This window comes from Pelodiscus sinensis, chromosome 7 (assembly GCF_052426305.1).
Source record: "Pelodiscus sinensis isolate ZL-2025 chromosome 7, ASM5242630v1, whole genome shotgun sequence".
Classification (NCBI taxonomy): Eukaryota; Metazoa; Chordata; order Testudines; family Trionychidae; genus Pelodiscus; species Pelodiscus sinensis.
The window spans coordinates 69,128,512-69,373,491 of NC_143058.1; the positions used below are offsets into that span (position 1 = coordinate 69,128,512).

Here is a 244,980-nt window from a genome sequence, read left to right on the forward strand (position 1 = left end):
TTTCGAAAGTTCAACGTGCAGTCTAGATGCTCTCTTTCGAAAGAGCCTCTTTCGAAAGTATCTTTCGAAAGAGCCTCTTTCGAAAGAGGCTTGCAGTCTAGACATAGCCAGAGTGAGGGAACGGGAGAGAAATTTGGCATACAAAGACTTCCTCTCTCAGCAGAAATCTGCTTGCCTTAGTAATAACAGCAAAAAATGTCTAGATATACTTTTGTACTGAATATCACTTAGGTTTTTATTAAGCTTTTCAGTTACTGTTTCCAGCTGTGTAGTGGATGTTTTCTTTAATGTTATATTTTCTGCTTTTATGTACAAGTTACACAAAATGACTTTTTTTATGTGCACTGGAGATATGTAAGCTGTCCCCCTCCTGTGGAGCTGGAATATGTAATGTTCTCTTCTTTTACAGCAAGAGAACATTAAAAGAAGAGAACATTACATAGTCTAGTCCGGGGAGAGGGGAGCATCTCTCTCATCCTTTGTGAACATAAAATAAGCTACCATAGATAACCCCTATGTTTGAAATGCAATATTGTGAACTGTTTTGCAGGGACAGCAGTATAATAGTCAGCTGAAGAACCCTTTGTATAGTGAATGGAAAGATAAAAACAGATTAGCAGAATCTCCATCTTTCTAAAATCCTTTTCGTTTTAATTCTTTGGGAGTGACATCTGAGAGATGATGGGGCTGTGTTGCATGTATGCGTGTTTTGTTTTTTATTAAATTTTGAAAGCTGAATGGGATAACTAAGCCCTTGCTACCTAATTAAAGATATTTCAATATTTAAAAAGAGGCACATATGCTCAAAGGACTAGCTCTAGATTCAAACGATCTAACTTTAATGCGCCTCTTGCTATAGTAGCTAGATGCAATGATTCTAAGAAATCATTGGGTCTCAGGCTACAGCGCTGTAGCCTGGTTTATACTGGCATTTTACAGCACTGTAATATACTGTGCTTGGGATGTGTTTTTTCATACCCTTGAGCCAGAAAGTTACAGCACTGTCAAGCCCCTGTGTAGACTGAGCCTTAGTTCAGCCAGGCATGGAAACTGTTAGTAGCAACAGCCATGTAAGAGTCAGCAAAGTGTAGACAGCACCTAAGGGATGACAACTATATTGCCAACACCTTATTTAGAAAGAGGTGACACACTAGGTTTTGGAGAAATGGTTAATAAGAGCCCTGACGGGCATTAGTACAAAACTAACTACTGTTTTAATGAAGGGAAATTAATTCAACTGTACGATCAAACTATGAGATGCCAAATCCTGTCCTGCCTTATATTTGCATCAAAGCAGAATTGAGACTTCTTAAAAGAAAAAAAGAAAAGCTCCAGACCTAAGAGTGGGTCACCAAAACCAGGAGGAGCATGACATTGTCATCTAACACTCATTTGTTGAATACTGACTGGGCTACATTCCCCTCTGGGTTGTGGAGGCTGTCCCGAGTAGCAGAAAGGGAACAAGCATAGGAGGCTGCAGCAATAGGAAGCAACCAGGGGTCAGGGAGGGCACAGTAAGTTAAGTGGGTAGCATGGGCCAGGATGGCACTGATTCAATCCATCTGTTCAGCAGCCTCAGGGTATGTCTACACTGCAGAGTTTTTCTGGAAAAATGGCCGGTTTCCTAGAAAAACTACACTTATGTCCACGCTGCAATTGTGCTCTTTCAACAGATAGTTGAAAGAATGGAGGGGTTTTTCCAACATTGGTAAACCTCTTTCTATGAGGAAGAAGCCTTTTTCTGAAAGAGCTCTTTCAGAAAAAGGTGTGTGTGCACAGGGAAGCAGGGTTTTTTTCGAAAGAAGAGGCCTTCAGGAAAAAACACAGGTGCTCTGGTGGCCACTCTGTCCATAGTAATCACAACTTAAATGCGAGATAGCGTCCAATCAACATGGATGCAAAAAGCTGATTGCTTTTTTTGATGCACTTTGCTGTTTGGATGCTGTCTTTCAAAATAAGTTTTTCTGGAAGATCTCTTCTGGAAAAGCTTCTTCCAAAAGAAGCCTGCAGTCTAGACATAGCCTCAGTTTGTTGTTTTCCTCTAGTCCCCCGATAGAAATCTCCCTGCAGTTTAGTTAAATCTGACCTCTAGAGACTGGGACACCATTGCTGTGAGTGGGTTTAACCCATATGTGAATTCACCACAACATATACTGCTTTCAATTTAGCTTCTCTAAGGAAAAAATAAAGCTAAAAGGTACAGCTGCAGAATTATTAAAAGCTGTAGGTATGCCCCTGCAGAGTGTGGCGGCTGCATAAGCTTGCCCTGTGATAAGTACCTTAATTATATATTTTAAACAATTTGTGGGGTAATATGTTCACATTTTATTTAATTATCTGCAATTAAAAATGATGAATTCTATTTGTGTAACCAAACCTCAAGTAGGTCGATGAAAATGAAGTTTCAGAATCTTAATGACACAGGAATATTTAAATATCACACAGCCTGGCATGTCTCCGTATGTTCAGGACTGGCTCACATTTCACATGTCAATACATCTAAGGCATAGCAAGATTCCCCTAGGAGAACATTGTCCACTCTTATTGAATATTCTAAAGATAATCCTTTAGAGCAACTTGATATTTATTGAGCTTTACAGTACTTTTCTGTGTGGGGGGATAAACTGAATCCCATTACTAGATGGCTTTAAATCCCAGAAGTCAAGAAAATCGGGGTATCAAATGCAGTTTATTAAAAGGATATTGTCAGGATGTTTAGGACAAACAGTTAGGTAAAGTATAAGCCTCCTATCCCATGCCCCTCAAAAGCTTTTATAAAAACCTAATACCAATAGAAACATTTTAATTTTTTTAGTTGAATGAACAATTTTTTGCTTGTAAACATTCTTTTGACTTTGAAAGCCAACATTGCAGCTATGTACTAATGGATGAGGATGAAAAAGTGAAATCAATTAATTCATTTTAATTGACCAAGTTGATTGAAGTATAGGAAGTACACTTCATAAATGGTATTAAGGAGTGGCTGGTCCTTTAAAGCCAGATGGCTTTCAGCCCTATCTGTGTCCTAATTAACTCATCTCCCCCTTGAGCTAGTTGGGGTGAGTGGGAATGGGTCATGACCTACGAGGAGAAGCTGATGGATTTGGGTTTGTTTAGTCTGCAGGAGAGAAGAGTGAGGGGGGATTTGATAGCAGCCTTCAACTTCCTGAAGGGAGGTTCCAAAAAGGATGGAGAGAGACTGTTCTCAGTAGTGACGGATGGCAGAAGAAAGAGCAATGGTCTTAAGTTACAGTGGGGGAGGTCTAGGTTGGAAAATCTATTTCACTAGGTGGGTGGTGAAGCACTGGAATGGGTTATCTAGGGAGGTGGTGGAATCTCCATCCCTAGAGGTTTTTACATCCTGGCTTGACAAAGTCCTGGCTGGGATGAGTTAGTTGAGGTTGGTCCTGCTTTGGGCCAGGGGTTGGACTCAATGACCTCGTGAGGTCTCTTCTAGCCCTAGGACTATGATTCTATAATTCTATGATTCTATATGGGCCAATCAGGCCACTGGGACAAATAATGGAGAGACCTGAGTGGTTGGGGAGAGAAGGAGGCTGGCTCTGGGAACTGCTGTTCACTTGAGAGTAACCCAAAAGAACCCAGAAGGCACTGAGCTAAAAGATACTGGGCTTTAGGAAGTAGGGTTGTGGGACCCTTTACCTAGGGTAACCAGATTTTGCTATGCTGAAGGGACACCTGGTAAAATTATTCATATTCAAGCAAGCTCAACCGCAACCAGTCAGAACTGTGCAGTACAAAAGTTCAAAACATCAAGTACATTGACCCCTCACTAAAAAGAAATACTGCAGTGTTGGATTCTTATTTACCTCCTTATTTTTAAGGCTTTAGGGTTCACATAGCGACGGGTGAAACACCCACACCCTTACCTTCCTTCGCCTACACATAGGGAGGGGTGTCACGCACATGGACACACACGGGGAGGGGGTGACTGATCCAGCCCACCATGCTTGGCTGTCCTCTGTGCCTGGTTGGGCCCCTGGGAAGGACTCACCTCACCTACTACCTGGTGCTCTATCTTCCTGAGGCCACACATGGGTGGGTACATGGGGTTATATCCCCCTTCAGATTGCTGCCAGGGTTCACACTAGAATGTGGCCAACAGCAGCAACACTGTGTAGGAAGGGAGGGATGGGAGCTATTTCCAGTTATAGTAAAGGAGGAAGGAGCAGATGGGATAATCTGGCCTGTGTCTTGGCAGAGCTCATCTCTTCTTCATCCTTGCCCCCGCTCCCATAGCTGGAAGCAGCTTGTTCCTTTCTGCCAATGTCAAAAGGCAGCTAATACCTCCAAGTTGCTGCTGGACACTGACAGAACCCAGATGTCTCCTGTGCCCCCAGCTACTGTGTGGGCAGGAAGGGGTTAAGCCCTAAGGATGCAGTGTGCATCAGGGACCAAGGAGCCTGATTGCAGGGCTTCAGCAAACTGCCCAGACAGGTAGCTCAGCAGGGGAGAGTGCCTAGGGGATGGAGCAGGCCCATGCTCCTGGGGGGCAGAACCCAGGGCAGAGAGCTGGGGGGTGAAGAGGGTTCTAAGTTCCCGCCCTGGGGACTGTGGTGGAGCTTGAAGGTTCAGGGCTGGAAATCGCTACCAACCCCACCACTCTGGAGCTTAGCTGAGGGGCCGAGAGGCTTCCCTGTGCCAGTGCAGGGCTTTGACACATGCAGGGCTTGGCTCTTGCTGGGCAGTGCCTCAGGCTAGAAGGACTTGGGCTTTCCCAGGGCACTGGCCCAGTCAGAGGCACTGGGGGAAGGAGGAGCCTGCTGGCAGCACCTTAACTAGGTATTTTTGACCCAGGGGCAAACTATTAATGATGTACCCCCCTCTCCATAGGTTAGCGCACGTTGTGCTCTTTACTTTTGCAGCTTATTATTTTTACTTATTGCGTCTTTGTGCCCTCGACTGCAATGTGCCCTGAATGTCCCACCCTTGTTATGGCCCTGCCTGCTGGCCAGGCAGCTGTGAGCAGAGTGCTCTGGCCAGGGGCTGGTTCTCTGCACAGCCCTGGGTGTGGGACAAGCCCCGCTGGTGGGGGTGTGGAAGAGCTGCATGGTGAGGGATATGAATGGGCACAGCAGGGAAAGGACAGTGAGAGGGGAAGCATGTAAAGGGTTGATGGATGGACAGCAGAGGAGAAATGTAACTGACTGCTGTCTGGAGCCTGCCTACACTCACCAGCCACGGCTGCTCACAGTACACAGCCAAAGCTGGCTGGAAACAAGATGGAGACCGAGCCCTGCTGGAGGAGAGTGCCGACATGCAGTGGGGGAGCAACAGGGGGTGCAGCCCGCCCTGTGTTCTGTGTCTTCAGCTCATCGCCCCATCACTGGCCACTTGCCACCTCCTCCCTTCACTGCTAGTGGGGAGGGTGGTTGGCGAGCAAAGTTCTGGCCAGCAGCAGGATCCACCAGTACTGATGGGGGGAGGGAGATAGTCCATTTGCCTGATTTTAAGAAAATGTTGGAACATCTGCAGAAAGGCTTAAATATGGGATTGTCCCTTTAAAAATGGGTTATCTGGTCGCGCTATCCTTAACCAATGAGCTGAAGGGTCAAAATCTATGGGGCCAAAGGGTTTGTAATGGGTGAAAGACTGAAATAAATGAGATCCTATGTATTAATTACTGCAAAGAATGTGAGAGGGAATGGACGGCAGGGTGTCTGCACTCTGGGTAGCGGCACTGGAACCGTTTTTTTTAATGGGGGTGCAGAAGGCCAAAACCATGTATTCAGGTTGTTATTACTACTATAAGTCGAGGGTGTGGCAGCAGCACTAGGTCTAGCACATATGGCTCTGGGGTAGCACCTGTTTTAAAAAGATTTACAGGAAAATAAGATTCTTTTGGCTCAGAAGTGTTCCTATTAAAAGAGATAAAGAAATGTATTGTGACTCTTTAAATGCACGATTTTTCCTCTCACAGCATTCCTGCAACACAGAGACAAAATCAGCAAAGCCGTAGCCAGTACTAAGCACATCAAAGATTCAGCCTTTGGCTTTTTAACATTTATTTACAAGACTAAATCAACAGTAACAATCGTGTTCCATGCAGTCACAAGTTATCTCTGTGCTTTCCTGTCAATCTTCCTTAAGCCACTCCAATTCCTAGAAGGTTTTACAGCACAGCGACGGAGATTCAAAGGGGCCCAGAGGTGTCAGCCACAGCTACTGTTACTGCAGCAGCAGTGGCTGCTGGATCCCCAAGATCCTTTGAATTGCTGTGGGAGCACCAGAGCGCTGCTCCATGTGACTCTGAGGGCTAGGAAGGGGGTTGCGCCATGATTTGGGTAGTACCAGGGGCTGACTGTTGTTGGCCCTGGCTCCTTGTTCCTTCAGTTCCACCCCTTCCATGGGCACGGAATGAGCCCCCCCCCCCACCTTGACTCGGGGTCTGCGGTGACTGTTGGCCCCGCAGGCAACAGCTCCATTTTCCTGTTTATAAATGTTATCAAGCAAAATGGCAGCAGAGCCCTATTCCTGTGCTGTCTGGACTGAATGCCTCCAGCTCAGGCTGACACCCTCTCCATCCCCTGTATGTGCAATGATTAGAAAATGAAAACCATAGGCTTTTCTTCTGACTGTGCAGTGTGGTGTATGTTTGGTTCTGATTTTCTTTGAAGCCACCACCAATAAACCTGAAAGTAGGGTACTTAACCAAATCCCACTCTTGTTGTTCAAATAAGTCGAGATTATTCTTTAACAACAATATCCTTAAAAACTTTTTTTAGGCCAGACCTTGATCAATGGCTCGAGTCTTTTACTGGCACTAGGCTGGCAGGAAATTAACAATTGCAGTGTAACAATGATGTTTTGCCTCTGATCTGAGAAAAATGCCTCCCCGCTCAACATCTTTTCTGTCAGACAAACATGGCAGCAGTTAATTACAGAACCTAGTTGGCATTGTGATGAGATGGCTTTTCAAACTAGAAAGATTGTGTTTAAATTAGCAAATAAAATGTACAACAGTGTTAGTGCTAGGTCAGCTGAACTTAGGTTAGGTAAGACTCTGGCATCTTCTGGTGTTTTAACATTGTGTCAGCTACATCTTGTCCACACACAGGCTGTGTCCAGACTCAGGGTTTTTTTCGAAAAAAGTAGCCTTTTTTCGAAAAAACTTCACCTGTGTCTAGATTGCAGCCGCGTTCTTTCGAAATTAAATCGAAAGAACGCGGCTTTTCTTTCTACGGCGGTAAACCTCATTTCACGAGGAAGAATGCCTTTTTTCAAAAGTGCTCTTTCGAAAAAAGGCGTTCTTGAATGCCAACAGGGCTTTTTAGAAAGAGAGCATCCAGACTCACTCGCTGCTTTCTTTCGAAAAAGCGGCTTGCTTTTTCGAAAGTACTGCTTGCAGTCTAGACGCTCTTTTCGAAAGAGGCTTTTTCGAAAGATACTTTCGAAAAAGCCTCTTTCGAAAGAGGCTTGCAGTCTAGACATAGCCTAAGGCTCACAGTGAAGGTAATACCAGTTCAGCTACCTAAAAGGCAGCACAGATGGGAATTTTCTGCTAAGGTTCCCTTGTGTAGTGTTATAGAGGGGAGAGGGCGGTTGTGATGCAGGCATAAAATGTAACCTCTTTTCTCACCATAGGCCACTTATTAATTCTTTTAAAATAAGTCTTTAGCCTGAGAAAATGGAGGAACGGAACACAGAAAATTGTGTACAGCTCTGAACTGCACAGCATCTTCTACAAGTACAGGATTTTTGACTATGACCATTCTCACCTCTTCTTATTGTGCGACAGCTAGAATTTGTAGTGGAAAAAATTATGTTGCTTAAACCACAAAATGTAAATGAAGTTATTTTAGCAAGTTTCCTGCTAACATAGTCTTACACATAGGCACAGACAATTTCTGGATATAAGCCATTCATTGTTCTCTCAACCTAGTCAATGATATTCATGTAGTACACTCCACCACAGCAGGACTGTGTAAATCAACCTTAAGCTGGTGCAACAAAGGTTAACCCTTCTCTTTTAGCTGAAGAGGCTGTGCCCCTCCCCCAGCTCTGCTGGGTATGCTCCAGTTGGAGCCAAGGTATAAAAGCCCACAAATCAACTTAGTCTGGGCTGACCAGTGGAAGGGGAAGGCGGTGTGTTGTTAGTTCCAGGGAGAGGACCACCTACACTCCCAGCCATGGAAGCCAGCTGGACAGGGCCAGACCCTGATGTATAGATGGGGGACATCACAAAAAGGGGAGAAACTGGAAGATATCTCAGATGGAAGACCAGGTAGGAAGTGACCCAGGGGAATTTTATGTAGAGAAAGGTGACAGAACAGGACCAGGGCTCAGTTTGTTTTATTTGGACCCCTGCTGAGCTGCTTGCAGGTGAACCTACCATTGATAGGGCCCTGAGTCAGGACCCAATAGAGTGGGAGAGCCTGGATCCCCCTACCCTGGCCACTGTTTCTCTCCCTCTCCCCCTCTGTTCCCCTGGGGTGGTAGCTCAAACTGCTAATGGTGATGACTCTGGACAGTGGCCTGCCCTGCTCTGACAGGAAAGGCTGCGGTATTGCCTTTAGTTGCACTACCCTTTTACCAAGGGTAGTATTAAAGGATGTGGCCCTCTGAACCATAGAGGCTTGAGATGTGGGGCATCTCCCCACCCTTCAATCTTGGTCTACAAAGAAGAGTCTGATATCTTGTTGGTCAGCCTTATAATTTTTGTGGTCACCAGCCTGATGATACAATTAATGTACCTACTTGTGGTATCCTGACCACTCTGTGTGCATTTTGGGCCTAATTCAAGCCCCCAGGAAGCTTTCCATTAACTGGAATGAGCTGTGGATCAAGCCCATAATATCTATGTTGCCCTTTAGACATCACATTGCTCATTATCCACTTTATGTTTAATATTTGCTGTGTTCTGGGCAGCATACTCACTCCTGTTGCCAAATGGTGCAGTAACTCAGAGCATGCATCCCTTACATAACCTGTTACTGGCATTGCCTCTGTTTACGTAAGTGCTCCATAGAAAAAACCACATGGCAAACAAGTAGACCTGGTCCTAAAGCCAGTTCTGACTCCTTTCATTTTCCTTGCTGTGGCTGAAGCTAATGAAACAAATGAGGTTAGGGAGAGTATCCACATACAGGGCTATACAGTTGCTTTTAGTCACAGCCTTATCAGGGTGAGGGACAAGACACCCTGTTCTGGAGGAACTTGGTAAATGATTATTCCTTGAGAGGCCATTCCTTCCTCTACTTCTCTGCCGTGGAGGGGAAGCACACTTGTCACATCTTGCGGAGGGAAAGGCAGAACCCTTTTCTCAGACATCGGTCACTTCCTGCCCCTTTTGGAAGTCCTGACTAGAGCAGACCATGTGCCCTCCTAAGCATCAGGGCTACAGCTTCACTGATCCCCTTTCTCGCATGTGAGGTGGATTGCATGGGAGAGAAAATTCCCCTTTGTGCCCTCTCTTCTGAATCATCCTTCATGCCACAGGGAACAACCTAACCTTCAGTAGGGAATGCAGCAGAGTTCACCAACTAGGCCTCTGTCATTGATAAAATGAGCTTTTCTATGGCTATGTTGTTTCTCTCCCTCTTCTGATAATACTTCCCTAAGGGAATCCTCACAGAAACCACAGCATCACCTGCTGGCACCCTCTACCTTGGCATTCTAATTATAGGGTAAGCCAATTCACTTCATAAATGCACCTCTTCTGTTTTTAAAGGCGCTCCATCAGCCACATTAGGCCAAAGGTAATACCCACATCTTTAGTTATTTCAGATAAGATCCAGCAGCTTCAATAAACAAACTTGTTTAATACCTATTTAGGGATGGCTAAAATAATCAGCATTTTTAATAAAATATTATTTACATTATATATATGGCCCATTCATCTCGAGAGGCAGTGACAATCTATGGGTCGTGCCTGGATCTGCAACTTCTTTCATGGCTTATGCGTCCAATATTGGATTTGCACAGTCAATTACAATAGCTACATGCCAGTCTACTTCCGTTTTCATGAGTGAGAATTTTTCCCTTTGAGGCGGAGTTCTTTTGCATGATTTACACAGGTCCTATCGAAAAATGATGTGCCCTGATGTAATAATTGTTGCCAGGTGTTGCAATCGGATGACATAGATTCCCAAGAGCTTGGATTGATGTTAAACCTTTTCATAGTGTTTTTACATATGTCCTTGAATCTTAACTTTGGCCTTCCTCTTGCCCTTGTTCCACTTGTTAGTTCACCAAAGAGGATTTCTTTGGGAAGGCGTTTATCACTCATTCTCCTCACATGGCCAAGCCACCGGAGTCTTCTGTTGTTAAGGTTTGCTATAAGACTGGGGCTGTGTCTAGACTACATGCCTCTATCGGCAGAGGCATGTAGATTAGGGTTGTAGGGAAAGGCAAATGAAGCCGCGATTTAAATGATCGCGGCTTCATTTACATTTACATGGCTGCCGCGCTGAGCCGACAAACAGCTGATCAGCTGTTTGTCGGCTCGCCGCTAGTCTGGACGTTCCCCCTGTTGACATCAAAGCCCTTTGTCGGCAGCTCCGTTATTCCTCGTGGAATGAGGTTTACCAGGGCTGCCGACAAAGGGCTTTGATGTCGACAGGGGGAACGTCCAAACTAGCGGCGAGCCGACAAACAGCTGATCAGCTGTTTGTCGGCTCAGCGCGGCAGCCATGTAAATGTAAATGAAGCCGCGATCATTTAAATCGCGGCTTCATTTACCTTTGCTGAATAAACAAATCTACATGCCTCTGCCGACAGAGGCATGTAGTGTAGACGTACCCTGGGTATGCCAGCTCTTGATAGGACATCTGCATTTGAAACTTTGTCTTGCCACTTAATATTCATGATTCTGCAAAGGCAGCGAAGGTGGAAACAGCTCAATTTTTTCTCTTAGCACAAGTAGATAGTCGAGGTCTCAGATCCATAAAGCAAGACACTTAATATGCACGCTTAGTATATCAGTATCTTTGTTTTCAGTGTCAATTTGGGATTGTTCCATGCTCGTTTCATAAGTCTGCCACATGTTGTGGCTGCCTTCCCAATTCTGATGTTCAGTTCTTCATCCATGGAGAGATTTGTGATGACAGTAGACCCATGGTAACAGAATTGTTGAACCACCTCTAATGGACTATCATTCAGAATGACCTTGGGTGGTTGAGATATACCTTGAGCAAACACAACAGTTTTCTTCACACTTATGTCGAGAAGAACAGTTTACTAACTCTGGACAGAGAATCCATCAGTGTCTGTAGCGTGTCTTCATTATGTGCGACAAGCACTGCATCATCTGTGAATAGAAGTTCTCTAATGAGAACTTTCTTGACCTTAGTTTTAGCCTTGAGTCATGTTAGGTTGTAAAGAGAACCGTCTAACTTTGTGTGGAGAAATACATCACTGTGTGAGTTTAGAAATGCACAATTTAATAGGACTGAGAAGAATATACCAAAGAGAGTAGGAGCAAGGACACATCCCTGTTTGACTCCACTCTTCACCACAAAGGGTTCAGATGTAGATTCATCATAGTACACTGTTGCTTTCATATCTTCATGAAAAGATATTATAAGTTTGAGTAGAGTTGGTGGACAGCCAATCTTAGTTAACACTTTGTACAGTCCTGATCTACTGATTGTATCGAACACCTTTGCTAAATGCACAAATGCTATAAACAGCAGCTTTCTTTGCTCTCTGCATTTTTCATGTAGTTGTCGAAGAGAAAAAATCATGTCCATTGTTGACCTGCCAGCCCTGAAGCCACACTGTGTTTCTGAATAGACTCGATCTGCAAGTTTTTGCAGGTGATTAAAAATGACACGGGCAAATGCTTTACCTGTAATGCTTAGCAAAGAGATGCCTCTGTAGTTGTTACAATCCCCTTTATTGCCTTTGTTTTTATAGAAAGTAATGATGTTTACGTCCCTCATATCATGAGGGACCTCTCCCTCTTGCCAACATTTTATAAGTAAGTCATAGAGGAAGGGGATGAAGACAGTCTTGTTAGCCTTCAGGACTTCAGCTGGAATCCCATCATTACATGGTGCTTTTCCACTGGAGAGAACATCAAGTACTTGGGAAAGCTCTTCCACCCTAGGCTCTACATCTAGTTCTAACATTTCTGGAAGAGTTGGAATGAGGTTACCAAGTTCAGGATGTATAGTACGCTCATGGGAGACTTGAGTAATGTTCCACCTGTTGGTTTTTATCTGTGATCACCTGTCCATTTAGATGTTTCAATGGAGCAACTTTTGTAACGTTTGGTCCAAGTGCTTTCTTCAGTCCATCATACATGGTTTTCAGGTCGCCCATATCGAATACTTTTTGAATTCCAGAACATAGATCGGCCCAATGCTTGTTTGCACACTGCCTGGATTCTCTCTGAAGAACAGATCTTGTACGGAGGAGCTGATCTCTTGAACTTTGTGATGAATTCTTTATGTTGTTCAGAAAAGCCTTGTTTTATTCTTCAAGAAGAGGCCTGAGAATGTCAACATTTTCATTAATCCAGCCTTTCTTGGAAAATGTCTGTGTTCCAAAGGCAGATGTGGCACATTCATATATTGCAGCACTCAGCATGGACCATGTCTCATGAACAGACTGCTGGACAGGTTTGTCTTCCATTTTGCGAGTGAATTCTTCCACAAAGACAGAGCATTTCACTGCATCTCTAGTACTGAGGGTGTTAACCTTTGGTTTTCTGCAATCCTTTGACGTATGGAATTTCTTTGGAGCAATTTTCACTCTACTGATCATCAATGAGTGATCAGTGTCACAATCTGCACTGTGATACACACGTATAAATATAACGGAGTTCAGATGTTTTCTGTGGACCAGTACAAGGTCGAGTTGATGCCAGTGACCGGATCTGGGGTGGCGTCATGAGACCTCGTGGCAGTCTTTTAAGTTGAAAAAAGTATTAGTGATGGAGAGATGATTCTGAGAACTGAATTCAAGAAGCCTTTGATCATTTTCATTCACTTTCCCAATGCCGTGATGACCTAGGCAAATGGGCCAGGACTGGTGATCGCGTCCCACTCCTGCATTAAAATCACCAAGGATGTACAGTTGTTCACTAGATGAATAGGAATTGATAACTTTCTGAAGATTACCATAGAAGCGGTCCTTGTCTTCAGTGCACGACATTAGTGTGGGTACATAAGTATTTATGTTGTTAACATATCCTAACTTGGTGCTGAGCTTTAGGGATGTAACGTGTTCTGATTCAGCTATGGGTGTATTGATAAAGTTCATTTGATTGTTTTGAACAGCAAAGCCAACTCCGTAAAGATGGCGTTTCTCTGAACTCAAACCCTTCCAGAAGAAGGTGTAGCTGGTTTCTTTTACTAATCCAGCATCTACCAGTCTGGTCTCCCAGAAAGCAGCAATGCCAACATTCAATTTATGTAACTGTTGGTCTATGATTGCTGTTTTACGTATTGAATCCATTTTTGTAAGATCACGATCAGGTTCAAGTCCAGGACACATTGTCCGCACATTCCAGCTACCAAGCCGGAGGCAAGTTAGTTTATTGTATCAGCTGTAGTAGCTGTGTATAGCTGTCTGTAGGTAAGTGTCTCCTCCTGCGCGCTGCATTGCCTAGGCTAGTGTTTGAGGAAAGTGTGTTGCCCAAGCGGCACTATCCCCCTTTCGGTCACCCCAGTTAGATCCAAAGGAAAGACAAGAGCCAGTATGTTAGGAACTGAGGTGACTGCAGGAGATGTCGGAAAAACAGATTGGATGAAACCTCACTGTTAACTGCCTTAAGGTCTCCACTTCAGATTATCTGTCTGGGTTTACTCCCATAGCCTTTGGATCTCCCGAACCTACCCACAAGGCTTGTTAATTTAAGTAGTTACCTTTTTGCTATTGTGAGGCAACAAACAGCACACCCAGTACTCAGTGTTTCTAACGCTGGGCCTTAACTTTGTAAATGCATATTTTCTTGATGGATTCCAATGGCCACTTCTGTTGAGCAACTACGTATGTACGTATCTTTAAAAAGGAAATTTTAATGACCAATGCTCTAATATAGAAAGGTACAAACATATGCCTAACTTTAAGCATATGAGTGGTACTTAAAGTTAAAAATGGGCTTCAGTTTAGAGGTGGCTGAATCAGAATCTGATTGTGGTGTCACTTTGGAATAGGGTTGCCAGGTATCCGGTTTTCACCCAGACAGTTCGGTACTTTGGCCTTCCGTCCGGTAAAAACCCCCAGAGAATACCTGACATGTAAAATGTCCAGTATTTTCTGTTTTCCTCGGATGGAAGGCCGGTGGCGTCTGTGACAGTGGGGGGAGCGAGGAGTGCAGCAATTTAAAGGCGCAGCGGCTGAAAAAGATGGGGCTTGCCTTTCAGGGGATGGATGTGAGAGCAGAAGCAAAGGGAGATTTGGCTTCCCTGGGGGTGGTGCTGGGTCCCTGGCTCTGCCTCCTGCCCTCTCTGCAGCCCTGCATCGAGTTATGAAGAGAAAAGAAACTCGGGGAGGGGTAAAGAGACTCTCCTGAAATTAAAGTGAAACTGGCTCTGCAAGACTGTGACCAGCCCGGCTGCTCGGAACTCGCCGGCCATGGCCAGGGAGGCACCGTGCCCCTTCCCGGTGTGGGTGGAGGTGGACTGGGGGGGCCTGGGGCTCCCCAAGAGCCTGTGGAAGAAACTCCTGTGTGAAGCAATCCGGAAGGGGGGAGTATGAGATCCAGGAGCAGCCCAGCCAGGTCCTGGTTTGCTTTGCCCAGCAGGAAGGTAGTAGGGGGTGGTCTAGTCACTTGGCTGGGTCTGTAGTTTGAGTCACAAACGCCTGATGGGACACGTGTGTCCGGAACCTGGGGGTGTGACTGTCCTGCAGGGCAAGAGAGTCTCTGGCTCAGGGCCCCTCCCTTGCCCCAGGGAATCCCTCTCAAATGTGCCCCGCCCCCATCTCACCTGGGAGCCAGTGCTGCTGTCCCCGTCTTAGGAGCTGTGCGCTAGCCCGGACTTTGACTGAGGAGATGGGTGTAAGAAAGGCCAGACTGGGTCTATCCCAGTGTCCTGTCTGCCCACAGCAGCCAAACTGGGTTGCCAGGTGTCTGGTTTTTGCCCGGACAATGCGATATTTTGGCCTTCTGTCTGGTAAAAAAAAAATTCTGTTTTCCTCAGACAGAAGGCCGGTGGCATCTGCGAGGGTGGGGAAAGCAAGGAGCGCGGTAATTTAAAGGTGCAATGACCTCTTTTTTTTTTCTCAACCAATTTTTCCCTGCCTGTTCGGGATTTTTTGTGAAGGTATCTGGCAACCCTACTTTGGAAGTCAATAGCCTGTAAAATCTATGCTATCTCCAGTACTCTTCAAGGAAGCTGCTATTCTTGTGGGGGTAAGTGGGACATCACAAGCCAGAAGCTTTGGAGGGAACATAGAATCTGCCATCTGGGAAGCATCTAGGAAAGCACATGATAGATGACAGTACATTTCTATAAACACTGCAAAATATTTGCTCTACTTTTTGCTCTATGCACAACTTTATTTTTAAGTTTTACACTTCCTTATTATCAGAATTGTAGGATCATTACAACAATGGGCTCATATCTCAATACAAGACACCTTAGTGTGATCTGAAATGTTAATAATTTTCATAGATATTAATGGATATATTGTAGATCAGTAAGTGGAAGGGTTGCTGTATCAATTTGTATAGTGGGGATGCTGAGAACCATTGACTCTAACTAAACCCTGTATATAGTGGACTCCATTTCAAGCCAGGAGGTGCAGTAGTATCCCTACTTGATGCACCTATGGTCTGTTGATCTTAAGTCAGAAGAGTTGGTGGATTCTGAGCAGTGGATCTCCATGGCTGCTGGAGCTGAAGCACATGTGTAGGGTAGGGTGGAGATAGTTGCACTGAGGCAGCTCATGCTGTTTCTGTTTTGTGGATAAATAGTTTGGTGTAGTTCCAAAGACTGCAAAAGAACTATTTCTGATTTATTGTTATGTCTGGAAGGTGCTTTTGACAACCCTTTTTAGGAATACACAATTCATTTACAAATGGAAAGAAGGAAGCATTGATATTGATTTGCTGCCATCTTGGAAAAAGTTCACTGTCATAATGAAGCTGGAGAATAAAAATGACTACTCTGCATATAAAACATCCATTATTTCAAGGGGGGTAGTTAACAACCTATTGGGATAGTTTGGGAGACTCCCAAAGCTGGAACATCTACCTGGTGCTGGTATTCACTTCCATTGTAAGTGGGTTACCATTTGCAGTATTTTTCTGCATGGGAGGAGGAAGTACATGTGGAAAAAGTTGTACTTCTGCTGCTTATGCCTTTGTTCCTTTAGTTTTCAGGATGAGTACAAGAATTCTTGCAAAATTTTTAGAAAAAACTTCTGAAAATGGTTATTCCTGAGTGCTCCAGCTATTTTTTCCCATTCTGCTATTTTAATTATGCTGCTGTCATTGTTGCCATCAGTCATAGTATGGCAAATGACCAACAAGGAGCATAATGGCATTTTCCATCTGTCCGTATTCTTGCTTCAGATCAAAACAGTTTTTAGACTGAGTCTTACATAGTCAGATCATGTTTACCTCTTCAAAGAATTATAAAAGTGAGAAGATACTACATGGCTGTGTCTAGACTGGCAAGTTTTTCCGGAAAATCAGCCGCTTTTCTGGAAAAACTTGCCAGCTGTCTATACTGGCCGCTTGAATTTCCAGAAAAGCATTGACGATCTCATGTAAGATTGTCAGTGCTTTTCCGGAAATACTATGCTGCTCCTTTTCGGGCAAAAGTCTTTTTCCGAAAGACTTTTGCGCAAAAGGGCCAGTGTAGACAGCACAGTACTGTTTTCCACAAAAAAGCCCCGATCGCGAAAATGGCAATCGGGGCTTTTTTGTGGAAAAGCGCGTCTAGATTGGCCACGGACGCTTTTCCGCAAAAAGTGCTTTTCCGGAAAAGCGTCCTGCCAATCTAGACGCTCTTTTCCGAAAATGCTTTTAACGGAAAACTTTTCCATTAAAAGCATTTCTGGAAAATCATGCCAGTCTAGATGTAGCCCATAAGTAAAATTATGCACTCTCAGGTGAGGAAGGGAGAGAAATACAATGATAAAGAAAATATTTTAATGACTCTTACCATGTTCAGCTCCATTGCATAAGATGCCCCTGCATCATATCCTTGTTAAGACTCATAAAGGATCTGTTCTTTATGAAGGAGGTCAGTTTGAAACTCCCATTAACTCGAATGTGCAGTATTGTGTTCAAACACCTCATCGGTATGACTATGTCTACACTATGAGTTTTCTCGGCAAAAAATATGCCAATGAGGGGCTCCTTTGCATGAGTCATGATCTCATTTGCATATGTTCTGCTGATCTATTTTTGTGCCAAGGGTTTTTGTGCAAAAACAAGCAGTGTGGATGTTTTCTTTTTGTGCAAAAACAGATCGGCAGAACATATGCAAATGAGATCATGACTCATGCAAATGAGTCCCTCATTAGCATATTTTTTGCTGAGAAAACTCATAGTGTAGATGTAGCCTATGGGTTGATTTCTTGAAGGGAGGCTTTTTAATTTAATCTTTGTGAAAATATTACAAAGGCTTAAATATTTTTCATAGTACTATATAAAGTAGGTAAAGCAAGAAAACCCTAAATATATAATGAACATACCCAGGTTTAGTCTCAGATCTCTTTCATATTTCCCTGACTGTGGCCCACTCCATGTCTGGAAGGTTATGAAATTCATTGGCTGTTAAGAAATTGCCATATTCTAATTTGGTTTTTATCAAAGAAGCTTTTTAATTTTTTTTTTCTCTCTACTAGCTTAGTTATTGAGAGTGGCTGATATCACTGCTCAATCTAACCCCCAAGCTTTACAGGCAGTGCTGAATCTGTTTTATTTATTAAAGTTATTTATACACTAGTCTGAGAGAAATGAAATTAATTTTACTTCCTTTAATTAACATGGCAAGGTATCAGGAAGGATAGGAAATATTTTTTTAAAAATCAATGGGAATGAATAAGGTTAGGGAATCTAAACTGTTCTCTGATTAGTCTCCATACGTCTCCTGAATGGCATCTGCAGAACAGGAAACTCTTTTTAGAAAATGTTTGATGCATGAGAATGTTGCCTATGAAGGTAAATTAATTCATTCAGAAATGATTCAGTCTCCATAATTGATTTTATCTTTTTATATGCATATTCAGTAGAACCTGAGTTACAGATACCAGAGTTACAAACTGATTGGTCAACTGCACATCTCATTTGGAACTGACGTATATAATGAGGCAGCAGAGACAAAAGATTATCTCACCAGGCATACTATACAACACAGTACTAAGTTAAATGTATATTGCTAAAAAAATTAAGGGAAAACTTTAAAAAAAAGGCAAGTTAAGGAAAATCCTTCTGTTCTTGTTTCATTTAAATTAAGTGGCTAAAAGCAGGATTTTTCTTCTGCAGAGCAAAGTTTAAAAAATGTATTAATCAATGTCCAGTTATAAACTTTTCAAAGAACAACCATAACATTCAAGTTAGGAACATTTCTGAGTTTCAAACAACCTTAATCTCCAAGCTGTTTGTACCTCTGAGGTTCTACAATATCAGTCTTCAGCAGATTGGTATTAAATGCGTACTTTTAACAGTAACTGGAAACACATAGTCTCACGGTACCATATGAGGCAAGGATTGACAGAAAGAATGGCTTGAAAGAGGATTCAGAACTCCTACAGTCTACTTTTGACACACATCAAAGGTGACTGCATGTGCTAATGTGTACTACTTCAGTGGAGTCCAGATTAACCGACACCCGGTAATCTGACACTCCGCTTTATCCAACCCTGCAGCTCCCGGGGACTTTGTCCCCGGGAGCTGCAGGGTCAGATATAGCGCAGGCCAGGAGAACGGCCCCGCTTGCTGCCCCGTCGCTCTCTAGGAGCAGCTGCTGCCGCTCCTGCCGAGGATGAAGCGGCCCCAGCAGGAGCGGCAGCAGCTTCTCCTAGAAAGCAAGGGAACAGCTGATACCGCTTCTATGGGGGACGTCCCCGGCAGGAGCAGCATCATCTGTTCCATTGCTCTCTACAGTAGAGTCCGTATCGTCCGACATATTCGGTAATCTGACCATGTGTCGGTCCCATTTAGGTCGGATGATAGGGACTCTACTGTAGTAGAAATAGAGAACCTAGCTGTTGGTGCTCTTCTAATCAGCTGGGTGGCACTTGAGTCTCTTTTGAGCAGCCCCATAGATTATAGTAGGCATGTCAAACTCGAAGCCTACTGAGGGCCACACAAATGTAAACTGATAGCTTTCAGGGCCACGTAGGGTTCCCAGATGGTTTGACCTAAAAAGAAAAAAATTGTTGTCAAGGGGGGGAAAAAAAGGCAGAAGGCACCAATACCGGACACACCTGGCAACCCTAGGGCCACTAAAGAAAATGTACTTTGTTGGAAAGTCATAGTTATTTATTTTATAGATTATGTTTTAGGTATATCTTATAATATTACAATAATTGATTGGTAAAATTGTTGTTTGCTCATATTAAATAAACTTTAAATTAATTTTACATAATTTTAACTTAAATATAAATTTAAGGTACTTTTAAATTTTGTATATGATACATAACTTGTTTTGTTGAAATTAACCATGTTCTATACTTGTTTTTATCAAATAGAACAGGTTTCTGTGAAAATTTCATATACTTTGTAAGGTTGAGATTTTGCATAAAGATATAATTATTCATGCAATTGCAAAAAATTGACATACTTATTGATATAAAATTAATATACATTTTGTGATTTTACTTGGGAATAAATAAATAAAAAACAAAATATTAACAAAATAACCCTTTCCTCTCCCCCAGAGCCAGGCACTCCCAACCTAATACCTCCCTCCTCCCCCAGAGCCAGCACTCCCCCAACCTAATGCCTCCCCCCTCCCCCAGAGCCAGGCCTAGGGTTGCTAGATGGTTGAAACAAAAATACCGACCCCCCCACCCCCTCAAAAAAAACACTAGGAAAAAAATCTGTTGAAGAAAAAAAAGTGGGGGAGACCAAAGCTGTTGAGCAAAAAGAAAAAAAAATTAAATTAAAACAGTATGTCCCCTTTAAGAGTGAGTGCAGGGATAGGAACAGGGGGTCAGCAGCCATTTTGTGCCGGCTGCTTTGGGGAACCAGGTAAGCATGCGGTCTGGGGTCGGTGGGCTGGTGATATTGGGAGCTGGGGGGGGGAGGGAGGCTGGGCGCTGAGTGTTTGTAGGGTTGCCAGATGCCTGGTATTTTGGCCTCCTGGCCAGGGAAAAAATCAGAAAATACCGGACATTTTAGGTGTCTGACATTCTCTGAATTTTTTTACCGGACAGGAAGCAAAAATACCAGACACCTGGCAACCATAGCCAGCCCCCCCAACCTAATACCTGGGTCCCGGAGTCAATGTTGCTGCCTGAGGTGCTGGGGCGGCGTGAGCACAGCAGCTGGCTGTGAGCGCTTGCTGGAGATCCCAGCACAAAGTGCCTAGCCGGCTGTAAGCATGTGCGCAGAGCAGCCTGGTCAGCTGTTAACAGGCACTCAGCCATGTGCTCCGAGCGGCCAGCGGGCTGCACTTCATTCTTTTATAAAAATGTTCTGGCGGGCTGCAAAAAATTTTGATTGGGCCGCATGCAGCCCTCCAAACGCCAGTTTGACATGCCTGGATTACACGAAACACTGGTTGCCAGGTGTCTGGTTTTCAATTAGAACACATGGTTGAAAAGAGATCCTGGCACCTCCACTCAGCACTGCCAACAAGGCTATTAAAGCCCTATACAGCGGGTGCCGGGGGCTAAGGAAGGCTCCTTACCTTAGAGACAGAAGTTGTCTGTTTGGACAGTCTTCTACAATATCAGTCTGAGAATTCACTGTGTGTATTCATCCAGTCATTCAATTCATTTTAGATAAGCCTAAAATAATCTGAAGGATTAATTTAAATACAGCTTCACCAAACTGCTGCTAATCACTGTTCTCTCTTTGGGTGGTGTGTGCACTCATAATATCCAGGGAAACCCGCCATCTTCACTGCCTTATTGTATTTCCTAACATGCCTCTTGGGGTAGAAGCTAAACATGAGGCACACAGCAAGCCAGCCTTTAACTTCATTAGTAAACAGAATGTTACCCAATAACCTCTGATTATAACTAGAAATGTTTGTAGGTGCAGCTCTGTCACTAGTGCCTCATGTTGTATGTAAAGCAGATACAAGGCAACATTTCTGTGTTTAAAAACTGCAGAAAAAGAAAAGACTAAGTAGCTAACTGAAACTTTTCAGATTGTACATCTTTGTTTTGTGAAGCGTTTTGCAATGCAAATATTTTTACAAATGATGTATGGTTTGGCTTGCTGTTTAGTCGAGAAAGACAGAGACTGCTTTGGAGTTCTTCCTTTGTCCTCTTCCTTATTTTCATTTTCTCCCCATCCCATGATATAAACTGTGGCGTTACTCCCCTGCGATGTAACCTGGAGAACTGATTTGATGTGAACTTTGAATTTCATGAGGCAAGGTGACTACCCCCAGCTAAGTTATGTCCCTTAAAATTTGGTCAAGGGTATTTATGAATAAAAGTGTCTAAGTACATCTCCAAAAAGTTTTCCTTATATGATGGGAAGATTAGTTTCATTGTAGCAGGGAAATTGGCCCCTCAACCATCCCATAGCATCAACTATATAGCAATTCCAGAGATGGATAAATTAATTATGGAGTTTGGAATTACAAGTGTTGTCTTTGATCAAACTTATCCTACTATATCATTAAGTCACTTGCAAAATGTGCCATTTGTGGGAGGCTAATTCAAAATATTTTCCTAACTTACCATATTTGGGGATTTTATTTTTCTAATTCCTAGGGGATGCACTGCTCTTGAAATGAAGAGTAAAAGAAATCTGATTACTTGGACACTTCGTTCTTGGAAAGTCTCATAAAGAGAGTTTGTTAGTAGAAAGTCAGAGTTCGATGAATTTCCTTAAAAATATAGGGGAAAAGTCTATTTAGGTACTTCTAGTTTTTTGGCTCACTGATTATTTATGCAGTGCTGGGTATTATAATACCCAATCCTCTGAAGGAACCAAGTTTCTCATTTCTCTCTGTAAAGCTGTACAAGATCCCACATGCTTATGAAGAGTACTTAGAAAATAATCAAATTAATATACAGCAGGTGGGCAATCAGCCTTCTAAAATGCATTTTTATAAACAGCTCATCCAGACATTGGGGGAAGGGCAGTTGTTTTAAAAACAAACAAAACCCATACCAAAAGACCGCTAACAATCTTTCCCATGCAGGCTGCATGGGAAGAAGACAGAAGAATGCACAGGAAAATCCACAAATGGAGCCTAACAGAGCTTCCTGGCCCCCGGCACAGATGCATAGAGATGTAATCAGGCCCTACTTTTTTTTAAGGTCCTCTCCTGCATCTCTAAATACAGTACGTAACTCGGTATATAAGACATAAAGGGTACATTTACACTGCAACACTATTTTGAAATAACTAGTGCTATTCTGAAACAACTTATTTTGAGTTAAGCCTTGCAGTGTAGACACACCCAAAGAGTGTATTTCCAAAATGCCTTCTTTTGAAGAGCTGTGTTTAGATGTACTGTGTGCACCTTATGCTTAGCTAAGGCACTCTGGGTGCCTTTCCCAGACCTGAAGAAGAGCTCTGTGTAGCTCAAAATCTTGGTTCCTTGACCCTAGCAGAAGTTGGTTCAATACAAGATATTACTGGTGAACTATATTTTTTGCACATCACACACTCTATAAGGGACCACTTCAAAACAAGAAACCAACACATACTCCCACACACTAGAAAGGAAAAATAATCAGGAAACATACTTGGAGGAAACCATGCAAGTAACCCAAAACAGGTATCAAAAAAGCCTGATGACAGACATCTAACACAAAGAAGTGGATCCATCCATATCTCCTCCACAACTCACAGAACACCTCCTGGAAAAACCATGTCACCAGGACCATCTACGTGGACACCATGTGACACCCCAACATCATCAGTAGCTCAGCTCAGTGAAGTGTAGTCTTGATGATCAGAACTGTAGGGCAGAAGCTTAGTTTCCACACTGGAATCTAGTATCCTACTAACAAGTGGCAAACCAGAGGAATTCTTTTATCCACTCCACTTCAAAGGATTCTTTCACAACAATGATAGCACTACGCACAACTACTCCATCCCCACTGACAGTCATTAGACACAAGAATCACCTGACTGGACATCCATAGTGGACAAAACCAAATACTTGATTATTACAGTGATTATTTCAGGAAAAAAAAATGACTGTGAAATCATAACAAACATGACTTCCACCAAAGTTTCTCCACCATTGAGAGAATAGCTCCACAGTCCCAGCCACCAGATAGTAGCCAAACCAGCAGATAAAGGAGGTGATGTTGCAACTCCCAGCTCTAATGAGAATCTCAATGAGGACAACTTAGAACCACCCACTATGAACAACTCAAAGAAGACCCCACATCATAATTCACCCAGTAATTTAAGGAATTCCCCAAACTATCCCAAGAGAAATCCTCCACAAACTCAGCCCAGAGACATTTTACATGGTTCCTTGTTTGTGTATTGTAGGGAACACAGGCAGACCTATGACGTGGCTATGGCACTCTGACTAAAGGAATATCAGGACTTAGAATCCACACACAGGGCCAGCTTCTTCAGGACAGTCTATTTTCTCCAGAAGCTCTACAACTTTAACAGCCTCCCTCAGAGTACCATTGTCACCACAGATGTCACTTCCTTATATACCTACATCCCTCTCAGTCATGGAATTGCTGCCTGCCTCAAATATTTACAAGGCAATGAACAACACTTAGATATCTACCCCCAAACTCATCCATTTCATTCTCATCCATAAAAATTTTACTCTCAGTAACAAGCACTTTATCTAAAGCTTGGGTGGAGAACCCTTTTTGGGTTAGGGGCCACTGACCCACAGAAAAATCAGTCGGGGGCTGCACATAAGTGACAAACAAACAGAAAAACCCTCATCAAGAAGGAAAAAGACACTCCCCATGTTCCCTTTGATCACCAGAGCTTAGTAGATCTTATGTGCTCCAGCCCCATGGATCGCTTTGAGTAGTGTTTCTCAACCTTTTTTTTTTTTTTATAAAGTACCCCTTTTTCAAAAAAGTACTCCCAGTACCTACAGTTTTTAGAGACACAATTTTTTTCTAACACAGCAAAACATTTGTTTAAACAGCTTAATCGTAGCCAGGCGGGTGATGAAATTTTTGGGTGTAAAAAGCACTGTAAACTTAAAACAAAAATTGAGTTTTCTCCAAATTTCAGTTGTGTTGATGTACCCTCCAGACTTCTCTCAAGTACCCCTGAGGGAACTCATACCACTGGTTGAGAAACACTGGCTTAGAGGATGAATTTCTGGACAAATCCATAAAACTAATGATATACCTGATTGATATTTTCATACTCTGGACAGATGATTTAACCTTCCTAAGACTTCCGCTACTACTTCAGAAACCACCCCACCCACTCATCCAGCTCTCTCTAGAAAAAACTGCATTCTCATCTACGTCCTAGACACAGCAATCAGCTTCAACAATGGAACCCTACAGACATTTGTAAACAAGAAATCCACGCTTCACCACACCTACCTTCGTAAATCCAGTAACCACCTGAAACACAGCAAAATTGGTTTCTACAGCCAGGCACTCAGATATCACAGAATATGCTCTGAGGGTTCTTTCACAACAGTGAAAGCACTACACACAGCTACTCCATCCCCACTGACAGTCAAAATACTAGGGATGTGAAAGGTTAAATGGTAAGTATCTGCCCCAAATGAGTAATAGTAACCAGTGGGGCCTGGATCAGCTCCATACCTGCCACAGGCAGGGGGCTGCTCCAGCCCCAAAGGGGGCCCTCTGTGGACAGGAGCTGCTCTCGTCTAAAGCCTACTCTGCCTGTGGATCCCGCTTAGTCAGTTAAACCTGATGTTTAACAGTTACCTGATTACTGGGATTTTACATTGGACACTCCTCTAGAAAAACACATCATGGAATGGGCAACTGAAACACCTCAAGAGAACCTGTTTCAATAAGGAAATAATCCCCCTTCTGGCCACACACACCCTACTTGTCAACTGCCTCCCCACATTATAACTTCTATGGGATATATTTAAACAACTGCAACCAAAACTCTAAGGGGCCCACAAACCTGAAAGATCTTTCCTGAGCTCCCTCTTTAGGCCTTCACATAAACTCCAAACTTCACCAAGTTCTTCATCACCAAGTATGCTCCCCACAGAGTAGGACCCACCAACTCAAAGTGGTACCAGACCATGCCATAACATCAGATGCAAAACTCCAGACCTCTTTGCACTGCTATAATGATCACTATCTCCCACACCATGCTTTTTTAAATCCATGGATCCTACTCTGCCTTATCAAGTGCATTAAATGTCCCTATAACAGCCATGTGGGTGAAACTGGACAGTCGCTACCCTTCTGAATAAACTGACTTACCAAAATGATATAAGGGCCATGCGGCCTACGGGTGAATAAATTTCACAAAACGATCACTCCATTTCTGACCTCAGTCCTCATCCTCAAAAGAAACCTGCAAACTCCTTGAAAAGACAAGCTTGTGAGCTTAAATTCATAACTATTTCTTTGCTAGACAGGAAAATCATGTTCTTAATAAAGACATTGGATTCATGGCTTATTACAATAATGTATAATCACTAAATCTCCCTCCTTTTTTCTACCCTATGACTGCAGAAGTATTAAAGGCCACTTCACCTTGAATGTTCTCTTAGCATAGTTAACACACATTCTTCTAAGCAATCCATTGTACCTGGTATTTAGCTGTGACACTGAGGGTGGGTCTTCACTACAGGCTGGATTGTCATGGATATGATAAATCAACCACCAACCACTCTCCTGTTGACTGGTACTCCACCAGAATGAGAAGTAAGCAAAGTTAACAGGAAAGCATCAGCTATTAATTTACCATGGTGAAAACACCATGGCAAGCAGACCTAAGTAGGTTGATTTTAGCTATGCTATTCATGTAGCTGAAATTGCATAATTTGAGTTGACAGCCCCTTGGACTGTAGACAAGGCCTTTCCCAGATATAAAGAGCTCTGTGTAGCTTGAAAGCTTGTCCTCTCACCAGCTGAAGTTGGTCCAATACAAGATATTACCTCACCCACCTTTTCTCTCTGTATGTAGAAAAATACCCTTATCGTACACTGTGGTTTTGAAATAGCTTCAATGTGACGTGTTTGGAAGATCTAAGGAGTTAAATGTTCTGTAGTCTGTTTATGCCAACCTAAGGATCCACACCACGTAGAGCATTTGAACTGCAGCTGCAAAGAGGCTGAAGGTCTGGGTGCATGTTTGGGATATTTCACGGGACTAGGTAAATGTGAGGATAGGAGGTGTGGTTATGCGTCCCTACACCCTGCTACCACAGGTCCTATATGGGTCTGGGGGTAAAATGTACAAAAAGAAGCTTCTAAACGGAGGAGGAGAAAGCTGCCTTCTCTCAATTTTTATATAACCCTTAACACCAGTGCAGGGATGAATTTCCCCTTAGGAGACCTTTTTCTTTCTTTCTTTCTCACTGGGCCTAGATGTCAGTTTGCCTCATCCAGGCCTGGAACACTGGCAGAGGAGAAAAAACAACAGGTTAATTGAAGACACATTGTTGCTCTCTGAAAAATACCCTATTTGGTCAAAAAAAGGAGACTTTTTTTGCGCAAAATGAAAACTTTGCAGTGTTTTGACAGGTGGGAACACAAACCCTATGTAAGATCCAAGGGGGCAGATAATCCTAGCTCAGTGCTGAATTAGCTGATAGATTACCGCACTCTTTTTAAAGAAAAATCCCAGGTTTTGGCTGCATGGAACCACTGTTTTGTTCTTTCTGGTCTGAATAAGGAGTAATGCTCTGCAGGTGAGCATAAGAAGATGACCTGCATTAACATGCTTTTCATGACTCAATGGCTGGACCACCAGCAGTTCTGGAGAACTGTGTGCAGATGCAGCCCAGATGTGAACACCTTATACATTTTTTAGGAAGAAAAAGCTAGAGATTCTTAGCACTTTAATGCCGGTGCTTAATCTTGGATCATGATTTCCTCAAGACTTATACATTCTGTTTTTTTAAATTAATACTCTAGTTCCATAATCCCCCAGTACACACTCAGCCCCTGTAATTTAGAATATAGATTTACTTGCAATATTCCATGAATGCACAGAATTTCCTGTACAAATGCTGCAAAACAGAGTAAACTTGGTTTTATAGCTAACATGTGGGATTGGAATTAAGGACACTTAAATTCTACTTCTAGCTCCAGCAAAGTCTCATTGTGTTTCTTCAGACACATCACTTTGCTGCTGTCTCAGTTTTCCCATCTACAAAACAAGAATATTACTTGAGGCTAAATTCAGTAACACTTGGAAAGCACAGCTCTATAAAAAGGCAATCATTTTATAAACAAGAGAATTCTTGATTGCCTTATCCTTGAGTCTTGAAACACAAGAATTTGGCTTATTCTCAGACTCTTCCTTAATTGGAACAATCGCTCTATTAGGTAGTAATATCAGTTACAAATAACAAATATTTGGGGTTTAGATATATTGATTTGTTTTGTTCAGTTGTTTATATTTTAGAAGTGTGTTAGAAATGTTTCCAAATTAAAGTGCTACACTATGTAACCTCCAAGTATTTATGCGCTTTTGATTGGTTGAGCTCATTCCAGAATTTGGACAGGCTTCAGACTGGGTTGATATTCTTCTCCATTATGCAGACAGACCTGCAGTGGGATATTAAAATTCATGGTAGTTCTGTTTCTATTGTATGAAATGGCTGATTCAGCCTTTCCTCTTCTCCCTTTTCAGTCAGTCTGGCAAAACTATATTTCTAGGAATTAATTAGTATACTTCCAGTTGGCCTAATATTGTCAGAAACAAGTCTGAGGAATGTTAATGTCTAACATTTGTTGGGCATAAAAATAAACTCAGAAGGAAGGGCTACAGTTTTCCACAGGCTTGTACTTACAATATCCACAATTTCTATGTTTATAGTTGTTTGTATTTGACTAGTCTGGTTTATGAGCCTGCAAACTCAAAGGCCATGTCCTCACTATGAGAAGGTTGAATTTATTAAGATTTTTTTAAACCACCCAATTTTGTAAAGTCAAAGATGCATGATCCCACCGCGTACAAGAATTTGACATAGTTTGAAGTAGAGTGTCCCCAAAAGGAGGTATTCTTTTGTCTGCATAGGTAATCCATCTCCCGGAGAGGAAGTAGCCAGGTTGACGCAGGAATTCTTCCATTGACTGAATGCTGACCACACAGGGAATTAGATTTTCCTACATGCTGCTCAGGGCTATAGATTTTTTCACACCCCTGATTGATGTAGATCAACCAACCTTATTTTCTATCATAGACCTGATTTACCATGGCATTTAACTAATGAGCAACACAAGAAAATGTAGTCTCTTATCAATAACCTTCTCCCACAAAGGCAAAGCTCAGTGACAATAAATTTGAATTCACGTCAAGCATGTCATCAACTGATATCTTTGCATTAAAATTGCTTGTGGGAGGAAAAACAAAAAAGAGGGGAAAACTTACACAGACAGATTTTTCATCTCTCTTGAGAGAGTGTATGATCATGTTGAGAGAGAAGTCATCTGGTGATGTATGAGAATGAGACACCTGAGGACTATCTCAGACTTGTTTGGGATGTGTACAAGGAGGCTGTTACCACAAGTAGATGGCCATGTGGAGAAACTGAATAGTGTCTAGTAAGAGTCAGGGTACAGAAAGGGTTGGCACTAAGCTCATTTGTGTTCATGTTGGCACTCAATGCACTTACAGAAAACATCCAGAAAGTGTCACTCTCGTGCACTCCGCTTTGTAAAGTGCAGTAAGGGAGAGCAAAGAGGAAGTGGAAGAAAATTTTAGAGATGTAGGTAAGTAAAAGAAATGCCATGAAAATAAACAGAAAACAAACTATATGGTCTATAGATTCCCTGGTATCTTGCAGGAAGACAATGGAACACTAAGTCTGGTTCAACTGTGTATGTTTGATGGTAGAATGATTAACTCAGTGATAAAATTATTAGCAATCCTAGAAATGCATGAATTAAATGGAGAGGTGAGCAGGGTGATCTGTCCTAGCAGACTGCCTATCAAATTGAAAAGTAAGATCTACAAGATAATCATAGAACCACAGAACACTTGAACTGGAAGGGACCTTGAGAGGTCACCAAGTGCAATCCCCTGTCCTCACAGCAGAACCCAGTACTGTTTAGACCATTCCTGGTCTAACTAAGTTGCTCTTAAACATCTCTAGAGATGGAGATTCCACAACCTCCCTAGGCAATTTATTCCAGTGTTTAATAACCCTGACAGGAAGTTTTTCCTAATGTCCAACCTAAACCTCCCTTGCTGCAGTTTAAGCCCATTGCTTCTTGTCCTGTCCTCAGAGGCCAAGGAGAACAATTCTTCTCCCTCCTTTTTGTAATACTCTTTTAGATTCTTGAAAACTGCTATCATATCCCCTCTCAGTCTTCTCCTTTCGAAACTAAACAAGCCCAACTCTTTTAGTCTTTAATCATTCCTTCAGTCTTTAATCAGACCTTTAATCATTCTTGTTGCTCTTCTCTGGACCTTCTCCAATTTCTCCACATCTTTCTTCAAATGTGGTGCCCAGAACTCCAACTGAGGCCTAATCAAGACAGAATAGAGCGGAAATGATTCTCGTGTCTTTTTCACAACACTCCTTTAATGTATTCCAGAATCATATCTGCTTTTTTTGCAACAGTGTCACACTGTTGGCTCATATTTAGCTTGTGGTCCATTATGACCCCTAGATCCCTTCCTGCAGTACTTCCTCCCCCCTAGGCAGTCATTTCCCATTCTGTATGTGTGAAACTGATTGTTCCTTCCCAAGTGAGGTACTTTCCATTTGTCCTTATTAAACTTCATCCTATTTACTTATTTACCACAGTGAATAGACCTGTTCCTTTATATGACTCTGAATCGTGGGTAGTGAGTAAGAGATTGGAGCAGTTACTGTGTAAAGTAGAAATGAACATGTTAAGAGGATGGACCAGGCTGGGAATGATGAATTAGAGGAAATGTGAAGCTGATACCAGTTATTGAAAAGCTGAGGGAAACCAAGCTTAGATGGTTTGGGCAAGTGAAAAGAAGAATGGAAGAATATATAGGAAACAGGGTGTTGAACTTGCAAATGGAGGGCTAAAAGAAAGGTTTAAAGACTTAAAATAGATATATGGAGGTCATGCAAAAGGATCTGATTAGCTATGGAGTTTCCAAGGAACTGCATCAAGATAAACCGGAATGGAGGACTAGAAGAGCTGACCCCCAGATAGATGGAACTAATGTGATTATTGTTTATCTCCAATAGTTTTGCTTGGGTTGTAATAGCTGAGTCTTCAGCAATCAAACTAAAAAAGGTGAGAACAAAGTTCAAGAAATCCATAGTAAAAACAAAACTATTTAAAACCCATGCTGCAGATGACTCAGCATTAAGAGCCCTCTACTCACCATTTTGTTGTCGTCATCGCTCTTCCTCCCCCTTATATATACAGCATTCTCCAAGCAATTACCACACAATCAGCTTTAAAGCTTGCATATAGGAAGCATTGATCCCACTAACTCCAGTGACCCAGGATCAAAGCCAGGGTTGAGGGCCCATGAGGCCCCACTTCAAGGCCAACTCTTCTAAATATCCAAGGGCAATGATTAATTCTGCAACTCTGAACTATGTAAGATATATTTGAGAATTTTATTTTTATAATCCTCTTTTTGCCATAAGGATGTGACTTGGAGAGCCAAACTATTTCATAATATTTATAACAAATTATTATCCTGTACTTGGATTAAGAGAATTTCAGCGGCCATGGATTTTTCTCTTCCCTGCCACCCAAGAGACTCCATGTAAGTTTTCTTCTAATGCACATGGGTTTATTCTCCAATGACATGCATGGCTGCAGCTCCAAAGGAGTCAAGAGATGCTATGTTATACTAGTAGCAAATGTTAGTCCCATATCTCTTCAGAGAGGCAGTCTCAGCTTGTAGTTCTAGATCTATGAATTCTATGGGAGTTGTTGGTTTGCAAGGCTGAATTGTTCCATCATATTTTTGAGGTTTTAAAACAGGATTCCCAAGTGCTCCAACAATTTAAGAAACTGATACGAAAATACTTTGCGGGGTCATGTCCTTCACTCATGAAACATACTTCCTACCTCTGTGGTGTCACTCCATAGCTGTTTGGCCAGACTGTAAACACCAGAGTTGGAATTTGGCCAGGACACTTGGAAAATGCTGTGAGATCTTTAATGAATGCAAGTAAACAGAGCCTATAATTTGATTTTTCAGCAGAAACAAGGCATTCACAGCAGCACTGTTGATTAGCACTGTGCCGTGGAGCTGGTTCATGATTGACTGAAATAACTGTGCTGCTTTCTGGATCACCAGCTCTTTCTCCTTACGTTCAGGAACTTAAGCATTCCATGCAGGACTCGCTCATTCACCTAGCTCACACCAACAGTATAAGGTGCTTAGGCTGTCGGGGCTATATCTTGTTAGACAGACTTAGGTTTTGTCCACACTTGCAGTGTTCAAGCACTGCTGCAGCAGCACTTTAATACGACCCTGTGGTCACGGTGGCCAATGGGGGAGAGCCTTCCCAGCACTTCAGGAAAACCATCTTGATGAGAGCCAAAGCTCCCAGCACTGAGAGCCTGTCTACACTGGCAAATTACTGCACTGAAACTTGCTTTGCTCAGGGGAATGTTTTTTTTTCCCACTCCTTTGAGTGAGAAAATTTCAGTGCAGTAAACTGCCAGTGTAGAGAAGCCCCTAGTCAGTTTTTTATCTCTTAGGACATGTCTAGACTACAGCCCTAAGTCAACCTATGTAATTACAGCAACAGCAACATGAATTGCCCAATGTGACAGGTCCATCACTGTCAAACATTTATCTAATAGGCTCTGACTTTCCACTGTGCAAGGGAGTGCTCGACCTTGGTTCTGCCCCACTCTGCCCCTGCCCTCAAGGCCACATGCCAGCTCCACTCCACCTCTTTCTGTTTTCACTCTACCCCGTCCTCCCTCTTCTGTCTAGTTCTGCCCCTTCCCCAAAGCACATTGCAACCTTGCTTCTCTCTTCCTATCTCCTGAATGCTGCAAAACATCTACTTGAGGTGGGAGGGAAGTGGAAATGCTGATCAGTGGGGCCTGCCAGCACTCAGGAAACACTGGGTGGTGGGAGAAAGATGATAGAGAGGCTGTTAGTGGGTGCTTACCACCCACCATTTTCCCCCTCAGGATGCTCCAGCCCTGTAGCACCCACAGAGTCAGCATGCATGCATGGCAGTAACTGATGTCCATATTGCCCTTCTTCTATTGTTGGTGTGTGTCCTCACCCAGGAGTGCTTGTGTGGATTTAAGGGGGTAATGTAAGGGGCTGAGAGCCAGGGCTCTCAGCTCCATGCAACTCCCTGTCAGGAGCTCAGTGGCTCCCTGTTCTGGTTAGGAAGAGACGAGGGGGTGTTGCACTGGCTTCTCAGTACACTGAGCCTTCAGGCAGCAGTCTGGCTGTGAGTGGGAACTGGGGGCAGCCAGGCTCTAGTTGCCTGACTGTCTTGTCAATTTCCAAACTGGAGCTGTGAAATGTACATTGATAATGACTAGGGTTGACTGGTAAACTAATTGTTTCATGAAAAAGTTCACGATGTCAAAATGTTTCATTTTGATTCAGAACAAAAACATTTCACAAACTTTATGGAAAAACAGGGATAATGGGGGGCACAGAGTCATGTGTCCCCAAACACCATGGGGAGGAGGAGCAAGGGGCCAACAGCTTGTGGGCAGACCCATCCCATCCTTTGGACAGTCTGTAAAACCACCATGGGGCCCAGAGGACCAGTGAGGGGGACTTGACGTAGGTAGCAGGGACACTGCCGCAGCCTGCTCTGCTCCCCCGGCTCCCAGCAACTTTGCTCAGGAAAGTGGGTTTGGGAGAAGGGGTGTGACTGCCTCCTGCACTCATGGCTGATGGAACTCACCAGTGACGGAAAGTAAAATGACATGACTGGGAGTTGGGTCAGCAGGCCAGGTCGTTTTGCTTTCTCCTGCCATCGCTGACTGTGTGGGACTGACCCCTGGTGCCAGCACCATGCCCCCCCTCCCGCTAATCTCCTGGGCTGTACCACTTGGGCAACAGGTGGACTGAGGGGGATGGTATTTGAACAAGGGCAGGGACTTGAGAAAGGGGTGAAGTGGGAAGAGGGAGGGCCTGGAGTGGTGATGCAGTGTCATGTGTGGGGTAAGGATGTAAAAGAGTAGTTGATTAGTCAACTCCCCGATAAGGGAAACACTTAAGTTTTAGCAAAATGATGTTTTTTAAAGGAAAAAAGTTGAAAATACTTATTTGAAAATTGAAATACTTTTGACTTTTGACTAATAACCTTAGTGCTTTTACAGACATGATCTTTAGGGAAAGTCAGTCTTAGGAACCAAACATCTGTACTGAAAATCTGCAGGTAATAAAAGAGTAAAAGTATGAGCCTGTCAGACTGATACTGGACAAATGAAGAGGAGTTTGTGTGCAGGGCAGCTAGAATTGATGGGTGCTCTAGTATTTGCATACTTCTACTTTATATTTGAAAGACTTGTTCTCATTATATTTTCTAACCTATATTCCATCTATATGCAAGGCAAATGGAAGGACTACATAAGAACCTCTCACACAACTTACATTAATCTTCAAATATGTTGAAAAAGTATATTGTATGAAAGGTAGTGTAGGAGATGAAAGGTATACTAACATGAATAGCTTTTAAAATACTATGTGTGTTTCTTTACTATCTGATTCTAATGGTGTTGAAACCACAGCTAATGTGACATCTTTCCACTCTGAGATGTGAGAGGATTTCTAGAGCACACTCACCAGAAGCTCATGCTTTAATTCTATGTATCTGTAATCTACTCTGTCTTCACCTTATCTAACTGAGACTGGGTAATCATAAAATGGATCCTGGCCTATTTTTAAACTGTTCCACCCAGGAGATAGTTGATAGTTGAACTCTTTTTGATTACCTCAGATCAAAGGCAGCATGTTATAGGTCTAACTAGAAAATACAGCGTCTGATTCACCTTTCACTCTGTTTGTACATTACTGTTACTCCATTGCAGGTAGTACATTACTTGTGGCTTATGCTAGTGGAAATTAGTAGAGAATGAGCCCCACACCCCTTCACTTCCTTTTGCAAGGCTTTTGCAACAATTCTCTTGTACAACTGTTCAACACTTTCCCTTTATTTTGCATATTATTTAGTTAAATTTAAAAGTTTAAGTATATTCATACAGTAAGAGTCCAATACTCATCTATTAATCATTCTTTATGAAAGGGCTTCTGACGTATGAAACTTTGTTTTGGAGTATTCTGTCAGGCAGTCTTGAGTGAGTGCAATACTTAGGCCTCAATACTTCTCCAGTTGCATAACCTGAGAAGTAATCTGTGCATTGCAAGTTTTTCTGGGGCTGAGGATGAGGACAAATGCCTATTTACCTTCCCAAACCACAAGACATGAAGTGGATGTGGCAGTGGTACAAGGTCATTTCTCCAGTCTCGTGTCTGGAGTAGCCTTCAAGCTGTTTGCTCTTCCCATCAGGATATGGTTTTGTTTTTCTTGCAAATATGTTTATCCGAGTCAGAAATGAGCTGTTAAGTGTCAGAATAATCTGGAATTGAGTACAGGCAAATTCATTTCTTTGGGTAAAAGACAGCAGGAATGAGGCCTTGTTTTGGAATAAATGGTCTTTTCCACCAAGCAGTAGGATCTATTCCTGCTATGTGTGACGGAAATTTTGCTCCTGCCATCCAATGGGTGTAGAGTGCGGTCCTTACTTTTTTTTTAGAAACCTGTCATCTATGCTATGTTAACATAAAGGAATCAGAAGTAGGGATGGAAAATCCCATTTCATTACTCAACCAGTTAAATGTTACATTAACCCGGGGTTTCCGAACGCTGGGGCTCTGTGTTATTGGTCCAGGGACTCCATGAGAAAATATTAATGACAGTTGTATGACAGTGTTATTTTGTTATTATTTCTGATAGCTTTCTGGGGGTGGGGGGGAAGTATTCATAAGAACTATACAAGAAATAAAAATAAAATTTCAAAACATTGCTTATTTGGGTACCTATTGAATTAAAAGCACGGATGGGAGGAGGACTGGGTTTGAGTACCCCCCCCCCCTCGCTGCAGGTCCCATGGGGCTGGAGCAGCCCCTGCTGTTAACCATAACTGGTAAGCATCACCCATTAACTATTCACATGCCTAATCAGAAGTTGTAACAATTTCCTTGTTCCTTCAGTTTCTTGTTAGTCTGTTTCTGCAAAACCGATGACGAGTCCTGTGACTAAAAGAGATTAATGGATCTCTCTCTATTAGGGCATAAGCCTTCAATTGGAAGTTAGCGATGTTAAAATGAGGTTTTTTTGGTTTTTTTGCAAATGGGTAACCACTGAACTCTTCATGTGGGGCAGGAGGGAGTGGTGGCTCTGTGGGAGCCAGTGCACACTCGCCCCTCCACCCCCCCATTGCTATATCAGCGACAGCAGCATGGGGTGGGAGCAGGCAGGAGCTGGTGCTTGCAGGGAGCCTGCTCGCCCTCTCCTGCTCTGCCATTGATACATACAGGGTACCCAGGCTCATTGGTTAGCCATTTAACCCTGCCTAATATCATACTCCAAGTGGAAATATCTGGTATTTCATTGTTTTGTATGACAATTGATGACCAGAGGTGAATCTAATGCTGCTGGGAGACCCTGCCCAATGCATTGCACCTAGCAGTGAGAGGCCCCCCAGGCCTTGTATGTCTACCTCACAATGGAAGCCCTCCCAGGGTAGTCTACACTGCAATGTTATTTTGGGATACCGGAGTACCCTGAAATAGCTAACCCTACGTCTTCACAGGAAGCCTGTTATTTCAGGCTTGCTTTTCTGACATCCCTGTAAACCTCATTCTATGAGCAATAAGGGACGTTTCGGAATAAGGCTTTATTGCAAAATGTGGCGCTGTCGAATGACGAAATAAGCTATTTCACAATAGCATTGGCATAAGAGAGGCAATTTGCGAAAGTTACTTAGAGTGACCATGCTGTGTGGATGCAGGTTTTAGCCCTAAGTAGTCTTGGAGCTGGAGGGAAGGAAAGAGAGAAACCCCCCCCCCCCTTTTCTTTTTCAATTTCACAAGGTTTGTGCCTTTATAATGTTACTCCCTCTGGGGCAAAATTCATACAGACAACTGTAAAAAGACCCCCCCGGCTCCCGCAGACTGGCCAGGAGTTGCAGAGACCGGGGGCTCCCCACACTAACTTACTTCCCAGCTACTGCGCCTCAGCCGCTCCCCGGGGCGGCCGGCAGGTGCCGAACGCGAGGCGCCCCAGCTGGAGCGCATGGCCGGCCGGCCGGGCTGCCTGGGGCACTGGCGCGGGGAGACGCAGCAGCTTCGTGCCGCCTGCCCGCGCTCCGCAGCCCGCCTGGGGGCGCTGCCGGGCAGGGCGGTGGCTGAAGGTGCTGGGAGCGTCCCAGCCCCTTTTCCCAATCTCGGCCGCCCGCTGCCTCCGCCCAGTGCCGGGGCGGGGCCGGCGCCCCATTCAGTGGCCGGGCAGAGCGCTGCTGCCGCGCCGGGCTGCGGGAGTGACGGGGACGCCGGGGGAGCGCTCGCGGAGGAGAGAGGTAGGGTCTAGCCCCCGACTCTCGTGCCCAGCCCGGGCCGACCCCCTGCGGGGAAGAACGCGGCCGGGGCTGGGTGGAGCCGTGAAGGGAGCAGAGGGGGACTGGGGCAAGGGGGCAGATGTGGGGGGATGGGTGGGAACTGTGGACCGGGGCAGGGTGGGGGGAGATGCGTGGGAACTGGGGTGAGAACTGGGGGGGGGGGGGGATGGGCTGGAGCAGGGGGGAGCTTTGGGGGCGGGGGCAAGGAAGGGGAAAAGATGGCTTTAGGGTTTGGGCAGCGAGGTCAGAGGTTGTAGCGCCAGCAATGCTGGCTTTGGGGGGGGAGGGGTGTGTGGGGGGTGTGTGTGGGGGGGGGGAGTATTTGTTGCCTTGCTGCCCCATCTCGCTTTCCATGCCCACGAAGACTGGGTAGCGGCTCCCGGCCCCATCGCCCTTACCCGGGCACATGTTTGTGGCGTCTGGGAAGCAAAGTGCTGGGAGGACAAAGCTCCGGGAAAGGAGGGCAGCTGGGCAGGCGGGACTCTTCCAGGTGAAGTGGTGTTTGTGTGGGAGTTGGAGGTTCCCTCTGCCTGGAGCTGCACGGCCCCCTCCCCCCGCCTTCCCTTTGTTTAGTCTTGGTGAGAGGGATTGTGTGTGTCCCGGCTCTTGTTTCCCTGCGCGATGGGATTGATTCAACAGGGATTGAAACCAGATTGAGAACTTCACCAGAGTAGACTTGAATCACAGGGCTCACGTCCCTGGGATGCGCGGTGGAGGTGGGGTTGTGAGTTGTAACAGGTCATCTGTACAAAGCGCTGTGGGTGTCAATACCCTTTAGTGCTTGTTCCTTTGTGAAGAATGTGGCCGAATATTTACTGTTGCAACAAGTTACCTAATCATTGCCATGTTGTTACTGTTCTGCAGTCTGGTGGTGCCTCTTGAGATCAAATCCCACCTGGTACTCACATAGCAGACTGCTTAAGGTTCTGTATTCTTCAAAGAAAGGGAAAGGACAGATATATTTATGGTGAGCTGGGCTGGATGGATAGACACAGCTGTTACAAAAGTGTATCCATAGGGTTAACTTCAACCATAACTCTAGAGCAAAAAACCCATTCCAAGGAATGTCTGGGAAAAACCACTAAAAGAACACTAGATTGCTAAATGCATGAATCACAATATGTAAAGTTGTGTTGGGAACCCCTTTCAGGGATGACTTCTTCAAATAAAAACAGTTAGTTTGAAAGGATCTATGGTTTTCATTAGCAAGTAATGACTGGTTATAGACCTTTAGGAAGCCTAATTTAACCATGGTGTCCATAAGCATAATGATGATCCATATTTTAAAACCAAATTTAAAATCAGAGTATGTGTGCTTTTTTGGTGACATCTGCAGTTTTTAAAGCAACTACCCAGTGTGTAAAGCTTCATTTAATTCAAATGGAGGGCTTAGGCTAATTTTCATACAGATACATTCATGAGGGAGGATTGCCAGAGGAGACTGTCATTATCTGGGAATAGAATTTAAATTCCAAGGACACATACTCTTTAGGAGAGGAGGCTATTATTTGTGAAGGGCTTTCCAAACCTGGACAATTATAGAAATGACCCAAATTTACAGGATGTAATTTAAGTGTAACATGAATCTCGAAGAGCAGACTGGTCATGATAATTGCTGGTACATTTTAAATTGTGATAAAGCAGGAAGCACTGTTGTACATCTGTCATGCTTGTTGTTTTTAAGGAGAGCCTAGTGCTCCTTCCTAAGTGAATAGGACTCCCCCTTCCCCCAAGAAACAATGGTTACTCCCAGAAGGGCCTTCTTATGGTTGGGCAAACACTGTTTGTAATGACTAATAGCTTGAAAAAGGCTTGAATACTGCAATTAAGGTTCTTTCCTTGTTTTACATTTTAAATAATCATTGGTATTTTAGATGTGTACACACATACGTGCTCATTCTTTGCCTGGAGAGCATGCAAGGTACACCACTGTGTAGATAAGGTATGGTCGCTGTCTCAAAGAGCTTATGGAATATTACATAAAATATACTTTAAGAACTGTTAGCCTCTGTATTGGAAATAAATGGTACCCTCAAATAAGGCTAGGCAAGCATCATATGGCCAATAAATTGACTGACTTGGCAATTTTATTGTTGAAATGACTTTACCATATCCTGCTATCCTATTGTTAATTGTGAATTAAGGGTGGCAACAGGCTGCCCATCCTTCCCCGAATGAATCATCCCTTTGTCAAGCTCTGTATCAAAGGCAATGTTTTCTCCAAGTTTTGTTAGGAACTAAAAATAATCTGATACAGTTGTTAAATTGGACTTCAACAGTTGGCCAGTTGTAAGTGTATTAAAACATAATAAAAGTCCTCTGCTTATTTTATTTCCAGTTGTCTCCATCTTCCTTCTGATTATAAAAAAGTGAGTTCATAATAGTGCAGCATACTGTTCTTGGCTTGATTCAGAAGTAAAACTTCTTATTTGTACCATCAGAGTTTTCCCCATAGCAATATACAGTGGTCAAAACTCAAGTCAGAATTTGCCAACAGTTATCACACCATGGTATCTTAGAGAACCACACTTTGTCCAGACTTAGAATAGATGATGTTGCTGGAAACTACATGTTAATTGTTGGTGTGTATGGGATATTTTAATGGCTTCTTCGCTATATGGATACTACAAACAGCATTATTGCTTGTCCCCAGGACTAAGCAGCAGATGAAGGAACTATTATTAAAAATCTTCAAAAGTAAGATCAGAGTCTTACTTGTTTAAGACCTTATTTTTTTCTGAAATAAGAGCCCTACTTCAAATCACATGTATGACGAGGAAATAGGGATGAGAGAAGAGGGCGGAACATGGATCTAAAGTGGTTAAATTTAGTTAGAGAATTAAATTAGCCCCATTAAATTTAGTGTGAAGCGAAATCATTTTAGGAGAGCAAGGATACATCTCTGGACTTTGTGCATTTGTAGGAGGATGATAGAAGAGAGGCAGGCAAATGAGAAGAGGAAGTGGGGGAGAGACACTGGGAACATCAGCAAAGCCATTAACTTTTCCCCCTGCATAGTCTTAAAGGGCTGCTGGCAGTATAGTACTAAAGAAGATGTCAGGGGTCTTTTCACACAGTCCTCTGAGATCATCAAATTTCTGAGCTCTGTGGGAACAGAAATTCTTCATGCTGGTTTCTGATCTCATCTTTCCCCAGCAGCAGTAGTAGCGGAAGTAGGGTAGCTTGGGAATCAGTGAGGAAAGCGGAAGAAAGGCAAAGTGGAATATAGTCTGCAGGATAGCTTTGAGAAACTGTAGAATGGGTTGGGGAACCTTAATTGGGTTGGGGGCCACTGACCCCAGAAAAATCAATTGGGGGACTGCACAAAAGTGAGAAGCAAAAAAGAGAACTGATGTGGCCTCTGGGATAATAGATTTTGTGGGGCCCCTGCATTCTGGGGTGGGGGCAAAAAGGAGGAGTTCATTGTGTGGGAGGAAGTTGGCTTGGGGTATGGGATCAGAGTGGGAGGGAGGGTACAGGTGTGGGTTGAAGGGTTTGGTTCCCTAACACTGGGGAGGGAACCCCCAGGCTTGGGGGCTGGATCCAGGCAAGTTGGAGGCTGCAGGTTCCCCACCCCTGCTGTAGAACAATCTGGTTGGTATAGCACATCTACCTCTTTATTTCACGCTACACGCGCTTAGAAAGGAGACAAATGCTTACACTCTGGGTAAAGTTAAAAAGTCTGATCTTACTTATGCTAGCTCAAATGCCAAATTGTCCTACAAAATATTAACTTGTATGTCATTCATGAAATGAAGAACAACATTTTAGTGACTTGTGTTGTAAGAGTTGGGGAATTTCCGGAATTCTAAAAGGTTACAGGAAAAGCAAAAGCTTTACTGCTTCTTTATAAATATGGAGTCTCAGTATTTCATTCCCTCCATCTTTTTACCTTTTAAAGTAACAGCTACATGAATTTCCTCCCTCTTTGCTGGGGGACAGTGGCACATTAGGACTTGTCTTCACTCTTGGCTGGATTGACTGGGAAGCATTTGATCTAGCTAGGATTGATTTCTTGAGTTTAAATGTGATAAAGTGATCGTCAAATGCTCTGTCAACTCCTGTACTCCACTTCAATGAGAAGTGAAAGTAGGGTCTACAGGAGATGGTCTCCTGTTGGCACACTGCAGTGGAGACTCCACGCTAAGTAGATATGAATACATTGCTATTCACGTAGCTAAAATTGCGTGACTTACATCCACTTCGCACCTTCTACTGTAGTCCTACTCTTAGGAGGGTCACAGTAGTGATGTCCCAGCTCAGAAAGTTGTAACCTGATCTGCTGCTCCTGCTTCCTGGATGCATGGGGGTGGGTACAATGCTGCTTACATCCTTAGAAATGAAGAGGTCAGGCAGAAAAAATTCAAGACTCTTTGTGATAAAGGAGCAGTAAATGGCTACAGTGCTTAATTTGTGTTTCATGTTTCCTAAAGTTAGAAGTGCAGACTTTTCTCTTGTACTGATGCTAGTGGGAATAGGCCATGTAAGTCCTCGCCACAGTCCAGATCCACAGGAGTTAAGGAGAGCATTGGGATTAAGGATGTTAGTGTGTAATGGTTTACACAATTAACCGATAAGAGCAGATTTATCAGTTAATCCTAACACTTACAGGCACTCCCCCTTGCTACTTCTGTATCCGAGGCAGCAGCACAGTGCGAGGGTAGGTGGGGCAGATGGAGCTGGTATGCGTAGGGAGCCCGTTCTTTATAAGCCAGCTCTGTGTGTGTGCGGGCTCCTGCGGAACTGCTCCCCCTGCTGCTGCCTCTGATAGAGAGGCAGCAAGATACGGAGGTAGAAGGGAGGCAGGAGCCAGTACACGAGAAGCTGGCTTCCTAGGCATACTGGCTCCCGGGGAGCTGCCTGCTCCCGACGCTGCTGCCTCTCTATTGGGTGGGGGAGGGACAGTCAGGAGTGGGTGCTCATGGGGAACCAGCTCCCAGCAAGCACCTGTTCCCATCTACCCCTGCGGGTAAATGTGTAAAATTTTAGCAATTACACGTTTACACATATATACAATTCTTAGCATCCCTGTTTGGGATGTCTGCCAAGATTTTGTGCCTGAATTATGCTTTGAGCTCCCATCTTTTGCTTCAGGTTTGGTCAGCTTCTGGTTGCTGGATTGGAATTTTTGCTTTCTGTCCCCACCATAGGATGTAGCTACGTTACATAGTAATCTTATCTCCCAGCCTCCTATTGTTTGCAGGCAGATGTGTGTTTTGGAGGAAGCTCTGTTCTTCTATTTCTGTGGATCTTCAAGGTTTTCTTTGGGTGGATGTAACAGGGTCTCTTCTCAGCTGCAGTAGGTTCCTGCCTCTGCCTCCACCTCCATTCTCCCATTCTTAGGATTCTCACAATTGTCTGAGATAAGGATGTTAAGGACTAATCAACTAGACAATCTCCCCCTCCCTCCCACGCTGCCTCTATTAGATAGGGGGGAAAGAAAGATACTTCAAAGTGGCCACCACGCACAGCTGATCCAGGGATCAGCTGTGGCGCTGCCACTTTGAAACCCCAAGGGGCAGCTGCCAAGCAGCAGATCAAAGCCGTGGACTCCCCAGCTGATCCCGGGCTCTGCACAGCATTTCAGTGGAGTCCCCAGCTGACCCTGGGTTCTGGGGAAATGCTGCATGGAACATGGGATTGGCTGACAAAGGGCTCTGCGCAGCATGGAGCCCAGGGTCGGCAGGGGACTCTGTCCCCCTCTGACCCTGGGCTCCATGGCTTTGAAATGCACAAGAGCTTCCCACTGGCCCTGAGCTGCACTCGGACTTCCTCATTCCTCCTTTGAAATGTGCAAGAGCCCCCGCTGGGGCTCTTGCACATTTCAAAGGAGGAATATGGCGGTGACTGTAGAGTAGTTGATCAAAATTCTATCGACTACTCAACTAATCAATTAACTGCAACTTAAAATCCTTAGTCTGAGATGTTTATGCTGCTGCAAGTAGGACACCATTTCTGCAATAATAATTATTATTTATCAAAAGGATGCAGGTCAACTAAACAGTTGCCTAGTAATCCCTCCCTTTTTGATTAGGAGTGCTCCTCCTGGGCTCCCTTCAGCACCTGTCTTCACTGCCTCACCCATGCTGGTGCTACAGGCCTCCTTATTCCCATTTAAGAATTCCCCAGCAAGGGCTTTATTCCTGCCCTTGCTGCAGGGAGCATTAGCTAATGGGGAGCCCCTTTTCCAGTCCCCTCTGACTTTGGCTTTCCTACAGGTCTGCTTGTCCTATAACCAACTAAGGTGGGAGGACCCCAGAACTCAGGTGTGGACAGTCAACCTGTGGAACTCCTGTCCAGAGGGTGTTAGGAAGACCAGGACTTGAACAGGATTCAAAAAAGTATTAGGTAAATTCATGGACATTAGGTTCATCAATGGTTGCTAGCCAGGATGGGTAGGAATGGTGTCCCTAGTCTCTGTTTCAGAGGCTGGGAATGGGTGACAGGAGAGGGATCACTTGCTAATTGCCAGTTCTGTTTGCTCCCTCTGGGGCATCTGGCATTGGCTGCTGTCAGAAGGCAAGATACTGGGCTAGACGAACCTTTGATCTGACCCAGTCTGGCTGTTCTTATGTTCTTGTGTGGATGGAGCTTGGAATTCTATATTGCAGTTAAACATACTCTTAGCTTGAGCTCTGTGAGCTGGATTCAGCTGACATGGGCTAGCCGTAGATGTCTAATCATGTGTGAACGTACCCTAAGAGGAAATGCCATACACAGGCTATTGGCAAATGTTGCTTGTTCACCTGAGCCAACTGCTAACCCACCCACACCCATTACTAGCAGGCAGATAAAGGGAGTTGGACTCAGCCCCATTTGTTATCTGGTTAAGGGACCAGCCCACCCTTTGACAATGGAGCTCTTCCTTAGATAGGTACACATCCTGTTCTACTTAGTTACCCAAGAAGCAGAATAACATTTGCATGATTCTTGCCACTTCCATGGTTGTCCTCAAGTATTGAAGAGCAGCTGTGAAGCTAACCAGATCAGCTATTGCTTGGAACTGTCTTCAGACTCAAGAAAACAATATTATACCAGTTAAGCATCCAAATGTGCCTCAGATCAAGTCTTTACTCCCACAAGGACAAGAAACACACTTTTCTTTTAGATGAAGGCATACCTCCTGCAGAAACTGGTAGCCTTTGTCTCCTCTACTCACCAGAGAAAGTTTATGATTTGTTCTGGTGACTAAGCTTGCGATTATTTCATGGTATGTTCTGATCATGCTGGTAACCTTGTAGTGGTGAAGAAAAGGATGTCAAAGGATGGATACACTTCTAAACATTTGACAGGATACTTTTAAAGAAAAAACCCTACTAAAAACAAACCTAGTCTATACAGAACAGCAGGAAAGGTGGACTTGGACTAGAGGATAGAGGGGCATTCTTTCTGTCCTAATGAAAAACTTGCAAGGAAATTAACAATTCTGCACTGTGGAATGAAAGCAGTCAACATATGGAGTTGAGCTAGGCAAACAGACAGAAAATTCAGTAAACAAGATCAAGGCTGAAGATAAGGAAGCACATATATTCAGAATTGACCAATGGTGAAGGCAAGAAATGTTTTGAGTGTCAAACTGACCCACACTTATAATATGTCGTCTCTGACTGCTTAGGAATAGGAGTGCTGCTTGCTTTGTTCCTAAACATCTTCATAATCTGTGCCCTGCCCTCTCCCCAGCAGGGAACACTGAAGCAGTGACTATAAGGAGGGGAAGGTGACAATTTGACAATCTGAGTAGGTTTGTCTGAGTAGGTTGGGGGTGCTGGATACAGAAGTATTGAAACAATTCAATGCAAATTTCTCAATATTGAAAGAATAGATAACCAAGAGGTGCTTATTTTTCACTATCCTCATCAGAGAGCTTATTTTTTATTGCTTGCGAAAGGTGCCGGTTTTACAGCACTGATTGTGTTAATCCATCTACAGCATGCTGTGGAATAAGTGCATGCTTCCCTGCACCCACACACAGATATTCTCTGGAAACTGTCATGTTTTCCCTCTCCTTATTTCTACATCTGTACTCTTCCTCTCTCTATCACTTGCACCTTCTACAGTGGTACTGAGAATTGTTCATAGGAAAGATTAAATTGAAGAAATGACCATACGAAGGAAAAACGTGTATCAAACAGAAGTTAATGGATGAGAGAGAAAATTGGCCAGGTTTTGGGCTTTTCTTGTTTGGAGCCTGTATAATGTTATTTCTTCCCCCAGCACGTGAATATAAGTCTGGGCTACTGTTCTGTATTTTTAAAAAGCAGCAGCCTAAGGTAACCAGTGAATGCAGGAAATTGAGGATATATTATCATGTATTTAGATGATCCTGCAAATTACTAACTTGAAACTTAAACAAAATGTGGACACCAGTGTGTGACATTGCTCATAGGTTTTACAGAAGCCTGTTGTGTACAAAATAGAAGGAATTGAATCAGTACTTAATTCACCTGGGATTTGGGGAAAAAAACCCACTTCCTAGAGTTAGTCTTATATAGCTTCTAGATCAGTGGTTGGCAACCTGCAGCCTGACTCATTGGGGCTCCACCTGCAGCCCCATTTTCCCTGCATTCCTCTTGTGCACTGGGGCACTGGACCCCCCCGCACTTCCTCCCTCACCATACTTTCAGAGCAGTTGCTAGTTGCCTGATTCACACTCCATCCCTGCTCCTCCCAGAGCTGGAACACTATGAACAGTTGATTTATGGCATACCAGCTGAGGGAAGGAAGGAGGTGGAGCAGGAAGTGCAGGGCTCTGGTGCCCTAGTATGTGAGGCACATGGAGAAGGAGGGGCAGATGGGGTGGCAGGTGGAATTCCAGGGGGCTGGAGGCTGCCCACCACTGTTCTAGCTGTTGAGAGATTGGGGAGTGGGTTCATGTTCAGCAGATGTCTACTGGTACCAAAACTGGTGCACCTGAGCCTAGTATCCTGCTAGGAATCCCAGCAACTGTTCTCCAGCAGTGGAGATATGTGGGGAGGTTGCCTGTAGACAATAGAGAGCGAGAAGGAGGGATCTCTTTTTAGATTATGGCCTGGCTAGTAGATTCCGCCTCTGCATGCCCCTAGGCAACGGGGTGGTGGCTCCCTGCTCCTGAAGGGGCAGGACTGAGGGTAGCCAGCCCTTTGTGCTTCAGTGCTCCGGCAGCGATTTAAAGGGGCCAGGGCTCTGTCTGCTGCTATTGCAGTAGAGCCAGTGGTCGGAATCCTAGGTCCCCTTCAATCGCCTGGCCTCATTTGTCCTCCCCTATTGGTGGGTGTGAGTAGATTTAACTATGGAGTTGATGAGTGGTAACATTTTGTGGACTAATGTGTGGGGAATAAGTGGATAGTGGGTAGATGGGTTACTGGGGGGGGGGGGGGGGATTCTGCATGTGTTGCATTTGGAGTCATAGTGAAATTGCAGAATTCCCCCAGGAGTGATTGAAAAATCGCAACAGAAATATATGGTATTTGGGAGTGTGACGTTTGTTTGTTTGTTTTGGGTGAAGAGAAATAGCTCAAAACAGGGGGAAGAAAGGTAAGAGGATGAAGGGAGAGAGAATGAAAAGAGGAAATATACATTGTAAGCAATGCAAGAAAGACTAGCTCATGATTTTAGAAAGAGAAATAGATTGAAGGCAGGGAAGGAAAGAAGATAAGAGATAGAAGAGCAGTTTTTACAAGATCAGTTACATAGCAAGTGATCTGGTTGTTAAACAGAGTATGGATAATAACAGTGCCTTCAGATGCTGCTTGGTGTTCCCCACCCTCTTGCTGTCTCTCACACTGAGTTCTGCTTCTTTTCCGGGTGCTGGTTGGGGCTGGAGCACACAACTGGGAGTCTGTCACTCCTCCCTGGTGCATGTGATGTGTTGCAGGGTTGAGTTGGAGGGATGTTTTTACTTTGCAATTTCAGTACTTGGTGGGGGAGATGGCAGCCTGGCATGGTGGTGGTGTGAATCCAAATCTGAACTAAAAAGCCTGCTGTGGAGCAGCAGGGGAGAGCATTTCAGGGACACTCCCAGCTCCTCCCGGGAGTGGGTAGAGCTCTGTCTGCTGCATGTGCCAAGTTAGGAAGAAGCCCCTCCTCACAAAAAACAGCTCTGATTAGCTGCCTTACCATAGCAGGCAGTGGAGTGGAAAGGCAGCCAGTCGGAGGTGATTCCTCACTCATTCACAGAAGGATGAATGACTGTAGGATTTCCAATGTGGAAATCCCCCTATCTAGCAGGGGCAAACTGTGACTGGCTTCCCTGGCATTAACTACCTTTTGTCTCTGGTTACAAACTCTTCCTTGTAGTGATGACAAAGATGCTAAAGGTTACCTCGGCAACCAAAAAAGTGCAAAACTTTCATTTGTAAAAAATCTAATGGTATGAGAAATCTGATATGAGGACTCTCTGAGATTATACCAAATTTCCAAGAGTGCAAGAATTTAGTACACCTGGGTTTCTAGAGTTGATGGTAACTTGAAACACAATTCTAGGTAAGGGGATGCCTGCAGATCATTATGAATTCCTGAAAACTATCAACTGACTTTTGCTTCTGCCGAAACAAAATTTGGAAAAGCTCACTGCCTCTATGAATTCGTGTGCTGTGAAATTGACTCACTCTGCCCCCTCTCCTTCCCAGAAAGGGGTCACCTGTGGCTATTTTAGGAAGGTATCCCACACTAAAATTGTGAAATTTACATTTTAAAAATAAATTTAACCTCCTTTGTTTATTTTATGAGGCTTTAATAGTAATGTGACACTTAGCCACATGTGTGCTTTGACTTCAGTGATCTTTGTGGGTTTGAATTGCCAGTTTTAGAGTTTTCTTTTGTCTGAGACCGTTTGTTGATATAGCAGTAAGGCTGATGGAATACTTGAGTTATTGTATAATTTCTCATGTACCGGTAAAAATGAGAAGAAAATCTAAACTGTAAACCTAATTGAAACACAGAAAGAGAGAAAGATTAGGTAAATCATTTTTAAAGGGACACTTCATTTTATTAGCTCAAAAATTGAAGCTAATTTGTTTGCAAAAATCTTTCCTATCTCACAGCATCCTTGAAAACCCACCCTTTTCCTGCTCTGCTTTTCTGTTTCCAAGGTGATGGCTACACTAGAGATCTTCCAGAGATGAAGGGCTCCCCCGACACAGTGCTGTCCACAGTGGTGCTTAGTTTGATGCAACTTGTTGCTCCAGGGGTGGCTTATTCACACTCGTATGTGACATAAGGTATACCTAAGTGGTATTGTAGTCATAGCCCTAGATTGTCAATCTCCAGGGGAAAGATATCAGTGCACAGCATGAACAATCATGGAAAACTGGGGAAACAGATCTATTCTATCTTTTCATGTTAATGTCTGAATTGGGGGTGACTTCAGAAACATTATTTACTAGGACAGGGGTTTTCAAACTCTGGGTTGCGGCTTGTTATGGCAAGCTGCTAGCTGGCTCTGAGATGCTTTGTCTGTCTGTGCCTCTGCAGGTATGGGTGATCGTAGCTCCCATTGGCTGCGGATTGCTGTTCCTGGCCAATGGGAGATGTGGAAAGTGATGTCTCAGTTTGCACCATGTCCCGTAGCTCCCATTGGTCACTAACAGCATTCTGCAGCTTGCCTTCACAAGATGTGACTCGGAGTTTGACATCCCTGTACTAGGATGGTATGCTCATGTTAAAGGCTGTTCCAACAGTTGGCTTTTTCACTAACAGGCCAATTTTGTCCAGGTGTAAAAATATATTAATAGAATGTTTTGTCTGAGATTTGGGGTCTTCCTTGACAGTTTTATGCACAGCACCTGACTTGCTCGGGCCACGTTGTGTTGATCGTGTGATGAAGACTCGTTGTATGTATATAATAATGTGCAGGGACAGGCTGTTGATCAGTCTTAGAACATGAACTTGGGCCTGCCAGCAGGCCAAAGTTGTGACACCTAAAATAAACACAAGTTTTCTAGCTTAATGTACATGGCCTGTTTTTCAATAGTTTTATGCAAACATAACCTTTGAATCAGGCATGAAACCAAAAATTAACATTAGTCTTTCAAATTGCTCTTTAAATTTAAAGTAGTTAGTTAAAAGAGCATACCTTCTGTATTGTAATATACAGCCAATAGAAATAAACACCAGTATTTGTGTTTTCTTAACTGACTGCCTCCCAGGTATTAAATGCTTTGTACCTGTCTGGTATAAAATTCATGTAGTTCAAAGGGCATTGTCAATTAAATAGCAACACTGTGATTTAAAAAAAACACATTAAGTTTGTTTCAGTTGGACATCTGTCCCTGAATTCCTCTGACAACTTGTAGGGTTTTACAGTCTCATTTTGTTATTCTTTAAAAAGGATTTATCTTTTTCTCTTTAAGTGGAGAGAGCCACATAAACAAATTAACTAAGTGAAGTGGTTATGTTTTTAAAAAAAATGCATTTAGAAAGAAAACAAACTAGAAAACCATTAAAATAATATTTCTGGTTTTTTTTTAATGATAGTAATCTGAGGTATAACTCTAACAATGTAGGATTAAAAATGGACCTTTAAAAAAAAAAAGTCAAGTTTATTTATGGTTGGTGAGCATGTTTAAAAAAAATTCGACAGTTTAAACTAGGTATAAAGGAAGTTTAAAAGTAAATATTTTCTAAGGGATAGCTTTCTGTTTAAGTCAGTGGGAATTTTGCCATGATTCATGGATCAGAAATGAGCCCATTACTAGGAAGCTGTTCATAGCTCTTCAGCAAATTGGAAGACGGGGGGCGGGAGGGAGGAAAAAGTAACCGACATGCTTACCCCAAAAAACAAAAATAACTTAAAATAGAAAAACTATGTTCAAAGTACAGAATAAGCTGTTGCAAAAAAAGGCTATACCACACCTATAATCTTTGAAACCTATTGGTATAATTCAGAACGTAAAAGGAACTTATCCAGAGGGTAAGCGGAGCCTAAAACATCCGATATTTTAAGACTAACTTTTAATAGATGCTAAAAAAGGTGGTTAGGCTGATGTTTCTTCAATAGCAAGTATCCTCCTCAAAATCTACCAAACCAGAGAAACCAGCAGAGAGATCTCTTGTAAAGTAAAGATACAATCCACGAATTAGGAAATAGACCAACAACATAATACAGTAGTTGGTGATAAACTGAATATTGCAAGTAATTTGGAAGATTACACTTACAGGATAATAAAATGGAAGCACTTTATCCATTGGAAATAGACCTAAAACAGTAGTCTTACAATAAGGGATATCTATTTTAATATTGATCAGTAGAATGGACATGAGTGAATCAGAGAAGCTCCGGGCAAATGTAAACAATATTGTTCATTCTTCAGAACTCAGCTAATCTTCAGTCAGTTAGGAAGAAGAGGAAAAAATCCCCTTTGTTCAGGGTATATATAATTTTTAAGACCTTTGCTTTTTGTGGTTAAAAATTATGCTTCAAAAGATATAGACTATCTTGTGACTTTTTTTTTCTAAGCATATTTATATCCTTATGATCCAGGTTTGACAATCTATGTAATTTACTCGCCCGTGGTGAATAGATTATAACCCGAAAGAGCCGGGTTCAGGCGATCTGCGCATGTGCAGATCGCCGGACAGCGCAGCTGGCGAGCGGGGCTTGCCGCGGCTCGGTGAGCCCTGCTTATGATTTAAAAAAAAAAAGATATAAATAAAAGCACCCAAGGGCAATCGCTGAGATCTCTTGGGGATTCTGTCATCATAAGTTAAATGGAATGGGAGATATATAGCCAATGTAGTTTGAATTGTAAATTAAAAAAAACAACACAGTAACATAAGTTAGATGTCTGCAAGTCACCAGGACCTGATGAAATGCATCCTAGAATACTGAAGGAGCTGATAGAGGAGGTATCTGAGCCTTTAGCAATCATCTTTGAAGAGTCATAGAAGTTGGGGGAGATATAGTGCCCATCTATAAAAGGGGAAATAAGAACAACCCAGGAAACTACAGACCAGTCAGTTTAACTTCTGTTCCAGGGAAGATAAAGTAGCAAGTAATTAAGGAATTCATCTGCAAACATCTGGAAGAAAATACAGTTATAAGTAACAGCCAGCATAGATTTGTAAAGAACATATCATATCAAACCAACCTGATAGATTTGTTTGATAGGATATCAAGCCTTTTGGATAAGGGAGAAGCAGTGGACGTGGTATACCTAGACTTTAGTGTAAAGCATTTGATATGGTCTCTCATAACCTTATCAGTAAACTAGGGACATATCATCTAGATGGGGCTACTATAAGGTGGGTGCATAACTAGCTGGATAACCACTCTCAGAATAGTTATTAATGGTTCACAATCCTGCTGGAAGAGCATAACAAGTGGGGTTCTTCAGGGGTCTGTTTTGGGACCGGTTCTGTTCAATATCTTCATCAACGATTTAGATAATGGTATAGAGAGTACGCTTATTAAGTTTGCAGATGATACCAAGCTGGGAGGGGTTGCAAATGGTTTGGAGGATAGGCTCATTATTCAAAATTATCTGGACAAACAGGAGAAATAGTCTGAGGGAAATAGGATGAAGTTTATTAAGGACAAATGCAAAGTGCTCCACTTAGGAAGGAACAATCAGTTTCACACATACAGAATAGGAAGTGATTGTCTAGGAAGAAGTACTGCAGAAAGGGATCTAAGGGTCACTACATACCACAAGCTAAATGAGCCAACAGTGTTGCAAAAAAAGCAAATCTGATTCTGGGATGCATCGTGTTGTAAGCAAGACACGAGAAGTCATTCGTCTGCTCTACTCTGTACTGATTAGGTCTCAATTGGAGTACTGTGTCCAGTTCTGGGCACCACATTTCAGGAAAGATGTGGAGAAATTGGAGACGGTCCAGAGAAGAACAACAAAAATGATTAAAGGTCTAGAAAACATAAGCTATGAGGGAAGACTGAAAGAACTGGGTTTGTTTCTTTTAGAAAAGAGAAGACTGAGAGGGGACGTGATAGCAGTTTTTGAAGTATCTAAAAGGGTGTTACAAGGAGAAAATTGTCCTTCATGGCCTCTGAGGACAGAACAAGAAGCAATGGGCTTAAAGTGCAGGAAAGGAGGTTTAGGTTGGACATTAGGAAAAACTGCCTGTCAGGGTGGCTAAGCACTGGAATGAATTGCCTCTGGAGGTTGTGGAATCTCCATCACTGGGGATATTTAAGAGCAGGTTGCATAGACATCTATCTGGAATGGTCTAGATGTCTCTTGATCCTGCCATGAGGGTAGGGGACTGGACTTGATGATCTCTTGAGATCCCTTCCAGTTCTAGTGTTCTGTGAGTCTATAGTATATTCTGTTTTTAATCCTAATTAACCTCAATGAGTGACCTACCTTTTCAATAAAATAACCAATGTGCTTCCCAATGAAGCCTATTGGTTCTATTGCTAGTTTTTCTAATGTCCTAAATATGTTCAGTTCCTATACAATTTAATGAAAAGTATGATTCAGTTCCTTAGCAACTGGGAAGGTAATATTATTCTTCATAATTGCAGACCTGCTGTCCGTAGTATGTATTTTAATTGACCTCTCTTGTGCTTGTGGTTCATCATATACATGCCAGCCTTCAAATTCCTTAATTAGTTGTTGTATAATATTTAGGGCTATAGAGATTTGGTTTTCAGTTAAAGGGCTATTGTGAATCGTTAGAGGGCCTGTAGAGTAATTTGAACTTGTGTAGCATCACTTTATATCTGGGGTTCTCAATGAATTGTAGTAGAAATAGTCACCACTGATTAAAGTAAAGGTTGCATGGTAATTTTCATTCCAATCCCCTGTTCTTATTTGCTTGGAACTTTCTGAAACGTAGAATATAATTGTTGTGCTATTAATAGCAAGTATATTTTCCCCCTAGGAAAACACTTGCAGTTCTGAATAGTTCTGTGGTTGAAATCTGTTAAAAGTTGAAGATAGATGTAGAAATTACTTCCTCTGAGAAGAAAACTAGTTTCAATTAGACCAAGTTACAAGCCTCTGAAAAATGCATACAATGCAAAATGTACAGCCAGTTTCATTATTCTTGAAAAGGGTTCTTCAAATGCACATAGCGAGTCAATAACTTACATAGTACAGGCAGTCCCCGAGTTACGCGGATCCGACTTATGTCGGATCCGCAGTTACGAACGGGGATTTTCTCGCCGCGGAGGACTGGAGCGGTGGGACGCCTGGTCCCGCCGCCCACCTCCTCCAGGGGAAGAAAAGCTGCTCCCCATCTCCCAGCAGACCAGGGAGACGTGGAGCAAAGCCCGGGGCCTGTGGTAGAGCAGGTGGGGCGCTGCCGGTTGGTCCCGCAGCACCGCTCCTTGGCGCTACTGGACCAACCCGGCAGCACCCCAGCTGCTCTGCCCCAGAAGTCCTGATTCAGCCGCTGCTGATCAGTTTCAGCAGTGGCTGAATCAGGACGCCTGGGGCAGAGCAGCTGGGGTGCTGCTGGGTTGGTCCAGTAGTGCCGAGGAGCGGCCGCGCTACTGGACCAACCCGGCAGCACCCGAGCTGCTCTGCCCCAGGTGTCCCCAAGTCAGCTTCTGCTGAAACTGACCAGCGCTGACTACAGGAAGCCCGAGGCAGAGTTGCTCTGCCCCGGGCTTCCTGGAATCAGCTGCTGATCAGTTTCAGCAGCAGCTGACTTGGGGACGCCTGGGGTTCTTAAGTTGAATCTGTATATAAGTCGGAACTGGTGTCCAGATTCAGCCGTTGTTGAAACTGATCAGTTTCAGCAGCGGCTGAATCTGGATGCCAGTTCCGACTTACATACAAATTCAACTTAAGAACAAACCTACAGTCCCTATCTTGTACGTAACCCGGGGACTGCCTGTACAGCTGTTCCTCATCTTCCATTTACTTTCCTAAATCTGTAGAAGCTACTTGAAATTGGATTTCTGTGTTTTTTGTAACATGTGCAGGATGCAGCCCATTTCTGGTGCACCTTGAGAGCTTTGAAGCCTTCTGAAGGTGGACTAAAGAGGGTCTGTATTCTGCAGGCTACTTCCAGTGCATAGATTAGTGAATTTTAAGGGAAATTAGTCAAATACTTCAAGTTCTGGAATTTACCTGAGCTATTGTGAGTTGAGGCAAATGAAGAGGTCTTAATGAAGCCATGAATTAAAGCACACTCCCTTAATAGGGATGTAAAATCCCATTAAATCAGTTAACTGGTTAAATGCTTCAACGGAGTGGATGTTCTGGAGCAGGATGTTCTGGGGCAGACCCTTCCCACCCCCTCGCTATGGTCAGGGGCTGCTTTGGCCAGGCTGGAATGCTCACATCCATGGTGCACTGTTCTAGGTCAGGCCCGCTGCAGACAAGGGCTGATCTGGCCAGGTACTCACACTCCCCTGCCCGCAGTGGTCAGGGGCTGCTCCAGCCTCTGCTGGCTAACAGTAATTGGTAAGCATCACCTGGTAAGGGTAATGCTTACTGGTTAACCAGTCACATCCCTATTCTTCAATATAACATTGTGTAACTTTTCTACGGCTTGAGATTAGGGATGTAAGCAGCTAATCAACTAGGCGACTATCTGATAAGCAAAAGCTTATTGGATAGTTGACACACTAGTCAACTAGTCGCTCTCCCCCCCCCCCCCTTGCTGCCTCTATCACAGAGGCAGCTGGGGGGGGAACAGAGGGAGGTGCTGGGGGGAGCCGGCTTAAAAGCTGGTTTCCTCCAGCACTGTGGGATGGAGCAGAGGCACAGTGGCAGTGCTTCCTCTTTGAAATGTGCTGAGCCCCCCCCCGCTGACCCCAGGCTCCATCCGTGCTTTCTTTTTGAAATATACAAGCGCTATACTATATATAGCCCTGCTGGGGCTCTTGTACGTTTCAAAATGGAAGCGTTGAATGGAGCCTGGGGTCAGTGGAGGACTCCTCACGGAACATGCCTAGTCCTTATCAACAAATTGAATAGTCGATGGAAATCCCATTGACTATTCGATTAGTTAATTAATCGATATTTAATATCTCTATTTGAGATGCATGTGTAGAATCTCTTAGTACCAGCTGGTCTTGCCATTTCTGTTGTGGCAATATTTTTGGATGAGTGGTTTGAGTGTTTTGTCTGTGTTCTGGCAGAAACACTGCTGAGCAGTAGAAATTGTTGCTGTTTAAGTGACTCTTAAAAACATTCCCTCACTCTTAATATAAATAAATATACCTCACTATCTCTTGTTTAGCTTTCATGATTTACTGAGCTCATTTGAGGCTAACTAGTTGAGGAATCTGTGAAGTAAGCTGCATGCTTGACACTTAATGAAAACTAACAGGATATTGAGCAAAGCTGTACAAGTGTCTCTTTCAATTCTAGATAAGACATCATAACCATTGTTTAACCTTAAAACAAAGCCAAAATTGCAAGTTACTTTAAAATGGCAAATATTGATTGGTTCAGAGTGCAACTGCAGTAAACAAAGGTGGGGGTGGGGAAGGAGGAGAGGTGCTTATAAAATGCTCATTTGTTAGCCAAAGCTTAAGGCAGTGCCCAGAAGCAAAGGAAGTGTTTTATCTGGAGAGCATTTTTAGGACAGTTGCTCATCTATACAGGCTATCTCTGTGTGTGTTGTCTGTCTGTATAAAAATATCCTTGGTCTACATCAGACTAGGGATGTGACCAAGAAACTGGTTACCTGGTGAGAACCATTATCTTAACGGGTGATAAACTGGTGCATGGGACCATCCCCCTGCCCATGGCCCACTGTGGTCGGAGAGCTGCTTCAGCCCCACTGTGCTGTAACTGGGCTGGGCGCAGTTCCCCACCCAGGATCCCGCTTCGTTGGTTAACCAGTTAAACCTAATGCTTAACTGGGTAAGTGATTCAATGGGATTTTATATCCTCCATGGGACCAGTCAGAGGTTTTTAAACACACTTTTGTCTTGGTAGGAAGACATTGGACTGCTTGGCAGTTGTGTCCCCTCCCCTTGCTCTTTTTTTCCTCAGTCCTTTTGTTGCCACGTCTCAGCATCCTGGAACAATCTTGGGAGAAGCAGGAGGCTCTAGGCTCTCCCTGAAGAAGAGTTCAAGGCAACAGAAAGGTCAGCTCTACACTGCAGCTGTTGCACTGTGCTTTGTTCTGCCCCGAAGACTGAGGAGTTGGGGAGTCGGTAGCCCTTGCTAATGTTTTCCTGGGGTCAGAATCAGCTGTTTGTTATATGCTGATGCCGAGGGCACTGGTGTCTGGTGAACAGTGTGACGGGGTGAATCACAGAAGCCCCCTTAGGGTTGTCCCCTGGTGTACAGATCATGTCACTGACACCCACCTTCCTGCTCTCTGGGGCTTCACACCACTCTGTCCTGCTCGGCCAGATCCTTTGGTCTCCTCCAGGCAAGGTACAGAGTTGGGGTAACTGCCTCCCTCCTCAGCACACACCAGCTCCTACCTGTTGCCCCCACTCTCGGTTATCCTATAAAATCCCTACTATATAGCTAGTCATTTTCACTGTTTCCTGTATGAGACTCGACAGTTTAATTTATTTGTGTGTGTCTATTATGCAGTGACAGGGAAATGAAATACATGTGAATGTGATTGCAAAAAGCACAAAAAAGACGGAGGCCGAGGGCCAGGTCGGGCAGCTAAAGTTACTTAAACTCCTAGATCTTAAATTATTAGTGTTGTTGATAACTTTGCCTTTAATTTCACAGATGTTTTCTACGGTGAATAGACTGAAGTGATGGTAAGGGCCACTTCTTTAGCTACCCTGAAATTGCCAGTGTGAACAGGTCCAGAGTTGCATACGCTGTCAGGAGAGCTTTGGGTATGGGACACTAACATGTTCTTTCACTGCGGAGGCAGCAGTGAAGGGGTGGGAGGTGGGGAGGAACTTACATATGTTGCCAATAATAGCTGCTGTGCAATAGGTAGGACCCTACCGAATTTCCAGCCATGAAAAATGTGCCATGGACCATGAAATTTAATCTCCCTACTGAAATCTGGCACCCAGCCAAGAGCTCCTACCCTGCTCGGGGCTCCAGCTGCTAGTCTGCAAGGGGTGAAGAGGAATGAGACTTCCTCTGCCCCTGCTGGGGCCGCTCTTGGGGTGGGTCAGACACACCTCTGGGATATTTCCCAGCTGCAGGAAGCTCTGTGGCTTCAGCTGTCACTCCCCCCCTCACCACAGGGAGACTGCCACTCCAGCTGTTGCATCTTCCCTCCTCCCCTCTCCCTGCCTGTGGGACTGCTGCAGCTTCATAACCTTCCTCTCTGGTTGCCCAGTTCTGAAGGCCATGCCTCTGCCAGCAGCAGGGCAGAAATGAGGGTGACAATCCATAACTCCCCAGCAACAGCCTTGCGGGTCTGACTCCCGCGGTAACAACGCTGTGAAATTTCAGATGTAAACATCTGAAAAAATGAAATGTGCTAATTTTAACCCCCCAGCCCTGAAATGGACTCTGAATTTGGTAGAGTCCTAGCAATAAGTAAGAGGTATATTATCTGATGGTCACCAGCTTCCTGTAGATGTGCAATGCTTGATTATTTGCATCATATTTTGGGGTGTTTGGGTGGCATGGGAAACCTATGATCATGCCCTTAATATGAATGGTATTATACTTCCCCCTTTGAAGAGGGGTGAGTGACTTCTCACCGTACGTGTTTTGCTTGGCTTTTGACTCTCTTGGTGCATTGGCTTCTTTTTATAGTACTGTTTGGTGCTCATTAAAGTATTCAGATTTGCTGCAGGTTCCTTTAGCTGATTCCTAAAAAATGTTTGTGAAATCATAGAACACCAGAACTGGGACCTGAGAGGTCATCAAGTTCAGTCCCCTGCCTTCCCAGCAGGACTAAGCACCATGTAGATCATCCCTGATAGATGTTTGTATTCTATTGATTATTTTAAGACTGTTCACCTTGTGTGTACATTTACTGTAATTTTCATATCCAACCTGACATTTTGTATCTAAGTCTTAATGCACAGTGTTGCCTAGATAAAATAGTCTTCGCTTCAATGAATTTGTATTCATTGCTTATTGGAGATTGCAAAATTATGGTAATCTGTCATACTTAGTCAGAATTTTTGGATGTTAGCATGTGGTCGTTTAAACGATTAACTGATAAGCCTGTTCTCTCTCTCTCTCTCTCACACACACCCCTTGCTGCCTCAGGATCAGAGACAGCAGCGGGAGAGAAGGGGAGGCAGAAGCTGGTGCCCGTTTTTAACCCAGCTCCCCTTGCATACTGGTGTGTCTCCTCCACAAGCTGCTTCCCACAAAGGCAACAGTATGGAGGTAGGGGAAGGAAGGGAAGCCAGTGTTTGGGGAACCAGCTTTTACCCTGAGCACCGGATTCCATGATGCTACCTGCACCACCTCTGATAGAGAGGCAGTAGTGTGGGGAGGGCGGAAGCTGATACGCATGGGGAGCCATCTTTTAAACAATGCATGCCAGATTCTGTGGAGCTGCCTCCTTCCCACACTGTTGCTGCTGTATCAGAGGAAGCAGGGTGGTAGGCGGGAGTCGGCTTAAAAGCCAGCTCTCCGTGAGCTGCCTGCCCTCTTGCGTGTAAACTACGTAACTGCTGAATTTTTTTTTAGCACTTACACATTTACAAAAATAAATGTTCACTTACATCCCTAGAAGTGACATCATTATAGATGTCTGACTTTGGCCTCACTCACCTTACTTCCAATAATAGGAACATTTATTTTGGGTTTTAAAATATCACCCTCCTCAATGTTAAAGATATAAAGGAAAAATGAGGAAACTGACCAGGAAGAGAACAGGGATGGTGGTGTGGGATACAGATAGTGTACTCTCAGGATGATGAGGAAGATTAATAGGGAGGGAACTAGCAAATGGGTGTGGGAGAGTTCAGAAGAGGTTTGGGGGAAAATTTGACTAGCAGAGGGCAAGTGGTTTTTTATTTTCCCCGAGTTAACTTCTTGTTTTACTAAAATTTAAAAATTTACATTGTAAACTTTACAAAACTCTGTTTTCATTTGGTGTCTCCAAGCTAGCTTGATACAGCTGTAAATGGGAGTGTAAGTAAATTTAGAGTTTGCCATTTAAGTCCTAAAGCCTTGAAACTACAAAGTTTCAGTGCCCCTTTGAATCTCTCAGATCAGTAATTTGTTCAGAAAACTAACCAAAGCAAAAGTCAATCTTGCGTTTCTATAAAAAAAGCAAAACATAATTAACACATGTCACTTTTAACCAATTTACTTGTTTTGTTTCTATGAGTACCATACCATGCACAGCATTGGCCAGTGCTGACTAGTAGCAGTGAAGTTTTGTTTTTAAGCTCGGCAACATTAGCTTTACTTAATTCATTCCATAAGAGTACCATTTCTTCATAGCTGAAGGGCAAGAACTTACAAATATAAGACACAGTCTACACTGGCACTCTACAGAGCAGAAAAAATATCTTCCCCTAGTAGCGCAGCAAGTTATGGTGATCTACTCACCTTGTGGGGGTGATTTACATAGAGCGCTGGAAGATATCTTGCCCAGCGCCAGTACTGTGACCACATTTTCAGTTTAAAGTGCTGCTGTGGTTGTGCTTTAAACTTGTAAGTGTAGCTAATGCCTGAATCTCTATTTAAGAAGTTGGCTGACTTGGAGAACACAATAGCTCGGGTCTATGGGAGCTGTTGGGGGGCGCAGCACCTTTAAAACGAGGTAGTTTAACTAAGTACCTAGCATTGATTTGAGCTCCAAAGCTTACAGATACATCTGTGAATGTCTTACCTGAAACTTTTCCTTTATCTGTGCAACATAGGACTTTTTGTTTCTCTACTGATTATATAGCGATGATTCTTCTTAGTATTTCTCCCGAGTTATCTTTCTTTAACAGTAGTAATATGTGGCATTTACAATGCACCGTGAGCTTTTAAACTGCCTTACAAAACCAAATGATTCTATTTTAATGTCCCTTTCCCACTATTCTATTCTTAATTATTCTATTGTTGTAAACCTAATTGCTCAATGTGTGGTTTTAATATTAGTGTTGCTCTTCTTAATAACTGTATAAGGAAAAATCTTTTTTTCCAGTTGCTTCTTCTCAGTCCTCTTTTTAAACTAAACCCATCCTGCAAGCCTGCTTAAATCCTCCATTGTGACAACTGTGCCAGTGTTGGATCCCAGAGAGGTGGCTTAAAACATTTGAATTGTTGAGTATTTTTGGATCATACAATTTCAATACAAGCCAAACTTTCTCAAGGCCAGCATATTGTGTCAGTTTTATTATCCGGATCAGTAATATCTTCCTGTTCTAAAGCTGATAGAAATGACCAATGATAGATACTATCGTGCTAGATTTCTGGAAAAAAAAGTTTAGGACCTCACAAGGTTTATTCAATTCTTTCTCAAATATTGTCAGTGCCGATCTATGTGAGTCATGCACAGTTCCAGCTTTGAATACTGAGGAAAGTGACTTGGTGCATCCCTTTTGTAAGTACCCCTTAGTTGAGCAGTACAGTATATGAATCAGTTACTGGCTTGGGCGCTCTTGGTCTTGAAATTCCATAGCAATGATGCATTTAGCATCTTAGGTGGTTTGTAATTTCAGAGTGGTAAATGGCTAGACTTAAATTTTAGGTGATAGTTGACCATATTAGGGTTTTGTGAGCGCTAAACTTTTTTTGGTCCTGAACCAGTATTTAATACATTCCATATTCGAGGAGGACTCTTTTTTTTTTTTTTAATGGTTCGTACAAAATAGTTGGAGAGAATAATCCCATGGAAAGTAAATATACAATTTAAAGTCAGACCGCTGGTTTCTAAAAGGTAGTTTGATGAGGAGGAGTGGAAAAGATGTACAAATCCAATCATACTTATGGCATGACTCTTGGGGGGAATTTAAATTTTTTTAACTAAATCAGGAGCGGAGGATTTTTTTCTCCAATATACAAGGAAATGCACTCCTGTTTGTATAGCAAGACTGACCTAGCACAGTTGTCTACCATAGTCCAGCATGATTGAGACAGTTTTCACATATCGATGTGACTTTCTGAGATTCCCAGGTTTGGTTACGGTTGGGAATCTGGTAACTATTAACTTTTGTTAACCTGCAGCTCCACTGTAAGTTTTCTTGGTTGAACTTCAAATAACATCAGAAATGCCTTGTGTCTTGGTTGACGACTTGAGGGATATTTGAACCACAGCTCAGAAATAAAATAGTGCAGAATTTATCTCATGGTTCTGTTTGCAAATAAGAAGTAAAAAGATAGTTTGGTCTGAGCAGTTTCAGATTAGTTTTATGGGAAGTAATATACAAGTGATAGTAGTAAACACGCAAACAGTTTCTTTAACACTGACCACATAAACTAGTAATTCCCTAGAGAAACGTATTTAACCCAGGTTTCCTAAGAAAATGAGAACAAAACTAGGATTTGTTGTATATAAGGTGATGATGACAGCCTGGCTACTTAGTAATAAGTGGTCACTTCTCATTAGTATGGCTAGCCTACTATTACAGAGTTACATGGCTGTTACACACAAACAAGTTTTGAGATTATTGTGCATGATGTCATAAGGCTGCTCATCTGTCCATAGTTCAGCATTTACAGTGCTGTCTATGATCCATTTTTTTCATCTTGTAAAAACGTTTACATGTGAGCATGAATTCCTCGGCTTGATCTTGGTCCTCAATTTTCTCCTGTCTGCATTACGGAAGTTTAGAGTCTCTTTGTTCTCCCAAGGTATGTCTGCATAGTAAAGAGAAACCTGTGGCTGTCCTGCCCCAGCTGATTTAGGCTTGTGGGCTCTGACTGAGGGGTAAGATAGTTCCAGAGCTCAGGTTCCAGCCTGAACTTGGATGTCTACACAGCAGTGAAACAGTCCTGCTGCCCAAGCCCGTGAGCCTCGGTGGGCTGGCGTGGGCCAGCCGTGGGTTGTGGTTTTTTTTTTTTCAGTGTAAACGTCTCAATAGTTTCATAGCCGTAATTTTCTGTTTGAATTAAAAAGCTTTGTCTATAGTTTCAGCAAATGCAGTTGGAAGTAAATTATTGTCTGCACTTAAGTTGAAAGGACTTAAGAAAAGAAATGCTTTGACAAAGAGCAGTAAAGGTATAATTCTGCTGTGATTGGACAGTAGGCAATCCAGACTGTAATGCCCTCCCTTCCTCAAAATGGAAAATATAATGTATAGGTAGCTTTGTCTTCTGATTTAAGTCAGTGAAGTAATTTTATGTTTAAAAATCCAAAAAGATTGTTTGGAATAGAGGAGGGAAGGTAAAGATGGGGGAGAAATGAATCAAATTACAATGTGACAGTAAGCCCATAAAAAGCAATGACTTTTTATGAATGATTGAGCCTCCTAAAAATCAATAGAAAGCTGGGTTTTGCATACACTTGAACACATTTTTACTATAATCAAAAAGTCTGGATGCAGACTAGATACCACATCATGGATTGTATGCATAAATTGCAATTTAGATTTTTTTTTCAGTTTTAAAAACAATTGCTTCTTATAAATAAAAGCTCTTCATTAAGTCCCTAAAAACTTCCTTACCTAGGAACTTCTGGATTGGGCCCTGAATTAAAAATATATCTATATGAATTACATTCATATAAAAATTTTTTACTTGTTTCTAGCTCATCTTCCATGAAAACAATAAATAAAGGAATCATGGGTTTTGGCATGTTATAATCTTGTTACTCTGAATTGCCCCTCGATAGCTGATGTATGGCAAACAAGGGCTGTGTCTTAGGACATTAGGGATTATGTTTTGGGTGCCTTTGCTTTATGTCCACATTGCTTTGAATTATTGTTGTGACTTCTGACCTTTCTAGATTTAAAAATACCACATTTTGAAAAATGTTTAATAAAAATGACTCTCTGTGTATTTATGTTCGAGTGTGATATTCAGCCAAACTCCTGGGTGGCTCGTAAAATGTGAATAAATAGAACCTTTTTAAATTACTCGTGCTCATATTGCTTTTTCTCTCCCAACAGAGGAAAATGGCCAAAATGGAGGTGAAGACATCACTTCTAGACAACATGATTGGAGTGGGAGATATGGTCCTTTTAGAGCCTCTTAATGAAGATTCATTCATTAACAACCTCAAAAAACGCTTTGACCACAGTGAAATATATGTAAGTATATTTTGCACAAATACCTCTTTAGAGGGCTATTTAGTCCCCTCTTTTTAAGAGTGGTTAGAATGATGTTGTGTGTAGGGGGTATATGTCAACTGGACACCGTGGTAGGTATGTAAGAGACTAGTCCACTGTCCGATAAGCAGAATCACATTATGTTGTAAGGATGGGATTTGGATCCCATCACTTTTAAAAGAAGACACTGGGGAATCAACAATGTAAATAGTATGGATGTAAAATCCCATTCAATCAGTTAACTGGTTAAATGTTATTGTTAACAGGTTAACCACTTACATGGTGGTGCGCTTCAAGCAATAACCCCTGCAACTTCATGCAATAAAAGAGTTGTGTACCATATCTAGTTACAGTTTATCCTCAAATCCACTTTATATTTAATTGTTCAAAATATTATTTGATGTGTTTCCTGATATGCTGTCAATCCCTCCATGATTTAATTACACTTTCTCCTTTCGATCCTGTGATCATACTTTATCTGCATTGCTTGTGTTATTTCATCTCTTTTCACTGCCTTTGAATCTCTCTATTTCCCTACATTATGTGTTCTCTCTGCTCCATTATATATTTGTGATTTTCAGAATCACTCTTGCACTTTCTTCTCCCACCGATATCCAAACACATACTGTTTCCAATATCTGCTCACTTAAGCCTTACCCTCCCACCCACCCTTTTCACATACAGGCAGTCCCCGGGTTAAGTACAAGATAGGGACTGTAGGTTTGTTCTTAAGTTGAATCTGTATGTAAGTCGGAACTGGCGTCCAGATTCAGCCGCTGCTGAAACTGACCGCCAGTTCTGACTTACATACAGATTCAACTTAAGAACCCCAAGCGTCCCCAAGTCAGCTGCTGCTGAAACTGATCAGCGGCTGATTCCAGGAAGCCTGGGGCAGAGCAACTCTGCCTCGGGCTTCCTGACTTGGGGACGCCTGGGGACAGAGCAGCTGGGGTGCTGCTGGGTTGCTCCAGTAGCGCCTCTCCTCGGCGCTACTGGACCAACCCGGCAGCACCCCAGCTGCTCCGCCCCAGGCGTCCTGATTCAGCCACTGCTGAAACTGACCAGCAGCGGCTGAATCAGGACTCCTGGGGCAGAGCAGCTGGGGTGCTGCCGGGTTGGTCCAGTAGCGCCGAGGAGAGGCGCTGCGGGACCAACCGGCAGCGCCCCAGCTGCTCTGCCCTAGGGTTCACAACAAAAGCCTGGTCTGCTGGGGGAGGGGGGCACACTAGCTGCACGCCCCCCCCCAGCAGACCAGGGGCACCGGGAGCAAAGCCGCAGCCGCGGCAGGGTCCTGCGCCTCTGAGGCTTTGCCTGAGCAAAGCCTCAGAAGTGCGGGAACCTGCCGCTGCTGCGGCTTTGCTCCCGGTGCCCCTGGTCTGCTGGGGACGGTACCCAGCAGACCAGGGGCACCGGGAGCAGCTTTTCTCGCCCCGGAGGTCGAGGTGGCGGGAGGTGGAGGCTGCCTGCGAGCTCCGGGGCGAGAGAGCCCCGTTTGTAAGTGCGGATCCGGCGTAAGTCGGGGACTGCCTGTATAAGGCTTGAAGAAATGACTAGTCACCTGATCGCCAAGGACTAAAGCAAGACAAGTAGCTTTCATTATCACAGGCAGTGTTGAGGGGTGGAGCCAAGTTGTCCTGGAGATGCAGGGAGAAGAGAACAATTCCTTTCAAGGTGCTGTTTGAGGAATTCTCTCCTTCAGGAGCTGTCAGAGACTACAAGTGACCAGGGCTGGTCCTAACCAATTGGCGGCCCCGGACAAATGTCTTTTCGTGGCCCTTACAACAATATGCCATGTTAGCCTGAATATTTGAAAAATGTTCTTTGATCCTTAAGTTTGCATATATGATAATGAAATATTTTAAAGAAGCATTTTCAAATTATTTTTAATTATTAAAGGCAGTTAAGGTTTGGTTTCGCCCTGGGTGACAAAATTCCTTGCTCTGGCATTGCATCTCATTTTCGTTGAAAAGAATTAGAGACCTTTACCTACACTTTTCTGACTGTCGGCCGAGGCGCACTGCTGATATCACTTCTGAAGAATGAGAACTTATCTAGTGTGGTTGGTTGATTTGCTCTTTGAAAAAAGGCAACAAAAAATTGCCACAGTGATTTTTTTTTTTTTAAATGCAACTAATAGGGTTCCTACCTTCCAACCGTGCCTGCTACCTCGTGCCCTGGGCCTGGCTGGGAAATACAGACACTAAGGCCATGGTCACCAACCAGTAGATCGCGATCTACCGGTAGATCTCAGGGGCTCTAAGAGTAGCTCTTGAGCCCTCTCTGAACTGCGTGCCTGTGCAGTACATTTACATTAGATTTCCTCATTTGAGGAGCAGCTACTCACCAAGCAACAACACAGGTGAGTAGCTGCAAGGAATGGTGGGAGCTGGGAGGTCGGGAGGGCTGAAACACCCCAGCCAGCTGACTCTGGCTTTCAGCTGAAAGAGGCTGCCCCGCGCTCCAGCTGATCGGGCTGCTTCCCCTCTGCGCCTGCCCACATGGAACTTGCTGCGCCATGGTCAGCTGGCCGGGCAGCCGCTTCTCTTTGCTCCAACCCGGCTGCCCTGCAGTCAGTCCGGAGGGAGCGCGGGTCGGAGGCTTCCCTCTTTGGCTGGTGTAGGGAGCTCCCTGCCCCCCAACCTTGTTCCCTCTTCTCTGCCCCAAACCTGTCCCCCGCCCTCCTGGCCTCCTGTTCCCCCTCTCTTGTCCCCCCACCCTGTTGCAGAAACCTGCCCCCCCCTGCAGAAACTTGTTCCCCGGCACCCTGCCCCCCCTGCAGAAACCAGTTCCCTCTGGCACCTTGTCTCCTACTGCAGATACCTGTCCCCCTGCCTTCCCCTCTACAGAAACCTGTCCCCCTACTCCCCTCTGCAGAAACCTGTCCCCCCCAGCACCCTGTCCCCTGCTGCAGAAACCTGTCCTGGAACCCTGCCCCCTCTCCCCTGCCCCCACTGGCACCCTGTTCCCTGCCCCAGAACCCACTAGTACCCCTCCCCAGTACTATGTTCCCTGCTCCCAAATGACTTTTCTATCGGTCAGTGACCCCTGACTGAAGGCAGGTTCCCTGCCATTCTCATAAATAAAGACAATGCAGAAACTTTTTGTGTTTAACATAGCATTTTATTTAAAAATGAAGCCTGGCCAACAAACCCCCAATTGGGGCCAAACCCCCATCTGGCCACAACTACTCCTGCATTTCCCCTTCCCCAGATGCTAGATCTGAGCTTATCAAACACCCTGCCCTGAGCCCCTCTCATACCCCAACCCAAATTCCTGCACCCTCACATCCACAAGCCTGTAGCTTGCTTAGTACCCCAACAGTGCCCAGCCTGGAGCCCCCTCCCCGAGCCAGTGTCCCTTTCTCCACCACCTCCTGCATCCAGATTTCCTTCCAGAGCTTGCACCTCTTACCCCTTCCCACACCCAAATCCCCCATTCCCACCCCAGAGACTACACATCCTGTCTCAACACAGCAAGGGTCCAGCTAGACTGCAGGAGTTTTTCAGGATTCTGGAGATATCCCAGAAAAACTCTTCTGCATCCAGGGTTGCGTTTGTTCTTCCGCTTTTTTAGTGGAAGAGCAAACAGGCTCTTTCAGTCACCCCTATATTCCCCTTTCCACAAGGAATAAGGTGGCTTCCAAAAGAAGGGTTTTTTCCTGACATTTGGTCCAGTCTAGACAGGCCAAATGTTGGAAAAAACTCTTCCTACAGAAGAATTAAAAAAAAAAAATCAGCAGTATAAGGATTGGGGATAGCAAGTGATGGAGAGGAAGAGAATAGAGAGGGCGGGGCTTCAAGGAAGGGGCGGGGCGGTAGGTCTTGGCTTGGTCTGTCATTTAAAAAGTGATCTTGGGTGTAAAAAGGTTGGAGACCACTGCACTAAGGGGAGCTGTCTGGAGACGTGAGACTCTCCCAGGAGTGTCTTGTGGGGAGAGATGTGCAGATGCGGGGAACCAGAGGTGGGTTCCTGGCACCAAAGAGTGAAAAGCAGTCTCAGTGCAGGGCAGTATGCTGGGCAGGGCAGGCGGGGCAGTTTTGCTGCAGAGAAAACTTGAAAAATATCTGGCCAAAGCTCATGCAATCTTTTCCATTATATATACAATTTGTTGTGTTACATTTTGGCGGACCCTTGAAAATGACGGCCCCGGGCGACCATCCGGCTCGCCCGCCCCAAGACCAGCTCTGCAAGTGACAATCAGGCATTTAATCACTAAAATGTAGAGCCTCCTTTGGCTCCTCCTAGATAGAGGAGGATGGGTGAGTGTGACTCTAGTAATCTAGCTTTCTCCCAGTCACCCCTCCCTCCCCCCAATGGACCTCCCAATGAATAGCACCCCCACAGTGCTTGCCTTTGCTACTGCTCACAACTTTCCAAGATATAGATAGTACATTGTAATTGACCTGATTCTTATCAGTTTCAGCAGTGACTATGGATTTCCAATAGGAGCTGTGAAAACTAACTAGGCTAATCAGTTCTCAGTCTGTTGCAGCAAGAAAAAACATGGAGACTAGAAGAGGTGCTGTCAGTGTTTGCATGCAGACTTAAGAACATAGTACAGTATTGGCTTATCTTCGGTTCATGTATGGAAGATTGTTTTCTTAACCATAAGGGCTAGAAATTTATTTTGTGAAGAAACCCTAGATTTTGATGCAGACACTTAGGAAAGATGTTTGGTCAGTTTGGTCAGTAGGGAGTAGATTTTTGAAGAATCTCAACATTAGGTGTCATAGAATGGAAAAAAATTGTATTTTAACTTTGGGAGACTGTACAGCAGGGGTGGGATGCTGACACGCAGAAAATTAGTTGGACCCAAACTAGTAGATTGTGTGCTCCAGCCTCATGGGGAGAACAAACTGGGGGAGGCGGGATAGAGGAAGTGGAGCACCAGCATGGACTCCCCAATGTTGAAGGGGAGGCCCCAAGCCTCAGGAGCCAGATCCAGGCAAGCCTTAGGATCCCCACCCCTTCTGTACAGTTTGTTTTGGAGATATGTCAAACTTGTATATCAACTGTCTAATTTTTTTAAAAAGTATACATTAAAAACTAGCTGAATTACACGCTGATTTAAAAAGTGCATTCTTTGAAGCACTTATATCAAGAGATTTCACTTTTCAAAATTCTAATTGTTGACTAAAGTGATGAAAGTATTACTGAAATATAATTAATTGTTTGCTTTGGCAAATAAGGGAAAGTGCCATTTTCTTCAGTAATAGAGGAACATTTGCCTTCCAGGAAAATCCTGACACTTAAATGCATTTTGTTGAAAAGTTGCTGCCAAGGAAAAAGATCTTGAAAACATGTTTAACTCCTGTTTTGGAGGCTGAATAAGAAGGAAATGATATTTCAACCAACTTTATCTACCACTTTATCGTTTAATCTTTAAAAACCACAATTTACTAATTTACCAATTAAAGATGGAACCTTTTAGATGAAAGCAGAGCACTTACTACAGTAAAATTCCAATTATCCAGCATCCAGTGGTCCGGCACTCCCAATAGTCCGGCACCAACTGGAACCCAGACGTGCTCTGGCCAGCCGGACAAATGGAGCTGCTGTGAACCCCATGGGCGCTCGTGGCTGGGAAAGAGAAGGGGAGAAGAGGAGAAGGGGATTTATACCCCTGTAATAGGTCTGCCAGGGCCTGCACTGTGTTCAGGTGGGGGGTGGGCGGGGAATGGAGCAGCGAGGGGCGAACCCTCCACCGTTTTGCAGGAAGGTGGGGGAAGCTCTGCGCTGACGACAGGCCAGCTAGGGAAACCCAGCTGCTGGCCTGCAAACAGCAGCAGTGGAGGAGAGGGGGTGAGAGGTAAGTCCCTGAACTTGCCCCGTTCCAGCTGCGCCCAGCCCCACGCCACCACCAAGAGTTTCCGGGAAGGGAGCAGGCTCCCCACCGCCCAGACTGCAATAGTTATCGCCGAGCAGGAGGGTGAGGGGCGGCATTGCGGGACCAAACTGGCAGCACCCCAGCTGCTCTCCTTTGCCACTTCCCCATGTCCGCTGCTGCCACTGCTGAAACTGACAAGTGGCGTTGGGGAAGCGGCAGAGCAGAGCCTTCCTCCAAAACGGCGGAGGGTTTGCCCCTCGCCGCGCCGTTCCCCGCCCACTCCCTGGGCGCAGTGCAGGTCCCAGCAGACCCGTCACGGCCCCCTGCTGGAGAACCTCCCGATACTCTGGCATATTTGATAATCTGGCACCACCTAGGTCCCAAAGGTGCCGGATTATCGGAAGTCTACTGTATATTAAAATATTTAACTCATAGTCCATAAAAGCAATAGCTGTTTCAAGGAAGTGCCAAGCAGTGTACTGTTGAGTATACTGGTTATCTGGTTTGTGATGTTTCATAATGTAATTCAAGGAATGTTATTCCTGTTCCAGATCAGTTGTATTTTGCTGCAATTTAAATTTCACCCTCACGATTTTGTTTCCTTCAGCTTCCTAAAATTTCATGTGGACATGAGTTTTGTTTATTGCTGAATTTCCTGTTTGTTTTTTAAAAGCAAAGAACCAGCCTCTCCCTTCCTACCACAACACTTAAGCCTGACAAATACATTTTTCACTTACTTATTTAGACTTAAGGTTGAGCACAATGAATCCCTTATTACATCTGGAAGTAATAAATGTATTAACATATAGGACCTCACGTTTTGCATGCTATCACGGGGAGCAAAATGAGACCACTGAAGAGCTACTGTTAGAGATGAACAAAGCCTGTTGAATGAACCTGGAGGCATTAGGAATGGACTTGCTCTTTCCTCATTCATTTGTAGATTCAAGTTCCTCCCTCATTTCAGTATTCAATTGTAGAGATTAAAAAAAAAAAACAACCAACCAAATAGCATTATCCATTCAATTGTTTTTTAATGCCTACAGCCATTAACTAAGGCTTTGTCAACATCCATTTTTAAACGGTTTCTGGTAAATTGACATGGTTTCTCTGAGCTATGTATTTGTTACAGCTTTACAGCCATGTTAAAAATCCTACTTACAACCCTCAAAGGGATTGGCCCGTGGGGAACAGGCTCTCTAACATGAATTATTTATGTATTTATTTTTTAAAGTTAATTTTGCAGTGAGCCAAGCCTGCTGCATAACCATGTTAGCTGGTCTTTCTAGAAAAGTTCATCATTGAAAATATGATGCTAACAAATCCATTGCCAAAGGATAAAGTAAATGGACTTTTTACAAGTTTCTTTCTCTGGAGGAAGGTGAAACACTCTTCTCCCCTGCAAAGCTGTTTTCATGTGGTTGGCTGGCAGATGTGAGGTTTTGTATATTCAGTGGCTATCTCCTTGCACTTCCTTGAAATTCCATCTCCTCACTACTGCAAATGGCACCAGCTAAGAGCTCAATGCTGCAGGACATAACGCGTCTACTATACACTTTGTAGGCACTGTGTAGATTCCAGTAAATTGGAACTTCTTTGGTTACATGCTTCAGGGAAGAGTCAAGATTTAGATCTGAGTGCATGTAGAATGTTTACTTCCAAAGTAAGAAGTGTAAATTACAGAATCATAGAGCTGGAAGAGATCTCAGGAGGTCATTGAGTCCAACCCCCTGCCCAAAGCAGGACCAACCCCAACTAAATCATTCCAGCCAGGACTTTGTCAAGCCGGGACATTAAAAACCTCTAGGGACGGAGATTCCACCACCTCCCTAGGTAGCCCATTCCAGTGCTTCACCACCCTCCTAGTGAAATAGTTTTTCCTAACATCCAACCTCGACCTCTCCCACTGTAACTTAAGTCCATTGCTCCTTGTTCTACCATCCCTCACTACTGAGAACAGCCCCTCTCTATCCTTTTTGGAATCTCCTTTCAGGAAGTTGAAGGCTGCTATGAAATCCCCCCTCACTCTTCTCTTCTGCAGACTAAACAAACCCAAATCCCTCAGTCTCATCTCATAGGTCATGCCCTCCAGCCCCCTAATCATTTTGGTCACCCAATGCAGATGCTTCTTACAGAAATTCAGGATTGGGGTGTGAGAAATGGCTGGATCCTTGGTTTTTCTTTGCTCTTTTAAAACAGCCTTCCACTTGGCAAATTCAAATGTCAGTGTTTGCATACCAGTGAATCCCTCTTTAATAGGTTACCAGTGAATCCCTCTTTAATAGGTTTACCACCAAGCATCCAGGTTCCAACCCAAATGGCTGGTTGAAAAGGGACAGTGGCGGCTTCATTCAGCACTGCTGACCTGGCAGTTAAAAGTCTGGTCAGCGGTACAGCAGAGCTAAGGCAAACTCTCTACCTGCCCTGGCTTCGTGTAGCTCCTGAAAGTGGCCAGCATGTCCCTACGGCCCCTGCATGCAGTAGTGACCAGGGAAGCTCCAGAAACTGCCCTCACTCTGAGCGGTGGCTTTGCAACTTCCGTTGGCTGGGAACCACAGTCAATGGGAGCTGTGGGGGGCTGCTGCTGGGAGCCACACAGAGTCAAGATAGGCAGGGAGCCTGCCTTAAGCCATTGCGTGGCCTGAGGTAAGTTGGTGCGCACACCCCAACCCTTTTCCCCAGCTGTGGGCTCTCTCCTGTACTCCAACCTTCCCTTTCTTGACCCACCGTAGGACAAGGCCTTGGGTCTTGGTTGTCAGATTTCTAATCACACCTACTCTTTAAACACAGTAATAAACATTTGTGTTTTGGTATCGTAGCTCTTACAGCAGAGGTGGGCAAAAAGGCCTCTGTGGGGTGGATCTGGCCTGCCTAGTGAGTTGATCTGGCCTGCAGAGGCCCTGCCATTTCCCCCACCCCCAGGCCGATCAGGGCCTGGGGTGGGCGGAAGCACGCAAAGTCTCCCCCTGCCCTGCTCCCGTCCTGCGAGGAGCGCATGGAACTTAGAAGCACTGTGCGCTCCTGGCGGGGCTGGAAGAGACTTTGTGTGCTCCTCTCTTGCCCTAAAGCCCTGCTTGGCCTGGGGGCCGGGAGGGGCAGCGAATGAAATTTCCTTTTGCCCTACGAGGAGTGAGGTGCTTCTCGGCACTGTACTCTCCTTGCAGTACGGGGGCAGGGTGGGAGGAAACTTTGCATGCTCACCCGACACCCAGGACAATCAGGGCTTGGGGGTGAGGAGAGTGAGTGAAGTTTCCTCCCACCCTGCAAGGGGCTCAGCACTTAAAGTCAACCGCCAACTGCTGCTCAGGTGGCAGTTGACTCTAAGCATGGAGCTCCCTTGCTGGGGCAGGGAGCGAGACACATCACATGCTCCCCTTTGCAGGCCCTGATTGCTCTGGGGGCAACAGGGGGGAGCATGCAAAGTCTTCTCCCACCTCCAGGGGCACGGGTATCTAAAGGGAACCGCCAGCTGTTCAGAACAGCTGGTGGCTCGGGGGGGAGGGAGCAAGGGAATGGCAGGGGGATGGCAAAGACTTTGCGCACTCCTGCATCCTCAGACCAATCAGGATCCGTGGGTGGGGAAACACAGAAGTGTCCTGGCCCTGCCCCTTCTGGATGGCCCTTCAAACATTTCTGAAGTGGCCCTCGGTCAAAAATTTTTGTCCACCCCTGTCTTGGAAAAAAATAGTTCAGCCTTTCAAAAGTAGCATGTTCTTGGGCTCACAGGAGAAAAGAAGAATGCTCAGAATAGAGTAGTGGCTACTGAATTGGTTACATTGTTGTGAATGTTCATGTGTTTTTTGACAGAAAGTTTAATGGAGACTGGTGTTGGGTTGCATTCCAGAATGCAAAGCTGGAGACTGTTTCTATAAAAATAAGCATGAAGGTTAGTTTAATTGGAGTTAGGCCAAATGTTCTAATAATTACCATAGGATTTTGCAGTAATTCTGTGTTGAGTGGTTTTGGGGGCTCAGTGGATAATGTGCATGTGTTCATTGAAAAGGAGAAAAACTGAGTGTGTCTGGAAATGTCTGACATGAGGTATAAGTCCGCAGTTTTTTAAAAATAAAAAGCTCTAATTGTTAGTAAATGGTTTTGGTAGCTTTTAAAGCAAAATTTGCATCCAATAAGTTTGCATCCCTTTTTATTCACGCTTTTGCAAACATCTGGGCAGAATTCAACAGGTACTGATGTTTACAGAAAGCAAATTCCAAACTTGAGATTCTTTTGATCAACCAAATGAATTTAATGGTGAAACTGACTTTTATTTGTTTTAAAAGACAGAAATTTTAAAGGTTAGGCTAGCCAGTCAGCAAACAAACTATAATGTGTAATTTAGTTGGCTAATGACAGTTTCAAAATCTGATCACTAATACAGGCAGTCCCCGGGTTAGTACAAGATAGGGACTGTAGGTTTGTTCTTAAGTTGATTTGTATGTAAGTCGGAATTGGTACATATTGTAGGGGAAACTCTAGCCAAACATTTCTCCAGAGCTCAGTTTTATTCTCCCACACCTCACTTCCCTCCGTCCTTTATTCTCAAGCTGAGGTGTCTGCTGAGAAAAGCCGCTCCGCATCTCCCTGGTCTGCTGGGGGGGGTGGGGCGCGCTAGCTTTGCGTCTCCCTGGTCTGCTGGGGGGAAGCAGCTAGTGCGGGGTTGCCTCACCCCGTTTGTAAGTAGGGATCCGATGTAGTCGGATCCATGTAACCCGGGGACTGCCTGTACTGAGCATTTGGAGATTCCTGTTTACAGGTTGCAAACAACTCAGATGCTAAAGTTGTTCACACAAGATTCATTGAACAATTTCAAACAGAGAACTACTTCATAAAAATCAGTCTGTGGGTAATTTGTGGGGGAGGCAGCTTCATTCCCTAAATATATTATTTGTGAATTGTTCAGCTAGCTCTACCAGTAACTTCCTCTGATATTCTGGCATGATCCACACAAATGGTATATTCCATTAGCAGTTCAATGAATAACAGAGGTGGTTGAGTACATGTTTGCATTCAAAACTGAAGCTTCATTCCTGGGCAAGTTGTGGTTCTCTTCCTCTCTCCCCCATGATTTTTAAATCCAGAAATGTGAAGGGTGAGTGGGAAATCATTGACAGGGGAGCCAGGTATATTTGTGCTTGTGCGATTGCTATAAGCAGGGTTTGATCTTGGCTTGCTTTCCTGACAAGAAAGGGTTCAGCTCTCTGAGTATTCTAGTCTTTCAAAGTCTGTCACCCAGGTGTATCATTTAAATGGCATTTGGGGCCAAATCAGCAGCATACTGCTTTGATCAAGGTTTCCCTGTATCCCTATGCCTTGTCTATTCATTCACAGATTTGCTGAAGGGTCAAAAGCACTTGAGTCCCTACTACTTTGAACAATGTTCTTTTCCTCCTTCAATGAGTAGAAAATGGCGTATACTTAGGAGAAGCATCTTAATACAAGAACGAACCCCTTTTTTACTGTAACTTTCCTTCATATATATTTTGGTGCAAAATACACATGAGACAATAGACCACTGCTATCTCTTGATCTAATTACTGACGTTATACGGCACAGTGAAATGGGGCTTATCAGTTAGCCAGGGTTCAGTGAATGCTGTAATGTTACTGATGCATGAATATACAGGTTTGCAATTCAATGTGCTCTAGTTTGTGTCTTACTTACATAGCTATTTTGTGTTTGTTTCTTAAGAGTCATATAGCTTGTAATATATCATGGTGTAATTAGCTGATGTCTTTTACTAGCCAATCAGATTAGACACTTATATAAACACTGTGCACTTATTCTATAACTCCATGGTGTCCAATGTGCTAGCCACTAGCTACATGTGGCTATTTGACCCGTCGAGTGTGGCTAGGTTGCTGTAGCATTAGCCACTATAGTGGGTATTAGGGATGTAATATAGTGTAATTGAGTAGTTGTGTAACTGCATGAAATCTTATTGGTTACACAATTATTCAGTAGTCCCCAAGGGCGGGACTGGCAGCCAGTGTGCTCTTGGCCCCATTCCTGGGGAGCTCTCCTGCCACCCTGCGCTGCTGCCTCTCTATCACAGGCATGAGTGGAGCCAGTTTAAAAACCAGTTCCCCACGCTGCCTGCTTCCCCGTGCTGCTGCCTCTGATACAGAGGCAGCAAGGGAGGGGAGTGCGTGTAGTTGATAAGGTTAACTGAAAAGCCAAGGTTAGACTACATATTGACATCCCTAGTGGCTACTGGTTGGACACCATGGCTCTAACCATATTGTAAATATACAGGCCTTTCTATTTTACTACTTGAATCCCTTCTGTATTGATTCATTCCTGTACTTGATATTACCAAGCTGTTAATCAGCAACCAAGGTGATGGCTTCACTTTGCTTTTTTGAGTTAAAGTAGCCTCTAAACATTATTGCAGAGAAAGAAACAGTGCCATGGTAGAACTGTAGGGCTGGAAGGGACCTTGAGAGGTCATTTAGTCCTCTCCACTGAGGCAGGATCACGTAAACCTAGACCAATCCTGACGGACGTTTGTCTAATCTTTTCTTCAAAACCTTTGGTGAGGATTCCATATCTTCCCTTGGAAACCTTGTCCAGAGTTTAGCTGTCCAGAGTTTAGCTATCCAATATCTAACCTAGGGATCGGCAACCTTTTCAAACCGAAGAGCCAAACTATATCAAAATTCAGAACAAATGCTCAACAAAGAGTGATATAAGAATGTCCATCTGCATAACTGAAAATATACAACTTAATATTTTTGATAATTGACATAATGATTAATAATAGCATAAATGAAACATCGTGTTCAGACTTTATTTAACGAGACTTCTGCTGCTCCATCTTTTTGCACATTGCTTTGAAGGTTACATAATAACTGGTCAAATCCAGCTTCAAGCACAGATTCAGGCTGTCTTGTGCCAATCTTATGGCAGGGGGCTGTGGATGTGGGGGTGCAAGAGTCTGGGTTGGGGCATATGGGGAGCTCAGGGCACAGAGTTGGGGAGTATGGGGGTGTAAGTGTTATAGCAGAGGGTTTGGAATGTGGGGGTGCAGGAGCTTTGGGTGTATAATGGGCTCACAGGTTGGGGGTTATGGGAGAATGCAGCAGTGTTATGATGCCATGGCCAGATTGGGGCTGGGCCCCAATTGGGGGCTTCTTGGCCAGGCTTCATTTTTAATTACATTCAAATATCTCCAACACACACAAGGTTTCAACATTGTCTTCATTTATGGCAGGGATGGGGAACCTTTTTTAGGCTGGGACCACTGATCTACAGGGTCATGTGTTGTGACCCAAATTACCTACATCTTTCCTAAAGTGTGGTGCCCAGAACAGGACATAGTTCTTTAGCTGAGGTCTCATCAGTGCTGAATAGAGCAGGACAATCATTTCCTGTATCTTGTATATGGCTTTCCAGTTAGTACACCTGAGAATATTAATGTTTTTCAACACTGCAGTATATAATTGATTCGTATTCTATTTGTGATTCGCTACACCCTCCAGATACTTTTCTGCAGTACGACTGCCTAGTCAGTTATTCTTTTTTATAAATGTGCATTTGACTTTTTCCTTGCACTTGTCTTTGTTGAATTTCATTATGTAGATTTTAGACCAAGTCCCCAATTTATCAGATGAATTCTAATCCTGTTTTCCAGAGTTCTTGCAGTCCCTCCCAGATTGGTGTCTTCTGCATATTTTATAAGCACAGTCTTCTCTCCATTATCCAAGTCATTAATGAACGTATTGAATTGTATGAATTGTATGTGGGATGGACCCTTGTGGAACTCCACTATGTGCATCCTCATAGTTTGATAGCAAACAGTTAACTAGAGCATAAGAATGGCCATACTGGGGATCAGACCAAAGGTCCATCTAGCCTAGTATCCTGTCTTCTGACTGTATGCTATGCCAGCTGCCTTTGAGGAAATGAACAGAACAGGTAATCAACTGATCGTAACCTCTGTTGCCCATTCTCAGCTTCTGACAAACTGATGGTAGGGACAAAGCCCCTGCCCATCCTGGCTAATAATTATTTATGGACCTATCCTCCATCTCTCTTTTTTTTTAAACCCCGTTAAAGTCCTGGCCTTCACAATGTCCTCTAGCAAGGAGTTCCACCACAGGTTGACTATTATTCTTTGCGTATGGACTTTTAACCATCTGGCTTGCGAACTGGGGCTGCTAACAGGGTGTTTGGAGAGGGAGTTAGGAAGGGGAGTGGGAAAGGGGCAAGATATACTCGCTATTCTTTAAAATCTTTTCACTACATTCCTGCCCTTCAAGGAGGCATTTTATAACAATTGTGGAATCTCTCAGAAGGAAAGCAGGTATGGATAGTGATAGGTCTGCTGATGTTACTTGCACAGCATGTGCCGTGTTTGTCTTTCTCCTGGAAGAAAGAAGGGATTTCATCTGCACTAAGTGCAAGCTGGTCTCCATTGTGAAAGAAAAAATTAGAGGACTTGAGGCCCAATTATCAACCCGACGTTCCATCAGAGAGGATGAAGACTTCCTTGATAGAAGGCAGCGTTTAATCCTGCAGGCACAGTAGGCTGAAGAGCCAGTCAGGGAAGTACAGGACAAGGAAGAAAACTGGCAGCATGTAACCTCTAGAAGAAGAAGGAGGCCAACTCAGGTATCCTCCATTCATGTAGAGGTAAGGAACTGCTTTCAGGTTCTCTCCACAGGCACTGCAGTGGAGAATGCTTTGGCAGGGGCCTTTCAGGTAAGAAATCAGAAGGGAACACTCTCTACCGGAAGGCATGGGATGCGTATTCCTAGGAATGGGGGTTCCACGACCACCACCCCCAAAAGAAGATGGGTGGTGGTGGTCGGGGACTCCCCCCTAAGAGGGACTGAGTCATCTATTTGCTGTCCAGACTTGCAATCTCAAGAAATGTGTTGCTTATCAGGAGCTCGCATTCAGGATGTGATTGAGTGTCTTCCGAAAGTGATTAAACCTTCGGATCGCTACCCCTTCCTGCTTCTCCATGTAGGAACTAATGATACGGCCAAGAATGACCTTGAGTGTCACAGCAGATTATGTAGCGCTGGGAAGAAGGATCAAGAAATTTGAAGTGCAAGTGGTGTTCTTGTCCATCTTTCCGGTTGAAGGAAAAGGTCCAGGTAGGGATCGTCAAATTGAGGAATTAAATGCGTGGTTGCGCAGGTGGTGTCGGAGAGAGAGCTTTGGTTTCTTCGACCATGAGACTCTGTTCTGGGCACAAGGATTGTTAGGAAGATATGAGATCCACCTTACCAAGAGAGGAAAGAGCATCTTCGCGGGTAGGCTTGCAAACCTAGAGAGGAGGACTTTAAACTAGGTTCGTTGGGGGACAGAGACCAAAGCCCTAAGGTAAGTGAGGAAGTCGGACACCGGGAAGAATCACAAGGAGGAACAAGCAACAAAGAAAAACCCCTGATTCGGATGGAGAAGGTATGGTAATCAACTGGTTATCTAAGGTGTTTGTACACCAATGCAAGAAGCCTGGGAAACAGGAAGAATCGGAAGCCCTGGCTCAGTTGAAGAACTATGATTTGATTGGAATAATGGAGACTTGGTGGGATGACTCACATGACTGGAGAGCTGTCATGGAAGGGTATAAACTGTTCAGGAAGAACAGGCGGGGGAGAAAAGGAGGAGGAGTTTCATTGTGTGTAAGAGCAGTATGATTGCTCGGTGCTCCAGAATTTAGAGGGAGAAAAGACTGTTGAGAGTCTAAGGGTTAAGTTTAGAGGTAGTAGCAACAGGGGTGATGCTGTGGTTGGTGTTTGCTGTAGACCGCTGGATCAGGTGGCTGAGATAGAAGAGGCTTTCTTTGGACAACTGAGAGAAGCTTCCAGATCTCAGACCCTGGGTCTCATGAGCGACTTTAATACCCTGACATCTGTTGGGAGACCAATATAGCACGACACAAACAACCCAGGAAGCTTTTGGAGAATGTTGGGGATAACTTCTTGGTACAAGTGCTGAAGGAACCGACCAGGGGCCATGCGCCGCTTGATCTGCTGCTCACAAACAGGGAGGAGCTAGTAGGGGAAGTAGAGATGGGTGACAACCTGGGAAGCAGTGATCATGAGATGGTAGATTTCAGGATCCTGACCAAAGGAAGAAAGGAGAGTAGCAAAATACACACCCTGGACTTCAGAAGAGCAGACTTTGACTCCCCCAGAGAACTGATGGGCAGGATTCCCTGGGATGCTTACGTGAAGGGGAAAGGAGTCCAGGAGAGCTGGCAGTATTTTAAAGAAGCCTTATTAAAGGCACAGGAAGAAACCATCCTGATGTGCAGCAAGAAAAGCAAATATGGTAGGCGACCAGATTGGCTTACCGGGGACATCCTTCGTGAGCTTAAACACAAAAAGGAAGCTTACAAGAAGTGGAAACTTGGACAGATGACTAGGGAGGTGTATAAATGTATTACTCAAGAATGCAGGGGAGTTATCAGGAAGGCGAAAGAGCATTTGGAATTGCAGCTAGCAAGGGATGTGAAGGATAACAAAGTTTTCTACAGGCATGTTAACAATAAGAGAGTCGTCAAAGAGGTTGTGTGGCCCTTACTGGATGAGGGAGGTAACCTAGTGACAGATGGTGTGGGAAAAGCTGACATACTTAATGCTTTCTTTGCCTCTGTCTTCATGGACAAGGACAGTTCCCATATTAATGCACTAGACAATGCAGTAGGGGAAGCAGGTGGACAGCACTTGGTGGAGAGAGAGCAAGTTAGGAACTATTTAGAAAAGCTAAATCCAGGGGCCCCTATTTAATGCATCCAAGGGTACTGAGGGAGTTGGCAAATGTCATTGTGGAGCCTTTGGCCATTATCTTTGAAAACTCGTGGAGATCAGGAGAGATCCTGGATGACTGGAAAAAGGCAAATATAGTGCCCATCTTTAAAAAAGGGAGGAAGGATAATCCAGGGAACTACAGAACAATCAGCCTTACCTCAGTCCCCGGAAAAATCATGGAGGGAATCCTCAAGGAATCCAGTTTGAAGCACTTGAAAGAGGGGAAAGTGATTAGGAATAGTCAACATGGATTCACGAAGGGCAAGTTGTGCCTGACCAATCTGATTAGCTTCTATGATGAGGTAACTGGCTCTGTTGAATATGTGATCACCATTCACTAAAAAAAGGTGAGACTGAAGCAAAGTAGGCATTAAACACCTCAGCCTTCTGGCTATTAGCTTTCCCTCATTGCTAATTGGATCTGTATTAGGAGCAAGAGAGACAAAATAAATTTTAAAGAACAGCTTATTGTCTTTTATGTCCCTTGCTACGTGTAACTTACTTTGTTCTTTAGCTTTTTTGATTTTGTTCCTACATGCTTATGCTATTCTTTTGTACTGATCCTTAGCAATTTGTGGCTGTTTCCACTTCTTGTATAATTCCTTTTTGATTTTCAGGTTATTACAGAGCTACTGAGGGAGCCATATCGGTCTCTTATTATTCTTTCTATCTTTCCTTTGCATCAAGACAGTTGTTGTTGAGCCTTTCATGATTGTCTCTTGAAGCAGTGGCCAGCTCTCTTGAATATCTTTTCCCCTCAGGTTTTCTTCACCTTACCTATGAGTTCTCTGAGGTTGTTAAATTCTAATTTTTGGAAGTCAGTTATACTTATTCTTCTCTCACTCCTTCCTTTCTTTAAAATCATGAAATCTATCATGTGATTGCTTCCCTTGAATAGAGTTCAACCTTTACATTTGCAACCAATTCCTCCCTGTTATTCAGGTTATTTCCTCCATTACTACCAATTGCTACTTTTTAAAAATATTTGTTTCAAAATCATCATCCACCTGACTTGGTGGTCTGTAGTGGATTCATTCCATAACATCACCCCTATTTTCAATTACCCGCTCTTACCTTTTAACTTCACCCAACAAGTTTTAACTAGTCCACCTCTGACCTTGTGGACTTAAACAAGGTGGGGCCATCGGATTTCTTAGGAGAGGGGTGAATACAATATTCATCCGCCTGTCCTGTTACCTCTCGTTCCCAGTCTCTAGTTCAGTAAAAGAAGCTTTTCTCTCCATAAACTAATACAGTTTGAACATCTCTATTTGGGTGCTATTGGGACGTGACTGATACCACATCAGAGAATTTGCTGAACCATGGGAGGTCAGTATTGTCTAGCAGCATTGCCAACACTTCCACTGCTTACTTGGTTCTTAGAAGCCATTTAGGAGAAAATTAGAGCTAAATAACAGCATAGAACACTTCTGTGGATGAGGCATACCTGGGAGGTTGACAAATACTTTTGATGTCGACCGCGGAACATCTAGACTACTGCGCTGAGCCAACAAACAGCTGATAGGCTCAGCGCAGCAGCCATGTCAATTTAAATGAAGTGGCGATTATTTAAATTGCCGCTTCATTTTCCTATGCTGGGTAGTCTAATGCCTCTGTCACCAGAGGCATGTAGTCTAGACGTACCCTGAGAGCTAGAAGTTGTGGCTATAAACAAACTTTATGGAACAGTGGAACATGGAAACACCCTTGATAAGTGGACATTTGGCTAACTAAAATCATGCCAGATCATGGATGTTGCTGAACTAGAGAGGTTCAACCTGTATATAGGTTTCCTTTGTTTTTCCATTCTAATCCTCTCCCCAGTTCAAATTTGACCTTCAATATAAATCAATATATTACTGTTCTGCAGCAAAGAGTTTTGCTGACCTGTAAGAAGGGGAAAGGTAGAAATGAAACAGAGCCATAAGATTTTCTAAATGATAAACAATTTATATTTTAGCAGTTTGACAGCTCATTTCCTTGGGTTCAAAGGCCAGCTGAAGTCAGCTATAATGTTGTCTCTCTTTTTTGTTTTTAAACTATAAAATAGAATTTCTCTTTAGATTTTTCCAGTGCATTTAGTGTCTGGTTTGGATTGTTTGTGCATGGGATGTGAGTGTTCCTCTGGTTAGGAATTAATCTGTATGTTGCTGATCATGTGTTGCAGTTTTACTTTCTTTTTAAGATTGAATATTTAATGTTTCCGTATAACAACTTGAGGGGGCTTCTTGTCTAAGGCAATAGTGATAACTTCCATTGAATAAGTAGTTATATGCTCCTGGCTTTGGCTTATGGTACAGTTATCTCATAAATTGAGGGCGCTTCTTGTTTTTCATTACTTTTTGCATCAGTCTGTTAGTTCAGTAAAGTTTTACTTTTTCATTCAGCTGTACCTCTGTCTCTGACCTAGACATCTTGAAATGTTCAAGACTTTTCACACATTGCTGTCTAGCACAGCAAGACTGGTTCTCAGTACTCATTCCTGTTGTGTTAGGTATATCATCTGGGGAAAAAAGTGCTGAAGACATAGGGAAGATTGAAACCAATGTTCTTGGTGGATCTGTCTTCTCTCCCTGTGTTTTCCTGATTGCCCTCTGAGTTAGAGCTCAATTGTCTATTGCCACTGTAAAGAATAGAGTTGTATGATTATTAAAGCCTATTATTATTTTCTTAATGAGACCAGTACATTGTAATATGGTACCATGGCAGTGGCTCTTAAGTCTTGGTTGGTTTGCACTCTACAATTGACACTAGTCATAACTACGTCAGAACTGGTAACTTTTATTTGGGGCAGAAGTGGAAATCCTCTAAAATTTGAAGAGATATAAGATGAGAGCTAAAAGCTCAGGCTTTATCTCTTAATAGCTGTAAAAATAGATCTGCTAAACATACACATTCCAAAATTCTTCTCACCTTTGTCCCCATTTGTTAGGAAAAAAGTTCTGATCTAGTTCTCTGGATCAAAATTTTAGTTTAATGTGAAACTGTAAAAACGATTGCTATTTGAGTAATGTTAAGGAATGTGTGCTTAGTGTGTCAAATGACTGCTGAAGATTTTTTTTTTTGTAATGAAAGTTAACATATTTGATTCTCTTTTTTGTACAGATAGACCTGTGTAAGTAGAGCACTAGGCAGGCTTAGTGAAGATAGATGATGAACAGGAAGGCTAAGGACATCCCAAGGGGGCTGTTGAAGTTCCTAAAGCTCACAGTGGACTCCTGGCACTTATAGGAATATGTGCCCTGAATCTGAAAGGTTGTTGGCTGCTTCATACGACTTACCCAGATGGAGCAATGCATCACAAGGCCACCTGCACCACTGTCTCCCTCACGTGTCAGGCCTCCAGTTGGACCTCTTCTGAGGCAGAAGCATGTAGTTTGCCCAGTCTTAACTATGACCTGGGCTACTGAACTTGGCTACAGTATTCACCATGCTTACCCAGAAGCATTGACTGGATTGAGCACCTGAGACTCTTCCTTTTGGGTCAATAGTGTGACCAGACACCGTTCTTGTTTAATCTTAACAACAAGAACACAACATCTAGAGACTGTTTAATGCTAAGGCCTATGGACTCGTCTATTGCTTACCATTCTCTGATGGCAGGTTCAGACACCTCTGCAGGTATTTGTGTCAGTCTGAATTGCTCCTTAGCAACTGCCACAATAGCTATCAACTTAAGGCACGTCTACAAAGCAGGCCTAAGGCCGAAATAAGCTACGCAACTTCAGCTATGTCAATTGTGTAGCTCGAGTCAAAATAGTTAATTTCAGCTTTGGTGCTGTCTACCCAGCAGGAAGTCTGGGAGAGAGCCCTCTTCCTCTGACTTCCCTTACTCCTCGTACAATGAAGGTTGCAGGAGTTGGAGTAAGAAATCCTCCAGCTTGACTGCTTATCGTGTAGACGTGGACCATGTTGTTAATAATGCTGCTGTGTAGACGTATCCTTAGAGACACAGGGAGTTGTTTTTTATCCACTCAGAGATCCTTTACATACTCTGGTTTCCCAGCCTAGGCCCTGCATGGCAAAACAAGTTCTAGAACATGGCTAGAATCAGGACGTAGACTACAGACCATTAATAGCTCGGACACTGTCTCTTTGTATTGCTGAAGTGTTGGAAGGGGAACTCAGAGGTAGTATGTCTTGAGCCACTGTTTTGCTTCTAGCTTGATTTTCTTACAGTGCTCACCTCCCATTAAACTAAACCAACATATTAATTCAGTGACCACACAATAGCTAGTTCACATTTTCGCATGTTGCAGAGCAGATCCACATCCATCATGCTGAAACAAAAAACAGGACTATGTAGCACTTTAAAGACTAACAAGATGGTTTATTAGGTGATGAGCTTTCGTGGGCCAGACCTACTTCCGCAGGTCTGGCCCACGAAAGCTCATCACCTAATAAACCATCTTGTTAGTTGTTAAAGTGCTGCATAGTCCTGTTTTTTGTTTCAGCTACACCAGACTAACACGGCTACATTTCTATCACTATCCATTATGCTGTACTTCTGCGGGCCCTTGTTCTGTGCACACAAGATGAGTTGTATTTTTCAAGGATGGTAGGACGCGCATTAGTGAGGAACTCCTCTTATTTGCACATGCTGTCAGGGAGCAAATGAAACATGTTAGTATTATCAGAGAGGGATTTGGAGAAAGAAAAGTAGGAAATGTCTCCTCAGACATTTCATGAATGTGATAATGTTACTGACATGAGCTAATGATTTGAGTGCATGTTACCAATTAAGAACATTGGGGTAAAAATCCCTCCAAATGTCAGAAACCCAGGAAACAGCGTTAAGATGGAACTTTGTCTTTTGATGCTGTTTTTAATTAGCTAATATACTCTTCTGTAATCCTTCCTACACTGTAGCAGAATGCAGGAAGCAAACAGGTGAGCCTACACTCTGATCACACAGATGTTAATTAGTTTCCCTTCAGAAAGCTGATGGTGATAATTAGATAATCTGGTTGGCTGGGATAAGGAGCCAATTAGGCCGTGGCTGATAAGGAGGCAAGAAGGAAGTCCTGTGAGAGGAGAGATGAAACTACAGGGTTAGTAGTTCTCCGTTACAGGGAGGCTTCAAGGGAGGGAGATTTCTGTTCATTCAAGCCCTGGGAAGAGGACAAAAAGCACCATTGGTTACCATTTCCACAACAATCTCCAGGTAAAGAGAACTTAAAAGGATATAGCGAAGGTGCATCCACTGGAATCCATGCTGTTTCTGCAGGGAGGAGCGATAAAGGACCCATGTCCCGTGACACTTCACATAATTTTCCCTTTCACTAGGGATGTTTAAAAATGGTTTATTTTTGAAAATGTGGAACTGCTGAATTTTTTTAGTGGTTGCACATTTACACGCGGGGGCGGCGAGTGGCGCAGGTGGCTCCATGGCTTGAAATCCACTTCCTGCGTGTAGTAGTCCCACCTGTCCCCTCGCTCTGCTGCCTCTTTATAGGCAGCAGCAGCGGGTGCAGGCAGCTTCATGGGAACTGGTACATGCAGGGAACCAGTTTGAAAGCTGGCTTCCCCCATGTACTGGCTCCCACCTGCCCCTCCCTCCTCCTTCCCTCCCTTCTCCCCCCTCCCACCCTCAGAGACAGCGGAGGGTGGGGGGGTGGCGGCTATGTAGGAGCCTGTATGCACTGGGAGCTGGCTTCCCATGGGCACTAGCTCCAGTCTTCTCCCCCCCCCCCCCACTTGCTGTTACAGAGGCAGCAAGGGGGATGGGGTGCGTGTAACCATTAGGATTAACCCATGAGCCCAGGCTTATTGGTTAATCATGTAAACACGTACAGGCCAATATCTCTACTTTGGACTGTGATATTTTGAGTAGGAGAGAATCCTGCTTAAATTCCTGATGCTTCTTGCTTCAGTCTCATTTCTTTGTGTAAGTTGATATGTGTAAGTTGATATTTCCACAAGTTCTGTTTTTGATCTTTCTCCGCACTCTTCTACACAGTGTACTTGTACAGGCTTCCTCCAGGGTCAGGTTTTATGAGGCTATGTCATGGCCAGCTGTTTTATACATGTATGGGAGTGTATTTAAAACCAGGCAATTTCATCTAATATTTATTTAGCCAGTGACAACACAAGCACTTTGTGTTCTCTATTTTGCTTAGGGCTGAAATACAGTCAGCAGATTAGCAACTTTAGTCAGAATATTTTAATCATGATGGGGGGGGGGAGTGGCGTTTGGTAAAATGTCAAACATCATATTTCTTCGGCTGCATAGTGAAACGAGAACTGTGGCCTCCAATTTTCGGAGGTTATTTTTTGAGGCAGTAGCTCTTCAGACCCAAATTTTCCATCCCCATCCAACTCCATAATATCCTATACTTCTCAAAAATTGACAAACCAGGTAATGATGCTTCCTTGTTTCCTTCTGTTGCCCACATTGATATGACCTTAATTCTTATCACCAAGGCAAATCATAGTGCCTAATACTAGTAAGCTGAACTGGCCACACTGAATGGACCAGAGCTGCTGTTCTCCTGTGCTACCTTCCATGCAACTTGGGGATAAAGGGAAGAGAAGTTTTATCACAGTGTTGCAGATAGCCAGAATAGAATTGTGCTATGATGCTATGACATTGCATTGTGATTGTCAAAAGTGATGTCAGTGACTTAAACCTGGAATTATTTCCATGCAAATCTTGGTCTAGCATTTGTTAATAGAAATTAAAACGGTTAAAATAGATATTTTTTTAGTGGAGTGTCAGGAAAAATTTAGAAAGCTCTTTTTGGCCCTGCTCATGTGCAGAATTCATGTCTCTCTCATGGTGTGTTCCCCCCACCCCTCCTTTCTAGAGACTGGTGGGGAGTATCTTTCATCCCCCGGAGGCTGCTGGCTCAGGGCTGGAGCAACCAGCTATAGAGACGGATGGGGCAATGACTGCCTTCTCACCGTATTCTGCTTATGGAACCAATATTTTGCTTATGGGACCAAATGAGGAGTATGGGCGGGAGGGGGAGAGAAAGCAGTGCTGATGGGTGACACATGGACTGGGGTGGGTGATAGAGCTAGTGGGTGGGGGACAGACAGGGCTTGCATAGAAGCTAATGGGGTAACAGAACTGAACCAGGGTCTGACTAGGAGTGGGGGTGCAGGCCCACAGAGTGATAGGGGTGGCAGGTGGCTGAGCGGACATGCAGGGACACATGGGAACAGACTAGGGAAGTTAAATTGCAAGGAATTGACTAATTGAATAGTTGATACATTTTGCATCAACTATTAGACTAGTTGACAGGGTACCTCCATCTTCGAAGTGTAGACACAGCCCTAGGGCTGTTGAGACACTTCAAAGGTATGGAGACCAGGGTCAGCTGAGGACTCCGCCGACTCTGGGCTCCGTACGGCGCTGCCGCTTTGAAATGCTGCTGGAAGCCCAGCGACAGGCTCCTCATGGCATTTCAAATCAGCAGTGCTGCGTGGAGCCCAGGATCAGCTGGGGACTCCACTGGGGAGGGCTGGGGACTCCCCAGCTGATCCTGGGCTCCACGCTGCCCTGCCTCTTTGAAAGGTGACATGCAGCCTGTGGATACCCCAGCTGGCACCACGCTGTTTCAAAGCGGCAGCGTTGTGTGGAGCCTGGGGTCTGGCTCCAGGCTCCATGTGGCGCTGCCACTTTGAAGTACCTCCTCCTCTCCCCACCCGCCTCTTTCTGATAGAGGCAGCAAAAGTGGGAGAGCAACTAGTTGACAAGCTTGTTGACTATCCAGTAAGCATCTGCTTATCGGATAGTCGACTAGTCTTTTGCATCCCTAGAAGAGGGGCAACTGTACCTGAATGAATGGGAGAGTCTAGTGATCAGACAGGGTCTGCATGGGGGAAGCACTCATCTCCCTCACAATCCCTCTCACCCCTTTTCCCCTCCTGAAAACTCAGCCTGTTTGTACGTCTCCTACCTACATCCAGCAACTTTCCAAATTCAGGCTTATTCTGAGAATTTCCTTCCCCGTCCCTCAGCTGCTCCATTACCTTTGACTCCCAGAAACTTATGCACTTATTCGGAGGGGACAGGAAATGTTTCTGCATTTTTAATTTAAATGAATTATTACTCTTTATAGTTCTTTATTAATATACTTAGTAAAGAGTTGTTTGTCAAATAACATTTCTTAAATCATTTTGTCCCCCTGTCTTGTTATAGATATACTTACTGATGGGTATTTTGAAATAAATTGTCAAAATAATTGAAACTGGCACAATGTATATTATTTTGAGAAATAAAATATGCAGAATTTGAAGATACTGTGCACAAAATTTTTAATTTTTATGGCGTAGAATTCCCCCAAGATTAAGAATCAAAGGAATACTGTGCATTTGGGTTTTGCGTAGTTAAAATCTTAAAATTACTTGTATTCATGTAGGAAATAGTGTCCACACTAGCAGTCTTCCACTTGTATTTCTCTTGCAGACATACACCACAGCATAGTAAAGCCTTGCAAGTAAATAATTCCCTGGGAACGCAGTCCACAATTCCCAGCATAACTGCCGTGTCCTGTACCAAATGGGAATGACCGGTGTCTGGTGTGCTTTAAGGAAATGGTAAAAGAACTAAACAAATTTAGCAGCACTTCTCTTGTCATCTATAAAGTTAGCATAGGCTAAAACAATACATGGATTTTCTGAAGACCTGACTACCTTGAACAATATAAAGATGCGTAGTTGCTTGAGGTTGAGTCTTCATTTTTACTGTGGAAAGGGGAGGCTACCGAGCATGAAATCCTGTGAAGACACAGAATGCAGTCTCATAGCCGGCCAAACTTTGTATCTCCACTTTTCCCTAAACTTAACCCCCCCTTGGCAGTTATGTATCCTCCTGTGCAGATCTCAACTTGGCTATCCTGCCACTCCCCAAATTCTTACCCTGCTGTTCCAGTTCCAAGCCTCTGCTTCCACTTCTTTCCTTGACATTTTCCACTTTGGTAGGGTTCCCTCAACCTGTCCCCCCCTCTGCAGGTATCAGGCCATGATTCAGTCTCTCCCCTCCTCCCAGCCCCCATGTGTCTGGGATAATCACATGACTGGAATTCCAATATAAAATATCCCATTCTGAGGCCTGGCTTATCAATATACTGTACTTCAGTACTTGGACCAGAAACCCTTTGCCATCTGTGCCTCATCCTCAGTCTTTCACAGGCACTGGTACAGCGATGGGCAACCAAGACTCGTGAGTAGACCGTATGAGTGGCCATCCTTTGTCTCACTGGGCCACAGTACTGAGCATCCCCTGGTGCTCTGGGGTTCCACCTGCAGCCCCGTGCACTCCTCTCTTCCTCCTCCTTCCATGTGCCTCTCATGCCTTGGGATACTGGAGCCCTGCCCTTCCTCCACCCAACCTGCGCTTTCGGAGCGCTCCATGCTGGCTCCTCCCGTTGCCTCCCAGAACTTGAACAGCTGCAAACTGCTGACTTGTGGTGTTCAAGCTCTGGATGGGAGGGGGGAGGAGCAGGGACGGAGCGCACATCAGTGGATTCGTGGTGCTGGGAAAGGGGGGGAGAAGTAGGAAGTGTGGGGCTCCAGTGTGTCAGAGCCGTATGGGAAACAGGGGAGGAGGAACCTCAGTTGGTAGCATGCGGTCCACAGGCTTCAGGTTGCCCTCCGCTGCTCTGGTAGGAGGCCTGCTCATTTGTATTCCTTTGCTGTGTATCCGAGTCAATGGCAGTTCTACTGGTAGAGCTCTGCAAACCTGCAGATACTTGCAGATGTGGATATGGATCGCCGTGGCTCTTTCTTGTGGATACAGATATGGGTGTGGGTACAAATTTTGAGTTTGCGCAGCGTTCTATTAGGCCTCAGCAGCAGGAGTCTTCTACAGATCTCCCACTAGGTTCTGTGAAAAGTCCTTTTGACCCTCTTCGCTGCCTATGTCCACAGTAGTTTGCGGCAGTCTCTAAGCTTTCACCAGCTTCTAGCCAAGGCCCCACTCATGTTCCTTCCCTAGACCACTGTATGGAGAAGACTGCACTCCCCTGGGGCTTGTGTGTGTGTCTTTGATAGCAAGAGGGCTGTCTTTTCTTAAAGCAGTTTGGATAGAGGGATGTAAAAGGCATGTGAGCCTGGACCAAGCTCTTAAAGGGCCAGCATGCTGATACTCCCCTACCAAACCTGCCATAGCTTTTCTCTTCCCTTTCATTCCTAGAAAAATAACTAAATTAAATGGATTTAGTTCTTTTGAAAATGAGACTTCCTAGTACTGGCTTTAAACAGGCAGATTAGTTACATTATTTCCTTGCCAATCCGGTATTGAACTGTAAAATTATTTCTACCTTTGTGTGGTGGTTTGGATGATGAGGATATTGGTGAACTAAGCATGACATGTATTAGTATATGACCTGGTTAGAATTTGAATTCCAGTTGCCAGAGGTGAAATGCTTGTGTATTATAATGCTGCTACTCTGGATGACTGATTTTTATTCCATAGCAACTGGAAGCGCAGGTCAGATTGAAAGCCTGATTGTATTAGGTGCTGTGAAACACAAGGGGTAAACTGTTTCCTATTATATCTTAAGACTGCATGAAATAAATGGGTGTAACAAACAGGAGGATTTTCTTAGCTGTAGATGGGGAAACTAAGGTACAAGAGAATTTAAGGCCTTGTCTAAGCTCACAGAAGTTTGTTATAACCAAGAAGAATGAAATCCAGATCTCTTCCCTGGATTCAGTGGTTTAATCATGAAACCAATCCCTTGACTTTTTAATATAACAACACAGGGAAAATTAAGAGTATTTTTAATCGTCTGAATACCACTGTTCTCTCCCACTACTCCAGGAATTCTGATTTCATCACTGGAATTTTAATACACTTCATGCTCAAGGAATTAAGCTTTTTTTAAATCTGGTGGGAATGAAGATATTGTATAGGATTGATTCTGGCTATGTGGAATGTGATTAACCACTACTGGCAACTATTAGCCATCTTGCTTTCTGTACTGGCATTCATTTAAAAGTTTTTTAAAAAGAGATCTTTTTAGCTCATCTAAGCCACTTAGAGTCCAAAAGCAATGATTTCTTGGCATGTTTAGGTTTAAAATAGGCATAATGTGTATGTCCTTGTCTGTATATAGTTGCTTGATCTTTTGAAATATTGGTTATTTTAGGATTATATTGTCTGGTTTTGTACACATGACAATGAACAGCTGACTTATATTCCCAAGACACATGATTTAAGCTATACTTAGCTATGTAAGGCCAGTTCTAAATAAATGTTCTCTACATATCTATTTTCAAAACTTCAAAAAAAAAATCAAATCTTCTACCTGTCTTTCCTTAACTTAGCATCCTAAAGCTTTTAAAAGAGCTCCAGCAGCTAAGCTACATCATAGTATTATAGAGATGAAAACTGTAGCTTAAAAGGCTCCCTCCTTAGTTTCTTCTTTGTTGATAATACAGTGTCTGTCCCTCTGAATTCCTTCAAGTCCCACCTATCCTCTGACCTGTCTTTGTTGCCTTTTGGCAATAGGTTTGCAGTGAGCTCTGTGGGTTCTGTAACCTTCCATAATTCTTCTTAGACATGAGTGGGAAATTATTTAAACTCATCAAAGTAGAATCTTAAACTGGGAATCTGTTGCATTTGTGGATCACTCAGTTACATTCAACAAGGAGCCAGAGAATTTCCAATTGGTGGGTCTCGAAATTTCTGTATAAGCGAGGGGGCAGAGTAGATATTGTAGAAGATAACTGTTTGCCATTTAGTGCAAGGCAGCACAGATTAGAGATGACCAGAAAACATTATCTCAGACCCCCCAAAAAGTTGAAATTTTCCCACTACAAAAAATGGCCCAATATCCTGAATGGGGGAAAGAAAGGGGGTTTTTAAAAAAGTGAAATTTTTTGGGAAGTAGGAAAAGATTGAAAAGATTGTTTTGGGGAATGGAATTTTTTTTACCTGCTCCCTGTCTTCCAAGGAGGGCTGCCATGGAACCTGGAAGCCCATGAGACTAGGCAGCCAATGTGTTCATGGTCCCTAGCATTGGCATTCATATGGGATGCCAGTGTGTGGCGTACTCATGCACTTTAGGTTCACGCTCTGTGTCTTGCTGTGTGGTAATGTCCTGAGACAAGCCCGTTGAAATCAACACTTTTCCCACACGACCCTGATTTTTTTTTTTTTTTTTTTATGAATTGGTATTTTCTGTTGGTGAATAGCTGACCAACTAAAAACAGATGAAGTGCAGATTTATTTAGTCATAGTAAGTCTGGAACACAATTAGTGAGGTATTAAATCTTAGTGCTGTAGTAGCTGTATAATGAATTGTCAACAGCAGTTTCTAAAGATTCATTCTGTAGGCAACAAGAATTGCAAAGATAAACTACTAGATGTAAGTAGTGCCATTTGCAATTCCATTTTAAATGGATGTGAAAGATGCTGGCATCCTTTATTGTGCTTTACAGCTAGGCCAAACAAATTTGGTCTGTGTTGAAACTTGACATTTGAGTTTTCCGCTTAAGAGTGAACTTGTTCTTTGCCAAATGATAAATATTTAATTTTTTTAATGTGAGGGAAAGCATTTACTTGTTTTGGAAGTCTCTGTATAGATGAAAAAAGACAGACTTAAAAAAAACCTAAATTGTGCATAAGAGGACAATTAAGGACATTTTCATCCTGGACACAAAGATCAATATATAAAGTAGGGCCAGAGAGGAATGATGGTTTAGGGCAGTGGTCTCCAACATTTTTACACCCAAGATCATTATTTAAATGTGGTGGAGCAAGCCAGGATCTACTCTATCCCTTCCCCCAAGACCCCACCCCTTTCTTGAGGCCCTGCCCTCTCCAAGCCTTTCAGCGTACTACTGGTTGCTAATGAAAACTCACCGTTAGTTACATAATTACACCCCAGCCATTTTGCTAGTGCTGCAGCTGGGAAGAACGGTTTAATTTAAATTATTAAACAGATTAAGTATTGTAACTTTCTCGTGTTAGTTTGTCAAACTTCATTTTAAATCAAATGTGTAAATATGTCCAACACGAAAGGTTTCAATGTTCTCTTTTTTTATGGCAGGAGTGGGGAACCTTTTTTGGGTTGGAGATCACTGACTCTCAGGGGAAAAAAAATCATTTGGGGACCACACGAGTGAGAAGCAAAAAAACTCCTTCAAATCCCCCCAACCCTCACTGATGTGGCCCCTAACTGATATACCTCACCTTCTGGCACTCCAGCCCCTTCAGGGTGAGAGGAAGGGACAGAGAACTGAGGTTCAGGGCTTCCTATAGGCCAGATTTACTTTTCTGGGGTTCCAGAGTTAGTGGATTCTGTGGTCCCACTTAGGCTCTGGGGTGGGAACAAAAATGAGAGGCTCAATGTGAGGGACAGGATGGACAGCGAGTGGGACAGGGAGGCAGGATCTGGGTGGGAGCTGAGGTGCAGGGTGTGGAAGGGAGTTTAGTGGCAAAAGAGGGTGTGGAGTGGGGACATGAGAGGGAGTTTGGGGGCAGAAGGGGGTTGAGGGAGTAACACAAAACGTGAGAGGGTAAGAATGCAGCCAAATAGCTAGTTGGGGAGGGAGGCAAAAGTGGGGAGTAAAAGAAAGTGCAGCTTCTGCAAAGTAAAATTGTACCCTCTTCATATCTTTTCTCTGTCCAGCTCACTCCCCTCAGCCTCATGATACCCCCCCCCCCCCAGCCTGATCTCCTGCCCCCTCCCATTCTGCCCTTGCATCCTCCTTCACCTGTCCTGGCCCCACATCCCTATGCCTCCAGCACACTCACTGGCAGGGCAGGAGCCCTGGGACTTGTAGCCTTCTGAGAGTAGTGCTGGGCTGAGGAGGGGGTGGGCAGAGTCTCTTTCCTGCCTGGCTCAGCCCTTTGCCTGCAGGCAGAGCCCAGGGCTGAAGGGGCTCCCTTACCCCACACACAGCCTGCAGGGAACAGCACAGAGTAGCCTGGTCCCCAGCATGCCATGTGTGCCGGCCACCCAGCCCTGGCTCTGCGGAGCAGGAGACGAGAGCTGGCTACCTCTTCTTCCACCCCTCCAGCTGGCAAGTTAACAGAGGGGCAGCCACCTGGGCCGCTATCCCTCTTTGCTCCAGCCCAGCTGGCTGTGATGTTCAGCCTGCCAAGGCTGTGCCATGCTCCAGCTGGGCTAGATCAAAGAGAGGCAGCTGCCTGGCCAGCTGGCAGGAGCAATCGACTCCTGGGGTGCTGTGATTGACTAGTTGGTGATCACTGGTCTAGAGATTAGGGTACGATCCTGGGATGGGGGAGACCCAGGTTCCATTCCCTGCTCCACCACAGACTTTCTATGTGACTCTGGGCAAGTCATTAGGGATGTCAATGTGTAGATGACTGCATGGATTAACTGATAAGCCTAGGCCTGTAGAGGCAGCAAGGGAGGGAGTGAGCTGGTGCTTGTCCACTCCCCATGAACATAGGATCTGCCTCTCTCTCCCCTGTAGTCCATGTCTACACAACAGGCAGTTATTTCGAAATACAGGCAGTCCCCGGGTTACATGGATCCGACTTACATCGGATCCCTACTTACAAACGGGGTGAGGCAACCCCGCACTAGCTGCTTCCCCCCAGCAGACCAGGGAGACGCGAAGTTAGCGCCCCTCCCCCAGCAGACCAGGGAGATGCGGAGCGGCTTTTCTCAGCAGACACCTCAGCTTGAGAATAAAGGACGGAGGGAAGTGAGGTGTGGGAGAATAAAACTGAGCTCTGGAGAAATGTTTGGCTAGAGTTTCCCCTACAATATGTACCAGTTCCGACTTACATACAAATTCAACTTAAGAACAAACCTACAGTCCCTATCTTGTACGTAACCCGGGGACTGCCTGTAGTGTCAAAATACTGTCAAGCTGGAGGATTTCTTACTCCAATTCCTGTAACCCTTATTGTATGAGGAGTAAGGGAGGTGGGAGGAAGAGTGCTCTATTTCAAAATAAGTGCTGCGTAGAAGTTCCCTATTTCAAAATAAGCTACACAATTGATAGCTCAATTTGCATGGCTTGTTTCGAGTTAAGCCCTGCAGTGTAGATGCACCCTAGTCTCCTTGTGCCCCAGTACCTATCTGTAAAATGGAGATAATAGTACTTCTTTGTCTCATAGGTTAAACCCATTAAAGTTTGCAAGGCACTCCCAATAAAACAATGATGGGGAGGGTGGGGGTATACAAGTACAACAGATGGAGAGGATATTAAAAAGTGACTGATTTTGGTTGCATCAGCTTTTCAGTATTCACCCGGTGATGCTTTACATTAAAGGAACATTGTTTTCAGATCATGTGTGATCAGCAATTTTTAAAATTAGGCCCATTTTAGTATGTGTAAACACCCAGAACCCATGATCACTCTGCAAAATCTTGGCCTGAAGTCTTTTGCCTCTCTTCTTTATGGCAACAATACTGGCATTTAAAAAGAGTGACACCCACAACCTGGAGTCTGTATATTTTGTGATTCTTCATTTATTAAATTTGCTGTGCAATCCCCCACTTGCTGGAGAATTATGTCCCATAATATAATTTCATTGTTATCTAAATTGTCTAATCCTCATGGCTGTGAAGAATGATATTGGAAACTTGAGTTTCAGTCATTCTGAAGCAGTATGTTCTTTCTGAGTCTGAGATTCATTTTGCAGAATTTTCAGTCTGCCGTGTAAGTAAATAAGAATCCAGTGATCTTGCAGAAGACTTTAGGTGTAGATTGCTATTCTGATGAGAATGGATGGGAGCTTTAACGAGGCAGAAAAATTGTAAGCAAAGGTTGATGTCCCAATCTAGGTGCTGCTGTTGCAATAACAGTGTGAGAGAAGACTTATCTGTCTCTAATTTTCCTCTTAAACTTGGTCTGGATGTCTACAATGACACAGAATTTGCATAATAAAAGCTATACCTCGGGTTTGAAGCGAAAAACTACAGAAGAATTTTGGCTCGTATCCCCATTTATAGCAGTTTCTATGAGGCTACATATACATAATGAGCTAGGGGTGTGATTCTTTTCCTTATGTATGCATATTGCGCTAGCTTTCATTGAACTAGCATGAATATAAATATCAGGGTATTCATGTTAGGGTTACTGGAAGTCTGAGTAAATAATTCAGGGTCCCAGCCTGCCTGAAACCAGTGGGTATTTACTTGGCATGGCTTTTCTATGCCTCTACTACCACTACCTGAGGTACCCTGGTTATATTGCTTGTTGTACTCGTGGTAGCATTGGTGATAACAGGCAGATCACTCCCCTTGGCTTGTAGCATACACAGAGGCTGTGTCTAGACTGGCCAGTTTTTCCGGAAAATCAGCCGCTTTTCTGGAAAAACTTGTCAGCTGTCTACACTGGTCGCTTGAATTTCCACAAAAGCACTGACTTCCTACTGTAAGAAATCAGTGCTTTTTGCGGAAATACTATGCTGCTCCCGTTCGGGCAAAAGTCCCTTTTGCGCAAAACTTTTGCGCAAAAGGGCCAGTGTAGACAGCTCAGATTAGTTTTCCGCAAAAAAGCCCCGATCACAAAAATGGCGATCAGGGCTTTTTTGCGCAAAAGCGCGTCTAGATTGGCCACGGATGCTTTTCCGCAAAAAGTGCTTTTGTGGAAAAGCGTCCTGCCAATCTAGACGCGCTTTTCCGAAAATGCTTTTAACGGAAAACCTTTCCGTTAAAAGCATTTCCGGAAAATCATGCCAGTCTAGACGTAGCCATAGAGTAAGGTTATGTCTGCACTGCTACATTACTGTGATGCAACTTTCTGGCTCAGGAATATGAAAAAACACCTTCTTCTTCCCCAAGCACAGCACGTTACAGCGCTGTAAAGCGCCAGTGCAAACCAGCCTTCAAGCTCTGGGAGCTACACTTCTTGTTTAGGTGACTTACATAGACATCTGGGAGAGCTTTCTCCTAGTACTGGTGCCAGGGCTACATTTTAAAGTGTTACGGTTGGTAGCACTTTGGTGTTTATAAAGACTTAGCCTACATATTGAAGCAAAGCTCTTTCACAGCCACGGTTATGCCACAGGCTGTAGCTCTGCTGGTGCACAGGTTTGTATAGACTTTAGTCCTGAGGAGAGCTTAAAGCTCTTGAGGAGTCTCCCTGTGTTTGGTTAGGTTAAGGTGTCCTCAGGACTGAACTCCCAGAGTTTCTTATCAAAAGTGTCCTTTCTAAAGTGAATTCGTGTCAGCCAACCTGTTGGATTATCTGGCTTCTGCCATGTGCTATGTCATCTAAGCACTATTAACATTGGAAATATAGGTAAGCAGCTGATCTGAAACACTTAGGCTATGTCTACACAGCATCCCTCTTCCATACAATACTATGCAAATGAAGTGTGGATTAGCATATTGCCGTGCTTCATTTGCATAATTAGAAGCCTTTTTTTCCCCAAGAGCCGTTCTTCCTCATGTTTTCAGCAAGAAGGGCTCTTGCGCAAAAATGGCTCAATTATGCAAATGAAGCATGACAATATGCTAATATGCACTTCATTTGCATAGTCTTTTGTGGAAGAGGGACACTGTAGACGTAGCCATAGTAGAAACCTTTTGATACTCTGATCTTTAAATAATGTTTGTGCAGCTTTAGTGTGTGTTTGTTCCATGGATAGAACATCATAAAATATTAATGAACAATGAATAACGTCTGTTTTGTACATTGTGCAACAAAAGTGTTCATTGTTTTATGCCATCTTCACTTTATGTGCAATTGCATTTATAACCGAGAGATTTGCTAACTGGTTCACCTTTATAAGTGAGGCTCTCTTTATATATTAAAATAAAATAAAAAATTACTTTCAGCTTGGCATATTGGTGTGAAAAATTAAATTGTCTTTTTTTTTTAAATATTGAACACTAGTTGGCATTGCGTGACACTATTTAAAAATTAGTTAGGAAAATACATAGAACGGCTTTATTTTGATTTGATATAAACACACCTTTCCCTAATGGAGCACATCAGAGCCTGATAATACTTTCCAAAATTAGACCCCTCTTAATTAAGCTAGGGATGTGAATGTTTAACCTGTTAACCAGTGGGGGCTGGAACAGGCTGCTGCAGGAAGGGGGCTTCTCCAGTCCTACGGGGCCTGCCGTGGGTGAGGGACTCTCCAACCTGGCCAGAGCAGCCCCCCTGCTTGTCCCGTTTAATTGGTAAACTGGTTAATTAATTAAACCGGATTTTACATTCCTAAGTTAAACTGGGAGCAGTCTGCCTATACAATGTAGAAAGATCTGGTTAAAAGTCAACCAGCATTGTTGGTGTTTATTCTTTTTATCTCTGTAGCACCTTTAGAGCCCTTGAGAGAGATTTTAAAAGCCTTTTAGTTTATAAATGCATGTTTCGAATGTATTTGTTGTAAAAACCCACCCTTTTTTTCTCTCATGAAATGTTGAACATTTTCCTGAAATACAGAACTGAAGAATTAAATGCAACAGTAAACATGGATTTTTTTTTTTAAGGACAAGTCCTCATAAAATCTTATATTTGAGTATTAAAACACTGCATTCTGCCTTATTTTTCTCCTACAGACATACATTGGCAGTGTGGTTGTATCAATAAACCCATACAGAGCGCTACCCATTTATTCACCAGAGAAAGTTGAAGAATACAGGAACAGAAACTTTTATGAACTCAGTCCTCACATGTAAGTATGGTGCAAAAGCTTAGTTTCCATTCTGCTTTGAAACAGATGGGGCCAGCTGTCTTCCTTATGTCATAGGGTAGGATGTTTTTATCTACTCTGGGTTTTATACGCTCAAAGTATGCAACATTTAATTGCAGGTTTCTATTTTAAGGGAAAAGTTGAAATTTTTCATGTAGTGCCTATTTTTGCATTTCATATTTAGGTTCTTAAATCCTATATGTGGGTAAGTGGATTTTTTTCCTGGTAATTGTTCAGTGATAATCTCTTACCTCATTGTAAAACTAAATAAACAAACAAAAACCAGCAGCAGAGGCCCCTAAATATTTTCCAGTAATGATGCTATTGATGTACAATGGAAGTACTTAAAGTTCTATTGTGTGGCGAGATTAGCAGTTTTACCAACACTCCCCATTTTGACTGTAAGATGTGTCTCAGAGAGCACAGGGAGCTTTCAGAATGCAAGGAACTTTGTATAACCACTCATGTCAGTAATTCATGTAAACTATATTTACTTCATGATTCTCTACAAGATTGAGCTTGCACTTGGAAAAAGTCACACATCTGAGGCCAGGAAGAGGTGAGGAGAAGAAAAGAGATATCCAAGGCATATTTTCAATTAATTTGATGATTACAGCTTTAACTTAACTTCAGAGAGAAAATTTAAGATTAAAATTCGAGATAAGATTTGGGCTTTTGTGTTTTCTTTTTTTTCCCTTTTATGTATATGTATACATAATATAGAATTAAAATCTTACTAAACTGTTTCAGTTGCCACACATTCTCCTTTTTACATAATTGAAACAATACAGCGTTTGAAGGTAGGAAAATGTATAGTTAGAGGCTTGTTTTTGTTTTGATTTTTCAGTCATTTTTCTTTTTAAATCCCTTGGTGGAAGTTGCAGTAGGGCGGGCAGTGCTTGTCACTATTTTTGAAGTGGCAAAAACTCTTCAATGTGAGAGCCGCACGTCCCTGAGTTTCTGCACTGCTCACTCCACACTTAGTCACTTTCACTGGGCTGTTGGGGTTCAGGAGCAAGTCTGGGCTCTGGGCTGGGGCCGAGAGGTTCGCAGTGTGGGCGGGGCTTTGGGCTCAGCCTGGGGTAGGGGATGCAAGCTCTGAGTTTGGTTGCAGGAGTGGGTTCTGTGCTGGGCAGAGTGCAGACTCTGAGAGAATGTTTGGGTGCAGGAGGCTGGGGCAGAGAGGTGTGGACTCAGGACTGGAGCAGATGCTTGAGGTGCAGGAGGGGGTATGGGTGCTGGCTCCAAGATGGGGTTCACGGGGTGCAGGATGGGGCAGCACTTATTTCGGGAAGTCCTGATCCTGTGACACTCCCAGAAGGAGCCACTGCACACCCTGGAGGGAGGTGGGGGGGGGGACATGGCTTTGCACGTGGGTCCGGCATGAAGCTTGTACTTGGGGTTTATGGCAGGTGCCACTGGCTCATGGGACTTGCAGTATTTTTCACTGCAGTAGGGTTTTAAGGCCTTGTCTGTATTCTATAGTTTATCATGTTCAAATGTGATTATGAAGAAAATAAGTTGTTGGTGCCAGATCTGACTAATCCTTCTCAAATAAGACACTGTGCTTGGCTTCCCACAGTTAAATGTGGTTAAATTCTGCACCCTACTCTTATGTGCTGGGACAAGGATTTAATCCCTGTTAGCGGACATTATATAGAACACAAATTATCATGGCCAGCAAGGTACCAGCAGCTAGCTTGATTCTTAAATGTTAAAACAAGATAAAATATTCTCCAGAGAACAAGGTTAATAACTCAACCTCCCCTTCAGTTCTTGGTAAAAGTGAGGTAGATGTGATTTCTCCCATCCCCCACCTACTGTGATACTGCTACTAGTGCTGATCTATGTGCATTTTGATGCTCAAAGGGAACTGCTGGGTGCATAAATATGAACTTAAGCAAAACTTTAAGCACCTTATTTTTTAGAATGTATTTTAAAACAAGATGGAAAATGTGCTATGTACTGTTCTGTTCTGTTCTGTTCTGATGTGATAAAGACCATACATGTTTGTTTGACATAAAAACTAACCTAAGAACAGAATCAAATATGCTGTTGTCAGTTTGGAACCTCTTTAGACCTGAACTGGTTAACTAAGGACATATCTACACCATGAAGACTACAGTGGCCTAGTTACAGCCCAGAAGTTATGCTGGCATCATTCTGTGGTGTAGACACAGCCTACAGGGATGGAAGGGTGTTTTTTGCCTCTGTTGGTATTCCACCTCCTCAAGCAATGGAAACTAGGTCAACACAAGTATTCGTCTATTGACCGAGCTGTGTCTACACTGGGAATTAAATTGGGATAGCTACGATGCTCAGAAGTGTGAATTTTTATATTCTTCAGTGCCATTGCTATATAGTTTTTATGTCCTGACTGCTATTTCTATGTAAAACTGTAAGTGTAGACGTGTCTAAGTTTACAAACTTCGGGGCATTTGCATGCCAATAGAGCTGCTAACTCTAACCCTTTCAGCTGGGGTGTGGTGGAGGGAATAACTCCTTAAGGTTATTCTGTATTCTGAAAAATAGGGCTAGTTACTACAGGTTGCACCTCCCAAAACTGGAATTCTCTGGTCTAGCAATATCCGTGGTCCTGCTGGACCATGATGCCCCTGGATCAGAGAACCTGGTATCTTAGTGGCAGGAAGGCAATCCCAGGAGGGGCTGGGCTGAAGTAGAGGGTTTAAGCTGGGGCTGGAGCCAGCCCCGAGCAGTGAGTCTGGAATCAGCAGCATCCCCCACAACCCACTAGGATTGGGTTGGGGCAGCCCCGACAGTGCAGGACTGGGCTGATGATAGCCTGTGGTAGTGTGGGGCTGGGGCCAGAGCCCTGGGCAGTCTATGAAAGCAGAGCCAGAGCCTGCAGGCTGCTGTGGGGCGGGAACCAGAGCCCAAACACTTGGCAGCCCCTGAGGGCCAGAGCCAGCCTATAACCGCGCGTACCGCTAGAGCCTGGCAGGCAGCAATCTAGCAGGCAGGCCAGCAGGGGCAGTGCAGGTAGGGTCCCAGAGTTGGCAGCTGGGGGTTGTGGGAGGGAACCTTCTCTGGTACAGCAAATTCCCTGGTTCAGGACCAGTCAGGTCCCGAGGGTGCCAGATCAAGGATGTTCAACCTGTAGTTCCTATTTATAATCCAGGAATATAATGAATCTTATGTTTCCGAACACTTCTGTTCTTGGGAAGTGACTTTATACAATAGACTTTATTTAAAACAAACAATAAAAAGCCCACTACTTCCTGAAAGTCCACTATCTCTGCAGTGTCTAATCAAGTCAATCTCAAATTTATGCAGAAGTTCTACCTTGGTTAGAGAAATGCTCACCTGTCAGGTTTCAAAGGGCAATGAGTTTCAGAATAATAGGGGAGGTTATGAATGGTTTAAAATGGAAAAACACAGATCGGAACAGTAATGAAACTTGAAACTGACAAGAAAATATTGGTAAATTATGTTTGTTAATTGTGAAAAGATATAATCAAATGGGCAATCTGTTGACTCGGCAATAATTTCAGGAATTTAAATGCTTTAAATCCACTCATTCACAATAGATGAGGTGAACGAGCATTGAGTGAGTGAATGCCAGGGGAATCGTGGTTGTGTAATTTTCATTGCCAGTTTTGATGCAGAGCCAACTAATGACAAGCAAAATCATCATTTTCCTTTGGCTGGTGTGTGTCCAAATATTTGCCTTATTTGTTTCCTCTCCTATACAAAAATTACATTTTGCAACTCATGTTAAATAGACAATTTTTAATAGAGTTTCATGGAGGAATACACTGACAATTGTCTATGCTGCATATCAGTTTGAAAAGAAACTGAGGAAACACCAAATATTTTGTTAGATTGCAGACATGTTAGGCAAGCTTTCTGCTTTGTACAGGTAGCCTGTTTTTGTCATGAGAACTGAATACAGTATATGCATCTTATTCAATATGGTCATTCTATTGTAATGAGAACTGTAAAATGGTGGTGTTCAGACCAGCTTTATAGAGTCTGTTTTGGAATTGTAGGCACAAAGAATAAATGTTTAAATGTAAGGTTAACTGTTAATATCTCTCTTGTTCAGGCCAGTATTTGGATCTTTAAAAACTTTTCCTCTTTAATATATTGTCATTTAAATATAGCCTAGGGTTCCAGGGCTCCTAGTTCAAATACAACCATTCACTGTGCATACTTAAATATTGATATACAGTGGGAACTAGATCAGCTGGTAGGATGTTGTGCGCCTATGATTGTGGCAAGGAATAATAAGGATGCCACAGTAGAAACAGGAAGACGACTAACCAGAGAAGAGATTATGGCTCAGTTTACAAATGCTTAATAGTTCAGTAAATTGGATGCATCCTCAGGTTTTTGGCAGCTAAAATAACTGAAGCATAACACTATGCACATTTAATACCTCATTTGAAAGATACAGATTCTAACACTACCATTCAGCATAGGTTCAGCACCTGTAGTGTAGCACAAAACATGAACAAATTAGGGATGTCAACGACTAGTCAACGATCACATAACCTCACATACAAATTGCTTTTCACTTGTGTGTGGCCCACAATTCATTTTTCCCCACCACGGGTCAATGCTCTATGACCAAAGAAAGGTTCCCCCTGCATTAGAGGAAAGAAAATACAAAATGGAAGCATAAAAATTATTTTGACCGACGGGCCCATGATCTCCCATCTCTTAACCAAGGTGATAGTGTGCCGGTGGATCTTTTTTTTACATCTTTGATACTTGTGGTCAAAGAGGTTGCCATTAAAGAACATTGACAGTTGAGATGAACTCTGGCCTCTCCCATCTGGCTGATCCTTTATCATCAATGCACAAAGGAGAAACTATTAAGGAACAAAAACAAAAACTCAAGGTTCTAAATCTTGTTGCACAGGGGAGGGGTCTGAAAAAGACACCCCACTGAGTGATACAAGTCACAGCAACCTAAGCGCTGTCCCCGCCACTGCTATATTGGCACGGGATGCTCTCCTGCGGACACAGTTTTCACTTCTTTGGGTGATTGCTCATGTCCATTCAATGCAGATGTGTGCTCGCCACATGCACTGGTTCTAGAAGACTTTCCATAGGGAGAATCCATAGGGGACCAGCACCAGTGCCCCCTGGAGCACACATGCTGTACTATATAGTATGCCACCAGGCCCCTCCCTCACCAGTTCATTCTTGCTACCAGTGATGGTGCCTGGCACTGTTGCTCCAGCCTTAGCAGCAGCTCCTCTTCGGTTAATTCCCTCCTGTTGACTTGTAAATAGTTTCTATTTTTAATTGTTAGATCTAATTGTTAGTTAGTTTCCCTGCTAGAACACGGCCTGGGTACAGGGCATGCCCCAGTCCCACAGCTTTGTGCATTAACTGCTGCAGGCCTATTCCAATTAGCCAGCTGCATGGCAAATGCTTTCGTTGTCTGGGTGAGTTCCACACCAGTGACAGGTGCCGTATCTGCAGGCCCTTCTGACCTAGGACCATGAAGGACAGAGTTATCCAGCTCAAGGCACTACTTATGGAGTCTGCCTTAGCTCCCCAAGACCAGCCCTCGGACTCAGTCCCAAGTACTAGTGCCTCTGTGCAGAGCACTTTCCTGTCACTGTCGACTAGTTGGCACAAGGCGTCTTCAGAGATCCTGGAGAAGAGGACCAGGAAGGCAGGGAAGGACAATTCCCTCGACCCATGCAAGGAGAAATCCAAACAAACAACGGATAAGGACAAGGTCCTGGACAAGGCACCATCTCAGGTGGAATAGAGCATTCTTCCTTATTCCCCATCACTTCCCCAGGCATCCAGGTTCCCGCCATCCCAGACGTGTTCCACGCAGCACAGGCACTCTTCCGCGTGGTCAATTAGAAAAACACCCAACAGCCCCACATGGTTAGTGAGGGAGAAACAGGGGTTGGATACTATAGCCCACATGTCACTGGAGTCTAAGCGTAGATCTCTGGGGGCAGCCTCAGCAGATTAGAGCAAGTCACTCACCATGCTCAAGTTGATGTTCCAAGGACAGATCTGGATGGCACCATTCCCTGCACTGCCACTGCCTTCTAGCACTGTGCTATTCAGGAGGTGAGCACAGAGCCTCCAGGTCCTGATCCTTCTCCCGGCACTAGGTATTATCTCCCAACAGCTGGTCTCCAATGCCTCAGAGTAGGTCTAAAGACCACTGCCCGTCCCTAGCCTGCTGCCATGGATGCGCTCTATGGTCTCCAAGGTTGCCCTCGTTCAACAGCTCCCAGCGCCAGAGAGCGTAGTGCTGCTCTCCATCCTGGGCATTGGCCAGTGCAAGTCTGGCCCACATCCCTTTAGTACTGTTCTCCCTCGGACCAGTGTAGTCATCGGCACCACACCTGGTGCTTCCTGGTTTGGCATCGCAGACGACCTCTCAGCCTGCACTGTGGCCTTTACAGTGGTGCCCTGTATTCCGTGGGGTTTTCCCATGCAGCCATAGTTTGCATCAGGCCTGGGCAAAATATGGCCCACAGGCTGGACCCAGCCTGTCAAGCCACAGGATCTGGCCTGCAGACACAGTAGGGAGCCCCAGACAGGATCTCTGCTTGCCTTGCCCTATCTCCCTGCAGAGACGGTGCTTGGGGGAACCAGCTTTTAAGCTGGCTCCCCCCCCAGCACTGGATCCTGCTTGCCCTCCCTTTGCTGCCTCTCTCTGATAGAGGCGGCAAGGTAGGGGAGAGATTAGTGGAGTCGCTATTCTCTTACATCCCTATTTGACAATTGTCCACTAGAAACTGCAATTAGATGACAAACATGTTTCCTACAGGGCACCGGAGCTACATCTACATGGCAATTACTGAGTCTCAGAGTCCAGGTCAGTTGACTTAAGCTATTGGGCTAGAGATTGCAGCACAGACGTTCACCATTAGGCTGGAGCCCAAGCCTGAACATGCATGCTGCAGTATTCAGTCCCTGAACCTGAGCTGGACAGGAATGGCAATTTCTGAGTGGCAATTTCTATTTATAAATGACATGGGGAATATTTAAATTAGTGACTTAAGAGTAAACAAAATGGCTCTAACTGTTCACTCTTCCTCCCCCCTCCATGTGTGCTTGTGTAGTCTTCAAGGCCCATCCTGGAGTCTTTGTTTTTTGTTAGGAATGTGCGTGAGGCTAATAATTATGATTAGGATTGAAATTGATCATTGGATTTTTTTCTAATTTGCTAACTCAGCCCTCCTCCTATCGTCTTTGTCTGTACCCTTAATCGTCAGACATGTCCTTAGTTTTGTGGTGCATAATATGCCATTTCAATGAACTCTTGAATGCAGCATGGAAGTACTTGTTTATGCTATTGTCTTTCTATTGGTCTGCTCATTTAGCTCAGGTAATTAACTGGCATTTTGCTCACTTAGGGTGCGTCAACACAGCCAGGCTTAATTTTGAAATAAGCTACACAACTTGAGCTATGTCAATTGCATAGCTTATTTTGAAATGGGGAGTGTCTACACAGCACTTATTTCGAAATAGAGCACTCTTCCTCCGACTTCCCTTACTTCTTGTACAATGAGGGTTTCAGGAGTCAGAGTAAGAAGTCCTCTAATTTGACAGTATTTTGACATTATTTTGAAATAACTGCCTGCTGTGTAGATGCAGGCTAAGTTGTTTCAAAATATCGTTGCTGTGTAGACGTACCCTTAGAAGAACTTAAGTGATACCGTATTTTTCTATGACACTGTTATCTTCCCATAGCGAAAGCTGTAAGAAACAGGTGGCCCAGGGGTCCTTGAGGGGTGAACTTATAGAGTTTCCAATGACTATTTCTTGGTGGGGAGAGATAATGAAGGAGGCAGGGGCTGCAGTCTTTGAGTCCTCGGATTGTGTGGGTAAAGGTGGGTAAAGGTAACAGTTTCCTTAAGGGAGACTATAGAGTAGATTCTTCCCGGTTTCACCTCCTGTCTGAGTCACAACCTCCTGAATATTAATAAAAGCCCATCTGCACTTTCGGAGTGGAGGGAGCAAGGCCAATTTTTATAGTGAGGGTGCTGAGAGTCATTGAATCAAACTGTAAATAGTGTATATAGTGGAAAACACGTTAAGCCAGGGTCACACATCCCCAGCGCCACTGGACATGGCTGGTAGCCTCTGTTTCACTTCCCTCAGATGCTGTGACTGTTGTGCCATGCTGTTCCCCATCTCCAATGAAAAGATTTTTTTCTCTACATTTTAGAAGCATAGGAGTGATTTTTTTTTTTTTTTACATTCCTCCCCCGCAACAACAATAACAAAAGGGACCTATCTGTTTTGCTTAAGAGTGAGTTCCATGAAAGTGGTCCCTTAGTTTTGCTTTCTAGCTATTTATGCATGCTCATTGAGAGTTGCATTTCTTGTCTATATTGTAAGGTGTTCAAAATAAGTTTAAAAACAATGAGTAGTTCTGTGGTACCTTAGAGACTAATTGAGATGTAAGCAAAGATGTGTGATTGTTGGAAAAAAACGGCAGTGTTTTCAAGAGCAGCTTATTATCAGGCCATGTCAGGTTAGAGGAATTGTTTTATCTCCAGATAATTTTTGTACATATTTGAGTAGTGTAATCAAGTTTCCAAACAATTGAAAGTGCAGCTGCCTGTTGAAAATTGTTTTTAAGGAAAATTACAAGTGGGTTTTACTCACGCAAGCTCATGACCTAATAGATTTGTTAGCCTCTTAAGGTGCCACAAGACTGCTCCTTGTTCTTACAGATCCAGACTAACACATCTACCCCTCTGAGACTTATATTCTCAGAGAAAACCATTCAAAATTAGTAACTTGAGCCAAAATGCTTAGACCCTGGTACCTGGAATTAAGCTTCTAAATATGTAAGCGGGTTTCTGTGTAAAATTGGTCTGCTTTTATTTTTTAATGCTGAGCACCCAGCAGCTCCTGTTGCTGTTAGTGAGATTTGTGGGAACTTAGCACTTCTGACTACCCAAGTTTGAAAACATTGGCCCTCAGGTATCTTAGGCTTGTGTGGATGAACAAATGAAGTCCTCTTCCAGTTTGAAGGATCTTCATTCTAATAACTCATTTTATTTGGATGGATGGCCACAATAACATCTACTATTGATAGTTATGACACTTTCAAATCGTAGCTACTGAGAGTCAGTGCAAGCAGTGAATATAAATGGTTTTTTTGCTTCTGTTTTTTGTTGGCATTCTAGGACTGCATGTGTTCAGAAACACCAAGGCTACAGTAACTTTTTTCTTCCTGGATTCAAAGCAAATATTTTTGTCCCAAGGGCATGATAAAAGCCCAGCTGTGAAGGGCAATTGTTGCTTGTACATTTAAAGCTGATGTTCTTGCTATAAAAACCACGCAGTTTAATTTTTTAGGACAAACTGTAATTGCTCTTGTTCCTTGCCAGTGGGGGATGGTATACACCATAGTTTATAGTCTCCTCCTCCCGTGTTCTAGTACAGTTGTCATTGTATCTCCATTTCAATGTCTCTGTTGAATATTTGTCTTTATTTTGTAATCTCTTCCCTTCCTTGCCAATGGGTTACTACACTTTGTGTTGTCTAACTTTTTTGCTTCCTTTTTGTGGATGGTTCTCCCAATTCCCTATCTCCCCAGAAGGCTGGTCTCTGGCCACACTCCAGAGGCTCAGCAGAGTATCACAGCAAAAGAGTTGCTCAGGCCAGCAAGCTGCTTGCCTAAACCTACAGTCCTGTTTTATGTTAGCTGTTTTCATGGCAGCTAATGGCATTAAAGGCAACAGTGGGAGCAGAGCGAGAGAGGGAGTTTGCCCAACAACTCCAGACCACTACTGGCTGGTATCCTTCATGGATTTCCCTTTCAGAGTAACTACATCTTTTTGAGACATGGATGCTGGGTTATAACTTGTTGTCATATGGTATCATGATGAGTGACACATTTAAATAGTAATAGTCTCACCAGGCAGTGAAATTTCTTAACAAACATACCTTAGTTATTTGATCTATAAAGAGCTGTCATCAAAGCCAATTTGCTACACCACATATGATGTGCATATTTGACCTTTTCAAAGCATTTTGATTGCAATTCATAGTTTGAGACTAGCCAGATTCCTTATCCCATTATGACTTTTCTTCCTAAAATCTACTTACCCCTTTTATGACAGGTAATGTCACTTGTAATTATGCGACAAACTTTCTTTTGTTTAATGGAATATAAATGCAGAAGTAAAAAATACATCTAGATCCAGTGTAACCAACATTTGTATTTATGGAATTCCCATTAAAAAAATCTTTACATTGGAGTTAAGGTTGACAGTACATATCTGTAACCACAGAGTTGTTAAATGCGTACTCTTACTGAGAATTGTCACTATCAGAAAACTGATCTTACATTTCTGTCCATTTGGTGGTTTAATGTTAAAGTGAAAAGAAACCCAAATATTTGAAAGTTTGGAAAAGTCATTTTAAAGTGCCCAGAAAAACGTAATTGCTTCATTACTGATGCCTTAATGAAAAACAAACTCTGAAAACCTTTATCCATTTGTTAGGGTAGGGGGGTGTTAGTAAACATATAGACTAGAGTGCCTTAGTCTGAACTGTATTGTGACTGTACCACACCCATCCTTTAGGAACACAGTCCACCGAAGAAAGACTTCTATGAATTTATGAATAAACAATGTATTGAAGGCAGCCATTCCCCGCCCCTTCAAGATTCCACCTGCCTCAAGCTGTCCAAGTGTATTTAGCCACAGAGTTGGTCTATCTATGTGTATTCCTTCTGATAGATGATATAGGCAACAAAAAGGGCCTAGTTCAATTTTCTTTAAAGATTTAACTAACAGAAACTCACACCCCCACCCTGAAACCTGCGAAATGATATGCACCAGTTTGGGCATCGCTGACGGGCAATTTTTCTCCACTCCCAAATGCTGAGTCCAGGGGTTGTGACAGAGAAATTTACCGAGGAGAAGGTGACAGAATGAATTTGGAAAAGCCAACAGTTAACAAATATTGTGCTGTAACACTGCTACCCTGTTGGTGTCTTAATAGTAGTCCCAGCTAGGGATGTAAAAGAATAGTCAGTTAGTCGACTACCCGATAAGCCTATCAGAGACAGCAAGGGAGGGGGAAGCAGGAGCTGGTGCTAGGGGGGAACCGACTTAAAAGTCCCACTGGGACCCCCCGCGGACAAGGGCTTCTGGCCTGGTGTGTCACCTGCGCACCCAGCTCTTACTATATTTAAAGTGACGATCCATAGCAGGGTAGTTCCTTCTGAACACCCTCCCTTCTTGACTAATCATGTAATCGATACAGTTTGTATTGACTGCACAATTACCCAGTTACCTGCCTCTTAACATCCTTAGTCCAGCCTCTTTCTCCTTTGGGAGTGACTTTTCTTCCCAGCTTATCACTCATGGTTGGTTGTTATGGGTTGGAGAAGTCCAAGGATTCTTGCAGGGCACTGCTGCCTGGGGACTTGAGCTTTAAATGTGGGGTAGAAGGGCCCACATCAACATCCTTTGAGTAGCCTGCTACTCTCTCTTGGGCTTCAGCTCATGCTGCTGAGCTCAGCCACTTCTCTGCACCACACTCTCAAAGGTGCTGCTGCTGCCGCTGAGCTGTCCATTGCCTTCAAGAAATGCAGTTGCTACTTTCTGCCATCCATTTCCTTGGTGTTTCTGCCTCTGCTGCTCAGTTTGCTTTGACTGCTGCCCCATGGTCTTAGCTTAGTTCTTGGGGAGGAAGGCGGTTTCTAGGACCTTTGGTCAGAGTCTTCCTGTCAGAAGCTAAAAATTGGAGCCTTTTCCCCCTCTAGCTCTATTCAGGTTGCTTAGTGCTCTGTGGTTTGTTTAGCCATTGATACACCACCTATGAGCTGCATCATTATATTTTGTTTAAATTTAATACATCTGCATCACTAGATGGCAGACTTGCTAAAATCCTTTTGGGGGAAAGGAGAGCTATGGGAAGATGGGAGAGTTATGATGACTTGACAGCTGTATAAGAATAGTGGCTCTTCAGACTGTGTGATGTTAGTACCCATAGATTTTGGACAACTCAAACCTCCTGGAGTAAGTCTGTAATCCAAAGTTAACCCTTGTTACGCAGTAGACAGATGTGAAGGAGAATGGGAGGCTTGGGTACGAAGTTGAAGTTTGGTTGCTGTCACTGCACCTTTGTCCACTTGTAAATATAAAATAGCTGAAATGACACATTTGATTATTTGAAGAGGATTCAAGGAGCGACTCATGGGCTTCTCCAGAACTTGAGACGTACATAAGGATTTCTCTTGCATGTAACAGTAAATTAGCTGTCCATCAAATCTTGAGCAGGATTTGTATTAACTGAATCTTGGGGAGTATAAATGCAACCCTGCCATCACAGCCATCAAAGAGCTATTGGCAATGACTATTGTAATCTTAGTAGATAAAAAATAGTTCCTGATTAATTGTTGGTATTGGAAAGCACACAAGTCAGTGTTTTAAAAATGTAATAACATAGGAATTGCTGTGAAACAGGATGTGCGGTGGTTGAGAGGCAGAGCAAAATATGCATCCGGCATCCAAGGAGTAAGGCAGTCTGGAAGCCAGACATTCAGAATGATGTTCCATTTCAAATGTAAACTTTTAAAAAAAAATGTTCATTTTAAAAATGGTTGCTGAATTGCTTTTATGAAGGTTTTCTTTTTCAGCATAGAAAACTGTAGAGGCTATAGGATTCTGAGCGCTTCATTGTGTTCAGGAGAATAGGACGCTCATCAGGTGCTCCCTAGTTTTGTCTACACTTGTCTTTTCCAGCAGCTGTGGAGTGCATTTATGCTGTCATTGTTTTATAACTGTTTGTGTACACAGGACTTGGCATTTTCAGCACAGCGTCATGTCTCTAGAGATTGTGTTATAACAGTTTGGCCTTGTCTGTGAAGATGGAATATAAACACAATCCCTCAGTGTGCTGCACATGACAAAGTGGTTTTTACCCATGAAAGTTTATGCCCAAATAAATCTGTTAGTCTTTAAGGTTCCATAGGACTCCTACAGGTTGAACATCTTTGGTCTGGGACTCTGTGATCTGGCAACACCATGGTCCAGCAGGATGACATATGTTGCTAGACAAGAGAGCCCTGGTTGCAGAGATTGAGAGCAGCTAGGAATGGAGCCAGTCTGGTGGGTGGCAGCCCACAGAGCCAGTTACCTGGGCATAGAGAGCCCCAGGAGAGACTGCTGACCGTAGGGGATGGAGGCAGGAAGTCCCAGGAGCCTTTGCGGCCCAGTGGGGTCAGGGAGCCCCAGGAGTGGCTGCTGTCTTATCCGGTGCCAGAAGGTCAGGGGCATGGAACCCTGCTTGCAGCTACCATCCTGTGTGGGCAGAGCCCCGTGAATAGGCTGGGGGCAGCAGAAGCAGGCAGGTGAGGTGGAGGAGGTCAGATTCTGGCTTCTCCCAGCGCAGCAGCCAGGAGGGGGAGCCCCAGGAGAGGCTGACCTCCCCTGGTCCGGCAAATTCCCTTGTTCAGGACCACTCAAGTCACAAGGGTGCCAGACCAGGGAGGTTCAACCTGTAGTTGTTTTCATAGAAACAGACTGACACAGCTACCCTTCTGAGACTTGTCAGTGTAGTGGTTATGCATGTACAGAATGCCTGGTAGGTATATACATTTGAAATTCTGGCCTTTATGATGATCAACTTTCAGAAATTTAAATCCTAGAGGTTTTTGTGGTAGAAATGGCTTATACCTGAGATTCTAGATTAGCATTTTGACTTATACTGACAGCAGAGTTAAATATTGGAGGGGAAAAAAGTTTTATTTTTAAAATCATCAGGTTTTTTTTGAATAATTAATTGCTGCTTCAAATTAATTCATGGTCAGGGGAGCCAACAAGATCACCAGGTCCCTGGGCAATGGGAGGCCAGCGCTGTGCTCCTGAAAGGGGGGGGGGCCCTCAGGTAGAAAGGGTGGTCCTGGAGCAGCCAGCGCTGTCCTGACAACCCCATGGGGCTCATCTTCCTACAGCTGGTCCTGAGCTCATGGGTGATTCTAAAAGATCAGGGGCTATAGCTATTGCTATAACTTTGAGTGTTGAGAGCTTATTGGGTAATGTTGGAGTGCAGCAGAATCATGGTGTCTTTTTTTTTTTTTTTTTTTTAAATTGTGTGTACAGGGAATGTTTTAGGAACAACTGACTCCTTGAACACTATAGCATATGTCTGCATTAGCAAAGAGTTAATTAATCTGAGCATGAACATTCTATTTTTAATTACAATTAATATTAGATTCTAATACTATGTCTGAGACTACCCACTAGGGAAGCAAAAGTCTTTCTCCTACATGCAGCATTACTGTTTCTCTTCAAAAGGGGCTAATGCCACAGTGGCACAAATTGTAATGGGTAAAATTTTCAGAAGCGTCTGTCATATTGAGTTACAGTGGGGACTTGAACTCTTAAATCAGTTCAGTACTTTTGAAAATATTTATTATTTGATGTATATGCACTTAACTATTGTGCAGTGAGGTCAGCTTTACACACAACACTTAAAAACATCCTTTCTAACTTTGACAAAAATAGTGCCATAACATACCTGAATCCTTGAAAAGCCACATTTCGCATTTGAAGTGTTTTGTTGCAATTAGACAGAAGGGTGTTATCAGTTGATATTGCCATTGGTGCAAATTCATTTTAGAAGCTGTGTGCTGGGGAAAAAAATCAATGCAAGGGTCAAGTGTATACATGCCATGAAGGATGTTTGACTGTGTTTCTTTGTTAATATGACTATCTTTTGTGGGGATCAATTAAAAAACTGAATATACCCTAACTTAGAAAATGTTTAACTCAACATTCAATCTCTTTTCATGCTTGTGGCATATCTCTAATTGGGTGAGTATCTTTATGTATCAAAAATACCCTCTTGTATTGATTCTTAATAAATGTCTTGAACCATAGATCCCTATCAGAGTAACTTAGTTTCTAGATTATTTTCAGATCGTTACTCATGTCTACTGTATACATTGTTGTGGTTCACTTGACTTCATTGTCACATCTGATTATACATAAAAATATTTAAAATAATTAATTTAACTATGACAACAGTTTCTCTATTCCCTTTACACATCAAGTTGAATGTGGTGGTCTGTATTTAGGAAGAACATGAAGAATTTAGCTTTCAAGCTAGATTTTGTTAAACAACCAAGATTTTCTAAAAATAACTTAATATTGTGGCTATTTGAAGATGTGTTTTGAAGCTCTAGTACTTTAAACTACTAATGGTAGCACTTCTTGCCAGATCCCATTTCCTTGGTTTTCCTGGAACTAGAACATCTGGATAGAGTTATTAACAGCTCTCATGATTTTTAGGAAATAAAACGCTGAGATTTTTTTCATTGAATCACATAGGCACATAAAATAGACTCTCTAATTTTTTAACCTTTGGAAAATTTTGTGAATGAAATGGATAATTGGTTAGAAACAAGGAACAGCAGCACACAAAGTACCTCAACTTTGACAATTTGTAAGGTAATTTTCATAATGTATGAGCAAGTAAATGTTCCACGGTATATTTTAAATAACAAAGCTTTAATAGACTTCCTAATGTGTGTCTGTCATTAAATCTGTGCTAGAAGCAAGACCTACTTGTTTTGTACTGTTATGCAAAGTGAAGCTCTTTTGTGTAGAGAATTGATTGACATTCTGATCAATTTTGCAATTTAAAACAGTGGATTCAGTTTTTCAATATATATTTTATAAAAATATTCTCTAGTAGTTTCCATGGTGACTTTCATGTTGAGCCATTTTATGAACAATGAGCCTTTAAAAACAGTCAGTGAGGAACAGGCGAATTAAAGCAGTGATTTTGTTTGTAGGTGAGTAGCTTATTCGTTTAAAAAAAATATAGACGTACACCTTATCTTGTGCTTAGTTTGTAGACAGGGATCAGTCTTCACATCAAGCCTTTCCTAAACTGGCAATTTGTACTGTTAAGGGCTGGGATCTCCCCTGCAATTAAGAACAGCTGCCATTCATTGAAAATGTCTCTGTTTAATGGTGCCTTTTTTCCCTTGCAATTTATAACACACAAACAGATGCCCATCTGCTATGCTGGGAACCTTTGACATGATTTTAAATAACAATATGGCATAAAGGAAAAGGCAGCAAACCTTTGGAATAACTCCATCTCCACTGCAGCCTTTAAAGGCAAGACTTTCCCCATCAAATCTTATTCTTCATATACAACTGTCTCCACTAGGTTCCATCTGATTTTGGGGTGGGGTTGGGGGACGGGGCAGGATCTCATTTGAGTAATACAATTGTTTGGAGAGAAAAAGCTTGTCCTATGGTATGAAATGAATAAAAAGATGAACAGTCTTCCAACTTACTGTCACAGCAAACTGTGTACTTGTTTGATTTTGTGTTGTTAAAGACACAAATTCATGATGTACAAATAAGGATTTAATATATCAAAAACCATCTAATTAAATTGCAGTGAGATAAGTTATTGTAAAACTGCACTTTCTCTTATACTTTTCTTGCTTTTACACCTTGGAGAGCGGATTTTTAGTTGCTAAGCGCTACAACTATCAGATCATTGCATCTTTAAGTAAAAACCAGGAAGTTTGTGTTTTTTGGGAAGAGAGGAAACAGGATGTGTTTGATCATGAGATAGAATGTTGTCATACAAGGGAAGTCTTGATTTAGAGATGTCTAACTTGTATTTCACTATTTTCATCCACAAAGGGGATATAAAACTGAATTTTTTTATAGAAGTTCTGACAGTCTGAATAAAAATATTAAAACATTTCATTTTGCTATTTATAGATGAAATAATACATTTTGATATTCCTGAAATTAAAATGTTTTCATTTTGTTGAATTCAGTCAAAACGTGTTTTACAGTCAGATCAACATCAAAGCGCATTTTTGTTGCCTTATGGTAATTGTATTTTAGGCCTGCATTGGGGATGTTAAATTGTGGGTAATCGGCTAATCGATTAGTCGATGGAATTTCCATTGACTATTCGTTTAGTCAATAAGGGGAAAACTGCAGAGCTGCAGCAGGGGTAGCTTCTGGGCTGGGAGCTAGCCCCGTTGTGGTGCTGCCTTTTTAAATGTATTAAGAGCCACTGCACTTCTGCCTCTCCCTTGCTGGGCCTCTGGTTTTTAAATGAATTAAGAGCCCAGAAACTCTTAATACATTTACAATGCAGAGGTTCAGTGTTGGGGACCTGGAGCAAGCTGGCAATCAGCCAGGGCTTGTGCCGGTCACTCGCTATGCCTCTGCCTCCCTTGCCACCCAGAAGATGGTGCTGGGGGGAACCAGCTTTTAAGCTGGCTCCTGGTCCTCCTCCCCCTCCCCCCACCATGCTGCTTCTTGGATAGAGGCAGCAATAAGGGGAAGTGAATAGTCGAGTCACTACTCGATTGGGTAGTCAACTAGTTGCTTACATCCCTAGTATGCATTATCTCCCATGGGTGGAGGCTAACTGGAGGACTAAGGCTGCAATATAGAGAAGCTGGAGAGTTTCATGATTCTGGGTGTATTATGGGAGATGTAGTCCAAGTAGGGAGCCTAGCCAATAGGGGATAATGTGAGCAATAATTCAGATGAAATATTCCTGATCCACTCCAGTTCTTGTTGTCCACATCACAAAACTCATCACTATTTGGCATCCATGCTGAGTGTCAGCAGACAAATCAAAGATTGGGTGGGTATAATAATAGCTGTCTTGTTCATAGAAATGGTTCTTGTGGTCAGAGATGAGGTTTACACAGTGCTATATAAATACTTTACCAAAGCCATGTCATACTTTTTCTAATGAGCTGTTTTGCTTTCCTTCCTTTATATTTGGCAAAGTACAAACTTTGAGTAAGTCCAGTGTTTATTTTTAGAGGTTCCAATGGGCAGAACTACAGAAGCTGCATACTAGGAGTTGTTCCTTCTGCATCAGATGATATAGCTGTTATGGATATATTCAGGGTATTGGGACTCACTCATGTTAAATCAGGCTCTGTCCTTTGAGATGAAATCTTTTAAAGTGTAGTTGTATTCTGAAAAGCGACTGTAAAGGCAGTTTATTACTCCGTTTCCCCATGTGTATTAAAGGTTCTGTCTAGTTTCATTAGAGACAAAAATCAGTGTTTAGTTTTTTTGCTCCAGTTAGAAATACCGAGTGAGCTCACCTAAGAGAATGAGCTGGAATGTACAGATACTTGTGCATCCACAGAATTATTGACGAAGTCCTATTCAGTTACAGTTGGGCAGACTCCAGGGGACACTAATGGGGATGTACATTTTGTTGAGAGCAAAATTCGGGCTATAAGATTTCTTGCTAGGGGATGGTGATTAGGAAGAAAGAAGCTACTTCTATTGTCTAATCCCAAGCCTGAATTTGTGGGGCTGGCAACTGAAAGTGTGTGCTTCCCACACATTTCTTTGAAACAGCACATAACATATATAGAAATCACTGCAGCAGTACACGTGGAACCTCGCATTTTTAAGATTTGTCTACATAAAAGTTTTGCTTGTGGCGAGCTGGGATATAAATCTACCCTGCCCCACGCTGTGTCTGTGTGGGCCTTGCTGCTATGCACCAAAAGCTTCCTTGTGTGATTTGATTGACAGCTTTGAAATAGGAGTAGATCATAGCGCACTAGGAATCTTTCAATGCGTGGTAGCAGAGTGTACATGGACACATAGTGCGTGGTGGGCTAGTGCAGAGTAGATTTACAACACCGCTTGCTGTGAACTAAGTGCTTGTGCAAACACCCCCTTGCAAAGTCACTTTGGAGAGAAGAATCACCAGGCAGGCAGCCTTTTCTTTTTGCAAACTACTTGGAGATACTTAACTTATCTACAGTACCCGTGCAGCAATGTTGGGGTTTCTCTTTGTAATAGAAACAGCCTCTGATGGTGCTTTAACAGTATATCTGAACTATGCTAGTGTCTTGGGTGTGCCCATTTAAAAAACATTGTATGATAGTTCCCTCTACAGAGAAAAACCAAGATATTTTATAATGCTCTTCCTCTTCCCTCCCCCTCCCCCCGGGCAGGAGGATTTTGCTTAACTCTGTACTTAAATGGTAACTAATTGCTTTAAAATACATTGTTCTTCTAAAAGAATAAATAAGCTGAACTGCACACATTAAATGAATATCTGATTAGGCTATTGGCATTTAATGCGTCTTAGTCAGTAGAAATTTTGGAGCATTACCAGTCTGAATAATATTTAAAGATGTGCTATTTTCAATACAACACTTCAGCAGAAACCCTGAGTAAGAGTCCAAATACAGATATTCTGAATGTTCATGTTTTGAAATTTCCAGTACAGAAAAGGCTTTATTTCGCTTTAAACTAAATGCAAGATTATTATAATTCAGCAGGTGTTTATTTGGTCTGTCCATTGATACATAGCTGAAACAATGAATTAAACTTTTATTGAAATATAGCAAGGAAAAATCATTTGTTTTTTTTCTTCATTATTATCCTATTCAGCTGTCATACAATAAATACATACATGTTTCTTGATATGTCAGTGAATAATGGAATATGTCAAAGTGAATGTGAAGCTATAAAAGCAAACATTAGAAAGCTCCAAAAGGTTAAATAAAAACACACAACTTCAGCCAATAGTTCTCTTGATAGTATACAAAGTTTTTTTTCTTGGATTGCTATCACTCGTGTTAAGCTCAGTAGAGTAAACAGTAGTGATTTGTTAGCACAAAAATTAGGTAGCTTTCTTAAAGTATCTGTATTTTATTTAAAAAAGCCCAAAATATACTTTTATAATAAAACCAGAGCATAAAGGCAGTAGCTGCTTAGGTGATAACCCAGCACCTAGTGTTAGGGCTCTGCTGGGAAGCAAACTGTTAAATTGCATATAACTTTTAGCTAAGGTCCGGAACAACTTTGCTTCCCCAACTCCCCCCCCCCCCCAATAAAGTATGGCCCAATATATTTCTTAAAACCCACAAACAACTTTTCTTCCTATAGTTTTATGGAAAAAAGGGCATGTGTCTCAAATTCCTGTAGTATCTCACATTGCAAATACTTTTACTAGTGCTCTAACAGGCTTAGCTATGTGTGTTCAAATGGTGAAGTGTCAGTTTGGCTGACACAGCTACTACTACTATATGTTAGATGTGTGAGAGCTTGTTTCCTTGATCAGCAATTAACCTGGATAATGCTGTGCCTCTGCAACTGTCCTTTGAAATGAGTCCTCCTTTACCTCTAGGTAGCGTTAAAGATAGTACTACTGTTTTGAGGGTCTAGCTTGTCAGCCTTGTTTCCAGCAAGAGGACTAAAGATAGAGGAAAACAAAACAAACCGCTTTGCTGAGAAGCTTATTTCATAAAGTTGTTGGCATTTTACACTGGAAATAGAGATTCATTCCAGCTAGGAACAAGGAAGTTGTTTCATATGTAAAACAAAATATATTTAGCTCCTTTGTGACTGCAGCCATGTTAAATGAGTTTGGGATGTACAGAATTACAACCAGAACCAGCCCATGTTGATTCTGTTTAATATATAAAAATGGATGCTTTCATTCATTTCAATCTTGCACATATTGACAGCACAGGCGACTGACCTGTCCTCTTGTTTATCCACAGAACCGGTACAAGAAGAGCAAGCCTAATGCTCTTGGCTCTTGTAATGTGCTTCAACAGTATTTTGAAGGGAATGACATCTCAGTCCCTGTGCCAGTCAGCTCTTTGGCCAGTCTTTTGAAAGTGTCAGTAAGGGAGCTGATTAAAGATGGATTTTTGTCACTTGGGCACCACCAGTATAATTTACAAAGATCTCCAGCTGGGAGACTCATTCCTGGTTTCAAGTTAGAATTTGCCATGGGGTATTTACTAGCCAAAGCTAGGCCTATTTGGCTCTTTTTGATGTCACCTATTTGTATCCACTCCCAGTGGAATAGAGCTATGATCTCCTCTTAATGGAAGGGCAAACCCTTTTCCCTAGGAGTAGAGTCAATGAGTAAGGACAAAGCCGATGAGGAGATAATAGTAAAAGGAAGCTTCTTCTGTAGAGAGAGACTGGCTGGGGAAAGGCAGTTGGTGAAGGAAAAAACAGGGAACTGGGAATTTAGTGGTAGTTTGAAACTATCCTTTCCCTATTCCCAAGATGCTGAGCTGTCTTTTCAGCAGGCATTTGTGCACCTATTGGATGTCTGCATTGCAATTAAACAGCCCCTTAACCTGAGTCAGTTGACATGGGTTACTGCGTGGTTTTATTGTACAGGTTGAAACTCTCTTAACTGGGACTCCAGCAACATGTTCCAGGACCAGAGAATCCCAGTGGCAGGCTAGTGCTAGGCAGCACTGCAAGCTGACAGGGCAGCAAGGCTTCCCGGCAGGGCAGAGGGAGCCCCATGCTTGGCAGCAGGGCTTCCTGGCAGGGCTATGTGAGCCCCATGCTTGGCAGTAGAAGCCCGGTGCAGAGGCTATGGGGCTGCCTGGCGCAGCAGCAGGAGCCAGGCTCTGCAGTGGGAACCCAATGCGCAAAGGCAGCGGGGATGCTGGGTGCTACAGCAGGAACCTGATGTGTACACATGTGTGGAGGCTGCCTGGCTCAGAAATGGGAGTCCAGCAGGCAGAGGGGTTGCCTGGTACAGGAGCTGGGCGTGACAGCAGGAGCCTAATGCACAGAGGTATCAAGGCTGCCTGGTAGGGCAGCGGGACCAGTGAGGGGAGAGCCAGCTGGGAGGGCAGTGATCGGGGGCCAGGGCTAGAGGGGGCTGGTGGTGGTGGGGGGGGGCAGAAATGACCATCCTTGGTCCAGCAAAATCCCTCACCTGTGATGGGTCAGGTCCTGAGGGTGTCGGACCAAAGAGGTCCAACCTGCAGTGCGCACACATACCCAAAGTGTCTTCGACTTACCTTACGTGGAGAGGAACACAGTAGTTCCCGTGGGATTTGAAGGCTTATTTGAGTATATGTAGTGTGCTGGGGAGAGCTGGGTGTTGTGCACTAGTTTGTGTGAAGCACTAGTTTGCCTCCAATCTCCCTTGACAGGAGTTAAAGTTAAAAAAGCATCTCTTGACCCAGAACATGTGTGAACTTCTGCCTTATTCTGGGGAAGATACAGACTCATAGACTTTAAAGTCAGAAGGGACCATTATGATCATCTAGTCTGACCCACTGCACAGTACAGGCCACAGAATCTCACCCACCCGCTCCTAGAATAACCCTCTCACCTATATCTCAGATATTGAAGTCTTCAGATAGTTTAAAGACCCCAAGATGCAGAGAATCCTCTGTGTTATCTGTGCCCCATGCTACAGAGGAAGGCAAAAAACCTCCAGGGCCTCTGCCAATCTACCCTGGAGGAAAATTCCTTCCTGACCCCAAATATGGCGATTAGCTGAACCCTGAGCATGTGGGCAAGACTCACCAGCCAGACACCCAGATATGAAAGGTAGGCTCTCCTTTGGTGGCATGAGTCTAACTAGAACAGGTCTGAATTAACTAGTAACAAGAAAGTCTGTAGTGGAGCGAGGGTATATAAGTGTGAAGCCTTTTACAACACTTGGCTTTCAAAAAAGCTCCTCTGACCCTGAAAGAAGGCTGTGCGTCAAGTGTTTTGCTCTTGAAAGTTAACTCCAGGGCTGGCCCACAACATTTTGGCACCTAAGGCGGGAAGCTCAAATGACGACCACCACCAGCAGACACAATTTTCTATACTCTGGGTCCCAGTGGTGCCTCCCCACAGTCTGGCACCTGAGGCGGCTGCCTCTGTTCGCCTCATGGTAAGGCCAGCCCTGCTTAACTCTCTTTCTGTGACCAGTGAACAGAATTTTTCTGCTGTAAACCAAGGCTACTTTTAAAACACAATAGGTTAGTTATATGCATGATAACATCATACAGTTAGCTGTGTCCAACAAAAACAACAATACTTGGGTAAAATGCTCCTGCTGACGTGTTTATAATCCACACAGCAACAAATTTAGGAGTTTTCCTCAATAAAACTTACAGGTTGGAAGTAGTTGTTGGAACTAGTTGTGATTGTCCCTTGTGCCTCAACATACTTTACAGTTTTCTTAATACTCATGTTTAGACATCAGTTGATTTTATTCTTATTTTGGTTGGCATTTCAGGGCAATTTAGATTAAACACTGTTGCAGTGCATATCAGGTAATACCTTTTTTTAACATGGTGTTAGTATTTTTTTAAACCTGTATAGCTGAATATTTTCATTCCCTTCCCAACAATATTTGAATAGTGTTTTTGAAAAATAAAATTTCAAAACCAATTTGCACAGCACTCTTCTGTAGCCTAGTCTTTAGAGGATCAAGGCACTACAATTCTTGATATCCAGTTGGGTTTTTTTGTTTCCTCCAGCTCCAGAGTGGAAAGGAAGCTCTGATTTGTTTGTGATCCTTGTTTTCTTTGACACTCTTTCCTTCTCTGTTACCTATTCAGATGTTTTGGAATGAACAACATTATTAAGGAAATAATGTTAAAACCTGGTAAATTACAGTTTACTAATTAACACTATTCTATTAACAAAAATATCAAGCACTGTCTCTACATGTGCAAAAATAGTTTACAGTTTATGCTTATTTGTGAACAGAAGGATTATGATGTCTGAGTTTCAAAGAGAGTGACTAAGTGTAAGAAAATTGGAAGGCTCAAATAGGTTTTTTTTTTTTTTTAAAGTAGAGAATGAGTTAAAAGTTACACCCCAAAACAAAGTAATAGGTCTTACTGTGGGATCTGAAAAGAATCAGGGATTCATTGAGGTTGTTCCAGATGGAGGAGGCAGCTTGGAGGGTAGAATCCGCCACCTGCTTTGTAGAGACAAGGAGACAGAAAACACTGCTGTTTGATTAGCTCAGAAACATGCTAAGTAACTGGAAGTGGGGGAGGAGGAGAAAAGCGTGTCAGAGAGAGAGAAGTTATGGAGACAAACATTGAGGACTAAAAAACAAGTGGTCCTGTGGCACCTTACAGACTGATCAAAATTATATAGAATCACGAGCTTTCGTGGGCGAAACCCACATTGAATTGGAGTGGAAATAACAGATCTATAGCAACTGAAGTAGTACCTGTCAATTTCAGGAGCCATGTTAATAAGGCTAATGAAGTGGTCTGAATGTCTCATATACCTAGCTTTTGATGTGGAAATGCAGATGTTAATGGTAGGAGAATTTCCACACCAAAACTTATGTATGGGAGACATCCAGCCCACTTAATTAGCCTCTTTGACATGGGTCCTACAATTGACAGGTACTTCCGTTCTTATTTTTATATATGCTTGGTTTCTGTTATTTCCACTCCAGTTCATGTAATCAGGTGGGGTTTGCTCATGATTCTATATATTCTGGTTAGTCTGTAAGGGTATGTCTACACAGCAGGGCTAAAGTTAGAACAAATTATACAACTTCAGCTTCATCAATTGTGTAGCTGAAACTGAAAGAGCTTATCTCGACTTTTGGTGCTGGCTACGCAGCAGGAAGTCAAAGGAAAAACGCTCTTCCTTTGACTTCCCTTACTCCTCGTAAAATGAGGGTTACCATGAGTTGGAGTAAGAAGTCCTCCAGCTCAACATTATTTTGAAATAAAGGCTTGTCATGTAGAGGAACATTTTAATATTTTGGAATAATGTCAGTAGTTATACTTGTTAGATATACCCCAAGGTGCCACAGGACTACTTGTTGTTTAAAGTTAATCTATAACTTTAACTTGGCTAGAAGGCCGGGCCCAGTGTGTAGTGATCAATGGCTCGATGTCAGGATGGCGGTCAGTTTCTAGCGGAGTGCCCCAAGGTTCGGTTCTAGGACTGGTTTTGTTCAATATCTTTATTAATGACCTGGATGAGGGGATGGATTGCACCCTCAGCAAGTTTGCAGATGACACTAAGCTAGGGGGAGAGGTAGATACTGTTGAGGGCAGAGAGAGGGTCCAGAGTGACTTAGACAAATTGGAGGATTGGGCCACAAGAAATCTGATGAGGTTCAACAAGGACAGAAGAATCCCAAGCATTGTTACAGGCCGGGGACCAACCGGTTAAGTAGTAGTTCTGCAGACAAGGACCTGGGGGTTACAGTGGATGAGAAGCTAGATATGAGTCAACAGTGTGCCCTTGTAGCCAAGAAGGCTGATGGCATATTAGGTTGCATTAAGAGGAGCATTGCCAGCAGATCCAGAGATGTCCTTATTCCCCTTTATTCGGCTCTGGTGTGGCCACATCTGGAGTATTGTGTCCAGTTCTGGGCCCCCTACTACAAAAAGGATGTGGACGCATTGGAGAGGGTCCAGCGGAGGGCAACTAAAATGATTAGGGGGCTGGAGCATATGATCTATGAGGAGAGACTGAGGGAGCTGGGTCTGTTTAGTCTGCAGAAGCAAAGAGTGAGGGGGGATTTGATAGTAGCCTTCAAATTCCTGAAGGGAGCGTCCAAAGAGGCTGGAGAGAGGCTGTTCTCAGTGGTGACAAATGGCAGAACAAGGAGCAATGGTCTCAAGTTGCGGTGGGAGAGGTCGAGGTTGGATGTTAGGAAAAACTAGGAGAGTGGTGAAGCACTGGAATGGGTTACCTAGGGAAGTAGTGGAGTCTCCATCCCTATAGGTGTTTTAAGTCTCAGCTTGACAAAGCCCTGTCTGGGTTGATTTAATTGGGATTGGTCCTGCCTAGAGCAGGGGGCTGGACTTGATGACCTTCTGAGGTCTTTTCCAGCTCTATGTTTCTATGATTAATATAGCTATCCCTCTGAGATTTCTTGACGACTAAGGATAAAGAGAGAAAATCATCAGCTAGTCACTGATTGTTAACGACATGCAGGAGGGTATTTTACTATCGTGAAAGGGATAGAAGCCAGGATAAAAATAAGATTGTTTTGGGAGTGATCTTGAAACAATGACCTTTCTCTCTAGGTTTTACTAAGAAATGGAGGACAAGAAATGAGCGTTTATCTTACGAAAATAAGAGGAAGGGAATTTGCGGGGCGGGGGCGTGTGGTGGCAATCTTTAATACACAAGTATGCGGTGAGAGATTACTGCTGAAAAAGGAGCAGAAGCTTGGAGGCAGGAAGACATACAATGCAGTCATGTAGAATAGTGATAGAAATGTAGCCGTGTTAGTCTGGTGTAGCTGAAACAAAAAACAGGACTGTGTAGCACTTTAAAGACTAACAAGATGGTTTATTAGGTGATGAGCTTTCGTGGGCCATATCTGAGGAAGTGGGTTTGGCCCACGAAAGCTCATCACCTAATAAACCATCTTGTTAGTCTTTAAAGTGCTACAAAATGCAGTCATGGTAGGCCAGATTTGAAAAGATACCTAAAGTGTGCAGAAAGGTGCCTGTTGGGATTTTCAGTCTTGGTCTAAGTGGCCTTTGCTAAAAGGATGATGTCTGAGAGATGTCCTAAAGCTGAGTTGTGGAGTGAAGATTGTCCATGCTTTTTGCTTTCATGGATGTAGTCTCAATGTAATGATTAACTTTCAAATATTTATGTTCTTTCATTTTATTTCTCTGATTTGAAAATCTGCGGTGAACGTGTACTCCATCATAAATGGATGTAAAAAAAGCAAAGCAAAATATTGAGGTGAAAACAAACTTTCAAACTCAGTGATAAATCCAATTATTTAAAAGTACACAGCCTAAAAAATTATTGCTATGAAAAGTACTATGTCTGTGAAAGAGTAACGTTGTGATTGATCTAGATATAGGTACCATTTTAGTATTCAATTGTTCCTATACTTGGATCTCAAGAAAAGGAGAACTTCTTCAGTAAATATTGTATCCTTGATGTGGTAGGAGTATAACATGGTTCACTTTTATATTAAAATTTACAAATGAAAGAGTTTATTATGATGGATGGTAAATGACATTGCTGACACACTCATAATATAATTCAAAACATATGGTTCACAACCGTCTTTTAGCTAAGAAGTACTCTAAAGATTTATTTAGATTCTGTAATTATATGGTGGCTCAAAAGTGGCATGTGGTTTAGGTATATAGTCATAAATGCTGACATCACTGAGTACACGTTAATGTTACCAAAAGAAAAGGAAAAGGATTGTTAAATCATGATAAATTAAATTGAGATAATTTACAGAGCATGAAAACATTTTAATACATGCTCTCTTTGTTAGAGACCATTTTCTGGAAAAGAGGCAGAGATCTAATTTTATTACACTATTATTGTAGATTACTTCACAGACTGTATTATTAAATTAGACATGATGGCTGAATCTGTTACTTTATTTTTTTCAATAATGATCTATGTTCCATACTCTGATATAGATGGCTCTAATTCTGTGTATGCCATGCCACTAATGCTGGCAATTCTAAGGTTTGCTATTAAAACACTTCCTTGACAATGCCTTTTAGAACTAAATTTGTAAAAGGCAAAGCCTGAACCTCCAGGTAAATATTGTAAAACTTGCATAAGGGAAGTTTTTTATTAACTGGGTGTATAAAATTATCAGTTGAAGTGAACTTGATTTGTTCTGTGTATCTGGGAAATAGTCTTTAATATAATATTTTATTAGGCTTTCCAACGTAGTGTAGTGGTGATGTTTTCCTTAAAGAAAGAAAATGATCCAAATAAACACAAAACATGCAAAGCTAGGTGATTTGGATAGAAGTGACTGTTTTCCTTTCTTTTAAATTTCTGTTTATGACCTTAGACTTCAAGTTTCCTTATGGATAAAGACTTAGTTGCTTGTAAATTGTTCTTCCAAGGACATTGATGTTTTGTGTGAAGACATTTACTATTGCTGTATGATTGTAGGGCAAGTGATAGTGGCATTTCAGCACTAGAGAATTCAGTAGCCTTGTTTAGAAATGAATGATTTCTCTCTCTCTCACCCACCCCCATTCATTCCTGCCCTTAGGCACTCATACACTTACACAGACATATGGGTTGCAGAAGGAGCCAAAGCATGTGGATCCTGGAGGGTCTGTCTGCTCATCATGGCTGTAAGGAATGACACTGGAGAGGAGCTTCTCAGGATCAGGGGAAGGAAAAAGAGAGAGTCTCGCATGTGCTCCTTCTTTTTATATACTGTCTGAATGGCTCCTGTGACTCATTCGCCCAGACTTCCCTTTATCCAGCAGAAAGCATGCCCAAACTGTGATGACTCATTGAAATGTGGTCCATTGTTCCTTCAAACACACACTCATACTGGGTCTGGACCAAGAAAGCTCATCACCTAGTAAACCATCTTGTTAGTCTTTAAAGTGCTACATAGTCCTGTTTTTTGTTTCGGCTACACCAGACTAAAACAGCTACATTTCTATCACTCTCTCTCCATTCACTCAGGGGAGAATGCAGTTTAGGGAAAGTTACAAGCAGGGTGGCTGAAAGTTACAAAGATTACAAAATTGCAGTTTACAGTAAATTTCTGAGAGTTACACAGATTACAAAGATTGACAAGGATCACAGTAAATTGCAGTTTGAAACCTTAGACCTTACAGTTTGGTGTCGCTTCAGAAAATCTATGTATATAAATCAAGTAAGCTCAGGCGGAGGCTGTTTTATGTAACAAAGGTGGCCTATTCAATATATGAATTAGGAATGTGTTGACAGTCCTAAAATTGCTAATGAGCTCTCCACATTCCCTGTTCACTGTTTTCTGGTATAGTACTGTCAAGTGAGAACAGGTGTTTTCAAGCATAGTACTTCAGTAGTGGAAATAATCAGCGAACAGGTTAAATATAACGTTTAATTGGTTAACTGATTAAACAGGATTTTACATCCCTAGATGAAAGCAGTTTTCCTGAAACAAGCCTATGGAAACCACAGTTTATGTTATTAATATCCCAGCTCTTCCTGTCCCCCTGACTGAAGACACTTGGCCCAGTTTGCTTTTTTCCCCTCATACATTGCTTTTAAAGGATGTTGCTTAAAATTAACTATTATAAACATATTTGGCCAGATAAGCCTAAGAGGCATGTGTTACACTCAACATTGGCAAGTATATCTGCAGTTCCTTTAAGGAATATTATTCTCTTCCTGAACTCATCCTCCCAGAGAACATTTGTGAAGTGCTGTTGCTAGTGTAGTTTGGAGGCATGACAATAGGTCTGATGCCAGGAATTGCATCATGGTCTCTCAGCAGCGGTGGAGTCTTTCCTTTGCTACTGTTGTAACATGTTGGCTAGATCACAAATCAGCTCTATTTCAATGTTAAAAACATTAGCGCTTTCTACTTTTTTGTACAAAATTTTTCATCTCTTTCTTGAATCATTGCATTTAAATTCTAAAGATGCACGGATCTCAAGAGCAGTTTAAAAAGTTTTAAGAATCTCCTAATCCTAATTCCATGCCAGATGCATCAAGAGGAGTTGGGCATCTTTGGTTTGCTATGATGTTAAAATGACTAGTGCATGGATCTGCTCTTTTGTTTTTGCGTCTTGTTGGGCATGGATGTTTCCAAACCATTTTGAATTGTGATCTTGTCTAAAATTAGAAACAAAACAAAATCAGGCCTAGTTGAACAAGACCGTAAGGGAACAACCAGATGCTGCAGGAAATAATGTTGGCAGTACAGTAGCACTGTGTGATGTGCTATATGCAGTTTCACTGACAGCCAAACATCCAGAGTATCTGACAAACTGTTATGTTTTTGGCTTGAGGCCAGTGTTTATGTTTCAGTGTATTAGGCCTAAAATCTCTGCTAGTGCAGAGAAGATGTCAATTCTTATTATGTTTTTTAGCTTCCAATTATGTGACACCACCTTAAATTTGGTTTCCAAATGTCTGTAATTCAGCTAATCAGAAAACACACAAATATGCACAGGAACAATGAGAAGCCATAGACTGATAGTTAATGTCTTAAACATATTCTGAGTACTTTAACTATTGAAATTATGTTCTTAAGATTTTTATAAGGTTTTTAGGTCCCCCCCCCCTCACTTTTTTTATAAGAAAAATTGTTTTGGAAGGTGTAGTTTTGGGATATAACATGCAGTGGTTTGGAGGAAAGTTGCATGAATGATGGAGTGGGATGCGGAAAGTATAAAATCACAATGGTGGTTTGACTCATTTCCTGATTGAAATAACTTCTTAACAGAAGAGCAATGCACCCCACCTTTTCTTGTATGTTAGTAGTGATATGAAGAAGATAACTATATTTGTGGTTAGAGTTTGAAATAAGTTGATAATATCTCGTTGCAGTGCTTTTATTGAGTTGTAAACTTATTTAATCTAACTCTGACAATACTGGCATCCCTTACATTGGCAGCTACATGAATAATTACATGGACAGATGTATGACTAGGGATGTAATATTGTATTCGATTAACCAAGAAGCAAAAGCTTCTCGGTTAATGCTTTAGACTACACCAGAGGTCAGCAACCTTTCAGAAGTGGCATGCCAAGATTTAACTTATTCACTTCTATTTACGGATATGCATGCCGGGGGGAGAAGGGGACAGTGGCAGGCAGGGTACAGTGACCATATTTTCTGAACCAGCTGCAGCTAAGGAGGACAGTTTAATTTAAATTATTAAGAAGATTAAGCATTTTAATTTTCTCATGTTAGTTTATCAATCTTCATTTTAAATCAAGTAAATATTCATTTATGTCCACCACAAAAGGTTTCAATCTTTTCTTTATTGATGGCATGGGTGGGGCTCTTTTGGGTCGTGGGCCACTGACCCACAGAAAAATCATTTAGAGATGACACAACCCCCCTCCCCCCAATCCTCTCTGATGTGGCTGTCACCTGAGGTGGGATACAGGAGGGGGGAGGAGAGCATGGTCTGGAAGGGAAGGCAGGAAAGGGTGTGGGGTAGGGGTCTGAAAGTGCGTTTGAGGGTGGGAGGGGGTTGAAGGAGTAACATAGAAAAGGTGAGAGGATGAGAATGTAGCCAGACAGCTAGTTGGGGAAGGAGGCAAAGAAGTGGGGAGTAAAGGAAAGTGCAGCTTCTGCAAAGTAAAACTGTATCTGCCCTCTGCTCCAGCCTTGCTCCCCTCAGCCCCATGATTCCCCCCACCTTATCCCCTGCATCACCCCATCCCCCTCTGCAATGCCTGCCCCTCCCATCTTGCCCCTGCATCCTCTTTCACACACCCCATCCCCATATCCCTGTGCCACCAGCATGCACACCGGTAGGACAGCAACGCTGGGGCAAGGAGGAGTCGGGGGAAGGAGACAGTCACTTCCTTGCCCAGTCCAGTTCTTTGCACACACCCTTACACCCCTCATCTGCAGGCTGCTGCTCTGGAGCTGGAATGGGCATAGTCTGGGGCTGCTCTGGGCTGGTTCCAGCTGGGCGCTGCGGAAGGGGCTCCGCCCCCTCCCCCCCACCCTGTGGGATCAGCGCATCTCAGGCTCCAGCATCCCGGAGTGGCAGCAGCTTGTGACCGGCCACTAAGCCCTGAATCTGCAGAGCAGCTACAGCTCTGCCCCCTCCCGGAGCAAGGGGGATGTTAACCCCTTAGCTCCTGGGAGCTGCATGCCCAGGCTGGGTAGGGGCAACCCCAGGGTTGCAGAGCCCAGTGCGGGGTCACTCTGCTTGCTGGGCCACCCTGGCCCCTATGCGCCTATGCTACCCCCACCATCTGCAATTACCCTTCCAGCAGGAAGCCAGACCTGGTTCTCCAGCCTGCAGCTGAGTGATGACCACGAGGCTTCAACCTTGCGTGGGGGAGGGCTGAGCTCCAGCCACACGTTCCACTCAAAATCGGCTTGTGTGCCACTTATGCTACGGGTGCCGTGGGTTGCTGACCTCTGGACTATATGCATTTCCCTTCCCTCCTACCAGTAAATTTTTTAGCAGGCTGGCCAGCAGTCTGGCTCAGTCCTGGCTTGCAACGAGTCCAAGATCTACCCCAGGAGTGGCTCTGCATTAAGGGTATGCCTAAATTAGACATATTGAAATTGCAAATGAAGCCAGGATTTGAATTCCCACGGTGTTTTTCCAAAAAACATTATTTCGAAAGTGAAAAAATGAGGTTTACAGGATCTTTTGAGAAAGGGTTTTCTTTTCGAAAGAACCACGTCTAGACCATGGTTTCACTTTCGAAATAGCGTTTTTCTAAAAAAAGCCGTGATGCAATTATGCAAATGAAGCATGGGAAATTCAAATCCCAACTTCATTTGCAATTTCGATTTTTACATCCCTCTTTCGAAAGAGGGATGTAGTCTAGACATAGCCTTAAAGTGTATTAGAAGCCAAACGGGCAGGCAGCCCAGCTCAGTTCTAGCTCATGCTGAGTCCAGGAGCTCAGACACCTTCCCCTCCTCCCCGCCAAACAGGGACTGCTGCTACCCTGCGCTGATGCGTCTTTATCAGAGGCGGCAGCAGCACAGGGCTACCGGGAGCTGGTCCGCGAGGGGAGTTGGTTTTTAAACTGGCTTCCCTTGAAGACCAGTGCTGAGTGGCAAGGGGCTTCTTGAGAGTGATCTGGAGCGCTCTGGCTACCAGCCCCGCCCCCAGAGATTGTAAAATAGTCCACTAGCTGATGAGAATCTATGTGGTTACTTGATTATTCAATTATCCGTTATTTAACATCCCTATGTATGACTGCAAACTCTGCAAGTTTTAATGAGTCTCTAAAAGAGTGTAGTGGAGGGAAGTAACTTATGTTTCTTTCCCAAGCCCATTCTTTAAGTATAATTATGAAATGAACCCGTCATCACGAACATCCATGCTAGTCTTTATTGGCTTTAGGATTCCAAAGAAGCTTCAGTTCCCCATTTATCTCTTGGTATAGTGTTTGGAAAGATACATAACATTGTTTTAATGCTATCTGACCCACAAGGACATATATACAGCCTTGATGACATTTGCTTATTTCTCTGGTAAATTCGTCATCTTTTACTTTGCAGCTTTGCTCTATCAGATGAAGCATACAGATCCCTCAGGGACCAGGATAAAGATCAGTGTATTCTTATTACTGGGGAGAGTGGTGCTGGAAAAACAGGTAATGTATAGCTTTGTCTTTCTCCATCTCCCCTTTAAAAATACAAGAGAATGTTGGAGCTGTCTCTTTGCATATGCTTCATGCTGTAAACTAATTGCATCATGATATGTACTACAGCTGTGACATTGCATTGAGTGTTGTATAAATGCATTTCCATTGTACTGGGATGTCGTTGTGATATCATTATGCAAAGTTATCCTTTTGGTGATGCTATGTTGCAAAGGTCAAAACAAATTCAGGACTCATTTGCTTTGCAGAGTACACTCCAAGCCTGTGAAAACTTGACCTTTGTTCCCATTTTGGGATGGATTGAAACCTTAGAAAGCATTCAGTATAGGACTTTTTATTTCTTATGCTATTTATACAAAAACACAATGGTGATGATGGCCTTCGAAATAAAATCTCTCATGCGAGGCTCAGTTACACTTAGTACATTGACCAGTGTACAAGGTAACTTCATTTTTCTCAAAAGTTGGAATCATTTTTGAGAAAATTCTCAGTTCATTGAAAAGTATGGAATCGTGGGATATATGTTTTGATCAACTGTGAGGCCGCTGTCCCTTTGAAACTGCTGGGACTGCACGATTCAAAGGGGCAAGGGAACCCACTCTGTCCTCCTGCTAACTCCAGCCTCCATGGCTTTGAAATGCACAAGAACCCCCGCTGGACTTCCCTGGCCTGTACAGGAAGTTCCGCATTCCTCCTTTGAAATGTACAAGAGTCCCCAGTAGGGGCTCTTGTACATTTCAAAGGAGGAATGTGGAAGTGTCTGTCAACTAGTTGATGGAAATTTCGTCGACTAATCAATTAACCACATTTTAACATCCTTAATCTGTACTCCGTATTCAAGATGTGGGTGTACCATGGTTTTATATAGAGGCAATACAGTGTTCTCAGTCTTATTCTATATCCCCTTTTTAATGATTCCTAACATTCTGTGGCTTTTTTGACTGCTGCTGCACACTGAGTGGATATTTTTGGAGAACTATCTACAAAGACTCCAAGATCTCTCTTGAGTAATTATAGCTATATTAGCCCCTATCTTATTGTTTTTTAAAAAGTTCAGTTGCATTATATTTCCCAAGTTTATGGATAAGAATGTTACGTGAGACTGCATCAAATGCATCACTAAAGTCTAGATATTCCACATCTGCCACTTCCCCCTTATCCACAAGAATTGTTATCCTATCAAAGAAAGCTGTCAGATTGGTTTGACATGATTTGTTCTTTACCAATACATGTTGGCTGTTTCCTATCACCTTCTTAACTTCCAGGTGTTAGCATATGAATTCCTTAATTAGTGTTCTTGATGTGCATTCTCAAGTTGAATTTATCTTTATTGCCCCTTTTGTGAAACCTAAATAAGAGGCTTTGAATTCTGTAATTTTTTCCATTGGCAGTTCTGTGACAAGAAGGGGTGGTCTACTTAGAAAATAATCTTAAATTCCCTTAACACAAGTTCAATGCATAACAATTCAACTTCCATAATAGTTGAAAGGAATTCTTTAGTGATATATATTAGCCTCAAATAGTTCCTCAGGGGTTATGAGCAACTTAGCAACTAAATCCACAATTTTTTGTGGATTGCATAAAAGTAGACAGTAGAGGTGACTGAATTACTTGCTTATTTTATACATTGGTGATGATTCTTACTATGTAGAGAAGATTAGGATTCTTACTAAAATTGAGTTTAGTGAATGGATACAGAAACAGCACTGCTGCAAATGCTGACATTTGTTGTTTTTCTTAAAGTAACTGAAATCAGGTTACCAGAGAACTTTAGTTTTTTTTTTTAAATGAAGATTTTTAAATGAAGGCCTTTTTGATTGTGGGGGAAAAGCTTGAAATCATGATCCCTAAAGGTGCTAACTCCAAAAGGCAAATAAATTTATATGATTTTTTTGGTGGACAGGATTTTGACTTCTGAATGTTTTGGGCTGGCAGCTTTGAAACAGTTTGTAATGTGATCTGTTGCTTGGGTTTAGTCTTTAATTTACTTTGACTGTATTATTTCATTTTCTTTTTTGTGCCAGTTACTGCTGGTAGAGTTGTGCAAGGAAATGCTGACAGAAGCAAATATGATGTTAGCATGGGTAAAACCAAGGCTATCCAAGGTGCCGAACTAAACAGTGATTAAATGCAGTGCTTTATTTGCTCAGTTTTGCAGATTAAATCAGAGTGCCAAATAAAAAAACCAAACCAGATGATAATTTTCAAAATGTGTATTATTTTCTTTTTCCTCTGCTCAGGATTTATTGTGATGTCGTTACAAACTGTTGCACATTTACCTAAATTACATTACATTCACTTTTTTGCAGCTTTGGTTCTTTTTTCACTCACTACTGGAGTAGCTCTTTTTAAAGAATTTGAATTCTTCAGTGAGATTTGTCAGATCATCTAGCTGAGCAATACTTAAGCATGAATGTAGTCTCTTATTTCATTGCTGCACATCAGCCTTGTCTCAGCACCATTAGGACCCTTTGATCCATGGTAAAGTGCTTCCATTTCCTCACAACTACTGTCTAGTTGAAAACTATCTGTCATTCTTTAGGGCATGCTGCCAACTAAAAATTATGCGTGTCTTTAAAATTCCTTACCTGCTGTGTCAGTTGGATCCTTGGATTATGGGTAACTGGAGGAGATTAGAGAGACTATTTCTTTATTTTGTGCTTTCAACAGCATTTTGTGTATAGTCAGTTTTGTAGTTTTACTCTGTTCTTTTTGTGAATGTTGTGTAGCCCAACAGGGCAGGAAGAAAAACGGATTGGCCGAGGAGATTTGGGAGGCAAGTGTAAAACTTGAAACAACTTTTAGCTTGTTTTATTTTAATACTGAGCAGTTAAAAAGGGGGACAATCAGTTGTGATGCCCTGCTACTGCCTTCAAATAGTACCGTATGGAATGGGTGCTTTATAGCACTTAACAGAACTTCAGTTCTTTGAGTGCTTGCTTATGTCCGTTCCATATAGGTGTGCGCGCTACATGTGCATGAGTTCTGTAAGCTTTTTACCCTTAGCAGTACCTGTTGGGCCAATTAGGGAGCCCCCGGAATGGCGCCTCTATATTGGCGCATGTATAGTCCTGCTGGCCCCTCACCCCTTCAGTTTCTTCTTGTCACCTGTGACAGCTGCTGGAATGCTTGGCCTGGGATCTTGCAAGTGTGCCCTTAGCATTCTTTCTTCCTCTGAATTACTTGTAAAAAGTTCTTTCAATTCCAAATAGAGGGTGGGTAGTTCTGAAAGTTTCAGTGTTAAACTTAGGTGTTGCATTCCATTCCCTGGAGGGAAGAGAGGGGAATGCCTCAGGGCTTCAAGCCCTGGGCATGGTGCCAGAAGCCTATGCCCTGTGGGGGGGAGGACCCCAACAAGGAATGCCTTGAGTGTCTTTTAAAGGGACATTTGCCTGATGCCTGCAAGATTTGTAGGTCATTTGAGCCTAGGACCAAAAGAGTGCGTGATAATAGGCTGAAATTGCTCTTGGAGTCTGCACGCCAACCTGCGGCACTGGCCTCCGCGCCATCTGTGAGAAATGCATCAGTGTCGGTGCATGAGACAGATGCCACGCCAAGGCATTTTGCAGTGTCAGGCCGCTCCACAGCACCGATCCCAGTCCCCAGTACTGAGGACATCTAAGAAGATAAGGAGAGGTTGTGTCTGTCACGAAGGGAGCATGGGGTGCGTCCGCAGTGGGGACACCCAAAAGCTCTATCCTTGCCCAGGTGCAATGCTGCTTCTGGGCCACAAAAGCAGTGGAGGACGTGTTTGCTGTGGCCTGTGAGCTAACGAAGCTCACTTTCTCCACAAGTCCGGCACCGGGTAGGAACAACTCCTGTGTGCGTTGCCAGGTGGAGAAGCAGCCAGTACCGAAACCTGCAGCATTGAGAGCTTCTCCATCGGCACGGACCACCGTGCCCTGACTCTCCAACAGTTCTGCCTTAGGGGCTGGCACTGGTCCCAATGCACAGGCCTGGCCCAAACTTGAACCATCTCGGTGCCCTCGGCACTGTCTTATCTGATGGAGCCCGCATGGGGGCATGTCAGTATGCTGCTACAGGCACTGGGGAAAACCAATGGCTATGGGGTACCACCACAGTTGGCACAGTTCCCCGTCGTTGCCAGCAGCACCACTGTGGTCAGCATCTGCATATTCATTGGAGTAAGATGGAGACTCGATGGAGTCCAGAGCGCCCTCCTATTGAGTTTTTTGTTCACGGTCTCCACACCGCTTTAGCTCTCAGCACCGGTCATGTTCGGGCCACCGCTACAGGCATTCCAGCCTGCCTGTGGTTCAAACATGGCCACCACAATGGCAACCAGTAGCCGTTTTGGACCCCATGGGTGTGCCATCATGCCCAGGAGAAAGGGGCCTTGAGGTCAGCTTCAGCATCAGCATATTTGGGTCCCGGGGCACCCCTGCTTCCTAGGGCTTCAGCCTTAGAATCTAGGGCCAGCCCTTTGGGAGACTCAGCGGGTCAGCCAGAATGACCCCCCTCAGTCAGTCACGGAGGGTTCTCCTCGGCCTCACCTCCTCAAGCTCCACAGAGGGTGCGCCTCCCCCCCAAGGATCTGTCAGTCCCAAAGGACTCTTCTTCCTCTTCTCTGGATGAGGCACTGGCGGACGCATTCCCGGCTATGCTGGCTATGGACTTGCAGACCCATCAGGAGTTCTGAGGGGGCTCGCCCAAAACCTGGGGGTGCAGGCGGAGGAGGTAGCTGACGAGTCCAACCCTATAGTGGACATCCTGACTGCGGATGCCCCAGCCAGAATCACCCTTCCTTTTAGACAGTGGCTAAGATAACGAAAATACTCTGGCAAACACCTGTGTCCATTCCACCAATGCAGAAAGGGGTTGAGAGATGATATTTTGTGCCTTAGATGGGTCATGAGCACCTGTTCGCCTGGGCTCCATTGCAGTTCAGGCCACATGCCACAAGGAGGGACAAAACCAGCCAGTACCCACCCCTGAGAGTAAAGAGCCCAAGAAGCTTGATCTCGTGGGGAAGAAAGCTTACACGACAGCAGGACTCCAACAGAGGATTGCTAACCAACAAGCAAAGCTCAGTAGATTCGCTTATAATTCCTGGGTGGCTGTTGATAGGTTTAAAGACAAACTCCCCAGGGAGTCGTGGCAAGAGTTTGGAGCTATTACCGAGAAGGGGAGGGTTGAGTCCAGGTGGCATTGGATGCAGCTGATTAGGCAGCCTGCTTAATGGCTATGAGCAGGGCTCAACAAACTATATACAATCTACTCACCCGTGGTGAGTAGATTTCAGCCACGCGCCCCGTTCATTCGCGGCACGTGCATGCACAATGCGGCTCTTGCGCATGTGCAGTACGGGGCTGGCGAGTGGTTTTCACTGCCGTTTGTCAAGCCCTGGCTATGAGTATTGTAGAAACTCATGGCTACAGGTTTCAGGCATTTTCCTTGAGGTACACGACCACCCTACAAGACCTGCCATTTGAAGGCTCTGGTCTATTCTCAGAACAGACTGATAGTAAACTTCATAGCCTTAAGGACTCTAGGGTGATCCTGAAGTCCTTAGGTATCCATATCCCAGCCCTGCAAAGACGCTCCCTGAATCCAAGGCTGCAGAGTCCATATCAGCAGGGCCCTAGGGAGTATGGCAACAGGAGGTGGAATAGGGGCAGCAATGGCAGGGCTAACTGTAGGAGGTCACATTTCTGCCTCAGGTTGGGCCGTGGGCTTGAGACAAGACCCAGGGCCCAAGATCAGGGTTTTGAAGTTGTACCTGAGGGTGAGTTAGCAGCCCCACTCCTAGATGGCCCCTTTATGAATCATCTATCCTTCCCTCAGTGCTTGGCGTACCATCACTATAGACTGGTGGGTCCTCGAGACGGTGATGGTAGAGTATTCTATCCCTTTCCTGTCCTTCCACCTCCTGCTCTGTCCTTCTCCAGAGACCTCTCTTTCGAGTACCTTCTATGTTAGGTACTTACTACTAGGGGCAGTGGAAGAGGTTCTACCTGAGCTTCAGGGGAAGAGGTTCTACTCCCAGTACTTTCTAATCCCAAAGTCCAAGGTTGTGTCTTCACCCCATCCTGGCCCTCGGTGTCTTCGTAAAGAGATTTGGGATGGTGACATTAATCTCCATTATTCCCTCCCTCAATCTAGGGAGCTGGTACGCCACCCTTGACTTAAAGGATGCATACTTCCTCATTTCCATTATCCCCTTCCATGGGAGATTCCTCACTTCACAGTAGGCAAAGGTCCCTATCAGTTTGCGCTCGTCCCTATCAGTTTGCGATCCTCCCTTTTGACCTTTCCACTGTCCATAGGATGTTTATCAAGTGTATGGCAGTGGAGGCTTCCTCCATAAGGCGCATGGGGGTGCAGGTCTTTCCCCCTCTGGCTCATCAGAGGCTGGTCACAGCACCAGGTACTGTGTCCCATAGACCTGGCACGCAACCTCTTCGCCTGGCTGGGGCTTATGCTGAGCAAGGGAAAGTCCACCCTCCTCCCGACACAGCTGATAGAATTTGTGGGGGAGAGGTTAGATGCCACTACAGGGAGGCATCCCTCCCAATCAACAGCTTCATGACCATGTGAGACATAATTCTGAAGCTCTGGGCCTCTCTGTTGCCGATGGCAAGGAGCAGTATGAGACTGGATCACATGCTGGCCTGAACTTGTAAGCTAGCTGGCTTTTAGCTCAGAGGGTAGAGGCTCCTATAGTCAGCTCCTGAGGTCCCAGGTTCAAATCCGCCTTGGTGGTGGTTGCAAGTGGGGGCTCATCTGGGATCTCAACGGGGTCTTGGAAGTTCGGGGCTCGCTTCCTCACCTAGGGGAAGTACGTAACCCACACACCTAGTGTGGTTACTGAGTACTGCAAGTGGCACCTAGACCACTGCAACAGTTAAGATCAACAAACCTTTGCAGCATGGGCTGGGAGCCAGCAGGCTTTTAGCTCAGAGGGTAAAGACTCCTATAGTCAGCTCCCGAGGTCCCAGGTTCAAATCCGCCTTGGTGGTGGTTACACACTTACATGGTGCAATACACCAGGTTACATTTGTGCCCACTGAAAGTGTACAACCCTGCCCACACCCCCATAGACATGGTGGTAACGGTTGGGCCAGAGGTCCTGTCAGCACTGGAATGGTGGCTGCAAGAGGACGTGGTATGTGGAGGAGTTTCCTTCACCCAGCGGTCCCCTTCGATGCAGCTGGTGACGGACGCGTCTGATGTGGGATGGGGAGCCCACCTCACTGACATCAGGACACAAGGTTATGTGGTTGTAGGAGGAGCAGTCACTACATATAAATGTCACAGAGCTGAGGTTTGTCTGGCGTGCCAGGCATTCCTGCCGCAGCTGAGAGGCAGTCATGTCTTGGATCTGACAAACAACGCAACAGCAATGTTTTATATTAATCGACATGGCGGAGCTCGAGCCTCTCCCTTTGTCAGGAAGCTCTAGTCCTGTGGGACCTCTGCATCATGCAGAGAATCCACCGTCAAGCCTATTACCTTCTGGGAGCCCGCAACACCCTGGTGGACCGCCTCAGCAGGTTTTTCATGGCTGACGAGTAGTTCCTTAGGGAGGATGTGGTCCAACATCTCTTCCGCAGGTGGAGAACACCTCATCTAGACCTGTTCTCCTCAGATGCCAACAAGAAATGCAGCCAGTTCTGCTCCTACTTGAACCACTGCCCAGGGTCGGTGGGAGAAGCCATGCTAATTCAGTGGCTCCCCTATACCTCCTGTATGCCTTTCCTCCCTCCCAACTCATACACGAGGTCCTCTTAAGGGCATGGAGGTACAGGGCATCAATGCTTCTGGTGGCCACGGCATGGCCATGGCAGCACTGGTACACCACTCTGGGGGCCCCATCATGCTGCTGCTACCTCTAGACCTATTGACTCAGGAGCTAAATCAGGGTCATCTGTGCCATTTGAACTTGCAGTTCCTCCACGTCACAGCCTGGAAGATCTGTGGCTGAGGGGCGGAGAGTTTCTCAGCTTGGATTCTGTCTGGACGGTGCTTATGGAAAGTGGAGGAAACCCTCCACTGGGGCAACGTATCTAGCCAAGTGGAAGCAATTTATGGCTTGGATGACCCAGAGTGGAGTGGAGCCCTTTCAGGCTTCTGTCCCAATGATCCTAGATTATTTGATCAAGCTGTGGCAATAAGGGTTGACCACCTCGTCAGGGAGGGTGTGCCTCCCTGCTATCTTGGTGTTGCACCCGGGTGATCAGGGTGGTTCGGTGTTTGTGAATACCATAGTTTAGCACTTCCTCAAGGGCATGGACAGACTCTACCCTCATATTAGACAGCCCATCCCCCAGTGGGATATGAACCTTATGCTTCCGGGTCTTATGTGCCCTCCATTTGAGCCTATAGTTCAGCGTTCCCTGTCCCACCTCTCTTGGAAGATAGTCTTCCTCATTGCCATTACCTCAGCCAGAAGGGTCTCAGAATTGAGGGCCCTTACATCTGAGCCCCCATACACTGTTCTTCAAGGACAAGGTGAAGCTGCATCTGCACCCGGCCTTTCTGCCTAAGGTGGTGTCCTCATTGCATTTGTCACAGGACATCTTTTTGCCGGTCTTCTGCCCCAAGCCTTATGCAGACTGGGAGGAACAGGCATTATGGTCACCAGATGTAAGAAGAGCTCTTGTGTTTTATTTAGACAGGACTAAGCCGTTTCGCAGGTCCATGCAGCTCTTCGTCTCCATGGCAGCTAGGATGAAGGGTCTTCCATTGTCGGGCCTGTGTTTGTCCTTCTGGATCGTGATGTGTTAAGACATGCTATGACCAGCCAGGGAAATGGGCCCCCCCATCACTGCCCATTCCACCAGAGCCCAGGCCTCCTCTACAGATTTTCTAGCACAGGTACCAATCATAGTCATCTGTAGAGCAGCTACCTGGTCATCAGCCCATACCTTTACTAACCCCTGTGCAATCACTGAGCAGGCTATAGAGGACGCAGCTATTGGCAGAGCTGTGTTGCAGTCTGTTTCCTCCTCGGTTCCAACCCCTTCTCCGTGGTTACAGGTTGGAAATCATCTAAATGGAATGGACAAAAGCAAGCACTTGGAAAAAAAAACAAACGGTTACTTACCTCGTAACTACTGTTCTTTGAGATGTTATTCATGTCCATTCCAAATCCCACCTGCCTCCCCTTCATCAGAATGTCCGGCAAAAAAGAGCCGAGGGGGTGAGGGTCCAGCAGGGATATATATATAGCGCCGCTGCCGCTCCCCGGGGCTCCCTGACTGCTAAGGATAAAAAACTTCCAGAACTCGTAAACGTGGCGTTGCCACACACCTAAATAGAATGCACATAAGCAACACATCTCAAAGAACAACAGTTATGAGGTAAGTAACTGTTTTTCTCCACAAAGGCCTGACATTTTTCTTGTCTCCATTCCCCTTCCGCTGCTCTACTGAAAATTGTCCCTTCCACACAGAGGGAGCCTTGTTGTGGAGGATGGGCATGAGGCTTCAACTTGAGTGTCCTATCTCATCGTATCACTGGTCCAACTGCCAACAACGCTGCTTTGCCCAGAGAGATTGCAAGCATTCCACTCAGCCAATTCATGTAGGAGCGAAATTGAAGCCTCAGCATAGGACTCATAGGAACTTCCATGTATAAAAAGAACATCATTCAACTTAACACCTGAGCATGTGTCCAGAGTGCGAATGTAGATTTAAAAAAGCATTTATCCTTAGTTAATCATCTCATTATATTCTGTGACTGTCAGATCTATATTACTGCATTAAGTCAACACTTTAAATCCGCTTCTCTTTGGTTTTGTGGAAAAATAATTGTAGTGAAATAGATTGCTTTCACTTCCCATACGGTTACCCTTTTCAGTGCTTCAATGTATTAATATGAAGTTCACATGTAGCATTGAAATGATTTGTTTAACTTTTGCTCAAAAACCCATCACTTGATGCTGATTATCTTTTGGTTAAGATTTGGAGAAGGTTATGGCTAGGCAGCTCTCAGTATATAGATGCCATAGCATCATCTTTTTGACTGTTTTCAATCAGGGTTCTTGTTCAAGATCTGTTTATGGCATAGAAATTGTTGATGCAGTTGATTATCTCCCAGCATAATTATTGCCAGGAGACATTTAAGAGTAAGTTAGATAAATATCTCCTGGTTTAAAACATGATGTGGACATACTCTTGGTTTGTGATTTGTGTTTTCTTGTACAAAGAGAATGTCTTGCTACTGCTATTTTTTTTCTTAATATGTCTAATCTCTCAATATACTTTGAATGCAGAGCCACAGTGGGTATAGCTACAGGGACCTGGCAAGAGCTGGAACCTAGTCAGCCTGATTGTGCCGGCTTCGGAGCTCCTTTCAATGCAGAGTCACAGCTGCTAATCACGTATCCAACATTTTTTGTTGTTGTTGGCTACATGGTTACTGGATTACATGCTTCCTAACATCCCTAATTTTAATTACAAATAGATTGACGTTTGCATTTTTCAATTAAGGCCCACTGTGTGTAGCCTGACATTTTACAGATGAACTTTCATAGTGTTAGCTTGTTTAGTCACTTATATTCAAGCAGAATGGAAAAGCAGCTATATGTGCTTGGTTTGCTAGCATTCCTCATAGTTTTGTTTGGGTACTTAATATTCCAGTAGATCTAAATCTATGCATAATGGTCTGAGTACATGGGCTGGACCAGGGCTTTAGTACAGGCAGTCCCCGGGTTACATGGATCCGACTTACATCGGATCCCTACTTACAAACGGGGTGAGGCAACCCCGCACTAGCTGCTTCCACCCCCTGCAGACCAGGGAGACACGAAACTAGCGCCCCTCCCCCCCTCCCCAGGGAGATGCGGAGCGGCTTTTCTCAGCAGACACCTCAGCTTGAGAATAAAGGACTGAGGGAAGTGAGGTGTGGGAGAATAAAACTAAGCTCTGGAGAAATGTTTGGCTAGAGTTTCCCCTACAATATGTACCAGTTCCGACTTACCTACAAATTCAACTTAAGAACAAACCTACAGTCCCTATCTTGTACGTAACCCGGGGACTGCCTGTATCTAGAAGGTTTGGGGTCTTTAGCTCCTGCAAGAATGTTAAAAATGTCAAAGTATACAAGCCTCCATTATAAATAAACTATTTGCCAGTTTTTGGGATGATTTTTCACTTTAATATTTTTTAAACTCTTATCCAAACCCCACAGAAGCCAGCAAGCTTGTCATGTCGTATGTAGCAGCTGTGTGTGGAAAAGGAGCAGAAGTTAATCAAGTAAAAGAACAACTTTTACAGTCAAATCCAGTGCTTGAAGGTAAGAATCTAGTAATGCAGTGGTATTTTTTTTTTAAGAATAAAATGATTTTACAAAAAACAGGTGTGTAAAACAATAAACCGGCATACATGTTTGCCTGTCTTTTTTTCCTAAGGCTTGCCATTCCCTGGATCTAGGGAAAGATCTAACTCTTTGATTTCTCTGTAGAGCTGTTTATTGTACCCACCCTGTTCCACTGATAGCCTCTGACAATTGACTCTCACATGCTTTTAAATTGTTCAGAGTTCTTTTGCTCTCTGCACTCCTACCATGGCAAAGCAGAACTTTCATGTTCCTTGGAGACAAGAGGGATGGCAGCCTTGATGTTAGTAGTTTCCCTATTGTCTTATAATTGCCCTTCCCAGAGATTTTTGGAGGTTGCTTATCTGGATTCATTGTCTTGTCTCACTGCTAGCCCTTCTGACAACCTCCTTTTAAGATGGAACAGTACATCCATACAAGCCTTATAATGCAATTTACAGTAACTTCACCTGGCTGACCAGATCACAAGCCGTGTTCATGTTATTTCTTCTCAATATTCTTAAATTGTGTTATATGATATAGGGATGTGAACAACTAGTTGATTATCCAATAAGCAAATGCTTATCAGGTAGTCGACACACTAGTTGACTAGTCACTTCCCTCCCTGCTGCCTCTATCAGAAAGAGGCAGTGGGGGCGGGGGGAGGCAAAGAGGGAGTGCTTCAGAGTGGCAGCGCTGTGTGGGGCCTGGGACTGGGGCCTGGGCTTCACATGGTGCTTCTGCTTTGAAACGCCGTGTGGAGCCCAGGGTCTGCCATTTTGAAATGCCATGTGCCCAGCTGGCCCTGGGGTTCATGCGGCGTTTCAAAGAGGCAGCGCCACATGGAGCCTGGGGTTAGCTGGGGACTGCTTGAGTGCCCCACTGGTCCCATGCTCCCCACAGCGCTTTTGCCTTTGAAGTGTAGCAACAGCCCTGTGGAGGCACCCTTATCGACTAATCGAATAGTTGATGTAAATTGTATCGACTATTTGATTAGCCAATTAATCTAAATTTAACATCCCTAGTATGATGACAGTATGTATGGGCATTTAGCACTGCTATTTGTGCTGGCTGTCACTGTGATCAGCTTTTGGTTGCATTCCAGCAGAAGAGAATCTTCCCATGTTTTACAATAATGATGCTATAGCCGTGTACAGCTGCTGTCTATATTCTTTTATGCAAATTAAGCATCTTTGATCATGTTCTGTGCATGGTTATAAATGAAGCTCGTGTGTAGCATTGTCTTTAATGGGGTCATTGCTGAAAAGAAGACTTATTGCATGGCATAACCTCTTTTAAACGATTATTTCACTTACCCCGGCCTTCGAGAGCAGCAAACTCTTTTGGCTCCAGTTCTTTGACCCAGAATAGTCTTTTCATGCAAATTTGTTAAAGCTGAGAAACATGTATTTCTCCATCCAAAGTGTCAGCTTCACTTGAGTACTAGACATATACCTCTGTTTAGTGACAACTAGCTCAAAGTCTTCTGCAATGAGCATGAGCGCTGTATTTCCTAATAGCAAGAGACATTGCTCCCATTTGACAAACACAAATGTACAGTATGAAATCTAATCCTTTCACTTGCCTCACCGTTTATTTGGAATTCATGTTGCATGCGTGTTGCAAGATGGTAGTTCCCAGGCATAGTTCAACACCATGTTGGTCCTAGGGATGTAAATCCCATTTAAAATGTTAACCAGTTAAACTATATGTTTAATCAGTTAACTGGTCCACTGTGTTGTGGTAGTGGTGGGTCACTGGAGCAGGTCCCGCAGCATGGCATGGTGAGCCTAGCTGGACTGCAGCCTTTAGTGCAGGAAGCTATTCTGGTTGGGCTGGGTGCCAGTTAACTAGTTATCCCGGTAAGATGCCAGTAAGGCAATGCTTACCGGTTAACTGGTTATCCCTTCACAGCCCTAGTTGAACCTAGTCCTGGGAGCGTTTTCTCATTACTGGTTCTTCTTGTAAGAAAACTTCAAACTAAACTGATTTTCTAATCTACGATCAACAGTTTTGTTTTTGTTTTTGTTTTTCAAAATAGGCCCAGGTCAGGCTAGGACTATGCCTTTGCTATTGGTACTACAATGGCACAGCTGTGCTGCTTAGCACCATAGTATAGATACTTCCTACAGCGATGGGGAAAGGGTTTCTGTCACTGTGGGAACTCAGCCTCCCCGAGCAATGTAACTCGGTTAACAGAAGCATTCCCCTGCTATACCTCGCTGAGTCTGCACTGGGTTTAGGTCAGCACAGCTGTGGCACCTAGGGGTGTGGATTTATCACAGTAGTGATGCCAACTGAACTTTTAAGCACAGACCAGGCCTAAAGCAGTGTGGAGGTTCACCTCTAAGCCCTCTGTAAACAGAGAAGTTGCACTGATTTAACTGTTACATGTTAAGATGTGACTTTAGCCAAATCAAACTGCTGTTTGGACATTCTTACTAAGCCTGGCTTATTTCTATTTAGTTTAAATTGACTAGGAACTGATTTGAACTAAGCTGAAACAAGCCCCTCTTTAATCCAGTGGTCTCCAACCTTTTTAACCACAAGATCTCTTTTTCAATTTAAGTGCAATGTAGGGATGTGAACAACTAGTTGACTATCTGATAAACAAATGCTTGTCGGATAGTTGACACGAGTCGACTAGGCCCCCCCCCCCCCTTTGCTTCCTCTATCACAAAGAGGCTGCAAATGGGGGTAGAGGGAGGAGGGTGTGCTTTAAAGTGGCAGCGCTGCGTGGAGCCCAGGGCCAACTTGGAGTCCCCAGCTGGCTGTACATGGCGTTCTAAAGCGGCAGTGCCACATGGAGCCAGGGAGTACGGGGCCCTGCAGACTTTCACCTTTGAAGTGTGGCAACAACAGTGTAGCAAATTGCATCGACTCTTCGATTAGCCCATTAATCTAAACTTAACATCCCTAGTGCAATGTAAGATCTTCCTCAAACCCAAACACTTACCCCGCTTCCTTTTTGCCTCTGCTGCACCCCTTCTCTGAGGCCCCCTCCTGCTCACTCCATCCCTCTTGCTCCTCACACCTCATTCACTTTCATCAGGCTGGAGTAGGGGTTGGGGTGCAGACCTTGATCTTTGGCCAAAGGGTTCAGAGTGTGGGAGGGGCTCCGAGGTTAGCCCAGGCCAGGAGATTGGGGCCCAAGAAGGGGGTACAGGGGGCAAGCTCTTGGAAGGAGTTTTGGTGTAGGGGGACTCGTGTCTGGGGCAGGAGGGGGGTTCAGGACTGGGACAGGAATTCAGGATGCAGGCTCTGGCTGGGCACTTTTTAACTGAGACTGCTTCCGGTTGGTGGAGCAATGGAGTTAAGGCAGGTCTACTCCTGGCCTGGCCCTGTACCACTCCTGAAAGCAGCTGGCATGTACAGCAATAGCTCCATTGCACCACATGCTGCCCTGTCATCTACAGGCACTGAGCCCACATCGTCTACTGGCCATGGTTCCCCGTTATTGATCAATGGGAGCTGCAGGAGTGGTGTCTACAGGCAAGGACAGCCTGTGGAGACCCCCTGCCCTGCCTTTCTCAGGGGCTGCAGGGACATGCCAGCCACTTCCAGGAGCAGCAGTTACCACGGGGATAAATTACTCCAGCCATGACAGGTTTGGCATTTTAGAACTCACTACTCAAAGCATTAAATTATGAAATGCAACACACTTTGCAATCAGTACAAGTAGTAACAACAACCCACTACGTACGTGTTGGGTTGGGGGATATGAGTGGAGGACAGTGTGTGTTTGTGAGAGTGACAGACGCACAATGTGTGAGTGTTAGCCGGTGGCCGGGGTAATGAGTGGCCTGTGAGCCCTATCACACCCGAGTCTTTAACTGCTAGGACAAAGTCCCTTCGGAGCGGGCAGCCAGGGAGGCTGACGGGTGCCCCAAGAGTCTGCCCCGCGGAGGTGGCGCGACTCAACGCTCAGCTCTTACTGCGTTTACTCCTGACCGTGGCAAGATAGCCAAACCTGCTATGGTTCCTTTTGATTGTATTTGGTTCTGTTACAGCAACAGGAGGAGTCAGGTTAAAGCTTAAACAGTTACTATTGTATTGTTACAAGGCAAGCTTAGCTGTTAAATGTTACTGCTGTGTTACAGATAACACAGCCACTACAAAGACAAGTCAGAAAAATACAATAAAAGTCACTTAAAGGTACTGTGGAACCCTTTTGGTTCTCTGAGCTCTTATTGAAATGCACGCAAAATAGACACCTCGCAGGTACAGGCAGTCCCCGGGTTACATGGATCCGACTTACATCGGATCCCTACTTACAAACGGGGTGAGACAACCCCGCACTAGCTGCTTCCCCCACAGCAGACCAGGGAGACGCGAAGCTAGCGCCCCTCCCCCCCAGCAAACCAGGGAGATGCGGAGCGGCTTTTCTCAGCAGACACCTCAGCTTGAGAATAAAGGACTGAGGGAAGTGAGGTGTGGGAGAATAAAACTGAGCTCTGGAGAAATGTTTGGCTAGAGTTTCCCCTACAATATGTACCAGTTCCGACTTGCATACAAATTCAACTTAAGAACAAACCTACAGTCCCTATCTTGTACATAACCCAGGGACTCCCTGTATATTCTCACCCCTGCGATCCGAACTCCGGCGAAGCCAGAGTTTCTCTCAATCCCATTGGGAAGCAGTTGGTACGAGACGAAGGTGTCCCTAAAGTCTCGGGGGTCCAAGACCACCTGACCAGCAGGTATATGGGTGGATCTCCAATTAGAGGGGGGCACAGGGCCCCACTTGATACCCCTGTGGTCACATAGACGCTTCTCTTGTGATTAAAATGCCAATTAAGTTGGAACGTCTTTGTGATGCCCATTCCCACAGCGGGTCCAAAGCTTAATTTGCACCTGTGAGGTGGAGGTAACTAAATCATTAGGGCTGGACGTTCTTTTCTGATGGGGCGGCAGATTCTTCTTCGGGACGGTGTGTAGGCGTGTCAATACTGGTACCAGTCAAAGGCAGCCCAAGGCCCCGATCGTCTGCTGGCTCAGTTGCCGCTGTTATCTGGTTCCTGTCTAGCATCCAGGGCCATAGTTATACCAGCACCTCTGGAGGCCCTGGAGCCTTTGAAGACAGAGTTTCGTAGGGAGGGCTGGGGAGGGTGTCTGTCTGGCTACAGTGAGTGACAGAGATTTGCATTGCCAAGTTCCCTCCATCCCCTTCTCCCCCCCACTTCTGTACCCTATCTCCACATGGAGAGAAGGGACACCCTGACATCAGTGTCCCCTCTCTTCTCCCTCCCACACCTTGCACAGCAAGCAGGAGGCTCCTGGGGGGCAGCTTCCCGGCCAAACTAGTCAGGATCACCTGTGAGGCGCCAAGATCTACTGGTTGGTGACCACTGCTTTGATCCGAATAAGTGTGTGTGGTGTATTAGCTAAACCAGTGCAAGTTTCTCATGTAGGCATGGCTTTAATCTCCTTCCATACTCTTGTGTTTGGCCAGTTTCTGGGCGAGCAGCTCTTGCTACCAGAAACTTAGCCTTCAGTTTTGGTAGTTAACAAACTAATGTTTTGCTACTGAACATTTCCAAAAGAAAAGTTATGTTTCCTATTTGCTGAATTTGTAGCTTGTTTGGACAGTAAAATGTTCGTAGAAGATCTGAAATGTCATGATACATTTAGTCTAGATCAAGGGTGGGCAAATACCAGCCCGCAGGTCGGATTCAGTACATGAGGGTTAGCCCCTGGCAGGTTCCCAGACCATCATATTTATTTGTGCCTCCGAAGATATAGGGGACCGCTGCTCCTCTTGGCCACAGATTGCCGTTCCCAATCAATGGGAGCTGCAATTGTCCGTACCGGCGGAGGCACAGGTAAATATGGCTAACCCTTGTGAATAGCTGCTGTTTTATTGTCCACCTGTGGAATAGATGCAATTCTGCCACTACTTAATTTCACTTTATAACACTTTTGTATTTGCCTGGTTTTTTTCCTTTTTTTTAAAACCCCAAATCTATCTTGTTTAGGAGTTCACCCTCATGTCCTAGGTCTTCATTTGTCACATAATAAACCCATCTTCAGCAACTGACAATGATGTGTCAAACACAGGATAATGTTTTGTTTTCCAAAAATGTGCAATTTTGTTTGTTTTTTGCATATAGTTTTGGCTTGTTTTGTAGTCTTTAACCATTTTTACCATGTTTCATTTATTTTTTTTCCTTTTCTTCCAGCTTTTGGAAATGCCAAAACTGTAAGAAATGACAACTCTTCTAGATTTGTAAGTATATGTACAAGGCGCAGAATTATCATGCATGTCATGTAAAGGAAATAATTCCTATCAAAGGTTAGAGTTTGATATGTAATTACAGAAATCTGAGCAGTATCGGGTATATATGGAACAGATGTTCTAAAAGGCATTACTGCTCATCTGCAGTATGTTTTTTTAAGTTTGTGAAGAAAACATTTAAATGGACAGTGTCAACTTGTTCCATACCAAATTTTGCCATGCCTTGAAATGGTTAGACCTTAACCTTAGCATGGAGACCCCATACAATTTCCCCTAGCCAATGTAGATCCTTCCCTCGTTGCTTCACAAAAAGCTTTTAAAACGTAGTCCAGCACCAGCTGGTTCACCAGAATGTAGGGGTTTGTAGCCGTGGACGTTAATCTCTATTGAGGTATAAAAAAGACCATCAGTCACTTACCACAAATTCCTTAGCAATTCTGGAATGTGAGTAATCCACATGGCACTGTCTACTGTTAGTCAAGCTATATGCCAGGAGGAAGAGGATCACTTAAAATCCCACCTGGCGCTTGGGTACATACCTGAGCAGCTAGCCTGAGTGGCTGCATGTGCCACCACGGCCATGTTGCTATTTTTTTTGCAAACTAGCTTAAGCAGAGCCAGTCTGTTTACCTCTACTGGGAGGGACCCCTGTAGCTGCTGTGTAAATATACCCAGACCTCCAAAAAATCCTTTTCCTCCCCGGGATTGGAGGCCTCATCCTAGCATAGTAGGTTTTTGTAAACTCAATCTGCCCTGTGAAGAATGGCATTCAGTTATCATGCTTCCTAATTACTTTATTGTATGCAGGAGAGTCCTTTCCTCCTAAAGCTAAGCTAACTCTTGCTTGATTAGTGGCTTCTATCACTTGGGCCTTGAGTAGCTGAGAAAATAGATACTTTCTTAGGTCAGACCTGTAAACATCAATGATTCTTTTTCAGATGTGTAGTTATTGCTATATTATACTTTGCAGGCATTGATAAGTTTTCATGACATTTTTACAAGGCTGAACTTGAATTCAAAAAGGGGAGAGGGTGTTGAGCCACTCTTCTTTTGTCATCGTACGTGAAAAGCTTTTATTGCAAGAAATGAATGACCATGTCATTTGAAAGGGAAGCATTTTTGTCCTAGCACTCCTTATGATACCAGCCAAAATGCTTGGAAAATCTTTGATGTAAGGTATTTAATGTTTCATTTCACCCAAGAGAACCTCTCGCTTTATGAATAATTGCTTAATTCCATGATTAGTTGTGTCCCTTGTTCTAAAAATGCATTTAGTCTCTTGGTAAAAGATTGTTGCTTTCTGACTTTAACATAAAATTAGACTGAAAACCAAAGTACGCAAGTGAGAGCTAAATTTGAGAGTCGCCACTTATCTGGCTGGACAAAAACATAATTATACCTCAGCTAGACTTGGTGCTATTCCTGACACAGTTGGCTGCCTAAGCAGTCATGTGATAGGGAGCAGTGCGCATGACATCATCTCTCCCCCCCTTTTTGTTTTTAACTTTTCATCTTTAATTCAGATTCATTTTGCTGGTAGGAGGTTTCTACATGTGTTTACTCTTCAGTTCAGGGTCATTTATCATCTTGACTGTTCTGGTTTTCTATTCTGGATTTGTACTCTGCAAGTCAGGGCCGCCTTAACAAAAGATTTCATCCTAAAACCAAATGTGAAACTATAGGAGCTGGCAATTGGCAGTAAATATAATTGCTGCTAATAAGCAGCAACTATATGTTTGGAGATGCAAAAGAATGAGCAGCACCCATCCCCAACTTTCTCATAAGAGCTAACTGTGGAAAGCCACAGAGAAGGGCTCGTCTACACAGCAGTGTTAGTCCAAGGTTCCATCTCAGACTAGAGCCTAATCCTCTTTCCATCTACAGGCAAAATCATGCTAATTTACGGCTTGGGTCCAGGGTCCCAGAACCCCGTGGGATGGAGGGAATGAGCCTAAATTAAGCCATGATACAGGTTTTAAGCCCTATTGCTTTGCAGTGTAGACACGAGTTCTGTCTGGGTGTCTGCTGAAAGTATCCCATAATTCCATGGGTCAACTTTCAATATGGGTTGACATGCATTAGAATATCTTTGCAGCCTTAATGGGGCTCCACATAAATACTGTGGTCCTCCTGGGTAGAATTTAGGGGCGCAGTTCAGCTGGAGAGCTGCTTTTGACAGGGGAAGGTCTCCTCCCAAACTCTAGCCCAATAGCCGGTAGGAGATTGTCCTGCTGCTTCCATATAGCTGAGTCTGATCTGACTGCTCCTCTGATTGACCCTGCTTGTTTTTTTGAATTGGACAGAGTAGGGTGGTTTTATCTCAGACATTGTAGACTGTAGAGCAGAGTCTCAAATGCCCAGCCTTCAGGCCAGTCTTGGCTGGAGTGATTGTATGCTGCTTCCCCTGTGACTCCTGCCGCCATGTGGAGTGTGGGGGCACACAACTGCTGCCAGCTTGTGGTGCCTGGCTTCCCCTCCCTCCTGGAGATCCTCAAAACTGCGTGCTTGGGGCATGAGTTGTCATGGGGAGAAAGGGTGGGGAAGGAGTGGGGTTTGGGGGGCCAGTAACAGTCAGTCACATTTCCCTCCCACTCCCTCCCCCCCACTTGGAATCCTGAGCTGAATTGCATGGCCGGGAGTTTGAGACTCCTGCTCTAGAGTGTCACAAGATGTTTCCAGGGTGATGCAAGGTCCAGGGTTTAGGGGATATTGTAGTATTTGGGGTAGGGAAGGAAATATGCCTGAAATGTGGTGTGGCGAACAAAGCAAGGAGTAGGAGTAAATGGGACCAGGAATGTGGAGGGGGAAATGAAACAGCAAGGAGAAGGTAGTGTGGAGGATTGAATTTGGGAGATCAGGAATATCAAGGGGGAGAGAGTACAACCAGTTGTCTTTCTCTCTTCAGACCTTGCTTTTAAATCCACAGCTAAAATACTCTTTGGGGAGCTAACTGTTGGCCCAGTAATTGGAAAATTGGATCTGTGATAATTCTCTGATTTAATTACTTTAAAAAACAAATAGAATTTTGAGAAAAGCCTGAATTTATTAGCTCCAGATTAATTTTTCAAACCAGAAAATACAAGTACTCTCCTATGTTGTCCATGACATAGCTGCCAACATAGCGAAAAAAACACCTTGTTACTGTTTAACTAGACTATTCATAGGCCAATCCTGACACATTTATCCAGCAAATTAGAATGCATCTTTAGGGTAGTGCTTAAGGAATGTAAGATGACACTCAATGTTATGTTCGTTGATGGAAAGTCATTCTAAGTAAAATAAGTGGAAATGCATAAACACAAAACCTTCCTGTTCAATTCATTGGCTCCATTAAGTAAGCAATGGGGGGAGGTGAAACAGAATAATCCATTATATGGGAATGCATTTGGAGTTTGTTTGAATTATTGCCAAAATGCATCATCCTTGAACAGTTTGCCCATGATCTGTACTGTCATTGACTTCATAAACCATAAGGATCCATTGCTGCTTGTTGCTGTTGAAAGTAACTGTTACTAAATTGAACACCTGTCACCATAAATTAAAATAATGCACAGAATTAAATGATCTTCTGTGATGTGTAAAAGTCAAACAGAAGTCAAGGAGAGGGACTACAGTTGTACTGTACTGCTGACAGTTTTTGAGTTGAGGCTGTGGTAACAGGCTGCTCAAATCTTTGCCCCAAACACCTGAGTGATAAGTCAGACAACTTAGTGGGAACAGGCTGTAGCTTTATTGAGACATGATTTATAAACACATCAGCATCTGCAGCCTCACCTACCCCTCAGTAATCCCAAATTAATTTAATACCCTATGAATGCTCTGATCCACACTCCTGTGTAATTAACCTTGTATAGCCAAAAACAGGTTCCTGAATTCCACAACCTACTAGGTCTGGTAATGCCTTTAAGGCAGTAAGTATTGTTTCTTTAGGCTATGTCTACACTGTTCCGCAGGTGTGAATTACAGAGTGTACCAAAGTATTGCAGTCTTAACTGCCCAGTGTGTATGCTGTTGGAGATAACTAAAAGGAATCTTGTTTGTGTTAATGTAGTCTCATTTGAAAGAGGATTATATTCATACAAACAAGGTACATTTTAGTCAGGCCACCAGTGCTCATGTGATCAGAACACTGCAGTTCGCACACAAATAGTCCTGTCAGTTTTCTAAACTCTATTAAGTATTCCTTTTGGAGGTTATAATCTCACTGCAAACAAGACTGTATAGTAGGGGTGGGCAATAATATGGTGGCGGTTCGCCCCTAGTGGTCCACTGCAACTATATTTACCTGCTCCTCCACAGGTAGTGGTGGTCATGGCTCCTATTGTCCACAGATCACCACTGTTCCTAGACAATGGGAGTGGTGGGAAGAAGTATGGACCAGGACACCGCTTCCTGCACCTCCTGTTGGCCAGGAAAGGCGATCCAAATTCTAAAGGCGCTGCAATCACCTATACCTGTGGAGGGGCAAGTAAATATCACTTAATTCTGCCAGACTGGATCCGGCCTGTGGACTGGTGTTTGCTCTCCCCTGCTGAATAGCAATCTTGGCTCTTAAAAACAATCACAGCTATTTCTACAAACTTAAAATACAAAGCCAATTAATCTGTGTTGGAACACTTCATCCTCTGTTGATTAAAGCTTATTACCATAAAAATCCCCAGTTGGAGTAATAAAATTATTTTAAAAGGTATTGCATATATTTATTAAGTATTTGTTATAACTTAAAATACACCATAAAGAAGCAACTGAATTTCTCTGTAGTACAATAAAATGACTAAGGACATTGAAAAAGGTCTGGAATGGAGTGGTAACATCCTTGAATCCATTGTTTCCACAGGGAAAGTATATGGATATTGAGTTTGATTTCAAAGGTGATCCACTTGGCGGAGTTATAAGTAACTGTGAGTATTACATTTGGTACTGACTTAAAACATTTCATGGCTACTCTTCTTCAAAATGGGCAGTAAAAAGAAGGGAGAGGACTTATGAGGATATATGTATTTTTTATTTAGAACGCCGTGTTATGAAGAGAGAGAAAATACTAGTTGCTTTTTTTGTACTGAATTGTAGATAAAACAAAGGAAAATGCATTTGAGAAAACACACTAGTAAAAGTTTACTGCTTAAAGGGCCCATAATCCTGCATTATAGGACCATAGATTATCCATCATTGGAATTGTTATCTGAAAGGGAGATTTAAGGACAGTTGTTTCCTTTAACTGTGGTTTTGATGTAGCAGATCTAAGTGGTATCGGTGGTGGTCACATTCCAGATATTTCATTTTCTTAATCAGACTAGCACTCTATTGTTGAGAAATTGTTTAAATAAATAAATAAAAAGAAGTCCATTGTTTTGTGATGACAATAAAGGAGCTGTACAAAAAGGGATTTTTGTACAGACCGCAAAAAAGGGGATGGCAAATTCAGTGTCCTTTGCAGATCGCTTTGTAAGGCTTTGCCTGAAAGAGTTTATTGCAAACACAGGAATATGAAACTCAGACCAAGAGCTATTTACAGTGTGGTTACCCATTAACTTTGAAATTTTGCAACTAAAGAAATTCGAGGTCAACAGATGCTATGTTTGTTTAATGTTGAACTCAACACAATTTTTCTTCCAGGGTTTGTGTATTATTTTCCCTCTAATATTCAAAATATTTTGTATGCAAAAAAGAAATTTCTCCAAGTGCAGCATGTGAACTTTCATCTGCTTTGTCCATAAAATGTCAGACTAATTATCACGATAAAAAGGAGGCCAGTATAGTAGTTCTGTAATGCTTTGTTTCCCCTTTTCATGTTCTTTGCATATGTATGTAAAACAGCCTGTAAAAGGTGTAGATTTTAAGTTCTTGTGATCTTGGCCTCATGTCAGTGTTATCAAGGGCTGTGGCATTAATACCTGAAAAAAAATACTTCCATCCTTTGCCCCTTAAAGTTGGATGCTTATTGAACTGTCCATATTTCAATGTTGTTTATGTATATCTGAGAAGCACTCTCTTAGATGCCAATTACTATTTAGTATTAGTTTGTTTTCTTGTCTATTCTTAATAGTGTTCTACATTTTAAAATATGTAGTACTGCAGGTTGGACCTCCCTAATCCAGCACTCTTGGGACCTGGCCGGTCCTGAACAAGGGAGGGTGCTGGACCAAGGATGGTCATTCCAGCTCCTCTCTGATGGCCTCTGAGGTCTCTGCTTCCTGGCCTGGACTGCCCTTATGCCCGCCTACCCTGCTGCTCTGCAGGCCCAAGCCAGGCTTGCTGCCCGTGGCTGCGGGTCTGGCTCTTCTGCTGGCCCCTTGCCTGGGCTCTGGGTCACTGGTTCCCCGGCCACAGGATTGGCTTCACTCCTTGACCCCCAGCTGGGCAGCCAGGCTGCCAGTTCCTGGGCTATGGGACCAGCTCCGCTCCCAGTTTCTTAGCTGTGGGACCGGCTCTGCTCCCAGCCCCCTGGCCTGGCTCCAGACCACCAGCTCTCCACTCCCACCTCCCAGCCACTGGCTCCCCAGCTGCAGGACTGGCTCTACTTCCAGCCTCTCTGTCATATGCCAGGCTCTGGCCACCGCCATCTCCACCCATCAGATTCTCAACTGGCTCGGTGGCTCACTGGTCCAGGGGCTGTCTGGTCCAGCCACATCCATTGGCCAGATGTTGCCAGATGAGAGTCCCAGACCATAGAGGTTTAACCTGTACAAATGTCTTACCTTTAAATCATTCATTTGAATTAACTCTATAATGTAAAATTGAATTTTGTCACCCTGTCACTGATGTCTTCTGATTTGTGGGTACATTTTCACAATTGCACCACGTTTAGTGAGATCTTAAATGCAACTTTCATGAGACATTACCTCCTTCTGAAATCAAGGATTGTTTTAGGGTGCTTGACTTACTGTGTTTTAAGTCAATTTTAGAATCCTTTTTCTGGTCTACTACATCACTGAAAGAGAACCTGGAAAGGCTAAAGAAGGGTCAGGGTATGTCTACACTTGCACCCTCTTTCGAGAGGAATGCAAATGAAGACATTCAAAATTGCAAATGAAGCCGGGATTTAAATACCCCAAACTTCATTTGCATATTTGCGTTATGGTGCTATTTCAAAATAGCGCTATTTCGAAGGAATAGATGCGGTTATTTCGAGAGAAAACCCTTCTCTCAAAATAACTGGTAAACCTCATTGTATGAGGAATAAGGGTTCTTTTGAGAGAAGGGTTTTCTCTTGAAATAACCGCGTCTTAACACCATCTGTTATTTTGAAATAGCGCCAAAAAGCGAATATGCAAATGTAGCATGAGATATTTAAATCCTGGCCTCATTTGCAATTTTGAATGTCTTCATTTGCATCCCTTTCTCAAAAGAGGGTGCAAGTATAAACATACCCTATATTTTGTTAATATAATACTCTTGCTTGTTTTCTGATCATTAGTCCATTGTTACATCCAGTGATACTTACATCACCCCTCTCTAATTTTTATATTCCTTAAATTACAGCAATAAAATATTATGAGTTTGATCCAATTTCCAGTGAAGTCAGAGGTATTTCATTTGGCTTTAGATCAGACCCTATATTGCCAAACTATTTCTCATTTGAATTCTGCAAATATAACAGTGGCGGTTCTGGCTTACTAGGAAGTAGAAACTAAGTGAGGCTCTCTGTCTGGGTAAGTTGAGCGATTATATCAAGTCTTCTACTCTTTGCTTGAAAAATTTGGAAGTACACTAATATATAAGGCTTAGTGGAGTGGAGGACCTCTTTTTATTGATGATAGTCTCTATAGGATGAACTATATTGCAGCTTATATTGCCATTAAATATTATTGCATTCATAATGAGTTCGGAATCATAGTCATAGAACACTAGAATTGGAAGGGATCCCGAGAGGTCATTGAGTCCAGTCTCCTGCCCTCACGGCAGGATCAAGCACCATCTGTATCATCCCTGATAGATGTCTATCTAACCTGCTCTTAAATATCTCCAGAGATGGGAATTCCCTTGGCAATTTATTCTAGTGTTTAACTACCCTGACAGTTAGGAAGTTTTTCCTAATGTCAAACGTAAACGTCCCTTACTAGAGTTTAAGCCCATTGCTTCTTGTCCTCTCAGAGGCCAAGGAGACATTTTTTTTTCTCCCTGCTCCTTGTAACACTCTTTTAGGTACTTGAAAACTGCTATCATGCCCCCTCTGAGTCTTCTCTTTTCTAAACTAAAGCCCATTTTTTCATTCTTCCCTCATAGCTTGTTTTCTAGACCTTTAATCATTTTTGTTGCTCTTCTCTGGACCTTCTCCAATTTTTCAACATCTTTCTTGAAATGTGGTGCCCGAATTGGACAAAATACTCCAATTGAGCCCTAATCAGAGCAGAGTAGAGTGGAAGAATGACTTCTCATGTCTCGCTCACAACACTTTTGTTAATGCGTCCCGGAATCATGTTTGCTTTTTTTGCAACAGCATCACACTGTTGGCTCATATTTAGCTTGTGGCCCACTATGACCCGTAGATCCCTTTCCGCAGTACTCATTCCTAGACAATCGCTTCCCAATTCAGTATGTGTGAAACTGATTGTTCCTTCCTAAGTGGAGTACTTTGCATTTGTCCTTATTAAACTTCATCCTGTTTACCTTAGACTATTTCTCTAGTTTGTCCAGATCATTTTGAATTATGATCCTATCCTCCAAAGCACTCGCAACCTCTCCCAGCTTGGTATCATCTGCAAACTTAATAAGCGTGCTCTTTGTGCCGATATCTAAATAGTTGAAGATATTGAACACAACCGGTCCCAAAATAGACCTCTGCAGAACCCCACTTGTTATGCCCTTCCAGCATGATTGTGAACTGTTAATAACTACTCTCTGAGAACGATTATCCAGCCAGCTATGCACCCACCTTATAGTAGCCCCATCTAAGTTGTATTTGCCTAGTTTAATGATGATAAAATTATGTGCGTCCATGTCAAATGCATTACTAAAGTCTGGGTATACCACATCCACCGCTTCTCCCTTATCCACAAGACTCGTTATCTTATCAAAGAAAGCTATCAGATTGGTTTGACACGATCTGTTCTTTACAAATCCATGCTGGAAGGAAGATCTTTGGTTAAGTAGTGTTCATAGAGCATCCAACACTTGAGAAGCACAAAACTATTAAATGCCAACAAGCATGAAGCATTCTTCTTTGATAATCCCTTTGGTATGGGCCAATATACTACAAAGAGCACTGTTGTAGCCCCCTTCATTGTGGCAACATGAGTGCAAAGGACTGACCACAGAGTATAATTAGCACAGTGATGCATGTAGGTCCCATCCCACCTTCCATTGAAGGGAATTCCAGTGGGAACAGATCAGACCTGCAATATCTTGTGTACCATACGTGGAAAAGCCTTTAAGCGAATCTTGTTAAACGGAATCAACTAAAAAACCTGCTGAGCTAGTCAGGTCAGGCCTGTTTCCAAATTGAGGTCCGCTTAGATTTGATAATTGTAAACTACATATCTGTGGTAAAGCATCTAGCAACACTTTGGCACCTTATTACATTAATGCTATCATGAAAAAGAAATGGTGAGTGGAAAAGTTAATTGTGATGAATAGGCTTTATCAGATCTCCGGGCATGTGTTTCGAAACTATGATCAGCCACTTACAATATACTGGAAAACCTTTTCTGAAGTCCTATGCCATCTTGCTTGATCACAAGCCAAGTGCTATAGAGCCAGGCCAGTGGCCAGGATAGTAAGTGGCATTCTTCTCAGTGACTGCACACAGCCAATGTGCTGACATGGTGCATGAGTGGGGCTGGAATTTCTCATCTTTTGGGTGAAGAGTAAAGCTGAATCATGAAGTAACAACTGTGGGTGAGGTTCTTTGGCTTGCAGTGTGCAGGAGGTCAAACCAGATGGTCATGCTCTTTTCTGACCTTAAATTCAAGTCTGTGATACTGACCACTACATGAGACTGGTGTAGCTGTAACTCCTATTTGTGACCTAGTATGTCTGAATCGGGTCAGGAATTGCTCACTGTAGTCTTAAGAGTCTTCCTCCACCATGTTTGGGTTTTTTTGTGAAGGTATCTGGCAACCCTAGCAGTAGGAGTTTGACTGTCAGGAGAAAAGGACTTGTCTCTTTTACGATTCCCCGCATTGCCTTTGGGTTTGGGGGAAGAAGGGAAGTTAGCTCAATTGAGGTATCTGAAGAGGAGTATTTATACCTTGTACATATTGCACCCTTTTATTATATTGACCATTTGTGCTGAGAGGTACCATGGTCCTTTTTTTTTTTTTTTTTTTTTTTTTTTTGTCAAGAAAGCATACAGACTCCAGTGTCCTGGCCATGTTGTTAGTCTGCACAAAAGACCACCTAAATTTCTTCCTGCAGCTTCAGTTAGATAAAATATTTACCTTCTTTTTCTGTCCTGAATTGTTGGCTTCATTCTGTTAAAAAGCTGCTGTGTACTAGCTCCAGGGTGGGATCAATGCAGTCTTACTGACCACACAGGAGTTGTTGCCAGGTGTAGTTAAGATTTGCAAAAGTTTCAGAGAAGTTGTTCAGTGAATACAACTTGAGTGTTTTATTTGCGGTTAATCAGTTGAATTTTGTGGTTATGAATTGCAGAAATAGTTGACAGTATTCCTAGTTCTCCTTTTCTTGTCACTAGTAACTAGATAGGGGAATAAAGGAACTATATAGATGATGACATTCTTTTTCTTCTGCATATTGCTTGATAACTGAGGGCAGCATGAATTAGTTGACTGCATTCCCTTACGGACCCATAGACCTTAAGGCCAGAAGGGTCCATCATGGATCAGCTAGTCTGACCTCCTGCACGGCACAGGCCACAGAACTTCACTCACCAACTCTCAATTCCTCATAACTTCTGTCTGAGTTACTGAAGTCCTCACGTCTTGAGTTAGACTTCAAGTTACAGAAACTCCATCCCGTTAACTCTAATTCAAATGAGCAAGTGAACTATGTCCCATGCTGCAGAGGAAGAAGAAAGCCCTCAGGCCTTCTGCCAACCTGACCTGGGTCAAAATTCCTTTCTGACCCCACATGTAATAGTTCATTAGCAAGTATAAGGGCAGGATCCACCAGCCAGACTCCTGGCAAAGAATTCTGTGTAGTAACTTAGAGCCTATCTTCAGCCATTCGAAATATCTGCTAACAGTCACAGTTGGGCCATATACTATTTTAGAAAAAGTCTTCATACGACCTCCTTAAATTTGTCAACAATTTGAAACTAAGTTTCCCCCACTTCCTATCCCCAACTGTCACCATGGAGCACTTTGTTCCTCTGATGGTTAGAAACCTTCCTTTAATTTGAAACCGAAACTTACTGATGGTCAATTTATATCCATTTGTTTTTTGTGCAAGCAGTGGCCCTTAATTTAAATAACTTCTCTCCCGCACGGTATTTATGTCTATGATATATTTATGAAGAGCAATCCTATCACCCCTCATCCTTCAGTTTGTTAGGCTAAACTAGTCAAGCTCCTTATGCTTCCTCTCATAAGGTACATTTTCCATTCCTCTTGTTGTCCTAATAGTTCCAGTTTGAATGAATCTTTGTTAAATATAGGAGACCAGAATTCCAAGTGAGTTCTCACGAGTGATGTAATGATAGTAACACTTGCCTATCTAGACTGGAACTACATCGCCTGATTCATCCTAGGACTTAGTTATCCTTTTTCATTGCCTTGTCACATTTGCAGCTCATAGTCATCCTGTAATCGGCCAATAGCTCCAGGTTTTTCTTCTCCCCTGTTACCTTCAAACTGAGACGTCCCCAGCTTAAAGCTAAAGTTCTTGGTACATGAATTTGCACTATTAAATTTCATCCTATTTCTGTTACTCTAGTTTTTGAAGTTTTACAAATCTTTTATGATACTCTGATCCTCCTCTCTACTGGCAATAATTCCAAACATTGTGTCATCTGCAAATTTTGTTAGCGCACTCCTATTCTTTTAAGTAAGATGGATCCCAAGACTGATCCTTGAGAAACTCCACAAGTAACCTCCCTTCAGTCTGATAGCTCAACTTTCAATATGTCCTGTTGTAATGTCCCCTTAACTAGAACCTTACCCACCTTTTTCAATTAACTGCTGCCTTCCCCTTTTAATAATTTCCCATGTGGACCTGTGTCAAATGCTTTACTGAAATCCAGGTTGATTAGATCTACTGTGTTTCCTTTGTCTAGAAAATTGGTTTTTTTCTCAGAGACAGAAATTAGGATGGTCTGGCATGATCTAACTTTTGTAAAATCATATATTTTGTCCCAAATACCACTTTTAGGACAACTTATCATACCATCTAATGAGCCTGTACTTTCTAGGGCCGTTTTTTCTATTTCTTAAGTAAAGTGCTGTATTTAGAATTTCTCAGTCGTAGGGTACAACTGCCAGATTTAAAGTTTCACTAAAAATCTTTGCTCTTGGGTTTGCAGTTTCACGTGGCACTTTTTTAATATTCTTGGCTGGAGATTATCAGGACCACCCAGTTTAGTCCAATTAAATTGTATGAGTTTGGCTTCCACCTTGGATGTGATGATTTCTACTTACATATCCTTCCATCCAGCCAGTGTCCCCAAACTCCTTGTTACTCTTATTAAAAATTAAGTCAATATATTTGTTTAGGTCTTTAAACTCCACTGCATCTGTCGTGCTTAGACGTCCCACTTCTTCTTTCCTTATTTTCTTTTTATTTATATGAATAAAGAACCTTTGACTGTTGGTTTTAATTTCCTTTGCAGTATTCAACTCTGCTTAGCTTTTAGCAGTTCTCACTTTGTACTTCTGGTAGCTTTCCTTGATGATCTATGTCTTCCATTTTTTTTTAGGCTTTCTGCTTTCTTTTAATAATCTCTTTGGAATTCTTGTTCCTCCAATTAGGTTTGCAATTCTTTCTTCCAGTTCTTTTCCCCTTGTTTGGAAAACTGGCAACAGATAGTTCCTGCAACTTTTATTTAAAGTAATTGCGAGTCTTCTTCACATTCTGATCCTTGAGTTCTTTAGTCCAGTTGCTTCCCTAATTAAGTCTTATGGGTTTTTTTTAAGTTTCCCCTTTTGATAGCAAAGGTTCCAAGTTGCAGATCTAATTTTATTTATCTTTCCACTTAGTTTAAATTGAATTAACTCATACTCTCTTGAACCAAGATTGCGTTCTACAACCTGTATTTCTATGAGGTCCTCCCCATTTACCAATATTGAATATAAAATGGCATCACCTCTTGATCATTCGGTGACTATTTAGTGAAGAAATGTCAGTTCTCATGTGCAGGAATGTTTAGGCCCTAGTGCTGCTAATAGTACTTGTCCTCCAATCTGTATCTTGGAAATAAGCCTCCCATAATCACTTAATTCCCAGTATATTTAGTTAATTAAAATATTAAAGAAGTATCTGTCCGTATCCATATTGTTTCCTGTGGATCTGTATCTGATCCCAAGCACTGTTCTAATGGAACCTCTGTTTTCTTTCTATTCCAAAGTAATCTTGACCCAAACCTATTCCGTTTTATGCATTCCTTCACTTACAATTTCTTTACAGTCTACCTTGTCATAAATACACAATGCTGCTACTCCACCTTTGTTGATTTTTGACCTTCCTGAATAGCACATACCCTTTAACATCTGAATTCCTATCATGAATAGTATTCCACCATGTTTCCATTATCCATTTAATCCCTGGTTTTATTTCCTGCACCAGTAATTCTAGTTCCTCCATTTTGTTACCCAGCTTCCTTGCATTGGAGTACAGACATATTAGTTGTTTCTGCTTGGTTTCACCCAGATTCCTTGCCTGATTAGGTACAATGTTACCTGCCCGACTGTTACTATCTGGTAGCTTTGGCACTGTCTTTACTTGTGGTGTTTGGTCTCCTACCCTCCTTTGTCCATTGGTGCATCTCTTTTACTTGATTTTCCTCTTGCTGAACATCAGAATAATATATGCAGATTACATTTGCATCTCCCAACAGTCTCCCCCAGATTGCTAGTTTAAATCTATTTTAACCAATCGTACCAGCATCCATCCCAGAAGTATATTTTGGTCCCTACTCAGTTGGGGTGTGTCTAGACTACATGCCTCCGCCGACGGAGGCATGTAGATTAGACAGATCGGCAGAGGGAAATGAAGCCGCGATTAAAATAATCGCGGCTTCATTTAAATTTAAATGGCTGCCCCGCTCTGCCGATCAGCTGTTTGTCGGCAGATCGGGGCAGTTTGGACGCGCCGCGTCGACAAAGAAGCCTTTCTTGATTGGCACAGGTAAACCTGGTTTCACAAAGCATACCTGTGCCGATCAAGAAAGGCTTCTTTGTCGACGCGGCGCGTCCAGACTGCCCCGATCTGCCGACAAACAGCTGATCGGCAGAGCGGGGCAGCCATTTAAATTTAAATGAAGCCGCGATTATTTTAATCGCGGCTTCATTTTCCCTCTGCCGATCTGTCTAATCTACATGCCTCCGTCGACGGAGGCATGTAGTTTAGACGTACCCCTGGAGTCAATCTCATGAAAACTTGTCGAACGTGCCAAAGTCCTCTTGATAGTACCTTCTCTCTCCTTCTCTAGGGATGGGTAGAATCCCACTGAAGATCACTAGCCTTTATTTCTTATGTGACTTCCCCACCCCTGCCATAGGTTGAGAAACCTAAGGCCAGATGGCTGGATGTGTGGCCCTGTATTCGGCCCCTAAGGCTGGGGGCTCCCCCCACCATTGGGGAGTCCGTGATGGCACTTAAGCCCCCCCTCCCTGACACCTCCCTATAGGGCTGGAACACTCAAAATCTACTGGGCCCCCATGGCACTGATGTGTGAGGGGAATGTGGGAGTCTTTTTCTGTTGGGGGCCACATCAGTGAGGATTTTGTGTGCGCGCAGCCCCCAAACTATTTTCTGTGGGTTAGCGGCTCCCAACCCAAAAAAGGTTCCCTACCCCTGTGGTATAGTCTTCCTGAGGCTTCCCAGCAAGAATCTAGAAGTACAGTTCATTCCCCTGTGAAGGAACATGTGTATTTAGATGGTCAGTCTTTTCATGAAACAAACCAAAGCTATCACTTATTATTTCTCAGTTTAAAAGTATGCCAAAAAAATCTGTGTTAAAAGGGTTCATAGGATGGACTGCTGTTACTTCTTAGGAACAGGTGTAGTCACTTTTCAAATTACTGTTTTCATATACAGTTGCACTTGTAATTACATGATCAACTTGAAAATACATGCCCCCAATTGTCTCCTATTCCAGAGTAGTTTATAAATCTTAAAAATTCACACTTGAGTACAGGCAGTCCCCGACTTACGCGGATCCGACTTGTGTCGGATCCGCAGTTACGAACGGGGCTGCCCCAGAGTACACGGACTGTGGGACCTCGCGGTCCTGCCCCCCGTGTACTCTGGGGCTTTCTCTGCGTCTCCCTGGTCTGCAGACCAGGAAGATGCAGAGCAAAGCCGCGGAGGGGCTCGGGCAGCCCAGGGGCGCCTGGGCTGCTCGAGCCCCCCCCACCCGCTCCCCCCGCGGCTTTGCAAAGCCGAGGGGAAGCCGGCAGCGGAGCCCCGTGGCTGTCCCGCTGCCGGCATCCTCAGAGGCTTTGCTCCCTGTCTCCCTGGTCTGCCACGGAGGACCCAGGCGGCGGGACCGCGGTGCGTCTCGGTCCGCCGCCCGTGTCTTCCTGGTCTGCTGGAGTGGGGGGGGGGCGCAGCTAGTACGCCCCCCCCCCCCCAGCAGACTAGGCTTTTCTCCGGACGCCTGTGGCAGAGCAGCTGGGGTGCTGCCGGCTGGTCCCGCAGCACCGCTCTGGGCGCTACTGGTCCAACCCAGCAGCACCCCAGCTGCTCTGGTCCTGAAACTGACCAGCAGCGGCTGAATCAGGACGCCTGGGGCAGAGCAGATGGGGTGCTACTGGGTTGGTCCAGTAGTTCCGAGGAGCGGCGCCCCAGCTGCTCTGCCCCAGGCGTCCTGATTTAGCTGCTGCTGAAACTGACCAGCGCTGACTACAGGAAGCCCGAGGCAGAGTTGCTCTGCCCCAGGCTTCCTGGAATCAGCTGCTGATCAGTTTCAGCAGCAGCTGACTTGGGGACGCCTGGGGTTCTTAAGTTGATTCTGTATGTAAGTCAGAACTGGCGGTCAGTTTCAGCAGCGGCTGAATCTGGACGCCAGTTCCGACTTACATACAGATTCAACTTAAGAACAAACCTACAGTCCCTATCTTGTACGTAACCCGGGGACTGCCTGTAATGTATTTAGAAAACAGCCCTGAGATGGTAGCTACAATTTTGGCAGTAATTTTTCTGATGAGTCACAGAAATTGTTCGTATTCTTTGTGTTCCATTTAAAAGAAAATAAGCTTAGAGACTGGAAAAATACATGTATTGTTATGCTAGACAACTGCAAAATGTCACAGTTACTAAGTAACATATATTTCTGCCTGATTTTAAAAAGATGGTGGTAGAGCAAATTGCCTGCTGAATGCTTTCACTCTTACCATGATGGTGGCTTTCTCCAACAGATCCTCACCCTGATTTAGTGATACATTAGAAAATAACTATACATATAGTAGATATAATGCCTGGTTTAGAAAAGCATTTTTAATCTGCAAGGATGTACTTCACAATCCAAATGACGGTTTATGACTATAATTAAGAATAAAATCTTATTTTTACATCCTTCAGAAACAATATGGAAGAAAGCTGTGAGTAAACATAGTAACTTTTAGGTTAGAAAACAAAAGGGTATATGTAATTGTGTATATTTACTGAAGAATTAGCAGAAAAGCAATGAACTCTAGTTATATTTTTATGGTCACTGTTGTGGAATTTCTATTGGCCAAGACAATGTTACTGGATTTCTTATGAGTAGATATTTCTTTTTAAATTCTTGTTTTAAAAATCTGAAGGTTTTCTAACGTCATTGTTAGACACATATTTTTTTATTCTTGTTTCTACAGTCATTTTTTGATTCTAGGAAATATGTAGCTTTAAAATTTTTCTAAAATAAGAAAAAGGCTTGAAAGTCTGTTGGCTAAAAAGTTTAAAAAAATCAACACACACCACTTACTATGTGGTGTAAACAGATTTTATCTCCTTTTGAAAGCTTGTACGTTGTGGCTGACTGTAGATACCACCAATAAGTCTCGTGTTTAGGGCTTATTTCACTTGGGGAACATAGTTCCAAATATAGGGTTAACATTAGCAGGCCCTGTTGAAGAGCCATTATTCTGTTCTCTCATGGATGAGAAGGGAACCAAACAGGGAAAATATGGTATGTCAGGAAGCTGCATGTTTTTCTGTAAAAATTATCTGCTGTTTGTTGATTGAAACCTGTCTTGTGACTTGGCCTAGATAGCCAAGGAGAGCCCCTCTGTGTGAAAATGAAGGGACTACAAATTACAGTAAAACTCCAATTGTCTGGCTTCCAGTGGTCTGGCACTCCTGATAGTCCAGCACCAAATGGAACCCAGAAGTGCTCCGGCCAGCCAGACAATTGGACCAGCTGTGAGCCCCATGGGCGCTCATGGCTGGTAAAGGGAAGGGGAGAAGAGAGGAAGGGGATTATACTCCTGTGATGGGTCTGCCGGGACCCGCACTGTGTCCGGCCAGAGGGTGGCAAACTCTCTGCCGTTTTGCAGGAAGGCGGGGAAGCCCGGCACAGCTGCCAAGAGTTTTCGGGAAGGGAGCTGGCTCCCCACCCCCCAGAGAGCAGTAGTTATCACCGAGCAGTGGGGTAAAGGGCGCCCCTGCAGGACCAACCTGGCAACACCCCAGCTGCTCTGTTCCGCCGCTTGTCCGCTGCTCGTCAGTTTCAGCAGCAGCGGACTTGGGGAAGCAGTGGAGCAGAGCAGCTGGAGTGCTGCCGGGTTGGTCCCGCAGCGTTGCCCTTCAACCCCCTGCTCGGCGATAACTATTGCAGTTGGGGGGGGGGGCGTGTTGGGGAGCCCGCTCCCCTTCCGGAAACTCTGGGTGGCTGTGCAGGGCTTCCTCCGCCTTTCTGCAAAATGGCGGAGGGTTCACCCCTCGCCGCATCGTTCCCCGCCCACCCCCCGGATGCAGTGTGGGTCCCGGCAGACCCGTCACAGTCCCCCGCCGGAGTACCTCCCAATACTCCAGCATATCGGACAATCCGGCACCACCTAGGTCCCAGTACCAGCCTCCCGCCCTCAGAGCCCTCCAGTGGCAGTCCTCCACCCCTTAGAGCGTGCGCCCCCCCTTCACCCCCCGCAGCCCAGCCTACTGTTTCCAAAGTCCCACTGCACTCAACTCCCTCCCCCAGCCCAGCCCAGCCCAGCCGATCCCAGCCAGGCTGCACTTCTGAACCTGGCCAGCTGGGGCTCTCTGGTCCAGCTATATCCATGATCCTGTCGGACCACAGATGTTGCTGGACCAGAGAGTCCCAGATTTTAGAGATTTAACCTGTAATTGCTTTTTTTGGGGGGGAGGGGTGTCTTTGCTGCCTGATTGCATACTTCTGGTTCCGAATGAGGTGTGTAGTTGACGAACTAGAGTTATGAGAAGCAGAATTATGAACCAAAGTTTTGCTGCACTTTGCATCCCTGAATAGCAATTGTTTCTTACAAGATTTTGCAAAGCTACTTTTTTGCTGAATATGCTGATGTAATACAGCCCACGTTAGGAAATAGTGAAGACAAACGATAGGATTATTAGATTATAAAATGCATTTTTTGATTACAAATAGACTGAAATAATCCAAACTGAGTCCCCAAGACCTCAGCATTTAGTTAAATTCTCCTTTACCGTGGACTTCAGCCTTAAAAATGCTGTGCTTGCTGTAAGTTTTGCCCACTGCTGTCCAGGTCAGTGTGGTGCTTCCGCAGCGTCAATCTTCCAAGAAGTGAAGATATGGCCTGAGTCCTACTTGAAAATTTTTTCTTTGTTGCTTCCACCTTCTAAACACTTTTAAAGCTCTATTGCCGTGTAAGAATCCCCCCCCCCCCCCCCCCACCTTATTTTTTGTTGTTCTTCCAGTCTTTTATTGGATTTTCTCTCTAGGCTTTTTCACCTGATGCTGCTTATGCCTGTGAATATAGGGCCAGTTTTTAAAAGATCTTTAGGTACCTCCTGGGGTTTTCAAAAGTACCTAGAATCTAAAGCTCATTGATTTCAATGAGTTTTATTAGGCACATCAATATCATTTAAAAACCTGTCCCATCATGACTATTTAGTATGGCTGAAACATCTACAAATCATCAGTTTATGTAGGTTGACTTGGGCAGATAATGAACAAAATTCTTTGCCAATAACTTAGTGAAGGAACATCACAGCTTGTTTAATTCCATAAAATTATTTAATCAACTCTGGTGTTAATAGGAAACAGTTTAAAAAATCTTGTTTAATAGAGAGAAAAGGGGGTAGAAAAAATTGACTGCTATTATTTTTGTCTTTAGATCTATTAGAGAAGTCCCGTGTTGTTAAACAGCCAAGGGGTGAAAGAAATTTTCATATCTTCTATCAGCTATTATCTGGTGCATCAGAAGACCTGCTTAGTAAGTGTTGCGCCTCTGCTGTATATCAGATGTGATGCCTGTTTTTTGTTTTCCTAATAAAACCATCTCAACCAATATTTTCATTTTTGTGTTCTGTGTGAAGAAAGGTATCTTTTCTTAACTTACTATTTATTATTTAACATTAGTAGTAGTAGTAAGTAAATATTTACACTGTGGTAATCAAAGTCATGGGCAGAATTGGGGACTTTTTTGTACTGGATGTTGTATGAACACAGTAAAGAGACCTCCCTTTCTCTAAAGGGTTTTCAATTTAAAGATCACCGAGTCAGTTTAATGTTGACTCTTTGTTAATACCAGTTATTCATAATACTGGCCGTAGGGGTGAAAGAGAGCCACTAACAAAGATACCTGATGATCTTATTTTTGTTCAATTGATTAGACACACTTAAACTTGAACGGGATTTCAGCAGATATAACTACCTGAGTTTGGACTCTGCCCGAGTAAACGGAGTGGATGATGCAGTAAACTTCAGAACAGTTAGGGTAAGATACAGCTCTGTTTGGGTTAATCCAAGACACACACATCAAAATTTCAAGTCCTTATTCCTGCAACTCTGTACTAGAGGGCATCCACCTCTGCTGTCATTTTTAGGACTGGGGCCTTAATGTTATGCACACTTTTCTTACAGACTTGCAGTACACCATGAGTTTGAGATGTAACATTTGTTAACCAATGTCATGATAGAACAGTTTGGTTTTGTATCTCTGTACTTATTAAGAAAAGTTTGAACTCTGGTGATGCTTTTCTCCTATTCTGTTGTTACATTTAAATAATTTCTTCAAAAATCTCAGCATTCTCAAATTTGGTATGAGTCTGCAATTACTCTAATTGAAGTATAGGCAGTTGGAGGAAAAAAATCTTTTTAAAAACATTGATTACTTCAGTGTTCTGGTACGAACACTACAGATTGTAATTCAGTTGGCATAAATGTTTAAACTAAATCCTCACAAACCTCACTTATTATTTTGTGATATAATTATCTAAACCTAGTCATTTTTTCATATTTGCATATCATAATATGTACAGTAAAACTCCAGTTGTTCGGCATCCAGTGGTCCGGCACTCCCGATAGTCTGGCACCAACTGGAACCCGGAAGTGCTCTGGCCAGCCAGACAATTGGAGCTGCTCTGCCCCCGGATTCCCCAAGTCCAACGCTGGCCAGTTCTAGCAGCGGCAAACTTGGGGAAGCCGGGGGCAGAGCAGCTGGAGTGCTGCCCACGGTGCGCAGTCTCCCCCTTCCCCCCCAGGCCCTTAATAGCCCCCTTCTGGTACTCCAGCATATCCAATAATCCGGCACCCCTTGGGTCCCAAAGGTGCCAGATGATTGGAATTTTACTGTATATGTATTTGGAAAATATTTGTATTCTGTGCTGATGTATATAAATGATGGAATTTAATCAAATATAAATATGTTTGATTAAAAATTTACATCTTTATCAAGGTTTATTTCCCTTTTCCAGAATGCCATGCAGATAGTTGGCTTTATGGAACATGAAACACAGTCCATCTTGGAGATTGTAGCAGCAGTTCTAAAACTGGGAAACATTGAATTCAAACCTGAATCTCGAGTAAATGGTTTAGATGAAAGTAAAATCAAAGATAAAAATGGTAAGATGACAATGGGCTTATGAAAAAAGTAATATTTGATTAGTTAATTGCAAACTCTGTAGCTTGTAAATACAAGATTTATTTTTACTCTTATATCTGGATTAAGGTACATTACTTCCTTTTTTATTCTGAACATCATCTCTAAGGAGATTTAGTTAAAATCTCTCATATTTAGTGGTTCGGTTAAAATTTTACTTACAAAAATGTTTTTTTCATTAGCTTTTTTTTTTAAATTAGGGTTTTAGTCTTTCCATTTTATGAAAGCTTTCTTCTAAAATATTAAATGGAAGCAATTGCTTTATGAACTGATGTACTATGTTGTACCACAGTAATTATGCAGTTTAATATTTTTTGGTTTTGTACTGCCAAGGTGTAATTTAAGTCACTTGAAAGGACTTCATTTGTTGTCTTTGGTACAGTTTGAAAATGTGGTGTTTTTGTTTTGTGTGTTTGAAAGTTCTGTTTCAGGAAAAAAGTTTCCACAGAAGATGGGAAAAGAATGACGACTTATTGCAATAGAACGAAATGGAAAATGCTTTCACATTTCAAAAGGATTTTTATGGAATATTTTTTCTATTATTGTTTTCAGCCAACTTTAGAAGGGGTAGAGTGGTAAAACCCAAGGTATAACTATGGGTGGATCTGGGTGGGCTTTGGCCCTCTCAATATCCAGGCCCACCAGCCCCCAGCCTGACTCTGCTCCTGCCAGGGAACAGAGGCTAGCCCCTCTCAAGGGCGTTGGGCTCTTGTTCTGCTCCGCTTGCATGACACTGCTGTCAGGAAGGGGAGTCAGAGACATTCAGGGCAAGCCTCGGCTCCCAGTCTTGCTCTGCAGCTGGAGCACAGGGCAGGCAAAGCAGCACACTGGGAAAAGCAGGACAAGCCCCCTCAGGAGGAATGGGGTAAGCCCTGAACACCTGGCAGAGGAGGCAGAGTGAGGGGGGAGGTGCACATTTTTGTGGGGGGGTCCCCATTTTTACAGCCCCCCCCCCGGCCACCGCATCTATTTCTCCCCCCAATCCCAGAGGCTGGCAGGGGCGGGGAGTTGGCCCCATCGCTCATACTCCACCCTCATTGCAATCCGCCCATCTGACCCATCCACTTGTTACCTATGCCACTGGGTAACAATCAACCAAAACTTTCCACTTCTTCAAAGTTAAAGATAATAATTAGCTTTTTGTTTGATATAGTGTTTTCTAAGTTTAGCCAGTACAAATTACAGTGATATGAAAGTGAATTATAGTTACACTCTCTTGTTTTTTGCTGTCATAGAGCTTAAAGAAATTTGTGAGTTGACGGGGATCGATCAGTCAGTGTTGGAAAGAGCCTTTAGCTTCCGAACAGTTGAAGCCAAACAAGAAAAGGTCTCTACAACCCTAAATGTGGCTCAGGTAAAGGCAGGTTCTTACTGATTTTTCTGTAAGATATATATAAAAGCAGTTTTCTTTTTCAGAAGGATTGTGGCACTCTCTTTTTTTGGAGGGGGGGGCACATATAAGAAGGGCCTGAAAGTGTTGTTTTATTCTGATTTTACATCAGATATATCATAAATGTAATTTCTGGATTGCTTCTTTTGGATCTGAGGATGTACATAAGAACAGCCATCCTGGGTCAGACCAAAGGTCCATCTAGCCCAGTATCCTGTCTTTCAACAGTGGGTAAAGCCAGAAGCCACAGAGGGAGTGTCAGACCAAGTAATCATCATGTGATCTCTCTCCTGTCATCCATTTCCAGCCTCTGTCAAACAGAGGCTAGGGACACCATTCCTACACATCCTGGCTAATAGCCATTGATGGACCTAACCTCCATGAATTTATCTAGTTCTTTTTGAACCCTATTAAAGTCCTGGTCTTCACAACATCCTCTGGCAAGGAGTTCCACAGGTTGACTGTGTGCTGCATGAAGAAAAATTTCCTTTCGTTTGTTTTAAACCTGCTACCTTTAATTTCATTTGGTGACTAGTTCTTTTGTTATGGGAACACGTAAATAATTTTTCATTATTCACTTTTTCCACATCAGTCATGATTTTATAGACCTCTATTATATCCCTCCTCAGTCTCCTCTTTTCTAAGCTTGAAAAGTCCCAGTCTTTTTAATCTCTTCATGTGGGACCCATTCCAAACCCCTAATCATTTTTGCTGCCCTTTTCTGAATTCTTTCCAATGCCAATATATCTTTTTTGAGATGAGGTGACCACATCTGTACATAGAATTCAAGGTGTGGACATACCTAGGTTTTATATAGAGGTAATAAAATGTTCTCTGTCTTATTCTCTATCATTTTTTTAATGATTCCTAACATTGTTTGCTTTTTTGACTGCTGCTGCATATTGAGTGGATGTTTTCAGAGAACTAAACACAATGACTCTAAAATCTCTCTTGAGTAGTTATAGCTAAATTATTCCCCTTGTATTGTATGTATGGTTGGGATTATTTTTTCCAATGTACATTACTTTACATTTATTTCATTTGTCATTTTGTTGCCCAATCACTCAGTTTGGTGAAATCTTTTTGAAGCTCTTCACAGTTTGCTTTGGTCTTAACTATCTTGAGCAGTTTAATATTATCTGCAAATTTCGCCACCTCACTGTTTATCCCTTTCTCCAGATCATTTATAAAAAGGTTGAAAAGGATCAGTCCCATTATGGACTCTTGGGTGACACCATTAGTTACCTCTCTGTATTCTGAAAACTTGCCATTTATTCCTACCCTTTGTTTCCTGTCTTTTAACCAATTATCAGTCCATGAAAGGATCTTTCCCTCTTACCCCATGACAATTTATTTTACTTAAGATCATTTGGTGAAGGACCTTGTTAAAGGATTTGTGGACATCTAATTACACTATATCCACTTGATCCCCCTTGTCCACATGTTTGTTGACCCCCTCAAAGAACTCTGATTTAGTAAGGTATGATTTCCCTCTAAAGAAACCATGTTGACTTTTTCCCCCAACAAACTATGTTCATCTACATGTCTGACAATTTTATTCTTTACTATAGTTTCAACTAATTTGCTTGGTACTGATGTTAGACATATCGGTCTGTAATTGCCAGGATCACCTCCCAAGCCCTTTTAAAATATTGACGTCACATTTTCTGTCTTCCATTTATTAGGTACAGAAGGTGATTTAAAGGATAGGTTACAAACCACAGTTGATAGTTCCACAATTTCACATTTGAGTGCTTTCTAGGGATGTTAAATTTCAGTTAGTTGATAGGACGCCTCTGCCTTTGAAGTGTAGCAACATTACTAGAGCTGTTGCTACACTTGGGCTGTTGGTACACTTCAAAGGTGAAAGCACTGTGGGGAAGATGGGGCCAGCGGGGCCATAGTCCCCATGGTGTTTCGAAGCGGCAGTGCTCTGTGGAGCCTGGGATCAGCTGGGAACTCCCCCGCTGATGTCAGGCTGCATACAGCATTTCAAAGCAGCAGCACCACAGGGAGTCTGGGATCAGCTGGGGGCTTCTCCGCTGACTCCGGGCTCCGTGCAGTGCTGCCACTTTGAAACACTGCAGGAGCCTGGTGTCAGGCTGCACGTAGCATTTCAGAGTGTCAGCGCCCCCATAGAGCCTGGGATCAGCTGGGGACTCCCCATCTGACCCTGGGCTCCACACGGTGTTGCCGCTTTGAAACGCTGTGTGCAGTTTGGAGACACCCCAGCTGGCTCTGGGCTGCACGTGGTGTTTCAAAGCAGCAGCACTGTGTGGAACCCGGGGTCTGGCCCCAAGCTCAACGTGGTGCTGCTGTTTTGAAGTGCCCCTTCCTCTCTGCCCCACCCCACTGCCTCTTTGTCATAGAGGCAGCAAGTGGGGGGAAGTGACTAGTCTACTAGCCTGTCGACTATCCGATAAGCATTTGCTTACCAGATAGTTGACTAGTCGTTCACATCCCTAGTTCTTTCAGAACTCTTAGGTGAATGCCATCTGGTCCCAGTGACTTGTTACTGTTAAGTTTATCAGTTTGTTCCAAAACCTCCTCTAATGACACCGCAATCTGAGACAATTCCTCAGATTTGTCACCTAAAAAGAATGGCTCAGTTTTGAGAATCTCCCTAACATCTTCAGTAGTGAAGTCCAAAGCAAAGAATTCATTTATTTTCTCCGCAATGACTTTATCGTCTTTGAGTGTTCCTTTAGCATCTCGATCATCCAGAGGCCCCACTGGTTTTTTTAGCAGGCTTCCTGCTTCTGATGTACTTAAAAAACATTTTGCTATTATTTTGTGAGTTTTTGGCTAGCTGCTTTTCAAACTCCCTTTTGGTTTTTCTTATATTTTTACACTTAATTTGTGAGAATTTATACCCCTTTCTATTTTCCTCACTAGGATTTCACTTCCTTCCACTTTTTAAAATGCTTTTTTATATATGTATGTAAATTGTTGTCTCTTGAAAATAATGTATAATATCTCTTATTTTCTCCACAATGTTGTTCGGTCATTGAAGTTGAATGGTGCTATTAAAACAAACAAATTAATGATTTTAGACAGTCTGATAAAAATTGCTTCCCCTCTCAACTTTTTAGCTTTAATTCTCTTGGCTCTTGTAACTTTACTAGATCATTAATTCTTGACCTAGGTTTCTCTGTCACTTAGTTGCTTTTGAAATTTTACTCTTAACCAGAAAACAAATTATTTTATGTTACATACTATAAGCAAAATTCTTTAAGGTGAAATTATTTTAAATGCATGCTTTCTGCATAGCTACAAAATAAGGTACTATTCATAAAGCACATCTAAATGAAACATTTCACAGCAAAATTTACCCCTGTTCTCCTTTTCTTTCCTTCAACACACTTTTTGAATGTTCAAACACACTTCATTTTGCTTTTAGATGAGTCATACCCTCAAGAAAAGGGTATAGGAAATTTTTCCTACATCTTGTGCAAAAATGTGGTAAACTTAAAATATCCTGCTGTGGCAGACCATCCTTCATTTTGAACAGCCCATTTGGTTTCATAGGATTGATGTGCTCTGGGCTGTTCTAACATTTTTTCAGATAAAATGAATAAATTCAACTTTCCTTATTGTTACTTTTTCCTGAATTTCCACAACCCTCTTCTTTCCTTCTCCTTCTAATGATATTAGTGGCAAGCCAGCCTGGAGGTTTGTATGTGAACAATATAAGCTATTTTTAGGAAGAGGAAAGACTGTCTGTTTGAATGTGCCACTCCTCATTCTTTGTTTATTTTAATCCAAGGTTCTTGCTTTTTCACCATAACCTTCAGTCCTTCCCCTCCCACAAATCTTAAGTGTTTTGTAAAATCACTTATACTTTTTCAGTTACTTACCTACTAGCTTATTCCATATGCTTATTGCCTTGTTTTGGAGTAGTTCTATTTACAGCCTCCATTTACTCCTTATTTTACATTATCTACCTTTAGAAGCTCAAACAAGTCTCTGTGGGCGTGGACATGGAAGGCTGGGAGGGTGATTTTTAAAAGATATAAAGATAACTTTTTGAATCTTATTTCAAAATCTTCTGCAAAGTCAGCTTTCTTCTTCTAGTAGAATACACTGAACTCCCTAACTTGTTTTCAGAACTTAGATTCAGCAGATCTGGTATGGTCTTTGTTGCCTGATGCTTCACCCTTCCGAAGGCTCTAGTATGCTCGTGGTGGTTCTGTCTGTTTTAGCTCTCAGTATTCTAGACAAGGTCTCACTATCATTTTACAGTGACCATCTCATTTCCTTGTAGTTTTTGTCTGCTAATACAATTGTCATTTTCCTGTCTTGTGTTTTATTGCTACTCATCAGGGAGTTAATGGTTGCAATGTCTTATAAAAAAAAAAAGCCAAACCCTGCTGATTATTGTGCTAGACAGTCTGTTTTTAGCAATACATGTATTTTCCAATTTTGACCTGAGAATTTATCTTAGTCACTTAAGTAATTAAAATTCGGATTTCATCACTCAATTTTCCCCATTTTTTTATGATCAAGGCTGCTTGATGATATGCATTTTTGCTACTCCACTAGAAACTTAACTCATGAAGCCCTGAAAAGTGATCTGAGCAGAGAACATAAGTAGGAACTTGTGAGAAACAGACAGGAGAAGTGAGATGGCAAAATGTTCAATAAACAATAATGCATTAGGGTTTTTTTAATACAAACTGAAGCCTGCTTTTCATTCCTCTCCTATCCTTTTACTGCCTTTGTCCATTGCTCTGCGTTCCTTATTGCCTCCTCTTTCCCTCTGCCATTCCATATTTGTTTTCCTATTTATCTCAATTCTTCTTATTGTTTTTTCAGCATATATTAGTGTGAGGGCTGGCACGTTCCCCACTAATAACCAGTAATAACCAGATTCATGTTTCCTAGGAGCCCAGTGAGAAACCCACTGGGAAGAGATACATATTGTAGAGTTGCTTTATCAAAGTCAGAAATGTGAAGTTTTATTTCACCTGCTGTTTTTCTGGTCTTCTTAGGCATCTCTTACATATGTGACTATTCTATGCAATACCATTAAACACAGGCTCCAGTTCTTTGTTCCTGCAGTGGAGTAAGAGTGGGGGGAGAAAGGGGCATGTAGGGAAAGATGACTACAAACCAGCTTTGCTCCTCTTGAGTTCTTGGTTCTGTTGGGCCTAAGTAAAGTAGCCCTAAGGCACCTCTAGCTACAAGCTCTCTGGAAATATTTACACTGTAGTGTAAACCCAGGGTCTCAGCTCAGCTCCAGACTAACACTTCCATTTACACACACACCATGAGGACCCTGTGGTCCCAGTATGCCATTCGGCTCAAGACCCCATTTGAGCCTATATCAAGCCAGGCCTCGGATACTACTTAAGCCTTATTCCTTTGCAGTGTAGATATGACCCTACTGTACTTGTGCTCTGGGGCTCTGCTGAAAGAATCCCACAATTCCACAGGCCGATTTTCAGCCTGTCGAGAGGACAAGGAAGCTTTCCCACGTAGCACTACAAAGAACGAGCTAGAGCAGCCACATTTTAGGTGGACACTGGGAACCCTGTAAATATGGTGGTTAGACTAAGGCCCACAAGTGTAGAAGCTAGCGTCCCAGGTTGGGATCCAGGGTTCAACTATTCCTAACCTACACATGAGTGTCGACTCTCAATGCCTAGGTTAACAAGACGAGGGTCTGCTAGGCCTGGGCTTATATTGCAGTGTAGGTATGCCCTACAGGAACATCTGTGCTATGTTAAAAACCTTGTGGAACCCAGTCTGAGCCTGCAGTCATCTGACTTGGCCTCGTGAGGCTCAGGCTGCAGGTCTACAAACTGCAATGTAGACATCCTGGCAGTGTAGACATGCTGGGCTCTGAGACTCTTCATTATTGTGGGCTCTCAGAGCCTAGGCTTCAGCCTGAGCCTAAATGTCTACACTGCAGTTTCATATCTCAGCAGCTTGAGCCAGGTCATTTGACTTCAGCCCACTGTGGTAGTGCTGTGGATCTCTTACTGCAGTAAAGACCTGTCCACGTGGAGCTGTTCCCGCAGCCTTACTCTCACCAGGCAGCGTTCTGACATTGAGCACGTTTCTTAGAAGCATTTCCACCCTTTTATAGCACTTTTAAACCTCTGCAATAGCAGACATGATTCAGAAGTAGCCCAATATTTCTAACGTGTTTTCTCTTTCTTTTGACTAGGCATATTATGCCCGTGATGCGCTGGCTAAGAATCTGTACAGCAGGCTGTTTTCCTGGCTTGTTACCAGAATCAATGAGAGCATTAAGGTAATATTCTTACGTGCCCATAAGGAAATCAATTAAAAAAAAATTAAGTGAAGGGGGACAGAAAAACTATTCTCGTCTGTTTTACTTTCTTCTTATGCACCGGTGCAATTTGCAGGACTGCCAATACTAGAGGTGAATATTTGTATTCAGATAAATCTCTTTACTTGTTTTTGTTAAACTTATGGAAATATTTATATTAACCATTTTTGGAAAACCGAACCCAACTTCTTAGCCTAAACAACTTGCATATCAGGTGCATTTAATGTGTCTTGACGGCAAATACTAAATGTGCAGAACGATAACTCAGTCTTTTTCTTAAAAGGCACAAACAAAAGTCAGAAAGAAGGTAATGGGAGTCCTGGACATCTATGGCTTTGAAATTTTTGAGGTAAGTGCTTTAGAATATGCATTTCCATAAAAAAATCTTTACAGCTATTCCTAAAACTAAATCTAGTTCATATGTGTGTAATCATAATTTCTCTTTCTGTAAATGAAGTCTAGTGCATATTTCTAAGTATACGCGATAAATGTAAACTGGAGTTAGATTGTATTCTTAGTATGCTTTGCATTTATAATACAGATTCATGAATGCCAAATTGCATATGTTGTGCTGATAGAGAGAGTACCACTTAAAAGTAAATATTTACTGTGATACTATTCTGTACATAGTAAATATTGTGGTATGTCCATGCTGTTATATAAAATTTGCCTCTAGTGAAGGTACTACTCTTTACGGCCTTGAGGTTTATTGTAGATATCTGTGAACAAGATTAGAAATACTGGTTTATGGTGCTTTTGGGTTGGTCAACTGCTGGATAATTCAGCTTTTATGGTATATGCTTCATTTCAGCTATATAAAGAATCAGAGCAGTCTTAACAGTTTTACAGAAATAAGAGAGAAAGAGAGAGAGCTAATATTTGATTCAGATTTTTACTCAACAAGATAGTTAATTCCCTGATCATATGAAGAAACTTATGAAAATGAATGGTATGGGACCGATCTGGAAATAACTCTTGACTAACAGAGCTATTTGGAGATGATGGTAGTTACTTTCCTTTAGAAAGTTACATAATAGGATGTTAGTGTTATTAGCAGAAATGTGCACTTGATTAAGCGTAGGTGAGTTTAAAAAAACTGGCTAAATAAATCTGAGTTTGTGGGGTGGTTGTGGATTGTTAAATTGAATGCCAGGAAACAAGATATTTATTAAAGCAAGTTGATATTTAAAAAATAAAGCCATAATAATAAGTAGTTAGATATAAGGACAAAATTGGAAGCAAAATGGAGGACTAAATGCTTTCCCCTCTCACATGTATATTGAACTATACTATAATTGAAAGAATGCTCAAAATAGTAAATTTTAAAATGGAGCAAGTTTGTTCATTTAGGCTGTGTCTATAGTGGTGCAGTCTTGCGCCGGAGCTATGCAAAGGAGGCTCAGCATGGAATATCGCCGAGCCTCATTTGCATAACTAATGAGCCGCCATTTTTGCGGAAGAGGCTCTTGCGCAACACGTCGCTGTCTACACTTCCCCTTCTTGCGCAAGAAAAACCCTCTTGCGCAAAGCCGTTGTGCAAAGCTGTTATGCCTGAAAATAATCAGCATAACAGCTTTGCACAAGAGGGTTTTTCTTGCGCAAGAAGGGGAAGTGTAGACAGCGACGTGTTGCGCAAGAGCCTCTTCCGCAAAAATGGCGGCTCATTAGTTATGCAAATGAGGCTCAGCGATATTCCACGCTGAGCCTCATTTGCATAGCTCTGGCACAAGATCGCGCCAGTATAGACACAGCCTTAGTGTCCAATTCTATTGAATGCTGAGCAACCTCAACTTCCACTGTAGGAGATGAGAGAAGAACTCTATGCCTCACAGCATTGAACTCATGGGTGAAAATCACCCAGATACACAGGGCAATCAAGGGTCAAGAAACAAGGATGGTTTGATATTGGAACTAGAGGTTATTGGAAATTTTCAGGTAGAAGGTTGTGCCATTGGAAAATGCTGATTAGTTGACAATGTAATGTTGTGGAAGCTAGTCAATTTTGATGACATTTTATTTTAAAATAATCTTTGAAAAAGGGGAAACATTTTTGGTAAGTTCAAGATGTTCTATTTTTCTTATTTCAAAATAATTTTTGGTTTATTTTGTATTTATATAATATACAAATTTTAAAATTCAAAATTGGTACATAATATTTCAGTGTTGTTCAAACAAAATGTTTGTTGACCTAATACTGATTTTTGCACAGAAGTTCATTTTCTGAGATTCTTCAAATTTTTTTTTGTTTCAAAATTGTGTATTTTCCTACCAAAAGACCAATATATTTCCCAACTAGCTCTAACTGGAACAAAATCCTAGCATTGAAATGATTAAAATTGATTAAAACCTGTTTACCAAACATTGTGCAGGTATAATGGAATTATTGTTATGGTCAGATAACACTGGTCTACAATTTTTTAGAAGTCGTCTGCTTCAGAGATAAAATGTGCTATTTATTATGTATTTTGATGTGCTGAATTCAAATATGACAATTAAAACAACTGATTGGCTACTGTTTCCAAGATATTTAAGTTTTTACATTTTACGTCTATGTATATTGTGTAGATAGTAGAGTTTTAATCATAAATTGTAAACCTAGGTCTTTTCATGTGTTTATGGTTGCTTTACATGATAATATTTCACCTGTCCTGTTTATGTAACTCTTTAAAAATCAGCAAAAGGGTTATATAAATAAAATTTATTATGAAACAAAAGGCAAAAATTTATTATGTACATAGTTTAGTCCTATTCAGTGTCTACTCGGCGCTTCTTGGCTTGTCATTGGTATTCATTAAATGGAGCATCTCTTGTCGCTGTCCAGCAATAGTCTGCAAGCATTGATGGGCTCCATTTGCCCTGATAGCGTTTCTCCATTGTTGCAATGTCCTGGTGAAATCACTTGCCGTGCTCGTTGCTCACTGCTCTGCAGTTCGGTGGAAAAAAATCTAGATGAGTGCAAAAAATGTATCTTTAGTGACATGTTGCAACCAAGGCTTTTGTATGCCTTAAGGAGGTTTTCCACCAACAACCTGTAGTTGTCTGCCTTGTTGTTTCTGAGAAAATGTATTGCCACTAACTGGAAGGCTTTCCATGCCATCTTTTCCTTGCCACGCAGTGCATGGTCAAATGCATCATCTCGAAGAAGTTCACGAATCTGAGGACCAACAAAGACACCTTCCTTTATCTTAGCTTCACTTAACCTTGGAAATTTTCCACGGAGGTACTTGAAAGCTGCTTGTGTTTTGTCCATGGCCTTGAAAAAGTTCTTCATCAGACCCAGCTTGATGTATAAGGGTGATAACAAAATCTTTCTTGATTCAACAAGTGGTGGATGCTGAACACTTTTCCTCCCAGGCTCCAATGACTGTTGGAGTAGCCAATCTATCTTGCTGTAATGGGAATCTTTTGCACGACTATCCCATTCGCAGAGAAAACAGCAGTACTTTGTGTATCCAGTCTGCAGACCAAGCAAAAGAGCAACAATCTTCAAATCGCCACAAAGCTGCCACTGATGTTGGTCATAGTTTATGCACCTCAAAAGTTGTTTCATGTTGTCATAGGTTTCCTTCATATGGACTGCATGACCAACTGGAATTGATGGCAAAACATTGCCATTATGCAGCAAAACATCCATGACTTCTAGGAATAACATGATGCAATTCATATCGTGTATGATGCAATACCAGCTTCAGATTGCATCATTCATTGTTTTGCCTAAAAAGCAAGTACTGTCCAAACCCAGTGTCAGCCGACGGTCAGGGCTGTGTGTGTGTGTGTGTGTGTGTGTGTGTGTGTGTTTCCGAGAAAAGGTTTAACGTCCGTGTCTTTACTGCTAGGACCGGGGTCCCGTCGCAGAGGGTGGCCAGCAGGCCAACAGATGCCCTGTTATATAGGAAGAGCTTATTACACCTTAGATTTTAGCTGCTAGAACACAGGGGTTCCTTCGCAGCGGGCAGCCTAGGAAAGGTGCCCCAACGGATCTTTGACCGGCTGAAGTTCTTTTAAATTGTGCTTGGTTCTATTACAGCAACTGAAGGAGTCAGGTTAAAGCTTAAACAGTTACAGGTTTATTAAAGAAGCTTATAAATCATATGGTTACAATGGCTATTGCTCTATTTCTTAAATGCTAGCAAATATATATATATATAGAGGTCTTAAAAATGATTACAGGAAAAAGGTAAAGATAGAAAATAGAAATAATGGTACTAAGTGACAGCTTAATCTTTAAAGAGCTCTAACACTATGTATATATATACTTAAACAAAGGACCACATCCAGGTACAATTTTTACCCCTTTCTGTGCCTCTTGACTCCAGCGTGTCAGGCCAGGGCCGGTCTCTCAATTCCTAGGAAAGACGAATACGAGGTAGGCGTCCCCTCTGGAACCTCGGGAGATCAAACACCTAACCCGACTGGCAGATAGATGGTAGATTGACACTCAGAGAAAATGCGCTGCTGGACCCATCTATATACCCCTGGGGGCCCGTATCCTCTTTCTTATCTAAGATGCCGAATTGTACTGGTCCGTTTTGTGGAGCCAGTTCTTACAAGCAAGTTTCAAATTAATTTACACTGGCAAGAGAGATAACTAAATTGTGAGTACTAGACATTTTTTTACTGGGCGAGAGATTCCTCCCCCCGTGGACGGCTGTGTGTTCGTATCAATATGGGTTAAGTCAAGGACACTCCTTGGCAGCCTCTTGGTCAGCAATTGGCGTATCTCTGTTTACAGCCATTCACGGTCACACAGCCTGGGCCTTCTGCTCTGTGTGCCCTGCATGCTCCAGGCAAGCAAAAATGGATGTTACAAGGGGGGGGTTCCTGTCTGGCTACACCCAGTCATAGATTTATTCATAGATCCAGTCAAGGATATATTTTAGTCATTTCTGGTTTAAATTGAGATGCCTTCCCTTTATAACTCACTTATCCTCCGCCATTCTCAAGTCAAGGGTCGTATATACTGACCCAATAGCATATCTTGAAAACTAGAGCCAATCAACAATTTTAAGCATATTTTCGTTCTCAGTGACCCAGAATTAGTAAAGTTTGACTACATTTATTTCAGAAGCATTTTGGCTGTAGAGCAGTGTAATTGAATCTGCATTAAGTAAGTTAAATTAAATAAAAGATACATGGCAAAACCAGTATTTATGGAGTATTTATAACTGATGGTACTGGCCATGTGGTGTCAAATACAATTAAAGAAAGGCTTATAAGAAATAGTTGCATAAAAAAGTACCTGCCATCAAACAAATACATATTAGTAAAACTTCTTGTATATCAAAATAGTGAACTAATGTTATGTAATTAAATGAAAGATTATGTAATATATGCCATATGATAAATATATGAAGATGAAGTGAGATAATCATCTGATACATCTACCAGCTTCAATAATAGAGTCATTTTGTTGGACAGGTGTTTTACAAAAGGATTGTTATGCATATAGAATGTTAGCTGACATATAAGCTAATGGCAGTGAATTTACAGAACTAATTATTATTCTTAGTATTTCTAAGAGATGATTTTAAAATCCCCTTAGGAACCAATTACTGCATGTTTTGTTATCTCTTAAACTAGTATGCACTGTCTTGATGGTAAGAACTATGATAGTATACATGATAGGTTTTTCAGAAGAAAAGAGCATTTGGGATGCCATTCCACATGCAAACTTGTAATGCAAATTTGAAACTTGATTCGGTACATCAAAAGTAGAATTGCTTATTTGAAACTAATCTCAAATAGCTTCTGTTGATCTTGGATCCCTTTTAGACCCCCTTGTAAAATTGCAGCATTAATCCAGAACAGGTATTTTCTGCTGCACGTATTCTCCTGTTTATATTCAGTTAATGTACAAAATCTAAATATTTCCCTTCTTAAATTTTTAAGATCAGCTATGTGAGAAATAAGGGCAGAAAAGTGGAGAAGGAAAGAAACATGTTAGAAAATTCAGGATGGATGGTACTTATTTTTCATCTTTTGCCTAGTCTTTGGCAAACTGGTATCTTCTCTATTTACAGAGGAAGGGATGACATCTTAAAACCAGAATAAAATGTTACCATGACATCCTATTATTCTCTTGGTTTCTCCAATTTAGTTAGTATAATTTACCATGCTTTGCACGGGTGTCTTTACAATTGTCATCTGGACACCGTAATAGTAGTTGAATTAAAATCTGGACAAAACAATCAACTCCAGAAAACTTCAGCCATCCACATGGTAAATGATCCATTTGATCAAACATGGTATAAATTTCATAGCCCAAATTTAATATGCATATACTTCAGACCTGATGACAATGTCATGATTAGCAACACATCTTTTCTTTTTAGAGTTCTGATTATGATGATTGCTTTTTAAAAAAAGAAGTACAAATATGAGGGTGAGGCTCCAGAATATCTTGCTGAAGACTTACATTAAGGAAGGGTGGTTTTGTGTTTATAGCAAATAGGTTTCGGAAGGTCTAAGATTTATTCTCAGCTCTATCACAAGCTTTCTAACATCTAGTCTAAGTCTTTTATAACGTCTTTATCTAAGTTTCTCCACCTGTAACATGGGAACAGTAATACCTACCTCTCAGTGGTTGTAGTGGAATGTACTGGCATCTTTAAGAGAAATGGCTGCTAGCCCATAGTAGGGGCATGCTCTTGCATTAAAAAAGAAACCAACAACGTCTGCAAGAAATTTTCCTCACCACCTTGTAGTCCCTTCAGGTCTCTAGACAGGCTTCCTCCAAATCCTACCGCCACTCAAGCTCTCCCTAAATGAGGCCCACAGGTTTTTCTTTTGTGTAACGCTGGCAATGCCTTCTGACAGTCTCTCCTGATCGCAGCACACTTTGCTGCAGTGGGATAGTGATTATTTTAAATCGTCTGACAGCAGATGTAATAGAGGTACACTCCAAAAAACTGCATTAGCTAGTTAATGGAAGTGTTGTATCAACAATTCAGCTGACAGCAGAATGTGTGTTTAAGAGTAGAACTGTCTTAATCTGTTGTTTACTAAGAGCCGGTACATGCAGGGAATCATAGAATCCTAGGGCTGGAAGAGACCTCAGGAGGTCATCAAGTCCAGCTCCCTGCCCAAAGCAGGACCAACCCCAACTCAATCATCCCAGCCAGGGCTTTGTCAAGCTGGGACTTAAAAACCTCTAGGGATGGAGACTCCACCACCTCCCTAGGTAACCCATCCCAGTGCTTTACCACCCTCCTAGGGAAATAGTTTTTCCTAATATCCAACCTAGACCTCTCCCACCACAACTTGAGACCCTTGCTCCTTGTTCTGCCATCCGCCACTGCTGAGAACAGCCTCTCTCCAGCCTCTTTGGAACTTCCCTTCAGGTAGTTAAAAGCTGCTATCAAATCCCCCCTCACTCTTCTCTTCTGCAGACTAAGTAAGCCCAAATCCCTCAGCCTCTCTTAATAGATCTTGTGCTCCAGCCCCCTAATCATTTTGGCTGCCATCCCACTGGGCCCTCTCAATGTGTTCACATCCTTTCTATAATAGGAGGCCCAGAACTGGACGCAATACTCCAGATGTGGCCTCCCCAGTGCCAAGTAAAGGGAAATAATCACTTTTCTAGCTCTGCTGGAAATGCTCTTCCTAATGCACCCTAATATGCCATTAGCCTTCTTGGCTACAAGGGCACACTATTGACTCAAGTTGGTTACCCCTGAGTGCTGGCTCCCACCTGTCCGCAGTGTGTAAACATGTTTATAAAAATAAACATCTTTTAGAGTCACTGGTCAGAGTGGAGATTTTAAAATATATTTTATAAAAATGGATTCATTGATTTTTAACTTCATTTTTGTTAAGAAATAATAGAAGCTCATTCTGTAAACATTCATCAACACTATAAACATTGATTGTGAGCTTTTAAAAATGGATGACATCATTATTTTGAAGATCAAAATATAGACTACACAAAGTCTGAGTGTGCTAAAGGGTTGTCCCCTAAAGCATTGACTTAAATCCATGATGTGTCACTGGACCAACACTATTTAGTAGGTCCTTACTGTCTCCAATTTCTGTAGTTCTAGGATTAATTTGCTAAACTGTGTTTTGATGTGATTATATCTAAGTTTTCTTTGTGTAACCCACACAAGCTATGTTTGTTGAAGCCGAAGTTGATTCTTGCTCCTCCCACTCACCACTTGGGTTTAGTGTGCATGTACCAAAAAATCAGATTGGAGCAAGATGGGTTCAGAAAGATGGGCCTAATTATCTGCCTTTGCCCCGTGAAATCACTGGATGTTTTGTCATTGCATTAATAGGAGAAGGGGTGGGCCTGGTTAACTAACTGTGGAATCTGTGTGATTTGGACGTAATGTTGTTACATTTTCATGTCATTAGTGGGAAGTATATTTTGGAAGTTTTGTGTATATGGGCATCTTAAATACGTACATTTAAATGTCATGCTTCTAGGGTTCTTTGCCTAGAGATGTATCTTTACAGAAATCATGCAATTAATCTGCTTTTCTTGAGCATTTTTTCTTTGATTTGTGTGAATGTTCACGGAGGTGAACACAAAAATGGGACCACAGAGAATTCCTCTTGAAATCGAAGTAAAAATTAGTAGGCTATGTTTTGTTGGATTTGCTGAAGCCTTTATGTTGTGTTTTGTGGTATTTGTTGAGGTCTTCATATTATTATGGTGACGTTTTTCCCTCTCAAAGATAACGTCCATGGTTCTAAAAAAAATTCAACAGTTCTGTCGATGGATGTGTTAAACATACAACTGACTGTGTGAGGCTTCTCTTCAGTGCTCATCGCTACAGTATTTAAGCTCTTTGATCCCTAAAGGACTTCAAGGAATAAATATTAAACAAAAAATACCTGTGGAAACATCACGGAGATGGAAAATTTAGACTCTTCTGACTTGAATTTTTTGTGACTAGGAGAATACCTCTGTGATCTTTCTCTCCTACTTGCATTCTTCTGTCAGCATTTCCACCTTCCAAGCATCTATCTTCTGTAGTTACTCCTTTACAAATCAAGTCCCATTTGCACATCTGTTAAAATCTCCATCCTTCCCCTCCTCCTACCCATGACTTCACATCTGGATATAGGTTAAATCTGCAGGCCTTATGCTCAGTGCATCACATCATTCCTTTCAGTGAACCAAGAATCTAAGCTTTCCTTTATGGTCTCCCTTCTTAGCAATTTTTCCTCTGCAATTGGAAGTAGTCAAAGCTTGGTGCCAGAACTGGTCTGAATTGTCCATCTACCTTGGGCAATGACTTGTACTCACTGTTGTTATCAGTTAACTGTGTTTGATATGCTAAGGCAAAGGGAACAAACCATGAAGAGATAGCACATTGATGTAGATGTAAAAAAAGTAGTTGCCTAATTTACCCACAGACAGCATGATTCTGCAACAGAGAGCAGATTTTAGCCCCGTAGCTCTATATATTCCAAGAATTTACAGTGAAAAATGTCACCAAACGAGACTCTGAAGTCAAATAATTTTACACCTAATAACAAAGAAAAATGTGTACGTTCAAGAGTGTGTATCTGAAACCAGGTGTGGATTTGGTCATGTTGAATCCATGCACTGTCTCAGGACTAGACTGACATGGTTACCATTCACTGTCACAACTGATTAACAATTGAGAGAATGAGCTTTTGGTCGGTTAATCATCTGCATCTACTTTCGATGTGAGTTTGTATCTGTCAGGTGATGTTGCATTTGCTAGCATCTTTCGTTTAACTTGGGAAACAATGTTCTTTAGCCTATGAAGGTGATCTTGCTTTGCTGTGCCTTCCCAGGCACAGCCAGTATAGTACTGCTATACAATGCAATGATTTAATGGATGTTTCCAGCATTAAAAGAGCAGACTACATCATGGAAAAGAAGCATCCCTGGTAAAGTGCAAGGTTTCTGATCATTAAGACTTTTTCCTACACTATTTGAAATTCAACATCTTTTATAGAGAAGCTTTGAATCTAAAAATATTGTTCCTACCCCCCTCCCCCATTTGAGTCCTAATTATCATTAAAGCACTTACTATCTCTAGATCAGAAAAGCAACAAATATTGTATGACACTAGAAAATGTATGTTATTACTTTCTCAAGTGAAGTTTGGTGGGCCGCAGTCACTTTATCTGGATGCTAATCAGTAGTGAGGGAAAAAAACAATTAACCACCCCCCCCCCCCCCCACCACCAATCCCTCTCCTCTCCCCCAAAGCCTCAGTGAGAAGATTATAAAATACTAGGTTTATTTCATGGAAGCAGTGTAGTGAGTTGGCCAGTAGACTTCAAAGTGCATCTAATTGAGAGAGTATGTTATTCAAGGACTTTTATTATATTACTGAATTATGTAAATATACAAAATGCACATAATGTGTTAATGTGATATCTTGATAGTAGCTTTTTTTCAATTCAGTATTTGCCTGGAAGTAAATATTCTAGTTGGAGTAGAATTTCAGAGAGCTGTGAGAAGAAATGTCTTTCCTCAACATTTAACTTAAGTTAAAGTCTTGATGAATGTCTGTAGGTGCAGTTATCCTGTATTAAGGCATTAGTACTTGCGGAAGTTAGAGTACACTTTCTCTTATTGCAATTATATTTTGGCCATCAACACTGTAATTTGTGCAAATGCTAATAATAAAGCTGCACTGTTTAAATGGGTTGCTAGAGAGATAAATTCTAGTATCTTGATGGTTTTAAATCAAATTTAATTTCCTATTTTAGATTGCTTGTAAAGGAAAGAAATATGTAGATTTTTGGTTTTGCTTTTCTTTACAAAGTGTAAGAATGCATCTTTTTAAAACGCAAATTTGAAAAACGTTTCCGTGTGTGAATAATAATATAAACATTTTATTTGTGTAACATATGCATACAAGTCTGTAGAATTTAGTACTAATCACTATTCCATATGGAGGTGCTTACCATATGGAGATGCTTATCCTGTAACAAGGTTTATCGATTAAATAGATGATTTACCTGGCATTGCTTGAGTCCTTAACTCAATTTGTGTTTTTTGGAAAATAAAATGAAAATGTTTGTGCTTCATTTGAATCATTGCTCTGGGGTGGTACTGGGGAAGAGAGGTTCAGTATGCTGGCTGCCTCGGGGGAGAGAGAACTATCCCAGCACACCTCAGCAGGTGGGGGCCAGGTGAGAAGCCCCTCTCCATTGCTGCTGCAGCTCAGTCTCCAAGGAGCAGAGCATGTCCCCTAATTGAGGCATGTCCAGGTTCATCTGTCCCCTGTGCTCGCCAGCCAGAGTGAGGAATGCAGCAAACAGTGCACTTTTCCCTCGCTCCCTGAGGAAGGGGAACAGCCAGCAATGTTCCTGTACCAATCAGGGAGGAAAGGAGAGCTTCAGTCCTTCCTCCCGCCCACCTTAAATAGTGCAACAAGGGTGGGAGGCTCGGGGCTTGAACGGTCCTGGATTGGGATGGGGCGAGGCGTGCCCCCAACCAGCCACTTTCCTGTGCCTTGTGATTCTGTCTCTTTCTGTTTTATGAGAAGCAATCCCATTCCAAGCATGTCCCATTTTCCTGGCACAACCAAGCCCTTAAAGCAACTTAAGTTATAAGAGGAAACTGTATACTAAATCTGGTGGTCTAAGCTCTTACTGTTTAGGAGTTCTTGAACAGACAGACAAACTCTCTCAAATATATGGTCATAGTAAAGTCTCATTTGTGACTGTCCAAGCCACATGCTGCTCACTGGCTAGGGAGAAGAGCAGCATGGGAAAATTCCTGTTTTAGGTCATATTGCCAAATAATGCAGGCACCTCTACATACGGCGTAATTTATATTTATAGTGCATTTTACATCTTCAGTGTGATGTACAAGCTATGGAAATAAAGTTATTATATAAAACTAAATAAAGACTAAAAAATGCAACTGTACAACCATGTATACCAGCATTCATTGTGCAACTTTGTGTGCTGTAATGCTACAGAAATTGTATATGAACTGATTGCAGTTTATGTAATTTTGTCTTTTTGCTACAGAATGCAGTAAGTATGATTTGTTTGCAGTGAGATTTGGTGCATGCTACATTTTATCTTCTTTCTAGAGCTGTGCAAATTTTACCAATCCTGATCTGTAATTAAGCTTTGAAGGAGGGTCACGATCTGAAGGAGCTGCAAAAATTGTTGGGGTGTATTTAGACAGCAACTAGACACCCACAACTGGCATGTGCCAGCTGACTTGGACTTGCAGGGAACAGGGTGTTAGGGCTATTTGATTGTTTTGTAATTATCCTGTTTTGGAGTCCAGACTGTAGGACCCAGTGAGGTGAGCAGAACAGGCAACCATCAAATGATTCATCCACTCCCACTGCTCACTCGCAGCCTCTGACAAACAAAGACTAGGGACACCATTCCTGCCCATCCTGGCTAATTGCCATTGATGGACTTATCCTCCATGAATTTGTCTAGCACTTTCTTGAACCCTGTTCTAGTGTTGGACTTTACGATATCCTCTGACAAGGAGTTCCACAGGTTGATTGCATTGTGTGAAAAAGTACTTGCTTTTGTTTGATTTAAACATGCTATCTATTAATTTCATTTGGTGACCCTAGTTCTTGTTTGTGGAGGAGTAAATAACTCTTTATTCATTTTCCACACCAGTCATGATTTTATAGACCTTTATCATATTCCACTTTAGTTATCTATTCCATGCAAAAAAGACCCAGTGTTATTAATCTCTCCTTGTATGGCAGCCAGTCTGTATTCCTAATAATTTTTGTTGTTCTTTTTCGGAACCTTTTTCAATGCTAAGATACATTTTTGAGATGGGGCGCCCGCATCCGCATACATTAATTATTCAAGATGCGGGCATACCATGGATTTCTATAGAAGTAATAGGATACTCTGTCTTATTCTCTATCCCTTTCTCAATCCTTGCTAACATTTGCTTTTTTCACTGCTGCTGCACATTGAGTGGATATTTTCAGAGTACTATCCACACTGACTCCAAGATACCTCTTTTTAGTGGTAATAGCTAATTTAGTCCCCATCATATTAGATGTATAGTTTGGATTATGTTGTCCAGGTGGGTGGGAGGGCCCCAAGAGTTTGGGCTCCTGCCCAAACCAGGAAGTCTAAACAGCAATAAAACATCCCCACAGCCCAAGTCCATCAAGCTGGGGTTGGTTGGCATTGGCCTGCTACAAGTGTCTAGTTTTTGTGTAGACTAGGCTTTGAGATCTGCTTTGATTTTGCTTTAGCTTAAACCCAAGTTGATCTGGGTACCTGTGCTACTTCAGCTTTTCCTAATCTGTTTGAGTGTGTTCTTAATCGTGGTGTTAGTACCTCCGCAGCTAGTTGATTAAACCTATGTTTATAAAAGTGCAGGTTTTTTATTATCAAGAAATGTCAGTCTGACTTCAGCTTCAAAGGTGCTATGTAGGTAGGGTTGCCAGGAATCCGATTTTCAACCAGAACACCAGGTTGAAAAGGGCTCCTGATGGCTCCTGTCAGTGTCACTAACCAGGCTGCTAAAAGTCTAGCTAGTGGTGCAGCAGAGCAAAGGCAGGCGCCTTTCCTGAGTGGATCCTGGAAGGGGCTGGCATGTCTGGGTGCTATACACGGATGTTAAGAGGTGGGTAATTGACTAATCGTGTAGTCAGTACAATTCCTATCGGCTACACAATTAGTTGATAAGGGAAGGCGCTCTGTCCTGGCTTGCACAGGTCCAGGAGCTACACCTCCCTAGCAACCCCTGCCCGTGGCAGCAGCAGCCTCCCCTGCTCTTTCCATCTCCCTCATCTCTTCCACCTCCCGCCCCCCCCCTCCCGCTGTCTCTGAAAGAGTGGGGAGCAGGCAGCACTGAGGAAACAGTGCTGGGGGAAATCGGCTTTTAAGCAACACTCCTGTTCTCTCCCCGTCCCTCCTTCTGCTTCTGATACCCCAAGCACCAGCTCCACAGCTCCCATTGGCCAGGAACCAGTGAAAGTTGCAGAGGTGACGCCTGTGGGCCTGGGCAGTGCACAGTTCCCGCCCCTTCTTCCCCAGCCTAAGAGCCAGACATGAGGTTGTTTCCAGATGCCACCTAAAATAAACATCACTTGGAGCCTGCACCCTGAACCCCCTCCTATGCCACAACCCCCTCCCACACCGCAAACCCCTCATTCCTACCCGCATCCTAGATCTTGCACACCCAGCCAGAGCCTTACCTCCTCCTGTATCCCAGCCCAATGAAAACAGACATGTGAGGGAGAGAGCAAATGATGTAGAACAGTATTTCCCAAATGGTGTTCCACGGAACCCTGGGGTTCTGCGAAGTGAAAATAAGGGTTCAGTGAGAAAATTCCATTACAATAACATTTTATGACTTAAATATTTTTGTACACATTAAATGTGTTTTTTTTTTTGTTTTTAAATATGTGCAATTAAACTAGATGTTGATCTCATGACCTTGTTTAGCATTTGTTTATTATTGTCCTTACTTATTTGTGGTCTACTTTTTCAGCTCCACATATTAGACTGTTATTAGTGGTTCCACAACATTCTTTTGAGTTTAAAAGGGTTCCGTGGCCAAATAAAATTGGGAAACACTGATGTAGAGAGTGGGGAAGGAGTGAGCAAGGGGTGTTTCTTGGGGAAGGGAGCATATATGTGCATTCAGTTTTTAACTATCAGAAAATTGGCAAGCCTGTATGTAGCAGACTTGTTGCCAGGTATAACTTCATGGTTTAGTTTGTTACACAAATCTCATCAATCCTCCAAAACAACCAAAGACAGCCATACTAGCTAGTAAAAAAGTAAAATGTTGGAATGTCTTTAATGAAGAAGGAAAGAACTGTAGTAATAACTAGACTTACTTTTACATCATTATAATTAAAATCATTCTAATAGATATGCATATTTAAGGTGTTAATGAGTTATGAACACTTACTAATAAAAAAAATAGAGCCTAGGATGTATCCTTTTGTCCATGTTAAGCAAGTATCAGAACATGGGTATCTGGCAGCTAGATGCCTTGATTTTAAGATAACTGAAATAAAAAGTGAAATTCTGGCCCCTTGGAATTTTATGACAGTTACACTAATGGTTTCAGCGGTTTCCTAGAGTTTAGGAACTTGTCCCAACAGTAGTGGCAGAGAGTCTGAAGTTTATTATTTTGGGAGTGTGCTGTGATAATATCCAAATGATGACATTCCATAGTTTGATATGTCCTGCAGTGCTGCTCCGAGTGGCCACAGGCCCAGCTAGTCAGTCCATAGGGAAATGTGATATTTCATTTATGATGGATCTTATAACAGTACTGATAATGGACTTGTTTCGTCTGCTCTGTCAGGCAGAGTTGGTTAATCCATGAATGGAGTATCAGATTTAAAACAACAACAACAAACAACCCACAGTGTTAGAGAGTAGACTGTCATCTGTGTTTGCTATGCAGGGTATAGAGGTTTCATGGTGTATGTCTCAGAACCCGCAGAAACCTCCCTATAGAGGCGCCCCGTGGAACACATGCTCAGGGTCAGGGGGAGTCCCTCTCTACGTGATCTCTTTGCTCTAAAGTTATGGGAAATTACCATGTCAGATTATGGTAGCCCCATTTTAACACCCTGCTATGTGGAAATAATGAAGAAACACCGTAAATCAAATGTGCAGAGTTTCCAGACCCTTAGAGTGGGGAAAATCACATGAGAAGATTTGACCCTCAATTTTGAAATTGTAATCCATTTTTAACAATGCCTACATGGAAATGGCACTTTTAAAACCAGAAAGAGTAGCCAAGAAAGCTGCTTGTAGCCTCAAGTCCTTTGCAGTAACTTTTACTCAGCTGAATTCCAGAGCATGGTGCGTACAACAGATGAACAGAAGATGTTGATTTATTTTGCAGGACAACAGCTTTGAGCAGTTCATTATTAACTATTGTAATGAGAAGCTACAGCAGATCTTCATTGAACTCACCCTCAAAGAAGAGCAGGAGGAATACATACGAGAGGTAATGTTCAAATTCAATTGTTTGTATGCTCACTTCTTACCTGCTTGCCGCTCTTTCTGAACTTGAGCCTGCCAGGGAGAGGAGCTCTGTTTGTTGCCACATAGTTCCCAAGGTACCTGTGCCTATCATCCCCACTTTGGTCTTGAACCTCTGTAACCTTTTTCAGGGCAGAATTCCAAGTCGCACTCCTAGACTGGGGATTTAGATGTCCTGTCATTGGGCCTGTGCCTCTCGTCACAGTTTCATGATAGTTCTGTAAAAGTGTTTGTGTGTGCATATCTGTCAGACATGGGGCCCCTTCATTCCCCCGTGTCAGGCTGGTCACTTCATACAGTTTTCAAGCCTTTGGCTTCTTGAATGAGTCTGTAGTTTTTCCAAGTGGTTTCGCTGAACTTGTTTACCCTGCCTAGGGATTTGTATTAATTACTCCCTAGTGATATTAGTTCTTGCAGGAAACCTGTTAGCTCCAGAAGAAAAAGTTATTTGTGTGTAAAACAGACTGAACTTTCAGATGGATGCATTATTAGTGACACGTGAATGATCATTCTCAGGTCAGTAAGGTAGACGGCATGGGAGAAAATATGGTGGCAGTATTTATGTATAGATTTCTCTGAGGGCATGTCTAAACCTGTAGTTCTCTAACTGGAGTCTGAGGACCACTGGGCAAAGGGGAGCAAGCAGGTTTCAGGAGGGCTCTACTAGAATAGCACAGAGAGCAAGGCCGGCATTAGAATTGCCCAGGGCAAAAGCTGAAAGTAGAGTCTTGTCACCTGGGACTGAAGGGCACAAGCTGGAACTAGAATCTTGTCACCTGGGACTGAAATCTAAGCCAAGCAACTTAGCATCATGGGGTGCCATATGGCACGGACCCCCAGACAGTTGCCCTACTTGCTACCCCCTTATATAGGTCGTGGCTTTTTATCCACTGGATATGCAGAAAAACAGTTGTGGCATAGGCATGGGAATTAAGCATGCAGGGGGTCCTGCAGCACCCCCAGGCTCATGGCTTAGTGCCTGGCATCCCTGCTGCCAGCCTCAGCTTGGGGGGGGGGGGGGGGAATGATAAGACAGGAATCAGGGGTATTGGATTTCATCATCCCCGCTCTTAAAAATGTTCCCACGCCACTGTGTTGTGGCACAGGTGGATGGGGGAGTTTGTATAGCATGTTGGGGAGGCCTCAGAAGATGATTAAGATCTTCTGGTCGAAACAACAACAAACAACCCCCAGCCTGCAGCAGTGAGTCTCAGAGCCTGCCAACTGACTTGGCATTGTGTTCCAAGACTGAAAATAGTCTAGACGTTCATGGTTGGGTTGGAGCCCAGGCTTTGAGACCCTTCTCCCTGACAAAGTTTCAGAGTCTAAGTTCCAACCCAAGCCCAAACATCTACGTGGCTATTTTTAGTCCTGCAGTACCAGCCTTGTACTCCCGAGTCAGTTGGCCTGGACTCTGAAACTTGCTGATGTAGTTCTTTGTTTGCTCTGTAGATATGCCCTTTGTTTTCTGCAATGAGTTCTTACAATAAGCCATGCGTGCTATTCTAAGAACAAACTGTAAAGATGAGTTTTGGAGCCTTAATTACTATACTTTGGTGTACAGTGGCTGTACAATGTTTTTATTGATTGTAGCAATGTGCCCCACTAAAGTATGTACAGGCCATAGGAAATATCCTTCAAAACTTTAGAAACTTGTGTGTGCTGACTGTATTGAGACTGAATGGCACTGTTGTGTAGTGTAAATATTTTTGAAAATTGGGTAGACTCTTCCTGCCTATAATCATTAAGGCAACGTGGCACTTTGGCAAACTTTTTTTCTTTTTTTCCTTCCTTTATTGGTCAAGCAGTTGAAAAGATAATTACTGTAATTTACTTCATGAGTTTGATTTCAAGCTTGTTGAAGAAACTAAGTATGAAACTGAAATAATTGCATTTTTACTTTATAAATTTGACTTTGTTCCTTCAGGTTTGAAGCTGTAATGGTTTTTTCTGTCGTTAATTGTCATCTGGTGTAGGGTTATTCCATACTTGGAAGTTCTACTGTTGATTTTAATATTTTAATTTTTTCAAATATCTGAATAACAGCCAGACTCAACTGCTGTTTCCAGATGATCTCATCTAAATTTAGCTTTTTTTTTTTTTCTTCTGTCATGAACAAAAATTAAGAACAGAAAAACCTTGGTCTTAGATTCTTGTACTGAAATTACGACTTATTTCCTTTATAAACATTATAAGTGTACACACAGCATTACTGACCCAAGGCCTTGCAGTATAAAATTTTGGCTTGTTTCCAATGAAGTGCATGGGAAATTGACATAGATTGAGAAAGGGAATGGAAAGCAAGTCTGGAAGCTATTCAAGGGCGTTCATTTTTGCCAAATAGCGTTAGTGGTAGATTTTATTTTTAAAAATGCAATGTTAGGGTCCAAAAATCTGCATATATAGGGCTGACTTTTAGAAAGAGTTTTTTAATAAATAGGAATGCAGTGAAAACATGCCAATAGAGAGGACTCCTGCAATTGATTCTCTCAGTTCATTTATTATATGTTTTGTTTTTATAGGGCATTGAATGGACTCACATTGAATACTTCAACAATGCCATAATTTGTGACCTAATAGAAAATGTAAGTTACGACTAAAATATTTTGCCTTTGTGAATTCTTGTGCTAAAATTTGAATTAAAATTTGAAAATAGAGATGTATAAAATAGAAGCAATATCATAACTGCATTGAATTAGAATTAGTTTGAGAGCTTTTTAGCATGGATTTCAAAACAAGTGACCTCTGACTATTAAAATAAGTGAACTGTGATTTAGTATACTAAAAATCTAACATACTTCAAAAGTCTGTAATGGACAAAGGTAAAAAGTTTATATGTCATTGAATTTTTTTCTTAGAGATGTGCAGCACTTACTAATGAGATAACAAGAACACATTATCAGTTTCTTCCATGTAATCAATGTTTGATGCATTGCTGTTTTTATTAAAAGCTGTCATGATCAACTACCAGCCATACTGTAAATAACATTTATTTTGAATGGTAACCAAGCAACTCAGTTATTGAGTCATTGTATACTTTGATATAGTATGTACTTGTACTTAACCCCAGTAGTTCCTATTGATTTAACATACATTCTGTTTCACATCTTGCTACTACTTCCTTAACAACAATGCAAACAGAAACGTGGTTTGACCAATAGTACAAAATGCATGCTAGCTTTTGCCCATAAATTGATTACCTTACTTTCTTTTGAGTGGAAGGCTATTGATTAGCCTCTTAAATAAACAGCATAGGAGAAAAATGCAGTTTAAATTAAAAATTAAAAGTACGTCAGAAGACTCAAATCTCAAGAATGTGCATTCAGAAACACAAACCAAATGTCTCTTGAGGACATCAGGTGAGGGAAATGAGAGCTGGACAGATTTTGATTTGCTATGAAGAAGGGCCCACTTTCTAGTTTGCACAATGTAAATGTTGATTAAGATTTTGTGACTAGCTAATGCAGCATCTTCAAAACTTCTTAAGTGTTAATGTGCTGACTGTTCTAATAACCAAGCGAAATAAGTCACTATAGTGGGAGTAGTGGGCTGGCTAGTTCTATCCTTAGGTCTATAGCTGGCCTGTTATGTGACTTTGAACTCTATTTTTCATCTCCAAAATCAGGAGATGGATCTTTCTTTATGAAGTGCTTAAAGCACTATATAGCAGCTCATTAGTATTATCAGTTAATTTAAAAACACTCAATGCTCTCAAACTGAGAGCTGTTCACAGTTGGCTTTTACAGGTCATGCTCCACCAGAATCAATGGAGTTTTGCTGCTTATGCTAAGGATGAATTTAGATGTGGGAGCTGAATTAGTTCTCAGTGAAGAATTAGACCTTAAATTTGAACTTGTGAAAACTGTCCTATTGAAAAACAATGTCAAAACTATTTTTTAAGAGGAAATCTGTTTTTTTTCCCATATGCCCAGGTGTCTTGAAAATGGTTCAAGTTTTCTTCAGTTTCAAAACAAAAATTCATGTTTGATCTGAGATTGAGCTTGTGAACCGTGTGTCCAAAAAGAAGAATTCGGGAAAGTTACAGAATAGGGTTTCAGAATAGAATGGCTTCTTAGCTCTTAATTAGAATGCAGCTATAGTGGGATGGTTGGAAATTTATCAAGCTAACTTCAAAATTCTGAGGACCACTGAACAATAGCAGAAAATGTACGAATATGGCTGATGTTTACTTCTGACTTCATTTCTAAGCATATTTTGATTATGTAAAGTTCCATTTTAGTTGCCATTTGTATAAGGTAGCACTGTTTTATTTATCTCCATACAATGTTTTTGCTTTTAAACTACAGAATCAAACTGGAATTCTGGCTATGCTAGATGAAGAATGCTTGAGGCCAGGCACCGTTACTGATGACACCTTTTTAGAGAAACTGAATCAAGTTTGTGCCACTCATCAGCACTTTGAGAGTCGAATGAGCAAGTGTTCACGTTTCCTGAATGATACATCACTGCCTCACAGCTGCTTCAGAATTCAGCATTATGCTGGCAAGGTACTGTACTGAAAGAACATCCCCATGGCTTGATGTGCATTCCTATTGAGGCCAAAACTGCTCCAGGTGTGGGAAGTGAAATAATGCTTGTACTCTTTTAAATACAAAATGAGGATACAATGAAGAAATGATGTGGAAGCTTGGAATTGCCTTCATGAAATGCAGAATATAAAGTAACATTTCTTCTGTTCGTTAATCTTCCTATTCATAAACCAATGATAAGTTAATTGACAATGAATTTTAATGTTTAAGGATTCATCCTGCACCCACTGTTGTCGATGGCAAAACTCCTGTTGACTTGATCACTGGAAGTGTATAGCTTTTGAAACCAAAAAATGTCCTGTTTAGAGATGCACACATTTGAAGATGAAATATTATTTAAAAAATGGGTTTGCTATCCTAGAAATGGCAAATACGCTGAGAAAGTGGAGCACTTAGAGATTAGAGAATAGCAGAGTTTATTTTGAAATCTTGTGTGTTTAGACAGATGGAAGATTGTATTTTGCTTTTTACTAAGCTAAACAGGAGGATAAATAGAGACCTCAGTTTGAAGTTCTAGCTATTTTTGTGTGTGTGCAGCTATTTAAAAATAAGAAATCATGATAATTAAATTAGCTAGAACAAGACTTGAAAAATGGTTTATTTCAGGTTTGGACAGGTTAAAAAAATCCCACCCATCCTTGTTTAGAACAATGTATTGATCCTTTTCAGATTGAACTTCTCACCTGTTTATGTATCACAAATTTGATATCACAGTTCTGTGTGTCAGCTCATGGCTGTAAAGTTTCTGGGAGCAGGATTTCCCCTCATCAGCATACTAGATAGCCTAATGATATTTTTATTTTGTGATTGATTGCTATCTGTCCTGGACTACTATTTAAGGCATTTTTATTTGTTAATTTGATTGTCAACATTAAAATAAATTGAATGAAGATAATCTTAGATATTCAGAATGGAATTAGGGTAAATGATCTTTCTGTACTAGCAGCCAATGAGTCTCCACTTTTTCTGATATTTACTAACTGGGTAGAATGTTGAGTCAGTGCATACTATTTTTGGCTTTTTTTTCCCGTGAAGTTATGTATGTTTTTCAATAGTAATGCCTGTCAGTGTGTTTCTTATCAGTTAAATTCAGAAATGCATCTTATAAAGGAAAATGAAATATGTTTTCAGTCATTAGATGGATAGTAAAATATGGCTACATCATTAATATGTACTATAGACAAAAACTTAATGAACCTGAAGGTGTCTGTATTATCAGAGAGATCACATGGCAAGACTGAAAAAGAAGCCAACCCAAAAAACTAGTGTGTTCATTTATGGAGAGCTGGGCAAATCTCTGCTGGAGGCTTCCTGTATTAGCAATTGCAGCCCAAGCCTTCCTGTCCATGCATGTTATCAAGCTGTTTTCCATCTAAGGATTATCTTTAAAATGTCAGCCTTCTGGGGAATGTAAGATAGCCAGTACATATCAATTGAGATTTAGGAATTTCCTAGGTTAATTTTGAATATTATTTTGTAACTTTCTGGTTTACGTACATAAATTATATAAATGTGGCTGACTGGCTAGTTATTTTGGGAAGGTTTTTGGTGTCATGATTTTAAAACAGTAGGAAATAATCACTGCTTTTTTCAAAGGGAAAAATTAATAATTTGGCTGAAGTAAGGAAGCTTTGTTGGTATGTTAGTGGGGTGAGGATCTTACCAAGTTCTGTCTTTTACTGAAAAACGAGTTACTTTCTGTTAAATATTTTGAGTTGGCTGAAAATTTACTATTTTTTTGCCAAAACAGGAATGTTCACAGAAAATATCCATTTTATTCAAATTATTTTAGGCTTTTGTTGACAAAATAAAAAACCTGAAAAAAGTCGTTCATCTCTTTCATGAAAAAAAATGTCGAGAGAAATTTAAATGAAAATATTTTGATATTGGGTATTTTTTGGAGGAAAAATATTCATATGATTGCAGGGAGAAGAGGGACTTCCTGACTAGCTTGAATTGTGACCTATCCTGTATCCTATGATATTGGTTAATTAGATTCTCTTGTTTTAGGTTATGTACCAGGTAGAAGGATTTGTTGACAAGAATAATGATCTACTCTACCGTGACCTCTCCCAGGCCATGTGGAAGGCCAACCACTCCCTCATTAAAGCGTTATTCCCAGAAGGTAACCCTGCCAAGATTAACCTAAAGAGACCCCCAACAGCAGGTTCACAATTCAAGGCTTCTGTAGCTACTCTGATGAAGAACTTGCAGACAAAAAACCCAAACTATATTAGGTAAGTTATTCTGTGATAAAGCTTTTAAAAAAATGGATTTGTCTGCCTTAACCAAATTTCATTGTGAAAAAAACAGAGAATGGATGTCTCCAGAGAGTAGTTCAAAAGATGATAAAACCTTTCTCTTGTAGCGCATTGGTAGAAATTTAGTCTAGCGGTGTGTCTAGACTACATGGATCCGTCGACGGAGCCATGTAGATGAGTTTACTCGGCAAAGGGAAATGAAGCGGTGATTTAAATAATCGCCGCTTCATTTACATCAAAATGGCTGCAGCGCTGTGCCGATCAGCTGATTGTCGGCACAGCACGGTGGCCATTTTGATGTAAATGAAGCGGCGATTATTTAAATCGCCGCTTCATTTCCCTTTGCCAAGTAAACTCATCTATACGGCTCCATAGACGGAGCCATGTAGTCTAGACACACACCCCAGGTGAGCAGTGACTGAAAAGTTACTCTTTCCTGCTTGTTCAGTTGTCTCTATGAATTGAGTTGTTGTGGTTTCCTGAACCCTCTACCAGATCTGATTTTCACAGTACTTTTGGCATTCTTGGAGAGTTCATAGGATGAAATGACCAAGAAATACAACTGCTCCCTTACTCTCATAAAGTCAGGGTGAGGTACATTGGTAGGAGCAGTGTAAGGAAACTTGCATTGGTCCTGCTCGTAACACATAATTGTTTGTGGATAAATAGGACTTCATTCCAACATCTTTCAAAAGTAGGCAGTTAAAAAAAATAGAAAAAAAAAATAGAGAAACTGAATAAAATTATGGTTCTGATCTAGCAAAGTGCATAAGTACATGGTTAGGATTTAAGAACTGTAGTAGTGCTATTGACTTCAGGGAGCCTATTTATTCAGTAAGGCTTAAAATTAGTTACATGCTTAAGTGTTTTGCTGGGTCATAGCCTGCCTGCATATAATATTTGGAGATATACCTATCTCATAGAATTAGAAGGGACCTTGAGAGGTTATTGAGTCCAGACCCCTACCCTCTCGGCAGGACCAAGTACCATCCATGGCAGATTTGCCCCAGATCTCTAAATGGCCGGCTCAAGGACTGAACTCTCAATCCTGGGTTGAGCAGGCCAATGCTCAAACCACTGAGCCATCCCTCCGCCCAGCACATCTCACTGGTTTGTACTTGTATATGTGTCAAATGTGATGTGACAGCAGTTAACATGTACGTAGCTAATATTTTAGAATGGCAAGTTTGTTTTCTGTCGATAAGATTTTAGGACTTAAAAATTGAAAGTGGTGTAATGTTCAAATCTGATGCACTTACCCACATTAAACAGTAAGTAACATTTGATAACGTATGCAACTTAAACTAACATAATAGCTTAACACGTACAATACAACAAATGAGTATTCCTACAGAATTCAGAATGTTGTTTCAATTTCCAGGTGCATCAAACCCAATGACAAAAAAGCTGCACATATCTTCAATGAAGCTCTAGTGTGTCATCAGGTCCGATACTTGGGTCTTCTAGAGAATGTCCGGGTTAGAAGGGCAGGCTACGCGTTCAGACAGCCTTATGAGCTTTGTCTAGAAAGGTACAAGATGCTTTGTAAGCAGACCTGGCCTCATTGGAGAGGACCTGCTAGGTAAGAAGAACCCTGGTATTCTTATTCCTTCATAGCTTAATGGATACAATAATTGCTTTCCAGATTTCCTGGAATTTTTTTAATAAATCGGGGATTCTAAAATAAGACTATATAATACCTGATCTGGTATGCCAATTTGGCTTGATTATTTCCTCATTATTTGTATTTCAACCTATCCTTCCTATGCCAGACTCTCTGTGCTCCACATTGTTGGAAAACTGACATTTTCAACTCAAAATCTAAAAATTACTCTCACTTACAAAGGAAATTATTATAGTTCCTTTTAAATCTCCCAATAGAACAAGTTTTTATTCTAGCAAAAAGGGCAAATAGGCCCTCTAACTTTTACTGATTCTCAAGAGAGACCATCTCTCTAAAATAGAATGAAAATGATTAGATAGTCTGGAAAGAAGTGATTTGGGCAAAACTCTTTAAGAAAAACAAAATCTTCTTATAGCAACCTGCTTCTTTGACAACATTGCAAATAGTCTTCCTTCATCTTTTTTTATAATGATTTAAGATAACAATTGCCATAAAGAGTCATGGAGTAGTTACATAGCTAAAAACAACAATATTGAATCTATAACTTGAAATTATACAGAGCCCTGAAAATAGGTATAGCTATTGTCCCAGATACAAGTTTGCTGCTTCCATTCTCAAAGCTTTTACCCATGCTTCTATGTTACGTGGAATTATATTTGGTATAAATTAACACAGTAGTTTTTACTTTGTATCAGTCACTTGAGTAGCATTATAGGAGTTTGAACATCATCAAGATAATGTTAAAAGTGCAATATTTACAATTTCTCCCAAAATAATTTGGACTCTTTTTAGGCATTGTTGTGTTGCTCCTGTAGTTTGACATTTTTTACATTTTTAAAACAGTTCAAATTTCTCTGAGTGGCTAATATTTAGTGATCTGTAGAGTAAACTGCTTGGAGGTGCAGGTGTAGTATTTGACTGAAAAAAATAATGTTTCGACATTCATGTGTGATCCTGTCATATTTTCTTTTCAATGTAAAACCCATAGGACTGTCAAAGCTAGGCCATTGTTGGCACTGCTTTACAGTAATTGTTCTCTTTGCGCACACACATTGCTTCATACCCTTGCAAAATAGAATTCTTCTGTCTATAGCTAAATTAAATAAAGGGTAAATGAGGTACATTTCCATTCTTATGTCAAATGCTAAGGATTTAAAATGTGCTTTAACATGCTGCCTATTATCTAATGTCATGTTTGTGTATCTAAGTAGTCTTTGCTTCTTGTGAAGAGTGTTAAAACATAGCTCAAAAAAATCTCATTTTGTTCTCTTAGGGCTGGTGTGGAGGTACTGTTCAATGAATTGGAAATCCCTGAAGAGGAATATTCCTTTGGCAGATCAAAAATATTCATCCGCAACCCGAGAACGGTGTGTGAACAAACCTCCTTTTCTATAGAATCAAAGATATGTTTATGGGGTGCCAGAGACCTGGCACTGAATAAATAAAATTGAGGGGTGCACTTGAAACTTTCTTTCTAAAGCTGCTGCCTGCTGATTATGGTAGAGTGCCTCCTTTTTCCCCAGCCACTTTAAGCACTAATCAAAGAGCAACTTGCATGAAGATTGTCCATCACTAATGCTGAAGAATTTGCTAGATGACTAGTGCAGGTTCCTGGAAGTATAGTGATAAACATTGTATAGAAATTCAAAGGATTAATTTCAGGCTTAAAAAAAGCATTAAAATAAATCTAAATGAGGCTGGGAAGAGATGAAAAGCCTATGGAAGTAATTGTCTGCAACAGTTCAATGTCTTAATATAAGACTGAATTCACTGAATAACGTCAGGATGTAAGGCATATATTAATCAACACCACATTTGTGGCCATGTTCAGTAGTTATGGTCTACGAGCCAGCTAAAGATTTCTCAAGAGGCGAAGAATGGGACTCGAGGGATTGATATATTTTTGTTATAAAAGTTATGCTTTTGTGTTTTGCTGTCACTTATTTTTAACTCAGCTCTTCAAATTAGAAGATTTGAGAAAACAACGCCTAGAGGACCTGGCCACACTCATTCAGAAGATTTACAGAGGCTGGAAATGTCGTACACGTTTCCTTGTAATGAAAAGGAGCCAGATTGTGATTGCGTCCTGGTACAGGAGATATGCTGTAAGACACAACTTTTATTAAGCAGAAGTTTCTTATTATTTAATAATGATCTTTTTTCTTAGTTATCAGCTTGATGAAAGTATACAATTTTACATCTGTGTTTTGGCACCCAACATAGTCACATAAGAGAACTGAAATAAATAGGCTCAAACTGAAGTACTAGATCTGTGTGAAAAGGATTGTCAGGTTATCCTGGTTGGTTTAACCATTTGGAGACATGATTTTCTAGCAGCATTAGCAAGACCTCTCTAAGCATTGGGTAAAACTTTGTAGCATATATCAACATGCAACCAATGCAGACAAAAGTTTAGTAATGTTTACATTTTACTGTATGTGAAATTCTGTCAATTGTGTTTTGCCTTTTTCATAATTTGAAGCCTTTAAATTTGAGTCAAGACTGGTTGGGAAGGTCCCAATGATTTATCCTATTAGTTTCAGTTCATAGACTTGTTTTTAAATTGTGCTTGCTAATATAGTTCTAAAACCATTTCAGAATTTGTTTGTAGACAGGATTTTCCAGATTATGAACTAAGCTTAAGTAATGTGTTGTTTTCAATCTTTTTTTCCAGAGTTAGGTAAGAGAAGTTTTAAGTTCCTTTTGTATGACTTTTAAAAGCCCAAGTGTCCGTTAGATGAAATAGCATGTCATACTGAAACAGAACTCTTGAAATAGATATTATGATACTGTCAAATTAGTGTATCTGAGAGGATGTACAGTTCCTGATAATATTATATGTAGCTTTGATTTAGTATTCAATTTGATTGAATACGAAGGTCAGTCAAACACGATCTTATCCTGAAAAATTAGAAAATATGTGTCTTTTTTTATGTCTCAGAATAACCCATTTACTGTCTTGTGAACACTGTAAAAATTCATTTTCAATACAAACTTGTCCAGTTTAATTTACTCCCAACATTAAGATTGGATTCCATTGCAGCTATATATCTACATTACTGAGTAACCGGCAGAACTTCAATGGCTTAAAAAGAGTTGTCACTATTGAAATTTGCAGGTCTGTTGATATAAGAAAATGAGAACAAATGAAAAACCAATGCTTGACCTGACCAAATGTATTTCCTAACCAGTAGAGCTGCATTGGCTTCCTGCAAATGTACAGCAATAATTTTATTACAATATAGTCTTTGGACTTCTTCAATCACCCAAGAAAATGCCTGCTCCTTTCTTTGAATATGAGGACTACTCTTGCATCAGAACTAGTGTGTCTGGAGCACAAAGAGGCCAGGATTTGGGAAGCTGTGTAAGGAGTGTGAATTTATATGGCATGTGAGGGAGAACATCTTAACACCTGTACACACCCATCCCTCAGCAGAGCTGATCAGCACAGGTTTCTCAGACTGGATGTTGAGCTGAGTATTCAGCCCTTCATATTGCATTGCAGAACTTTCAGCTTCTTGTTGATCGAGTCTGAGACTAGCCAGTAGCTTTCTAGAAAAATAAGGATTTTATGATCTTGAGAGGAAAATGTTCAACTGCTAAGGAAATTGTCCTCATGGTTTTCATCAAATTGACTTAGGAGGATAGTTTTACCAAGCCATCTTTTAAAAACCATTATTAGTACTGATACTATAATAGAATGGTGCGTATGAAGCACAAAAGTCTTATGGCTGCAAGTGGTGGGCACGGCTGGCAAACTGGAGCAATGAGTTTGTGACAATCTGAACTATTTTATCAACAAAACAATTGCTGTTAGTATTTCATTCACATAACTTTCCTCTGCGCTGGAGGTTAGTCATTCTTTGTCCATAAAGTGTCCTTGTCCATGTACTCTGCTGTCTGTTTCCTCTTGAGTTAGATGTGGAAGCCACACCTTCATTCATGGGATGAGAAATTATCCCACTCTTCTCCATTACTTTTTGGTTCAATTGTAATATGACTATATTTGTCAGATGTTAACAAAGAATGTTTTGACAAAGGCAGTTTTGAAACCATGGCTTTCTCTGCTAAACTGTATTTATTGATTTTTATTTTTTTTTAAATACAGCAACAAAAGAAGTATCAGCAGACAAAGAGTTCGGCTATTGTAGTACAGTCTTACATCCGAGGATGGAAGGTGAGTTGGATATCACTGAGCAGTGGCTGCCTTGGGTTCTGCTAGCCTAGGCTAATAAAGGCTGATCCTCTTGGGATCAGCTGAGAAGCGATGAGTGGTAAGGAGCAGATTAATTATCCAGTTTATAGACTTTCAAATCCTAGACAAAACTGACTACGGTTGTATAAAGTTTATGGGTCAGCCAGGTTCTGGTTCACATGGTTTTGTAGTCAGTCTTCTATGCCTGCTGGGGATACGGGAATGTTCTTGATTCATACATAGCTCATGGATAGAGTGTGTCTCATTACCCTTCCCTATCTTTGCTCCCAACTTGTGTCACCGCCTGTTTTTAGAGAATCCTGCCCACTGCTAGAATTGTGGCCATGACAGAGGTTTCAAGGAGCTAGGTTGTAAAAAAGAGAGAAAAATTAGATTTCCTTTGCGTTCATGTAGCACCGACAGGCAAAACCGAACCTGGGACCTCCGGACCTTAATACATGAGCCTCTACTGCATGAGCTAAAAGCCAGCTGGCTCTCAGCTAAGGCTATAGAAGAAACTGATTGTTTCTCTCTGTATGTGGTCTAAGTGCCACTAAAAGTACACCATACCCAGAAAGTGTATGGGTTACACTCAGACAGGAACTGGAGAACACATAAAACCTAGTTTCAGGAGAGAGGCAAGTCTAATGCTTGCTTGCTTTGTTTTTAAATCTTGTGGGGGAAAAAATCTTGGCATCACAGTACTGTTATATCCGTTGCAAAGTAAACGCTTCATGTGCTACAAGGCTAGAGCCCACTGTTGCAGAACAGGTGCCAACTTACACTATTGTGTATCCCAAAAGAATTGAAAACATGGAATTATTCTCTGTGCAAACTAGGATTAATAAAGGTTTAGTGACCAAGATAAAAACTGAGTTTTTACATAAGCTAATATTTATGATGTAGCTCAGAAAGATTTTGTTTAATTTTGTTCAGTGCCGTTGAAAATGATACTTTCTGCAATTCAGTGCTTTAGAATTGTGGTTCTCACCTTTTTGGGGTCAAGATGCAAATGTTTATAGCCTATTGCAACCCAGTAGTATGGGGATGAAGGCCTGGGGGGCACATTGAGGCCTGTACATCATTCACTCCACAGTGGTTGGCATTGTGCCCTGAGACTGGTGAGAGTGGCTCTCAGCTCTGGCCATTGCAATCTGTAGGGTTTCAGCCCTGTCTCCTTAACTGGACCAGATTTGTGTGAAAGGAGTTGTGAGCTGGCTCTTGGCATTGCAGTGCCACTCTCTCAAATGTATCCTATTCAAACTCCTGTCATTGTGACTGCTGGGCCAAGCCAGAGTGGTGCTGGGAGAGGAGCCACATGAGTTGCCATTGGCCCTTTGAAATGTTCTGAAAACCCAGTTTTGGTTCCCAATCCATGGACTGTCTGATTGGCATTAGCACATTTACGTTCTAAACCAGGACTCCTCAGATCATGAGTTGAGAGCTAAAATTGGGTAGCCAGAACTTCGTAAACTTATCAAGGTGAGCCTCTTGAAACAGGTTAGGGTTTTTCCCCCGCTACTCACCATGGAAAGTTCCAGAACTTCAGTCCTCTGATGATTAGAAAATAATTTTAAACTGATGGCTAGTTTGTATCCATTTGTTCTTGTGCCAAAATTGGCCGTTACCTTAAATAACTCTTTTCCATTGCTGATGTTTATCCTTTTGATGTATTCACAAAAAAGAGAAAACGAAGAACTGAAGGATTTTTCTCAGATGAAGATTTTTTTCAAATCTCATGTATAACTTTGGGGGTGTCAGACTCATTCAGAGAAGAGGGCTTTCTTACTTACAGTGTACGGGCCAGGAAATAGTTTTAGGGCTTCATACACCATGGACCTCTCTCACTCATCTCTCTGGGAGGGTTTGCAGATATCCCAGAGACGACAGCTTGTATGTAGCAACTATATTTATTCAGTACCTGTATTGTCAATATTAGTCAGTGAGAAAACCAGCTGTTTCTACCCTTGGTTTTTCTGATTCCGTACCACTTCTCAGTATTTGCATATCTCCTATGTTCTTGCGGCAATTCCCAGTATCCTTCCTTCAAAGATTTTGATCTCGCCTCCTTTTCCTTTCCATTCACTTTACCTGCTCCGTGGTTGGTCATTGATAAGTTGACACAAGTGTCATTATCTCGCTTTCGAATTGATACTCAGTTGTAACCCACACTGGAGCTCAAACCTGAGAGTCATTGTTTGTGGCTTTCTGTAGGCGTGATATTGGTGTATACTCAGTTCATATTTAAAAGGTTATCTCTGCAATCATGAGGGTTCAAAACTTACTTTTGTAAATTAAAAGCCGAGATGAATGTTATTTTGTAATATATCATGCCCTTGTAAGGACCAGAGTGGGAAAGAGATAGCGAGAATTTTTTTAATATGACCGATGAAGTCCTACCAAGCTACTGATGGAGTTGTCTGTTGAATGAACAGTATTTTTAGTTAGGCACTAAGTATCTCTTCATAGTAATTTGCTTGAGTTACCTACACTTGATTTAATAAAGTTAGTCTAGCTTGTCTGAGAGTAGTCACGTTGCCAAATAACCCTCAAGTAGTACAGAATGTGATGAGCCCTACAGAGTAGCTGCCCCCAATTCTTTGCTATCTTGAACACTAGCAGCATCTGGGCTTCAACTTTCCTTACCACACAATGGTTGAGTTTAAAGGACCACTTAACTACAGCTAGAGATTATTTGTGTATGAGTGGGAGCTGGGTTACCGTATTTTCCGGCGTATAGGGCGACTGGGCGTATAAGACGACACCCTATTTTTTTAATTAAAATATAGGGTTTCATCTTATACCCCAGCGCCCCTCCGCCTCCTTTGCTCCCGGTGTCACTGGTCTGCTGGAGATGGTCCCCAGCAGACCAGAGGCACTGGGAGCAAAGCCGCAGCAGCTTTGAAAGCCTCGGGGGAAGCCGGCGGCGGGGCATCCCAGGCGCGCCTGGGATGTATACCTGGCGTACAAGACGACCCCCGATTTTTGGGGGATTTTTTTTAACATCAGAGGTCGTCTTGTATGCCGGAATATACGGTAGCTTACTCTGATGCTGGAATGAAGACAAGCCCTAAGTGCCAGCCGCCTCTGGGAGCAGACCAAAACAGTCACATTATTTTAGTATTATTTGTCTTACGCTAGTGCCTAGACAGAGATTCTAAGCAAGGCTGAGGCAATATTATGCTAAGCACTGCACAGATGTAAAACAAGACTGCCTTGAAGACAAGGCAGGTGGAGATTTTTCAAGTGTTCAAAATATTCAGGAGTATAGATATCACTGAAAGTGAATGAGCTGATGTTCCTAAATCATTTAGACATTTCTGAAAATCCCGCCCACAATTTAAAATGAGATAAAGTGTGCAAGTGAATATTATCTTGATTCTGCAGAGGGAAATGAGGCTCCAAGAAATCAGTAACCTGTCCCAAGTCACATGAGAAGTCTGTGGCAGAGGCAGAAATTGACCCAAGAATCCCAGTCAAATGCTGTAACCATAAACCCAACCTCTCAGATCTACAGATTAGTCTGCTAGTGGAGCTACAAAATTAGGGGGTGTGTTGGGTTTGGTTTGGTTTTGTTCTCCCTCACCTCCCTCAGATTTGAACTAGAAAGGCATGATTGGTAGGTTATAAATAATTGAAATTAAGGTAGTGTTAGAAGTAAGGGTATTTTTTCTTTTGATAACAGGCTCGAAAACTTCTTCGAGAACTTAAGCATCAGAAGCGCTGTAATGAAGCTGTCACAACTATAGCAGCTTATTGGCATGGTACCCAGGTAAGAGAATGACAGCAAACATTTAGTGTTTCAGAGCCACTGTGTGAAGCAAAGACCCTCTAGAAAAGACAGAAATGTTTTGACCCTGCTTAAACTACTTGCATTTCTCTTTGCTGCACACATTTTAACTATTGCCGTCTGGAAAATCAGGATATGCTTTTATATTTACTGTTTTGTAGTGACTGGTTTCTTTCTTTCTCTCTCTCTCTCCATTGGGAACCTGCAGTAACTTTTCTGCCCTAAACTTTTCTATAACCCATTTTCAAATACACCACAGGCGCGAAGGGAACTGAGACGACTGAAGGAGGAGGCTAGAAATAAACATGCTATTGCTGTTATTTGGGCTTACTGGCTTGGATATAAGGTACTTCATGCACACATTTCATGATCCCTTCATTACCCAACAACACCCAACTTTAATCAGTAGTATATAGTGAGGATTAATAACTAATACAAGTGACCTAGTAGATATTAAAGCATGATCCTTGATTTCTCCCATTTCTATTGATACCTCACTTAATAAACTTGACAGCATCCTAAATGGTAGTCTTGTATACTAGGACATTCTAAGCATGCTTACCCAAATAGTACTGATTGCTTACTAACAAGCCATTAAGATAGATTAAAAATGATTAGTGCAGTAAGGCTAAGATAGAAAACGTATTTGAACTAAACTTAAATGTGCTAAGCATGTGTTTCTCTGTTAAGTGCTTGCAGTGTTACTCTTCTAGGTTTCTTTGAATTGGATTGTATATTCTGTGACCTAAATTAAACAGGCTCCTTTTAAACTGAAAATAGTATGTTTTAAAATCATAAATATCTTTTATTTGTAATTTGTACAAAGTTTGAAATCAGTTTTAATTGTTTCTTTGGTTGTGAGTTAAATTGTTAGAAAAGTACAGTATTGCAAAGTATAATATTATGACAAGGATTTTTAAGAGCAAATGATGTTAGCATGCAGTTCTCAACTTATGGCCCTAGAAAAATCCCAGGAATTCCAGCATCAGCTGTTTGTTTTCAGAAGTGAAGTCCCACTGAAAGATTCTTGCTAATCCCAGGCTGTGATTGTGGGCTATGTGAACATTTGAAATGTTTATGCTAGAGAATAACATTGAAACGATTGTTTTAATTAACAAAAACTCTTTATTAACTTAGAATATTTTATTCAGTTAGTCAATTAACATTGTATTATTTTATAGCCCAGTTATTATTTGGTTCCTGCTTTATGTATGCTATCAGAACACCTAGGAAGTTAAGTGAGGAAAGAAATATCTATGAATCTCATAGCATGCTATCATACAGCCAAAGTGCAATGCTATACTTGATCATAGCCATGCTATTTTGTCTAAGAAATAAATCTCTAAGAATGGAAATATAATCCTGGGAATCAACATGAAAACTCTACAGAATTTAGCTTATGAGATATTTTTTTCATTCTAGTTTGACTTCCAGATGTCACAGTAAATTCTTAAAAAGCTCTTGTTACCAGACACATGTTTTCCCTCATTTATTTTATGTAAATTTGTTCATTTTATATGCATACATACATACACACACGTGTGTGTGTGTGTGTGTGTGTGTGTGTGTATGTATATAAAATGTAGAGAGAGAGAGAGATCAGGTTTATTATTGTCCAACATATAAAACAATTGATGAAATGTTTAATGCCTTAGTGATACATCTGTTGTGCAAATAGCTCAGTAGCAGTAATAGCAAACTAATGTAGAGCTTTTCAAGGAAGATGTATTTTACCATTAAAAAAATGACAAATGAAAATTTATTCTGTATTACAGTACCTGATTAAATATGTTGCACTTTGGTTTTTATTTTATTGCACATTTTAATAGGGCTATTTGTAGGTAAACACGAATCAAACGTATTTAAACAACAATTTGCGTGCCCTCAGACGTAATCTTCATTGTAACCAATCTAATTTGGCTTCTCAGGGTTATTAGAAATTTCCAGTATCTGACAACTTCCTGTCACTTTAGGAAGCTCTCTTTTCCTAAGAGGGAAATTAAAGCAAAGGCTTCAGGATCCATTTATCACCAGTGATTTACATATAGATATATACACACAAAGGGGGCTGTGCCCCCTGCTCACTGTACTCGCCAACCCCCCCATCTCTGGGGGTAGGCAGGCCCTTTTCTTCCCCACAGCTATTGGGGAGGGCCAGGGCTGCCCCAGCCTCTGACACCTGCCCTGCCCCCACCACCTCTGGGGAGGGAAGCCTGGGCCTCTTGTGCCCCCCCCCCCCACCCACCTTCCCCTGTTGCCAGCCTGGGCTTCTCTGCCTCTCTCCAGTCAGTGGAGAAGGGCTGGGGTGGTGAAGCCTCATTCTTTTGGTCCCCTTTGGCTGGTGGAGAAGGGCTGGGGCGACACAGGCCTCGTTCTGAGCTAATGGGGTTAGCAGCAGGGAGGAGGCTGGGTTGTTGAGGGGGGAGGAGCTGTAGGATGCAGAGTGACATGATGTCACATTGTCATCCCACAAGTAAAGTTTTTTTTAATATATTTATAAAAAAATTATTTCCTCTTCAAAACTCAGATATTGACTATGCAGTGCCTTTTAGCATTAATATATCGTATACTGAAAACCTGAATTTGTGTACCATCCTGAATGCTCTAAAATGTATCTTTTATAAAAATCTAAATTAATAGAGTATAGCCTTTATTGTTAAAATGGAAAAGTATCCAAAAGGCAAGTGGCAAAAGTGAAAGTGGATTCATAGTTCCTTCAGCATACTTGACAAGATATGAATACTGCAAGTACATGAAAGCTATAACTACTATTACTGTTGTATCCTATCCAAGCCAATTGAAACTACTTATTTGTTGGTCTTGTGTCTTTAACTGAAAAATTAATCTACTAATACCTTGTGAAATGTAAAAACTATAGCTTAACAGAATCTCACATTTTTATGTAAAATATTTTGGCATTTGCTTTCCTAAATAGATGAAATTCATGTACCTGTCTCCTTGTTGTGCACTGATGAAGTCATGCTTTTTGGTGCTGTGACATTGCCTCTGTCTTCATCGTGTGGAGAATCAGAAAGAGATTGGGGAAGAATATATATTGGAATCTTAACTAAATCCCAGAAATGAAAGTTCTAAATATTGAGTTAAATTGGGGGAGGTTTGTTTTATTTGAAGTTGGGACTGGGACCAAAAATAATTAGTTATTTAAGTTGTTGAGCATACTGTGCTCAGGTACTTGTCACTGGAGGAGTTGTATATATAGTATGACTTTACTTTCCTAAATATCACTTTAATATTGTAACAGGAGGGAAAACTTTGTTAAGTATCACACACTCCTCTTCAATGATTGGCAGACATGCATGGCAGATCTTATACAACTATTCATAGCAAATAATGGAGCCTGTGTAATTCTTACCTTTTCTATTAGTGAAGCAGTGTAGAGGCTTTTATTAACTATATTGATGCCTTAACACCATTTCCACACTGACCCATTGGGTTTTAATGGTTGCTGGTTTTCCATCTTTCTATATCTTATTCATAAATCAGCTGTTCTGTCTGGGAGGATCTTTTGCCTGGTCATTGTGCTATCTGCATTGGGCTGTCTCCTTTATTCACTATCTAAACATTTTAGGCTCGAAGGGAATTGAAACGCTTGAAGGAGGAGGCTAGGCGTAAGCATGCTGTTGCAGTCATTTGGGCTTACTGGCTTGGACTGAAGGTACTTTCAATCACTCCCTTGTGTCAACAATGAACTCAATAAAGCGTGGCATCTACTAACACATAATAAACTATGGATTGGATGGGATCACTAGCAAGCATGATCTTACTTTTGCTTAGTTTTGTCATGGACACTTTTTTGAAAAATCCTTAATCTGAAAATGTCTGTTAAATGGCATTTGTAACCATTTTAAACAATTGTGCTACATTTACAGCTGTCTTTAATATGAAGACATTCCTTGTTTTTAGTAGAAGTTTAAATTTTTTAGTGGAAGATAACTTTTTAAATTAGAGACACAGTCATGGTTGTTGACTTAAAATGTGACCTACTGTGACAAGGATCCCATCATGAAAGATTACAAACAAGTATTTTCTTTTCTTGACTGACCCTTGTTATAGTGGAAAGTAGGGTGTGACCATTTGGCTTTGACTGCTGCTCATTTTAGATCTATTGATGTACGTGGGATGGCCAAAGTATAACCTAGAGTTAAGCATAGTGTCCAGTCATTATTTCTTGAGTTGTTTGGATGATGCAGCATTGCATGCTGTGACATCTCTTCAGTGAATATTAAAATCTGCCAACTCATATATTTTTCTATATCCCTCGACACTGAGGATTGGTTTGCAAAAGAAAACACATTTGCAATTAGTAAAGTATAGTTCTATTCTGTAAATAGAGAATAAAAATGGCATCTTATAGGCTTCCATGTTCGTGTCAAGGTGCTTGTATATCACCTTGGCTTAATTTGCAAGTTAAATGTTTTTAAACTGCTGTCCTTGACCACTGAGTTCTGAGAAACCAACCGAGTGCTGTTTTTTGGCTTGATCATCACCACTGCGAATAAAGATTCTCTAGGCCAAAATGGAGCCATACAACTGTAAATGGGGACAGAATTTGACTTGACAGTTGAAATGTTGACAGTTCTACTGACACTACATAAGCTATATCCCTTCAGGTACGCTTCATTGCTTTTGTGCGAACATGGATAAAATGTAATGAAAACGTATGGTGACTAAATGAAAAATGTGAGTCAGTATACATATGGGAAGGCAAGTAGGGGATATGAAGGTGCCATTTCTTAAGAAGTCACTCTTCAGATTAGAATCATGCTTTACTATTGTCAAAGTAGGTCAGTTTTTATAATTTGAAACCAAGAAAATGTCCCTTCTAAAAACTGCTGCACGTTGAGCATTATTTTTGAAATGAAAGCTAACTTCAGTAAAACCAAAACCTTTAACATATTATATGGCAAGGGTATACCTTTTCTGTATATACTATGGTTTTATTTCTATCAGTAATGGACTTTTCTCACCCCACTTAACACAATTTGTCAGAATATTAATATACATGGAGTTTGAGCGCAAGATCCTAGCTATGCATAATCATTTGTACACCAACACAGTGTGATTTTGGGGGGAGGAAGGAAAGGCTGATTGAATAGCTGTTTTCTTCTAAGATCTTTGTAGAGAGGAGCTTTTGAGTTAGTATCTTTTAAATCAATGCACTTTCACCTATTTCATTCATGATCATTAGCATCTTAAACAGAGATGGATCATTTTTTTCTGAATTTATTTTTTAATTTATTTTTCTGTTTTTATAGGACATTGGATTTTAATAGTATGTGCAGTGCTTTCCAGATTTGGGGTTCTCTAGTACTGGTCTGCCAAGGAATTGAGTTGTTGCTGACTTTCTTACTATGCTGGGTATTTGTGTGTGTTGCAGTATTCTCATTTTTAAAAAAGCTCACAGACTGTTGCTTAAGTAATAACTTGGCTTTTAAGGAATTTCAGTTAGCATTCAGTGAGAGACAGTGGCTGTGTGTACAAGGAAGTAATTTTTTAAATATTTTGCAGTCAATATTGTCAGAGTGGGATTGAAGGTGTTAATCTGATTATAGGTGTGGATAATATCTATTCCTAACATGCCAACAAGGCTGGATTAAGACATGCTGAGGCCCCAGCCATTGTCAAATTTAAGAGGCCCCATAGCATTACCAAAAAATGTGCGTTATTTTAATGGAAAGGACAATGAAAATAGAAATAATAAAGTTTTATGTTTGCATGTAGACCAGTACAGAGACGAGGATGCAACTAAAGACTAGTAGTTTTTTTGTACTTAGAGGCCCCTTGTAATCTGGGGCCCTAAAATGCAATTTACTCAGTCTGTGCATAAATCTGGCACTGCGTGCCAATGGTGGTTGTGTGCTAATTAGAGAAGTCTAAACTTTAATAGCATAAGGAACATACAGGTTTTACTGAAAATATCTGCAGTTCATTAAAAAATTCCCTTGTAGAAGTTAAGATATGAAAACTCAAATGCATATTTTTTTAACTGAAGAGGAAAAGAAAAATTTGAATGGAAAAAATTTGTGAGAATGAAGTACTTTACATGCCGTTAAATCTGTTAATATGTAATGTGTGATTAAAGAGGATTTGAGAGGACCTGTGGCATGTGCTTTGTAACTAAGCTAGGTTTGTATCCCCTGGATTTCACTTTGTTTCTGGTTCACATGAACCCCAGAACACTAACCAAAATTAGCCAAAACTATTAGCTTGCTGTGTAGAAAAGTTTGCATCATCTTTTCTTTCCTGATTTCCACTAAAATCTTTACCAGATTTGTTTTAATTCAGCTTAGGCTTGCAGAAAAGTTCATGAGTTTCAGCTAACTTGTCATGAATTTTGGGCCTTTCATAAAAGTCCAAATACGTGGTGTGTTGTCTCAATTTCTGTTTCGAATGTGTAATAGATGGAGAAGTTAGATACTGTGGTAATGGTCACTAATAGAAGTATCGGAGGCAGAAATTTCTCAGTTTTCTATCTTTAAACTTGCTTTTAAAATGGGTATATAATAGGGATGTTAAATTTAGTTTAATCAACTAATCGACTAGTTGATGGATTTTCCATTGACTAGTCAATAAGTGGGGAGCTGCAGCGGGATTAGCTCCCGGCCCGGGAGCAAGGGTGTGGGGGAAACAACTAGTCAAGGCACTAGTTGACTAACCAGTAAGCTTTTGTTATCGGATAGTCAACCAGTCGCTTACATCCCTAGTATATAAAGTAGTATCAGAAATTTCCTCTGAAAGTGGCTTTTGCTGATCACTCCATGGGGCTTTGTTTGCTAAATTTTTCATATCTCCGATTATAAACAAAATTAATATGTTTTGTCTACTATGATCAGTCACCAGTAACTCATTTTCCTGTTATTTTTCTAAGAGCATTTGTATGAAAAAAGTTGATGTATAGTTCTTTTCTTCTGAATTCACTTCTCCGTTAATGATTATTTAGATTTATAAAATACACACATAAAAATGTACATGTACAAAGAAAAAATCAATTAACAAAATAATTCGCAAATTGGTTTAGTGGCAATTGAGACTCAATAACATCATTATCACTAGAAAAGGTCCATTCTCTTCAACTCATCCTTAGGGCAAGAGATCTGTGAACATATTTTCACTTTGTGATAAACCCAATCATATTTGACAGTTTTAAAAACTATAAAAAGTCCTATGCTTTTTTACTATATATAATTTTTAATATCGTTTTTTGGAGCCTTATGTAACTTTGATCTTTGTCTGTGACCTATTTCCTCCCTCTTGAGTGTGCCTGATTTTTCTGTTGTTTCCATGGGCCACATTTATAACTTCACACTTCACTTTCTTAATGTACGGTGCTTTGTTAAAATCATTTGTGGATAAATGTTAATTGTGCATGTTCACTTTGAAGGCTTGTTTTATTTTTTCAGGTCCGTAGAGAATACAGGAAATTCTTCCGAGCCAATGCTGGAAGAAAAATTTATGAATTCACACTTCAGAAAATTGTAAGTACATATTTACATTATAGGTTAATTTAAAATTTTGTTTTCTAGCATTGCCAGAAGTGTTAGGCACATGAGCGTCTTAATATTTGTAAAGGAGACATCATATTATACACGTGAAGGCATGACCATTTAGTTATTTGTTGTAAAGAAGGGATACTAACATGTTTAAAAGTTAAGGACATGGGCAGCCTGCACTTAGTATCATCAGCATTTCTCAATACATTTAACTTCCCAAACTTGTGAACAGGCTTAAGTGTGATTGCACCACAGTTAAGTGGGAAAAGGGGTTGGCTGGGTTTACTTGATAAGGACACCTATGCCTTATGGCTGGTGGAGGGGGTGAGGTCAGAGACTGCTGCAAAAAGGCAGTTTGCAACACTGACTGACTTCATCAGGAAGGTGGGGTCCAAAAGGGACTAGGTACAAGCATTGGATGGGAGAATTCTCTTTGCAGCAAGCAAAGCCAGAATCCACCTTTTCTCCTCTACTGGAGGTGAACATCAGGTTGGGTTAGGAGCTGCTGTGGGCATTACGCTAGCTTCTCCTTTTTTAGGAGGGCTAGGAAGGAATTTTTCCTGCACCACCAGATTGGCTTTGGTTGAGTTCGGTTTTTTCACATTCCTCACAGCGAGGGTTAGAGAGAGTCTTTTCCAATAAGGAAAGGAGATAGGCTATATGCTGCAACTTATTTAGTAGGTTTGGCTGGATGTTCAGTGCAGGTACTTGATAGGGAAGGCATCTGGGAACCAGATAAATGACTGGATAAAGGAGTTAAAAGGAGGTATTGGATAATGGAACAGAATGGGGAAGGGGGGTTAGGGATTCCTCTGATTGGTATGGCAAGGAGCCAACCCCATTCTTATTACCCTCCTATGAGGGTGGTGGATGGTAGAGCCAAGCCATGGGTTGGCTGGGGGAGCCAGAATAGAAATCAAATGGGGTCTGCGGGAGCTCTGGGTAACGATTTAAAGTAACATGAATTGACCTGCACTGCACATTTTCTCTGACACTAGTCCCAGACATCTGTATAATAAAGTTGTGGCTTGATTAAAACCCATTTCAGATGTCTCCTGTACTACTTCCATTATATCCAGGCAATAGGAGTTTTAATTGAATAACAACACTTATTTATTGGAGAGCAACTGTCATTTCTCACTTTTTTGGTAGCTTTAAAGGTTGAGATTAATGAAGTATCTTGCTTCAAATTTCTCACAGATGCAAAAGTACTTCTTGGAAATGAAGAATAAGATGCCTTCTTTATCACCAATAGACAAAAACTGGCCAGCAAGGCCATACCTATTCTTGGATGCAACTCACAAGGAACTCAAGAGGATTTTCCATTTGTGGAGGGTAGGATGCATTTTGGCTGCAATGATATACAATTTGATCATATGACTTGACTGCCTCACTTTTGCTCATGGAGGGTGTATTTTTAGGAAATATTTGCTACAGTGCCAGTAATTTGTTTGCTTAAACTGTTTCTTTTAATCCTTCTGTTTGACTTTCCAGACATAACCATACATTATCTAGTCCTTTCAGTGGTTGGAAAAGAAGAGTAAAGTGTATTGCTTCTCCTGCTCTATACAATCAGCTCTTAATTTAATATGAAGTGAATATGCATGTTTCCTGTTAATTGGTGGCTTATAATACTTATGTTCACGTCCAGGACTGGAGTTAGCTCTTAGGCTAACCCTGGAAATACTCAGTGGAATATTATGCATGTGAACTGTGGTTAGCTGAAATTTGTTTTGGACCTGTTCATGGAGAAAATGGCGAGAACCTATTTAAGTGCTGACGAGACACTTGGTGAGCACTCATCATCTGTGATGATATCTTTACAGCTATGCCATTTTCTGCAAACTGTCAAGACAAAGATTCTCTTGTCGTAACTTTTTAGCATGGTAAATCAGGAACATGCTGAATTCTGCAAACATCCAAATTATTCAGCCACACTTTGACGGTTCTGTATATCTGTGTATGTGTATTAATCACTATTGGTAATTATTTGATTATGTTTATATTCTAAGTTGTTTGCTTTCAGAAAGTGAAGTTAATGCTGGAAGTAAGGGGCCCCATTCAAAGCAACTCCAGGATGAAACATTTACAAAAATGCTGTTCTGCCAGCTTAAAAGGAACAGTAGAATCCTGATTATTATCAGTTCTGTAAAGGCTGTGTCACAGTACATCATTGCAAAAAACCCACACCTGTGAAGTTTTGTCTTGTGAACCCCCTACAAAGGTCTCAGAGGAGTAGCCATGTTAGTCTGCAAATGTAAAAACAATGAGCTGTGGAACCTTAGAGACTAACACATTTATTAGATCATGAGCTTTTGTGGGTACCCTTGAAAGCTCATGACCTAACAAATGTGTTAGTCTGAAGGGCCATAGGACTGCTCCTGCAAAGGATTACCACTAAGATGCTAGCAGACAGTACAATCAGCTAAACATATACACTTAAACAAAATACTTTTTAAAAAATCATCTCTAATACGTGTAATAAACTGCAGCAGTATATAGAGCAGGCAAAGGCTAATGTGCCCCTGCTAATATTTGCTGTTACAATGGCATGTGGGATGGATTTGAGTCATTTCAGAAATATACTAAGAATATGAATCTTAAGCAATAATGAATAGTCATCTCATCAGTGATGGCTGCTGCTTTAAAGGAAGTTTCCAAGAACGATTTATGGTTCATCTAAAATGTTATGTTTTGTAGTGTAAAACATACAGAGACCAGTTCACAGATCAACAGAAGCTTATATATGAAGAAAAATTGGAAGCCAGTGAACTTTTCAAGGACAAGAAGGCTTTATATCCAGCCAGGTAATGAGTTATTCTGCTACTACTGCTAATGGTGCAAAGGAAAAAAAATATTCTGCACCCATACCTAGATTTAGGAAGTTAAGAGCTAAGCCTTGTTTATTTTAACCAGTGGAAACGGCTAGTTATGGACTTTTTTTATGGACCAGTTTGCTAACTCCTAAATGCCTACATTGAGATTGTGTCTGTGTCTCTGTCTGTCTTTCATGAGTTACTGGCTTGATAAAATTGTTGCCGGCATCGTGGAGGACTCGTGCCTTATTTTGTCAAACTGTTGGCTTTTAACTGTGTTACGTTAGAATTGTATACTCAGAAAATACCACCAATTTTTGTAATTGTAAGCACTGAGAACTGCTATAATGTGCCAAGACCTTAAATATATCAGAAGGGTTGTTTCTGTGCATAATAAACATTTAGTGAACATGACTGGATACCTCCTTCTCTTGCCTTGTGGATGTGGCAGTCAGTGGCCCATAGCCACAGAACAAGGTGAAGGGGTAGTGATAACAGTCCCACTCACTGAGGCAAAAGCCATGCTCTGCACGCAGCTAAGTAGCCAAAATTCCACATGAGAGGGAGCAACCAGTAGAGTCTACTACTCCTTACATTCAGCCCCAGCCATAGCTTGGCTGCTTCAAATCTGAGCATTCAATATGTATTTGAGCTAAGGATACCATTTCACAGGCCTCCAGTAACACAGTGCAAGGGTTCATGAGAGTACTCTGAGGAGGTTCAATGATTTGTGTCCAGGGTCACTGGCCCCAATGATCAACTCCTCCACCTCCCTCCCATGCTTCCTGCACACTGTGGGACCAAGTGTTCAGTGGCATGCAAAAGACACTGGAGAAGGGATGGAAAGAAGTGGGGAAGAGGAGGGGCCAGGATGGAGTGGGAGGAAGAACAGGTGGATGGGGGTAAGGCCTTGGGGAAAGGATGAAATCAGGGTGGGTCTTAGGGCTGGATGGGGCTTGAGCACTCGCAGGCAAAATTAAAAGCTGGTGCCTGTGGGTTTGAATAGGGTTGCCAGATGGTTTATCAAAAAATACCAACCACCCCCCTTCACCACCAAAAAGCACTGGGAAAAAATTCTGTCGGGGGGAGGAAAGGGGAAGACCAAAGTTGTTAAGCAAAAGTTGCACCACTCCCTCCAGTTTGGGACCACACACTAACCACCAATGAACCCACCCCTCCCCCTGAGCCAGGCGCCCCCTAGTGCCCCCATCCCAAAGGCACTCACCCCTGCCTCAGACCCAGGCCCCGCTAGAGTCCCCCCATCCCAGTGCACTCCGCCCCTCTCCCCCCCAAGGCAGGCATCCCCAGTATGCCCCCGCTCCGATCAAATCTCCCCCCTTTCCTCCTGCAGAGCCAGGCACAGAGGAACAATCTGACTTTTAAAGTGGCTGTTCCTGCTGCCCGGCTGCCTGTCTCGGCTCACATTGTAGAAAGAGGGAGGCATCACATAACCAGCTCCCAGTCTCTGCTGGTCAGGTGGGCCAGAGCAACGTGCGCTCCGTTCCCACCCCAGCCCGGTGCTCCCCTGGCGTAGCGCCCGGCAACCAGGGGCGGATATAGGGCAGGGCAAGCGGGCCCTATGCTTCAAGAAGCCCCGCACATGCTCCGTGGCAAAGGGGGGGCCCCACGAGATTAAATGAAAGTTAGGCGATGTTGGGAGTTGGACTGCAGAGTCTCTACCAAGAGCGGGTGTTGGGCATAGGTAAGGGATATCTTGAGGCTGACAAATTAGCAAGAGAAGAGATATCTGGGGAGTGGTGAGGGCAGGACAGGCTTTGCAGGGAGTTACCCCTGCTCTCCAAACTTCCCCCACTGCCCCGTAGTCCTTCCAGTACGTCCCAATGGTTTCCTGCTTCCCCCTGGGGCATTCCACCGCCCTGCATTCTGACTTCTGTTGTTGTTGTAAGAACTGCTGTTCTGATGGTGGGGATACCTTGTGAAGGGCCTTAAAAGTAATGACAGGCTTAGGTCTGAGGCAGCAAAGAAGGGGCTGCAGAGAGGAGCGACAAGGTCAAAGCAACAGGCTAGGAATAAATGATCTTTAGAGCAGCATATAGTCCTTTCTCCTATGTTCAGGATTTGGACAGTAGGAAACAAACAGAAATACTTGCCGCTAGCAGATTTGCCGTGGCCATTATTGTAGCTTGATTGATACCAAAAGTGACCAGTGTTGGAATGTGAGGACTAGGCAATTTTGCAGTTAAGCCTGTTAAGAAATACCTTTAAATAATGAAACTTGTAAAGCTTTTTATCTTCCCAAGGCCATGTTTGTTTGGTAATTATTTCTACACCAGAGACTCTGTCTACTCGGCAGTAGTGTCTGTGCTGCCTAAACTCTTACATATCTCTGCACTCTTATCAGTTTCTGAGACAGGTAGAGGCCTGAAAATATCAGGGAAATTTCTGATGAGTCTTCAGTTGGTTTTATCTACACAGTTACAATCACGGCAATAATTGCAAGAATGTCTACATTTTTCTTTGGGCTGGAGATGTATTTGTGTTGAGTGCAGTCAAGCTGATAAAAATCAGTTCTGGGGATCTTTCAAGAAGCTGGATTGAAATTTAAATCATGACTGGAACTGAGAAACTAGAAGGGTAGATTTCAGGGAAGCAAACCTAATGGTGCGTCTTTTTTGTTTTTAATAAATGTAATAGGGATGTAAATTCCCATTTAATTGGCTAACCAGTTAAACATATGTTTTAACCAGTTAACCAATTAAAGAGGGGCAAGCTAGGAGGAGAGTGGCCCACTTTCTGGTTGGAACCTCCCTTCCCCAGTGCAGGCAGGGGCTGCTCCATCCTGGCCAGATGGGGCGCCCTGACTCACCGCAGACAGAGGCTACTATGGCTGGGATGCTGGAGCAGCCTCGGGATGCTGGGCCTCTGGCCCATCACAGTCAGGGGCTACATTGGAGCAGCCCCTGTCTGCAGTGGGCCCCTGCAGGGCTGGAGCAGTCCCAGGGCAGGCAGGGGAGCTACTCCAGCCCCACCAGTTAACCAGTAAGCCTCACCCATTAGCTATACATAAAAGTAGCCTGTGTTAGTTTTCTCTCCAGACTGCTAGTCAGAATCTGAACGTGGAAAGATTTCTTCTTTGAGCAACAGGGAATTGATTAAATGAAAGCCAATACCCATTGTAATTACATCTTTCTTGTTTCAGCCGTATTCTATATTTTTGACCAAAATGCTTCCTAAAGTCAGAATGAAATGAAACCACACTGATTAAAGACTTACAAAACATTTTCAGCTAATTTGTTAGCGTGGCAGTGGAGAGGGGGGAGGTGCTAGTGTTTCTGGAAAACTTACTCAGCAAAATCTGACAGGCAGCACAGTTGCCTGAAGCAGGGTTTGAAAAAATTACCAGTACTTATTTTCTTAAGATCCTAGACAGATTAAGTTTACTAGCCAGGGTGAGAAAATGTGGTCTTTGAAAGCCCCCAAATTGGCACTGTCTGCATTTTACTGGCATATAACAGTTGTATATTGGAGGGTAATGTTATCAGCAGTCAACAACTTTCTATTTAATACATTTAAAAGTATGTTAATTACAGTATCGCTCTTGCTTTTCTTATGCTTCCTTTCCCTTTCAGGCGTCACTCTTTTCTCCTTTCTTTCAAATAATAGAGCCTGGAAATATGTATGTTTTGATTTTATTTGTCTCTACCTGCTCTCTTCTCTTTCTCTTTATTGTTTTTCCATCACCTCCTCTATAGTTTTTTGGGGTTTTTTTCAACATTCTTTCCCACTGCTGGAAAAAGTGGAGGCTGCTAGATTTCTGTGAGGGTGCTGTCCCTAGCCCCTGCCTGGCACATCCATTTTTTTTTTGTTTTACTTCGGCCTCCAGCCAGTTGGCATAAAATCATAGAATACTAGAACTGGAAGGGACTTTGAGAGATCGTCAAGTCCAGTTCCTTGCCCTCACTAAGCACCATCTAGATCATCCTTGATAGATGCCTATCTAATCTGCTCTTAAATATCTCCAGAGATGGAGATTCCACAACCTCCCTAGTCAATTCATTCCAGTGCTTAACCATCTTGACAGTCGGGAAGTTTTTTCTAGTGTTCAACCTAAACCTCCTTTGCAGCAATTTAAGTCCATTGCTTCTTGTCCTTTCGTCTGCCTGTGGAATTCCTAAATCCGTTTTGTGTTGCAGGAAGGAAGAAGCAGGTTCTCTTTCTCTCTGGTCATGCTGCTGCTCGTGTAGGAACAGTTCTAGACTGAAGAGTGTAATATTCTGCATTAAAATGTACAACTGAGGTTTTTGAAGTCAGAATTCTGTCCTATCAGACCAAGTAGGGGAAAGATCTAAATCTGACACATTCAGGGAGAGATTTGCTAAGACTAAGAGGAATGATAGGCACTGAACTCCCAGCAAAATCAATGGGAGCTGAATGCCTAAAAAATTGCTTTAGGCCCTTTTTGAAAATATCTACCTATGTGCTGAGACTGGGATATTATATATTCTTGTGTTAAACACCATGCAATTAAAAATTCTGTGGTGGGACTGCATACTGAAATAAATACAGTGTCTCGGGGGCTGTCATTGACACCAAACCATCATTGTAAAGCCAGCACCAGAATGTGAGAGTTCTGGGATTTTTGCTTTTGCCCAGAGGTCAGATTTAACTTGAGCATGTTTGTGGTGTTGTGTCCTCCATAGTGTTGGGCAACCCTTCCACGGGGCTTACCTGGAAATCAGCAAGAACCCCAAGTACAAAAAACTCAAAGAAGCCGTGGAAGAAAAGATCATTATTGCTGAAGTTGTGAATAAAATCAATAGAGCTAATGGGAAGGTAAGGCTTGCTATAAATTAACATGCACAGCTATTGTGTCCCCCCCCCCTTTATTCTGAAGGTAAAAACATGCTTATTGATTCAGTTTCCCCTGGCTGTAAAATGGGTATAATGAGGCTGATCTCTTATGTAAAGCACTCTGAGATGTATTGATGAGAAGTCATGTGTAAGAGGTAGGTATTGTTCTTTAACTGATGGAGATTTCTTTGATAACTGTTTTAAATAAACTATCCCTTTTAGAAGGTGGAAGTGTAGGATTCTTTTTGGAGAAATATATAATTTACAAAAGTTGGTATTTAGAAAAATTAGTGCTGTGTGGTGTATTAGGAGAAGATAACAGAGGACAACATAGTATGTAAATACTACATGTACCAAAATGCTTATGTATGTGCGTGCACAAATATATGTACTTGATAATGCATTTATTTGTAACCAAAATTTACAGTGATTTCAGTAGACATTTGCAGTGCACAGGAATGAAGAATCAGGATCATTCTCATTTTTATATATATACTCTGACATTCAATTTTCAGATTGTGTATCTATAAAGTTACAGTTAAAAGCATGGCATTTATACATGTAAGTATGGAGCAAAAAGAACAACGAGGGTGCGTTAGGTTTCTGAATCCATAAGAAGGCAGTTAACTAAAAGTGATCATGTTTTCAGAGATGTTAAACTAACTCTGAGTTCTTAAGATAATCAGGTTTGAAAATGTGAGCCAAGGTTCTTAGCTATACGAACTACTTGTTTTCTTAAAGGTTACTCTGTTGTGGAGACTTCATCTATGTGTATTTGAATAGATGTTTTTCATTTTCTTGTTTTACAGTGTGCATCCAGGATTTTCTTGCTAACAAAAAATAATGTCCTCCTTGCTGATCAAAAATCTGGACATATCAAGTCAGAGGTCCCTCTGGGTGATGTTACTAAAGTGTCCATGAGCTCTCAAAATGATGGCTTTTTTGCTGTGCACCTCAAAGAGGTAGAATTTAAGTTTGTAATCAATTATAAAGCAAATGTATACTATATGAGAAACACAGAGATTATTTTAACATTAATTCTTGTGTTGCTAGCATATAGGGTTAAAACATCTGTGTAAACCTTTCCTACATCTATGAAGTGGTAGGTTTAAGATTGCTAAAGACTAGGTAGTGGGACTGTAAAATAATGGGTGACATTTTGTTTGTGAAAATGAAGTCTAGTGATTTGTTTCAGCCTTTTCAGAACTAGACTTTTGTAAAAGGGTCCGTAGTCTGGTTTTCATTTGTAGTGAAACCTTGTCCTTAGGAAAAAAGCTAGTTTTCCTGGCTCTTTAGCGTAACTGAAGGATAATGAACAGATTAGTAAATGTGTATCTGCTCTTCAAGAGCAGTGGGAAGGTAGATTAAACCCCTTCTTTTTCTTCTGAATAAACCTATTGGCTTCTGTACATATACGCTTCTAAAAATCCTTTGATGTTTTCCCCACATTTTTATTGTTCACTTAATCACACTCTCTCTTGCATTTTTTAATAACTTTACCATTCATCCCCTTGAGGGGAGCTCAAAGAACCATCTTTTTCTTTGTGCTAGTATCAGCAGTTGGTTTTAGTTCCACTGTGATAGTACTGTGAATGGCAGTGATATTGCCCGCAGAGGGAGACTAAAACAGTACATTTCTGTAGGGTTTACAAAATTTAGTGGGCTGCGTGGGGTGGGGGAAGAGACTTCTCTCAATACTTAGAATCCTATAGAACCTTCTCATCAGATTCTAACAGTTTTAAGATTGGGTCATATTCGAAGTCCAGAATTTGAATGGTGTTCCTTTTTAACATAGAAGTCCAAAGGTGATGACAGAAAATTTCGTTGTTACTGTCTTGCTCACTGGTGTGCTTTGCTGGTATTGGATACTTGTGTCCGGGTTTTGGGGAGATGCCATAGGAAGGAGAGGCTCTGCTGTCTGTTTAGCTATATAGAACTCCACAGAGTAGTTGTGAGGATAATAAACTTCTTTCTGTTTCAGGGTTCTGGAGCAGCTGGGAAAGGGGATTTCCTGTTTAGCAGTGATCACCTTATTGAAATGGCCACGAAGCTTTACCGCACCACACTCAGCCAGACCAAACAGAAGCTCAACATCGAGATTTCTGATGAGTATGTTTATTTTTTGCTTGTTTATAAAAGGGCGTTTCTTTCAGTGCAGCACGCTGATGGGTTCAGCAGTCAAAAATCTAACTGTGGATAAGCAAAAGGACATAGTGTAATTGGTATTTTTTTCTGATGACAGAAAAATAACTTTTAATTGGGGATTCCAGTTTTCTATTTCTGTCTATGCCCATTTCTAGTATTCTTTTTTGGCTATTTTACAACCTTGAAAGTTAGTGGAGGTTTTTTTAGGTTTGTTTGAAATGATATTATATATTTGAGCAGAAATCATATTTCATTATCAATGAAATTAAATAAACAGAAATTGAAACCATCTTTTATTTGCTTACATTTAGGTTTTCACACTGTGTTGTAACCCACATACATAGGGCCCTACCAAATTCACGATCCATTTCATGGTCAATTTCATGATCGTAGGATTTTAAAAATTGTAAATGTCATAATTTCAACTATTTAAATCTAAAATTTCACAGTGTTGTAATTCTAGAGGTCCTGACCTAAAAAGGCATTGCAGAAGTGGGGGTTGCAAAGTTATTGTATTAGGGGGGTTGCAGAATTGCTAATCTTACTTCCATGGTGCTGCTGCTGCTGGTGCTGCCTTAAGAGTTGGGCAGCCAGAGAGTGGCAGCTATTGGCTGGGAGCACTGCTTTGAAGGCAGAGCCATGGCTAGCAGCAGTGCAGAAGTAAAGATGTCATGGTATGGTACAGGGATATATGCGAGTAGCTGAGTCGACTACTTGCATTCTCCCCCTCCACATTGCTGCCTCTCTGTCAGATTTCAAAGGGGAGGGAGAGCTGGTTAAAAGCTGGTTTCCCCCCAACACAGTCCCTGTGGTGCTGTCTGCCCCCTCCCTCCCCCCATTACCCCCACCCCTGGCTGCTGCAGCAGGCCCAGGGTTGCCATGGACAGAGGCTGCTCAGCATCCCACGGAGCAGCCCCTGTCTGCTTGGGCTGGCCGCAAACAGGGGCTGCTGGACCTGGCATGAGCTGAGATTGAACAAGCCCAACTCAGTCCTGACTCACACCAGGTCCAGGAGCTACCCCTGCTGCAGCTCTGCAGTTTAAATGTACTAGGAGCCAGGTGCGCAAGCAGCCCAGCTCCTCCTACTTTTAAACTGCAGAGCGGCAGTGGGGGGTAACTCGTGGAGGCTTCTTCCCTTATCGCAGCCTATTTGCATTTATTTATTGTCAGGGGAAGGGGCTAACTGATGAGCAAATCTGAAGCACTGAGGTGGAGCTATCTGTCTTCTGTATTGTCCTTTTCATCAGCAAAACTCTCCCCAGACATGGTGAGCCAGCTGCAGAGGGTTGTTTCAGGTGGTCAGGGCATCAAGGAAAGTGCAGCACTGGTGTCAGCCTGTGGATGTGGTTGCTTAGTGTCGCTTTCTGGTTGCTACGTGGCTGGGAGCTCTGAGCAAGTGATTCCAGCGTGTGGTATTGTAGAGCAGGAAACGTGTACGGACTGGAAGCTCTGCGAAGCACAGGCTGCTTCCTCTCCTGAGCTTTCCAGTCAGTTTGATTGTGTGATTTCTGGCCGAAGGGAAAAATTGTTTGAAGTTGTTGACTTCTATTGGAACGCTTCTTAAAGATGCTGAAAGGAAAATCTGCCTATGACAAAAGACTTATTTTAGGTCAAAGGGATTTGTGGGAGAACCAAACAATGATGTGGCACTATCTTTACTGCTCTTAGCTTCAGATACCCTTTTGCTACATGGGGATGGGGACATGCAGAAAGGCTTGATAAATGTATGTTGACGTTTTTAAGCAAGTGGGTGGTTGCAAGGGAGTTTTTTCCACACTCAGTAGAAAAAGGGGGAGGGGGAGCGGGAGCGGATGTATTGGAAACCAGATTACAAAATTGAATCGATTCTGGACAGCAGCTATCAGAAACTTGCACATGACTGAGAAGGAACTGTGAAAATTGATTGAGAGGAATAAATGAGGGTTATTAGACTCCACAAACACTGTGTGGAAACAATCCAGAATAAATATTCTCCAAGTGGTCATAATTGTGGTGCCTTACCTGTCTGTGCCACAAAGCATAGAAGTAGTCCACTTAATTTCATGTAAACAATAGTCCGTGTGGGGCAACGAAGCAGCCAGATATGATCTTTATTATATTTCTGGTTAGAGCATTAGCCTGGGACTTGGGAAACCTGCATTGAAGGAAAATTGCTTTGCCACAATTTCCTGTATGACACAGGTGACAGTCATTCAGAAGTTTTCTTTTTCCATTCCCCCATCTGTAAAATGGGTATATTAGCAGCTCCCTATTTCGGAGTATGGTGAGGTTAAATCATTAGATTGTGAGACGCTCAGATATTCAGTAATGGTGAATACCTAACTACATAAAAGTACCTAACTACAGGTTGAACTTCCCTAGTCCAGTGCTCTATGGCCTGGCAACATCCATGGCATGTTTTTGGTTAGCCAGATCTCCACTTACTATAGGTGTGGACAAGTTTCCTGTGGTCCCACAAAGTTTGTTTACAGCCACCAGCCCTGGGTCTCAGTGTTCTGTGCTATTTAGCTCTAATTTACCCATAAGTGTCTTCTAAGAATCCAGTAGCAGTAAAGTGATGGCAATGCTGCTAGACCATATTGACTTCCCATGGTCCTGCAAATTCTTTGGTTCGGCACTGACATGTCCTGAGGGTGCTTGACTAGAGAGGTTCAATCTGTTTGTTTACAAGAGTAATTCTCCAGAAATCTTAAGTTCTGCACATCTAGAATGTCTCCCTGTTAGAGTGTTCGTTTGTTTCATTATACTCAGTAAAACCATCTTTTCTTTTAATGTGCAGTAGCTTGATTTATCTTCTATAGGTCACAGAATCAACAGAAGAGTTCTAACACTACATCATGGTATAAACTGAGAGAGATCCTTGTCTGCATTAAATTCAGTCTTAATGGTTACTTGCAATATTGTTAAGCAAAAAGTTTGGAACCCTAAGAGTTTACCAGTATGTGAATTGATTATCTTTATTCCACTTTTCCCCAGACAGTGATCTACTATATAGTTGTTATGTATTGGGTAGTTTTATGCCATACAACATTGAAATATAAGTTTATGGTTATTTATTACGTGAACAACATGATTATCTTTAAAATAGTCTGCAGGCTTTAGGGATTTATAGCAATGTATGTAGTTAAAGTTTTTGAAAAACCAGTAGAAGAGCAAGATCAGTTCCAATGCTGTAGTAAGTGGGGAATAATTGTAAATGTCTCAAATATAAGATCTCTTTGCCCTGCGTACATTGTCACATCAATTTTACCTTGAACTAAAATTTCTCTGTATTAGCCTTATGACCTTGTCTCCGCAAATGGTTAGTGGTGAGTAATTGTACACCCCAAAACTACTAGCAGTGGAGGAGAATAGTGCATATTTGTTTTTGGAAGTTTTCTCAAGGAACAATGTAGACAAATCTTCAAGTAATCCCTTCATATATTTGTATACATCTTGTTTCAATTGTTAAAATATTTGTTTACAAGAGTTGCCTCATCACGGGACCTTTTTCAAATTTGGTGCGTGTAATCTAGACATTAACCTTTGGTAGATGAATATGTGAGTTTGCATCTCTGATGTTATGTTTGGTGTATTTTCAAGCTTTAATCATACTTTTTCAGTCCATTCTGAATGTTCCCTTTCTAAGTTAGTGCTGCAAAAATATACAATTTGAAGGTACTTCAATTATCTTCCACCATCAGTGATTAAACACAATGGAATATAAATGGACAAAAATACCATATAACATAACATTTTCAAGTTTAAGCTTCTAATATTACTATTATAAATGATTTGATGAGGTAATATTGTATACCTTTTTCTTGTTACAGTAGTTTATGAAAGAGAGCCTTGAACAAAGGACTATTTGCTGTACTTGTGGGGGGTTTTTTCCACCCTAAATTAAAACCCATTTTATTCCATTTCCTAGGTTCTTGGTTCAATTCAGACAAGACAAAGTATGTGTGAAGTTTATACAGGGCAACCAGAAAAATGGCAACATCCCAACTTGCAAACGAAAAAACAACCGTCTCCTTGAAGTCGCTGTACCTTAACTACAGGTGGCCCCTCTAACTTTCATGGACTTGTTTTTTTTTTATAGTGCAATTTTTAGTTTTTTGGGCTGCCCCTGTCTAATAGCTTTAGAAACCCTTGGCGAAATATTTGACTAATAAGCTTTTAAATCTTTCTTAATGCAAAGTAGTTTTAACCCTCAAAATACAGATTTTGTCCAGTGGCAGCATTTTATGAACTGGCAAATCTATTACATATGATATGTGCTCATTGTTTAGCCATCACATTTTAGTACAGCATACCGTAAACCCACATATTAATGCAAAAACTATTAATATATTGGAATAAAAATCTGTCTCACAGAAGATATATAGATTGCATCATAAAAACTTTGATGCTTATTGGTAACTTCTGCCCATTACATTTTGATTCTAATCTGTGCTTGTGATCTAAAGGGTTAATTGTTTACTACCATTGTAGTTACTGGCAAAATTATGAGACTGAAAAAGTAAATTTAATTGTAATCAGCTCTAAGAGGTATGTAACTTGATCTTTAACAGAATATAGTGCAGGAAAACCTAATTCTGCAAAGCAGAAGGAATGTATAATTGCCTATGCAGCGTATGCATATGGTTTTTATTTGCAGTAAAGAAGCTGGTATTTTGAAACAGGCTTTCTAATTAGGTCAGATATTTTTAATGACTATACAGTAGGAAGCAGAGTAGAATTGTTAAGGAGGCAACAGCATTTCTTTCATTCACAAAAGCTATGTAATTCAAAGCGTATTTTCTATTCTGTTTTTTTCCTTAAATTACCTGTTAACATTAGATCCTGAAAAATCCAATTGTATAAATAATGAAAATTGCAAGGTATTTAAACTGTTTAGTTATTATCTGAACAGTTAGTCTTTTTTCAGATATGGGCATGTACAATGTGCAATAAAACACTCATGACATTTTGTGAAAAATTATTTATAATACACTTTGTGTGTAAGAGAGAGATGATTGGTACAGCCTGCATAGTTGATGTAGGGATGAAAGTTAGTTTGTGGTTTTAATTTGCAGTTTTTTAGAATGTACGCAGCAGTTGTCAATTTGGGGAAAATACTTAGAATTAAGAAGTTTCATAATTCTTGGGGGGGGAGGTGATGTACATAAATTGATATAATAATAATAAAATTGTCCTAATTCTGAGATGTTTGGTACTCTTATGTTATAACCGTATTTTTGTATTTCAAAACTGTTTTATATAAAAGTTTTTTGTGCCTGATGTAACGTGTACACAGAAACACTTTACAATCAAAAACTGCATTATAAACTTTCATTGTAACTGATTGCAATTAATCTTTTATAAACCAGATGCATTAGCTGAAAGCATGGATTTATGGGGACATTTTTGAGTTTTTAGATAGAGGTAATTACTCAAGTGAAGGGTTTGTTGAATGTTATTGCCTGATTTGTTGATTCAAGGACAGTTGAGAAGTATTGTGTGCTTGCAGTCTGAGATAAGTACCTGCCTTCAAAGACAGGTTAAGACACTAGATATGCAGTGCTGAAAACCCAAGCAAAAATAAAGTGAAGATAAAGCAAAGTTCAGAGTCTCATTACTCTCCTGTTGGTGAAACCATGTAAAATTTATAAAGAGTGTCTTTTGTAATTGTTTTATTGTAATGTAGATTTTCAGTATTAAAACCCCACTTCTTTCAGTAAGAAAATCACCAGTGCTTCAGATTCCTTACATGTCCAGAAAAATGGTGGTTCTACTTTTGAAATGATCTTACTTTGGTGGGTTAAAATCAAAGAGAAGTGTTTAGTTGTGATTGAGGCACAACATGGTTGTTTTTGCTTGTCTCCTTAGTACTTCTAAGGTGGGATTTTTGGGAGGGTAGCCGTTTAATGGTAATTGTGGTGAAATGTTTCTGTTTAACTTCTCTTAAGTGTGACAAAAGTTACCTCTTTCTCATAATCCTTTGGTAATGTCTGAGGGCGCAAAATCAATCTGTTGTCCAATTCATTAGTTGGACGTTTCAAAGAATCCTAGAAATACTATAATTGGAGAAGTTTACAAAGTAAACTATGGTATAAATGCCTAGAGCAATGTTGGGATGCGCTCGGATTGTGAAGTCATTGCTGTAAGAATATAGCATGAAAGTGGTGATGTAGCTGAAGTTTCAAACTCCGTTTGTTTTGGTTTTTTACATACAAAGAATTAAAACTTTCTCTTGGGAAAGTGTAGCCCAGTTAAAGCTACAAGGGCTGGTAAAACTGCTGCAGTTATTTGCATTTGGAAAATTAGAGGTGAAGTTCAGGAGCATTTGAAATCTTGACCCATATACTCAATGGTACCTTTTCACTTTTGCATCAGGTTACTATATAAATTACTTACATTTTATCCTTTGTGTTAATTTAAAACAGGGGTCGGTAACCTATGATTGTAGGCCAAATATGGCTCACTAGGGATCCAGATATGGCTCTTTTGGAGCGTCAGCTCAGCCCCCACTAGCTACTCACATTCACACTCTAGGGTGCTGGCTCTGGCACTATAGCTTATGACTCCCTGCAAGATTGAAATACCACCGGCTTTCTGGGGGGGGAGAGGGGGTAGCCCTGAGCCTCTGAGCCTCCCCACCGGATCTGGCGTGTGGGGAATAAGCAGAGCCAAAAATGACTGTGTGCGCTGCCATTTTCTTTTCCCTTTGCTCCCATTGGCCGGAGTCTCGCGAATGGGAGCAGCAGGAGGCTGTGTTACACAGCACAAAAGCAAGAGGCCCCCCTGTATCCCCAGCCCGCTTCTGCCCCCTCCCCCTGGCCAGAGACGCTGCCCCCAGCCTGCTCCTGCACCCTCCCCCCAGGCCAGACACTTACTCCCAGCCTACTCCTTCACCCTACTTTTCCCCCCCGAACTTGCACCCTCATCCCCTCCTGCACCCCACCTCCTGCCCAGCTCCTGCACCCCCATCCCTATCCCACTCTCTGGCAGCCCTGTCCTGCACACTTAACCCCTCATTTTTGGCCCCACATCAGAGCCTGGGGAGGCGGGGCACAAAATCCCTGAGAAGAGTCAATCTATCATGAAGCCTTGAACCTCAGTCCTACCTACCCTCCCCATGGGGCTGGAGCACCCAGGAAGTGAGGTGTTTCCGTTGGGGGGGTTTGGAAAGATGTGTGGTCGTGGGTTGTGGGGTTTTTTTGTTTGTTTGTTTTTGCTTCTCACTTGTGTGGTCCCTAACTGATTTTTTTTCCTGTGGATCAGTGACCCCAGTCCAAAAAAGGTTCCCCATCCCTGCCGTAAATAAAAACAATGTTGAAACTTTTTGTGTTGTACATAGTATTTTACTTTAATTACAAATTAAACCTGTTCAACAAGCCCCCAATTGGGGTCCAGCCCCCCTCTGGCTACAGAGTCATAACACTCTGGCACCCCCACAAGCCCTAACACCTGAATCCTGAGCCCCTCATACCACCACATCCCCAGACTCCTGCATTCCCCGCAACCCCAACCCTGAGCCTATTATACACCTGAACCCCCTGCACTGAACATCTCATATTCCCACATCCCCAAACTCCTGCACCCTCACATCCCAGTCCCCTCCCATAAGATTGACAGAAGACAGCCTGAATGTTAGCATGAATCTGGGTTTGACCAGTTATGATATAAACTTCAAAGAAATATATGAAAAGATGCAGCAACACAAATCCCATTAATAAAGTCTGAGTACAATGTTTCATTTATGCTATTCTTAATCATGTTAAATATCAATAATATTAAGTTGTGTATTTTCAGTCATGAAAATGGGCATTCTTATACTGCTCTTTGTTGACCACTTGTTCTGAATTTTGATGTAGTTTGGCTCTTTGCTTTGAAAAGGTTGCTGATCCCTGATTTAAAATGATCATACTAAAAGGATAGTAGGGGTATTTGAAGAAAATGAAGGTCTTTTACCTTGATTTCTATTTGTGTTCAAGAACCTTTGAAGTAGTTCATACTTTCCAATATATTGCAATTGGACACCTACGAATTATTGCATTCTAAAGATAGAGATTTTTTTTTTTTGGAACATACATTATTTGGATGTGTGTGTTTAGTCATGATGTTTTGATGTTTAAAATAAACCAGGATGTAGAAAAGAAAATGCAAGGTCACTTGGTCTGTTTCCTTTCACTCCTTTTCCTTTCTTCTCCTACTTATTGTTACTGGTGCACCTGAAAAAAAGGAGCAAAAACTCATTGGCACTGAACTTATGCATCCCTTTAATTGTCATTGAGCTCTTTGTCAAGGATCACTGTTGGATGGAATTCCTTGCATGAGACTTCACAAAACAAAAATCAAATTCAGTTCCTGGACCCATATCCTCCCTAAATCTGTATGCTGCTACTTACACTGCTTCCCAATCCCAGACTGCTAAAACTTTCAAGAAGTTCAGATTTCCTGTTAATTGTATGTCATATCGATTAATGGCTTGGGAAAACATAAGATCTGTATTTTGTGTGGGTTTTTTTTTTGTGTGTGAAGCTACATATCTTTCCAAGTGATTTCACAATAATCTTTTTTTTCTAGTGCAATTCTACTGTATGCAATACGATGTGAATGAGTTTAAACCTTTCTGTAAACATTGCTTTCTTTGACCATTCTGCAAATTCAGCGGTCCTGCGGTCAGAATTTGGATTGGCTTCCCAAAGGAATAGTGTAAATATGCCAGATTAATTTGATTTTCATAAAATGGCATCAGTCCACAAATCTATCACTTTCTCCATGTGGTATGGCTGGAACAGAAGAAAAAAAAATTTATTTTTTTTAACAGTTTTATACTGAATTTTATACTGATTTCATTTTTATTGTATAAGTCATGGCATGAGTAAACTAAAATGTAAAACATAAAGAACAGAATTAGTAATATGCCTGGTTTGTGTTTTGTTTTGCTTTTGCCAGAAGTGAAAGTACAGTTTTTCTATCCTAAACTCAAAGTTTCAGTATAAAATGAGATATTTTGCCCCTTTCCTAACTTTTCATTTTTAACAGTTAAACTTTTGAATAATTAAATCCTTACTTTTGAAAAACAAATTTCCATGTTTTATAAGATATGATATAATTATTTCTGCAAATAGTACTGTAGTAGAATTGCTATTTTAAGAGGCGAGGAAGGGCAACACAACATAAATATTTAAGCTGCTCTGGACACTAAAACTTTAATAAACATGAATGTTTCAAGGACAGAAAGGAAAAACTAAGTTTAGAGATACTATCAATGTAAAATTTACACACATCTGTGTTGCAAGTATCACATATGATTGCTGGAACTAGAAAATACTTTAATTCTTTTAATATTTGCTCCTTTGGCATCTTCATGCCTTTGCATTTGGCAATATTTTTGTTAATTTCACTGTTTCCATTGTATAGTCGGTTTCCTCTGGGATTTGGCATATAACAGTAGGGGAGGAGAGAATGTGATTTGTAAAATCCCCTAAATAAACAAAAATCTCTGGCACAGACTGTAGTACGTGAAAGTACTTTTTAAATAACCTACAGTACTTTTAACTGACTAGATTTCATATTGAAAGTGTTCTTCCGATATCCCAGAATTTTTGTAATTCAGGTTACAGACATGAGGCCTGACACTGAAGCAGATGCATAACTTTATTTGTGTGACTAATGTGGACTTCGTGTGAGTACAGTTACATAAACACCTTAGTTTCTGCAAGATTGGGTCCCACGGGTACCATGCTTCTACAAGAGGAATGATAATATACTATGTGTGACTTCCATTTGTAGAAACCTTATCTATTTTTCCATTTAAATGAGGTAGTTTCTTCCAGAAGTGGTGTGTAAGGCTGTTCAATACATGGGAAAACATTATTGGCAAGAAGTGTGTTTGGAGAAAAGCACTTCCTTCTGCTTGAAACATCAATAGAGATGCTTGTTCTCTATCTACATATATACACACAAGCTGTATTCTCTGATCCAGAGTAATGGTAGAACACAAACTGTGGTATTTAGCTTATGCATCAGATACTAAGGATAATTAAGGTGGGGTCTCTTAGCCCTCTTGGCTTCTTACAAGGAGAACATGGAGGATGAGGATTAGTAGTGATCCTGACCATTTTGAACAGCTGCTAATAACACTGGAAAAATCATCCTTGTACACAGATGGCTTGGGACCAGGAGTTCTGGGAAGATTTAGTGGAATACATTTGGAAGCTGAAAGTAAAGAAGGAAACACACCTTAGTTTTTCCTGTAACAAAACCCATGGATGAGTACTCCGTACGGCTTGCTACCTGTCCCTCGAGTAAAATTGCCCAAACGATGGCTGTGAAGTGAATATCAAACTACATCCCAACTCCGCATCACCTTAGACCAACTCTTACTCCTTCATGGGCTGAAACACTCAACGTTAACACACATGAAAAAATGGTGTTAGAAATGGGTGTTGTGACCCCATTTCCCCATTGCCAGCAGGTGAAGTTTGTGTCTGAGCTTTTTGAAACGCACTCCTCTACCAACTGTTACCAAATGTCAAAGCTTTAAAGTGGCAGGACAAAAATACCCTAAAATACAAAAGAAAAGCTGCACAAAGCAGTTGATGTCAACATAAAAAAAGAAATGTCATTATTTCTAAAAATCGTAATATCTTCATATATTTCCTAGAATGCTACGTGTTTGATAACTTTCATCAATTAATGGCTTAGTCACTTGACACTCAGCTTAAATTCTGAAAGCTAAATCTAAAATAAAATAAACTTGTATTCCAAGAAACACGGGATGACTGAAACAAAGCCGTCAGTCCATCCACTTCAACCACATTCTGCAGCATCTATAATTAGCCTAGATAAGTGTGTACAAATTCTTCTACCTCTAGATGGAAACAAGTAACAAGCAAAACTCTTCTACGATCGCTCATGCTGCAAAGGGGACAGGCTAACCTTGCTAACAAGGGGGACATGGTGGCCACTTGCAGTTGTGTGATCCAATATCCCTTCTAGAAGGTGGCCAATGAACATTTTTAATTTCTTCAATGTTCTCTGTGGAAGAGCTGCGCTGTGGGCATGGGACATCCCTGGCAGAGTTCACTGGGATAAGGTAAGTTCTATAGATGGAGAAGCTGAAACTCACAGGTTAGGTGAGCTTGCCCAAGCTCACGTTCCACTTCACTCTCAGAACCGGGTGTAGAACCTGAGGCTCTGTAGCCAGACACGAACCCCATCTTGTTTCCCCCCCCTCCCCCCCAGAGAGCAAGAGAAAGGCAGTCAGCCTTTGATGCCCTGGGAACGCAGGTGTGGTGCCTGTCCCTGACTCTACCATAAACAGAAACCAGACAGTAAATGGGCTAGCTGCTGACTGGGAGGCCTCCCATCGCCCTGATGGCTAGTATCAGTAATTGACACGCCTGCACTGTCTCAGGAGAGGAATCTTCGCCCAGAGGTGCCCGTTGTCTGCATTTTCCCAGGTGTGAATTATGCTTTGCACCCTTCATGGGAAACTTGGCATTCAAAGCCATTTTTCCTAATTGGCCACTTGAGACCAGGAAGAAGCCCATGTGACCCAAGAGGTATAAAGAGGGGTTGAGTTGCCCACCCCATTTGAGCTCCAATCACCTACACCTGCTGGCAGGTATTGATTGTCTCCCGAGGTCCGTGGGACGCCCAACCTCGCCCTACTTCTTCCCGAGGGATTGAGAGAAAGATGCTGGCCTCGCCAAGTCTGGAACGCAGGGGTGAGAATTGTACCTGCAATGTGTTTTCTTTATGTGTACACTTTAATTGTCACTCTGTTGTAAGTTTTTAGTTACTTTATTATAGTTTTCTTAAGTCAAGCTGCTTCATTTCTATTGTAAACTGCCTTTGGTAAGGTGATTTAGCTATAAACTTTGGGAATAAGTGGGGTGCCCTCATTCACTTATAAATATATATATACTGAACCAAGTTTCTTTATTTCTTTTCTTTCTGTCTCCTATAAATAAGCCAGTGCGTGTCAAGCTTCTGACTTGAACCCGTGCTGCTGTACCCGAACCGAACACAAAAGAACTTCAGCCGGTCAAAAGGGACAGGTATAGGAAGAGCTTGGGCGTTTTGGATCGTGTCGCTTCCAGGGGACAGATCCGTTGGGGCACCTCTCAGCCTCCCCAGGCTGCCCACTGCGAAGGGATTTCTGTATCCTAGCAGCTAAAATCTGAGGTGTAATAAGCTCTTCCTATAAACTCAGGGCATCTGAGAGCCTGTTTGCTGCCCTCTGCAACGGGACCTCGGTCCTAGCAGTAAAGTCACAGACGTTAAACTATTTTTCGGGGCGCTCTCCAGCCTCCTAGGCTGCCCACTGCAACGAGACTTTGCGTCTCAGCAGTTGAAGACTTGGGTGTAACACACACGCACACACTGCCCTGACCATTTCGGCTGACAGGCTCCAAGGCCAATTCCTAAGACTCTAGAACAAAGAAAAATTAGCACCATTAAGCAATCAATTACTATAAAACGTGAGGAGGGAGGTGTGTGAGTATTGCAGGAAAAGAACCCCCTTGCCTCAAGACTTCCTGAAGTCTTATGCCATTCTAACACTTTAAGAAGCTTAATATAATTTAAGTTTCATTTATTTGGTGGCATTTTAAATCACAGGCTGCAACTTGTTGAGGCTAGCTCAGTGGTCGAAATCGCTTAAGGGATCAGTCTGATTAGGTTGTCATTTAATTGGCCATGTAGCTCAGGAGCTCTAGCAACCCCTTCCTGTGCAAAATGTGTGGAGAATGGAGGAGCCATAGAGTCTGTGCATTCAGTGACTCTTCTGCAAATTGCTCGGTGTCTGCGAAATCCTCTGGATTGGGAAATGTAATGGAGAGCCGGGGATCTGTGAAACCTTGGCCCGCAAACTTGTGGACTATGCCCACCTGTGTGATTGGAGTCTCCTCTCGCATAGCAATGCTGCAGGCCTAGTAGCAATGCTCCTCAACCCATTGACTTCAACTCTCTCCTGTTCATCTGCAGAGGCAAAGTAGGAGCTAATGCTTTCTGCAGCAAGAGCTGCTGAGTTTTTCCCATCTGGCAGATTTGAATGTCACTTGTGTTATGCCACCTCTTGCCCCACCTGCATTTTCCAAAGGCCAGAGGAACACAGGGCACCTGCTTAATCCCTGATCCTTCTCTGCAGGCTCATCTCACAGTGGTCACTCCCTCCTCATCACTATTTGCTGTTCTTTGCACAGCTCAGTGATGGTTGGGAGGGTCATATGCACTTTGAGGATAAAGAATAGCATTGCAATCTGTTATATTAGATTTTTGTACATTAGGAAAGATTACTTACAGTACTTTGTCTTATCCTTTTCTGGATTTAATTAGCTTGTGCTGAGTGTTTTCTCTCCCTTTTTATTGTAAATTCAGTTTCTGTAGAGCTAGACTTCTTGAAAGATGCTTTGTTCCTCTTTCCGGGCCAGAGTGCTAACCATATCTACAGTCCAGCGATTTCCCAGAGCTTCAAGGCAAAATTTAAGCACAGTTGAAGAGACATGAAAACATTGTTGTTCTCTATACATGTTATATCAATCTTTCTCATTACCATGAGAAATGTTCACAACCAAGTAAACTGATGCTCTTGTAAATCCTATACTAACTTAATTTCCTTCTCCCAGGACTGCCAAACTCATGTTAGGCTAAAAGAAGGCAAATGGAGAAGTAGGAAAAGTCAACTAACTAGTGTAAAATAAAGTAAATATCACCAATTTTCACTTACCAAATTAGGAACTAATCTTTGTTTTAAACTGATAAACTATGTGCAACATGTGCATTTCCTTCTGACAGTCCATCAATTTAGGCACGAAACTTGACTCTTTGTTACCAAATCAGTGGATTATGTAGTCACAATTTTTTATGTTGGCGAAGTTATGAAGTATTGTCTCTTATGGATAACACAGCAGCCTGGCTGTTGAGCGCCTCAAAATTTATACTAATCCTTAGGAGTGATCTATAGTCAAACCTGACTCTTGTCCCCACCCCTATTTTCTGACCAGGAGAAGATAAGATTCCTGGGAATTTCACTTAGTTTTTATTCTTGGTTCAGTCTGACTGGAAAAAATCATGTAAATCCAATGCTGATATTAGGGAATAAATGTCCAGGGGAGGGGGGGGAGAATGTATTTCTCCATGTCCAAACACACCTGCTCATTTTAAAAGTGTCTCTTTTCCAAGTCATTTCTTCATTATAACTTCTCAAGCAAAAGTGGGTGGCAAAACACCTTGGGTCAGCTCCTCAAGTATAATCCAGTGTTTTTGTGCCACTTACGCTAATTTAGCAGTTGAACTGGAATGATACGCCCGTGCAGTTAGTAAGCACAACTCCATGGCTGCCATAGCTCTTACTGGGGCTGGCACAGCCCAGTGCTTAGAATCAAATCATTGGATCGGTGCTCAGTCCCAGGAGAGTGTCAGCCCCCCAACGTCTGTCTGAGGCTTTTTGCTTTATCTTGTAGTTGATTTTTTGCTTTAAAAACTGTGACCGTCAGATGGCTGCACTAGGGTGGGAAAAGGCAACCCAAGAACGGTAAAAGGCCCACTCACTCCCCTATTTACTAGAAGTGGGTTACTACTGGTCAATCAGGATCAGCTAAAAGAGGTGTGTGTGTTTCAGGTAGATTAGGCTCAGATGAGACAGAGCTAGCTTGGACCAACTAGCTAATTCTATTTCTGCACTACCTGAGGCCTTTTTAAACCTCCCCTTTTGGGGGGGAAGAGGGAAGGAGAGAGAGAGAGGAGACTCTGCCCCAGAAGCTATTGAGTTAGAGACAGCAGGGGAGTGAGCAGCTTCAGGAGGAGAGGCTGGGCTCCCTACCCTAAGGGAAGACCACGAGGCGAAGGGGAAGGCTGACTGCCCCAACATGGCAGATGGGAGGTGCCTTTTCTGAGACCCCTCTCGCCGGAGGGGAGAAGTGCAGAGGCTGGCAAGGGAAAGAAGGGCCCTTGCCATGAAACTTTATTGAGGCGGTGGAACCCCTGTGTGAACTGGAACTCAGTGGTGCCCTTCAGTAAGTGAAACCAGGGCTGGATTAAGGGAATCCAAGCCTCTAGGAACACCATGACACAGGCCCCTGGAAGCGCTGCCTCCACCTTGAGGGTCCTGAGCTGCTCCTCCCCTCACTGATCGGCAGAGGGCAGCAGCTTAGCTCTCCCGAGGGATGGCAGCAGGATCCCAGTATTCCTTGGGAGCAGCAATGGCCCCTTCCCCGGAGAGGTAGGGATTGCAGCAGGGGCTCTCCCTATACTTTCCTTAGCAGGGGAGGGAGGCATGAGGAATATAGTGACCTGTTCGGGGGAGGGGAAGGGTGAGAGGTGTATGGGGCAGTTCACACTGCTGAGAATTGGCTTCAGGCTGTCTCAGCCAGTTGTCACTGTGATTGTCCCTAGTTATGTGCCTGTTGCGTTTTCATGCTCTTTTCCCCTCACAAACATGGGCTAGAATAGGGATGGGCAAAAATTTCTGATGGGAGCCACTTCAAGAATTTGGTAAGCGGTCCAGGGCTGCACTTTTCCCTGATATTAATGGAGGAGGTGCGGGGTCTGGGATGGAGGTTGGGTGCAGAAGGTGGTGTGGGAACTAGAAGGGAGCTAGGGTAAGGAGGGAGTTGTGACCTGGAGCAGGAGACTGGGGTACAGGAGAAGATTCAGGGTTCTGGGTTGTGCTGTTGTGCAGGGGATTGGGATGCAGGGTCTGGGAGGGGGTATCCATGCAGGGAGGGGGCAGAGTTTTTGGGTAAAATGTGGAGTGGGGGGGCAGAGGGTTGGGGAGGGATGCCACAGGCAGACTCTGGCTAGTAGATGCTTACTTGGGTGAGCCTGAGGGGAGGGAAGGAGGGATATTTTGAGTGCTGCCTATTCAAACAGGCAGCTCCTATTGGCTGGAAATGGCCAATGGGGGCTGCAAGATTGTGCTGAACGTGGGAACTGGGGGAAGTGTGCAAGGCTTCTCCCCTCCCTCAGGCTCAATCTGTTCACAGACAAACAGGGCCCTGCTTCCAGCTTTTCTGAGTGTTGTGTGGAGGCAGTTTAGGTAGGGAGCCTGACTGAGGCTCTGGGTGCACCTGTGAACTGGATCCAGTGGCTTGGCGGGCTAGAAAGTATTTTTGTAAATGGAAGTCAAGGTGCCTCCTTTAATACAAGATTCCCAGGAGACCCTGGGCATATGCCTGTACATCCTCTCTGCCTTGATTCAGCCCTGGGTGGCGCAATATCTTCCATAAACTCTGTCTGTCATACTATAGAGGGTGCCCAGTATGTTGTGGTGCAATTGAAAGGTATTCTAAAGACTTCCCTCAGTGCAGTTGTTCTTCCATCTATCTCTGCCTGGCACTAGCTACTAGACGATCCTTGGGTCCCTGTGTGAGCTGCATTCTCATTTTGGTCACTGCGCGAGGCCTGACTCTTTCCTGCTTGCTTCCCTCATGTGGTTTTGCATGGCTCATGCCTCAAACTTGCCTCAAAGCCACGGGGTGGGGTTGTGTGTGTGTGTGTGTGTGTGTGTGTGTGTGTGTGTTGCTCTCCAAGGAGTGGCAGTGAACACTGATATCAGCATTGATTTGAGCATGTGGGGTTTCTGCACTGTAGTATGTTTTTTGCTTTGTATCATGCTCAGCATCTGTCCTATAGCTGAGCCTTCAGGTTCCCCTATCCATGACTGTCCTGCTGTGTGCATTTGTGCTGTAGATTCCTTACCTGAGAAGCATGAAGGAGAGCCAGTCAGGACAATAGAAGCCTGCTTGCAATCTGATGTAAGGCATGAGGGAGTGCTCTGCCGTTGGTTTGCCTGACTCCCTGGTGAAAGGGATTTAATGAGAAGGGGACAAGGAGGATGAAATACTAGGAAAGAAAGAGATGGGGGAAGGTGGGTGGCAAGAGGACATAAGGACAAGTGACAGCAAACCTTGAGGAGATGGGAGCAGAGAAAAAAAAATTGACACACAGCAAACCGATACCAAGGTAGGGCAGTGCAAATGAGGGTTAAACGCAGAGGAAAGGTAAGAGGCACAGTCAAAGGGGCCTGGGGCAGAGAGAAGGTGCAAGGGAAGGATGTCGGAATGAGGAGGAAAATGGCAGGAGGCATTGGTGGCCTGGACCCATTTTTGAAAGGCATGCATACTATGTGACTCTCAAAGGAATTTCCAGACTTCAGCCACTGAATTCACTGTTTAGAGGCTCCATTACTGCTTCATCAGCAGCAAATCTAAATCACAATTAAAGCTTTTATAGACTCCATAGTCACCTTCATTTGGCTAGACTGGATCCCTCACTACTCGGTGGTAAACCAAAGAGCATGGATTTTCTCTTATAAAGGTCATTTTTATATCTGCCTTATACTTGTTTGGCTATGGACATTATATATGTGGATACCACTGGTGAGTAGGTATCACAGGTCTGCCTCTAGTCCTAATTCATGGAGGACACATGTCTGTTATGGCCCCAGCTAGAAAATTTTGCTTATTTAGCTTGATCTGTACCAGCTGATGTTTTTAGCTTAGGTGGTCCCTGGTTCAGTCCTTTCTTTTTTGGCCAAGATGGTGGCTTTCTCATATGGAGGAAATGGGGGACTGTTACTCTTGGGTCTGATGAGGATTGGAATTTGATTGTTTTGGAATTTGTCCAGTCAGTAAGAGATTGGGTGCACTATGCTTTCTTTTAATAAATGGGAGGTGAGTAATCAGAGTTCAGAAGCCATGAGATGAAGGACATAGGAGTGGAGGGGACATCGTGGATCTTCAAGTCCAGCCCTCTGCTAGTGCAACCCAACAATGTTTTCCTTACTGTTCCTTTTGAGACATTAGAATCATAGAACACTAGAACTGGAAGGGACCTCGAGAGGTCAGCGAGTCCAGTCCCCTGCCCTCACAGCCAGGCCAACCACCGTCTAGACCATCCCTGATAGATGTTCTTTCTTTACATTTGAAAAGAAGCCTTTACTGAACATGAATTTTTTTAATTGATCCTATAGAATGCATAAATATCTGAGACAATGACATGCCTTTGTATGTATAATTCCGTTTTAAGTTCTAAGTAATCTCCATGGGTGAAGAATTCAGCAATCATTTTGTTCTGAGAGTTCAGTGCATACTGTTTGAGGACAGGTAACTGTGCTTGCTCATGGAAACTTTAATTTTGTTTTACATTTTGTACTGTTGCATTCATAATCTAACAAAGGCCAGTCACTCAAAAGATCTGCTGGCATTTTATGGGAAAATGTGACTGTTGGCAGAGAGTGGGCATGCAA

The 244,980-nt window shown here is 42.4% G+C and overlaps 1 protein-coding gene across 4 annotated transcripts; it reads left to right on the forward strand.

Moving 5' to 3' along the window:
* Positions 1-36,585: 36,585 nt before the first annotated feature.
* Positions 36,586-232,337, forward strand: MYO1B (myosin IB). Of its 4 annotated transcripts, XM_075934204.2 has the most exons (31): positions 36,586-36,744; positions 62,627-62,767; positions 97,825-97,940; positions 130,662-130,756; positions 141,920-142,024; positions 148,225-148,271; positions 153,118-153,181; positions 167,648-167,746; positions 168,147-168,250; positions 169,230-169,377; positions 170,650-170,768; positions 176,977-177,063; positions 177,386-177,451; positions 192,911-193,015; positions 195,573-195,635; positions 197,358-197,558; positions 199,611-199,837; positions 201,243-201,443; positions 202,759-202,852; positions 203,441-203,590; positions 205,594-205,662; positions 209,366-209,452; positions 209,730-209,816; positions 213,060-213,146; positions 216,892-216,966; positions 218,182-218,316; positions 219,682-219,788; positions 224,459-224,591; positions 225,419-225,571; positions 226,591-226,718; positions 230,665-232,337. In XM_075934204.2, the coding sequence occupies exons 2-31, from the start codon at positions 62,633-62,635 to the stop codon at positions 230,786-230,788; spliced, it is 3,411 nt and encodes a 1,136-aa protein (XP_075790319.2). In that variant the 5' UTR covers positions 36,586-36,744; positions 62,627-62,632; the 3' UTR covers positions 230,789-232,337. The 4 variants fall into 4 exon arrangements, with proteins under 4 accessions (XP_075790319.2, XP_075790320.2, XP_075790321.2 ...); XM_075934205.2 differs by lacking the exon at positions 213,060-213,146 and having other exon boundaries at positions 36,611-36,744; XM_075934206.2 differs by lacking the exon at positions 209,730-209,816 and having other exon boundaries at positions 36,611-36,744.
* The last annotated feature ends 12,643 nt before the right edge of the window (positions 232,338-244,980 follow it).

Coding starts and splice junctions, on each gene's coding strand:
- MYO1B (XM_075934204.2), top strand. CDS start 62,633: ATGGCCAAAATGGAGGTGAAGACATCACTTCTAGACAACATGATTGGA. Junction 142,025..148,224: donor GTCAAATCCAGTGCTTGAAG/GTAAGAATCTAG, acceptor CTTTTCTTCCAG/CTTTTGGAAATGCCAAAACT. Junction 205,663..209,365: donor CTTACATCCGAGGATGGAAG/GTGAGTTGGATA, acceptor TTTTGATAACAG/GCTCGAAAACTTCTTCGAGA.